This window comes from Cajanus cajan, chromosome 6, assembly GCF_000230855.2.
Source record: "Cajanus cajan strain Asha chromosome 6, NIPB_CcT2T_4, whole genome shotgun sequence".
Classification (NCBI taxonomy): domain Eukaryota; kingdom Viridiplantae; phylum Streptophyta; class Magnoliopsida; order Fabales; family Fabaceae; genus Cajanus; species Cajanus cajan.
This window is the reverse complement of record NC_138522.1, coordinates 61,764,596-62,039,801: the sequence shown is the minus strand read 5'-3', so window position 1 is coordinate 62,039,801 and position 275,206 is coordinate 61,764,596. Positions and strand designations below refer to the sequence as shown.

At 30.7% G+C, this 275,206-nt stretch overlaps 21 protein-coding genes, 1 long non-coding RNA gene and 1 other non-coding gene across 36 annotated transcripts; 10 read left to right on the top strand and 13 right to left on the bottom strand.

Annotated features, from left to right (window-relative positions):
* Positions 1-13,479: 13,479 nt before the first annotated feature.
* LOC109796645 (WAT1-related protein At2g37460) lies at positions 13,480-17,330 on the top strand. Its single transcript, XM_020356379.3, has 7 exons — positions 13,480-13,923; positions 14,008-14,070; positions 14,176-14,292; positions 15,578-15,818; positions 15,928-16,089; positions 16,521-16,672; positions 16,930-17,330. Exons 1-7 carry the CDS (start codon positions 13,727-13,729, stop codon positions 17,144-17,146), a joined length of 1,149 nt encoding a protein of 382 aa, XP_020211968.1. The 5' UTR covers positions 13,480-13,726; the 3' UTR covers positions 17,147-17,330.
* Positions 17,331-17,845: 515 nt separating this feature from the next.
* Positions 17,846-20,388, bottom strand: LOC114915831 (uncharacterized). Of its 4 annotated transcripts, none has more exons than XR_014427598.1 (3): positions 19,805-20,377; positions 19,625-19,678; positions 17,846-19,406 (listed from the first exon to the last, which is right to left on the bottom strand). It is a non-coding gene; the product is annotated as an uncharacterized LOC114915831 (long non-coding RNA). The 4 variants fall into 4 exon arrangements; XR_014427599.1 differs by having other exon boundaries at positions 17,846-19,352; positions 19,805-20,332; XR_014427596.1 differs by having other exon boundaries at positions 19,625-20,388.
* Positions 20,389-21,069: 681 nt separating this feature from the next.
* Positions 21,070-26,171, bottom strand: LOC109797312 (type I inositol polyphosphate 5-phosphatase 8). Of its 4 annotated transcripts, none has more exons than XM_020357314.3 (11): positions 25,943-26,164; positions 25,026-25,075; positions 24,855-24,939; positions 24,670-24,741; positions 24,321-24,408; positions 24,084-24,188; positions 22,920-23,298; positions 22,641-22,828; positions 22,430-22,538; positions 22,136-22,278; positions 21,070-21,784 (listed from the first exon to the last, which is right to left on the bottom strand). In XM_020357314.3, exons 2-11 carry the CDS (start codon positions 25,053-25,055, stop codon positions 21,490-21,492), a joined length of 1,494 nt encoding a protein of 497 aa, XP_020212903.1. In that variant the 5' UTR covers positions 25,056-25,075; positions 25,943-26,164; the 3' UTR covers positions 21,070-21,489. The 4 variants fall into 4 exon arrangements, with proteins under 4 accessions (XP_020212903.1, XP_020212901.1, XP_020212902.1 ...); XM_020357312.3 differs by having other exon boundaries at positions 25,026-25,082; positions 25,943-26,163; XM_020357313.3 differs by lacking the exon at positions 25,943-26,164 and adding an exon at positions 25,561-25,666 and having other exon boundaries at positions 25,026-25,082.
* Positions 26,172-56,920: 30,749 nt separating this feature from the next.
* Positions 56,921-63,718, bottom strand: LOC109796381 (uncharacterized). 2 transcript variants are annotated; one of them, XM_083059262.1, is made up of 4 exons: positions 63,319-63,718; positions 61,006-62,703; positions 59,900-60,083; positions 56,921-58,967 (listed from the first exon to the last, which is right to left on the bottom strand). In XM_083059262.1, the coding sequence occupies exons 2-4, from the start codon at positions 62,572-62,574 to the stop codon at positions 58,351-58,353; spliced, it is 2,370 nt and encodes a 789-aa protein (XP_082915388.1). In that variant the 5' UTR covers positions 62,575-62,703; positions 63,319-63,718; the 3' UTR covers positions 56,921-58,350. The 2 variants fall into 2 exon arrangements, with proteins under 2 accessions (XP_082915388.1, XP_029127013.2); XM_029271180.2 differs by lacking the exon at positions 63,319-63,718 and adding an exon at positions 62,920-63,295.
* LOC114915887 (small nucleolar RNA R16) lies at positions 57,146-57,227 on the bottom strand. The gene has a single exon (XR_003804076.1). It is a non-coding gene; the product is annotated as a small nucleolar RNA R16 (small nucleolar RNA).
* Positions 63,719-69,050: 5,332 nt separating the features above from the next.
* LOC109796762 (Tetratricopeptide repeat (TPR)-like superfamily protein) lies at positions 69,051-70,394 on the bottom strand. The gene has a single exon (XM_020356543.3). It carries the CDS (start codon positions 70,321-70,323, stop codon positions 69,298-69,300), a length of 1,026 nt encoding a protein of 341 aa, XP_020212132.2. The 5' UTR covers positions 70,324-70,394; the 3' UTR covers positions 69,051-69,297.
* A 9,925-nt stretch (positions 70,395-80,319) lies between these two features.
* LOC109797465 (uncharacterized) lies at positions 80,320-81,919 on the bottom strand. The gene is made up of 3 exons (XM_020357514.3): positions 81,529-81,919; positions 81,236-81,341; positions 80,320-80,824 (listed from the first exon to the last, which is right to left on the bottom strand). The coding sequence occupies exons 1-3, from the start codon at positions 81,562-81,564 to the stop codon at positions 80,688-80,690; spliced, it is 279 nt and encodes a 92-aa protein (XP_020213103.1). The 5' UTR covers positions 81,565-81,919; the 3' UTR covers positions 80,320-80,687.
* Positions 81,920-94,857: 12,938 nt separating this feature from the next.
* LOC109796678 (serine/threonine-protein kinase AFC1) lies at positions 94,858-99,870 on the bottom strand. Of its 2 annotated transcripts, XM_020356424.3 has the most exons (12): positions 99,425-99,870; positions 98,848-99,025; positions 98,604-98,630; positions 97,668-97,821; positions 97,536-97,584; positions 97,307-97,421; positions 96,983-97,074; positions 96,541-96,697; positions 96,393-96,457; positions 95,960-96,057; positions 95,777-95,882; positions 94,858-95,279 (listed from the first exon to the last, which is right to left on the bottom strand). In XM_020356424.3, exons 1-12 carry the CDS (start codon positions 99,539-99,541, stop codon positions 95,118-95,120), a joined length of 1,320 nt encoding a protein of 439 aa, XP_020212013.1. In that variant the 5' UTR covers positions 99,542-99,870; the 3' UTR covers positions 94,858-95,117. The 2 variants fall into 2 exon arrangements, with proteins under 2 accessions (XP_020212013.1, XP_020212014.1); XM_020356425.3 differs by lacking the exon at positions 99,425-99,870 and having other exon boundaries at positions 98,844-98,984.
* Positions 99,871-109,540: 9,670 nt separating this feature from the next.
* Positions 109,541-112,137, bottom strand: LOC109795761 (uncharacterized). Of its 2 annotated transcripts, none has more exons than XM_029271220.2 (2): positions 111,961-112,137; positions 109,541-111,193 (listed from the first exon to the last, which is right to left on the bottom strand). In XM_029271220.2, the coding sequence occupies exons 1-2, from the start codon at positions 111,979-111,981 to the stop codon at positions 110,294-110,296; spliced, it is 921 nt and encodes a 306-aa protein (XP_029127053.2). In that variant the 5' UTR covers positions 111,982-112,137; the 3' UTR covers positions 109,541-110,293. The 2 variants fall into 2 exon arrangements, with proteins under 2 accessions (XP_029127053.2, XP_020210884.2); XM_020355295.3 differs by lacking the exon at positions 111,961-112,137 and adding an exon at positions 111,329-111,427.
* Positions 112,138-119,131: 6,994 nt separating this feature from the next.
* LOC109797124 (diaminopimelate epimerase family protein) lies at positions 119,132-124,727 on the top strand. The gene is made up of 9 exons (XM_020357044.3): positions 119,132-119,490; positions 119,565-119,732; positions 120,280-120,350; positions 120,671-120,728; positions 120,913-121,092; positions 121,430-121,514; positions 121,981-122,040; positions 122,152-122,225; positions 124,466-124,727. Exons 1-9 carry the CDS (start codon positions 119,224-119,226, stop codon positions 124,580-124,582), a joined length of 1,080 nt encoding a protein of 359 aa, XP_020212633.2. The 5' UTR covers positions 119,132-119,223; the 3' UTR covers positions 124,583-124,727.
* Positions 124,728-127,987: 3,260 nt separating this feature from the next.
* On the top strand, positions 127,988-128,422 carry LOC109797444 (zinc finger protein ZAT11). Its single transcript, XM_020357486.3, has one exon. The coding sequence runs from the start codon at positions 127,988-127,990 to the stop codon at positions 128,420-128,422; it is 435 nt and encodes a 144-aa protein (XP_020213075.1).
* A 7,178-nt stretch (positions 128,423-135,600) lies between these two features.
* On the top strand, positions 135,601-136,367 carry LOC109798150 (zinc finger protein ZAT11). Its single transcript, XM_020358387.3, has one exon. The coding sequence runs from the start codon at positions 135,710-135,712 to the stop codon at positions 136,220-136,222; it is 513 nt and encodes a 170-aa protein (XP_020213976.1). The 5' UTR covers positions 135,601-135,709; the 3' UTR covers positions 136,223-136,367.
* A 5,903-nt stretch (positions 136,368-142,270) lies between these two features.
* Positions 142,271-144,854, bottom strand: LOC109796946 (organelle RRM domain-containing protein 2, mitochondrial). The gene is made up of 3 exons (XM_020356810.3): positions 144,616-144,854; positions 142,842-142,910; positions 142,271-142,762 (listed from the first exon to the last, which is right to left on the bottom strand). Exons 1-3 carry the CDS (start codon positions 144,728-144,730, stop codon positions 142,527-142,529), a joined length of 420 nt encoding a protein of 139 aa, XP_020212399.1. The 5' UTR covers positions 144,731-144,854; the 3' UTR covers positions 142,271-142,526.
* A 3,954-nt stretch (positions 144,855-148,808) lies between these two features.
* Positions 148,809-151,109, bottom strand: LOC109797220 (protein SODIUM POTASSIUM ROOT DEFECTIVE 2). The gene is made up of 3 exons (XM_020357181.3): positions 150,222-151,109; positions 149,448-149,523; positions 148,809-149,155 (listed from the first exon to the last, which is right to left on the bottom strand). The coding sequence occupies exons 1-3, from the start codon at positions 150,834-150,836 to the stop codon at positions 149,004-149,006; spliced, it is 843 nt and encodes a 280-aa protein (XP_020212770.1). The 5' UTR covers positions 150,837-151,109; the 3' UTR covers positions 148,809-149,003.
* An 8,707-nt stretch (positions 151,110-159,816) lies between these two features.
* LOC145958806 (putative mitochondrial protein AtMg01250) lies at positions 159,817-160,670 on the top strand. The gene is made up of 2 exons (XM_083076352.1): positions 159,817-160,382; positions 160,637-160,670. Exons 1-2 carry the CDS (start codon positions 159,817-159,819, stop codon positions 160,668-160,670), a joined length of 600 nt encoding a protein of 199 aa, XP_082932478.1.
* An 8,353-nt stretch (positions 160,671-169,023) lies between these two features.
* LOC145958805 (uncharacterized) lies at positions 169,024-174,219 on the bottom strand. The gene has a single exon (XM_083076351.1). It carries the CDS (start codon positions 174,217-174,219, stop codon positions 169,024-169,026), a length of 5,196 nt encoding a protein of 1,731 aa, XP_082932477.1.
* A 9,683-nt stretch (positions 174,220-183,902) lies between these two features.
* LOC109796698 (exocyst complex component EXO70H1) lies at positions 183,903-186,434 on the top strand. Its single transcript, XM_020356452.3, has one exon. The coding sequence runs from the start codon at positions 184,182-184,184 to the stop codon at positions 186,225-186,227; it is 2,046 nt and encodes a 681-aa protein (XP_020212041.3). The 5' UTR covers positions 183,903-184,181; the 3' UTR covers positions 186,228-186,434.
* Positions 186,435-195,981: 9,547 nt separating this feature from the next.
* Positions 195,982-198,866, top strand: LOC109798112 (ankyrin repeat-containing protein ITN1). Its single transcript, XM_020358327.3, has 3 exons — positions 195,982-196,568; positions 196,808-197,217; positions 197,821-198,866. Exons 1-3 carry the CDS (start codon positions 196,106-196,108, stop codon positions 198,628-198,630), a joined length of 1,683 nt encoding a protein of 560 aa, XP_020213916.1. The 5' UTR covers positions 195,982-196,105; the 3' UTR covers positions 198,631-198,866.
* Positions 198,867-204,334: 5,468 nt separating this feature from the next.
* On the top strand, positions 204,335-208,232 carry LOC109796806 (ankyrin repeat-containing protein At5g02620). The gene is made up of 4 exons (XM_020356612.3): positions 204,335-204,647; positions 204,880-205,352; positions 205,787-206,196; positions 207,153-208,232. Exons 2-4 carry the CDS (start codon positions 205,058-205,060, stop codon positions 208,014-208,016), a joined length of 1,569 nt encoding a protein of 522 aa, XP_020212201.1. The 5' UTR covers positions 204,335-204,647; positions 204,880-205,057; the 3' UTR covers positions 208,017-208,232.
* A 5,841-nt stretch (positions 208,233-214,073) lies between these two features.
* LOC109798170 (putative membrane-associated kinase regulator 3) lies at positions 214,074-216,585 on the bottom strand. The gene has a single exon (XM_020358416.3). The coding sequence runs from the start codon at positions 216,497-216,499 to the stop codon at positions 215,441-215,443; it is 1,059 nt and encodes a 352-aa protein (XP_020214005.1). The 5' UTR covers positions 216,500-216,585; the 3' UTR covers positions 214,074-215,440.
* A 7,957-nt stretch (positions 216,586-224,542) lies between these two features.
* On the bottom strand, positions 224,543-233,830 carry LOC109795889 (phosphatidate phosphatase PAH1). 5 transcript variants are annotated; one of them, XM_020355448.3, is made up of 12 exons: positions 233,708-233,830; positions 233,466-233,599; positions 231,593-233,309; positions 230,906-231,495; positions 230,736-230,809; positions 229,378-229,462; positions 228,355-228,441; positions 226,227-226,299; positions 225,504-225,547; positions 225,284-225,412; positions 225,103-225,201; positions 224,543-225,017 (listed from the first exon to the last, which is right to left on the bottom strand). In XM_020355448.3, exons 3-12 carry the CDS (start codon positions 233,103-233,105, stop codon positions 224,964-224,966), a joined length of 2,748 nt encoding a protein of 915 aa, XP_020211037.1. In that variant the 5' UTR covers positions 233,106-233,309; positions 233,466-233,599; positions 233,708-233,830; the 3' UTR covers positions 224,543-224,963. The 5 variants fall into 5 exon arrangements, 4 of the variants coding, with proteins under 4 accessions (XP_020211037.1, XP_020211038.1, XP_020211036.1 ...); XM_020355449.3 differs by lacking the exon at positions 233,708-233,830 and having other exon boundaries at positions 231,593-233,319; positions 233,466-233,674; XM_020355447.3 differs by lacking the exon at positions 233,708-233,830 and having other exon boundaries at positions 233,466-233,674.
* Positions 233,831-234,643: 813 nt separating this feature from the next.
* Positions 234,644-236,635, top strand: LOC109797665 (protein CANDIDATE G-PROTEIN COUPLED RECEPTOR 7). Its single transcript, XM_020357774.3, has one exon. It carries the CDS (start codon positions 234,910-234,912, stop codon positions 236,221-236,223), a length of 1,314 nt encoding a protein of 437 aa, XP_020213363.1. The 5' UTR covers positions 234,644-234,909; the 3' UTR covers positions 236,224-236,635.
* Positions 236,636-266,058: 29,423 nt separating this feature from the next.
* Positions 266,059-272,688, top strand: LOC109797946 (calcium-transporting ATPase 4, endoplasmic reticulum-type). Its single transcript, XM_020358123.3, has 8 exons — positions 266,059-267,970; positions 268,224-268,290; positions 268,650-268,771; positions 269,471-269,752; positions 269,859-270,236; positions 270,491-270,600; positions 271,343-271,571; positions 271,709-272,688. Exons 1-8 carry the CDS (start codon positions 266,558-266,560, stop codon positions 272,276-272,278), a joined length of 3,171 nt encoding a protein of 1,056 aa, XP_020213712.1. The 5' UTR covers positions 266,059-266,557; the 3' UTR covers positions 272,279-272,688.
* The last annotated feature ends 2,518 nt before the right edge of the window (positions 272,689-275,206 follow it).

Sequence of the window (275,206 nt, the reverse complement as noted above, 5' to 3'; positions counted from 1 at the left end):
AGCAACTTTCTCCCTGCTGTCACAATATTTCTCTTTTAAGGTGTCAAGATTATGGAAGTAAGTTTTATCTCTCTCAACGAATTTTTCTTCATATGCATAATTAGGAAATTGAATCCCTATCAGCTCCCCTAGTCAACCAGTCCAACAAAAATAGCAACAAATTTTTAGTATAAAAATATGACAAATTCTAAAGATAATGAAGTAGATAAAACAAATATCTGAGTGTGCACATTCCAAGTCTAATGTGACCTCGACATGAGACCCGCGACTACAAGTTGCATTGTGGACTATTCCATTGTTGGTTGAAGCTCAATTAGTTGGTTTTGTTTTAATTTGGAATGAGGACCTTCAATATTCCTCTTTTTCCCAATAAGCAACAAAACCAACCTAAGCCTCGTCCCTTGTCCAAATAGGGTTTTAAAGTCACTCTTGCCTTTGGGAGAATAAATAATCTACTCATGACAATGATCCCTTCAAACTCTGTCCTTCATAATATAATTGGGAGATATAGCAAGTACAAAAAAATAAGGATGAATAAAGACACACAATACAACTTACCACAAATTTTTCTTGACATCCATAAGGTACTCGGACAAGCAGTGCAGACTTATGTATACTTTAAGGAGTGCATTTATATTCCATGACTTTGAAGATGATGCATGTATGCTTCATTTTTCGTCCTCTAAATTTATAATAATTAACTCTCCTTAATTTCTTTGTTAATTTTATCTTTTATTAACTAGTTTCTTTCTTATAATTTGATTTATTTTTTTCTCAATTTTCGTTACTAATGAGTTTTTTTTCTTCTTTTTTTCATGTAATATTTATGTCTTTATATATAATAATAATTTTCCAAAATAATTTAGCCCTATTGACTCAAGATCCTAGATTTTTTATTACATACAAACAATGTTAAAATCCTTAAAATTGTTTTGTAATGGAACACTTATTCATCTCAACAATTAGATGTAAAAAAGATATAAAGTCAACATTTTATTGTAATCGTTATAGTTTGTTATCTCAATATGAATGAATTAGTATCAAAGTTGTTATTTTCTAAGTTAGTTTGATTGTCTTCTCTACTTATATATAAATATTCTTGTACTGTGTTTCTTAATATGATAGATTCATATTTCATATTCAATCATTTTTCTTCTTTGATTGTTCTCTCCCAAGATGGGTGAAAGAGTTCACTTGCAAAAAATCAAAAGAATTATCTCTGATATTTATATACAAATACTCCATATTAGCATAAATTTTTTTAATTGTGAATTAATTATAAATCATCTCAAGTATGACCTTTAAATAATTATTATGAAAATTAACAAATTCATCATATGTAATATCGGTATAAAAAAAACCCTTATACATTAAATTGTTATTATTATATATTTTTAACTAAAATATTCTATTTATTAATTTTAACGAGCATACTCGTTACTACAGCTATATTTTGTTTTACTTTAAGGCGTGCAAATTTAAAATAAAATTCATTTCGCATTTTTTAGATGTACACATCGAGAAAAATAGAAATTAATGTGCTAAATGTGATGAGAGGAAAAGAGAGTTCAATTTTGGTAAATTTCTATTATAAAAGAATTACACATTCAAATAAGTATAAATTATATACTACAAATATAATTTATAAATTAATTATTATAAATTTGATATTTTTTAGTTATAAAAATTTATGATTGAGTTGACTATTAGAATTTTAAAATCATGTATTGTTTGGTGTAAATTTTTTAGATCATTAATTAATTAAAAATAATCATTTTTATAATTTTGAAGTAATTATTATAAAATTTAACAAATTTACTATATATTAGTATACTGTTATTATATAATATTTTCTGTTTATTAAAATTTATTTAATTATAGAGATAATAATACACTTACGTGTTCACCACTTCCTTGGCGGGGCCCCGGAGGAAAAAGGCACGTGGTCGCATCACAATGTTTTGTAAAAGTATAGGTTAAAATGCAAAGACAAACTAGGATGGGAGGGATCCACTTCGGTATTTTTATATTATCGTACACCTTTTATAAATTTATAACTTTTTGTCTGGAACTCTTTTTGACAAGTTTTTTTCTTTCTTTCTTTCTTTACAACAGTAATAATAATCGAGCTATTATCATCGTTCTAGTTCTAAGAAATTGGGAGTAGATACATAAGAATTTAAATTTAATCTTTATTATTGTTATTGTAAGATAAATAGTAATAAACTTAAAATTGCATATAAACTACTTAAATTGTTTATTACCGAGTCAATTTTAGTTGGTTGGTTTTATCTTTTGTAGATATGGGTTTGTAGTTTTCTATATAGCTTAATGAGTAAAAATTATGAAATTTGTAATATAAATTACATGATCTACAAATTACTATTCATATTATAGTTTAGTCTCTAAATAGTGGAAAGATTAAACAATAAACAATTAACTTATGATTCACATACAGTAATTATTTAATTATTCATATAATCTATACATTATAGAATAGCAAACAAAATAATTGAAATCGTAAATTTTCTCATGTGGTGATCCTACTTGTCAATTAAACGTTTATATACAATCAAAATTGCATCAAAGTAATGTCACCACAAAATTAATCATCTTCAATATGATCCTCCAAAAATTTGGACAAGCCAATCTTGCTAATCCTAACCTGCTCTTATATAAAGTATGATCACTACAGTTCTAATCACAAGAAGAAAAAAAAAAAGCTTGTAAACAAAATCAACATAGTAATCACGATTAAGCAACTTAAAACAATATAACATAGACGATTTAATTTAATTTAATACTCCGTGCAACTTAACATAACAACTTTGAGCTTAACAACAATACAACCCATGTAGTACAACTTGACAAGTTCATCTCAAGAACATATTCAACACAATAATAATATACAAATACATTGTCACACATATCAACTAAGGAGGTCTCCTACAGTAGATGTGACTAGTTTAAGTGGCTAGACCCTGTTAAAATACAATATTTGACCTATCACAATCAGGTTAAGTATTGACAATGTTTGGCCTTAAAGAATGCCACATTTATAACTTAAATTTGATTTCTCAGGTTTCATCACTTAAACTTGGAAGTCTAGTCAGGGTAGAATAACTTAGGTATGAGTCTATCATGACATTAGCTGGAACATTGGCTTGAGATGGAATTAGTTCGTTGACTACCCTTCAAATATTATGCCCTTCCAATACTTGATTAAGGATTAAGTCTCTGACCTTGTACTTTACTTGGTTGGTCACATAATACATGTATGCATCGACGTTGCCCACATACGGATTCCACATGAAACTTAGAGGAGACAACTTAAAACAACGATTCAATCAAAAGTCAACTTACTTACATAAGGGTTCTTAACTGGGCTTTCAAAGCATAACAACTTATATCCATATAACGGAATATTTTAATTTCTAAAACATCTTTTACTCTTCTCTAATTTTTATATATCTCAACAAAGACATATATCTACACCACATGACTAAAACTAATCAACTATAACATCATACAACTTAATAACAAACATCATTAAATAGTCTATCAACTCAAAATATAATGAGTATCATCATACCATTTTCATTATACAACTTAATCATCATCATTCAATCATAAAATAACTTAAACATCACATTATAATCACGCAACTTGCATCCAATACCATCCTATAGACGCTCGGCGCCATTGAGGCAGAGGACTTTCTGTGCCACCTACGCCTAATGTAGCTAAGGTATAGAGCCTCCTACTCTCTCACGCTTGGTGTGGTAAAACTCCATGCCCAACCCCAATTAGGAAAATGGCCTTTACCTGACTCACACCCGACTCTACTCCATTGGCGGCCAACGTTAATCTAAGCATAGACAATTCTCTCTCCTAATGTTTGATACGATATCAATTTTTGCACTTGGTAAAAACTTGAATCTCCCAAATCCACCTGAAAACAAAAAAAAACTTCCAACATGCAACACCATATACAACTTATATACAACATGAAAAACATAATTCCATCATCAAAATCAACACGCATCCATGTTACACCTTAAAACACTTTCATAAGCTCAACTCAATTTCTCAACAAGAATCCATTCAAAAGCCAACATGTGATGATTACAAACAACCAATAAACATCGAAATTCATTCATGATTCAAACACTAAGTTTCCCTTACTTCTACTCCAAGCGAAAAAGAAAAAGAAGAACTCCATACGACTCCAACTTGATGTTCTTGGCTTTGCAAGCTTTAAATCACCAATAATCCACTTCAATCAACTATAGGAAGATATGGAGATGAATAAGGAAATAAGGGTTTTGAAAAAGGTTTATTCTCAAGTTTTAGAGAACCTTTATCTAGTTTCTCTCTAGTTTTTCTTAAAACATGAACTTATGAGATTCATATTTTAAGAAAAACTTAATATATGTTATCCCAGCTACTCAATTAACTTTAATTAAAATTGACTTAGAAAAAATTTTACTCTCAAGGATCTTTGACCCTTAGAATTATAAAAAACATTAAAAATACAATCATTTAACCATTAATTATATAAGTCACATAATAAAAGAAAAATACCTAAAATATATAATATTACACGATCATCCTAGCAAGTGTTTTAAGAATATTAGTAACAAAACAATAAATAAATATGTTAATTAAAAATTACTGTAAGAGTATATTGAAAATCATGTTGTAGGCAATGTTTATATATTCCACTAGATGATGAGAACAGACATTGCACACATGAGATGTAGTCATTGGACCCAAAAACTTGCATGGAAAGAAATCATACGCACTGAGCAAGGACAAATCCAAACTTGGGTGCTTCGAATCTTTTGATATTATTTGACTATTTGTTGGCCACAATGAAGCCGAGTGACTACATCTCATGTGTGCAATGTCTGTTCCTATCAATCCACCAACATTAACGAGATTAATCCTCAATCATTAAAGCTAAAAATATAAATAAGAAAGAGTAGGCTTGGATAAACTATTTTATAAGCATTTTTAAGAAAATAAAATAAAATAATTTTTTTATAAAAATAAAATTAAATTATATATAAATTAATTTTATTATGTTAAAAGTTGGAATAGACAACGGTACTTAGATGCTTAATTAATAAAATGTTGCCTATAAAAACTCAAAATTAAAGATACTAAGCACTATAATAAGATTATATATAGTGCTTAACAAAAAAAAATTGCTATCTCTTACTTATTTTATTTATTAAAAATATATTATAGTGCTATTCCAAAAAGATATTCTCTAATGAAAATAATTAGAAAACGTTTATGTATAGAAGCATCTTTTATAACATTTTATATAAAGAACACTTAAAAAAATATTTTATCTTTTGTTAATTTAATTTAATTTATTTATGTATATTTAACTTAAAAAAATTCCTTTGTTGATTTATTTTAATTTATTTATGTTAATTTAATTAAATTTATTCATTTTAAAAATTCTTCTGTTTATTTGATTTTATTTATTTTTAAAAACTTTTTGTTCATTTAATTTAATGTTTTTTTAATTAATTATTTAATTTTTTAAAATATTATAGCTGGAAAAAAAATAGAGAGTGCTTGTTGAGAAAAATGTCTTCTATTGGATTATATAGAGAGTGCTTCTTAATAGAAATATTGTGCTATTATATAAAATAATATAAGGTTTTCCTACGCGCCTCACGTTTGTATTTCTATTGTTCTTTTTCTTGGTGTCCACGTTCGCATATCTCACTGTTTGTACTCCCACTATGTCTCTCATTATTATATCATTTACGATGTTGTTGAGTTCCCTTCTTATGCACCTCTACCCCTCATGTATAATAAAATTTATATGATATTTATGAAAAGAAAATACTGTATTGAATAACTTCAAATAAAGGTAAAAGATACCATATCTTAAATTCATACTCAAGCTAAATACTTGGCTATTACAAATTTAAGAAATACGTGTAAAGAAATAAACTATAATTCTTATAACCAATGATATAAAAATATGTTTCATATATTCTCTGCATATTAGAGTTATCCCTTTCATCAACTAAATTCTTTCAAAAAGGAATTCTACTATAAATACATGTAAAAATATCCACACAAAAAAATATGGGAGTCAAAATATATCTCATTTTGATTTTCAATATAGAATAAGGTCGGATAGTCACACATAAACAAAGTACTTAAATAAATAATCATATATTTCATCAAATAACACATAAGTAACTAGACAAAATTTTAACTAATACAACTCAATTCATACTTCATCTCATCACAATATAAATCAATATATATATATATATATATGTATGTATGTATAACTCAAATGCAGATAATATGCTATGATCAAACCAAGACTAAACTCTCTTAATTATATGCATGTGACACTAGTAAAAACATTTTTCCTACTTGAAGGTTAAATAGTTAAGAAGTACACGTTGGATAAACTCAACACAACACTTTCACTAGAAGAATATACTATTAAGGTCTCATCAAGATGGTTGAGCTAAGCAAGATACAATGGGCAAGATTGGGGCTTCACAAACTAAGTTATCCCTAAGGACTAATCTCCAAACTTTTACACAAGGGGATCTTCCCTAGTAATGTATTTTACATCATACCCATCACAAAATACATATGCACATGATGCATGACATTCAAGACTGTATCCACTTTTAACAATAAATCACCTATCAATCTATTATTCTCAACACTTCATGATTTGTTACTTATCACATTAACATAGCACAAATCTCTTGTCACTTGCACAGTATGAGTATCACTTACACGTAAACACACATATGAAATTCATAATCTAAATCAGGGCCATGCTTAGTGAGGCACACTTGGCATTTGATGCATGTGAGGTCATGAGCCTCTAAAAGGATCATGCCCAACGTGATTCTACTCGTGTCTGACGAAATGCATCTAGAGTGCCTCTAGAGCTCTTGCATCCAATGTGACCAAGTTCAACATTAACATTGTCGCAAGCATTTTGGGCTTCCGCAGCCAACGTGGTTAAGCTTGCAAGAAATTCATGGTTCTTGCGCTTGTTGAGCTTAAGTTGCCGCCCGATGCGGTATCAAGAATAATATTTTCTACATAATTTGCAAATTAACACAAATATGAGTTCTATGATTTCTACAATTTTAATTCATTAAAGTGGTATTTATAGTCTAATTAAATTTTTTTTTAATCATGCAATTACAAATATTTCAAATAAATAAAGGGGTATTTATAGTCTAATTAATTTTTGTTTTTAATTCAAGAGGAAGGAGTTGTAACACCTCGATTTTCATAAATAAAGTAAAATAAAATATTTAATTAAATAAAATGAAATAAAAGGTTAATGGATTGAAATTGAATTTTAAAATAAAAAAGACTATTTAGGAAAATAATTGGTTAAGAAATAAATTTGTTTTCTATGGATTTGTCCTCATAAATCCAATATCTTTTTCCTTTAAATATGAAACTATTAGGTTAAATCTAATAACCATGTTTTTTGTGTCGTCTTAAAATTCCGTTAAAAAGCTGTGAACCGATAGAAGAATTAATGTTGAGGAGATCTTGCTCCTGTTGTCTTGTTGAGGAGATCTTGTCGTGCACCCGTTAGAATATTTGTTGTACACAAAAATAATTAATAAAAAAAATACTTTGGATTAGTTTTTATAAAAAAAAGGAAATATTTTTATTTATTTATTTAGGTCTTATAAAAAAAATATTGGAAAAACTATATTCTTTTTTGTTTTCTCACGTTACAACAAATGGTTAAGAATATAATAAAAAATATTTATCTTATTATAATTGTGAAATGACAATTAAAATAAAATATATAATTTATTCTTGTTAAAATAATGTTAAATATAATGAAGAGTAGGAGTAATTTAGATAACATCGTCCCTAAAATATGTGGTTAAGGTTGGATATTTGGTCCATGTTTAAAAAAAAACATCTTATAATGTATGATTCTCTTAAATGAATCTTAATATTTTAAGAGATCAATTCTTAATTTTGAGAAAATAGCCGTTAAAAATAATGAGATGATGTACATAATTTAGATTGTTCAGTGCAATAGTTTTTTTCTCTCAAAGAAACTTGTTTATGTAATTTACCAAATAAGATAAAATGATAAACTTTCATCTAGAAAGAGAGATAGAAATATTGGTACGACAAATGATTTGATGTAATAGAAAAATAAAAATAAAAAAAGAATGAGAATTATTGATGGGGTAATATATGAGTGTGATACAATTGATTAATAAGTCTCTTTATTCTTATTAATCAGGATTTGAAAATTATAAAAAAAAAGGTAAGTAATTGATTTTGATTTTACATAAAATTATGTCTTATTTTAATTTAAACTTTTATTGTAAAAAAATTGTTAGAATGTAAAAAAAAATAATTATAAAAGTCATATTAATACCCTTGAGTTTGATTTTGAGTTGTATACTCCAAAATTGGATATGGAACCAAGCACTAAAACCATGCAGAAGGAAGAAAATGTGTCGGTTTAGGATAAGCGTAATGACTTAGGGACTTAGGGTCAGTGGGGAATTCAAGACTTTAAATGAGTGGCAACAATTCTTTTTAAAATAAAAATTAACAAATCATTATCGTACATAGAAATCGTAGAACACATTATATAAAAATTATCACATAATATATATTATTAAAAATTATTTTTATCTACATAAAAAATATAATATATATTGATATATTATTAAAAGTGTGAATATAAATTATAATAATACAAAAAATATGTTACTAAATTTTATTTAAAATTAATATTAAAATTATGTATAATTATATGTCATATATATATATATACTATAATTTATAATGACACTTTTTATATGTTATTTAATATTCTTTTTAATAAAAATAATCATCAATAAATTTAGTATCGGAAATTAATTAGGAGATGCAAAATATAATATTTTTAAATATATATTAATAAATGAACTAATTAAAATAATGAATGCATCCGCTGGTCCTCCGTGTGGCCCAAATTCAACGAAACCAGTTGGTGCTTTCAGTTGCTTGCGAGTTTCTTTACATTTAATATACAAAGCAAGACCAAGCATACTTTTTCCTCCTTTTTTGTCCTTTCTTCTTTATTTGAATTGAAAACACGTAAGTTTTGATCTTCAAGCTAATTAACACTGTTTTTCATTGCCCTTCTATTAATACTAATGTTTTTTTTTTCTTTCAATCATATGTGTTTTGTTCCTTCAAATCATTACAAAAGAAAAGACACCATAAAGTCAAAATTCTAATTAAAAAGGACCAAAGGTATATATGTCTTCTAAAGTAGTAGTTCTAGGTATGAGATTCATTTATATATATATATATATATATATATATATATATATATATATATTTGAATCTTCCTTATTTTTCTAATTATTTGGAAGAGTTGTTATAGTTTAAGTAATAGTTTTGAATTTAAATATTAAATATATAATTATGTTAAACACTCAATTTTAGGTAAAAATAAGACCGACAACTTGTAAGAAGTTTATGACATATTTATTAAAGAGATCAAACTTAGAATTTTAGAAAAAAAAATATTTAACTAAAAAAGCCAAACTCTAAATCATTTAGAAAAGCTTAGTAAGTCGGATATATTTAAAATAATATTATATTATACATTAATTTATAGTTTATATTTAACATGTAATTATTAATAATAATATATTTAATTCTTAGGTCTATATTAGCCTATTTATAGAAAAATGACGAGACCCAAAATTAATAATTTTGTTGTAGGTCAAGCTTAGTCCTATCAAAATTTAACTTAACTTATTTCCACAATTACTCAAAAAAAATAATTTTATTGTATATAATAATTTCACTTGATTCGATCAGAATTACTTTTAATTAATAAATATTATATGCAATATATAGAAAAATAAAACAAGAGAGAGGGTGGATCGTTGTTTTAGAAAATTTTACTTAAGTCACTGATTTTTTAAGAATCTCTTTTAGTTTTTTTTTTAAAATTTATTTTATATTGTGACTTATTACTAAAAACGACTAAAGTGGATGACATTTTATAAAGTTAAAAGAACAAAGAAAGAATTTTACATAATTCAAGATTAAATTGATTACACAAACTAACATTAGTTGACACATAGTAGTAGTTTGTGTTTTTTAATTATATTATTGAGGGTTCAAATTTTAATTTTTTGAGTACAGAGTAAATTATATTAGATGGAAGATATATTATATTAGATGGAAGGGGTAAAAGGATGCCGGTGTGATCCGACAGTGGTCATATCTGCCGGACGACCTACAGTGGGTAAAGCTGAAGGAAACTTCTCAGGGGCTACTGCCGAAGCATGAGGAGCTGACGTATGTATCGCGTGAGACTGGTACGATCCCTGAGTTTGTGTGTTAGTAACATAAGTAGGTTTCCATGTTGTATCCTGACTTTTCAATACTTCATTCTCAGCCCTCAAGGCCGAAAGCTCTCTTGCATCCTTCTCTCTTTGTTGTTTCATTAATTCCATTTCTTGTTTCAGCAAACGCACTGTTTCAGAGAGATCGGTTTCATCCACCACTTCCACATGCTCCTCAATGGGACGATCTTGCGTGTTTGTTCTCCTAGTTATCGGCATCGTTCTTCTCAACAAACTTCCAACCAACTTCGTTCGGCCCCACGGTGGGCGCCAAATGTACCTGTATAAGGATACACCAATAGTCTTCCTGTGTTCTGAAGGTCGAACGAACGCTCCTATCCAATATGAGAGAAAGGGTTTGTACCTGCAAAAGGCACTCCAACGCTCAAGTTAGCACGGGCACAGAAATCTAGGGTAATTAATGAACAGTGACGTTATCTTTTGACCTGAGCTATTTATACTGACATTTATGGGCCTTGAGCCTTATGGGCCCTATGGCGTATTTACCGTATTAGGGTTTAGGGTTTAGGGTTTAATCAAGTAATTATCCCCTAAGCCTAGATTAAGTGTTAAGTGATGATGGGCTGATTCAGGTGGCCGATTGGCGTTCGGCTACCTAATTCTTCCATTCGGTGGCCGATGTAGGAATGACCAAACGTCCCTAGCTACCTGTACAAGATGGAAGATATTTATCTAATGTATAGTCATGATCTCTAATATAGATTAATTACTCCTTTTAGTAATAAATATTTTATAACGATATCATAGTTAAAAAAAAAAATAAAAAAAAAATTAGGGCATACAAAGCAGAAGTATTTGATTATTTCTCTTTTCTGCCATGCAGGAAACAAAGTGAAACGGGACCCGCATTGAGTAAGATTCCATTGACTAGCGCATCAAAACGCCAATGAATTCTTTGAGATTGGTGGCGTCCTTGGAGGACTGAACCGACCCCCAATCTTATCCTTTTCATATGCATAGGATGGGAGGATATTTTTTATTTTTCTTTTTTCTGAGTTTTTGAATCAATTTGTATTGTATTGATTGTCATGTTTTAAATGTTGTATGTAAATATCCTTACGTATGCATACACATCTAGGGTTAATGGAAATCATTCTATTTAAATATCTTCGTGGTATTAAAATAGTGGTATACGTGTGAAAAAGGAGGTGTATCGATGAAAAGAAGGGAGAAATAGACCCAAAAAAAATTTAAAGAAAGAAAGAAAATATGTCAAATGATGTGATAAAAATTGAAGAGAGAAAAGAAGAAAAACTGAGTGGGAGTGAAGAGTAAGAAAATGTATGCTAAGCATTTCTCTCATAGCTTTTATAAGCTTTCTATTCTAAAAATCTCTTTTAAGATTTTTAGGAGCATGATTGTTATATTTTTTAAATAAATTTTAACTAATAAAAATGTGTATGCATTTTTAAGAGTAGAAAGTGTGTTACTAACATTTCTTTTAGTAATATATGTTAACTTTTTGATTTCCACATTTTGGATCTATGTTATATAAGATTATATTAGAACTAAAAATATAAAATTCATTTTCAACTTTTACAATAGAAAATTCTATTTCCTCTTATATTAATCAAGTTAATGAAGGAGTTTTAAATATTTAATTACGATTTTTTAGCTTGTTAATTTTAAATTTCTAAAAGTGCCATAAACATCATTGAGTTGAGCACTATTTTTAACCTCTTTTATCAAAATAAATATCATAAATTAACAAATTTCTATTGGATTAGAACTAAATTCAAATTTCTTAAGTAATGTATCAAGTTCAAACATTATAGATAGAAAAAAATAATTGACTAAAATCCTACTAAATTTAGTTAATCAAAATTTCTGGTAGAATTTAATTATCAATAAAACTGATAAATGTTTTTCGCTAATAACATGATAACCTTAAAAAGGTTAAAAAGTAGTTTGTGGACACTATATGCTATTTTATAAATAGAAAAGTGAGAAAAGAATATAAGTATAATAAGTGATATAAAACGATAATAAAAAGATGAAAATAAATGATAGACATTAATACCATTTATAATTAAAAGATGTTTAAATATCATTATTCATTGTTGAAAAAGTTAATGTAATAAACATTGTGCATGATACAAATAGCTATTATTTCACCTCATTGTCCTCTTATCTGAGGTATAGGATAGCTTGGAACTTTGAAATTCTCTTAAATATTCAGTGTTATGTATAAATATCATGTATATACAGACATCAAGAACGAAAGAAAACCGTTCTTGTGTTCTATTTTAAATCTCTTCAAGGAACAAAGGAGAAACGTAACAGCAATTGTTTTAAACAATGAGTGGGTGCACAGACCCACTTGTATATATATAAAAAATAAACTGTGAGTGGGTACCATAGCAGAGACCAGAAAGGAGGTGCAGTATCCAAATTTCATGCTAATAAAAGATTTAAAGCACAAAGAAACAACCGTGCTTAAAAAGCCTTAAAGCCACCAGCTACGAAGTGGACCTCAGTGCTTACCATACGTTGAAGTTTTGACCTACGACCAAAGCAACAAAATTAAATCAGAGGATATGATTATTGATCATTATTTATGCTTTTGCTAATCATCCTTCATACGTCGCCCTCGACTATTGACTCATTGGACTAAATTCAATAATGCACCTGAATAATTCACAACCCTTTTTATCCATAACTTTAGGCCATTTCATCCTCTTCCATTAACTCCTAAGAGGAAAGAAACATCCGAAATTTGCAGAAATAAGAAAATAAAAAGGATATTTATCATTCCAATACAGGAATTCTATGTCCAATTGGAGCTGTCACATAGCTCCATTCATTCTTCAAAAGTGAACAAGCACCCACTTCATCTGAAATCAGATATTGGGGCATTACTTTTCCCCATCTTATGACAAAGTACAGAGAAAACTTGTCTGGAGAAAAATCTTCACAAATATATATAGTACACGTAAAAATCAAGTAAAATAAACGAATCACGAAAGAAACAATAAAGGAGAAACAAGTGAACGATATTATAAAAGGTACCCCGTGATGAGTAGCATTCCAACTATGCAAAAGATAGTAATAATTCAAAGCAGATACCGACATTTTAAAGAATTCTGAGGATCGAGTTCGCTTGATTACTGTGACTCCCCCACTTGGTTACGTGAAACAGCAGAGCTCCTATATTTGTAGGTATAAATATAATGTATGTATAATACTGATTTTCTAAGCACTACCCCAACTCCTATATAAACACGTGCCTTCTATGGTGCATGGTGTGCTATCTTAATTCTTGTGGCTCAAGAAATAGGTTAGTTCCGAGCTGAAACAAGATGGCCGGTTACAAACAAAAGTTGTTTAACAGATTGAAGCCATTCATAGGTGTAGTGTTCTTACAGTTTGGATATGCTGGTATGGATGTTCTATCCAAAGCTGCACTGAACAAGGGAATGAGTAACTATGTATTTGTCGTGTACCGACATGTTTTTGCCTTTGTTGTCATGGCCCCTTTTGCAGTGGTTTTGGAGAAGTATATTTCTCTCCCCCTCGATGTGTGTGTGCGTGTGTAATTGTGTGAACATGTTACTGAAGTAATGCTACATGTTTTTAACAGGAAAGAAAGGCCTAAGATGACATTTTCAATCTTCATGAAGATAATGGTTCTCAGCCTGCTAGAGTAATTTCCTGCATGCCTAGACACTTTCTCCTAGGTCCTAGTCATGCAATATTTATACGATTAATGATGCACTTACTTAACCCTGATGTTGCTTTGTTATGGCAGGCCAGTTATTGACCAAAATTTATATTTTTTGGGAATGAAGTACACCACAGCAACCTTTGCCGTTTCCATGTACAATGTCCTCCCTGCCATTACCTTTCTCATGGCTTGGATTCTTAGGTAATATTCCCATGCCGTTCAATAAATTAAAGGATATCAAAGCTATATATAAAAAGACATGAGAAATTATATTCGCACAAGGCTGTATAAGTTTTTATTTATTTTAATAACAAGAAAGAAGAGAAGAAAGAAACTATTAATTATAACTTCCGTGTCTCGCTAATATTTGAAGCGAAAACATAATTAAAAAAAAAATAAACTCTAGAGTTTACGTAACCATTGGAGTTTATGTAAACTTGACTTGTAGACTCAACTTGTAAACTTTATTAAAAGTTTACTTATTATAAAATTAATATTAAAAAATCCATTAATAACAATATGTATAACATAATATTATTAACACAATGACAATTCTAACATTCTAACTCCATTAAAAAGCAAAGAAGTAAACTACAATAATAAATTGTTATAAGTGAATTATAGTATTAAATAAGATTAAGCTACATAAATGAACAAATTATATATTACCTCCCTTCCTATATATAAAATGATTACAAAAAAAAAAGTAGTTAATTTGATTGATAATAATAAATTTATTTTACTTTTATATTTTTCTTCCAAAAATAATATTGTATACTTTTCTTTTTTAATTAATACTCACATCTCTCTTAATCAATTAACAATTACAACGCATATTCTATATTACTTCTCTCTCATAATTAATATTACTTATTATCATAACTAATTAAATGCATATTTTTAAAATAATATATAATTATTGTATTATATCAAATTAAGAGAACATATTTTAATTCGGAATATCTTAGTCTAAAAATAATTAATACATCAAATATTATAAATTAAGTTTTATATAAAGGAACAACTAACTGTACTAATTATAAATAAGAATGAAAGTAGTATAATTTACAAGAAACATAAGTTCCAAAGGAATATATTTCAAAACAAAGTTAGTTTCTTCAAATCGTTTGAATTATAATAAAACACTATCTTCTTGAAAAGTTTATTAGAGTTTATATGAATCAACAGGAATTTATCTAGAAAAGAGTTTGAGAAAGAGTTAACTTATTTTCTCTACTTATTGTAAACCTTAAGAGTTAGGCATAGAGCTGACTTATTTTCCAATAAACTTAGCTAATTAGTTTGCTGGAATAAGAAAAAATTGAAATAGCCCAATTAATACTGAAATCTGCAAATCCAGATATGTATGTAACTGATGCATTAGGATCTACTTCAATATTTTTCTGTAAAACTCAAAACACGTTATATGAAGTAGCAAAGTCTACGCTTTTAAGAAATCTATCTGAAATTTAAGTGATAATCCCAGGCTTGAGAAGGTAAAACTAAAAAGTGCACGCAGTCAAGCAAAGGTGGTGGGGACTTTAGCCACTGTTGCAGGTGCCATGGTCATGACACTGATAAAGGGCCCAGTACTTGACCTTTTTGGAACAAACGGAAGCAATTCCCACAACCAGCAAAATGGTGGGGTAAATCTTCAACATGCAATAAAGGGATCAATAATGATCACAATTGGCTGCTTTAGTTGTGCATGTTTCATGATTCTCCAAGTGAGTTATTATCTATCGCTATTGATAAAATAATATAGATCGGGATCCCAATGACATTTTTTCTTTTGATTTTATGGGGTCCCTAATACAGTTTCATCTTTTGCTCTAGGCTATTACCATTGAAGCCTACCCTGCTGAGCTCTCTCTTACAGCATGGATATGCCTATTGGGAACAGCTGAAGGTGGCATAGTTGCCCTGATTATGGAAAGGAAAAATCTTTCAGCTTGGTCTTTGCAATGGGATACAAAATTGCTGGCTGCTGTCTACAGTGTAGGTTCTTTACTTTTATACTAAACACAACCACCATCTTAACCAGAGAGAAGAAAAAAAAAACATCAACCAGAGTTTAAGAGAATCCAAGAAAGTCACTAAGACAAACCATGACATTCAAAGGCATTGAACAAAAACTTAAAACAAAAAAGATGAATTCATCAGGTAGGTCCTCATAGAGGATTCACCAGAACAGCATTGCCATTCATAAATCATATATTAACTGCTCACATGGTCATACTAGCTTTAAAAGTGAATTTAGATGTGTCATCACAGAAGAACCTTTCGGTACGAAGTATCAAATTTAATTATACTTTAAATAATAAGAAAGCCTTTTGTAAATAAACTACTTATGCTGTTAGAAGAAATTCATACAATAATTATTTTTAATTATTTTTTTCTCAATAAATTTTCAAAATTTTATCATGTAGGGCATAGTTTGCTCAGGAATGGCTTATTACATCCAAGGAGCAGTGATGAAAGATAGAGGCCCGGTCTTTGTAACAACTTTTAACCCTCTCTGCATGGTCATTGTGGCTGTCATGGGCTCCTTCTTTCTGGCTGAAGTAATGTACCTTGGGAGGTAATTGAAAATCGAGTTCAAACCAAAACTCATGTAAACATAAATTATTAGATAGTTCAACACCGGCACATATTTATAATGCTTACATTCTCTACGTGACACATACTCAAGTCCTTTAAATTTCGAGAAAGATTTTATAATATTCAAGTATGAGTCATGTGGAGATTAGTAAGGATCATAACAATCAATCTCAGACTATCTACTAATTTCTCAAAAAGTTTTATGAAAATAAACTAAAAATCTGACAAATTTTACAGGGCAATCGGAGCTATTGTAATTATTTTAGGGCTGTATCTTGTGATTTGGGGTAAAAGTAATGACTACGAGTCATCAAGTACAGATACTAAAGAGCCTGTATTGCCAGCGAAGCAAACAATAGATGAGAGCAACGGCAAAGATGAGCATTCTAATTACCAGGTCGTTACTATCAATAACTTAGGCGCAGGAAACATAGAACGAGATGAACAAGTATGAGGAAACATACCAAATTCAATCTAAATTTCGGCAATCAGGAATACTTCACCTTCAATGAACCGTCCAAATGTGTATTTAACAACAGCAACTATATAGGTTCCTAGTTGCTTGATCCTTCAATTATGTTGTAGTAGAGGTTTTTAATATAACACTCTGGTATGTGAAAAGGAAAGTTTTAATATAAGGCAAGAAAATCCTAACAAAAGAAGACGATGCAACTTTGAATACGATGCAGAGCTCGATATCAATTATTAATTCACAATAGCTAGATATTTCCGAGGTTGGAGATATATTCTAATCAACTCAATATACCAGTTAACTTCAAATGACACCATCGAATTAGCAAGTGCATCCAATATAACAAAAACAGTAAATGGCCCAGCAGGCATATATAATACTATGAAACATGATTAGATGAAAACACTTTCTACCTTATGAGGAAAACAGTCCCTCAAAAGATAACGCAGATAGAAGATAGACTAAAATCCTTTATCTTTCAAATTGTACAAATGTGCAATAAACTCCATTGTATACAAGACTAAGAACATGCACGGGAATCCCAACCATGGTATCACAATCAACTACCCTCTATGAAATTTATTGACTACTTACAATCATTGCACACCCAATTACAGATACCTATGTTCAATTTTGTTTCATGAGTTCCCTTTTATTCTCAACAAGGATGACTTGTCCACAGTTATGGAAATATTTAAACACTTAAGTTACTTTTGATAGTCAGTCAGCACACACCAAACGATTACAAACAAGCATCTTCCAATGTGAGAAGGAAGAAACTGTTAACTATACTCAGGATTTTCCATAAAGACAAACAACAAAGATATGAAAGTTCATAATGTGTGTCTATGCGCTTGGCTAGAATCCCACCATCTCACTGAATAGAGAAGTAGAGATACGTAGATTAATCAGAAACAGCAGTTTAGCTCAAAAAGAATTCTGCATCCGGAATCAGGTTTTAACAGGCTTACCTTCTAAAAATTTCATGACTGACAGCTACATAAATATCCGGAACCTTTATGACACCTCAAAGTTCCTTCTAGCAAGCATAGGAACAAGACAAGTAATTGAGGTTTAGCTACTGTGCAAGATCAATTCATGATACTAAATTTACCTGCCACGACCAAGTCTTATACTTTACAGGAATTTCATCCAGAATACCAGTGAGCAGCAAACTTCTTGCATTTAAAGGAAATGTGTTTGAAGGAGCCTTCTTAGACACTGGAAATGAATTTTCCAGTGAGAGTTGTATCATCCTCATCATCAAAGCCTCCAAAGGATACCATAATGCTCTTTCCTTTTGCAGTAGAATGAGCAACCAATGGCATGTTACTTTCCTACTCTTGTTGGTAGTTTTGACCCATTGATATGGTGCTATCTTCCCCCTCATCATATGATCTCTTGACACAGAATTGCCATCTGCTTTCTTGTAGGCTAGGGCAATAGCTCACAGATCTATCTGTAGCTTTCACCTATAGATTATTTGTCATCTCCCATGTTATAAAATTGACAAACTGAAATAAAATTATTATCTGTTCTGCCGTAAGCATTGGCCATCAAATTATCAATATTATATCAGCATCCCCTTGTAAGCAAGCGTGAGAGTTTGACAGTGTTGTTAACTATGATCTCACTCTCACAGCAATTGTTTGTATGAACAGACATGACATTCTCAGATTCTAATAGTTCACTAGCTTTAACTTTTCTAATTCCAACATGATTAAATCTGATATAGGATCTTCTGTCCTAGTGGCTATGGGTAAACCAAATAAAGAATCACTCTCAAAGGATACATTATCCACACTAAATGTATCAACTGCACTTACAAACGAAATTTCGGCTTTCAGAATTCGCAGTCCTTGTTGCAGGATCTGGGTCAAGTAATTGTTCAATAAAATGACCAGTGAACTGAAACATGAAGAATTTCCCCAAGAAGTGTTGGTGCTGGGATTTCCTGTCAAGAAATTCTTGTTTGAAACCTCAACTGCCTGTATCATATTGGGAAACAGATGCACTACAATACAGAGCTTTCCATGAGAAAAAGATGAGGATGCTTGGATCAAATCTAGAAGAGTTCTAATACGTCGTAAGGTCCCTACGATTCACACATTTAGGATTTTTTGCTAGCCAAAATGCCTGATTCTGGAAACTGGAAAGATTATCACAGCAACGCCCCCAAAAAGATGCCCTGGTAAAAGAATTTTACTGTTGGTTCATAGGAGAGGACGAGAAGGAATCATATCTATGCAATAGATAGAATAAACTATGATTAGCATGGATAGTCACACCCTTAGTAAAGTGGAATAGTTCATTTTTCCCAATCATGCTTATCGCATTTAAAAGCCTTGACCCCCTCCAAAATCAAACATCACAAGTTTCAACACCACAAACAAATACACAAACTTCTCAACAGGATGTAACTCGGAACCTCAAGTTCCAAATAATACAAATGAAACGTACCATTCCCTTCTTCACTGCAAATTCGTCGTTCATGAACTAGAACTATATATTTCCCTTTCCACAAGGAAAAAAAAAGTGTAAGCCACAAACCACAACACTTGTTGCCGAGTTCAGAAGAAACAATTGCATGTATGTAATTAATAAAAAAATGAATTTGGAAGCTGAAAAATATTCTCATACAGGTAGCGACGCAATTTGACAGGCTTCTATAACGAGGGAGCAGAAAACAACAACACTATCGGTATGTGTTTGGGTTTTGATCTGCATTGAAATAGAAATGTGAAACGCTGCGTTTAGGACTCGGAGCGCAAGATAGAAGGTATCTGCACTATGCATACCCTTACCAAGGAAAATCTTTTCTTCTATAGCATGAATGTGGTATTCAGTTGGATTCAGAATTATTATTAATGCATACGGTCTTACATTTTTTGTCTTGATCCGAACTATCTTGCATAATTCTTTGATCTTAAATTATAGATGTTTTAAGTCCTTTATGTTTAGAAAAAAAAAATAGTTCTATAAGTAACATGCGTGTCGTTAACTAAATAAAACTAAATAAATTATTTATGTTAATATTTAATGAAATTATTTATTATGCTTTAAAGAGAACAATATATACAAACTTTAAGTTTTAAGGTATCTCTCTATTTAAAATATATTTGATCTTTACAAGAAATATTATACTTATAGCCTTTTAAAAAATACTTTAATAAATATAATAAACTGTATTTATATTTTATATTTAATTAAAATATTTAAATTAAATTCATTTTTATATTCATATTTTTTAAAATTTTATTAATTAGTGTATTATCTTTCGAAAATACTAGTAGTGAATCTAGTGAAGCTCTTTGTAACACTCTTGTTTATTGGATAAAATTTTATTAGAAAAATTTTATGGGCATTCAATCTCATTTAATGAATCTCTCTTGATTTAGTATAAAATACATCAAATTTTATAAATTTTAACCAATAATAAAAAAAAGGTATTAATAAGATATTGTTAAAAAATTGTGAGCCAACATTTTTCATCTTAATTTAAATACTTTTGGAATAATGTTAGTGTAGTTTCAACGACAGCAAGTCAGCAACAATTCTCTTTTGATTTTGGGCTCACGCGCAACAATCCTCTTTGCAATTTTGAGCTCGTGTAACAATCCTCTTGAAAGACACGGAATAGCATGGCAACGGGGGGTTGACCACAAGTTTGACATTTTATTTACGCCCATAATAATAATATCATGGCAAGTGGCAACTGCCATATAATGGTAATACATTACATGCACATGCAATTACCACAAAAAAAAAAACATTACATGAACATTCAACAAAGAAAAAACCACCATACGTATATTAATTGCACGAAGCTTCTCCGGCACAAGGTGACAAGCATCGTCAATCATCAATCAATCAGTCATATATTTTATATGAACACAAGTTGCACATTGCATTAAAAAATCATCTATAATCTATCATAATAACAATCACTGTTATGATTACAATTTAAAATTTACAAATATGATCAATTAGCATTTCCCACTCCTTCAAAATTTGCTATGACTCGTAGCAATTTGACAGCTATCCTAGTCACTAGAGGTGTTTAACAAGGTGAGAACTCCGACCTAAATTCCGACAAAAAAACTCTTACCTAGTTCGGAGTTGCTTTGGGACATGAATATGAATACCCAAAAGAGATGGATATGTATACCTAAGTAGTTTTTTTCACTCGTAAAATTCCTCACCAGAAAATATTTTTTCCTCTTCATGGTTAGCCATCGAATCCCACACTATACCGCGAGGTGCGGTTGCTTGAAGGTGGTAATGGTATCAACTTGGAAACTTCGTCTGCCTAGTGTCTTATGGACTCAAACAAACCTGGGTACAGTGTCTATGCAACTTTGTGCTCTCGTTAGCAACAAGAGTTGCTCTTCTGCCTGGACTTTAGCAGCAGAACAAGTCGATGACAACGCAACATTTGTCAACGGTTTTAAGGGACAGGACTTTGGCATAGTGCCAGTGGATGGTGCTATGTTCTTGCTTCTCAAGTTCACTTGAACCGAGAATAGTGAGTACACAGGCCTGTGGTCTGAGAATTTGGACTCTCCTCGAACATACCACATCTGATTCAGGCCTTCCCCCTTCCAGAGAATTCGATCGCACCTGTTTTTACATCATTATCATTAAAATATAAAATGCCATGCTGAATATAAAATGCTTCTTGGGTTACATCATCAATCAGCTAAACATATCATACATCACGAGTGAGTCCATTTCAAAAGCATACGCCACCAGTTTCTAAAAAATTGCAAATGGCATCATTAAAAGTGACATGAGCGTATGAAGATGATAAATTTATGTGGTTTGGGTTCAAATGGGTAATGCCCTTTCATAACAAATTAAAGCACGTAAAGTGGAAATAATAAACAATGATCTAATTGATGTTTCAAACCATGTTCCCTACATGGATGACAAAACGCAAACATTAGATTAACAAGAAAATCTTTATCTTACCAAGCAGGAGTCCGTCGTTTTTCCTTGGAGGATTGGGCAACATAGTGATCAGAATTGGTCAAGTATTTGTAAGTAGGAGCAAAGTATATGTTCCCTTCATTCCAACCTTTAAATACTCGACCAGCTCTCTGCTCTATCCTTAGCTGCCAACCCGAGTCAATACAACATTGTGTTAGGGCAAGCCATAAAAAACATCCCAAGTACTATTAAGTAAGAAACTGAAACACCAACAAAGATAATTAATAAATATATATATATACACACACACAAATCATAGCTAGCAAACATAATTACCTGATCCTTCTCTAGTAATGCTTGCCAATTATTCTTCTTTAGCAGTTCATGTGTGTCATCGTAGCCAGCAGCTAGCCGGTAATTCAAATCGCCAAGCCAAATAACATTACTATAAACATACCAAAAAAAATTCAAGCGACAATCAGAACACATGCCACGGAGAGGAAGGAACTATAAGTTAAAAAAAAATGTAAACTAATGAAGGACTTACTCGTGTTCCAGTATGGTCTCGGGAGCAAGCTGAGATTTAAAGGAGTGAGAAAATTTAGTTTTCTTCAAGATTTCCGATACGTCAAAGTTTCTTCGCAACTCGTCACCAAATTTCTCCCCAGAAGCCAAGTGGGTGCAAACGAAGCAGAACGTGGTGTTGTACAATGTCATGCTGATTGACGTTGAACCCTGTCAGCAATCAGCATGCAACAAACAATAAAAGTGTAAGCATATCATACCACGTGCGCTAAAACTCACTTGCACCATTGGAGGAACGAACCTTGTTTCCAAGATAACCCATGATGCCTCTGCCAACGCAGGACACTTTCAAATTGCTAACATGGTTGCAAAGATCCTCTTTTACCCACACGGATAAGAATATACCAACCATCTGTTTGCTTGCTGCTAGGCAATAGCGTTGCGCACTCCTAGGAGAGCTTTCTCCATTTCCAAACTCTTCCTCTAATGAGAGCATCTCCGAGAAACTGGGCCTACACTTCGGGCTTCCTTCTGGATCGCTGTCGTAGTACTGTGACATTTCACGCTCGCTCTTGTTGCTGTTCAAGGCTTGACGGATAATGCCCAGCCACTTCGCTGCTGGGCCACTGTCCTCAGGCCCAAGCACGTTCCCCGCGTTTAGCGGTACGATTTCTTGGAACCTATCAAAATATAATGCTATACATGAAAATTCCTCCAAATCTTTTTAGACAACTCAAAGACCCTAAGTCCAAAAATTAAAAAACAAAATAAAGAAAGAAAGAAACGCAAAGTAGCTACTAGCTACCTATCCATTTTACCCTTAATGCATGATATGACTATACGGATATCAGTTATCCTCATGCAATTGTCAATGGATCCTATAAATAGTGCCGCTTGTTTCCCAACAAAATGACAATTTCGCATGCACAACGGGTCTGAACAATAACGCGTTGTGTTATGCATAATTAATTTTTTAATTAAATAACTAACCCATTTTATTAGTACAAAAATTAATTGATCTCGAATTTTATAAAAATCAGTTATGAGAAAAAATTTATATCGTAGCATAATTTTTTTTTTAATTTTATAACCTAATTAATGAAACTAGTTATTTAAATTTATTTGTCAAAAATTATTTTATTTTTCCTAGAGCTCTAAAACCATGATGCGACACGTGGGTGAAAAGGCTAGGGTGAAATCGTCCTTCTTGGTTCTGACACATGAGTCAGTCATGGATATGCGAGCCAGAACAGAACCGTTGGCCAATAACAAAATAGTTTAAGGTTACGAAAATGGCAGTGTAATTATAGCAGCTTGTACCCGTCGAATATTTAAAGCGACTATTTTGTGCATAAAGGCAAACCCGTGGACAGGTCATAGATCAGAAATTAATGAAAGTTGTTGGGATTAAAACAGAGATTACTACTAGTACCATAAGAAAAATATATGGACAAAAAATACATACCCAATAACATATATGTCAGCTGGGGAAGGACACGTCAGCCAATTCCTCAAATTCAAGGCTTCGTTCGGTGATTTCCCTCCGACATTCCACGTCCCCACGAACATCCTATACACAAAAAACCACACCCTCAATAATTAATCATTTTATCTAAAAGTCAAGAACACTCGAGAAAATTTTCACCATAACTTGTCAATAGCCACATATTATTTCAACAACGGGTATGATGCAAGTATTTACCTAAGGTCCATCGCCCCAGTGTCAGGACTTGATTTCTTCCCAAGTACCGAACGTTTCATTCCACTTGTAGCATCCATCACCCACCCCTCTTTGAAAACAAAACCCAAATTCATCACTCATTTAGCAACCAAAAGAATAAATGATACGGTATTAATGACGTAATAGCAATAATAATAAGTGCTATTTTAAACCTAATCATATTATTGTTAGGCTTAGTTCAATATCATGATCCCCAGAAAATCAACCGTCCGCGTGGCAGGGGCCCACTGGAAGGTTTCCAATGATATTGAACAAGCCGTTGATCTGATCTGACGGCGTAGATGTGTGAAAGAAAGTGTTCGCAAATTACCTGAGAAATCTTCCGGAACGACGGCGTAACGATCCTGGTCTGAACAGCTCTTTCTCCTCTCATTCGCAGTTGCTAAGTCCCACATCGACAAAAAAAGAAGAAGCAAAGTCCGAGTTTCAACCCAAAACGTGAAAATCGAAACGCAAAACGAAACTAATCACACTAATTAAAGAATCACGTTTCACCTGTTGCTTCGTAATCTGAGTGAAACTTCTCGGCACTGCTTTTCATATTGAGCCACTTCCTGACGGCTAATTTGGGCCACGAAGACTGAAACCCGAAAACGAAAAATTAAATAATCATTTCACGATCCGTGAGATGATGAGAAAATGGCGAGTCAGTCTTCTTACGCATACCTTTGATATCTTCTTCGACTCTGTCCTCATTGCTCCTCCACCTTAGATGACTTAAAACTGAGGCAAATTAGACAGCAATGAAATGATCACAAAAGGGTATATACGAGACGCAATTTTAAAGAGCAAGATCCAGATTATCCAAATCCACGAGGGAATGTTTTTATAATTCAATTTGAGGAATTTTGTATTAATAAGGGGAAGTCATATATGGGAAAAAATAAATTAATTAAATTACGTGGGTCTAGATATTTATTTGTCTAAATGATGAAAATTATGTTAAATGTTTAAAATCTTAAACAAGTGTCGAGTGATTTTCAACGGCAATAATAAAAGAACTAGTTGCAGGGGAAACAGAGACAGCTTCTGAGTCCAAAAAAATAAAAATAAAAAGCATATAATATACACGAGAAATAGATAAAAGGCTTGGTTCATCCTTTTGCTTGAGTAATAAAAAGTTTTTGCTTTACATATAAGAAAATAGTGTGGGGAAGAACGATTAAAGAAGCACAAAAGGCTTGGGTTTGGGTTTCTTTACCTTTTCTTCTTCCTCTTTAGACTCGGAAATAATTTCAAGATCTCAATCAATATCCATTGAAAAAGTGCACTTTTTTCTCACAAATTTGCACAAATTCAAAACAGGAAAAAAAAAATGGAAAAGAATCCGGCTTGTGATAACACTAAACAAGAGCAAGGTATAGAGAAGATAAGAACTGACTTATAACTATAAGCAGGGTATTTGTAGAATATAGAAGGAAACGCAAATAGAAGGTTATTTGAACGTAAGTCAACGGCATTGCTGAAAGGAGACTATGCTTGATGATTTTGAAAATGGAAGAGTAATTATTAGTGATGCTAAAAAAGGAAGGGCAAAATAAACAGATCAAGCACCAATGAACAAGAGGGCAAAAAGCACTTACAAGAATGGATCAAGGCTTCAGTTTCACAGAGAATTTACGATCCCAGCTTCGATTCCTCTTGCTTTTGTGTTTATGATGTAATGGAAGAGAAAGAATAATTATTTGTCAAAGTCCTATAACTTTTGCTTGGTTTGGTGAATTAAGAAAGAATGCAGAGAAGCCTTGGGGTGTTGCCAGGAAAAGTGAAAAGGGTTATGTTTCTATCAAATTTATGTGTGCTGAAACATGAGACTCGGGGGCAGTACAAAGAAAAAAAATGGTATTTAAATTAATTTATTTTAAGAAAAAAATTAGTAGGTATTATTAATATTCTCTATTCTCTATTCTCTAGTTAATGCATATAGAGAGAAAAATGGAAATAATTGACCTATTTTAGTATTATGATAAAAGCTTGATTTTCTGTTTGTTATTTAATCAGAATATTTTTATGTAATGTAAAAATATAGATTTTATTACTACACTTGTCTTAAAGTTTTTTATATTAAAAAAAAAAACATTTCCAAACCCGAAGAAGAGAATTCTGAAATCAGAATTATACATGGAAATAAATAATAAAAAATATATGTAAAGATTTAATTATTGATTTATTTATCATGGTGGGTGTTCTAGCTATTATGAAATCTCAAGAGCTAAAGATACTACCGTAGTCGTTAAAGTTAAAGTAACTAAAACACTAATCATAACCGTACACCTATCAGCTTGGTACCGTACTGCATCCAACGGCCAGGGATTGCTTTATACTTGGTAAGGTCTTTGTCTCTCATTGTCCAAGCCTACACCCACAAATCACAATAATAGAATTCTCGTCGCCAACCTTAATAACCTTTTATCATTTTTTTTATTCATACATTTTATCATGTACTTTTTAAGTGCAACAGTTAGTATAGGTTAAATTATATTTTTATTTTTTTTATAATAATTAATTTTATAATTTTAATGTCTCAATTTTAAAAGATTTGTAATTTTAATTTTATTATTAAATTATACTTATTAAGTTAAAATTAATTTTAGTTATAACCTATAATTAAGTATATAATATGAAAATTAATATTTAGACTAAATTGTATTTTAAGTTCTCAATTTTATCTTATAAAATAATAAAATAAATAAGATATGTAAATGATAATTAGAAGTGTAATTTACTCTAAAAATTATTAAATATTAATTATCATTTGACATAGTTAATTAATGTAAAGTTATAGATAATATTACAATTTTAGCACTCAACCAACGTGATTATATATTAATATTATTCTAACTCCTTATTTATATTTGATCTACTTGTATTTTTAACGTAATTATATAATTTTGATTCTCTAAAAATCAATTGCATCAATTGTATCATCCCTAAATTTTCCTCTAATTCCCTATTTTTGATTGGGTGGATGGAAAATGAGAGAAAAGAAAAATAAATTAAATTGAAAGAAAGATAGAAGAAAAATAAATTTTGAATTTTTGTTTCTTAAATTCAACTTTTTCTCTATTTTTATTTTATTTTTTCTTCAACTAAATAAAAAAAATATTGTATTATGCATTTTTCTTTCTCTTTATTTTCTTTTATTTCATTTTTACCTTTTCCAAATATATGAATTTGTTAATGTGATTGATGTGAAAAATAATATGTTGGATGACATATAAGTTAATGTGACATTAATTATTATAAAGTGCTAATATAGTGATAATGTAACATTAGAAATCAGTATTGGTTGACATAATTAGTAGTAGATTGTATTTTTTAATTAAGATATTCAGGGTTTGAATTATGATCTTGAATATCAAATAGATTATGTTAAGAGGGAAATAATTAATTTGTGTGCGTTTATGATTCCTTTGATATTAAAAATAAAATAGACTATATTGAAAATAGAATATTCATTTCATATGTACTCATAATTTTCAACAATAATAAATATTTTATATCAATATCATTGTTAAAAAAAGAAAGAAAGAAAAATATGACACATTAAAATTTTACTATTTCATACAAATATATATATATATATATATATATATATATATATATATATATATATATATATATATGTGTGTGTTAAATTATGAGAATGAGTTTTAAATCTCATTCATGCCAAAAAATATATAATATTAATTTACATTTATTAATATTAGTTATAATAATGTTAATTAATATAATATATATCAATATTGTTGAATTAAACACTAGTAAATATAATTGCATTTATGATTCCCCGTTTAATGTATATATCATATAATTTTTGTTTGTATACCAAATAACGCCATTAACAATTTCGGACAATAATTTTAGTATTGTTGGTAAACTTCAACAGTTTGGATTCATTTTTTATCTTCAACACATACCATATTTTTGCATGTTTTTACATTAGTTATTGGGAAAAACCCAAGTCCCACATCGACTAGAGATTAGGCAATTGAATAGTATATAAGTGGAAAGCAACCCTTACCTTACAAGCCGGTTTTGTAGGGTTGAGTTAGGCTTAATCCACTATTCTAAGTTGGTATCAAAGCCATTTAGATCCACTTTAAAAATGGGCCACCCACCATTGATGCATGCCTCACAGGCATGAGGGGGTGTATTGGGAAAAACCCAAGTCCCGCCAATCCTAGATCATTAAAAAGGGCCACCTACCATTTATCCACGTACCAAGCCCAATAGTGCTGGACGTGAGGGGGTGTATTGGAAAAAACCCAAGTCCCACATCGACTAGAGATTAGGCAATTGAATAGTATATAAGTGGAAAGCAACCCTCACCTTACAAGCCGGTTTTGTAGGGTTGAGTTAGGCTTTAATCCACTATTCTAACACTAGTGTCATATAATTAAAGTTCTTAAATTCTAAAAAAAAATAAAAAAATGCACTTGATTATAAGGAGAGGAAAGTTGGACTAAATTTTCATAATTGGAACTTGGAAATTGAAATCGTACAACTAACTGTAATAGTTACCTGTTCATCTATCTTGTATGATATGAGTATGAGGTTTACAAATTTTATATTTTACATATATCTGTGAATAATTTTAAAATATAAGTTTTTAAACAAAAACCGAGAAATAAAATATAACTAAAATAAATATTTTTAAAACATATATTTAAATTCAAAATAATTTTATAAGATATACTTATACTAAAAATAAATAATTTTCAAATATATATTTATACTAAAAATAAATTAAAATCAAATTATTTTATAAATATTTAAAAATATTGAAATAATTTAAAAGAGAAAATAATATTGTAAAATTATTATAAAATAATAGGACAGGGATATCATATTTATGTTTTTGTGGTTAGTACTTAGCTGTCGAAAGATCCTTAGCCGTAATGACATTAATGGGCTTGAATGTGTACTCTCTTCAGTTGAATGTCAAATCATAAGTAAGGCCACACCCCACATTTGCCTATCCATTCCCCCCTTTCGCAATCTTCTTTTCCATGCCGTCATATTGAAGGATCCTTAATCTAACCATTTGTTAAGACAAGGATACAACAAAAAATACATTGCAAAAATTCATCAAAAATAAAAATTACAAACATATGTTTGGTATATTTTAAATATTTTTTTTACTATAGATAAAAACATAGATGTTACTAAAAAGTTTATTTTAAAAAAATAATATTTTTTTTAGGTAAAATGAAATATATTAAAAGGGAGTACAAGAGATACTCCTACCCATAAACAGTTACAAAAAATAACTAAAACTAGATAGATAAATCCATTTTCTTAAGTAACTTACAAGGTATAATTAAGAAAATATTTTTAAAAAATATTTTTTATTAATTTAATTTTTTAAAAATTACATTATTGTGAGAGAAATTCATTAAAAAATTGTATTCTTATATATATATATATATATATATATATATATATATATATATATATATATATATATATATATATTCCCTGTATATTCATATTGGTGATTGGTACCCAAATTGAAAAAAAGATCTCTCGTAACTTTAAAAGACACTAGAGAAGATGTATTAAATTCATATGTTATGAATGTTTGAGGATAAATTTGTCGACATGAAAATATAAGAAACTTGACTAAAAAGTAAAGGGACAAAAAGAGCACATTTCCTTTATTAAATAATACGTGAAACTCATATTAAAATTGCGGTTTTAATAAATTTTAATTAATAATTAAGAGTGTGAACTGTGCGTCAAATTTTAAAAAATCTGTATCCATAACATTTCTATCGGAAAAATTAACAAACTTACCATATATAATAATTTGTGACTAAATAAATATAAAATTATTTCACGGTTAGTGCATATAGATTATTTACTCTTAGGAGTAAAATTTAATATTTAGTAAAATATTTCACATGGTCAACTAATAAAATGTATTAAAAATAAGAAAATTAGCTTATATTAAGTCTAAAATATTTTTTAATTAATGATAGAAATATTTGTTTTAACTAAATAGACTTTTTAAGTGAAGATCTTGACTTTGTTTGATTAGAAATCAAACTCGTGACTTAGTTTAGGTACGATATAGAATAAATCATATCCAATAAATAATACGGATTAAAATATCCGATAAATAATGTCACTTATATATATATATATATATATATATATATGCTCACATGAATTAATATCCCGGATTTAAAGTGAGAAGATAATTGAGAAAGAGAAAAAAAATATATTGAAAGAGTTATTTGTGCGTTATAAAATTATGTAAATTGTAATGATCATTCACGTACATACTACGTAGCTAAGCAACTTTCATGAGATTTGAATTCAACACGTGCTACGTATACGTTTGTCCTCCAACAAGGTCAAAGATTAGCTGATACACTGTATAATGGAAAGAAATCCATTTAAACCAATAAAATCCATGTTAATTAACCATCACTCAGATTCAAGGCCAAGTGCCCTAATCATGTGCCCCATTTATTGAACAAGTTAAGATAAGTTTGAGACTGAAAAGAAGTATTTTATATGGAGGATGATGAGAGGAACCAATGGTCGTGAATTAAGTGTCATGTTCAAGCTGTGGTATGCAGTACGTGTGTCAAGCTCTGAGCAGTTTAGACGATTCTGTATCGTGCCTATAAACCTAATCCATCAAAAGTGACAAGTAATAAGCTAAGATATTCATTAAACTAAACAAAAATTGTTACAAAGAAAAAGTTAATTAAATATATAATCTTGCCAGGTTAGAAAGCATAAAGGCCAAGAAAAGAAGGCCGAACCGCACTCAAAACAGTAGAGTTGTACTTAATGTTGCGGACTATGGGTGAGATATCGGTCAAAAGCATACATATATATACAGAGAGATACATAAATAAAATTCTAATTATTTATGTGAATTATATAGTTGAGATTTTTTTACATTCTTGTTAATATATATAATAATTATTTGGATAATTGACATTGATTTACCATTTAGTTTCTACATAAAAAGATGTAATATATAGTATGTCTTCATACAATTTATGATTACACATGAACAATGACCTCCAACATCAGTGTTTCCTTCATCCATCCATATTCAACCCCGAAAACCCTAATGTGTGGCTTTCAACGCAATCATTCCACCTATAACAAGCATTACAATCAACGACCTAAACATTGATTGAAAATTAACTTCGCCAAGAGACATCGGTTTGAAAATGGAGAATGAAGAAAATGTTATAATTGGTGCGTCCGCCATAGTTTCGACAACAGTAGGTTGATCAGGTTGTACATATATCAAAGTACATGATCATGAACTGTAATAAGTGTTAATTGTTTTAGGCAACTTTTATTAATTAAAACCAATTGTGTAGAAGAAGTGTTAATTGATACAAGTATAAGAATACATGTCTTCTAATATTCCAAACTAGAATTACAATAAAGTCTTTACCATCCAAAAACACATAAACCCATTTACATATTCCATCCTCATGCATTTTGCACTCAACACATAATAAAGAACACATAAATTTACTCTACCATTAAATAATTATCAATAAAAATCATTTATGTTTTTTTTTGTTGGTTTCTGCCTTGAACCTGAAAATTTTCTCATGATTCCGTGTCTGACCTCTTATTAAATTGTCCACATCATACTTGATAAAATGTTGTTGTTTCAAAGACGCAACATTACTAAGAACTACTAAAATTTGTCACTTCAAAATAACCTATCCATACCCCTCAACAAAGGTCATCCTTGGTATTATGTATATATATGATTGTGTGATATTCTTGATTAAGAATCAATAAATATGATTATTGAACCATATATTGTTTCCAATATTAAGCATCAACATTCATTGTAAGCTTTCATCATTTCATCGAAGTCAAATACAAGTTTAAATATTGCTTACCCATTGACTTAAGTTAAATTTTGTGTCCCTATTAACCTTTTACAACCACCACAAGCAAAAAAAATATCACATCATGTATAATACCATCATGATCGAATGATGAACCATTAAAAATGTTATTTCTTATTCTCCTCACATTCCACAAGATTGAACACCGCATTGTCATCCATGCTTCTACATCTAGTCTTTGTAACCTCAATTTGACATGTATAAAATTTTGTTTGGGATAATCTTGATGTAACACCATTTATGCTCCCACTTGCCTATAATATGTCATCTATATTGGTAAATCTTTCTACAATTAAAAAACACACTTGACAAATTCTCTTCTTCCTCCTCATAAAAAATACACTTATATTGGTCATTATATAACTATATTCCTTTTCTTCTCAATGCAGTCTTAACTAGCAACCCTTGCTAAAAAAGCCTCCATACAAAGTGTATGACTTTAGGTGATATTGTTAACCACCATAGTAAATTGTAGACTCTCTCTTCATTTCCACTAATTCTATTAGCTAGTGTTCAAGACCTTATATGTAGATTTGACAAAAAAAAAATCTCATAAGTTCTTGTATCCATACCCATGAATCCATACCATGTGTCAATATTATACTCTCCAACTCCCTTCTAAGCTCATTCACCGTATGTAACTACCTCCCACTCAAACCACTTTCTTCTTTGCCTTAACCTCATTCCCAAATGCCATTCACCCAAGCTCCCATGTTTGCCACCAGTGAGTTATTTTGCATTAAATTAGAATATATTCTTGGATACCTTTCTTTTAAACTCCCTCTACCTACCCATAGGGATGATAAGTAAACATGTATTTATGGGTAATACTTAAACCTGTTTCGACTTTGACAGAACATATCCAGTTTGACTAAGTACGAATATAAATAATATCTCATTTATTAAATCGGATATGAGGACGAGAATGTGTATACACATACTCGTACCCACTTTAAATTTCTAAAAACTTAATTTATTTTAAAAAAATTTACTTAATATTTATGTAATTCATATTCTATTTTAAATTTATGCCAAATGAAATTTAATTAATACAATTTTGTAATTGTTACTCTATGTTGAAATTCTTTTTTTTAATATTTTCTTTTTTAAAAAAATATTTAATTAATTTTTGGGTAGACATGGGACAAGTACATATATATCCAATATTCGACGATGACAGAAATAAAAATACAAATCTCATATCCATCAAGTATAGGGATGATGATAGGTATAAGGTACGAGAATGAAGATGAGGATAGAGATAGTGAAACTTGTACCCGTCTCATCTGGTTGCCATCCCTACCTACCCAATGATCTTCGCAAAACAAGATACTCCCCCCATCACCTAGAGTCCATTTACATATCCTATCGAACCATTTTTCCCTACTTTTTCCACCACACATTTTTCTTAAATCTTTCTATTATATTTTTTTTCCTCCCTCATCCATACATGGACCCTTCCAATCCCCAAATTTTGATTGGAGTACCTCTACCCATAAATCTCCTCTATGTTTCCAAAGTCCTCATCTCCATTTGGCTAATAGCGCATCATTAAACATAGAAATACTTTTAATTCTCAAGCCCTCATTCTTTCTCTCATCACAAATCCTCTCCCATCTCACCTAGGCTACTTTCTTATTATCCCCTTCACTTCCCCATAGAAAATTTTGTTGTAATGTCTCCACCTTCTTTACAACACCATTTGGCATCTTAAAGAAGGAAAGGAAAAAAAATAAAGGAAGATCAATAACGACAGAGCTGATTAGACACACTTTTCCTGCCAGGCTCTTATGTTTCCAAGAAACTAATTTCTTTAATAACTTTGTAACAATACCATCCTAAGTCCCTACTCTCCTTGGATTTGCACCAATAGGTATCCCTAAATATGTGAATAGGAAAGACATTCTTCTTCAATTCAAGAGTGACATATTTTCCATCATACTTAATTAATATATATATATATATATATATATATATATATATATATATATATATATATATATTAATCTTGTCATGGATATCCTCCAATATATTAGATTATAGACTAATCTTCCTTGTAATACAATAACTTTTGGTAAATTTTAAAGAGTTTTCACGCATGCACAATAAAGAATGAATATAAAATTTTTATTAAATAAATTTTTCTCATAATATATGCAAACAAATATAGATATTGAATGCTTATGTATAAAACAAGGTATTTGAAAAAATGTGTAGTATATAAAGGAATTGAGAAAATGTATTTTTTTTATTAGCAACTTAATTTGCATGAGATAGTAAAGATTATAAGTGGATATCTGCACATGAAACGCACATATAGATTCCCATGTTCATAATTTTTAACTAATTTTTATCATTAAAACACAATATAGTTATTATAAGAATCTAATTAGTGTAGTTATAGGTTTTTAATTTAAAAAATAAAGTAACCAGTTTTTGCTACATCTCGGTAAAATAGGGGAAAAAAAAGGAAGGGATTTGATATGCTGAGATCTGATATTTTGTTTATATAGCTAGTAAAACTTTTTTCATATTAATATATTGATTGTATACATTTTTGTGTTGACTCAGTAAGTTAGACATTTTTGTAGAAAATATACTCACATGATTTGAGTTAAAACAATATTGTTAGAATACCAAAAATGAAATAGAAATGAAAATTTAAAAATCAATGTTTTTCGAGAGCAAAATATATGTGATCCCTGAATTTAAATGAGTAAAATGAATGCGTTATTCATCAATTCACAATTATTTAAACATATGAATTGCCTCCTGTCCCACGGATCAACTAACAACGTGGTACAAGTTAAACTAGAATACATGCTAACTTAATTAAGCAAACAAGCTATACTTTCAAGGACACGTAAACTAATTAGTCATAATTTTTATTGGGAACTTTGTTGACAGTTGCATGAAGAATTTAAACTTTTTGACTAAAAAGATGGAAAGAAAAATTAATAGATTGCAACATCTAGGCCGGTTCAGTGTAAGGTAGATTTTGTTAAATTTCTTATTCTGGGAAGATAGTAACAGAATTTGCAAAACAAGTATTTTATAACAAATCCTAGGATTTCAAATCTAACATGATGTTAATCTTCTTTAAAGAATTATTTGTCTAAGAATTTGGATGCACAATGTTACGCAAACGAATTGTCTCTTATAGAGCTAAAAGCCGAGTTTCATGCGGTATATATCCAGGTGGCTGCCTTATTGCTTTTACATATATGTCTTGCATTTGGATAGAGTGTTGACATTAATTCTAGCTACTATTCTACTTCTTTTTCAGTTCCTTTTTTAAGAGAATTTTCATATATTAATAGTTTAACAATTAATGTCAACTAGTCTTATCTATAAATAAATTAAAATAATTATCTTAAACAAAAACATATTATTTGACCATATTCAATGAGAGTGTTATTTTACGTATTTTTCTTAAATGAGTGTATTTTTAAGAATTTTTAGTAATTTTTTTCAAATCTTTTAATCTATTATTTTATTTTTGTCTTTACATGCAATTTTAATATTTTAAAAAAAATTATCAATGGTCAAAAATAAACTTGCATTTCAACATAAATTATTTATCATAATGTAAAAAAGATGACGTAAAATAGTATTTTGCTATTTTGCACTAATGTGATAATATTCTGCTATTAATCTTTAATTGTCTGTTTTGAAACAATGTGAATTATGTTCATAAATAATATAAAAAAAAATAAAAATAACATTGATGATGGTAATAGTTATAGTGTTAACAATAGTAATGATGATATGATTGTAATAATGATAATGACGATGATAATGATAGTAAAAATAATAATAATTAATAATAGTAGTAATGATGATAATAAAAAAGAGAAAAATATATATAATTATTAGGTAAAAAAAATAAAAATAAGTACTTGAAAAAAAAAGGTTGATTTTTTTTTTTTTTTTTGTATTATCCATCCTCATCCCATTTGTGTTGTCCTATGTTTTCAAATCAAACTTACACAATTATAGTTGTGTTGTCTAGTATTATGCTTTTTAGAAAAAAAAAATCAAATAAAGCAAGAGAAAGGGATAAAATGAAAGAAGAAAAAGTTATTAATATAATTAATGACATGAATCTTACATAGGTGAGGAGCTATTTTGATCCCCATTACCGTTGAATTTATTATCATATTGGTGCATAAATTATTTTCTTTTTTAAAATTAATTATATCATATATTTTTAAAAAATAGGGGAAAAACACAGAATTAAGAGTTTTTTTTTAATATATAATCTGTTTTTATCTTATTAAATTTCTCCCTCAACTTCACACTTTAATCTATATCTTGTACCACCACCCACAGACCATCTAAACGATTTTATTCATTTGCATTTTGAAAACTAAAAACAGCATTTCAAAATGAAAATGAAAAACAACACCATTATAATTTTGTCAGTGCAACACCCTTATATATTACTCACAGTCCACACTACTATTTATCGTGAAACGGGAAAGTCAACGAAGTGCAAGACAATGTGCAGATGGATTAGGACTGCTTCCTACCATGGCATGCGAAGATGAGGAACAGTGTGGACGGCAAGTACAAAGCTGTGTAACACAACAATAGTGGTTGACATCTACATTTGCTTTATCAAACTCCGTTACTAGCTAATATATGAATAATGAATTAGCATAACAATCATGTTAAACTTGTCCCAATTCTTACCTGCCAGTGATTCTGATGTTAATTAACCAAACGAATATATCATTTAGTTAAGATCAGTTGGGGTGGCAAGCACCAAGTTAATGCATGGAACAAATTAGATTAACACATTTATTATTAACTAGGTCCGTCGATTTCATGTTTTTACCAGAAATTTCCAGTTTGATTATAGACATATTTGAACCAAAGTGGGCCTGAGACGTCAGTGACAAACAGATATTAAAAATCAACGGGGAAAAAGATGTGTGGCATATCTAGCTACTAAGCCTATACCAATTATTAATTAATTAATTAGGAATCTGCATGATTAATTGTCTAATTAACTAGCGTCTTAATCATCATGGCATGCATCCATATAAGATATGCAGATTTGTATATTTATATATATTTTCCGGGCATTATATCCTTCAATCATAGTGATCAATGAGTGTATAGCTTTTCCAGCAATATTTTGAAGTTTTTGCGGTTAGTGCTGTGAATCATCGTCTTACTCGCCTTAATTCTGTCTCGCTTTTTGTTGCTTAGTATTTAGGTAGTTAAGCTTAACCTAACTCGTGAATTGAATATGCTTGGATATACAAACAGTGCTGGAAAAATATGTTCAATAATTATATATTCATACACTCAATTTAGTATGTAATGTGTTCTATATGTCTTGAAAAATGATGAAAGTATCGAGATTCCATAGTCGGTTGTAGACGTAAATTATAGTATTAGATTATTAGTCACTTTTTCTGTGTTCGGGATCTGCATGTAGTTTAGGTCAGTCACAAAAATACAAGGCCCAAGTAGGTATGATAATTGCAAGAGTTATTATATAGTTGTTGTCTTTGTATTTTACAAAATAAAATAATATTAATTTCTAGATCCACTTTTATAGATACTAACAGTTTTAATATTCGTATCATTATTCATTCGGTTCCTAAATATTTATCTATCTATTTATTTATCAATATATATATATATATATTTAATTGATTTATTTCCATTAATTTATAACTTTAATTTTTCTATTTTAAAATAGAAATATTTAATTTTTAAAATTTTCAGAATTTGGATCCTCCTATCATATTATGACTTATTAATTACTAATTTTTAATGTTTATTCATATTTAAGTAATATGACATTTAATAATAAGACATTTAAAGATAAAATAAAATTAAAATAAATAATAATCACTTATTAAAATATATAAAAAAAATTGAGATTTTTTAATGTTATTTTTAAATTTTTATCTTTACATGCAACTCGTAAAATATCAAGACATTTAAGTGATGATAAGTCACTAAACAATGTTAAAATTTAACGATCAATAAATATATCAAATTGATACTAGGATCAAAATTTTCTATTTTTAAAAATAAGGAGATTAAATGTCTCTATTTTAAAATAAAAAGACTAAAAAGTGCAAATTGACAAAAATAAAGAGACCAAAAATTTCAATTAATCCTTTAATTAATTATGAAGACAACCAATAGAGCAAATATTTATTAATTTAGAAAAAACAACTTAGTTCAATAGACAAATTTTATATAAATCTTTTAAATACAATTATAATGCATTAAAAAAATAAACAATAAATTTATCAAATACAACACATAATATTATTTTTTTTATCAATAACATAATATTATGTTTGAATATTAAGAAAGTATTATAATAAACCTCAAGAATAATAATAAATTCGTAAACTACACACACACATGGTCATATCAAGACATCAAGTGAAAAAATTTCTTAATGTAAGAAATCAAAACTTTTAAATTTGTGTTATATATTTTTTTTTGTAAAGATAAAAAATATTATAAAGATGGTCGTAATGAGAATTGAATTTATATATACATATTTTTAACTGTTTCAACCCCTTTCTACCCAATCATTAAGCTAACCTTAATGATTTTGTGTTATATAAATACATAGATAATCAATATTAAAAGTTAGTTAATAATCATATGATTACATATAAATGTCGTGTGTAATTTTCTTTCAATTTTAGAAATTCAAATATAATCTAATAATATCTAGTTTTATTTTTCATCATTCAAATATAATATTCTTTTACCGTACATGGCTATTGGACTTCTAAGGACTAAGATGAAATTTTGAAATATAAATCGAGACCAAATAAACCATAAAAAGATTACTTAAATTAATAATTTATTTTAAAAAAAACATATGAGCTAATTTCTCCAATAAATTTAATACATAATTAATTCATTGATATGTCAAATAAAATACTGACAATTACATTATATTTTAAATAACAGACAACTATTTAAATCACTAAATAGCTAAAATGCATTCGAGTATTTCGGAAATAATTTAATTTAGTAAATTTGTAATTATATTTACAGCCATATTATAGGTTAAGGATTTTTTTTATATCTATAGACATGATTCATATAATATCTAAAATTAATAATTAAAGATTAATTTATATTTATAAACATAATTTTTATTGATTAAATATTATTTTAATATTATAAGTCAAAACATCATGATATGTGTATTTACTCTAAGTTTTTGTCTTTAAATTTTCTTTATGATTTTTACAAGCAAACCCCTGAGATAAACAATATCATAAAGACTTAAACAATCATTCGAACATATCAATTCACTTAATTCTATTCGTGTACGAGTTTTTGGTAACCCTTGTACTTTTATAATATATCTATTTTTGCTTATTAAAAAAAAAAAACTTGATTCTACTATTAGTCTCATGTCTTTCTACTATTATGAACCTCTCTCGAGAGAGTTTTGCCACTTTGACAAAATATAAGTCAATGAGTATGCCCACCCAACAACTATGATCCAATAATTGGACCTTGAACACATATTTAATCGTCTAGAACTTTCTAGAATAAAGGAAACCGCTGCAAGCATGAAACACAAAATCATCACCAGTATCTTGTTAGGAATATAGCAGCAGTGCAGATACAGTTTTTTTAACGATCGAAGTCATTTTCACATAAGAAACTTCACAATAGGTAAGAAGGAAACAATATATATAAATAGACCCTTAAGGATTTGAGGTTCGTTCTAACACTTTTATCCTTGTATCGTACATACACTCACTTGAGCAATAGAGTACTTGTAAGTATAACACTGAAGCTCATTTTGTGCATGTTAAATATGGATTATACATGCTGAATCTGGACGAGTGAGGAAAATTTATTAATTATCTTTATTTGCGTAAGCTGAGCACTATACTATATGTAAAGCAACTTTAAGGTATGTAATAACCCAATTTCGTCCGAAAAATGTTAATTTTGTTTTTAAAATAATAGCAAAAAAGGTATATATAAAAAAGGTTATAACTAATACAAATAAAATATTAAAATAAAATGAGTTTAAATTTGAATTTTTTGAACAATAATCATTCAAAGAGATATGTGCAGAAGATTTTCGATTTCCATCCGCAACACGTAAAGTGATAGATACGCATTTATTGCGTAGGATACGCGTGCAGCTGCAAGAAAAACAAAAATGGCTATTTCAACTATTGATTGAAAAAATCAAGCTAAGGCAGGGTGGAGCAGGGGTTTTTTTTTGGGAACTTCTTTTTCATGTCATTCTCTCGAGGCCAACAGGAGGGTTCTTGATAACCAGCACTCAAGCACAACCTGAGGGGATTTTCTTACACACACAAGAACACTTGCAAGTTGTCTAACAACAGGACCTCCTTCCATCACATTCATGGCTTTGAGTGCACCAGCCATGTTCATTTGTTTTGATCCACCATGACCACCCAACACCTTCAAAGTAAATAACAAGCTAAATGACTCAAGCTTCCATGATTTCTCTGTTCCTTCCATAATCTCTGCACAATCCCTCACTTCTTCCCGACAACATTCATCATTCTAAGAGTATGCTAGCCATTATTCTTCACAAGCTAAAACACTATACACCACTCATCTACCATGACTGACACACTTTTGTATACACTAATGTGCGAACTAGAATCTCAAGTCAAACTGCCAAACATATCATGCATATTCATCACGTCCGAACCTGGTAGCCCCTTGCGTTTTCATTTTCTGCATTTGGTCAAAGACATCTTGGCTCGAAGGTTCGTTGTTTTTGCATGCGAATCATGAAACCGAAAGTGTTCTAAAGTCTCAAGTCTTCATTGTGGTCCATGGCTGTTGGTTTGCTTCATATTAGCGACTTCATCGAACTTTTCCACAACCATTCATTGTTTATCAACCACGTCATGCGAAGATAAAATGGCATTACAAGCTCTACAGGTGTCATCTTTCTTTTCTTCTTGATTATTTTGTTTTATTTTCACCGTTCAAAATATCTTCCCACGTACATATATATTTGATAGCATTTCAACTTATTTTACCCCTTATTTTTAATATATATTTATGCCTCTAGTATCTATTTCTTCATGAGCAATAAGTTGGGATGTGACTGCATGCAGTACCCTTCTTCCTATTTCTTTGCCTTTTACTTTGGTTTTTGCTGCTACGTTGTTGAAACGGATTCAAATAATAATAATAGTTATAATAATATCAATAATTATAATTATAATAATAGTAATAATATCAATAATTACTGTTATAATAATAATATTAATAACTACGAGAGTCTCTCCCTTAACATTTATATTAATGATATTTATCATTTTAAAAAAAAGAATTATTAGAATGTGACATTCTTTTAATTCTAAAGCTTAAAGATGCAAGTTGTGACAATTTGTTATCTAAAATACTTTTTATCTAAATTTAAGATATAATTAAATATAAAAAATATTACCACGATACTCAACATAATTTTTCAAATTTATTCTAGTAAAAATTTTATTGGAGGAATGGTTAACTAGATGTGACATCTTTTTAACCTTTGAATTTAAAGTACAAGTTGTGACAGCTTATCTTTAAATTTTTTCTCCAAAAACAAAAAAGTTCAACCAAGAAATTTTTTAACATCATAACATCTCTAGCAATAATTATAATTAAAATTTTATTGAATTGACTTTGGTGTACACCTTAGTCAATTTTATATTTTTAGGTGAATGAGCTGAGACAGTTCAAGAATCCTATATTTAACAAAAATAAAATTTAATTAAAAATATGAACACACAAATATTTTCTACCAAAGAACTACGTGACTCTGATTCTTCATTACACATGAAGATACGTAGGAGCAAGAACTAAATTTTGTCGAGCCAAAAAATAAAAAAATATATTATCCTCCTTTTTATATAACAATAATAATTTTAACCTTTTTTTCAATGCATAATTTAAATTAGTTAAATAAAATATATTTGATAATTTTTGTGAGATAAATATTTTATAAATTATAAATAATTAGTTTAATTAATTAAAGGTAATCGTCTTGGGATGAACGTTGTGAGATGCTAATACTTTCCTCATACGTAATCGACTCCCGAACTCAAAAATTTGATTTTCGCAGACTATTTTCTATTTTATTGTTTTTCCAATGTTTTTCCGTAAAAAATAACATTGGTGGCGACTCCCTCTTTTTCAATTTATTTTTCGCCGTCCCGTTGCGATCGAGGTTGCTACAAGGTAGAAATTCGGCAGCAATAACGTTGGTGTATAAGCGTGTTATGCCCACGTTTTTCTTATTTTACTTGCTCAACTTTCTACCTACAATAATTTCAGGTTGCTTTTAACACAGGAATATTAACTCTAGTCAATAAAATCCAATCATAATATTTTTATTGCTTAAACTTCTATTTTAAAATGGACAATAACAACGTGATTCACATCGAGTCCTAGTGATCAACGCTGATAGGGAATAATATCCAAAAATAATCGTACCACTTGATGATTGGTCATTTTATCAAAACACGATTAAATAACCCGTTTGGAAAATGTCAAATTTGAAAATAATAATAATAATAATAATAGTTAAAAGAAAAAAAAATGAAAAATATATAATTAAAAGAGATAATCAACAAAGGATATATATATATACTCATACTCTTGTCTAAGTAAATAACTTCTATAAAAACAAAAAAAAAGATTTTGAAGTTTTTATGTTCAACATCATAAATTTACAATATCATATTTTTGTTATAGACTTATAATTATTACTTTAAAATGTTATTTGCACTGTTGGAAAGCTTGACAATAAGTCTACAATTATCATTTATAGCATAAAAAAGTAAAAATAAATATTCAACTTGATGAAAATCAAGCTCAAAGTAAGTGATTTGTTAAAAAAAAAATTTCAAGTTTCTCTTTATTTTCTTCTCAACCAAAAGTCTCACATTACCTACAACAAGATCATGCACCTTCTTCTCTTTCCATTATATAAGGAGGAGACCCAAGCCTTCAATGTCAAAAAAAATTCTCATCATCAATTAGATATCTAAAAGGTGGACTAGTGAAAACATGGACTTAATAAATTTTTCAAGGGCCTAATAATGAAAAACATTAAGTCTATACTTTTATTTTTATTTTTAGAAATATTTTATTCAATATTTAATTTTATTTTTTTAATTCATAATAATGTATTTTATAATAAATAAATAAATAAATTTATCAAAGTGAAAAAGAGAGTTAAATATATGTGACATCTTTTAATTTTTTAAAATTTTAAGAATACAAGTTGTGAATATACTTGAATATCTTCTTTGATTAATTTTTATAGTCCTTCTATAATAATAAATAATAATTAAAATATTTAAATAGATTGATTTAGGTGTACATCTTTGTTTTTACGATGAACGTTGTAAGAGGTTAATACATTTGTTACACGTAACCAACTTTCGAATTCAAAAATCTACTTTTGTAGACCATTTTTTTTATTTTAAGGTTTTTTTAATATTTTTTTCTTAAATAAATATTGGTGGTGATTCCCTATTTTTAATTTATTTTTGTTGACCCATGACGATCTAGGTTACTACAAAAGTAAAATTAAAATTTTCCATAAAATGAACTAGTAATAAAACTTCATTTTAGTAATTGTACCATCCAACTCGACTAAGCCGAGCTAGTCTTCACCTACTCATCCACATTGGACCTCCGTTTCATCATTATAAAGTAAAATCTTAAATGGTTAATTCCTAACAGCTAGCGGGATATTTTAACATGAATATCTTTTAGAATATCGTAATCAAACACATTATATTCACCTAACAGAATATATTCACTTATCAAGAATAAAATTTCTATTAATCAATAACAATATCTTTACTAATCAATAACAATATCTTGATATAATTATCGAAATATATTTTCAAGATATTATGCAACATCATCTTTAAACTTATATAAAATCAATCACTTATATATAAGACACCATTTATCATTTTACCCTACCCTTATTTTTAACATAAATTCTCCTTTAAATTGAAAGTCAAAATGTCTTTGCAAATATCCCTCCCTGTCACGAATATTAAAGCAATTAGGACATTGTCCTCACCATTAGAACACTTACAAATTTTGGTAAAAACATTTAGCGTCCACTGTGAGGCTAAAGTGCAACTATCCTCTGTCCACACATGATTTTCCACTCGAAACTTGAATGAACAATGTAGTAGGAACCTCCACAATAACTAGCAACCCTAACTCGATCAATCCCAAGGTAATAACTCTAGTTTCCACCATTATAATTCCGTTTGTTCACACACAATTTTCTAGCAAACATGCTCTCACTTCCCTTACACAAACCACCGAGTTCATGTGTGATTTTCTAGCAAACAAGATCTCTCGCCCTTCACAAACCTTTATTCATAGGCAATTTCAATGTAAACAAGTTTTTGCAACCCACAAACCTCTGAGTTTGTGCATAATTTTCGAGTGAAAGAGCTCTTGCACCCTTCATACAACCTTTGTTCACACACGATTTTCGAGAAAAAGAGCTCTTGCATTCCTGGCACAAACCTCCAAGTTCGTGCACAATTTTCGAGCAAATGATCTCTTACAACTTTTACATAACTTTCGTTCACATGCGAATATTTAGCAAATAAGCTCTTGCAACCCTTACACAAACCTCAAAGTTCACGCATGATTTTCTAGCAAATGAGCTATTGCGCTTTTCACACAACCTCTATTCACATGCAATTTTTGAGCAATCGAGTTCATGCATCCGTTACATGAACCTTTAAATTTGTGCGTGATTTTCGAGCAAACAAGCTCTTACACCCTTCACACAACCCTCTTCATAAATGAATTCTTAGCAAATGAGCTATCGCGTCCCTTACATGAACCTCTAAATTCATGCATGATTTCTAAGCGAATAAGCTCTTGCATCCCTTATACGAACATAGTTTGTGCACGATTTTCGGACGAGCAAGCAACATACAATTCATCAAGTTTTGTCTTAGGATTAACTTTTCAAAATATACACTCATAATTTAAAATGATGTATGATCATCTCCAAAAATATACACATCTCTTGATACCCAATTTGAGCCTAAAAATATTTTTTTTTTCAAATTATCCCCAAACAAGGATCACCCTCATGTTGGGGACAACATAGTGTTCATATTGAATCCAACTAATTCGTGACATCATCACATTAGTGAAAAATGAAAAGAAAAAAAAAGAATTAAAAAGTGATGTTCAAAAAAAGAAGAAGAAAAAGAATTGAGAAAAGGCAAAAGTGTAGAAAAAATAGATAGAATAAAGCATTGAAAGCAATACAATTGAAAAGATCCTTGTTTAAAAAAGTATCATTCAAACACATGCAAGTCTTTATATTCTTTCTTTCATATCCTTTTCACTCTTTAACAATATTACAATCCCAATAAGGAATAAAGCTTTAGATATATATGCCACTATTGCACAGGTCATTGTTCTTCCAAATAACCTTCAAACCTTTTTTAAGCCTTTATATTTTTTTTTTCATATTGATTTCACCCATTAGTCATGATACAATTTTTATAAACAATAAAGCATTAGATGCTACACTATGGTACAAATCTTTTCAAATAATCTTCAAACACCTATTTGAGCCTTAATACATTCTCTCTCATATCCCTTTTGTCCAATAGCCATGTTACAAACCCAACAAAGTCCATCATTGTCAACATGTTTGCTGCAAAAAAAATGTAGAAATAAAGAAGAAGAAAAATAATGTTCATAATCCTTTGCACGTCAATGATCATTGATTGTTACACTCATTACTCGCGAGAATCATTCAATTTGAACAATGGGGTAGGCAATCCACATGTCATTTCATCCCTAATCCTCCTTTTATTTCCTCAACTAAAATAATCACAAGTTGATCTCTTTATTGTCACAATCACAAATTGATGAATTCAATCTTTCGAACTTTTTAACTAAAACAATTACAAGTTGATCTTTTTACCATCACAATCACAAGTTGATTACTTTAAGCTTCCAAGCTCTTCGACTAAACAATCTCTTCAATAATAATATCTTTACGCAATCACTGAAATATATCTTCAAGATATCATACAACATCATTTCTAAACTTACAGATAAGATCAATCGCCTATATATATAGGACACCAAGTATCATTCTATCTTATTTTCATTCTTATCTTAAACTTTTTTCTAATTTAAGTGTCGAAGTGTCTTTACAAGTGTTCTTCCCTATTGTAGATATTGGAGAAATTAAGACGTTGTCCCCACTATTGGAGCACTTGCAAATTTTGGTAACAACTATGTATGTATTTGATGATTCTCATCTAGAACATTTTAAGTTGATCGGTATGGATGGATCCTATGAGTTGTAGCGCATGCTTCGAGTATATTTCAAGATTAAGCTTGTTTCAGAACACCATTCAAACAGAGAATCAACCGAGCCACTAAACGTGAGTAAAAAACATGAAAAGTTATGTTAGAATAGTGGATTAAGCCTAACTCAACCCTACAAAACTGGCTTGTAAGGTGAGGGTTGCTTTCCACTTATATACTATTCAATTGCCTAATCTCTAGTCGATGTGGGACTTGGGTTTTTCCCAATACACCCCCTCACGTCCAACACTATTGAGCTTGGTACGTGGATAAATGGTGGGTGGCCCTTTTTAATGATCTAGGATAGGCAGGACTTGGGTTTTTTCCTAATATTCCCTCTCATGCCTATGAGACATGCATCAATGGTGGGTGGCCCATTTTTAAAGTCCCGCCTATCCTAGATCATTAAAAAGGGTCACCCACCATTTATCCACGTACCAAGCCCAATAGTGCTAGACGTGAGGGGGTGTATTGGGAAAAACCCAAGTCCCACATCGACTAGAGATTAGGCAATTGAATAGTATATAAGTGGAAAGCAACCCTCACCTTACAAGTAGGTTTTGTAGGGTTGAATTAGGCTTAATCCACTATTCTAACTTGGTATCAGAGCCATTTAGATCCACTTTAAATGGGCCACCCACCATTGATGCATGTGCCATAGGCATGAAGGGGTGTCCCACATCGACTAGAGATTAGGCAATTGAATAGTATATAAGTGGAAAGCAACCCTCACCTTACAAGTCGGTTTTGTAAGGTTGAGTTAGGCTTAATCCACTATTCTAACAAGTTATGATAGTATGAACAAAAATTCATATTGGAGTATAGTAAAATTTGACAACAGGGAGCTTTGACTTTCTTGAAATCATCGTGTACGTGGTCCATATTACGTTCCATCACATGACGTGAGATTTTAATGCTAGTTCATAGATTTCATATCCCCACATGCATGGGAGAGGTTTGTATGAGTCTAGCTAAGATTCAAACATTCATGCATGCGCCTACTGATTAACAGAAAGAGATGTGTTGATATCTAGCTATTAGAGTCATTATCGGGAAAAGATTCACCGGCTTACTTATTAAACCATCATCGATTCAAATTGAAATAGAATATTGTCAAAAACCAATGCTGGTTAATTTATTCATTGTATAAAAATTTTAAACTGTTATAGCATATGTAATAATGAGCGACACACTTTCTAATATATATTTTTTTAACACATTTATTTTTATTGATTTTATTGAAAATCATAAAATTAAGAGATAGAATCATTAAATAAGTTGTAAGATTTATCAAATTTTATATTTTTTTTAATAAATTTCAACCAATAAGAGAAAGTATACTTTAAAAAAAATATGACAAAGTGTGTGTTGATAGCATTTCTCATACAACAATTAATATGTTGTAATGTTTCTTACCTTTTGTTTGGTATCATCAAAATACCAATAAAATAGGGTAGATGAGACATGAAATAAATGAGACATAATAAAGGTTACTTGAATCTACTATTATGACATTATTCTTAAATTTTTAATAATAGTTCCCTACTCTCATTAATGTGATGCAAAATTCCAATATGTCTTGGTTACAACTTACTAGGAAATAGACACATGATATGGCTTCGTTCAACTGTTGACTCTGGTTCTTCTTGCATATATCCTGTATTGTTGCAACTCGTTACATAATTATAGTGACTGTACACTGGTTCATATTTCATTATGTTAAAGATGTCCAATTTCATTTGATGATAGGATTCATTACCAATAACCAACCAATCAATTGAAGAATGGGCATGCAATTCGTATTTGGAAGCAAAAGTTGGTATTTTAAATACATGCCAATTCCAATTAATTAAAATTTAATAGCAAGTGGAATTATGCATCTCATCAACTGCATTTTTTTTTCCATCGCTGTATTTGCTACTATATATATTTGTTTGTTTTTCACGCTGAAGTAAGTTTGAAAGCAACTTTTTATTTTTTTCCTTCTCATTTTTTTTAAGAAATATGCTGGAACAAATCGATACATGTTCTTCTAATTTTGAATATAAGAAGAAAAAAAAAACCTATGTTTGTTAGTTTCAAATATGAGCAAATTTCAATTAAATTTACTTAATTTAATGTTACTATTTCTAAAATATTTTTTATTTAATTGAGATTGTATTTCAAATATTTATTTTTATTATTAGTATAATTGTATCATGTTTATGGTAGTTTAGGAAATTACTTTATTTTTTAAAATGAGATTAGTGCAATTAAATGGTATTAAATAATTATTTTAGCTAGTGAAAATTATTTTTTTGCTAATATTCAGAATCGGGAAGAATATTATCAAGTAGAGAGCCAATAATAACATGTTAAGACTACTAATCTAAGATCATTCAAAAAATTTACTATTCAAACTTAAATTACAAGTAATTTTATTCAATTAAAGATAGTCGATACTTATTATTAAAAGACTAATAACATACATATAACAATTCATATAATATCATTTGATGGAGAGAGGTAAATAAAATTATACCCTTTTATTCTACATATATCATTTCTTCTATTTAAATAAAATATTACAAGGCAATACATCCTTTTCAATGTTCTCTATTTCTCCCACATTGACTTGGAAAATAGATACCATCACTTTTATTATATAGATTTTTATTTGTATTATTTATGTACTATTCTTCAACTAGTGCAATCAAAATAAAATGTTTTAAATGAGATTCAATTTCTTTAGTAGGCATGTTGAATATGGTTGAATTTTCATTGTGGGGTAAAGCTCAACACTTGGGTTACCCAAACAAACTACATGTTTGTGACATATGTCTCAATCTATGAGATGTTTACGATTTTATATAACTTCCACTTAACTCAAACCTTTGTCTTGAATTTGCCTAAAAAATTAGTTATTTTTTTCTTTCAAATTTGACCTATTTGATTTTAACTTTGAACTTAATATTTAATTTGACCACTTAATTAGCAGAGTATTCACGGGTCGATTGTATTAAGTTATTAAATTTATTTATTGAACTAATCAAAATAATTCCAGTTAGATTGAGTAAAATTTATGTAAATTTTCTATTATATGAGTTAGTTCGAGTTGGGTGATTGGATAAAAAAAAATTATTTTAAGTTAATAGAAAATATTTTTTTACTTACCATATATTGTTCAAATGACATTTTGATTGAATCTACCAAAAAAAAATGACATTTTGATTTCTTTCTAATAGTTATACTGTATATACAACTTAATTTTTTTTCATTCAAATAATTGTGTAGTATATGACTTTTCTATTCTTTTTCAAGTTTTTTTTTCTCTTAAAATATGAAAATATACATTTTGATATTTGTTTACGCTTCACAAATTAACTTTGTACGATTAAAAAACTAATACAATCTCATTTCCTTTGAATCTCATAAATATTTTTTGAAATAATAATCACTATGAAAAATCAGCAACTTATATAATGAACATTAACGGATTAATAAATAATTAATCTATGTCAAATATCATTTTATAGCTTTATCCAATCAATAAACATAAATTTTCATCGCAATATTACAACATAACCTAATATAATGAGTAATTAATCAACCAAATATAATGAGTAATCAACCTATGTCACGAGAGAAATGAGCTATCGATAGCTTAGGTCTAGAGGAAGAGAAGTAATTAAAGAACCCTAAATGAGAAAATGAATGAGAGAGACTGATTTTTTAAGTCCCAAGCTAGTAAACTTTGGAGTTTGGAGTGTGTGTCTAATGGTGTCATGCGTGTGTTTTTTAAATTATAAATTTTTATTTTTTTATAAATATAAATAAATATATATATATATATATATATATATATATATATATATATAATTAAAATATAAAATATGTCAACAAGTAGAGTTGTGTTGATTTAGAGTTTCAACTTTAAGATAAAATATTCAATCCGAAAAATAACTAGTTTGATTTGATTGGACCGGGTTGAATTATACTTTAACAACCTAAAAATTTGAACCAAAATTTAAGATAAGTCGGATACATTTGAATTTATTAGTAATTATACTCATAATTAAACACCCTTATTCATAAATACTTTTCGAATTAACTTTAGAATATAATCTGAAAAAATCAAAATACACTCGATCAAAATGTATTTTCCATACTAAAGATTTTTTTAAAAGAAAATATTAACACCAACAAAAATATTCCATGTATTACAAATTTACGACCCTCTCTTTCTTATTGCAATTCAAACGTATGGTTGAAATGTTTAACATTATTTATGGTAAAGAAAGGTTTATTTATTGTACGACCAATTTTGCAAATAAGTAATGTAGGATCACATACAATGCACCAGTCATCTCATTCCTAAGTCGATTCAAACAGAAAAAATAATACAATTTAAACTTCAAAAGGCTTACGGTATATATGAGATGAAAAAGAATTATTGTTATTTAATAAGTAAGGATTATGACAACGGGGCAAGTTTAGACAAATTTTATTCCCTTCATCTTTATCTATATAGAGGAGAGATTCGTTTATTCTAAGAATAAGTCTATCTAAACTTATTCCGTTTAATAACTCATGTTCTCATCAAATTTTAACGATCTAACCGTTGAATTTAAATTTCAAAATGCATAGATCAAATATGTAAATTTAAAAAATTTTGAAAATCATTTGATACTTCATTTCATTAATTCAAATTGATGGATAATGATAAAATCATTTTATACATTGATTTAAATTAATAAAATGAAATGTCAAATGATTTTTGAATATTTTGTAATTTGTATATTTGATCTATGCATTAAAAATTTTAAATTCAATGATTGAATCATTGAAATTTGACATAGAACATAAGTTGTTGAACATAATAAATCTAGGTAGACTTATTCTTAAAATAGACGGATCCCACCTCATAATATTTTCTATTTTTATTCTATAATAAATAAATACTAGTTATAAATATGTAAAGTAAACAAAAGTCAGTGGATATTCCCTCTAAATTAAAATATTGACAATAAAAATATTGAATAATAGGCTTAAATATAATTAAATCAAAGTATTTTGCTACTATCTTCAAAATATTTTTTATTTAATTCAGATTTTATTACAATGAAAAATATAATATTAGAACAAAAATATTTTTAATTAAGATTAAAATTTTAATTAATGTTAAATATTTCTTTAGTTAAAATCAAGTCAATTAATTTTACTTATAATTAAGTTCAAAAAGAGTACAAATTAATAGTAAAAGTATGATTGACAAAAGAAAATTAATATTGTCCTAAATTTTAATATAACAAATAAATAAGAAACACAAATATATTTTTAAAAATGGATAACTAAAAAAATATCGAAAGCAGTAATTTAATACTATAAAATATTATTTTAAATCACAGAGGTTAACCTATTAGTTAGGAGAAAATGATTGAGGAAAATTCAGGGAGCTTATATTTGATCTTTGTTATCATTTTTGTAATTTTTTTATTGATAAAAAATAATTATATATGTATATGAGATGTAATTCATTTACTTTGAGAATAAATTTACTTAAATCTATTTTATTCAATAATTCATATTCTAAATAAAATTTTATTGATTTAATTAGTAAAGTAAAATTTTGTAATATATCTATGAGTTAATCACCTATACACTGTTATTGTAAAGTTTTTTTACATTGACAACCAATCAGATCTTTTAATAATACCTTTTTTATTTTAATTTAATTAAATAAGTAAATGACATGACACTATTAAAAGATCTTATTGATTGTCAGTGTAAAAAAACTTTACACCGATAGTGTATAAGTGATTAACTCCATCTCTATTAAGTACAATTTTTTTAAAAAAATAAATATGAAGGTGACTTGCATAAATAGTTGTTGAAGTTAGAAATTGGATAGTTGGGCTGAAGGGAGAAACAGTAGGCATTAATTAGAGGGTGGGAGTAACTTGAAATAATGTGTTCTTGGTCCGACAACGACCACTTTGAAAAAGAGATGGAGCATGTTGTGTGCGAATCAAACAATGTGCATTTAATGAATGAAGTGGACTATTCACTTACTACCACATGAGTAGGTTACAATGAGTATTTAACAAACACAACTTGCTATTTTTAAATACTTAATTCTACTAGTTTAATTGAAAGAATAATTTTTAATTTTCCTACAATATCATTTTATTAATCCTTTTATATTCTTTTATAACCATCATGGTTCAAAAGTTTTGAAATTCTATATTATTTTATAGCCATTATGTTATACGATTTTGTGAATCTATAGTTCAACTTTTGAAATTATATATTTTTGTTAAAAGTCTGAATAACAAAAATCGTAAATAAATCCATCTCATCTCATAAATGAACCCTTGCTTGTAGCTTAACATCAAACTCTTCTTTTTTTTTTTGACAAAATAGTATTTTGTTCGAAAAAATATAAATTACAAAGCAAAAAAAATGAAACAAACTTTTTTTAAAATGGTTGTTCCTCATCGGTTTCGGACAAATTTTCACTTGTTTTGAAATTAACAAGTTTTGATCAGGGGGAGGGGGAGGCAAGTTAAATGATACTAGGAATGATAAATAGATAGATTAAATAATTTTACAGACGGATTATAAAAAAATAATTCATTAATATTTAACTTTATTAAAAATTCACATAAAAATCTAATTCTTTTTTAATTCATTCAAAACAAAAGATTTATTTAACCTATCCATTAATAAATTTTTCATGGATGAATATTCAATTCATCCATACAAATAGTCTTTTAAAATTTCAATTAAATAAACATCTTATATATAATTCAGCGTGTGTTTGGTGTTACGTTTTAAGAATTGAATTATCAAAATCAATTTTCTAAACATAGAAGCTATTTTTATCAACTTCAGGCAAAATTGATTTTCATCTTTGAAATTGTGTAAAGAAGAAAAAACTAAACATCTATTCAAAGAGAAGAATCACGTTTTTTTGAAGAAAATACGTGTGTTAACTTGATGCAACGCGCATCCAAACACCCTGTCAATAAATTATATATATATATATATATATATATATATATATATATATATATATAAAGTAATAAATAGATTACTAATTATTTATGAAATTAAATCTGATCTATTATTTATTTTATTTATAATGAATGAATTAGATAAATTTATAATAAATGAATGGAATGAATAATAAATAAATTGATTTATTTGTGACTTCTAATTGACACTTAACTGCTTCATCAATCAGAATTAAATATTGGAATTTTTTAAGTTTGTACTATCTACATCCGTTGCTGTAAAAGGAATATAATAATATAATACATTTTAAAAGTTATAATATACAATTATATTATAATAAAACATGTAAAATTATTATTAAAATTAACATCAAACACAATTAAATTAAAAATGAGTATCAATGTTTGAAAAGTTAGATTCTTTCTTCTAGTTATCATAATATTTACATCTGTTTTGATAAAAAAAATGCTTAATATATATATATATATATATATATATATATATATATATATATATATATATATATATATATATATTTATATTTATATATATTTAATGTTACAAGGAGTATTTTAAGTGTTCCACATGAATATGTCATGCTTCCTTGGTCTCTGTGATGCACCTTCATTTTTCTTCAGTGGTGAACTGAGGATAGATTTGAGTAATCAATTTAATTAAATACTTATTTAATAAATAAAATAAAAATAGTTTATATAAAGGTTATAAACAATATGCTCGTAAGTTGTTGTAAACCCTTGGTATTAAGTTGAATTCATATACATTAAAAAAAGTAAAATTATATAGTTTAGTCATACTTATATGACAAGCCTAAATGAGCTCTTTAAAAGTTTTTCTAAACGTATTCTGGTATTCATACTGTGATAGTAGATAACAAGGAAGATATTAAAGAAGATTACAAGCGCTACCAATTTAGATTCTGGGAAGTGTGTGGTAATGGCAAAGTATATGGATCGTATATAGCATGGGTAAAGAGGCCTAGCCCATTATAGGATGGTTGGAATATCATGTTGTACATGGGATTCGAAGTGAAGGCCTTCATCCATACCTTGGCCTTTGGAGCTAAAGGTTGCTACACCAAAACTGCTATACAGACAAACCTGCTTTTTTTAAGAAGAAAATGAAAAAAAATAATTAAAAAATAGAACAAGTAGGGATAAAGTTGATAAGAGGCAAAAAAAAAAAAAAAGTCAAACAAATTTATTCTTGTATTATAAATTAGAATACAAGAGTTAGTGAGACTTTTTAATTTTTAATATTTTTTCGAGTAGAGATTAATATTTATTTCTTACATTTGTAATTAGTTGAAAATTTTCTTTTTTAATTTGTTTTGGTATATAAACTAAGGTAGTTCTTTCAAGAGTATATAAACTAAGGTAGTTCTTTCAAGAGTATCAAGTGAATATTGAGTTAACTCACCTATCTTTGCTTAGCCTCCTCATTATATAATATTGGGTTATATCTTTAAATTCTATTAAATCATATTTATCTTTATTTTTAGCTTTATTATCTTATATTTTGGTATGACTATTTATTATTCTCATTATGTTTCATTGATATTCTTGATGATAAGTATATTGTTTCACATTTTCTTAGGTCGAATCCATAAGTTAGGTAGAACACAAATTTATCGTAAAGTGACCATTATTCAGTCGTCAACCCATAATTGATTAGTCTAATATAAATCGACAATGGCTAAATCGTTTTTAATCCTATCAAAATACAATAATACATTATTTTATAATTTCTTGGGCCAAATCCTCAAACTATGAAGAACATGAGTTCATCATGAATTAATCAATATTAAACAAATCAACCTATAAAATCAATCCATTATAGATTAACAAAGATTAAACTGACCATAGGCCTAATAAGATACACAGCCCTTCGACTTAAGTATTATGACACAAAAAAATAACCAAATAGTAACATGAATGAAAAATGATTAGATTGACTACAAACCTAGTAGGAAACACAATCCTTTTTAATAATTAGTCCAACATTATTTTTGAATAAAAATTCCAAATTAATTCAAACCCTAATAATTTATCTTTAACATTTTCATTAAAAAGTTAATTACCTATACACTATCAGTGTAAAATTTTTTTTACACTAACAACCAATTATATCTTTTAATTATGTTTACACTGTTAAAAGTAAATGTGTTTATATTAACATGACATAATTAAAAAATATAATTAGTTGTCAGTATAAAAATATTTTACACTGACAATGTATAAGTAATTAACTCTTCATTAAATACCTAAACCACAATTTGAAATTATATACTTTTGAATAAAAATTCAAAATTAATTCAAAACCTATTAATTCTCAATACTCTTTCAAAATTGACATAAAAAAAATATAACAATAATTTTTTTATATTAAATATTATCTAATATTAATTTTTGATTAAAACATTTTTAAAAAATTACAAAAACTAAAAAAAAAATTAAATTTTAAAAGATTTATCCTAAACTTTTTTCCTTATGCATTAGTAAAATTATTTATTTTAAATTTAAAGAACTAAAAATATATTTAAATATATTTATTTTTATAAAATTTAATCTTCAATTTCAATATATATACATATATATATATATATATCTATATAACCAATGTTATTCAAACTAAATTTTAGAATTTTAAATTAATTTATTCAAATAAAATATTTAAAAATATAAAAAATAAGAATAAAATACTTTAGATGACAAAAATTTTAAAAATTTTCTTCTACACACACCATAAGAAAATAAAATAAAATTTAAATAAACTTTACATAACCTTCTCCCAGATTCATTCTTCTAATAATCTTTCAATTACTTCTGTATTCCTTCCTAAATTATCTCCCACCAAACACTCCATTAACTTTCTTTTCTTTTGGTGTCGATTGACTTTTCACCTCCAATCCGATGGAATGTGTTTAGGAAGATTTATAAAGCAAGCGAAAGATTTTTATTTTTTACATCTATTTTTCATACATAATATTGGCTTATAATATATACAGGTTATCAAGAATCCTGTCATTTTCATATACGAATGGGATTCTGATATGGCCTTTAGCACTTATCTTTAAAGCTTAACACTTTTATACCCGCATTTTAGCATCAAATGACATACAACGTGCAACGAATAAAATCCTACCTCCACACTGAAAAGCCTAAATCTAAAAGGTGCAGAAAAAACTGAATGAAAATTTGCTCAGAGCCGTTCAATTAATAATGAAAATTGATAAATAAATAAAATAAAATAAAATATTTAAAAAAATAAAAAAAAAAGATATGTGCATTCTGATCAGAGAGAGCATACAAACTCATCGTGAAATCTCATATTTGCAGACGTATGTAATCAACTCATCATATCAGAATACATACAACAACAAAAAGGGGCAAATCATTTTATCAAAACCTGAAAATTCTTCAAAATAAATGTAAAATAAAATAAACAGTCTAGTGAAACAACAGAATGAAACGCGTTGTGATTCAGAAAGAAAACGGCATCAGATAATAAGCGGAGTTGAAGTCCACACAGTAAATTCGGTGTGTAGGATAAGATTTTTTCATCATTTGCCGAAACAGAGAACGAAGAATGTACAAGATGGATATGACAAAAAAGAAGCACACGAATTTAACTATAAAAAAAATAGTTAAACGGCGTAACTCGTGGCGCACACGATATATAGCTCAAAACCCTAATCAGAGACGGTGGTGTAATGAAGAAGACGCTGCTATGCTTCGTATTTATACCACTAAATGGTCAGAGAAGTTTTTATCATTTTTAGGTTCTCTAGAATGTTCGAAGCCCACAAGTGAAGTAACGTCTCGTAACTAGTTGGGCTTTAGGGCCTAATTGCATTTAGTCCGAATGACAATGTACCCAATCTAGTGCTCTTCAGTTGAATTGAACTTGAGTTTTGGCCCAAAAAATAGTTTTACCATTTTTCAATCTAATAATTGGCTCAACAATTGAGATTAGATATATAACAAGTACTAACAACAAAGAAGTGTGCACAATAGCAAAAAGCTACGAAGCAAAACAAAAATGAATACTAGAGTTTGAATGTTGACGAGCCAAAACTTGGGTGGTTCTCAATAAGCCTTCGAAATTATCTTTTGGATACCACAAAGATAGGGAAGTTGATGAGACCATCGATAAAGTGCCAATGTTCATTTTGGAGATAATTAATCCTGTTTTTGTTGCGAATCAATTTTGTTTATGGTTTCGACATAGTTGACCTCGAAGTATGACTTATTGAATTTAGTTTCTCATCTTAGTAACATAAAAATCTTAATTTTACTGGAAACAAACTAAACAAAATCATTGTTCTCATTTGGATTTGAACCATTTTATTTTCATTTGGTATATGGCGATGTTCACAGAGGTAAAAGTAAAACCAACTCAAGAATACGCTCCTATTTAAGTCGGTAAGAAATAACGAGTCATCTAGTTTTTACTTTTTACAATTCATAGCAGTCGAGGCCCAACATTTATGTAGACAGTATTTCATCGTATTAAATGCAACATTGAAAGTCACCATAGCGAATTTTCTTCCATTCTCTGTCGAATGATTGGCATCTTCATTTTTGTCTGAAGCAAAAATGACTGATTCTTTTATTCGTCTTGTGAAATAGTCATTTTTACTACTTGATTTATGTATTAGGCAACATCCCAGAGCAATATGTTCAGGTGCAAAATACCTATGTAACGGCTATCTCTGCCACTAGATCATCTAGCAACAAGCTCTCAACTTCCCTACCTATTCCATCAATGTCATCTCTTAAGTTCAACCACTGCAATTCGCTCACCAGCACCTTCCCCAATTCGGTATTCTTTGCTATTCCTTGGCTCCCCAGCATCCTGAACAAACAGTCTTGGAGCCCATTTATAATTAATTTCGAACAAACATTTGCGGTTGTAGTAGGGCTTACCCATGGCTGTGCACTCATGAATTGCTCGTATATATTGATAATTCCTGTATTTATACAATCAAAAAGCAATCTCCTTTCGGACCTTGGACAACTAGTCCAATCAGAGTACCTCTTTTCAAGTTCATCAAACACTGAAAGACTAAGAGGGCATTCCCGAGAATGCCAAACTTTCAAAAATGCATACGGCTCAGCTCTATCAATACCAGATTTGGACAAGACAGCAATCATGTAGGAAGTCTCCCAGCTATCTCCAGTCTTACGTAATCCATTGTCTTCTGAAATTCCAGTAGATGCTTCCCCTTCATCTTCATCACTTTGAATTAGCATGGGTCCTTCCACAAATTCTTCAGATTCCAGCTTCAGCAACTGGAGTTGCATTCGAAGCCCTGAATACAAGAAACGTGCATGAACCAAGGAATCATAAAAGGAAAAAAAATAATAACAAAAAATATATATAATAAAAAAGGTTAAAGCCTCAGAGACAAATATGTTCTGGAGGATGCCAATCAATCATTAATCATTTCTTCTGTTAAGCTCAACAAGGTAACTGACAAAAGCTTCACAACAAAACATGATTGCCAGTGTGACGAACAAATTCATTCATGTTGTTCATTGATCATTTCTAACTTATATGACATTTTAATTCACATCATGTATAATATGAAATAAGGCAATCATGATGTTAGATCAGATTCTCGCCCATGATCTATTATTTAATAGCAGCTACGTGTCCGAATGCATCAAGAATATCGATAAACCATCAAATCCAATTCTAATTCACTGAAATTATAAGTTCATTAGAAGTTACAAGGACGTCAATACCATCACATGAAAGAAAAAAAATGATCACATGAAAATCTTTTATTTATTTTTATAAAACATGCCATGCTAAATAACAAGTTCACTTAAACTAAAATGAAATTAGGATATGCAGGCAACTGCATTTGGTCTAAAGGTTATCCGTTGTATGAATCTAAATAGATAAAAAGATACTATTGTCAAGTACAAATGCAAATCACTAAGGCAAAACACAAAAAAATATTCAGTTAATTGTTCAATCTGTCATGGTACTGTGAATTAGTATGTACTAGTACTAATCTTATTTTCTTCTTCTTGATTACATTATAAATAAAATGTCTGTACTACTGAACAATCGTATTCAACTATTTCTGTCATTGGTATGGAAAATGTGAGCGAACACCTGGCAACTTGGATCAAGGAATTAAAAAGAAATAAATTAGGAACTATACAAAATATGGACAAAGGAGACTAAACACTGCATTATAGAGTGATCCAAATAAAGGTTTCATGCAGTTACCTTGTATGTCAGCACTCAGAGTTTCAAAACATTCTGAACAAGATGACAGATCATCAGTAAATGAAGGTTCTAGTACTGAGACTGGACTGGGTTGATCCGCATCTTTACAGAATGAGGATTCAAGTCCTGATATAGGTGTTTGCAAAGGGACAGAATTTTTACCGGAAGACCCATCTGATAACTCCTGAAATATTTCAACATGTCAAGTAAGAGGAATAAACATACTTAAGGGACTTGCAAAGTTTGTTTACCAGTTACAGGCTAGTTAATTGGACTTGCTGATACAAAAAAACCGTATCGTGCAAAGATTTATAGTTTCTAGGTAAATTTAAATGTATTAAAAACCTTTATACATTTCATTTAAGCATCAATAGTGTATGAAGAACAATGAAAATATACAAAAATATATATTTTATTCTATATAAATGGTGGATACAAGAACTAACATCAAAGAGATATGAAAGGAATTTTCCATATATACACACAATGAAAGATTAACCAAATTAGAAGGGTTTATACATTAATTTAAAATAGCAGGCACAAAAGCTGTTTATTGACTTCCACCAAATTATGAAGACATTTTATGTGATCCCATCCTGTTTTCAGCTATGTATACGCTCAGTTTCATGTTAATTACAACAAGAGGTTTTCAGTTAATGAGATTTTGATAAGAACCATTAGAGAAACACACTAAAAAAACTAGCTGTTGTAGTTGGAGAGCCCAATACCTTATAAATCCCACACTAGAACCCCATACTTTCAATTTGGGACTCAAGTCCCATTACTTGCAATTGGATCCTAACAGATTTGTCCAATTTTATTAATAATCTGTGACAAGTGAATTAGTTGGTTACTTGGTTTAATGTGATACACTATCAAATATCAACTTAAGATGAGCCAGATCATTGATTTCCTGTTTATGGTGAGTGGATCTGTTCAGTAAAATAAAGATGGTTATGGCATTTTTTATATGTAATAGGCATATAGTCAGAATACTAATGAAAATGCTAAAACCTTAACTAACTGCAATAAATTGTCTTTGTCCACATTCAACAACATTAGTATCATCTTTGAATAAAATAAAAGAACTAACGATCAGGAAGCACCTTAATAGAGGATTCATGGCTTTCCATATTTGATGAATGAGAACGCCAAGACTTCTTGTGACCAGATTTTGAGCTTCTGGTATTCATGCACTGTTTCTGATCAAGACATTTCACTACTTTTCTCCTTTCCCGTTTACAGGCCTCATTTGGCATCATAAATTGATCATCACAGAGAGCTTCATGGCGCAAAATTGTTCTGGGACTTCCAAAGGCCGTAGATGATGCAGGAAGAGACTTAGATCTTCGTAAACTTCCGATACATCCATCCTTCCAACCATCCCTACTGCTAATACCCAATGGTTCAACCCTCCCAGTAGATTTAACATTGCTAGCAAGTTTGTCACGTAAACCTTCCCCACAAGAGATACTGTGAAAATTAGCTGTTTTCATTTCCTTGTCAGGGAAAGCAAGCATTTCAGCAAGTGTACCGCTCCTGGAGATGGAATGGCCCTGTTGAGAGTTGAGAGACATTTTCCACCTCTCCGATAATCTCTTCTTTGCCTCCCTATTCACAGATGATTCACCAAAATGGGAAGATGGGCTGAAAGTTTTACTCATGTCAAATGACTTTCCTAAAGTTGTAGGTGTTACCTCTGATTCCTCAGGAGATTCATTCCCAGAAAAACGACATGAGCTATCATCCCAAGTATATCCTCTAAATCTAGAAGATGAAAATATCATGGAGCCATTATTCAAACTATTTTTCATTTGGCTCGTGATTTCCTTTGCAATTTCTCTTGATTCCGATGAATTTTGCCTTGAATGCCAAGTATTATCAGGAAATTTTTTCCTCTGATTCAGTTCAGTGCCCCTATATTTGATATCTGAAAATTCAGCATGTTGTCCACACTCAGATAGGACAGTATTTGAAGAACAAATTGATGAACCAATTTTGGTAGCATTCTGCACTTTTCCAAGATTAGGTTTCAGGACAACAATCCTTGTTGGGACTGCATGGGGCGCATTTCTTCCCTTAAAGGGAAACTTTGATGATTTTGGGGAACTATGTGTAACATGTCTTCTGGCAAAATGACATGAATAATCATCATAATGCTTCTGATGAGATCTGTTGTAATTCAACCCTTTCATCGCCATATCAGATGATTTTGTACCTTCAATGTGACGAAAATGTGATTGGGGAGGAGCAGCATGCAGATCATCTAGGTACCTTTTAAACAAAGAATCCGGCCGCTTAAAGTATTCTTGCAGAAGATCACTGTTAGAGTCTAGAATCTCAAGTGTATCATGGGAATCCTGAGAAGACTGTAAATCCTGATAAGTTGCACAGCGCTTGGCATCCACGAATTTCTGTTCTATAAACGACATTTCAGCATCCGTGATCTTCAACTCTACAGACCCTTGCGATGAACGCCGACAACTCTGTACCTTTTGGATATCTGAGATCCCAAACACATCCTTAAACTGTTGCTGATGCTTTGAGCTTCTCCTAGATGATTGACCGCCATACAATGTACCACTGCTTCGTGTTTTCGCGGTCCCTGTTGTCCCTTTTAGATTGTTTAGTGACACAGCCTTATGATGCTTATTAGCAGGCCCATCAAGACCCATTAATCTGCCTATGACACCGGGAGCTCTTCTTTTGCGTTCAGTTTCCCGGGACAGTTCTTCAGCTAATAACTTCTTCACGGGAGTTCCAAACGATTGTTTTGAAGATCTCCACCCCAGTTGAAATGAGTTCTGCAAAAATCAGTGCATTTATTCATGACCGTCAGTTTCCCTGTTTCTTCTTTATTAGATAACGGACTACCACACATGTGTATAACGTATACGTAATGCAATGTAATTCGTGAATATAATTTCAGTCTATGATTCATAAATGCAGCAAAGTAAACCGTGGCCAAGTGCATACATAGACGGAAGCAGAAAAGAGAAAAGAATAAAATAAAAGCTCACTGAATCTTCATGTGCAACTCGATCACCGCAAGAACTAGAATCAGAAGTAAAACTCCGAAGTTTTCTATGTCTATAAACCTGCTTGCTCGCTGAATAGAATTCAAAGACAAGGGTGGAAGATTCAAGAGCGGGTATAAGTGTGGGTTTAATTACTAAAATTGTTTAGAATTAGTAGTAGTTGAAAAAGAATGAGAAGAAGAACCTCGTGCTAAATTACGCATGATCAAAGGCGAAGCAGCGTAAATCACACGACATCATAACCAAAGAAATTCATGATGGAACTAGAAACAACATTATTATACGTATAGCACTAAGCAAAAGCTAGAAAGCAGTTCAAAAGCAGTTCAAAACCCTAAACAACATTATTATACGTATACTGGGAAGGATTTGATCCACCACCTTGAGGTCTTTGCATTTGAAAACACAAAATTGCAGCTGAGGTGAATGTGATTCCTAAGCGCAATGTATGATAGTGATGAAAGAATAACGGGAAGTGAGAATATGGGGAAAGGTTCAAAGCAGAATCCACGAAACCCTAGGATGCATCGCTGAGAAAACCAAAATTAGAACAACAAAAAAATGAAGGCACGTTGCAATGTGATGGTATGGTATGGTGCTACTGATACAACTTCACACCGGAGTGTGATACTCCATTCCGTCCATCATATGTGACACGTGGCAACACCACGTCGTACCACGTTGGTAACGAAAGAGAGTGGACAATTGATTTGACGGTATTTGTTATACTTCCTCTGCTCGGGAAATTTTGAGTGTTCCACTCGTTGGATACAGAGATAAAACACAAAAATAGCAAGAGGTGTAACAAATGTGTCTCTATTTTGTTTACATTTAATTCTCAGGTATTATTATATTTCCATAATTCAATGATAAAATCTTTATATCAAAAATAAAAATATTTAAAAATTTAATTACGGAAATAAAGATTTTACTTTTTTTATGGCGTGCTTAAAATTGGTTGAAAATTGCTTGTTAATGTATTCTTCTTGCTTTTGGGTACATGTTACTGCATTCATGTACTTAGATAGTTTAAGAAATGATATGTTGAACATGAAATGTACTACAATCACACTCCGCATTAACTTGTAGTGCAACAGATATTGATTCACGTATTTAACTATTTAAATATGCTATATGAATGTTTGAGGTTGAAACCTCCGTTCCTATTTATAAGGCATCAGAATAATCGCTTGATTTTTTATATAAAATTCAATTTATACTGTTTTATATATTGATTACTTTATATTAACATATCCCTAATTAAAATGTATTATCTTAATTTGATAAAACATATTAATTATAAACTCTTTAAAGATGATGCATTTTAATTGATTAAAAGAAAGATGAATATTAATTAAAAGAGATAAAATAATATAATACATGTATATTAATTGATTATAGTTTTAGAAAAAAAAATGTATAAATAAGACAAAATTATTATTATAAGTTAAATTAACTATTTTTTTAATTTTGGTGAATTAATTAATTATATCTTATATATAAAAGAGGATGTAGCATTTTTTTTCTCCTAAGTGGTTGTCCATTAAGATTTAGTTTTTTAAAAAAGAATTAGAATAAATATTGTGACCCTAAAATATAGATTAAAAAATTGTTAAATTTGACAACTTTGCCTAGCACTCCAAAACCCGATCAATTTGTTTCCATGCTGCGAAAGTTATGTCTTAGTATGTTGTTACCCTTAATTATTTACTTGTAAATGTCTTAGCTATGCAAATGTTCTTTAGAATATAGCTTTTTTCATTTTCTTTTTTCACTTTCAAGCTTGTAAATTTTGCACCGAAAAAAAAGTGTAGCAGCCATAATTTGATTTTATTAGTGCTGTGCAGGTGTCACATTAAATTTTCTTACTTTCTATTTCAACTTGAAATTAAATTATAAAATAAAAATAAAAACCGAAAAAGGTACGCTCTTACACAACCTCGACCATATTGAACAGTTGATAGCCCCACAGGTACTATATTATGATGAGGTGCTTACAAAGCAAACCATAATACTTGTAAAATTTAGTAAGACAGACAAACCATTTTACTGGACCATAGGGCAACTCATAAGAGACATTGCCTCGGTCAAAGACAAGTCATAATTGTACTCATCAGTATACATAAATTGCTAAATTTAGAGATAAAGCTTATGTGCACGAATCTATGGCTTACAAGTGTTATTGACCTTAATAGTTTCACACTACTGTCTAGTGTCTATATGTGTGTATTGTGTAATGTTGGAAGAACAAAAAACTACTCGGAGATAGGAAACTTTAGATGTACTAATCGAAGATATTAGAATTGTACTCAGTCAAGTCAAAAAGGCAAACGAGTTCGACAAAAATTGCATGACCCTAAACATTTATTCTTTAACTTTTCCTCTTCAATGTTTATAAGAGTGATTGCGGAGTTGCTAAAATATTTTGATCACACATCACCTTTTATATTGGGGGAAAAACATTTATGTAATTTTTTATAATAAATTAAGTTTTTGAGATAATTAAATAATCAATAATTTATTATTAGTCGCAATATGAGGACATAGTAACTCATTATTTTGATGAATAATTTCTTCGAACAGAAGAAGATTATGTAAACAATTACTTAGAATCTCACTTATCAAATTTCATATCTCACTTATCATATTTCACTGTGTCTTCCACATTGAAATCTGACAAAGTTGCCATAATATATCTAACTCATGCATAATATCATAAAAATGGATACAAATTTTTAGCTGCTACTTAGTATCAGCAATAGGTCTGAAAAAATATTTAAAAATATGAAATTTAAATATTTGACAACATATTACCCTTTTATTGACTATACAATTTATTAATAAGAATTGTAATTTCACTTCAACATTAAATGTAATAAATAGTTTTTCAATGTCAACATTATCTTGATATACCTACTTGGTCATGACACCAATAGTACTGCAATTAAACTTGCTCATGAGAAACCAAAGACTCGTACACATTTGAGCTGGCTCAATTAGGAGGGACACCATAGAGCCCTGATAACCATCTTAAATACGCTCCTTAAAACATAAATTCAAGAGCCGTAGAAGTATGGTGCTACCTATAGAAACAAAGTTTAGTTGATCCATACGGATTTAATTCCATATGCCTAAACTCACTGTAGAAAGTACCTCTAGCCCCCATTCCATATTCTATCTCTATGGGAAGTGTGCCGGGCTTGAATCCATTTTCATGGGCAACTTTATCTCTTGTCACATAATTTTATCCATTACTTTTATATGAAGTCACTACGACTTTGCCATTTATCTACCCAGCATTGCCAGCTGTTCATAGAAACCTTCTAGGGAGGGTAGGAGGTTTAGGTGCTTCAAATTCAAATTATTGCAGATGCAATAAAAAAAGGTATTTGCGTAAAACCTTTTCCAAGTTAAATTATATAAAGTGTTAATTATTAATGAAATAATTAAACATCGGACCAATAAGTTGGCCAAACCTACAACTCAAGTCAGGTCAAGATGGGCCAAAATCCTTTTAGACTTAGGGATGACAGAGTATGTTGAGCCCGAAAAGCCGGCCCCGCGGGGCAGGATAGAAGGTCCAATCTGCCAACCTGACAGAGTGATTTGGCCCATCAAACCTCATTTTTTTATATACAGATGTGTAATTTATTTTAAACTTAAATACTACATATTAATATATATATATATATATGATTGTTACATGTCTAAACTAATCTCAACATTAGGAAGAAAACATTTTAGCTAAGGCCACAATATATTCCATATATATATATATAAAATGATTGTTACATGTCTAAATTAATCTCAACATTAGTAAGAAAACATTTTAGTTAAGGCCACAATATCTTCCACCAGAGGTAATCTTGTTCATTTTTGACAGGCTAGTCCACCAACCTACTCTTAAGCAAGATGGAACGTGATTATCACCCACCATCACCAGGTGGGCCACCACAGTCCACCCCATCACATTTTTTGCGGGCTGGTATCACGCTGGGCAAAGATGGGACAGGCCAGCCCATTTTACCACCCCTATTGAGGCTTAAATTTTCCCAAAGTAAACCACAAGTTTGGACACATTATTCGGACTACCTGGGCCTGACCCATCAAATTATACCCACTTTAACAGGCATAATAATAAATATAAACTAGGGCAAAAGATCCCAGGTATAGGCACAAACAGAAACACGCCAATTAAGAAAATAAATGCAGTAGTCTAGATCTACAGACTCATGCAAAATTAGAAGCCTTACATGCAAATAACGTCCAGTTAAAACAGGTCTAAAGTCACAAGTTCCAAGAAAGTTGAGAGATCATTTTATACTTTCATGGTAGCTGTGAAACTATCACAACACCCTATTACACTAACATATAATACATGCAAAGATCTAAAGGCTAACCACGTAATTATTCACTTCCCTTGTGTTTGGTAAAGAAGAAAGAAATAGATGAAAAATAAAATGGAGAGAAATAAAAAGTGAAGAGGAATAAATAAGAAATGAAATAAAAATTTGATTATTTGGTTAAAGAAAAATAGGTAAAAAATGTGTAAGAAATAAGGTATATATAAAAGAGAGGAGAGAGAAATAAATAAGTAAAAATAAACAAGAAGGTAGGATCCCCACCTTTTAATTTATCTCCACTCTATTTGTTTTTAACCAAACATCCTATTTTATTTTCACTCTCTTTATCCTATTTCTTACCCATTTATTCTCTACCTTCATTTTTTTTCTTCTTTTTCCAGTAGAGGGGAAAGGTTTGCACAGTCAATTCGATCCAAATTTATAGAAGTGCTAATCGTAAAATTCTGAAAATCCCTGAGCAGTACTCTGCCCCGCTCCCCAAAATTCTAATCATCTAAACGTAGGAATGAGCTCTTGTCATCATTTTGAAAAGATCTCCAAATAACCACAACTGCCACCCTTTTACTGACCAAGTGTACTAGTGATTTCAGCGAGAACTAATTAATATAAGCTGATTAAACACACCAGTGAGACCAGTAACAATCAGATATATTTACAAATATCAATGAATGTGCCATCTTGCATACCAGTCATCGTTACAAAAAAGATAGGTTAACTGTGCACAAAAAGAACCCACCCCTGCTACATAAACAAAACTCAGTTGGCTAACTCAAATTTCTGACACACCAACGCAACAAGGAACACGGGGCACATTTAGACCATTCTATGATGCGTCGAACATCTAAAACTCAGCATAAAAAACAATGCTCTAAAAGGTTTACAGCAACTACCATTGCAATAAACATCATCTGAGTATAATATGAAAAAAAGCAAAATGATTATACTCATACTCCAAAATATTAGGACTGAAATTAAATAATACCCAATGAAATTCCATAAGAAACCTTTGACCTCACCACAAAAAAGACAGGTTCAAATCCATCATCCATAGCTTAGCGAACAAAGCCACATTAGAGTGCCACACTAGAAAGTGCAAAATTTGATGTAATCCCATACAGAATGGTATTAAATAAGATTCTCCAACAACAAAATGCTACATCTTAACGATAGAAAAACAGTAAATCCTTCCATTCCAAATATGTCATTCTTTTGTCCAACAATACCACCCACAATGTTCAAAAGATATATAAAATCTGTTTAGATACAAGCTTAGAAATTTTTTTGAAAGCCTCTCTACTGAAAATAAAAAGATTTGACTAATAGAGAAGTTTTCAAAACCTCTTATAAGCCTGTATTCAAACAGGCTCATAGTCTCCTTCAACATAAATACCATTTTCAAAACCTAGACAGTTGATATGGAAAGTGTTCTATTTCATATTATTATGATCATCCTATATTACTGTTACGACTAAACTATCCTATCCACTATCTAGGCTCTGCCTGTCTGCCACCTCTCAAAACATAAGAAGAACATCCACAGCAGAGGCGCAAAAAACATTACCGAGGCTACAATCCAAATGAAACACAATTCATTTACATTTACTACAGACCTCGGCAATGTGCATTTCCACATATTCCTGAGGTGAAATTTCAACTCCAATTAGATAACAGCACCAACAGTACCTATGTTAGTATGTCACTGTACCTAAGCTTTGTCTAAAAAAATAAAACAAATGCACCAATTTAATATTTCAGCACAAAAATAACTTTTCTTCATTGACCCTAATTTATATCCATCAGATATCTAACCAACAGTAATTTTGAAACATCATTACGAAAAGAAACAAAAAAACTGAAACTAATAAATTAATCACCTATAGTAACATCTGAATTACCATCCAAGAGCATTATAAGCAAAACCCAGGGATCAGTAAAAGGAAAATTAACAGGACAAAAACTCATTGACACAAGCGTGATAAGTGATAACCTCTGTTAGCTAGCCCCTAGCACCAGCTCCCTCCCTCTCCAACTTCTGCGAGAAGAACTTGGTGGCGAACATGTTGTCCTCAAAATACTCCTTATAAGGATGATCCTTGGGAACAAGCCTGCGAAACTTGTCAAACTGCTTCTCCGCCTCGTCTTTCTTCCTCAGGAGCGTGTATATGATACCCTGACAAAGGTAAGGCCTAAAATCCCTCGGCTCTTCCTTCACCAAATCCTGATAGGCCTTAAGCGCCTCAGAAAAATTCCCTTCCATCACCTTAATCTGCGCAATCAATAGCTTGAAGTCCCTCACGTCGGAATCCCTGTTCTGCTTCTTGCACGCCTCAAGCGCCTCCTCCACTCTCCTCAGCAACGCTCTGAGAGGCTCGTTGGACTCCGAAGTCGCCATCACGAGGCCGTGGAAGGCCTCCACGCGGAGCGGATCTCGCTTGAGGATTTCCTCGAACAGGTTCCGCGCCTGAGCGTGTTCATCGTTGTAGATGTGCATGTTCGCCTTCAGCAGCGGCCACTCGTACTCCTCCGGTTCAACTTCAATCAAACGGTCCAGAACCGCCATCGCTTCCTCGATCTTGCGGGCTCTGATTTTGCACTCCATGAGCGCGTGGAGCGCGTCGGTGTCGTCGGGATGGGTGGTGAGGCGCTCTTCAAGAGCTCTCTCCGCTTCCTGGTCGACCTCCGCCGCGGACTCGGCCGGCGGCGGCGGCGAGAGCGGGGCGGCGAAGACGGGCGCGTGGAAGCGCATGAAGAAGAAGGCGGTGGCGGCGACGACGATGCAGGAGGTTTCGACGAGGGGGGAGAATAATGAGGTTAGGGTTTGGATAAGAGGAGACGAGGGTTTAGGGTTTGGTGGAGTGCGAAACGCGTGGTCGTTTTGTGAGGCTCTGATTGAAGGTAACCTAAACGACGAAGGTGGCGGAACGGAACGGAACGAAATTGAAGAGGATAAGGGTGTGGGGAATGAAGAAGCACGGTGGTTAGGCGAAAGGGTAAAGTGACGCAATTTTGGAAGAGTGTCCATGAGTGAGAGAGGGACTGTAACACGGGAAAGAGAACCTAAAACCCTCACTTGAAATGATTACGCAGGGAAAGGGTATTTCAGGGAACCAACAAAATAAAAACTACCCACGCCTTCTTTTTTTTTTTTTTTTATTCAATTTCTTTCTCTCGTGGATTTAATTAAGTTTTATTTTTTTATTACCAAAAAAAATATGAGATTCACAAACCCAACGCTCCATTACAATAGCCAGCCCAATTCACCTTGACCCAACTGTGCAAGTCCAGCCAACAACTTTAACATTCGGCTGCCACTCAACCAAAATTGGGTCGACGTACTTGAACCCAAACCCGTTCTGATTTTGGAAGATATGATTAGGTTCATGATATTTACATCACTATTTATTTATAAGTATACCTTTTTTTTTAAAAAAAATTTAAAATATCTATTTTTTACCTTCAACTTTCGATTTAAGACTTTTTTTTTTTTTTTATATACTTTTTTCTTGAAATAGATGAAGAATGAGAGAAAATAAGATAATACATGTAAAAATTGAAGAAAAAAAAATGAAATCGATGAAAAAGGAAAAATATGTTAAAGTTAATGTTCAAGATGTAAATAAAAATGCTTTATAAATTTTATTTTGAAAAAAAAAAAATAAGCGTATCATTAATATATATATATATATATAATGAACCATATATATAACTAGGAAAATGATAAAATGTTGGAAATCACATTCCGAAATGCATTCCAAATAATTAAATAATAACAAATTATAAAATATTAAATTAAATAATTATTTTATAATAAATTTATTAAAAAAATATTAGTATTTTAATATTCAGAGGATCGTTGGGAGGAAACTTTGGGACGGTGTATCCTCACTCATATAACTTTTACATCAAGAAAGCTATCATTCATGCATTGTCTAAGCACATAAAATCTCAATTCCACGTCATTTCAATCACCTATCATGATGTCCAAAGAACACGCACTATCATGCAAGGAAGAACTGCATTCCCTACACAAGAGACATTTCAAGACAAATGTTTTTATCGTCCTACAATTTATTTGTTTCAGATAGTAGACTCTTTTCTAAGGCTAATTTGTAAACTCCCTGATTTTTTCTTTCATTCTTTCCTTTCTAGTTTTTAGTTTGGGTCCAACACAATTTTAGACAAACACGTGTTTTAGGTTTTTTGTTAGAATACAATAAGGTGTCTCTTTCTTTGGCATAAAACACTAATGAACTTTTTTCATTTTTTACTACTTTTTTTTTATACAATATAAAACTTGTTTAGATAATTTTTTCTGTTAACACTTATAAAAAAATATATAAAGATAAAATAAATTTTGTTTTTTCATCAACTGAAATTAATTTATGTTTAAGTTGAAAAAAATTAATTTCAAAAGTTTATCCATTAGCTTATAAAAAAAGTTAATTCCATTTTTTTCTTATTTTTTTCTTTTATAAGTAATCTTAGAAAAAATTATCTAAGCATCCTATAACTAATTTTCCATTAGTTTATCTTATATAGCCGAAACAATCATTAAAGTAGTTCTTCAGTTTTCTCATAAACGTTGATAACCATATTATCTTGGACATTTTTTTTTATCCACAAATTTTGGAAATATTTTTGTTAGCATAATTTTAATGTTAAATTTTAAGAGCATTTTTTTATCTACTTTTCAAATGGATTTGATTCCATACAAAGACGCCTAAAAGACTTGAAAATTCGAAATTAATTGTTATTGACTTACATATAATTAATTTTTTAAAAAATAATAATAAATCCTCCATTATAAAGCAACATATAAATTAGTTTTTTATAATTTATAATTTAGAGTTTAGTACACTTAAAAGTCATATTCTCATAAACCATAAGTTTACAAATAAAAATAAAATTATTATTATGCATTATCGGTAAGGTCATCTCAAACTTATTATGATGTGAGACATAATAGAAAATTTATATAGACGCTTATTGAAAATTCAAAAGATTTTTTAATCTAATAATTTATTTTGTTCGAATAGTTTCAAATGAAATTTAATATTGTTAGGATAATTCAGAAGGAAACTCTTATATTTTTAGAATGAGTTTATGGTAATATTTGTAAACTAATACATTTATAATGTGGACAATTAAGATATTTTATAATTTTAATTGATGCATTGACTAGATGGTCACGTGTTTATTTGTTTTCAATTTGCAACCTAACATTTGAAAGATTGATATCTTAATTAATCTGATTAAGAGTTCATTTTGATAATGTTGGCGAGTTTATCTCTTATTTTTAATGAATATTGTATTTTTATTGAATTTTATATTGAATATCATGTAATACATGTTCATACATAAAATATACTTGCAAAATTATTTATTAAACATCTAAATGAATTGCAAGACTATTAATCATAAGAACAAAAACTTTCAATGTCTACTTGAGGACATCCAAACTTACATTTTAAAGTAATAGTTTTGTATCAAACCAATGAATTATCATAAGTTATCCCTTTGTAATTGATTTTTGGTAGTCAACCTTACATTCCTTATTAAAGAAAATTTGCATATGTTGAATTATTATTCTACATCACACCAAAATGAATCATCAAATAAGGTTAAGAAAATATGTCGAGTATGAATTTGCATATATATTAAAAATATGTTGAATTATCAACAGGAGACCTTTTCATGACTCAATTTGTTAATTTTAATTTTAAATAGGTTTTCCCAACAATAGTGGGAGAAAATAAGTAGTTGGAATGAATTATAATAGTAATCGTTAAACTAAATAAGATGAGCTAGAAGTTCAAAAGATAATTCATTTACAAAAGTTTAACCAAAAGAATGGTTAAATTATATATATCAATTGTTAATGTTCCAACAAAATTGATGTTCTATTAAACAATATTGTAAAAATTTTCAAATATACATGAAACGTGATCAACTTATTGGTTTTAGAGATAAAAAAATTATTGATTTTGAAAAGGAGCTAAAAAAACCAAGATGGTCAAATAAAGGATATAGAAGTCCAAAAGATTTTTCTAACATAAATAATAAGTTCCAAAACAACTTAAGCGTCTGAAATTTGTAAAAATAAAGAGATATCTTACAAATTAAGGATTTTCGTAAAAGATTTTACCTTGATTTTAAATAGACATCCTCCCTTGTAATGAATGTAAGTATTTTCATGGTTCACTTGATAGTTGAGTTTATGTGAAACTCCTTAAAGGATTTAATATATTCAAAAATTGGTACAAGTTCTTAAGAAAGATTATTCAATCAAATTGAGTGAGTCACATTGTGGAATAAAATAATATGGGTGATGTGGTATAATCATCTTAATGAATACATGTTAAGAGAATAATATAATAAATTATATGATTTTGTTCATTTGTTTTTATGAAAAGATATAAAATTGAGTTTATCATGATTAATTCTATTTGCATAGATGACATAAATGTTTTGGTACTCCAAAAAAGATTCAAAAAGGTATAGATTTCATAAAGATGATATTGAGACTAATGATGTAGAATGAACAAAGTTTTGTTTATTATTACAATTTGAATATCTAAACTATGGAGTTTTTTTTTTGTATCAATAAGTTTATATAACAAAAGTGCTTTAAAAGATTTATATACACAAATCACATTTATTGTGCATTCCAGTGATTATAAGGTCTTTAGATGTGGACAAAGATCATTTTAGATATCAATAAAATGATAAATTGGTACTTGGTCTTGAGGTAACATATTTTAGCATTATGTAGGCACTAATGTATTTTACTAATTATAAATTACTTGATATATAATTTGTTATCATTTTACTTGTAAGATATAATTATCCACTTACATGATATTGTTGGAACAAAATCAATTATGTTTTTCATTATCTTAGAATTTTTTTTGGTCAAATCCCTATAGGTATGTTGCAAACAATGAGTTTGTTTATATGTGGTGGTATGGTTTAGAGTTTAGGAGAATGCATTAAAGGAGATGAAAGAAATTATACTTTCTCCTGAGTTATTTTTAACTTATAATCATTAAATGAGTGATGTTATAGTTATTCAACAAGTTTGTTCATGTGAGAATCCGGAAGGTCTTTTTTCAAAGTCACTACCAAGTACAATTTTTGAGAACTTGGTACACAAGATTGGTGTTGCGTCTAAGGAAAGCATACCTTATCGCAATAGTAATAATAAACAAGGTGTAGATATCGAACATAAAGAATTAGGTTCAAATAATTACCAACTTAACCGTGACTTTAAGTAATTTAAATAAACAGAGATTGCTTGAAAGTATTAATTTATAAATTGCAAACAAGACTAAGAAATTGTTACTAAAATTCATAGATTAAAGCCCTATAATTGTGATTTATTGTTCCCAACCTCCCCAAAGATAAAACTCATGAATTAATGAGTCATGTCGCTAATTATATTTTTAAAATTGTTAACAACCATATGGTTTTAGGAAGCTAATAGTTTTTATCTTAAGAAAAATTCAAATTAATCACAAGAATTTTATTCTAAAAATAAAACATATGCGCACATAAGCGAATTAAAAGTTTATCTCAATTGGAAATTACAAAAACAATTTGATCATGCCAATTTCGCAATAATTCAATTATTTTAAGATTTCATTAATTAAAAGAGTTTAATCGTGCAATTTTTAATTAACTAAAATAAGAATTGAAAATATAAAAATAATATGATAATTTAATAAGAAGAAATTTATGAATTAATTATCAGGAGTTCACATGGAACAATTACATCACAACTCTAAAATAAGAAAACTAGCCACACATACTACTATAACTCGTTAAATAAAGGAAAATAATTAATTGTAATTGAAAGAACTCTTCTCCAATGGTTTGACCTCCAGTCTCTTACTAAATCTCAATAACGAATACAAAAGGAAAGAAAATATAAAAAAAAATAAAGTTAAAACTGAGAAAAAAAATATGAATAGAAATTGGATAATTACAATGTTTTTAGACATCCTTATTTATAGCCAATGAAATTCAGGAAAAACTCATGAGCACAATTATGCACATGAGAAGCACGATCATTCTCATGGGAAGCACGACCATGCACATGACAAGCACAATTGTGCTTATGGCATGCTTTGTAATCATGGATGTGCTTGTTGGATGATCAGGGTGTACTCAATTGGTTTAGCATGGCTACAAGAAATGTTACATATAGTGATATACAAAAAGTGTCACTATAGGTACAATATATATAGGTATATGTCTATTTGACATATAGTTACACACAATTTTAGTGTTTGATTTTGAATGTGATTTAACAACATATTTTGTGTGTCAATGTAGTCTATATCCACACTTTTTAATAATATACTAACATATATTGTAGTTATTGTGTAGGTAAAAGTAAATTTTAATGACATATATAGTATCATTATAGGGTGTGTGTCACTATATAACAATTTTGTTGTAGTATGGTCATGCATATGAGTAAGCACGATCATGCTTCACTATATGGTATAAGAGGCATCAACATGCTTTAACAAAAGGAAGGTGTGCTTTATGGACAAGCACGATTGTGCATATGAGTAAGGACGTGTTTCTTAACAAGAGTTGGTCATCCACAGTGTTGTGATCTAATTCTACATAATTATGCATATTTCACCTAAATTTAAACTTTTTTTCCTTTTTCTGTACACTTAAATAAAAAAAAGTGATGTGTTGCTAAAGAATTATCATTAAAATATGACAAAACAACAATGAATTAAATGTTATTATGTAACAATTTGAGAGTTTAACAATTGGTCTTCTTTGTCTTAGAGGTGATGTTCGCATAAGGAGAAGACGTGTTGCACTTTTTTTTTTCTTCTTCATCATGATTTTGTTCCACTAGGTGTTTTAGACAGATTTTTAATAAGGCAATATATGATATTGTATTAAAGAATGATATATTATTTTTTTCACTGAATTTTTCTTAATAAAGTTTTAATAAAATATATTATTAAACAATAGACATCTAAGGATGAGTGTTATGGGTATTTAATGATAACTATCTATTATTATTATCTATTATTATTATTATTATTTATATTTCAACTTAATATTATTACCTTATTTGTAATCATTTATGTTTATAAATAAATTATCTGAAAATAATAAAAGAAAATTCTCATTTTTTTATACCTTCTTTTTTTTCTGTTACTTTATATTATAGTTTATGTTTATATGTTGATTTTCATAACAATTATTGAGTGCTTAAAATTAATGATTAGGGTTATTATTCACAATTTTTCAAAAGAAAATACACCAAATGGTGTGTTGTTAGAATCGTTAATAATAAATTTATTTTCTTATATAATTGGCAATATAGATATCGTTGAACGATGTGATAATACATACAAGATCGAACGGGACATAAATAGGATAACTCATTGCTATCATAAAATCGTTGTTGTTTTCCATGTTAGATGGATTAACTTGAATTGTTATCAGAATCACAAAGCCATGTTATATATGTATTGTGGCCGCTTCTTAGTTTTGAGATCATAAGAGTGTTGTTATTCATGGCAGTTTGTGTCTATTACTTTATATACGAGAATAATTGTCTAAGATTGCTTCACAACATTAGTAATGGCTATATCTCAATCACCCTTTTTCAGATATGCCGATAACCCAATCTTTATATAAAGTACGTGCTAGATATGTAGATTAAAATGGTTATATTTGTATAAACTCTATCTTCACAACATTAGTAATGGTTATATTTTTAATATTCCCTATAATTCAAACCACTTATAATTAAGAAATTTACAAAAATAAATATTTCAAGTAAATTAAAATATGTTAGACATGTAGAATGATACATGAAATAATAATTTAATATTATTATGTAATATAAAAAACCATATTTCATGAATTATAAACAAATTTTTAATGTTTTTAAATTAAATTACAAAAACATAAAAAGATAAAGAATTTAGTTACAATTTTTAATTTTAAAACTTTAATTAAAAATTCAAAAAAAAATTATATATAAATTAGACAATATATTAAATCTTTAATTGAAAAAGACATGTTTTTATTATTGAACAAATGACAAAGTAAACAAATCTTAAAAAATATATATTATATTTTTCTTTCATATAACTTATATACAAGATATATAAATAATGATGAAGTTGAACGGTTACGCATGCAAACAAGGCTAAGAGCCAGTGAATAGGTTATAGGTTTCTATTGTAGAGATTATGGAAGAGCGAAGGCAAAGTAGATTTTTTCCATTCCAAAGCAAGAGCACAAGTTAAATGAGAAAAAGATGAAGAAATGAATGTAGGCAAATCCCGACTGATTCGTTGGTTATAAAGGAGTGCGACGGCGACTGGGATTACGATTCCAATCACAGACAAAGTATTTCAGAAGACCCCACCAAATAGCAATGGTCCATGCACTGCATATGTACCTGTGTTATTGTTTTACCCAGACACACGATACAGACAATTAAACCCTTGCACACAATTTCATCCAGGGGACAAATGTGCCGGACAAAGACATACATAACATCATTACGGTGATTAAAGATTGAAATAAGTTTAAGATTTAGAAAGTCTTAAATTTTTATATAATTATTATTATTTTTATTATAAATTTATAAGTTTATAACATGTACACGAGTGTACATCAACATACATGATTACACATGAACTGTTCTTTTAATAGGAAATGATTCAACTTTTTTTCTATATTTTTTAAAATTTTAAATTTTAATAATGTTGAGTAAACTATATTTTAAAAATAATTGTATTAATTTTAAAAATTAAATTTATTGACCTAATTAATACTAATAACTTAAATATATTTTTAAATAGGTTAATAGGTCATGTTATACTTTAAAAATGTCATATCAGACCAATAGAAAAAAATTATGATAGATAATAGATCAGACTTAGATTTTAATTTTGTTAAACTGACACAATCTATATATATTTAAAGTTTGATCTAGTCTAACTTATTTTTATCTCTAATGATCATGCTTCGGTTCACAACAAAATAACAATAATAAGGAAAATATATAAACAAATAAAAAGGTAAATAATGTGTTCACATAAATAAATGAAAAAGAATAATGTATTCCCATTCACAATATATGTAACTATGTTTTAGGGTGTATTTAGAGTGTGTTTGATGCATTTTTTTTACTTTCTGAAAATTTCACTTAAAAGAAAGTTAATCTTTTGCATTTGATTTGTTATTTAAAAAATAACATTTTTGAAAAATATTATTATTTGAGACTGATTTTTGTATAAATTTTTCACGAAATTATTTTTATGAAAAATGTGAGAAACTAACTCTTAAAAATATTTTAATGCAATATAAATGTTATGTTACTTTTATTTGTTTGTTTAATTTAGTAAAAATTTTGATTCCCAAAAATATTTATAACTCACTAAATATATTTTTATGATTTCTAAAATTTGTAATTTTCATAAATAAATAAAAATTGACCATGTAACAAACATCTCTTTAATTAAAAAAATATGTAAAATACTTTTTTTTTAATTTTTATCATAATTATCTCAAAAGTCACAATATTATCACGATATTTAATTGTTTGACTATATAAATGCAACTTTTAATTGAATTTTTTTTTTCTTGCTGCCGGTATTTTTAAAGTACTAGGTCAAAAAACAATCCTTTTTGAAATGTTGTGATTGATTCTGTCCCGAAAGGTTTTCATATATTATGAGAATAAAAACGAAATTTTCTACTAAGATCATAAAAAAATGTATGTTTTAAAAGAATATTAAGTGAAAATAGTATTGGATCTCCAGTAAATTCATATAATCATGTGTTTTGACAGCTTGATCTAACATGGTAGCACTTGTCAATAATAATATAAAACTTCAGCATAACATTTATTTCATTCATAATATGATAAAGGATACAAGTAGGGATATTGTATGAAAATCATGTAGGTTAGCATAGACGTCTACAAAGCTTTAGTGTGTTTGATTTTACGTCATAACACTTAATTTGCATTAAAAAAAACGTGAAAATAAGAAGTTATTATTTCTTATTTCTCCATCAAATTTATAAAAACGTGAATTAATGACACGAGTCCAAACAATAACTTAGTCCATAAATGAGTTAGTGAGTTAGTTTACCTCGAGATAAAATTGACATCACAGTTTAGTAAACTATGTAACAAAGAGCTGAATTCAGAAACCTCAAGTGATGCATTTCTAATACCTAGAGTCACTCTTTCACAATCTGTTTCAAACAAAACAGCCTCAAGTCCTTGATCTTGAACCCATGTCTCTAATTATTTAAATGAAACTTTAATATTATTTACTAGGGAGTAAAAAAAAAACTAATAAAATATATATTATGACTAAGTTTTATGATTATAACAATATTTTCATTTTATGAATAGGAATCAAACTCGTGAATAAGAGATTACAATAACTGAGATACATATATTGTTGAATTAATTAAGTTAGATGCGTTATGATCAATAATACTTTTAGTCATTGGTATAGTTTATTAAATAATTTCGAATCACAGTCATATAGTTTGAATAAAAAAGTTCTCTTGTAGTTTTTGACCAAATAATTATTTTTGAAATATAAAAGCAAAATCAAATAATTAAGCACATTGTAAATCTGTGTTAATTTGTTTCAGTGTCGCTTGCTTCCAATTCGTTCCCATCAATCATTATTAATTAACATCATTTTCCGCGTTTACAGTTAAACTACCCCATGATCGTAAATTACATATATTCTCCTTTACAAATTAAATCACATTAATTTAATTTTTTCTCACATTACTACACGTCAGTGTCCTCCCACATCACAAACCAACAATTTATTATCTTCATTTAAACATGACAAAAGTTTGCATATATAAAAGAATTATAATATTATATGAAATTAGTTGTAGTTTTGTCGTTTGAACAATGATGGTTGAGATAAGATCATAAGAATACTCGTACTGAAACTAAGTTAATTGAAGAAAATAGCAATAAAAAAAAAAAATCCAAATGATAGAATATTTAACTAATAATGATTTTCATGTACATCGAATCTAGAAGCTAACACACATTTTGTTAAAAAAAATTATTTAACACGACACCTGTATGCCATGTCACACTCTTGCAATCACTGTAGAGTGCTGACTTGAACTTCTACATCTTGGGACAAATCAAATAAAGCCATTTATGCCGCCCTCACATATGATGATACGATGATGTTGTCCCTTGGTCCAGTATTGTTTGGTCCCGTTACTATTACCCTTCGATTGGGATATTATTACATAAACAACCACCTTCTTCCACCTCCGTTAATTACCAATATGATTTCATCGTTAATTAATTAACCTTGATATATTAATTGCGTCTGAAATCTAAACTCGTTCTTTGGAAGAATCTGAAACCATGTTCTGTATCCTTTGTCTTGTCTCTCTCTCACAACCTCTCTCTGCTCTGCTCCTCGAGTATGCCTCGAAAAACTCCTTGTTCTCCTTTTCTAACTCATTCCAAACTGCTCCCATCACATGCATGCACGTGTGTCATTCACATATCCAAAAAACGTAAATTAAAGTAAAAAAAGAAGAGTAAATAATGACAAAATGTAAACGATCAAGTATATGAATATATGTGTACAAGATTTCTAATGTTTTGGCATTCCTACCCATATGTACACTAATATCAATACGTTAATAATTAATTATAGTATACATACGGCTCGCGTGATAGTGGAAGGTTGTTGTCTCCATACTATAAATTATAATAAGGTGATTAATTTGGAGCGAGGATAAAGTGGACACAATTACATTAAAGGAAATTTAATTTATTAATTCAAGGAGTGGCTCTTTTTTTTATAAAAAAAAAAGAAAAGAAAAGAAAAGAAAATATGTTCAAAAGGAGAGTGATATATGTGGAGTGACTTTACCGGTGGAGGTGATAACCGGTTTGATATTTGCATGTTTGGAAAGAGCTTCCATGCACTCTTCTTTGCTCATGTTGAATAGGATACACTCTTCTATGAGACGATGCACCTACACATATATGCAAATACCCTTCATCAGAATTTAATATGTGCTAGCAAAAGAAACAAAAGAAAGTGTTGGAAATATTGAAAACTACAAGATATGTTTTTGCCAGAAACAATAATATTTTGACAAGTAAATAAATGAGAGAGAGGGTTTTAACTTTTAATTAAAGGTCAAGCAAATCAAAACTCACCAGACGGATATAAGCAGCAGAGGAAGAGTCTTCCATGGACCTTGATGATTATTTTGAGTGAGATATTGTGAGATTCAAGATTTGTATTGGGTAGGGAGAGGATGAGAGGGGGGGGGGGGGGGTTCTCCTATATGATCTGATGAATTAGCATAAAGTTATGTGATATATATAGTCGAAAGGAACATAATTAGAAGAGAGGGAAGAAGCGAGAAGCTTGAATAGGAAGAAGGAGGAGAAAGGCCAGAAGGATGGAAGAAAAAGAGAGTAAGGACAAGAAAAGATGAGAAAAAAGAGAAAAGCAAAGGATGAAAGAAAAAATAAAATAGTTAGATTTATAAGGAAGGTGGATCAACATTGGGATAGATCGATGGAGGGCAATGTTAAAAAAATAATAAGCAGGAGATAATGGTGAAATGGGGTGTATAAAAAAAAGGTTAATAGACAAAGAAGGCACATGAAGAAATGAATAGAGTGAGAGGCAGCTTTGGTGGGACCCACAGGCCCACGTGGGAGGAAAACGGGGATTGGTGGAGAGGGGATTAGAGGAGATTCTAGGAGAAGTGCACCAAACGGCGTTGTTTGGTTATTACGTGGCAATGGGACCATTGTTCACGTGATATGTGGGACCATGGATCCTTCTGTCTGTCCGAAGTGGCACTAGTTGGCAGCTCAATGCATCTACCATGCTCAACTTGTACCTCTTTTCATAAAATATTGCTTCTTTCATTAATATAATAATGCAACTTTGGACGCAGAATAATTAATCTTTAAAGGGTATGGTAGAATATTGGGCAGAAGAATATTTATTTTATAGGGAGTTGCTACGGTACCTATGGATGGCAAAGTGCGCCGTGCCCCGCGGGCTGGCCCGTTGGCCCGTCAAAAATTGGCGGGTCAGGCCCATCATTTCAACTTGTCAACTTGCCATGCCTATCCCGCCAAGCCTGTCAACCTGCCGGGCCAAATAGCGGGTCAGTCCGTCATAACCCGCTGACCCGCACACATATATATATATATATATATATATATTAATTTAATTATTTTTATGTTTATTTTATTTTGATGTAGAAGATGATGATGAAGATGATCAAGAAAAAAAGTAGAGACATCTTCTAAAAGAGCTTCTAATATTCTTAAAATAAAAATTTAAAGTTAATTAATTGTATTTAAACTTGTTTTGTGAACTATCAAAAAATTTAGTTTATAATAATTTGTAAGTTTATAATTTGGTTTTGATTTTGGTGTAAATGGACTAATTTCTATTTGATTTTGTTCTAAGTTTGTAATTTGTTTTTGTTGAACATATATTATGTACAATATGTATGCATTTTTAATTTCATATGGTTATATTTATTTATTTGTAGCAAATTTTTTTATTTGAACATAAAATATATATTTTTTTTCCATTTTTTTTATTTTTATTTTTGTATGCGGGCTGGCCCGCCAACCCGCCAGTCCGTCCTTAGGCGGGGCGGGCCAGCATATCCAGCCCGTTTTACATTGGCTGGTCGGCCTGGCCCGACCCATTTTTGGCAGGCCAATGGCGGGGCGGGCCAAAACGGGTCGGGCTGGCCCGTTTTGCCATCCCTAACAGTACCCTCAAAGATCGAGGAGTTTCAATACATTTTTCTATATAATCTCATAAAAGATTTTAAAAAAATTAATTTAATTATAAAATGAATAATCCAAATTATACTTATAAAATAAAAAATAAGATTAAATTATAAAGACTAGAATTATAAGATTTTAATAATATTATAAAATATTAAAAAAATAAAATAAATAAATAAATAGTAGAAATAAAAAATTATTAAAATTACAATATAGAAATTTAAAATTTTAAGATAAAAAGACAAAAAAATACTTAAAAAATTATTAAAATTAAAATATAAAAATTCAAAAATTTTAAGTGAAAAGATAAAAATATACTTAAAAAATTATTAAAATTAAACTATTTAAATATATAATAATATTATTACAAATAAATTAGAATATATAAAATAAAAAATAAAATGACTAAATAATTTAAAAATTGAAAGAATAAAAATATCATAATTATTATTTAAATAAATTATTAAAAATATAAAATATAAAAAATTGTACCAGTACCCTCTCAAATAAGATGGGTACCATAGAATTTCTCTATTTTATATGTGTTCAGATGTCACTACAAGAAAATTATCAATGTCACACACCCTATAATAATATTATATATATTACTAAAAATTACTTTTATTCACATAATAACTATAATATATGTTGGTATATTATTAAAAAGTGTAGATATAAGTTATAGTGACACACAAAATATGTTATTAAATTTTATTCAAAATCAGCACTAAAATTGTGTATAACTATATATCAAAATAGACATATACTTACATATATTGTACTTATAATGACACTTTTTGTATGTCACTATATGTAACATTTCTTGTAGTGTGTCTTTAAACAAATATTATATTATTTTTAGTAGTAATATTTTACATTTATATCACATTTACTAAAAGATATATCATGTATAATTTTGTTATATTGAGCAAACTGTAGTCCATACAGTTGAATATTAGTGTTATTGTAAATTTTGTATTATCAATATATAAAAAAGATTATGATAAAAGTATCTAGAGACAAAGTTATTCATTTAATTAACAGTTATTAATTTAAGTGTTCAATATTTATATTCCTTAGTTAAAAATTGAAGTTTGATATTTGTTCTTATATTGATGAAATGAATTATATCTAATTATATATATATATATATATATATATATATATATATATATATATATATATCAACTATACAATACACTATATCAACTATATGATACACCATGTAATTTTTTTTTTTGGATTTGTCGGTTAAATCTATTTATTTAATTATTTTTTAATTAATTGAGGCTTTTAATCTATGAATGCATTTTAACTAGACCCTGAACCTTAAGATAATGAATTAGGGTAGATTAATAAATAGGAAGATAGTAGAACTTAAGAAATTCATAAATCACTTGAATTATACTCACTAAAAAAAAAGTTAAGAATATGGGCTGGTGATCTAGCTAAATTTTTGTTTCTTTCTCAAAGTGTTAATTAGATATTGTGGCCATCCTAATTTTATTTAGTTTTTTTATAGATAACATGTATTCTATAATTTTTATGTAATTGATTATTGATATAATGGATTAAAAGGTAACCATCACATTAAAACTTATTCTTTATGAACTATTAGGTCAACTAATCTCGTTCTATATTTTAAAAAGAATATTAGAACACAATGAGTAGAAGTGTGTCAACAATTAAATTAATTCAAATTGTTTTATATCTAATTTGAATTATATTAAAAAAATTGATTGAAAAAATTTGAATTAATCCATTTTATAAAATTAATTTTATTTTTTAATTCATTTTTATAAGGTGAACCAATTCAATTAGTTTTTTTTTAAATGATTCATTTGAATAAAAAAATTAATAATCGCATCGAATCGATTAGTTTAAAAAAATTCAATCATATTTTTAAAATTGAAATGATTTTCTTTAATAAAATATAATATATTGGTTTGGTTCAATTCAATTTAATTTTAAAATTTTAAAAGTTTGATTCATGAACACTTCTAACAATAAGGTGCTGAGAATTGATGTTTTATTGTTCTTAGAATGATCAAGTGAATTCGTTATGAATTGAATTAAATTTTTTTTTTCTATGTTCTTTTTTATTTTATTAATTGTTTTATAATAATGAAAATAAAATAATATTTTCAATTAAAAGTGAAATTTGATTAAAAATAATTATCTCATTTGTTAGTTAATTTAAAATATTAATTAAAAATAATAATAACTTTATCTCTTAAATATGTGATTAAAAACTAAATACTTAATTAATATTTATCAAAAAATATTTATCGAAAGAGATTAATCTCTTTTATATATATATATATATATGAAAGTTCAAATAATTAATAAATAACTTGTGATTTAAAGATACAGAATGTATATGGAATTTGTATCTGACATGTTTCCCCTGAAGTAAATATGGGTAGTCATATTTGGCGGAAGCAATGTCGATATGTTCCACGGTTGTGTGTCTCTCTCGTGCTCCTATGGATGCTCATCCTTCTCTTGCTCTTCAGATAAATTATTAATCTTTTTTTTTTTTTTTTTAAGTTCATCACAATAAAACATACTGTCATAACAGTGAACAAAATGCAAGAAAAATGTGAAGTGATGAGGCTATGTACATGAATTAAGCTGATACCGTGCAAGAAAAATGTTCTAGCACTTGATTCATTGAAAAAGAAATAAATACGTACACTAATTAATACATTAAATTAGAATGTGTGATCAATTTTAAGAATGATTTAATTTTTCAATTTATTCTCTTTAAAAAAATAATACTACATTTATTTTTAACATTTTTAAAATTTTAATTTTAATTTATAGAACATAAATATACCTATAAGTGCGTAAATGAACGGACAGTTATATCAACTCAATAAATGAATTTGAGTATGAGAATGACAACATTCAATATTTAGATATATTATTTTTTTATAATAATTTTATTAATTAAAATAATATTAACTCTTATTAAAAAAAAGTGTGGTGTCAAAAAAAAAAAAAGTATGAAAAATGTAAATATTTTTTCTTAAAACATAATTAAGTTTTTTAAATTTGTTGTTAGAAGTTTAATTCATAATTATATATATTGAAAAACAACTTTATTAAAAGAGATATATTTTTATAATTAGCTATATGAATTTGCTCGTACTTGTGACTTTATTACAAGTCTTAAAGCATAATTAGTGGCCATTTAATGTAATTTATCAAAGGTTTGGTGGGGAGGTTTTAGATTTATTCTATATGAATCTGAGTCATAAAATACGATTTATCATGTGATTTAAAATATAAAAAAATCAGTTTCATAATCATTAAACCTATTAACCTAAGAAGTAAAGTCATAGTATAACTTTGAATATGATCATAAGTATGAATCAATGAATTTTTTGAATTTTCGTTTTTTTTTAATTTTGTTAAAGAAATTTATCTTTATTCAACTCTTATATATTAAACATAAACATTTATATTACACAAGAGTGTTTCTAAGAACTTTTCTTTAACAAAAGAATATAACTTATCAAAAGTTTGGTGGTAAACTTTTAGATTTGTTTTATATGAATCCGACCTATAATGTACCATTTATCATGTGATCAGAAATATTTTAGTTTAAATTAAAAAAAAAATTAGCTTCATAACTGCTAAACCTATTAACCTAAGAAACAAAGTCATAGTATAACTTCGAATTCAATCATACTTTCGAATCAGATTTTTTGAGTTTTTTTTTTATTTTCTTATTTTTTTATTTTGTAAAAGAAATTTATCTTTAATCAACTTCTATATATTAAACACGTACATTTATCTTGCACGAGAATGTTTCTTAGGACTTTTCTCCAACAGAAGAATTTGTAAGAATTTTTTAATTTCTTATCTAATTTAATTTTTATTTATTAAAAAATATTTATGAATTAAATATTAATATTTTAAGATAAATTATTAATAAATAAAAATAACTTTTTGTTACAATACAAGTTATTTATCATAAATCTAAAATATGATTTATATATTTAAAAATATTTATATATATATTAATTTTAAATAATATATGTATATATATATCTAAACATAATATTTATTTATATGTATAATTTATTATAAATTTTAATTATATAAATAAACATATATGTACATTACAACAACTAAAATACTAATTTAAAACAACTTATAAATATAACTAACATTAAATTAAATTAATGTAGATTCTTCTTTACGTTTTTTACTCAAGATTCTTCTTACCTATTTATTACTAATTATCTTATTAAAAACATATAACTAAAATTTTATAAAAATAAAATAAAATAAATTATTCTCAATTATTTTAGACAAAATCTCTTTCCAAACTCCGGTCCTATGTGAGTTTCATTTCTTGTTATCCCCAACAGAAAACAACATTTCAGGGAAAATAAATTGAGAGAATGTTGTGTTTTAATGACAAGTCATTTTTCTAAATGATTTCTAGACAGGAAAAAGGAAAAAGAGACAAAAATGCGGACATGTGATTTCCAGCCATTATTGGGACGTGTCTTTAGCAATTATGTGGCCTGGTAAGTAGTATTGTAGTAACTACAAACTAGTAGTAAGTGCGGTTTGAAAAAATAACTTAATTAATTTTTTAATAAATTGTTATAAGAATTTATGTTATATTTGAAATTTAATAAATTGTTTGTATTTAAATATAAAATATATATATATAACACATTTTTTTAATTATATTTATTTTTATAAATATAATTAAGCATTGTATTTTGTGTTTTTTATTGTAATTTTGATAAGGTGAAAGTTAAAATTGTGATGACTCTAAACTTAGGTTATAGAGGATATAATAAGTGCGTGAGAATTGATCCAATGTGAACCGATGTATATAAGGGCATAATGTTGAGAAATGAATTTTATAAATTCATGACTTCAAAATTCTTAGAGAGAAGTTAGAGAGGTGTTATGAGACCAACGAAGTATGATCATTGATCCAGTTCTTTTGAAAGATTCCTTTTCTTTCCTTGATCGCTAGTTGACATAGTAAAAATTAATATTCAAGTTAAGGAGTTGATAATCTAAGTTGGTGCGGTGCTTTCAAAGTTGTTTCTTCTTCTTCTTCTTCTTCTTCTTCTTTTTTGTTCTTCCTCAATCTCTTTGAATTAGAGGTAAGGAAAGCTAAAACTTATTTTCTGTTGTCCTAAAATGTTGTATGTTATTTAAACTTCATTGAATTTATGGTTGTGTTGTGATTGGAGTGAATATTTGAGGTGGCGAACTTGGAGTTTTTCAGTGGATGAACAAAAATTCAAAGTTGTTAATTTCTTGATGTAATCATGTTACATGTTGAATCTAAGGTTGGATTTCCATTTTTGAGTTGGTAGACGAGTTGATAAGATAAGAGGCCCAAAAATGGTGATTTCACATGTAAGTTCAACACAATTTTGCTAGGCCATATTTTCTTGGCCAAGAAAAATTGGGGCTAAGACCCTTTTGAAATTAATTTGGCTAGCCAAATTTACCTGACTAGGTGATTTTTGTACATTCAAGATATTTATGCTTTTATCTATCATGTTGTTGCTACAACTTTAATAATTGTGGAGAGGTGTTATATTATGTCATTTATGATTGATGAATCATGTTGTAGGATGTTGAAATTGATGCTTGGTGAGTTTTATGGTGAACATGAATAAAATTGTTAACTCTACTACATGTTGTATGTTGAATGATAATGTTGTTCTATGTATATTGATTTGAGATATACTTAAATGGTGTGATTTGATCTATATATTCATTGACTTACGATAATGCATATAGATGTTGTGTTTTAAGGTGTTGACGTTTAGAATATTATAGACAATAAAACATGCTAATTGATTTAAGACTAAAGGAGAGAATGTTGTTTTTGAAAGTTAAACATCCCATGACAGGAATATTATTGTGGCACTTTGAGAGAACAGTTATTAAAAATTCTCATCGAGTAGGTGTTATATCTTGGAGTGAATTTGTTAAGTCGCCTCTAAGTCCCTAGTTAGTGTTCAGAGTAAAGTAAGAAGTCGAGGCTACAATCCTTAATTGATTATTGCAAAGGTTGTATGATACCTCGAGGTTAGATAGCGGGCTAATTCAACAAGTGATTTGGTAATGTATGTCATGATCATAGTATGCCTATATTGAATTATACTAGTCCTAACTATGAAATTGAAATTTTCTAGTATAAGTGACAATACTCAAGAAATCAAAAGACAGATTGATATCTTGTTATAGCTAATGATCTAACATGCACATTGTACGTGAAAATAATCGGATTGATTCAGTAAGATTAAGTCACTCAGATTGCTCAAATGTTATAGGAGATCCCCGTAGGTAAATGTATGACGACGCATTATATAGTTGAATGACATGAGTGTGATGAAATATGATGTATCATATGTTATAAATTGCTTACATAGTAAGGTTGTTGAATGTCACGTTGAGATGTTTGTTGTGTGAATATGTTGTTTTAAGATGATATGAATGTGGAGAATTGTGGTGTCATGACTATGTTGTTTATCTTATAAAAATCATAAAATTGTTTAATAGTTTTGTCACGATGGTTATGTGCCTATTGAGATGGAGGTGAATGTATGAGTATGTTGGAAGTGGAGAACTTGTGGTAATGTGTGGTTAAATGTATATTGGTAGAATATTGATGCCTATTGTCAAGTTGCTTAAGTTGCAGTATAGTAGTATATTTTTTTATATTTTGTCAATTTTTTTTACACACTAGCTTATCCTTGTGTATTTTTTTGTGTGATTGGATTATGATGATCGTGTTTATATAGGAGCAGAGCACAGTTTGTTGGAGACAAGTTGTTGTGTTGTAAGGCCATGTAGGGAGGATTACATTTTGTATTTTGTTGGGTCACTTTGACGTAACTAGATGTTTAGTTGTTGTTTGACCAACACTTATGTTTTTTATTTTTAGAACTGGATAATTGTACATATTTACATGATTGCATTATTGGTATCAAAGCCAAGGTCATGAGTTCGATACCCAGCAAGGCAATTGCTGAGGGGGAGATTGTTGCGGGTTGCATCAATTGTCCCGTGGCGGAGGCTAGGTGGGCCAAGTCACTGTCGAATCATGGCGCTTGGGCTGCTGCGCTCTTAAGTAAAAAGAGTTGCGCCTTGGCTATAAGCTATAGCTTTTGGCCTAGTGGTAAGCGCTCGATCCAACAACTGGTATCAGAGCCATTTAGATCCACTTTAAATGGGCCACCCACCATTGATGCATGTGCCATAGGCATGAGGGGGTGTATTGGGAAAAAATCCAAGTCCCGCCTATCCTAGATCATTAAAAAGGGCCACCCACCATTTATCCACGTACCAAACCCAATAGTGCTGGACGTGAGGGGGTGTATTGGGAAAAACCCAAGTCCCACATCGACTAGAGATTAGGCAATTGAATAGTATATAAGTAGAAAGCAACTTTCACCTTACAAGCCGGTTTTGTAGGGTTGAGTTAAGCTCCACTATTCTAACATGCATACTTTTCAGATTTTACACGTGTGGTGCATTTTTTTCTATTGTTAGTATGTGATTTCGTAAAGTGAAAAGATCATGACAAATCATTATAATATAGGTTGATAAGTATTATATTGTTATGTAAGTATTTATAAAATGTCTCAATTAAAAAAAATAAAAAATATTATCTAATCATTATAACAGTAAAATAAAATTTTAAGAACTTATTATGTCAGTAATATATTAACACTATACATATTAAAATTATTTAAAAAGAAAATCACTAGTCATCATTTACTTATTTTTAGTTTAAAATTAAGTATTAAAATTAGAGAAAAAAAAATACGTCTCCCTAATAAATTTTTTTTAAAACAAAAAAGTTTCCTAAAAAAAAACTCACGATACACAATGAAAGTATGTGAGGTATGAGAGTCACGGTGAATTTTGGGAAAGAAACAAAAATTAAATAAAAGATATGCACACTCAATATGCTTTGACCTTTCTATGTACCAAAAAAAATATGCTTTGAACTTAATGGGATTTGGAGGTAAAGTTTTTCATGTTTTGCATGAATTATTCCTATAAAGTATATTGAAAAGTCTAAGAAAATAAGTTAAAAATATGTTATATTCCAATTATAAAATATTTTTATAAGCTGACAAATACTTATAGTATTTAGATAAACTCAAATACATTATTCACATGCTCTTCTAATTCAGACGTAAATCAATTAATGTTATAATTTTTTAACGTAATAGCTAGTGAACATGTATTACAATGAATCATGGAAGTTTTGCTATAGTTAATATCTTCATGTTGTAGCTCGGATTTTGAGCTACAAATTTAGAATATAATGGAATACAAGATAAAAGTATTTTTAAAAATTTTCCATTAAAAATAAATAATTTTTTAAATACTTATAAATTTGTATTTAAACAAACTCTTAATTGAATATTGACTTTGTTTGCTTTTAATGTCTAATATGCACATAATTGATATGATTGTGTTCAAGATGTTCATAATCACGTTGTTATATGTCTAGCTTTTAACAAAGTCATTTATAAAATATTTGGATTCTCATCCTCTTTGAAGCAATCAACAATAACTTTTTCATCAAAATCTATTTTGGATTTTTGTTTATCCATATTTGTGATTTTAGCTCTCATTATTAGTTGTCTCTCCATGTTCATTAGAGTGAATGATATATGTATTAAATTATATTTATTGTATGAGTAAATTACACTTACATTCTCATATTTTTTAAAATTTATGCTCGATACTCCTTTATTTTTTAGACTTACAGAAAAACTTTTTAAAAGTTGAAATTTTTTTACATTATCTCATCTCAAATCACAAGCAATATCAAATTTGTTAACATATTCTTATTACGTGACTTACGCATGACTTTTAATAATTTTTTTCTTCTAAAAATACTCCTCACCTTTTCTAAAAAAGTCTCTGTATCTGATTTAATAGATTGAATTTTATTTATATCTAAATATATGTTTGATCAAATTACGTCGAAACGAGTTCAGACGCTACTCACAAATATTGATTTATTTGTTATTCCTATAATCACACACACACATACATATAAGGAGGGATACATTATCTCTAAAAGTAGGTTTATCTAGACTGATTTCATTTAATAACTCGTATTTTTACATAAAATTTTAACAATTTAACCATTAATTTAAAAATTATTAATACATAGATTAAGTTTGCACATTTTTATAAAATTTGAAAATCATTTGATATTTCATTTTATTAATTCAAATAAATGGATAATTATAAATTAACGAAATGAAATATCAAATAATTTTTAAATTTTATAAAAATTTATAAACTTGATATATGTATTAAAAAATTTAAAATTAACAATTAAATTATTAAAATATAATATAAAATATAAATTATTGAATAAAATAATATGTAGAAAGAGTTATAAAATCATAAGAAATCATAAGGCGTTAGAGTTAATTAGACTTTTCCTCCTTAAGACATGTTTATAATATTTTTATCCCGCCTCTAATTTTGAAATATAGTCTCTTTTTTAAAGATGTTTATATTTTTCAAAAAAATTTCCAAATAAAGCATACAGCTTGTGACTCGTGAGTAAATAAATTTAGGTCTTTTTAAATATTGATGAGAGTTAGGTTGAATGACACGACAGCAACCAAGACCTTTTCCCTTTTAAGGAATTATTAAAGACCAAAAGAGTGGTTGCATGATTATCTTACCAACCTCAATTTATGGCGGCCATTTTAAACAATACATGACACTACTTTCATCTTCGCATCCAATTTAAAATAATTATTTATCTTTTATATAAAATATAATTTATATTATTTATTTTTATATTATAATAATTTTAATTAAAATATATTATCAAAATTTAATAAAATACATAATCATAAATTATTTAAAAACATACCATCTATTTAGTTAGAAAAAAAAATCAGTTATAAAATATATTATTAAAAAATTTATTTTAATTATTTAAAAAATATGAATATTAATTAGGAAGGAAAATATATAAGATAAATTTTGATATATATATTGAACAAATTTATTATTTATCAATTAAATTAATTAATTAATTTAAATTTTTTAATGATTAAGTAGTTAAGTCTTATTTATAAGAATAGAGATAATATATTTAAAAGCAATTATATAATAATAATAATTTTTTTCTTTAACACAAAAATGTGTACAAAGCAACTGGTCAAATATGCCCTTGGGCCAAGTAACAAAGTTTAGTAGAATAGGCAGATAACTCAACCAAATATCTAGGTTGAGTAAGCATGTTGTGAGTTTGATTCATGACCATGTGTATGAAAAAATAATTTATTGAGAGAGAAAATATATTTTAAATTATCTTTGGGTAAAAAGAAAAAAGAAATAGGACATAAAAAAGTAGAATAAAAAGTAGAAGAGAAATAAGAAAAAGCTGAATTTCTCTATACTTGTTTGGTTAGATAGAAAAGTCAAGACAGAAAATAATTTTAATTTGTAAAGACATATTTATCCTTTAAAAATTTTCTTGTAACAATATATAAAAATAAATTATGTATAGTTAATCTTGTGAGTATTATATTTTTACTACCTTTAATTCTTATATTAAAATATAAAATAAATTGTAATTTATTTATTTGAGAGAGAAGTATTGCACTGTTTTCCTCTTATATTAAAACAATATAATTTAATATATTTAACTCAACAACATTAAAGAATATTCTTTATAAGGTGTTAAAATATATTTTTAATTACAATATATGCTAAATATTTTTAATTTACTAAGTTATCATTTACTCACTTAATAAATATTGTTTATAATATATAGTTAAATTTAAATAATCAAAGATAAATTATTAAAATAATACTTAAGAATGTAAATTTCCAACGACATTACTAAGAAATACTCTCACTTGGAGTCGAGCATACCATTCATGTAGAACAATTAAAAACAAATGTGCAAATTATGCACGAGAGTTGTTAAATATTTTATAGAATAGTTGGCCTAATATTTCACTTAATTAGAAGAATCTGCACTACCTAGTACCTACACTACTACTTTCCAGGTTATTTATTTATTTATTTATTTTTATCTTTTAAGTAATTGAAAACCAGTCTTTTGGATTGCACATAACCTGTGAACGTTGTTTCTCCTTTAACGTGGCCTTCTGACTTCTCCGATACAGATGAAACACTTCCATATCATAATGTGTAACATAAAACGAGGGTTCGTTTGTTTAAACATTTTTTTAAAGAAAAAAACAAAAAATCGCTTCTTTTAACGAAGTAATCACTTAATAGTAATTTATACATGTTTGAAAACTTTTTTTAAAAAAGAATCAGAAAAAAAAAAAGCAGTTGCAGTAGAAGAAAAAAGATATAAAAAAAAGTGATTTTAATTAATTTTTTTTTTTAATTGTAAACAAACACATCAATTCCTGCTTATTTAAGAATCACCTAAAGCAGTTGCAGTAGAAGAAGGTAAAAAAAAGTGATTTTAATTATTATTTTTAATTGTAAATACATCAATTCCTACTTATTTAAAAATCACTTAAAATAAATCACTTCTTTATAATCACCTTCTTTTTTTTATTGTTTTTAAAGTTTAAATAAACAAACCTGGATCTATATTTGTCAGAGCATACAAAAATCCATCACTAAACGTCAAAACTCCACCTTCCTCAGTCTACAATCAATCATGGTTCATGGATTAGGGAGACAAAATTTGGGTCCACTTCAACCACTTCGCCTTGATTATAGATTAAAGGAGCTTCCAGTTAAAAACTTGAGTTTTTCAATAGCAAAGCAGCAACAATTAATTACTCTTGCTCAAACACCAACAGGGAAAAGGGAATAACAACCAATGCATATTACAAACGAGATTCTCACTATACAATAGAGCAAACAATCAAACGATTTGATGTGTTCCTATGCAATTCATTCTCAATCGTGTTTTCTCTTCCCAGCCATTATGCTTGGGTTACTTATAAAGGGTAGCCGTATCTTTTAATATCTCCTGTGAAGAAGAAGGGGTGTCTCAGTGCTTCCTTAGCTTTAAGCCGTTCTGAAGGGTCATACCTCAGGAGCCCTTGCAACAGGTCAATCAGATCACCAGCAGAATGGTCAACATGCTGCATTATAAGGTTCTGCAGGGGAACATTACAGAAAATATACAGGTAAGGGAAGTATTAATAACATTTCCGGTGCTGCAATGTTGACGGAACAAAACCAAATGTTAGAATATGACAGAATAACAAGTTTATTGTTTACAACAATTAGCACACGTCGCTTCAAAGTAAAATTTGAAGCTATACAAAATACAAAAACTTTTGGTTTTTGAATAACAGCACAATATCAAAGAACTTAAGCTGATCGACCTCAAGTACTTTCACATGCATCTGACCAATTCAGCCTGTTATGCACTGATCTAAACCAAGCAAGCTATATCTACAACATGGTCGTCTTTACAAAAAGAAAGAAGCTACAAAGCATGGTGCAAGAAATGGACATTCAAAACTGTAGCAACTATATGAAAGAGAAATATCAACAGGTCATAGAACTGTATTCTTATAAAAAAAATACACAAGATATAATTGTATTTGTATGAATATGAAAATATAAGCAACTAAAAAGTAGGAAATACCGGCAAACGCGGCAATTTCCAAACTGCTCTCATGCCTTCTCTTGAAGTTGAAGTATCAGGCCAACTTAGTCGTGCACCTCTTTTAAAATACTTTTCAGCTCGACGACTGCACGATCAGGTATTACATGAAAATCCACAGAAAGGACATATTTACTAAAGCAAAGAGAATTCGAAAGCTCTTACTCAGCCCTGACCACCATATGGGGTGGTAGTGGCCCTAGAACTCTCTCCATCATGGCAAGATGTTCCAAGTTCTCATGTGTTTGGAAAAGTGCTTCTCCCTGTTCATATACAATGAATAAGAACACTATAAACACCCTAAAGAGAGAGTATGAATTAATATTGCTCAAGTCACTCGCACAAATCATAAACACGTTTGGTCAGCAGAAGTAATGGCAATAGCAAATGCCATTATGACATATAGCGATAGCACAGACAGTGGCACAATCCATGCATCATATCAAGAATTGCCATGTTTGAAAAACAGCACAAGAACCTGTGGCTCACCATTAAATGCTATAGCCCTTGCTAGGAGGTACTATTAACAACATTGATTCTACCTTTCAATCTTTCATGCAGTAAAGGAAAGTAAATGCTTAGTCTGAGAACTACTTACAGAGCAAAGCTCAACCAGTATGCAGCCCACACTCCAAATATCACAAGGATAGTTCCACCCAAGGCCTACAAGAAAGCAACAAATGGGAAATATAATGAATGAACATGTAGATATGATGAGCAATTGAGCATACATTTCAAGGAGTTACCTAAGATTACTTCTGGCGCACGATAGTGTCTTGTTGACACAACATAACTGTGATCCTGATGTTCAAATGTTGTACTCCCAAAATCAATTAGTTTAATAGCACTTGACTTGGGTAGGTTCTTGAAATAGGAGCCATCTTTTGTGGACCGTGATAGAAACTTAATTGCCAAAGATGAAGAATATGCCAACAAATAAAAAACAGATGTAAAATTTTGATCATTGAGAATTATGAGGAATAAGTGCTTCCTTGCAGAATCTTAGTCCAATATAGAACACAAGTTAATTCTTGCCAATCACTTTTCACGTGAGGAAAAATGCAACTACATGGTCCAAAAGTCAATTACTTACACCCTCTACCAGAACTAACACCTTAGATTGACTAACTGATAAGTGATAGATGAAGTTGAATCAGGATAGTGGGAGAATAATTGGGAAGATGATACCTTATAGTCTGGCACTTTAATGAATTCTGACGAGACAAGAAGAATATTCTCTGGCTTCAAATCAGTGTGAATCAAGCATAAATCATGCATAACTGCAAATATGAGAGATGCAATAAGTGACTTGAAGGTATAAATCTTAATTGACTAATAATATATGATTTATGTCGAAACAATGAAAATTTATTTTGTTTCAAATATCAAAGGATTATATTATCCATAATTAAATGAGTTTTTATATATGCACATCTTAAACACCCAATAGAGGAGCAACAAATATGCATAAAATATATAATTTGATAGTTGGTACAGGATATGTCCACACACATGCTACAGACTCCAAAAGTTGTCTGCCAAGCTCCCGAACAAGATCAATAGGAAAAGAACGATAGCTGTTTTTGCGGAGAAAATCATATAAGCTTGGTCCAAGCTTCTCAAATACCTGTTGAAACCATTTAAATCCATCCGCAAGTTTTTTAACTCACAGAATATTTAAGCATGACTGAATAGACATTCCTGTCATTTAATCAAATTACAAATATCAATAAATACTTACAATACAAATATGATTACGATAGTCAAACCAATTCCGTATTTGCACACAACTGCAAAGAATGAAACCACTTATACCACAATCTCTTTTAGCATCTACAACCAATAAAGGAAGACAACCAGAAAGAACTCTTACCGTGCACCATCAACATCATGTCTGGCTAGCCTCATCAAGACATCAATTTCAGTCATTGCAGCTTCACGATACTTATTTATGGAGCGAACAACCTTAATTGCCACAAATTCTTTCTTTTCATTGTCAAAACATTCCAAAACTTGGCCAAAAGTTCCTGCACAAATTCTTAGACAATCACATTAAGCCAACACACTAAAAATACATATAAAAAGTCCATCGTTGTTAGGGGTATTCACAAGTTGGGTGGATTTCATCAAACCTGTTACCTAAACCTATCATCAAAATAGTTTGGGTTGGATATGTGTAATTTTTCTATCAAATTAAGTATAAACAGAACCAATCTGATCAATAACAAGTTGGTTTGGGTATAAAAAATTATTTTAAAAAATTTCTTACCATTTTCAAATGACATTTTGATGACTTGATAACAGTTGTATTGCGTATGCAGTTTGATTCTTTTTTCTTTCGAACAATTATGTTGTATATGACTTTTATTTTCTTTTTTCAATTCAAATTTTTCTTTAAATATGACAATATGCATTTTGATATTTGTTCACACAAAATAAATCAACTTATTATACTTAAAATACTAATAAAAATCCAACGGCCAATGAATCCCATTATAAGGTTCTTTTTCTCAAACAATAAGCACAATGAGAAATCAACAACCTATGTAATGAACATAATCCAATGTAACAGGCAATTAACCTTTGTCAAATATCATCTAATAGCATTACCCTATAAATAAACAGAAAACTGTGTCATCACATCGCAACAACACAATAAAAGGTTTCGGTTCATGAGTACTCATAACCGTTAACACCCCTAATGGTTGGTTGTGATTTTAATAAAATTAAAAAGAAAATTTTCAATGTTAAAACATCTAGAAAGTGCACAATATTGAAATGACATTGTTGGAAACCAAGCATTACCTACCTTCACCCATTTTACCGAGAATTTTGTCTGCAAACAACAAGAAAACAATTTTAGAGAAGTGTATATATAACATAAGCATATACAGTAATGCATATATTGTCACATAAACTACCCCACACACATTTAACTGTTAGTAACAACCATTCATACTCATGCAACCATTCTAAACAAGTTTAAACAGGGGGAAAATCAAACAAACATCACATTGCGCCCGATGGACTTCAAATGAGGGTGAATCACCTACATCGAGGTGTTAAATTTTCACCGACAGCATAAACATAGTGTCCGTCTTTATCATCAGGCCTCCAGGGGGGTGATCCATTGCGAGGCATTCCCCTATAAAACACGGATGGATAAGCTTGATTTGAAGCTACTCCATTCCCAACCTCCTGTGTGCAATACATTGTAGGAAGAACCTGAAACTGCAACCACTCACAGATTAAACAAAAAAAAAATGTTTCCATCGCTACACGGTACAAACCAAGACAACAACAACCTCATATTCTGTAACTTCATAGTGCTAATAACTCCACATAATTTCACTCTGCCTAAACGTCAATTCAATTTTACTTTATTTTTTTTTTCTTAAAAAAAATAGACTCTTATGGTTGAAATCCGCCAAGCCTGATGATTCCTACTCATATTAATTCAATTCAAATAGAATTCAATTAAGAACAACAAGGCCACTCATGCAAATTATAATTCCACAAACAAATAAGAAATTAGGGGGGAAAGTAAAGATAGTTCGTGTATTGAGAGTGAAAATAAAATGCAATAAAAAAAAACAAAAAATATGCAGAGAAGAAAGAGATAAAAAAAACCTTGGGAGGAGGAAGAGGCGGAGGAGGAGGGGGCATATCCCATGTTAAGCGAGGCTTCTTCCTCGGCCTCTTGTCCATGATCCTATGCGGAAACTCGATAACCCGCTGCGTCTCCATTTATCTGTAGATATAGCTCTCGTCGCGATGCATGGGGGGAATTTTAAATTTTAATTGAATTCGATAGTTCGGATGTTCAACGAAGATCGAAAACGCAGAATTGGGGATATATTTTCTGAATTCGAAACCCTAATGTCGGATCGGATGAGATCTGAGGGTGAAACGGAGCGGTGGAGAAGGAGGAAGATGGAGAGAGAAAGAGGAGGAGCAGAGCTTAACCGTGGTTGATAGATTGAGAACGTTGCTAACCCATGGTTAGGAGGTGGGTCCCACCACAAATTGTTTGTTTTGTTATCTTCATCATCTGCACCCCTCCTACTGAACCCCATGGGTTTGGTTACACTTTATTTTGGTCGAATGGGAGTAGCCTTTCGAGTTGGAAATTGAACTAATGGCTTGTTTTCGTTTGTTCGGCCCAAAACAAAACTTGAAACTATAATAACCATAATTTCATAATGTTATTATTAGTTACTAAAAGTGGAGACTAAATGATGGTTATAAATATTTGTATCTCTTTTATATAATGTTATAAATGATAAAAAAAAATTGCATGTTTTAAGTTAATCAAATTTACGAGCCTTTACTTTGTATTTCATATTTTTAAGTAAATGAAAAAATGTGATTGGAATATGAAAAATAGCCAACTAAATTCTTTACTAATGTAATATATATGTTATGTTATCATTTTATTATGTTACATTATCAATACTAGAGGGATCGAGGCATTTCGTGCCATTAATAATTATATACAGTAAATATATCAAATGGTTGTGTGTAGTTATTCAGAGAAAATATAATTTTTTTTAAAATTTGAAGGGTATAATGGTTCATTAAAAAATTAGAGACTAAAAACGGTTACATATTTCACTATCTCTTTATAATATGTATAGATACATCAATAGTTAATGTATCATATAATCAATTTATATTAATAATCAAAATATCACATCAATATTCGATTAACAATATTAGACAATCAATATTTTTTTATAAATTATAGATATAGTTGTCATAGGGGGGATTTTTACATGTAAACATCTTTTTAAATCTAAATCTTTAGAGAATGACAAGTTCATTTGTCCTTATTTTCTCTCTTTCCCAAGTAATAAGGCTCTTATGCTCATAAGAATAAAAAAAAAATATATTATACATCACCGTTAACAAGGAAGACTTAAGTTAGATTATATATATATATATATATATATATATATATATATATATATATATATATATATTTTGTTCGTCCCTAGAGTATCTATCGCCGATAGCAGTGACTAATCTCCTCGCTATGTTGGAGGCACCTCAAAAGGTGAGATAGTTGGCCCCAAGATTTAACAAAGTTAAATTATATTTGAGTCTAAATTACCATTATATTTTTTATTGGTTTATAGACTCTAACCCATTAATAGACTTAAATAAACTCAATTATTTATGTGTTGAATTAGGACAAAGTCTATTTATGGCAAGATTGGATTAACCCAAAATATATTTAATATAAGTTATCACTTCCAAATAATGTATATTAACTTTTTATCTCATCATTATACATGATATTATGAAAATTAAATGATGGTTATTTGTAATCCTAAACAAAATTTAACATTAGTATGAATCATAAACAAAAAAGACAATGTACTACAGTTTTTCAAAAACTAAAATTAATGTCACTACAAAAAATGTTATATATAGTGACATACAAAAGGTGTCACTATAGGGACAATATATGTAGGTATATGTCTATTTGACATATAGTTATACACAATTTTAGTGTTGATTTTGAATGAGATTTAACAATATATTTTGTGTGTCACTATAGTTTATACCCACACTTTTTAATAATATACCAACATATATTGTAGTTATTGTGTAGGTAAAAGTAATTTTTAGTAACATGTATAGTGTCACTATAGGGTGTGTGTCACTATATGATAATTTTGTTATAGTGTGCACTACAAAAATATCAGAATGGCTAATAAAACTAAAGGTGAACAAAGGATGACGGATCAAGTTGGATCATGTTTAATTCTAACTCGTATCTAGATCTTGATTAGATTAATTTTTTTAAATTTTGGACTGTTTTTAGACCCAATTAAATCCAAGACGTAATAGGTTGTTAAATTAAGTTGAATCTCATACACTTCTAAAATGGGTTTAACCATAAGTAAGGTGTAAGGTAAATTTTGATAGATATTTTTTTAAACGAAAAAGATATATGTTATGTCTAATTTTGATAGATATTTTTTTAAATGGAAAAGTTACATGTAACCTTTTTAACTTAAAAAAAAAAACTAATAACAATATATGTTTTTTTTTGGTGAACCTAAAATTTAAATTTTAGAATCTTTATTCTTGAGCTGACCCTACACACACTAAGTTTTTGTATATAGTTCCTTTGGATATGTTTGGTTCAAGGGAAGTGGGAGAAAGAGAGTTAAATGGAAAAAAGATAAAGAACTCTTCTTATTAATTTGATTAACAAGTACATAGAAGCGATTTTAAAACACTATTAGTAATTAGCATCGTACGTTTGCACGTTAGAATTTGATGGCTTCATTTATACCCCTTGCTTTTAGTCTGCATTGCTCCATATTAATCATTATTTACTTGTTAAATGTCGTCCAAGAGCATGATACTTCATGGCTCAAATCAAAGCAAAACGACCAAAGACTTTGAGCAATCATTCAAGATTTGCAGGCTTCACTTCAAAGCTTTAATGGGAAGAAGAAGAAAAAAGGGAGAAAATAACGGAGAACACGCATGATTTATTTCTAACCAAGTAACCATCGGCATGGTCATTATTCTAATTAGTCAACAGCCTCCTTTCTATCTACATGTTTACGGTGGAATTAACCATCAAATCCTGGGTTCTTTTTATTTAGACTAGCATACGAACGTATTTCAATTTAGGTGTCTCACTGCGCGTTATCGTGTTACCGAGAATGGAGAGTAGGATGAAAAAGTCTTAACAACTACTTGTTTCGAAATATTCTTCTATTACTACTAACAAGCGATGCTCATGCAAGCAAATAATAATATGAACAGAGTGAACAATATATATGTTAGCAATGCAAATCATAGTTCATTTCGTACAATGATCAAATTACGTTACACATGCGAACATATTGATCCCAGTACATGAATACACTACGTAATTAAACAAAGAACAAGAAGACTATTCTACTTCTACTCCTAAAAAAAAAGAAAAAAGTGGCCGAGAGTCAGTCATACCCAAAAACGATCTTGTGCACGAAAGCCATGTGTGTGTGTAGGCAGAGAGTGCTTCAGAGTCCAATTCTAGTATGAGTTTTTCGACCCCAGTAAAGGTCCGTACTCCTTGTATTTATAGAGCAATTAAGGGCGGTTGATTCTGTACATGTACGCTTTTGACTCAACCGCTATCCACTATCTTTGCTACGTGGTCTTGACTCAACTTCCTTTAACCGCTCTTCCCACGTTCCTTGTTTTCTCGATTGATTTTTTAGTAACCGTTTTGGCTTAACCTCCATGTTCTGACGGTCTCAACTTTTCAACTATTTTCGAGCAACACTTGTTTTTTCGAGTCCCATAATTTCATCATGTGTTGATTTTACTTCTCAGGCAGCGCTATCAATCTTTTCGAGTCACATGATTTTCGAGTATGCCTAACAAATGCCCCCCTAGGAATTTGGTTTCGATGAGCATCTTAGGAGAAAACTAAATTCCTATCAAGGTTGTTCTTCGATACTTCCTCGATTTGTTTCTTGATGTTCACTTTTCTTGACGTTAACTTAATCTTTCTTTCGATGAAAACCTATTCTTGTAAGGTACTGACCATTTGGATGTGACATCGATAGCTCTGACGGCGCATACTTCTATTTTTCCATAAATTTGCCTTCTGATATGAAACGTTTTGGCGGTTGTTTTGGAAATTCAATTTAATATTTCAAATAATCTTGCCTAACCTAACCCGTTTCAACCTTTATGTTAGGATCTCGCAAGTATTCGATCAATTCGCTCCTCCAATCTTGTTGACCTGCTGAACTTATATTTAGAATTGCTCGATAGTCTAACACTTCACTCTCTGTATGAATCAGATATTCAAGATACTCTTTGCTGATTTTATATCCAGAGGCTATTTGGGCCAATTTATTTGCAATATGATTTGAGTCCCGGGGAATGTGTTGTAACTCTACTTCATCAAACGTGTCAAGTAATCGTGTAGCTCGAGTTTTGAATTCAATTAATTTTTCATTTAAACACTTATACTCTCGAGTTAATTGTTTGATGACCAGTTGTGAATCTCCTCGAATTACCACATTTTTAGCGCCTAATTCTTCAAGAATCTCAAGTCCAGTAATCAATGCTTGGTATTCAGTTTCATTATTCGAGCATCCTGTATTTGTTTTGACTGATAACTTCGTCGGGACCCCTTTGGGAGAGATGATTAAAAGACCTATTCCGGCGCCTAACTCGTGTTTCGAGCCATCGAAATATAATTGCCAAGGCTTGGTGGTTATGTAATTAACTTCTTCAGTTCCATTCGAATGTTCTGCAAGAAAATCTGCAATTATTTGTCCTTTAGTTGCTTTTAGCGGCTCGAAAGTTAATGAGTATTCGGTTAAGGCAAGTGCCCATTTGCCGACTCGAGAATGTAACACAGGTTTACACAACATATATTTTATCACATTACTTCGACAAAGTATTACAACATTACGAGTCCTAATATAGTACTTCAACTTAGTACACGCAACATAAAGACTTAAACATAATTTCTCTAAAGGGGTGTATCTAAGTTCTGCTCCTACTAACATTCGACTTAAATAGTACATGACTCTTTCGATGCCATTTTCATCATCTTGCGCCAGCATGCCCGCAATAGTCGAATCATTAGCTGAAATGTACAACTTCAGTTGCTTCCCTTCAGAGATTGGTGCAAGCACTGGAGGATGAGTCAAGTAAGCTTTAATTTCTTCGAATGCTCTCTGGTGCTCTTCATCCCATCGAAATTCTTGCTCCTTTTTTAAACGCAACAAAGGAGAGAATACTTTAGTTTTACCCGACAAATTCGAAATAAATCTCCTCAAAAAATTTACTTTACCTAAGAGAGATTGAAGCTCTTTCTTGTTCGATGGAGGCTTGGTCTCCATGATAGCCTTGGTTTTGTTCTTGTCTACCTCGATCCCCCTCTGGTGTATAATAAATCCCAGAAATTCGCCTGCTATGACACCAAAAGCACATTTCAATGGATTCATTTTAAACCATATTTCCTCATTCTCTCGAAGGCTAGTTTCAAATGATATAAATGGTCTTTCTTTTGTTTTGAGCCAACAATTATGTCATCAATATAAACTTGCACGAACTTACCAATCAAATCATGAAAGATTAAATTCATCGCTCTTTGATAAGTCGCACCAGCGTTTTTAAGACCAAATGGCATCATCACCCATTCGTAGACGCCTAAGGCACCTGGGCATCGAAAGGCAGTTTTCGACACGTCATTCGTTGCAATATAAATTTGATTATATCCAGAATAACCATCTAACAAACTCATAATCTCGTTACCTGCAGCGACGTCTATCATATTTTCAGCAATGGGCATAGGGTACTCATCCTTGGGAGTTGCCATGTTGAGATCTCGAAAGTCAATGCAAACTCTGAGTTTTCCATTTTTCTTTATAACTGGCACTATATTCGAGATCCAGTCAGGATATCTCGAAGTTCTGATGAACTTTGCTTTCAGCAATCTCTCAATTTCCCCTTTGATTTTCTCGATCACTTCAGGAGCAAATCTTCGAGGACTTTGTTTCACGGGCTTCCTTCCTAGGATCATTGGTAGCCTATGTTCTACCAATTCTCGATCCAAACCTGGCATTTCATCATAATCCCATGCGAAGCAATCTTTGTATTCATGCAAGACTTGAATTATCTCCCCTTTCAGCTCCCCTTGCAAGAACTTGCTAATGTAAGTAATCCGCTTATTTTCGATAGTTCCCAGATTAACCTCTTCGAGCGGATCTTGGGATTCTAACTTATGCTCTCCATTAGCGGCATTCTCGAAACCCAAAGGTGAATCATCAAAAATGCAATCCAGTTTGAGTTCTAGCTCTGCTTTTTCTTTTTGCTTTTCATTTTTATCCGAGACTCCTTCGTCCCTTTGATTTTCTGTTTTTTGCTTTTCTTCCCTCTTTTTCCCGATTTCGAACTCCTTTTCTTTTTGTTGTTTTTCTTTTTCCTTTATTGATTCGAAATCCATCTCTTTTTTTTTTTTTTGTTTTTCTTCAGCCAACATAGCCGTGCTAACCTCATTGTCAAATTGATCTTTGTCGGCCAAATTGGCCGTTTGATCGGCCACGTAGGCCGATATTCGAGCTAAAAAGCTCGAATAAGGATCTTCGTCCTTCATGCATCCAAAGGAGCCGAATTCTTTTCGGCTCGAATAACGAATCCTCTCTTTACATCCCAACAAAAGGTTTTCTTGACACCTTTCTCTTCATCCATCACCCCAGAGTTGTAAGCGTCAAAAGGTTTGGTCTTGGCAAATGCTGTCAGTTGTTGATCAGCAAAATACATGCCAACTTCATAAGTCTTCTGATCAGCTTCGAGAACCTCTAAACCTTCATCATCGTTCCAGAAGAAAACCTTCTGGTGTACGGTCGAAGGAACAGCACCTACCCCATGAATCCACTCCCGACCTAGCAACACGTTGAAGTTTGCTTTGGAAGGTGTTACTATAAACATGGTAGTCCTCTTCACACTTCCGATCTGTACATCGAGCAGAATCATACCTTCAGGATGTGAAGACTTGCCTGCATAGTCGGAGATCATGATGTTATGGGGTTTCAGATCATCCAAGGATTTCCCAAACCTTTTCAGCATTGTCTTAGGCAAAATATTCACAGCTGCGCCTCCATCGACCAAGACCTTGTTTACCTCTTGCCCTTCGATCATCAGTGTTAACAATAGGGGTTTGAGATGTCCTTTCATTTCCTCTGTGGGAGAGTCGAAAACAGCAGAGTTGAACTTAGGGATAACCCTCGAGATTTGATTAACCCATATGATTTTGGACTCATAATTGGGGTCCTCGAAAACGTCTTCCCTGATGATATCCTCTTGTTCATTCACGGATTCCATAGCACCAGCATACTCCGAAGGTAAAATGGAAACTACCCCGCAAATATCTTCCAAAGAATCCTCGAAACCGCTCTCGAAGCAGTTTGTTATCATGTCTTCATCGTCTTCGATGAACTTGCCAGAAGATTCCCCTTTCTGAGGAACTGGGATCGAAAAACGATTTCCTCCCCTACCTTCAAAGGTTGCTTTACGCATCCTTTGCTGCCTCCTCCATTGAGTTTTGGTTAAGTTGTTCAATGGCTGTCGAAATCCACGTCCATATCCCCCAGCTGGAATTCCAACATTCCCTGTAGTCAAGTTCGAAAATTTTCCTGCATTTCTTTGTTCCGGGTTTCCCATGCTAGTCATTACTTGTTTACCTCGACCCATCATAGACCTAGGTGGTGCGTTCCATGTCCCGACAGGCACATTCGCGTTCGGCACAAAAGTATTGCCGAACCTAGACGAGTTATACATCTCCATCTTCCCAACCGGGGCATTATATTGAGGCATATGAACTTGCCTCATAGTCAGACCAGCATTCAACCTAGCATTGGGCTTCATTTTTTCACGCAGTTTCTCAACTTTGTAATTCTTCATTATTTCAGACTCCTCGAAAGCCTTAGCCGCTGCTCTGTCGAAGACAGCACTGCATCGAGGACACAACATGACCTCTTTATCAGCTTCTTTTTTCTTCGATAAAAATTCCACCAGACTATCTCCTTCCTTTGGGTATATGGGTTCTTGCTCTTTAGCAAAATCCTCCATTAACTCTTCGAGCTTCTCATCAGAAATGGGCTCAATGCTATCATCGTCCTCAGCAGCGACTTCCACCATGTTGATGGACATCGAAACTGGTTCAACATAGCCAGTATGGGCAGCAAATGGGTCAACATCCACTTTCATTTCCTTCTCTTCAAAAGCCAGGCGACCATCAGTAATCGCCTTCTCGATGAAATCCCTGAAACGCACACAACTGTTAGTCCAATGTCCATACATATTATGATATTTGCAGAATTTCTTTCCTTTTCTTTGCTCGAAAGGTGGAATTTTATGATTCTCTGGGAGTATAATCTGTTTATCTTTTAACAAAGTATCGAATATCTTTTCTGCCTTACTAACGTCAAAACTATATTTTTTAGTCGAATTCCCTTCTATATTACCTCCTGGTTTTAGCATTTGACATTGGTACGTAGGTCCAGGGCGCAATTCTGCCAAATTAATCTCGAAATCTTCACTTACAACTTCATAGTTAGAATCCTCATTTAACTCAGAACTTTCTAAATACGCTATCTTTTCTTTTCGAACGAACTTGTCGAATTTCATCAACTTTTCCTTTTCTAATTTAATTTGTTCAATCCTCCTCACTTTCTCAGCAAGTTGAGCCATGTCCCTCAATTGTTCATTTACTAATTTTTTGCGTATTGAGAAGTCTAAACCTGTGGCGGCGATTCTAACCAATTCATGTTCTGGAATATTAGTATAGCATCGAGATTTTAATTGCCTAAACCTATTTAAATAGTCATCTAATGTTTCATTACTTTGCCTTTTGATATTCATTAGATCGACTATACTAACCTTTGTTTCCTCTCGAAAGAAATGCTCATGAAAGCTACCTTCTAGCTGTACCCAAGTATGTATCGAATTAGGAGGCAGGGTGGTAAACCAGGTAAAAGCATGTTTAGTCAATGAACTTGGGAAATATTTCATTTTCAAGTATTCATTATTAGCCAAATCCCCACATTCGACCCCATACCTAGCTATGTGTTCAACTGTTGACTCAGTTATATCTCCTGCAAATTTCGAGAATTTTGGGACTTTCATTCCACGGGGTAATTCTACTTGTGTAATATAATCTGGAAAGGCTGACACAAAGTATGGGCGTTCATTCCGACCTACATCAAATCCATGTCTATTCAATATCCTTTCTACCATTTGATCTAAATTATCATTAGGGTTCCTGTTAGGTCGAACTATGTTTTGCAAATTTCCATGCCCCCCAGGGTTTTCTGTATCGTTCAGATTCACACTCATTGCTCTCGAAGGAGTCCCATTACCCAACTTATCTCCTATTTTGTTTATTAGCTCGTAAAGGGGTGTCATGATGTTGTGCATCTGAGTAGACAACAAATTGACCATGTCATGATTACTATGGTCCATTTGTTGTCGAAGGGCCATCATTGCTTGATTACTAATACCCGTGGGCATGTAACTACCTTGTCGAATTAATGAACCCTCCTGACTTGTTCCTACATGCTGATACGGGTCTTGCATAACAAAACCCATGCCATTCGGCCCAGGATTATAACCCTGTGGGGATACATGCATTTGTGAATTGGGTCCTATTAGCGGTATTGGCATTTCGACATGCACAGGTTGGGTATTTCGCCAATTCTGTGGCATACCCCAGGGATACTCTCTAGTAACATTTACCAACTCTTGAGTGATATTATTATGCCTAGCATGGTTTTCAAGCAACACAGGAGGAGATCTTGCCCCCCTGGTCACATTGGTAGCATTATCAGGATTGGAGTTAGGCTGTTCTACATCTACACTATTATGGTTTACGTTCATGTTATCAGACGTAGACATAGTTCTTCCACTCCTTAATCTCATGCAATTCACACACCTAAAACTAGTCCAATTATGTTCTAAATTAAACGTGTCCCACCGGGCGTGCCAATTTGTTTACGGTGGAATTAACCATCAAATCCTGGGTTCTTTTTATTTAGACTAGCATACGAACGTATTTCAATTTAGGTGTCTCACTGCGCGTTATCGTGTTACCGAGAATGGAGAGTAGGATGAAAAAGTCTTAGCAACTACTTGTTTCGAAATATTCTTCTATTACTACTAACAAGCGATGCTCATGCAAGCAAATAATAATATGAACAGAGTGAACAATATATATGTTAGCAATGCAAATCATAGTTCATTTCGTACAATGATCAAATTACGTTACACATGCGAACATATTGATCCCAGTACATGAATACACTACGTAATTAAACAAAGAACAAGAAGACTATTCTACTTCTACTCCTAAAAAAAAAGAAAAAAGTGGCCGAGAGTCAGTCATACCCAAAAACGATCTTGTGCACGAAAGCCATGTGTGTGTGTAGGCAGAGAGTGCTTCAGAGTCCAATTCTAGTATGAGTTTTTCGACCCCAGTAAAGGTCCGTACTCCTTGTATTTATAGAGCAATTAAGGGCGGTTGATTCTGTACATGTACGCTTTTGACTCAACCGCTATCCACTATCTTTGCTACGTGGTCTTGACTCAACTTCCTTTAACCGCTCTTCCCACGTTCCTTGTTTTCTCGATTGATTTTTTAGTAACCGTTTTGGCTTAACCTCCATGTTCTGACGGTCTCAACTTTTCAACTATTTTCGAGCAACACTTGTTTTTTCGAGTCCCATAATTTCATCATGTGTTGATTTTACTTCTCAGGCAGCGCTATCAATCTTTTCGAGTCACATGATTTTTGAGTATGCCTAACACTACATCACATCATTTTATCTAGCAAAAGTTTGAGAAAGCACTGCATCTGTAACCTAGAGACACTAACTTACACAATATTTGATTATTATCATCTCACATATTTTTTAAATTATTACAAAAAATAAGCAAGCCTGACCACGATGCAAAACAAAGCTGCGATGCTCACAAAAGCTTTCTCTTCTTCCCAGTTAATACATGATTTTGCATCCTATTGGAATCCATATATGACACCGGTTCATTCTTCACTGATAACCCAAAATTGGATGCAGAAGACATCTGAGAAGGTTCATGAGAATTCCCAGGAAAAGCCAAGCTTAAAGAAGTTGGAATAAACCCATTTGGATAATTAACACTTGCTTTATCATCCATGTTGGTAGAAGAGCTATTATCTTGAGTACCATTGAGTGAAAGACCAGAAGAAGATAAAGGAGGAGGGTTTCTCCACATAGGAACAGGAGCAACTAGAAGTGTGTGAAGCAAAGGTCCAGCTTCTGTTACAGTTTGCAACAACCTACCCTTTTTAGGCAAGGGTTTCCCACAAACCAGTTTATCGATCACTAGGGAAGCATCATCAACCATGTTATTATCTCTTGAAGCCCCCATGTCTTCCTTTATATGGTTTGGTTTCTTTGGTAAGGTCAAGTTTCTTGGTTCAGATATTCTTGTGTGGGATAATAAGTCCATAGAGGAACGTTTCTCATTATTTGACTGGAGACTTGACAAGGATAACTCACATGAATGATTTAAGAATACTTTGTTGGAACCAGAATCTGATACCTTGGTGCTATTCAATGATGGCTTTGTTTTGTATTGGAGGCTTGCATGATCGATTTGTGGAATAGTATTATTGCTTGTCTCAGCTGGGGTAGGTGCTTGGAAATTCTTTGTTAGCAATTGAAGCTTGTCTCTTGCATCATCTCTTTCTTGGCAAACTTTCTTTAATAGCTTATATAAGTGTTTAACTGTCTCCTCGTATTTCTTTATCTTGGCATTGGCTTCCATTTTTTCTTTAATCAGCTCAAGCTTGGTGCAAAAAAGCTTGTGCTTAATCTCGTCAATGCACTGTCAATAGAAGACAAAGTAATTAAGTCAGTGTGGAAACGAGAATTCAGACAATTACATGATACACTATCAACAAGATATTAGAAACAATAATGTTTTGAGTATTTTAACTAAACTATTGGACCATGTTATTACATGCTTTGTTCAAAATGTGAAGACAAATGCCTTAATTTGTTGCCTTTTAGCATGGCTTATATATTTTAGAAGCTAGCCACGAGTGGTATTAACTTTTGACTCATCAGTTTGTTAGTCATGGTAAATAACAAAATGCTAAAGTTCTTTGGCATGTGAGGGTTTTCAAAAAGTAACAAGTGTTCAACTTCGTTTGGTTAAAAAGTAAAGGGATGGTAATTCAACTTTTCAAAGGCCTTTTGTTTTTAAGCATTACCTCTTTTGACAATATTGTAAACACACATGATTGTGTTCCCCAAACTACATGCATCCCCGTAGAATTAGTTATTCGGTCGTTATCAGGTTTACATACATCTTATTAATTGATATGATTCATCATCATCAAAAATCTTAGGTTTCAATGCCAGGTTGGGGGGGGGGGGGGGAGGACGATTCCAATTTCCAAATCCACATTAGACAACATAACCTCACTTTGCAAAACATTGTTTTCAATTCTAAATGAGATTGGAAACCAAAAATTAGTCCAGTATTATATTCAAATATTTGACATACCCCTAACATAATAAAGAAGAATGTTTATATGCAACATGAAGGAAAAATTAATAACTAGAACACAAATATAGAAGAAAATTCACCTCATTCTCAGAAGAAATCATATTTAGCTTGCTATGAACTTGGGAAATGACTGCTAGATTTGGGTTCAATAGCTGCTTCTGTGAACTCTAATAGACAATTTCATGCATGTATGATGTATGATGAGGAAATGGCTGGTAGAGTCGTGTTGAAGACAAAAGTGAATTATAGGATTTTGGTAAAAGAAAATAATAAGTCCATTTTTATATTCTAAATCCAATAGTTGTGCAGTGTATCAACCTCTCCGTGATTATAGGGATGTTGTTCCCCAATATATGATCGAGATCCTATTCTCTCATGGTTAATTTCTGGGGTTCTATTTTAGGACCTATTTTTTTAGAGACATTATTTGGCCAATTCATAATTAGGTTTTGACAGATGAACTATACAGTTTGGCTGAGTTTATGTGATACTTTAGAACAAACATGCATTTGGGTTCAACCTTGGGTTGATTTTTGTGTGTTAACAATATAACGTTTTCGGTTCCGATAAGATGTAACGGAATGTGAATTAGTTCGTAACTTCCTATATCAACTATATTGTAGTTTAGGTTTCAGTTTGGAGACCAAATTTTTCTTTGTTACAAATTAAACGGAATTGACTCTACCTTCCTATTGAAGTCTTTTGCCCCTCCTGGTTGGCAATTGTGGCTCACTTTGACTGAATGAATTTTGCATGGCTCATAATCTATTTTTTGGTTGCATTTTTTTGAATTTCTTTATAAATTATAGCTTTTATATGTATATAAAAAAATTAGTTTATGTCATAGAAAACTCTGGTTCGTAAAATAATGAGGATGGGTTATTTTTTACAAATTTTTCACTAAAAAACATTTGATCTAGACTTTTTTTAATTGTAACATAACGGTAAAAAAAAAAATTAAAAATATGAACAACTTTTTCTGACAGTTTTTTTAGAATTAGATGCGTAGTCAAGTCATTGATGCTTACAATTTAAAAAGAAAACATTAAATTGTAAAAAAAAAAAAAAAAAAAAAAAGGAAAAACATTGAAAGTTACTTGATCTACTATTAAATTCTCATATAATATATAAAAAAATTGTATTCACCTCTTTTTCTATAAATATTTATAAATTTTAATAAGACCTCACCTATTTAATACAGATATATACAATTTATATCATCTACAGTGACATTAAAATTTGAGAAAATTCATTCTCGAAACAAATTTACTTTTTACAAAATTAATTTGCTTTTCTTTGCCGACGGTATCATCACTTTAAAGAGGAGACTATTGTTGATAACTAGACTGCAATCATTTAAGAAAAGTTTAAATAAAAAATAAAAAATAAAAAAATATTTCATAAAAATAGTAGTTAAATTTTTTTAACAAATATTTGTCGTCATTAAATTAGTAAAACTTTCGCACTTATAAAATAATAATAATAATAATAATAATAATAATAATAATATATCGCACATATATATGATTGACATCAAATTATTCTAAAATATAATTTATTTTTCTCAGTAATTCTTTGCATGTTTATCTATATCATATGCCAATGATTCAACAATGGAATTAAAAAAAAAATCAAATAAAGTAAGCTTATGTATTTTTATAAAATTTTGAAATTATTAAATACATCATTTAATCAATTTAAATTAATTTATAATGTAATTCTATAAAATATAAATAGTATTGACTATATAGTTATAACCATTAAAGTTTATCTTATAGTGGAGAGTATAATGTGTCTAAAATTTTAGGTTCAGTATAAATGTTCATGTTATTGTAATTATTGATTTTTTCCCCTCAAATTATATAACTATAAATATTTGATTTATTTAAAATTTATTTGTAAATAATTAACTTGAAATTTAATATATATCGATAATTATTTAGTGAAGTAATTTTATGACAAAGTTATAATTACTTCGTGTTGATAATATATATACTTGAAGGAGTTGAAGAACATTTTTTGGATCAACAAAATTAATTTGTGTGGTAAAAAATTTATGATAACTAGTAAACTTTTTGGAAGGGTTTAAAATTCGTAATACCGTCAATAATGGAATTCGTAATAACTAATAATGTGTAATACGGTTTTTTTTCCCTTCATAAGTTGTAATATAAACTTGATTGATAAGTGTATAGGAATTTAATTATATATATATATATATATATATATATATATATATATATATAACTCTTATTTTAAAGATAAAATTTATTTCAATAATTCTAAATAAAGGAAATGTTGTTACAATATTAAAAAAATAAATGGACATATAAATATCTAAAAATGAACTAAGTTGAGTTGAATTTGACTTAAAAATATTTTTTTAGTTTGTAATTTGATTTGAGTTCGAGATTAATTATTTTTTAACTTAAATTTGACTTAGTTAAAGTTTGCTTGTAATTTTGTTTAACTTGTTAGTTTAAATCATATGAATCAAAGTCAATTTTTTTTTTTAATTTTATATATTTTAAAGTTTTAATTTAATGGTAAATTTAAGATAAAATGATTGTTTAACTTTTAAAAAGTAAAACATAATGTATTTTATTAGTTTTGTAAGATTTAAAAATAGGTCTTCGATAAAACATAATTGCAAGTAAAGTTTGTATAAATAAAAATTATTCTATCTCACATAAAATAGCAAAAAGCTTAATTCATAACAATGAAATTTTAAAGTGTCCATTGTTATGATTAACTTATATTTTTTTTATGGTTCTTTCAAATTTTAATAAGTTAAAATTAAATAGAAAGTTATCTATATAACTTTATACCTCAAGCTGACTTATAAACAATGAATTAAATTATATACAATTTAAATTTGACTCATTTATTTATTAAATTTAATTTTTAATTTAAATTCAACTCATTTAATTTATAAATTAAGTTTATTAAGTTAATTATTGAATCGAGTTTTAAACTATTTCAAATTAATTAAATTCATTATCACTTTTATATTAAAGATTATTACTATATATAAGTGATTTAGTATGTATATTTTGGGATGGGGCGGGGCGGGTACAAATTTCATGATACCCGTCTCCGTTTTCGCGAGTTAAACTCATCCTCATTCCCGTACCCGTACTCATCGGGTATGTGATTTTCATCCTCATCTCTGTCCCCGTCGGGTATCGGGTATACCCGTACCCATACCTGTCAAAAAAAAATTTTGTTAAAAAAATATGATATTTTTAATTTATTTTTTATTATATAGTAATTATAATTAAGTTATTTCTCAATCTCATATTATAATAAATAATCACACATAAAAAATATTAAAATTATTTAATATAATTAAATTAAAAATTGGTATTAATTAAAAAAGAAAATGAGGACAGATACGGGGCGGGATAAGTACATACTCATATCCGTACCCGATTTAATATATCGAGTTTTATCTATATCCATAACCGTATCCGATCAAATCGGGCCCGTCAAAATCGGGACAGGTTCAGGTATTACCCGCGAGTACGGATATATTTATCATCCCTATGTATATTATTCAATTAATTAAAGATTACGGTTTAATTACAACTAAAACATAAAGTTCTCATTAAAAATATTACTTTATTTATTGGGCACTAACTCTTTATTTAAAAGAAAAATAATATATGGACATGAAAATCAAAGAAAGCCCGAATTACGCTAAAAAAAACATGGAAAGGTTTACAAGCGATAAACTTCCAACCAAATGATACGATTTGTCCCATAAAAAGTTGCAAAATGCACATATAAATGGCTTATTTGAGGAAGGGATAGATAAATGGATTTAATTTAGTTATTTACAAACACCATAAAAAAACACACATACAAATTCATCGCAAATAAAGTTGGATTATTTTCATTAGTTATATATAGTAAATATTAATAAAAAAAAGCATCATAATTAATTAAAAAATTTAGTGTATTTTTTTTTTAAATTATTACCATGCGTAGGAAATTATAAGTACAATTTAACTTTAAGATTACCGAGTTTTTTAATTAAATAATATATATCTTTTATTATTTATCAAATGTATATTTAAAATTTATATAAAGTCATCGAATTAATTGACGTAATAGTTATGCACATTGAATTAACATGATGGAACAATATACTTAAAAAGAAATTTTGTTATTAATTTCGTGTTTGATTCTTCTTATATGTGAAAATTTCTTAAATTAATGATAATATTACGAACGAAATTAATCTTTAATTCAGCATACTAAAGAACATTAATGAAAAAAAATTATATGATAAAATACTCAAAGAGTTAAAAGCATTTTGGATTAAAATTTGGATTAGATAAGTTTGTTGACAATCCAAATTTTAAAATATCTTTTTGCACAAATTTTTTAAAGTTAGATGAGCCATAAATTTTAAATTAGACATTTAAAATTTATAATAATATATAAAGAAATATCATCATTCACTATCCATTTTTTAAAAGATGATTATATTCCACAATTATATTTTAATTTTTTCCTATTACTATATTTTTAAGGACAAAATAGAAAAAAATAATTTATAAAATAAATAATTATTTTCTTTAAAAATAATAACTAATAACCTTTTCATTAATGAAAATACTTAACTATTATTTTCATAGAGACATAATTTTTGTGTTGATAGTGTTAATTATAATAATCTAAAGACCAAAATTCATTCATATTTTAATTGTAAATTTTAAATATATATTAAAAAAACATCAATGAGAAATGTACTTCCTATTAACCATTATATAATCATCATATACATTTTTTTATCACAAACCATAAACACTATTATACTTGTGTAATCAGACATTCGTCTATTATAAAACTAAATAAACATAGTTAAATTAAAGTAATAGTGTGTTTGGATGAAGAATTTAAATAAAATAATTTATTTATTTAATTTTTTTTAAATTTTTTGAGATAAAATACCTTGTTTGAATAGAGAATTTATAAAGAATTTGAAATTTAAGCATTTATAAAATTCGTTGAAATAGTAGAATTTCAAATTCTCTCAAAAAAGTAAGAATTTGAAATTTCTCATATTTTTTTTTCTTATTTCACTTATATATTTTCTTTTATCTCTTATCTCTTTATTTTTTAATTATTAAATATTCAAAAATATTTTTTAAATTATTAAATATTATATAATATTAATTTTAAAAATTATTAAATATTTAAAAATTAGCTGATATTTATTTTTATAAAATTTAATTTAAAAATCTTAACATATAAATATATTTTTAAATCCAATTTTATCATGATAAAATTAAATTATCATATCCAATCTAATAATTTAAAATTAAAAAAATTTGAATTAACTTATCTAAACAAAATATTTTAAGAATGATAATAATTAAAATTAAAGTAATTCAAATATCAAAAATTTAAAATTCATTAAATTTATAAAAATTTTCATCCAAACACCATTAAAGTACACATCATTGCTTATGAATAAATTAGTATATCTATTTGAGCTCTCTAAAGCTATCAAGACCTATTAACTTGAGTTGTGATATAAAATTGGATGGAGCTCCTCTAGCGTAAGAGAATTATACTTTAAAAAATAAAGTAGAATGATAACTATTAACTACAACAGTAACGATTAATATTATAATTAATTTTAAATTTTATTTATTAAAAAATTATTCTATCATAATTTTAATAATTAACTATATAATGAATAATTATTGTTGCACTTTACTTTTTAAATTTAAACTCTTAAAAAAGATATCATCATATTCCAGAAAACTTGCCTGTGGAAAGCACCATCAGGTAGGTGCAGCTGCCACATAGACAAAGGCATTATTTCTTTGAGGAAAGGTGGCATTGGACAACTTTGCCTTGGCTTCCAGCACTTCTACTCCTCTTAATCTTCTAGAGATTACATGGTTTCCTTAATCATTTATGAAGTTTAGTTTGGATTCTCAATCATATATGTCAACCCAAGTTAATTGTCTTCAAGAATATATAAAAATAAACTAAAAATATTATATCTACCAGATATTTTTATAAGCTCTCAAAATACTTTTTATAATACTTATAATATAAGAAACATTTATAAATAAGTTTATAAACTTTTCTAAACAAGATCTTATTTTTATCGGTATATCAAGTTATATTATTATTAAAAATTGCCATAGAATAAGTAGAAAATTTAACCTCAGCTGATACTCTTCTTTAACTTGGTTTGTGTAAAAAAAATATTTTTAAAATTTTAAATTAATGTTATAATAAACCAAATGAAAAATGAGATTGCTAATAATTACAAAAACACTTCATATTTATTTTTATTCACATATATTAAGCCATATCTTAAAATGAGGTTAACAATTCAATACCAATTTCAAAATATTTTAATATTATTTTATTTTATGAATTCTCACAGTAATTAACAAAGATAAGAACACGAGAAATATGAAACTTGTTAAAGTGAGTTATTTTATAAAATATACATGAGCGTATTCATTTTGATTTTTATTTAGTTAAGCCTGTAAAGTATTTTAAATTAAATATAAATAAATATACATTTATTAATGCATTTGGGTAGGTAACTCATTTTAAAATAATTTCACGCGTAGTGTGAAAATAAAGTGGATATAAATTAAAAATCGTGATTATTATTACACAATGAAATTGCATACAGACTTCGGATACTTTTATAACACGAGTCCCGCGTGACATAATATAATTTTATTATAACATGAAATGAAAGCACTTATTTACATGGAAAAGAATCGTCTCGGTCTTATAAAATAAATCGTAGGTCAAAAAACAATTGCACTTTAACCTAACGTGGTTAGAGGCTTAGAGCACGAATAGGCGAATACACCATTCAAACATCAAAATAACGTGCTTAAGCGTGGATCAACCCCTACCGCTAAATCATACGCTTGGGATTAAATCTTTTTTACTTTCTATCCTTTATTTTCTTTTCATAATTAAAAAAAATATATATATAAAAGAGAAATTCGTTTATTTTAGAAATAAATTAAATAAGTCTTCTTAAATTATTTTTATTAAATTGTAATAATTTAATTATTAAATTTAAATTTTTTAATATATAAATTAAATATGAAAATTTTAATATTTTATTTTATTAATTTAAATTTATATATAAAATAATTTTATGATTATGGTGAATTTGAATTAATAATAATTATGCAATTCACTAAAATAGTGTTAGTTTAATTTATTAGACTGTGTACATGCCATATAATCTCTTACTACATACACACTGGGGAGTGGGGACTTAACCGAGACGGTGACACTGTGACAGTGGCAGAGAAGAATACTCACCGCCGTAAGTTGCAGCGATGGCCATAGCCGCCACCATTTCCGCTCCTCTCACATCTCCGACTCGCCGCACTCTCGCCGCCGTCAACACGCTCTTTCCCCATTCTAGCAGATCCACTTTGCCCACACCGCAACGCGCTTTCAAATACCCTAACTCTCGCCTCGTCGCCTCCTCCATGAGCACCGACGCTCCCGTCAAAACATCCTCCGCCTCCTTCATCCACCGCGGAGAGGCCGGCTTTCTCCACTTCGCCAAGTACCACGGCATCGGAAACGACTTCATTTTGGTGAGTCCACGTTCCGCTTTGCTTTCCCTTACCGAATAAAAATCCGTTCGCCTTTGACGCGTGATTTTGAATAGATTGACAACAGAGACTCGTCCGAGCCCAGGGTGAGTCCGGAGAAAGCGGTGGAACTGTGTGATCGGAACTTCGGTGTCGGAGCTGACGGGGTTATCTTTGTCTTGCCTGGCATCAACGGCACCGATTATACCATGAGGATTTTTAACTCCGATGGCAGTGAGCCTGAGGTAGTGCTTCTTCTAACCAATCTAACCAAGCCTTATTCGTGCATGATTTTGATCGAATAAACTTGTGATTCGATAAGCTTCAACTGTAATTTCTTATTCGAGAACAAAACAAGAAGATAAAGTAAATAGGATTTCTCTCGAAATATAAAATCAACTTATGCATTTCTATTTTTAGAGAAGTTAGATGGGAGAACTTGTATAAAACTTAAGTGCATAAGAGAAGCTAAACTCATTTTACCTTCCTTTCGGGTTTAATGGTGATGTAGTGACATTGTAAAACTAACTTATAATGTATCCAATCGCAAGCTACCATAAATGATAAATTTGTTGATTTTTACCATAACTATATTAAAAGTTATACAAATCGTGATTTTTGATTGGTTGACTGTGTAAAACTTTTTACACTTATAATGCATGACTATTAAACTCTTATCTTGATGGCTTTTCTTATAAGTGATTATAAAGAAGTTTATCTAAATTGAACATTAGTTATTTATATGATTGACAAGCTTGCTATTGTTTCTTGGATGGGCGCTTTGCTTTCTAGATGTGTGGCAATGGAGTCCGGTGCTTCGCGAAGTTTGTTTCTCAGCTTGAGAATTTACATGGGAGGCATAGGTATGATCGTTCTTTCTAAAACCCTTCGTGTTCTGTTTTTTAATTGTCATTTTCAGTTGCTTCGTACCGTCTCGCTTCTTATGTCTTGTTGATTGTGACTATTGATATTGTGTTTTTGGGCAATTTTTTTCATGTATAATATATAACAAATATCTGTGAAGAACTGAAGATAAAACTTACGTATTAGATAATATTGAAAATGAAAATAATAAATTGATATTTTTTTATGATGGTTTAGTTGCCACCTCAATCATTATTATTATAATGGACTAATGGGCTTTATGAAATTTCATCTAACAATGTATTTTCATACTTTGCAGTTTCACCATACATACTGGTGCTGGTCTGATTATTCCTGAAGTCTTGGAGGATGGAAATGTATATTACGTGACAAGTATTTTCAATTTACTTATTGATATATGATATTGTTTAAAGGCATTGACACATGCTGCTTCTAAGGTTCCTTAATTGGTATAAAGTTAGGAAGGAATTTTCTTTTCGTTTCTCATCTGATGTTGGTTCTCTTTCTTCAGCTTGATAGACAATAATTAAACTGTTTCAGGTCAGAGTTGACATGGGGGAACCAATTCTTAAAGCCTCAGAAGTGCCTACTAAGATACCTGCAAATAAGGATAATGCTGTTGTTAAATCAGAGCTAGTTGTAGATGGAGTTATCTGGCATGTGACCTGTGTTAGCATGGGAAATCCACACTGCATAACTTTCAGTAGAGAAGGAAGCCAGGTCTTTATTTTTACATACAATAGATATTTTTCATAGATACAATTTCCTTTTGTGTTATACAATCCATACCAGATATATTTAAAGGAAAAAACAGTGTAGGAATAAGAGGAAAAAACATAAATCTGTGATGAGTTACATGATATTATATACAAATGCATTGATATTCTCACACGCACAATTGATTGTGTAACCATTTGTATACTTTGAAATTGATTTTTTTTTTAATTGCATCTTAAAAGGTCAAATTTCATTTGTTGTACAAAAGCTTTACATAAACTTAATATATTTTTTGCTTTGGCCACATATATCATGTTTGCTTTAATTCTTGTTACAACAGAATTTGCTTGTTGATGAAGTGAACCTGGCAGAAATTGGCCCAAAATTTGAACATCATGAGGTGTTCCCTGCACGGACTAACACAGGTCAGATTTGTCTATTTCTATGATGGGAATATGATTAATAACTTTCTTATGCTGGCCTCATCAGTTTCTTATTTCTGCCACCCGGAGCTTTTAAAAACATTCTTCCTTGAGCAATATAGCTCTGTTATAGCAAGCTAGATGAACATTCTGCCAAGATGGTGCTGCTGCATATTGACTTAGTCACATGTAATTATTCTTAGTTTAATGCTTGGCAACACAATACAGTTGGTATTTTTTTCATACTTGATCAGACTGTATGACTAGCTTAGGTTGGGGGAGAGGTGTTGTTCCTTATGCTTATGGATAGCATATGATACTATGCAATTATGACTGGCTTTTATTTTTTTTACCAAAATTTCATCATTGATGTTTTGATTCCTTGAGCATGTCCCAAATGTATGTAGTCATCTTCACATAATCCTGTTGCATACCTCATTAATTAATTGTTTTCTTATTTAACATGCAGAGTTTGTGCAAGTATTGTCTAATTCTCACCTTAAAATGCATGTTTGGGAGCGTGGGGCAGGTTAGAAAATCTAATATTCAATCTTTATCTGATTATTGTTGATAGTGCAGTTAGGGTAAATTCAAGGTGCTCCAAAATTTTGTATGGGAGAGATCATGTTTTGTTGTGCAGGAGCAACCCTAGCCTGTGGAACTGGAGCTTGTGCTACTGTTGTTGCGGCAGTTCTTGAGGGTCGAGCTGGGAGGGTAAGTTTGCTATTTTGCTTATAACAATATGAAAACTGTTCTCCTTTTTAAATTTTTTTTTTATCGTATTCTATACATAACAAATTTGATTGTCATTGCACATTGTTAAGAATTGTCTTGTAATCATGAATCCTTTTTATAATGTTTGTTGCAAAACTTCCTTCCTTGGGGATTTCCTTTAGTCTGAGTACTGCAGCAGGGCACCCATTAGCTTGTGGGAAAAGCGATTAGTTCTGATTCCATGAAAGTGTAGGTTTATGTAAAGAAAACTGTTTAGATTTAAATCATTAAATGTAAAGGATGTCAGGTTCTTCCTCTTCTCATGAGCTGCATATTGGACTTGAAGTTGCATCGGCCATCAGCCATTGTGCAAGGATCTTGGTCTAGTGGTTTAGGCAGAGACACTCGATTATTTCAGAACCTCCCACGTTTCTTGGACCAATTTCCATTATGATAAAAATTTGATAGCTCCTTCAAATTCCACTCCCATTTTACACTACTTGTCACAAAGTTGTAGAAGATAAAAGCAGGGCTAACAGTTTCTGCTGCATATCTAGATTGGGCTTCAATCTCGTTCTCTCCATATATGCTCCAACTTTACCTTCTCATTTCTTGGTGACTTCTCCAATACTGTCAAATTCTCCTCTTAGGTCATTGAGAGTGGAAACCTAATCAAGGGTAGGCCGTTTGGAAAATCTGCCCCAGAGGAGTTTCGTGGACAAATTCCTCACAATTGGAACCTCGAAAGTTCTTGACCGTCTGAAACAACCTTCACAGATTGCAGTTTCTCTTTATCTGATGATACCCATTCGAATTCATTAATTCAAGATAATGCTCAATTTGGTTGACCCATCTGCACGCTTGTCTCCTGAAATTAGAGGAGTTTGTAGCTTCCTACTATTCTCCTTACACTTCCAACTTGTTTTGGGATTGGGACCCATTCCTTGTACACATTTCAATATTTCATATCATTCCCAACCTGATTTTGTCCTGGTCCAACACTCCCAATATTGCTTTCCCAGGTTTCTTCATTGAAAATCTCACACCATGTTCATCATCCTGTCTTGCAAATCTTCATTCTTGATTCTTTCATCTTACAATCCCTCTGGACTTGATCCACTCATCCGTGCTTCAAACCTTTCTTGATGTTTCAGTTCCTAAATCTAGATCTCCTATGCTTGTTTCAGGCAAGAGACATCGCTCCAAAGACCCCAATTTTGACTTCGTTTTTGTGTACCAGTTACCACAAAGAATTCCCAGGATAGGACCTCTGATACCAGCGTTAGTAGCAGTATAGAACAGATAGAAGAAAGGAGAATTCTTTATTGCAATCTACCCTTTTCTTGAAACCGTAAGTTCTTAAAGAAGAGGGAAATGAATTATAGAAATGTTCCTAGGGATTTGAGAGCCTAGTCTCCCAACCAAAACTAACCCTCACCAACTAACTGCCTTCAATAACATTCTTTTCCTCTATTTATATCTCTACTAATGTAATAAAAGAGCTTACTAAATACTTCTCCAACAGATTTAACTAACAAGGTCTAACTAATGGAGGCTGAATAACTTTTTCCTTTAAATTTTTTCCCCCTCTACATATACATTCCTAATTGGGGTCTGATGTTAACTGCTTGCTTCGTAAGGTACTCCTCACTGGTTTCTCTTCTGTAGTGGCGATCTAGACTTAATAAAATCTTGGTCTGCTAGATTGTAGAGATATTGTTGCAGTTATTTGTAGTGCAAGTCTTGTTCAGTAGCATTCTGTCCAAAACTGCATGCAGTATTTGTAGATATTTGATGAAACATTTTTCTACCAGTTGATAACAAATTGTCAATTTATGTCTCGAGTTGATATTGGTGTTATATCTGCCATTGCAGTATGGCTTTAGAATTTGGATGGTGTGGTTTCCTTTATTTGAGTTTTTTTAACAGGGGAAAAAAACTTAGATATGTTTTTGGATTCTATAAATATACCAACTTTCGAGTTTTGTCCCTCTAAAATATGAGCCATGATTAGTGAGTGTCCTTTGCTTGCAATTTATCCTAAATTGCTGAGTGTTGAATGAATTCCCAACATGTCAACATTTAATGGATAATTTTAGAGGTACTAAAACTAAAATTCGATGTATTTATAAAGACCAAATACATATACGGGCCTAAAATGTATATGCTTCGTCACTGTTCCCGAAACATAATGTACGTTGATTTTGCCAGAATTTTTTTAATCTTTCAATTTGATACAGAAATGCACGGTTGATCTATCTGGAGGGCCTCTTCATATTGAGTGGAGGGAGGAAGATAACCACGTGTATATGACAGGGCCAGCCGATGTAGTTTTTTACGGATCTTTGACCCTTTGATACTTTGATATGTTGTCCCATCGTTAAGTTAAACCCAATACTTCGTGGAATTAGGAATTGCTGAATAATATTTGTATCATTTTATGAGAGGTGGACTTTCTGCTTGTTCTGAATGTTTTATCACGTGTTCAACATCTTCCTACTATCCCTTTGGTTGAATGTGACACAATGATTATCAATTGTACCATATTAGCCTTAATAAGCAATGAAGTAATGAAAATTGTCTAAACATGTAACATTATGAATGTTGTGTATAGAATCTTGAACGGTGACGTAGGAATTGGGAATTGGTATGCACAGTCAGAAATAGTGACTAATATTTATTGGAGATTGTAAGTATGCATAAGGTAGATATTTTTTTTCTTAATATTATCTTTTTCATATACAAAGTTGGGATTTAAACTCTGAACAATTTGATTAAAAGACACAAACTGTTATCATTTGTATTAATCAATATTAATTGTTATTTAGTATTTTGAGTTAAGTAGATTGATAAGTACAAAGTTTTTATTGGAGATTACAATTGCATTAAAATTCACGAGTGTGTTAACAATAACATTTTTTTATATATAAAAAATGTTAGTTTTTATTAGTGAATGTGTTTTAAGGATATTTGTTATAATTTTTCATAAACTCAAAAGGCTCTTGTGGGTAAGTTTGCCACAATTAATTCAATGAAGTACGAAGAGGTTATATTTTCAAAGTCAAAGTCCTACCAATACCTTATTTTGTTTAAATTCTTGCGTCATTTTACCTAAATATGCAATTGTATAGAATATAAAATTGTATAGAATATAAAATGAGTTAATCACTTATACACTGTCACTGTCAGTGTAAAGTTTTTTTATAATGACAGTTAATCAGAATCGTTAATAGTGTCTTTTCATCTGCTCATTTAATTAAATTAAAATAAAAAAGGTACTATTAACGACTTTGATTGACTGCCAGTGTAAAAAACTTTACACTGACAATATATAGGTGATTAACTCATATAAAATAGGTCGTTGATTTTTAAAAAACATAGTTAAATATATTTTGAAGAATATATAATACTATATAGTTGTTTAAGCTAATAATGCTCCTAAGTTGTATTTTTTTTGTTAAAATAATGTTTGGTTAATAGAAGTCATGCTTTATAAGTTGTTAGCTTTAAGATATTATGTGAATCATATCTTTTAAAAAAAAATTGTTTAAGCCTATCACTAAATTAGAATTGGATTATGTCAAAAAGCTACCAATTTTTCTTATGAAATCTTTATCTTGATATGAATCAATTACAATTTAAAGTTTAATCACGGGCATAAGGCTCTTGAAATGATCAGTCAAGCTATACTGGTTGTTTTATTTAATGCCAAGTTTCATTTTAGAAATACTCTATTCAATGTATTCTAGAAAGTAACAATCCCCTCCCCTGCCCCACAAAAAAGTCAAAGACATGGAATGCGGTATGCAGAATTCTCTTGATGGGAAGTAGGTCCATTTGTAACATGTATTCCGTTAGTATTTTTCATTAAATGGAAAAGGGAAGTAGATCCATCTGGAACTTTCTTTTTTGTTTAACCTATTTTTGTAGAACAATATTTATTACTTATACTAGAGAAAATTGCAGCAGTTTTGACAGCCTTGGTATCTAACTTTTGTGTCATTTCTTTAGGTATTTTATAATATTATCCTATATGGTGTATAGCATCCGTGACTTGTGTATTAGGTTTTAATTTTAATGATCATATATTTTGAGTGTCAAATTTTTTATACCGTTGACCGATTAAGAATTTTTTATATGACTTTTAAAGTAGTTACCGTGAAACTTAAAAAATTATCATTTATGATTGAATGAAAGTATAATTGTAAGTGCATATCTTTTTTTTTTCTTAGGTTTTAGCAGAATTAATAAAATAAATATGCAACACTCAAGTGTGCAACAGTCTACAGAATTGCAGCTAGAGAGATACACAACGTGCAAATGTTTCAAAAGATACCTCTTAGGAAGTTAATGAATATGCAGAGAATGTGAAAATCATTTCATGGAATGATAATCTCAAGGCAGATTTGAGCGGTAATTTATAGCACATGTATTATAACAACTTTTTCACTTGCTCATGTGAATGAACCGAAAGCTAAATCTTGTTTCTGTTCTATGTGAATAAGTTGTTCAGAATACAAGTTCTACGTCTATAAAGAAATATAGTAACGATCTACTTGGACAATTGTTTCTATAAATATTTATAGAAAGAGAAAATAAAAAAATTGAAAGACAAACTTTTCAAAGAAGTTAAAATTAATTTTTACTTTGTAAAACTCTCCCATATTATCTTATTCAAAAACTCTAATTTGCGGTCTTGCTCTTCGAGGATACGATGACAGAAAGCAATTCCCCAGTTAACAACTCAAGATGGAACCAAGCAAAAAGCCAAATTCTAGTTACAGTTAGCTGGAGTATGCAACAACACACCAAAAGCTTGCTTGCATTAGTTGGGTAGTTGGATGAAAGTTCTTCTATGCATAGTAAGGGAGGCATCAAGTGATGGCGTTTTCTATTAGCTGATAATAAATTAATTATTCTATTTTCCTCTTAATATATTATCTAGCTTGAGGCATGCAAGCCCCTTGATGGCTTGATCAATTCTTTAGACTTTTCATCTGTTTACCAATCTGCTGCTCACATTTGACTGTGTGTGGAGTTTCACTAATACGCCGGATTCAACTATCCCGGTGTGAAAGCATAGCACGAGCTTTCAGATTCTTTACCAAACAAAAATCAAATTTAGCAGTTGAGGCAGTTGAGAACACGAAGAAAAACATGCTTTTGCAACCACTAGCTCAACCAAATCTGTCTGAACATACAGTACTAAATTGTCTGACCTTGCCATGTTCAAGTGTGTCCGAACATTCACTGTTTGGGATCCAGAGTTGCTTTCCCTTTCTTGGCAAGTTTTGTTACAATAGAAAGTGCACAGAATGTTCTTAGTTTGGGAAAGTGACATATGGAATGATGGAAGTTTCGAGGAACATGGTTATTACTCGGTGGCTTAACGCGGCCGAAAAGTGAAACGTATGAGTGAGCGTGTGGCTTAAGCGTCACGTGGATTCGTGGACTAATATTTTGGCTCTTCAAATCCCAAATCCCAAATCCCAAAAGAAGACAAACATAACGCCTATATTGGAGAAGCAATTACGTAAGACAAAGGGCATTCCCGTCATTACCACGAGTCAAAAAGCGTAGTCCAAGTTTGAAAATTGGACTTCTTTGAATTCTCTAGTGTCACCTCCACGTTACCTTGACTCGTCTATAAATACCGAACCCCCACTTCAACAATTCCTCATCACCACCACCTTTGAATCTCATATTCTCATACACCACATAAAAAAAATCTTCTTTTTCTTCTTGGAGCCAAACCCTTAGTGATGAAGAGACAGCGAGGTAACGAAGGGTCAGAGATCTTAGATTTGGCGAATTGTCTTATGTTATTCTCCTGCCCAGAAGAGAAAAGTTACAGGGGTGTGGAATTCGAGTGCAAGACATGCAACCGCAAGTTTTCATCTTTTCAAGCACTTGGTGGGCACAGGGCGAGTCATAAAAGGCAAAAGCTTGAAGGTGAAGAAGGACTGAAAGAAGAGGCAAAAACTCTGAAGCTATGGAACAAGCCCAAAATGCACGAGTGTTCCATTTGTGGCCTTGGATTCTCTCTGGGGCAGGCTCTGGGAGGCCACATGAGAAAACACAGAGCCACCATGAACCAAGGGTTTCCTTCTATCACTCAAGTTATTGCCAAAACTCCGGTTTTGAAGAGATCGAATAGCACCAGGGTTATGTGCTTAGACTTGGAGTTGCACCTTTAGACCATCACCTATGAAGCCACCCTCACTTCAACTTTATTCATCATGTATTCTTTCAATTTTTTCTGTAAAAAACTCAAAATTCATTCACTTTTTCCATATTGATGATTGATTCTTTGTTCATACCTTTGTTTCTTATAATATATTTATAATTAGTTATCCAAACTTCAGAGTTCTAAATGTACGTTCATCCAGGAGCGGTAACACTAACAATATCTGACGCCTACTTTACTATTGAAATTCGATGAATATGAAAAAAATTAAGATTTTTTTTTATAAGTTTAAGTAATATTAAATATTATATTTAAATGAATATGTTCAAAAAGTCTTATCAATATTTTTATGTTTTATTAGTATTAATTTATAAATAAGAGTTAATCACCTAAACACTCTCGGTGTAAAGTTTTTTTATATTAGCAACTAATTATATCTTTTAATTGTGCTATGTCTCTATATCACTGTTAAAAATAAATGTGTTTACAGAGACATGACACAATTAAAAGATATAATTGGTTGATAATGTAAAAAAACTTTACACTAACAATGTATAGGTGATTAATTCTATAAATAATATCTAAAAAAAATGGTTATATAAACATATTTCTAAGTTCATCCTAATATATAAGAGAAATGTAACTTCAGAATCATAACTATTAGTTAAAATTAATTTTAAATTATTATTTTTTATATGTTTCATTTTTTATTTAATAAGATTTTTTAATTTTTAATTTTTAATAAATTTTAACTAATAATAACATACTTGTCTAACAATATGCTACTAAACTCATATAATATACTTTGATTATTTTCTATGGGTGTTTGTCAATTTAGATTAACTCGTCGAATTTGATGATCAGAATTAAATCAATTTGAACCTTTTTCAACTTAAGGTTAGACTCAAAACAAATTAATTAAATATATGATATTGATTAATTTGGGTGTCAAATTCACACTTTTGAGCTTAAGCAAGGTCACTTGCCTTGTGTATGCAGCCGCGTTAAATCTTGGGCCAGTTATTCCACCCTTTGAAGTGTCTCTAATGTAGTGAGGCGATTAGTCATCGACAGTAGATACTCCAGGGACGAAAAATAAAATTCACACTTTTAAAATCTAAACCATATCAATTATTCGTGTTTTATTATTTTTGTTGATTAACATAGTAAAAATTGTGTGTTGCTTTGAAACATTTTTTGTGTTTCAATTTTAAATTAACAAACAATGAAATAAATCTTTACAATTGGAAATTTGAAATCTTCATTATATTCTTTTTAGTTATTTTTTTTTCTTTTATTATAGATGGTATAGTATTCCAGGGCCTGCAGGTTTTTGTGGCAAGGAATTAACTATGGTCTATGGTCGAGGCTATCCCTGTAGGTCCAGGCCCGTTGTTATGGGCTAATGAGGCATACACTATGGTCTTGCGAATGTACTCTTTTATGTTTGTTCTTGTTTTCTTTATTTACATTACCAAAAAAAGATGGTATAGTAGAATTTAGTCGATTACTCATGTGTTATTTTAATAATTTAATCTATTATTTAATTAGTGTTAAATAATTACAATCAAATATGTAATTTATATTTTGTTATGGTAACATTATCTTTTAATTTTGACACAAAATTATGTTTATTTTTTTCTTTCAAAATATAATAGTAATAGTTATAATATTATTATTATTTCATTAGACATATAATGACATGAACTAACTTACTCATCATTGAGTGGATTTGGATTGAGTAAGGTAAAAAAATTCTAAAATCAGAGTCAGTTAAAATTAATTAATTTATATATTTTTTTCTCAAATACGAATCAACTTCACTCATGAACATATTTAATACTTTTTTCGATTTCAAATATAAGAAAAAGAAAAAGGTATATAAATTTAATTTAGATACATTTACAATATAAATATTTTATATTTTTGTATAATGAAAATATTTATTTTTATAGAAGTATGTGAGAAAGAATTAGGAAAGCAAATGAAATTTTAGTTGTTTAAAAAAAAGGAAGAGAAGTGAGAAAAAATTGGTGGGTCGGATACCAAATAAAACTCTCTCCCTCATTGCCAAGATTTTAAGGATAAAAGGGACAAAAAAAAATTATGGTGGACCATGTAAATCAAATGATATATTTATATTTCTTTTTTGTATAATTATAATATAAATGATAAATATTTTTTTATAATAAATATCTATTTTTCTTTTCTTTTGCTTCTTGCTTAGTTCTCTTAATTTGAACAACTTAAAAATCTATTTATTTCCTACTCATTCTTTTGCCTATCCTACTTTTTTTTCTCCTTATTCTTTTGCCTATTCTCCTTTTTTTTCTCCTTGAAATCTTTTGTAATTCAAACAAAGTGTAAAATCGTAAAAACCTTTATACAGTTTCCTTTCCTATAACATACTTAATTCGTTAAGATTAGAAAAATTAATTAATCTAATTGATAACAATAAATTTATCTTATTTATATTATTTTTTTTCAAAATTATCATTGTAGTATTTTTCTCTCTTAATTAATATTCACTCTTCTATTAACTAATTATAGTGTATATCATAGTTTACTGATCATCCATTATAAGTAATATTATTTATTTTTCTAACCAATTAGAAAACATGCCTTTAAAGAATATAATTAATGTATCTTAATAAATTAATAGAACATAATGTTTTAATTAGAAGTATTCTAGATTAAAAATAATTCTTTTAAAAATATTAAAAATATTTAATACATCAAATATTATTAATTAGGTCTTTATAAATAAATAAAGATTTGTTTTAAGTTAAGTAGACTCTTGTAAATAAAATTGAATCGAAGGTGATAATAAATAAAAGTGTATGGCTTTATTTGATTCTGTTGTGGCGGAAAACTGAGTGTGAGGTTTTCATTAATTGTGATACATGATTTAAAAAGGGGAAATTCGTAGCCGCATTTCTGTTGTTGAATTTGACGTTTGACTTTGGCATACGAAAACATATAATATAAATAAGGTTAATTGAGTGTAAAAATTAAAATAAGATCAGAAACTGTTGTACCAACCAAACGAGGAACACAAGAAATTAATTAAAGTAATTAAAGTAACACACTGTATTTCCATACAGAAGAGAACAAAGACCACACTTATTTAAGATCGTAAATTAATGCACCAAGCTTTATTAAGTAATCACCTTGGTTGTTCATTTACAAACACAGGTTATTGTTAGGAAGCTGCTTCTCGTTTTTTTAAGGTTATTATAATTGACAAAAAAATTATTCTATATATCGATTAAAATATTTTTTAATCTTTATAATTTTATTTATTTTATTTTTTATTTTTTATAATTTTAAATAGTTCTTTTTAATCTTTATTTTTATTTTTTTTTAGTTTTTTTTATAATTCATATAGTTTAAGATATTTTTTTAAAATTTTATACTTACAACTTTTTTAATTCTTTTTAATTTACATCGTTAATTTTTTTATCATTAAATCTTTTGTGTTGATGTTAAAATTAAAAAAAGACATAAAAAAATTAATAATAGAAACTAAAAAAGTCTATCTTAAATTATATAAACTAAAAAAGATTGTGAAACCATGTGAACAAAAAGAAAATAATATATATATATATATATATATATATATATATATATATCCACTTGTTCTAAGAATAAGATTATTAAGACTTATTTCACTTAATAACTCATGTTTTTCATTAAATTAAATGTTCAACTATTAAATTAGATGTTCTTAGATTAGGTCTTCAAAATTTTTTAAATTTTAAAAATTTTGATACTTTCTTTCATTAATTTGAATTGCTAGATAATCATACAAGTTTTTAATATGTTAATTTGAATTAATAGAGCGAAATATTAAATAGTTTTTCACTTTCTTAAAAAGTTTGTAAACTTGATCTATACATTAAGAACTTTTAATTCAATAATTGAATCATTGAAATTTGATATAAAATACGATTTATTAAGAGGAGTAAGTTTAGGTCTTCACTTACTCCAAAAATAAATCTATTTTAGACTTACTATACTCAATAACACATGTTTTATATCAAATTTTAATGATTTAATTATTAAACTAAAAAATCTTAATACATAAATCAATTTTATAACTTTTTGAAAAAATTTAAAATTATTTGATAATTTATTTTATTAGTTCAAATTAATATATATAATATTTTTATAAGTATCCATCATTTATTTATGTTCCTAACAATCGTTTTAAAGAAGATAACTGACATAATTTAATATCTATAAATTTTTTTATAAGTATAACATAGTAACATATATTACAAATACTATCGGGTGTTATGGGAGATAGTCACTTCACCTTCCATCGAACTTATAATTAATGAATGTCAAGAGTATGTAAGGACAAACAAAAAAACTATTCTATCCTCTTCTTTTTTTTATAAATGAAAATCAATTTTTTTAAGGTCTAAAAACTTGGTTAGACTTAGATTTTTTCAATATGAGATATTTTTTATGTCTTATAATAAGTAGTGTGTAAAGAGATAAATAAATTTATAAAAATGTTATTTAATTTTTTTAATGTAATATTAACTTTTTTTTATATCTCTATTCCTCTAGTAATTATTTTATAATGTTGTATTGCATAAGTTAATTTCGTAAATTTATTATACTTTTTATTTATTTATTGGCAATTGTAAAATATGTATATAATTTTTATTTAATTTAAGTAATTGTTAAATATATCTAATGCTTCAAAATCTTATTTTTGGCCACAAAACACTTATTCAATAATTAATTTTATTTTAGGATATAATTATTTAATACTATATATTTTTAATATTTTTCTTTGTTGAGATGTGACATAGGAGGACTATAATTTGAAAGTTATAAATCTCAAATGGAAATCATAGTTTTAAGATCAACTGGACACATTTTGAGCAGGATGAATTCATTTAAAGTGTCCAACAACTCGCTCTGAGCGACAAGTCAGAGACTACACATGGGGATCAAGCTAAATAAAACCCTTTTAAAATTACAATTTAGGTAGAACATTGATAATGCTTATTAATATAAATATGATAAATCAAGAAGTTGAAAATTTCCTCAAACAACCTATAATTTTTTTACCAAAAGAATTAGGATTTAAATATAATTATAAACTATTGAATTAATTGTATAAATTCAATATTGAATGAAAAGTTAAGAGAATTTATATGAAAAAAAATTAATGAATCAATATCTGTTCTCATATTATAAATTTAATTAAAAAATTACAATTCAAGTCTTTATTAATTCAATAAGTTAACTTTTGTCCAATTTACTACTTACATTAATTGATATATTTGACAAATGCGTAACATTTACTAACTTTTCTTTAGTATCTATAAAACAATATTTGATGACATTTTTTCTATGAAATAAAAGGAAAAAAGAAGTGTCAAAGTAAATTATAATCAAATGAACCAACTTGACTCATCACAAGTTCAATAATTATTAGGTTGAATAAAATTTCATTTCCATTGATTTTTGCTCACTTTCAATCTAATCTACTTAACTCGCGAGTTAAATGAATTCAAGCTGAATTAGTTTGTTTAATTCATATACAATTAAAACTCAACAAAAACAAATGTTATGTCTCAATAATTAAAAATAAATGTTTTTATTTAAATGATATTTTATTTTATATTTAAATTAATGAATTACTTGATAGAAAAAATGTGATATATAGACTTTTTTTAAAAAAGAAAAGGGGAAAATATTATTGATTATATTTAAAAGAAATTTAGTGAGCCAATTATCTGTTATTTAATTATAATGAAAGTGTTCTTTCATTGCTTATTTTCTTAACTTAAATTTCAAAATATCCATACTGAGATTTCACAAGTAACTTTATAACTTCGTTAAGGCATGTGGAATGATCAATTATCAAATGTGTTCTAGAATCAGAATATTTCTACAAGTTGCGATTTGAGGTTTATGTAAGTTTGAGGCTTCCCCGTTCCACTCTCTTGTTTTCTCCCACACATTTGGGCTTTTTTTGACTGAGCTAGCGTTCATCAACTTTCACTTTCTCTTAGTTGTCTGCACCAATTCGAATTTCGAATAGTTTCTCCTTTCTCCTATTGTGCGAACTCTTAAAATTTCAGGATATTCATAAAACGATGTAATCCTTTCTAATATTTTCTATTTAAATTAGTCTCTGAGTTAAGCTCGGAGTCTAACCCAAATTTTTTTGATGAGCTCTCTCTTTTATTTTATTAATAGAATTTTTTTTATCTCTAATTATTTTAATTAATTATTTATTTATTTAAAAAAAAAAGGGATGTTAGGGTCTGTGTGAACATGCATACAACATGGTACCACGTGCTTTTTTCTTTTGGTCAGTGTGCATCACATTGTGACACCAGCTTGAAAAAATTGTACAAACATAGAAATGTATATATATATAAGCAACCCCATTCTGTTCAAATGCCATGCTTTGTTTGTACACCAAATCAGTATACGTCAACGCACGCAGTCATAGAGACAATAAACAAGTGGTATCCGCACCCTAAACAAGAATTAAGGGACGCGCTACTAATTATATTTATATAGAGAGAACAATATAACAACACATACTTTTAAATATATTTTTTATCATTAACTAAAATATATGTAGAGAATGTACTAATGAAAATGTATATACAACTTCTATATTTTGGTTTTACCATGATTTAAGGAAACCATGTTTTTTAACCACCTCAAATTAATAACTTTACGTGATATACATACTTAGAACACATTTCCAAACATGCACTCTATATTTCAAAGAAGAACCATGGTACCAACTTCTACAGTTGTAGGGTAGCTCGCTATCCACGACCAGTTCAGTGGGTAGCTGACCAACAACGAGTAGCTCCCACGCGGTTTGGATTCATAAACCAGTAAAAGTAAACCCCACATGAGCATAATATTTTTTGTGGAATACCCAAAAGACACAATCCTTACGTCACCATCACAACATGATAATACATAAGCATGAAGGGTATTCATGTCATTATCTCTTCAAACAAAGACCAGTCATAGAGACAAATCCACATCAGCTTGTGCTTTTAGCCATTACTGCTTTCTAACATTTGAAGCATTGATCACTATTATTAGAAGAGAGCCGGCACAATTAGTTTATTATATATATAAGTCAAATTCCTTGACTTTGTTCGTAGATGCGCATTATAAATATACCTCCATGTCTAAGTTTACTCACACCAATCCCACAACATTCTCATTTCTCAAATTCATTTGTCACATCAATCATATCATATCTCATATCTCAGTTCACATTAACTCCACACAAGTCATGAAGAGGCAAAGAGACATGGAAGGGTTTGAGAGCATAGATTTGGCGAATTGTCTAATGCTTCTCACTCGTCCTCAACAAAGTAAACAACAAAGTTTTGAAGGTGTGGAATTTGAGTGCAAGACATGCAACCGCAAATTCTCGTCCTTTCAAGCACTTGGTGGCCATAGGGCTAGCCATAAAAGGTCGAAACTTGAGGGGGATAATGAACTCAAGTCACATGCTATCTCTCTAAGTTTGGGAAATAAACCCAAAATGCATGAGTGTTCCATTTGTGGACAGGAATTCTCATTGGGGCAGGCCTTGGGGGGCCACATGAGAAGGCATAGATCTTCCATCAACCAAGAGTTTTCTTCAATAAAACAAGTTGTTACACCACAAGTACTACCACTTCTGAAAAGATCGAATAGTACGAGGCTCATTACGTGCTTGGACTTGAACCTAACACCGTTAGAGAACGACTTGAAGTTATTGTTTGAAAAGATGCCACCAAATGCTGGTGCCTTAGTCTGATTCTTTATTGTTCGTAGTTTTGTAAACATCATTAATTTGTATTTAGTTAAGAGTTCTCTTGTTATTTATTTATTTTATTTTATGGAAATCGTGTAATGTATTCTTTCAAATTTTTAACGTGACAATTGGTTTTTATTTTCTTAAATGATCATCAGTTTTTAACGTGAGCATATAGTAGTATTTCTTACGCGTAATGAAACAAATTCGGTTAATTAATTATAAAGGACGATTTTTTTTTTCATTTTTGGCTGTTGACTTTACGGGGAAGTTTTGGTATGTAGATAACTATTGTGGGGAAAAAAAGTGTTATTTCTTTGAATGTCAAAAACAGGAAACTGAATGAAAGGGGGAAAAATGAAATATTTTTCAGCCTTTCTAGAGTTGTATTTATGTTTTTTTCTCTCTCTTCTTTTTCTTAATAATTATGTTTCATCATATTCATCTATGACTAATATTTATTAAAAAAATCTGACTAGTCACATTTAGTGTATTATCTTCTCTCAACTATATATATATATATATTTTTTTTTTCTTTTACAATACTTAAATTTAAAATTTTACTTTAAAAAACATGTCTAGTACCACTTACAACAATAACTTATCGATATACAGTATTTTTAATAAATTCGGGTTTCATCAAGAATATTTTATTGTCAGCAAAAGACAGCTTGCATGTGTGTTGGTAGAACAGTAGACTATTCCGACCACTCCTTGAAAAAGGTAAGGAGAACAATTTTGATTGGAGTTTTTATTTATTAAGAAAGATAACGTGGTAACACAATAATAACATTCAATTCGGATCAAAATCCTCTGCCTCAAATTCCTGTCCCCAAATCCTGTCCCTCCAATCATAAAATGTCATCTCAATTAAATTGCCACGTCATTGCAGTTATTGTATTTTATTTTTTTAAAAAGTGTAACCAAATTTTGCTCCCAGAAGTTCAACAACCCATCGGAGGAACCGCAGTATACCACCGCCGCCGAACGGTTCACCGCCAGCCCCGTCACGGTGTTCTCTTGCTTCAACAAAACACGATTGAACACGTGCTTCGGCTTCTCGCCATTCTCCTCGATTTGCCTCCTCCACATCTTCACCGTCCCGTCCGCGGAACCCGTCAACACGATACCCTTGAACGCCGCCATCACCGCGTTCACAGCGTCTTCGTTTGGGTTAGGGAATGATGCCGCCACCGCATTCCCTCCGCCGCTGCCCACGACAAGGCCTCCGGATCGGACAGCCTCCGCCTCTTCCCGCCCTCCGACGCCGTCGAAACGAAACCCCCCGCGACGGTCGCGAGGGGTTTCGTTTCGGCGGCATCGGAGGGCAGGAAGAGGCGGAGGCTATCCGATCCGGAGGCCTTGTCGTGGGCGGCAGCGGAGGGAGCGCAGCGGCGGCGGTGGAGGAGAAAGAAGGCTACATTTGTGACGCGGGAGTGGTGGCAGCGGGTTGAGCTCCAGCGAGTCGTTGAGTTTGAGATACGGTGGCCGGAAATCATCGTCGTCGTGGCTGGGGCGAGCCCGCAGTGGAACGTGACCCTGTTCCTCATCACGTACGACGAGCATGGTGGGTTCTTCGATCACGTGCCCACGCCCGTGCGTGGGGTGCATAGCCCTGATGGATCAGTTACATTTTTTTTAAAATAAAATTAAAATTAAAAGTAATGATGTGGCAATTTAATTGAGATGGCAATTTATGATTGGGGGGACAGGGTTTGGAGACAGGAATTGGAGACATAAGATTTTGATCCCATTCCAGGATGTAGTATAATATTTGGAGAAGTATTTTCCTTCGTGCTGCTGATATGTACGACGATTCATGAAGGAAAAAGAAACTTGCATATAAATATTTTTATATGATTAAAATTTGTAATAAATAAATATATATAAATTATATTTATATTTAAATGAATAATTTAAATTATAACATAGGGTTGTTTTTAATTATTAGTTTTTTTAAAAACATATATTAGAAATTAATTTTAGGATAGGGATAAAAGAGGATGAATTGAAAGAGACAATTAGTTAAGAATATTAAATATACATATAAAGATCATAAAATAAAAAATAAAAATAAAAAAAGAAGAAGAAAGCAAATTGAAGTGCTAGAGAGAATTATTTTTTTTTGGTTAAATAATTGTGACGTGATGTATAAAATGTGCCTCCAAAAAGGAATTAAAAAAAATATTGATAATGACTAATTTAGAAATAAAAATAAAAATAAAAATTAAATTATGTATTCTAATTTGTAGTATGATATTAGATATTACCTTAGTATCCAAAAACTATTTTTGTAAATTATTTTTTAACTAATTTATATGGCAATATAAGATAATAAAATTAAAGATAAAGATAAATTCGATTTAATAGAGTCTAAATATATAATCCGAATATTATATAATAAGGACACTGAGGAGAGATAGGTGGGTTAACTTGATATTCACTTTATGCTCTCGATAGAACTACCCTAGTTTATATACTAAAACATTAGTGTTTATTATGAGACAGAGGTAAAAATCTTTTTCTCACGCCCGAAGTAAATTTTCTATTGATTTTTGCTAGAGAGCAATGGTATAATTTTTTTTTTTTTTTTTTTTGGTGAATAAAGGGGCTAATAGCCCAAAACAAACTCAGAATCCGGCCGTCAAATCGGCGGCTAAAGCACGAATGATGAAACTAGGAGGAGAATCGTAAATAATTAGATTCTCCTCACCTATATTACATTGTTTAGCTAGAAGATCTGCTACTAAATTGGCCTCCCTACCAATATGCAGGTACGAAACTGTCTCACAGGAAGCCGCTAACTCTGATATCTCTTAAACTAGATCAAAACATTCATTCTGCCGGGGGCAGCCATTCCTTAGCAGAGTGATTGCTTCTAGTGAATCGGATTCTATTAAAATGTGCGTACCCAATTTTTTAAGGTGAATTAATCGAAGCCCTTGGGTGATGGCCCACAGCTCAGCTTTAATGACAGAGCAACGGTCTAGCTGTCTTGAGAAAGCCAAGATGCACCTTCCGTCTGGGTCTCGAATTAAGCCTCCACATGAGCTTGTCCCCGAATATGACACAGCCCCATCGCCATTTAACTTGATAAGTCCCGAAGGAGGGCAAACCCAGTTCCTTGTGATAAGTGTGCCCTCTGACTGGTCTCCTGCATCAAATAGATTATTACTGTTGATTATAGACTTCGTAGAGTTCATTACCTTGAGTACTAGTTGGCTTGCCGATAAGGATGACTGCTGAAACACAAACTCGTTTCTTCTACTCCATAATGCATCAATTGTGATTGCAAAGGTTAGGGGCCAGATCATCAGCTCTGTACGATTCCTGGTTAGGTGGAAGGTTAGCCACTCTTGGAAGTTACTTCTCATGGGTTGACTGATGTAGCTTCCCCTGGGTATCGAACTCCATACTTGGCGAGCAAAAAGGCACTCTCTTAGAACATGCATGGTGTTTTCCACGTCCCGCATGCAGACAGGGCAAATTGGGCTAGTCGTTAACTCTCTGTCAAAGCGAGCTTCATTCGTCATGAGACTTTCGTGGGCCACGCACCAGAGAAAGAGCCTGATCCTCTCTGGTCCTTGCCATTTCCAAAGGATTTTGAAGATAGGGGCACAAGGGTTTGAATCAATTGTGGACAAGCTTGCATAGGCGGATCTTATGGAGAAAAGTCCATCAGTAGTAAGTCTCCACTGGATTTCATCAGCCCCAGCGTTGATCGTGGGGGGAGTTTGGGTTTCAATGTTGTTCAAGGTCTCCTGCGGGAGCCAATTGATAATCTGATCACTCTTCCACGCTCCTTGATCAGTCACGTACTCCCTGACCTTCCGAAAAAGTTCAACGGGTGGAACGAACGTAGTTGCATACTGAATGAGCAGACCCTGTTGTGGCAGCCAAGGGTCGTACCAGAATCGAGCAGATTGACCATCTTTTACTTGCCACTTAATGTGAGGAGTGACATGTTTCCAGTTCATGCAGATGCCTTGCCACAAATTTGACATTTTAGCCTTCTTCTCAACTCTGGGTATTGCACCATCTTGACATTTATACTTTGAGCGAATGATTTTGACCCAGAGCTTGTTGGGTTCCTTAATTAAGCTCCAGCAGTTCTTCATCATAAAGGTGTTATTAACCGTTCTCATTGGTCGCAGACCTAACCCACCTTGGTCTTTAGGCTTACAAATAGTATTCCAACTGATGGTATGAATTTTCCTTGAGGTAGGGGTATCACCCCATAGGAAGCTCCTACATAGCTTGTCCACTTCATCACAGATGCTCCGGGGTATGTGAACCGTTTGCATGGTGTAACTTGGGATAGCCTCAATGACTGATTTGCATAAGGTAAGTCGGCCCGCGAAGGAGAGAGTGGATGTTTTCCACCCACTGAGCCTCTTATTAACGCAATCTATCACATTTTGATAATCTCTCCGGCAGACTCTGGAATGGTGGGCCGGAATTCCCAAGTATTTTCCTAGGTCATTTGTACGTTGGAAACCTAAGCTTGAGCTGATTTCATTTCTCATAGTATGTGTCACGTTCTTTGAGAAGAAGATCCTAGTCTTCTCAAGACTAACCTTCTGACCAGAGCTGGTACAAAAGCGGTCAAGACATTCCTGGATTATTTCAACTTGATTCATAGAAGCTTCGGCAAAAAGGATAAGGTCATCAGCAAATGCAAGGTGGGAAAGAGGGGGTCCATCTTTTGCCAATCTGATCGGGTGCCATCTCTTCGCTTCGACCTCCTTGGAGATAATTTGGAAGAGTCTCTCTATGCATAAGATGAAAAGGTATGGTGATATCGGATCTCCCTGACGAACACCACGGGTGGGAAGGAATTCATCAAGGGTATAATTACAAAGCAATGAAAAGTCTTCTTGATACTATATGATTTAAGAATATTTTATAACATATAAATATAAAAATATATTTAATTATATGAAAATTCTAATTGATGTTACTTTTTCTAATGTATTTTTTTTGTATGAAACAAAAATAAAAATAATTTTAAATCCAAGTAAATATAATTATTTAATATCTTAATGACCATTAATTAACATGTTTTGTTATTATACAATAAAATTTTTATATAATATGGCTTTAATTTAAAATTATATTAATTATATATTAGTTTTTGATTCAACAATATTATAATTTAGTCGACTAAAAAATGTTAGAACTTCTTTAAGACATGGTATGAATTCTATTGATATTTATATAATATAAATAATTTTTTAAAATTTAATAGAAACCAGATCATATGATTCAATTAATAATTTACCCATTCCACTTCTAATCTAGTACCTGAATTGATTAGATTATCAATCCAATTTTTAAAATATTGATGAAGATAGCCATAGAAGTTATTATAAAGAAATGTTTGTTCCATTGGTGAAACTCTATAGGGAAGTCCTTGGAGACGTAAATGCTAAACTCCTCAATTTCCCTCAAAATACGGATCGACGAATGGGGAGACACGAGAAAGCATGGTGTGCGTTCCATAGGGCATATGGACATGATACAGAAGATCGTATCACAATGCAACAACAAATAGTAAAGTTGATCAGAAAAGGGAGCTCACTCACCATCAACGAAGGGATCTGGCTCTGATCATTCGGAGAATAAAGAGGGAAAAAGGCAGGATCGATCTTCAAACTTAGAAGCCAGACGAGCAAATACCAAGGATCAACACGAACTACTCCTTGTAGTTTTTTTAATAACCACATAACATAAACAGGAAGCATCAATTGCTGACTGAATCAACAGCTAATCTTCATTGGGTAACCATGATTAAAAACTACTACTAATAGTTTTTGCATCATTTACCTTTTTAGAGGATTTAATATCCGAAACATGTGGGTCTAATCACATGCATAAAAAGCTAATTTAACTTGCTTTAGCAGTCTTCTATGATGTAGAAACAAATACATTGTTTTGTTAGAAATCAGTTTCTAGTCAAAATTGACTTTGTTCTGAAATAATAATTCATATTGAACAAATTGTAAATAAAAAACCTCCACCAAAATAACAATACTAATGACCTTAGCGCAATGAAACAAATGACAAGATATAATACCAGGAAAAAGAAGTTGGATGAATATTACATCATGTCAGCAAAGGAAGGATTAATTTCCATTGGACATCAAATTTGCATAAATAGTAATACCTTATGGCCAAAGTTCAATCATCAATTACAACTGACTGATATAAATATTTCCTAACAAATTGTAGTATAGTTGGTTGAGTTGAATTGTAGTCTTTTAAAAAATATCCAAACATCGTGAGCATAATCGAAGTTAATTTATAATTAACCACACCATCCAACTGTTTTGTTAACAGTGAAACCTGTTTCAGAGGGTTGAGATTGTGATTGCAGAGAAGGTCTGGGTTCTCTTGGTTTGGCGGGATCAACAAATATAACCCACCCATCCAAAAATTTAGCATTCATTCCTTCTCTTGCCTTTTCAGCTTCTTCTACGGTTGTGTAAGTTACAAAAGCAAATCCCTTTGATCTTCCAGAGGCTCTATCAGTTATCACCTTAGCTGTATAGTAAAAAATTCAGGACTATTGAAGGTCAAGCGCAACATACTTCAAACTGAAAACAAACAAGATAATTATTACCTTCAACCAGCTGACCAAAAGAAGAAAACGCTTCCTTAAGTTTTTCATCTGTTGTCAATCTAGAAAGACCTATTTGAAATTTGAATGCACAATATTCACAGTTAAAATTGTTAAATACAAAATCATATATAGCAGAGTACGCTAGATAAATATATTAGAATCTTTAACTAGCAAAGGATTTAAAAAATAATTTATACGTATACACCAGTTATTGTCATACACAATTACATACATTATACACCTAGAGATTTTATAAAGCAAATGGTGCCTAAAGGCTTATAAACTATATTGAAAGTTCATGCCAAATAGACCAGAAAACTGGTCCCTTCAAAGTTCACATAAGTGAGCATTAGTCAAAAATAAGAGTGTAACCTTTATGAAGAAATACTTTTATGCAGAAATCCAATAAGACATTCAAAGAAATCCTACTAAATGGCAGCCATAATATGTTTCTCGAGTCAAGTAGCATTGCTAGGAATAGAAATTTAGGATAAAACAAAGTGCAAGATAAAATTGAACCAAATTAGATATGTCTGTTGGATATGGACTAAAAACCTCCATAGATTCTCTCATCTTTCCCTCTGCAAGTAATTTTTTTTTTTTTTCAATTTTGACCAATATTTCCAATTTTATGTTTTTCAATGTTTTGTAAAGCTAACATGTCTTCCACAATTTCTAAACTCTTATGATCCACAATCATGACTAGGTTCGCCACTGTTTTTTACAAATTAAAAAGTTGAACTTCATTAGAAGGGAAAAGTGAACATGAAAAAGGAAATACAATACTTAGGCAATAAGACAAAATAAAAGCAATCGTGATGGAAGAGATCAATAGAAATTGCATTTCTACTAAGGAGAAACCTATCAAAGATACATATGTGGAAAATCAAAGAGACACCATGAAATGAATATTGTTGCTTAGCAACAGTAGCACCAAAAAGTTCCCTTAGCAATACAGACTACAAAACATGTAACCGTAAGTTGCTGCCCCCCTCAATCTAAAGAAAATTTGTACATTTATGGACAAATCCTTGACCCAATGAAGACAACGAACAGCCAATCCAACCAAATGAGACTAATTTCTGGACAATGTTTTAAAAAATGTTCAACAGGTTTCTGCCTTGGAAAAATACATTGCAGGCATATTCAAAGTTTCCTTAGACCCGCTCATATCTGCATCATGTCATTATTAGTCCTATTGAACACCACTGTCTAAATGGATGACTTGGTGTTAGAGGTGATACTTAAATTTGAAAGGGATATTTATACAAGAAACCCCATTCAACAATTATGTCCCCAAACCCCTATTTCAAACTAGAGAACCAAGAGAAATCAACTCTAAAATGAAATATATTCATCATAATATGTACTATTCTAGCAAATACGGCTCCTCTAAAGTGCAGATAGAGTAACAACGGTTAAGATAGTGATAATAATAAATTAAATGCATAGCAACTTCTCATTGTGATTATGCAAACAAAGTCTTGTGAGAAGGATTACAATTTGACAAAACATAACAACTACAGCAAGAGAAAATTGCAAGTTGAATTTTAGATGACAAGTAAATGGACGAGTTTTAACATGGGTTTGTCGAATTTGCATTGTAATGGAAGGAAGTGAAGGTTTGAAGACAACCCTCATTGGAAAAAATCATGACTAGTGACACAAGCATAAAGCAGCTTATTGCACAACATAACACATTGCAACTATGTATATAAAGAAAAGGAGTATGAAGTAGTAAATGATGCATAGTAATGAAGGGTAGGTTGCTAACCGCTGACGAAAAGTTTAGGGGAAGTGAGAGTTGAGCTGAGACGAAAGGAAGCATAGTGGGAATGAAGAAGAGGTGAGTGCCGAAGCAGACGCTGAACTCCAGACAGAAAAGCCATCGGATGAAATACAGCAGACCTCGAAGTTCAGAGGTTATGGAAAACCCTCGTTGCACTCCCAATACGATTCTTAAATCCCTAAAAAGACTTGCCTCACTCTTCTACTTCTTGACCTAAAAAACTCCACAACCTTAGACTTTATATACAACGATTTAGTTAAGACTCCAAACATAAGTTGTGTCTGCTTAAACTCTTTTTTTGTTAAAAAAAAAGTTTTCCTTAATAAAATAATCAGTTTTTATTATGTGTTTATTTAAACTGCTTTTAAATAAGTTTTTTTTTAAAGCAACTCTTATGTAATTTTTTTTTAAAAAAATTAAAATATTTTTTTACAAATATTTTTTAAAGTTTAAACAGAGAGATACACAATACATAGAGTATATATATTTTTTTATTTATATGACTAAAATTTATAATAATGAATTTTTAATTATATATTGCGTTATAATTAAAATTGGAAATAAATTAATAATTTTAAATATTTAAATTATATTTTATATTTGTAATAAATAATTCGTACTATGATACTAAATTTATTTTAAATTATTATAATTTTTTTAAGTATTGAAATAAATATTAAAAAAGGAATTAAAATAGAAAAGAGATTAAATAAAAATGAAAATAATATATTTAAAGATATAAAAATTATAAATATCAAAGTAAATATAACTTAATGCAAATGGATGGTATATTATAGTCATAAAATGATACTCAAATAATAATGAATTTGAAAAATGTGAGAAGAACCAAACATTTCAATAGTTATTTTTTAAAATAGCATTTTAAAAATATGGTAATATTTGTTTTATGCTTATGGTCTTACAAATTTGGAGTTAAAATGTGTCTGGTAAAAAGTGTTAAAGACAATGATATTTATAAATTATATTTGTTCTGACTCACAAGTGACATAAGATTTTTTTGGGTATATTGTGTGATTAAGAAATAAGGAGAAAATAGAAGAGAATGGTTGTGAATGGGCGCAGTTGGTGGAGTGGCGCCGTGGTTACCCTAGAAGACGATGGGAACACAAGTGACTAGAGTTTCTTTTGACTGTCTATTCTAAATTCTAAATCTATGGGCCTTTTTTATTGGGTTGGCCCGACTTCACTCCGCTCTTATTTTCTGCAATGTTCGTGTCCTTCGATCCATAAAAAAAAAAAAAAAAAAAAACTGAACGTTGATGTGAATTCTCTTTTTAATTTTGGAGTGTTGTATATTTGAGAATTGAGATATATGTATACTGAAATATAATTAAGTCAAATAACAATTTTATTTTTAAGATTATTTTTTAGTTTCAATACTCGTTAATATTTTATCATTTGTTTTCTTATAATAGTTACGATTATTAATATTGATAAAAGGTCTATAATCCCTTAAAAAAAACTCATAATTCCCTAATAAAAGATTCATAATAATAATTCTACTGATTTAAATAATTGAGAATAAAAGAGAGAAAAAATTATAGATCCAACTCAAATTAATTAAATAATTATTTAGATTTTGAAAAAATAAATAAATAAAAATATTGGGTCCATGACCCAATCCAATTAAACTGATCCGTTTGATCCAAAATTTAACCAGTCAAAATGAAGGTTCATGATATATACACTTCCTTTTTTTTTATAAGTACACCTCCTTTAAAAAAAATAATAATTAAAATTTTAAAATATTCTTAATTATTTTATTTTTAATTTTTAATTTTATAATTTTATATTCGCAACATTTAATTTAGTAAAAAAAATTTCATACATCTTCCCTCCTTTTTTTCAATTTTTACATACACTCCCTTACCTTTCCTTCACCCTACCTATTTTAATAGTATGTGAAAATTAAAAAAAAAATGTGTGAAAAAATAAAATAGTAGCAAATTGAAAGTTAAAGGTGTAAAATTATAAAATTTATATAAAAAAAAACTACAATATTTAAAAAAAAAGTATAAAGGAGGTACAGACTGGACCAAATATTTTCAATCCAAACCTGTTCAAATCCTTCCCGAGCTCTAGCCTAATATATAAGACAAAGACGAATATAATATATCAATAATAAGATACAAAATTTTATACACATCTAATGTTGAGAGGGAGGGTAGATATAGTTTCAAAACTTGAATACAAAGACAAGATATTGAATTTCGTATATGTCCTACCCCGATGTCATCCATAGTTATATCTTAAGGTTATATCATTCTCATAATTAAAAGGACAAGGGTGCTGAGTGGAAATCATGAAATTTTTGGAAAGGCAGAGCAAAACAGAGTGATTTTTATGAGATGCAACCAACATTTCTATTTGCTTTAAAGGATGACAATGACGCAGGATAAGTACACTGAAATTGCCTTAACTCCTTGTTTGTTTCCATTTTGTGGAAACATATATCATATATCTCACACTCACGAAATTAACACTTAGCAGGGTTACTGTATCTGAGTGTAATAAATATGTCAACTTTTTGCCTAATATTCAGATAACTGCACACTCTAATTGTATAGCTTTGGGTCCCATTTTCTCCCTTGTTTCATAATATAATAGTGTAAGAAGAGGTACTACGTTACTTTAATATTAACTCTAAATGAGTTATTCTTTATTTTTTTAATTAAACAGTTTTAGTGAATGATTTATTTTTAAGTGTCAATATAATTTTTATATATTCAACTAATTAAAAATTATATAAACATATATTTTAAAAATAATTATTATGTAAATAAATAGACTTGTCATACATAACAATTTGAAATCAGACATGATATCTTTTACGGGTATAAATTATATATAGTATAATATTTCAGCGCATAACACTTTTTTTTATCTTTTTGCACGGGTGTCTAAATGTTTGTGATTATCATTGCTTTCATGATAATATATGATACAACTACTATTTCCTATAGTAATGATTTAGTGGCGGGTGCAGACATGTTTTGGAATGACGTGAAGTTCCAGCGACATGAATTTCCATTTCATGCTTGAATTGAATGGATTAAAAAATTGAAGGCACAAATAACTAAAGCACTGTGAATTTGGGTAATTCTCTGTTGGGCATGGCCTACAGGTTCTGTATTTACCAACAAGCACTCGACAGAAATCCTTTTTAGAACATTGAAAACTTGGTCAGATGAAACAGCATAACAATCGGTGGTGGATTCAAGACGCATGGGACAATTTTAAAAAAATAAAAATTAATAAATTATCATTATATATAAAAATATACATATAAGTATCAAAAATAATTATTGGTATGTTTAATATATAAATTAGAGAGTTTAAAATATAATATTTTAAATATATGTTTATTAATAATTTATTTAAAATGAGAGAAAACATAAATTCATCTTCATTGTAGCGTAAGTACGTCATTTATAACAATTAAGTACTTGTAGCAGTTTCATGTGCCAAGTTCATTTATGTCACAATTTGTAATTTATAGAGAAAAAAAATAATGGTATAAATGAAAGAGTAAGATACCAATTGACTAGATTTTGAGCACCCAAAAGACAAATTAGACAGTTTTAGTGTTGTTAAATGTTTGTTGATGCCATTTTAATTTGGTCAAATTCAATATTATAGCCATTAAAATTCACAATGTTGCTTTCTTTGTGAAGCTAAAAAAGTGAGATAATTTTTTTTATTAAGATGATAATACGAAATGTTTATTAATTTTATGGATAATTCTTTCACCGGAAAATCTAATAAATTGTTGTTAGTGTGATTATTTTTGTGAATGTTACTTTTTTCATTTATAAAAGTCGAATTCAAGACTTTGATTTAGAAGATATACTTCAATTTCATTTGAATCAACAATTTGTTAATAAACATGTCGATTTCTAAGTTATTTCCTTAATTATTAATTTCTTTCCTATTTAGTTTCTAACATAATAAAATTATATAAATAATTTCTCAAGTATTAAATATTTATCAATTTAATTCTTTAATCGATATATTTCATTAACATTAAGAGACTAATATGATAATTTTTGTTAATACTAAAATCAACTATTTATTGTGATTTCTAATATTGTTTGAGTGATTATTGATATACTTTATTTTATTTTATTTTAAGGACCATCCAATAAAGAGGGTAATAGTTTACGGATAAATTAGGGTTTATTTCTCTAACATCTCTTCAAAGCTAAAGCTACTAGTACTAGCTAACATTTGTATTTACACTAACTAAATTACTACCCAATTCACGAGTTCGAACCTTGAAGTTGTGACATAAAAAAAAGTACAACAATACCAATAGTCTACTTTCTTTTCTAATTAGATTACATTTTTTTTGTTCATGCAATACCAGATCCAATTACTGAAGCAGGTTCTGGCCAAAATTGTGCATTCTTCACCTTTGATATGCTTGCCAATACGCTCAAAGGAGTCACGTCACCAACTACTGTAACCTTCTTTGCCACAAAGTCTATGTTGAAGGACTTAACTCCTGTCCACATAATTAACAACACGTGAAATGGAAAGAATGTTAAATGAAAAACAAGAAAAGTAAAATAGAGTCCATAAAAATATTATCATCTCAACAGAAACTAAGTGCTTTTAATAATAAATTCGATTTTCAATAACAGGTGAATTTGTTAGTTTTTATTACAATTATACCTTCAAGCCTTAAAACTTTATCTAGACTTGTACAAATAAGGGCTAAGCATCTTAATAGTTGCATGTGTGCCCTTGTGTTAAGGTTCGAAATAAACGATTTTAGGAGAGAGTGAGTTGCTTACCTCGCATTCTAGAGAGATGTTTCCTGACCTTCCCTTCACAACCTTTGCAGTGCAGAGAAACCCTCAATACTACAATCTGTAAGAAAATTAATTCAAATCACATCCCATTTGAGTACATAATATGCAAAGATTATTGAAATTGTTCCTTGTTTCATCGTCAATGATACAACTGCTAGTATTACTTAATCATTCCACAAAGACATGCTAGTAATACTCATACCATCAATGAAAAAACTTGCTTATATACATCTAATATATAAGAGTGGTTCAGAGGCTTTGACAAGAAACAAATATACATGATTCTGATTCAAATCGAAGAATCCTAAATAAGTGTTGTAGCACCATTATTTATGATGTATGTGTGTGACATAAGAGCCATAAGGAGAAAAGAAGTACACAAATTGTATAGTTTCGCAGTTTCAACAATTAAACTTGGAATTCCACGTCAACAATTCGCATAATAAAGACTTGTATTAAAAGATTGTGCAAATTATTAAAGTGAAACACCTAACAAAATATATATAAGTTGTGTAAAAGAATCAAACTGTGTGTTTGATTTCGAGTTGGAAACCACAAAATCATGTCCAAAGATAAAGATGGAAAAAATTACTTCTTTAGTGCTTTGTAATGTATGTTTTTCTTTGTTTAAAGAAACTCTGATAAAACAAGCATGTTTTTAGTTATAAATAAACTTTAATTTTAATTGGAAAACACTTGAAACAACACGTGAGAAATTGTATATAAGTTCTGTTTAAAAAAAAAAAAAAAAACAACCTGGTCGGAAGAACCAGTTTTTGGAAGAGAGGAGCTAGAACGTTTAGATGAATGATTGTTTTCATCTTGATGAAGGACTTGAGCTTTGTCCTTATCAACCTTGGCTAAAGCCATCACAGGATCACAACCTGATGCAGCATCAAAGGAAGGCGTGTCACCGAGCAAATATCTTGTTGAACCAGGAGGAGTGATTAAATCAGAAGGTGGCCTAACCCAACTCCTCCGCAGAACACTGTCAATTGGTTTTGAAGAGTAATTGTTGGTTATCTGTTCAGTCAACTTTCCCTTAGCACTTTTCTTCTTCTGATCATGACCCTTTGTTGCATTTTTCTTCTTCTGGCCACTTGGCTTGGGAGTGGAGTTTTTCTTGGCCTTTGGAAGAAGATCATGCAAAGGCTTGGGGTCAATGGGAGGGTGAGAAGAAGAGCTAGGGTCAATGAAATCTCTTGAGGGGGTTCTTCTAGGATCTGTGATGATGGGGTTGTGGCGGTCAATAGCTCTTCCACCAAATTGAGTGGTGTTGGAAGAAGTACAAGAAGAGGAAGAGGGTTGATCCATGCTAAGACATATGGCTGTTGATGCCTGTGATGCACACAAGATGTCTATGCCTTTCATCTCTTGATGATGATGGTGAGAAGAGGTAGTGGTTTAGAGAATCTCAAGTGTAACAGAGGAGGAGGTTGAACCAGGAGGAGAGTTGGTAATTACTGCTTTTAAGCTCCAATTGGGAGAGTGAGGTTGTGGGGTTGAGAAATAGGATGGAAAATAGAAAATTCAAATTTCAATCAGTTTCTTGTTTAATACGTGGAAACAAGAGTAATTTTTAATTGACGTCCCTGAGCAAATTTTTATCCAAGTTTTTTCTGCACCTTTTGGATTTATCCTTTTCAGTGTACTGATATTGTTGCTCCTAGCCTCGTGACTCGTGAGTAGTTGGCACACTAATATACTCATACGCACTCTACATGATAATTATTTTCTTTTTTCTTTTCTTTTTCATAATTTTTTTTAGGGAGATTTCATGTCTTTTAAAAATGTAGATAAACTATTTGAAGCTTGGGGGAAATTCATTTGTTCCTTTTAGAATAAATGGATTAACTGATGCCATTTTGTGCTCCTAATTTTCTTTGATTTGGAGTTCAAATGGATTTGCTTTAATGCAAATGGTTTGGTTCGGACTGATCGGACTTGGAGCTAGTAATATAACTTGAGTTGGTTGTTGTCTTGTTGATCAGAAATATTATGGAAATGATGTGATTCAGTATGACTTGGTCAGTTTTCTGGTTTCACAGTGAATTAGTGACACGATGTTTTTATTTTTGAAGCACCAAGTGTGGCAGTTAGTGACATAATATGCAAACTGGTGCAGCAACCCAAATTGCGTTTTCAATTTCATAAACTTAAATCTTAGGAAAGTGGAAGGAAGCTAGAAAAGCATAAAATCGGTGGCACATGAACACAATAAAGGCCTTGTAGAGGAAAATCAAAAACACAACATTGTAAGATTCTAATGGAACAAATTCTGCCAGTAAGTAAGCCATTTCGAATTTTGCTTTCTTGTTGATGGATGAGACGCAAAGTCACTTTCTCTCTCTCTTTCATCAACACAAAAAATAAAAAAGGAAATTCCCTTGGCAATTCCATGGAATCAGATGCTTCCATGGCTTTCTTCCTCCTCAACTTTTCATTGCCTGCCTCACCCATTTTTGAACGATGGCCAATCTTCTACACCCACTATTCAAAATTCTCTCTTTCTTTTTCCCCTTTATTCCATTTTTTTCATCAATTCCAGTCCCGAAAGCATTTTAGAGATAGGCAAAAGCTTTTGTTTTCTGTTACACGATCCACCAATATGTGAGGTAAGTGGAGTCAATTCGAATTTTGTGTTTGTCAAATTAAACCTCGTACTTATATAAATAAATAAAAACTAGTATCAACAAATATTTAAAAATGTAAGCGCTCATTCATCGAAAAAAGATTAAGAAAAATTTTAACTTAAATATATTTAAACTATATCGAATTAGCTCAATTTTCAGATTACTACTTTTTAAATTTTCTTTTTGTTAAAATTATCTGACAAATTTTTTTTTTCAATTTAGTACCTGATATTAGTTTTCTCTGTTAAATGATGACGTGACAAATGGACTGTCATGTCATCACTCAACAGTGTCTGCAATGTCCTCCAAGGGACTGCCACGTGGACATGGTGATGATGTGGCAAACACTGTTAGGTGATGACGTGACAGTTCGTCTGCCACGTCATCACTTGACAGAGGGAGACCAACGTCAGGTACTAAATTGAAGAGAAAAAAATTAGTCAGATATTTAAAACAAAAAATAATAAATTAATAGGTAGTAATATGAAAACTGACCTAATTAGAGGTAGTAATTTGAAAACCGACCTAATTGGAGGTAGTAATCTGAAAACCGACCTAATTGGAGGTAGTAATCTGAAAACCGACCTAATTGAAGGTAGTTTGAACATATTTAAGCCGCACTTAAAATTTTATTTGAAAGTATCTTAATTCATGGCATAATATAAAACATTTGTTGCTTTTGTTTCTAGTTACAGGTGTTTTATATCTTCTTCGTCTTATTAATCTTCACTTTTCTCCACTTCTTCATTGTCCACTATCTTTGTTGGAATTTTTTGTCCATTTTTTATGACAAACCAAAGTTTGAAGTATATGATGGTCTCAAAATAGGTTATCTTTCAGTGACAATTTTCAGATTACTACCTTCAATTAGGTCAGTTTTCAGATTACTACCTCTAATTAGGTCAGTTTTCAGATTACTACCTATTAATTTATTATTTTTTGTTTTAAATACCTGACTATTTTTTTTCTTCTTCAATTTAGTATCTGACGTTGGTCCCCTCTGTCAAGTGATGACATGGCAGACAGACTACCACGTCACCACTCAACAATGTTTGCCACGTCATCACCATGTCCATGTGGCAGTCCCTTGGATGACATGACAGACATTGTTGGGTGATGACGTGACAGTCTATTTGTCACGTCATCATTTAACAGAGGAAACTAACGTCAGATACTAAATTAAAAAAAAATTGTCAAATAATTTTAAAAAAAAATTTAAATAGTAATCTGAAAAATCAAGCTAATTGGAGGTAGTTTAAACATATTTAACCCAAAAAAATTTACTAACTAGAATTTAGGAAAATCAACCCTTTAAGGAATGTGTTGATTTAGAATAAGATTTTTTTTTTCTTTTAACAAAAAAAAAAATAGATTAAGACATGACACAATGTAAAGCAAAAATTAATTATCATTTTTTATTTTTTATTTTAGTGAAATTACAAATTATCTGTGTCATTTCTGGTATAGGCATGCATGAAAAAACATAAAATACAAAAAAAAAAAAGTCAAATCCGATCACAGTTCTTAATCAATATATAAGTTTTATTCTTAGAAAGGTCTTACATTGTTTTTTGGTCAGCTATCCCAAAATGCTCGTCGAGCTCAAAGATTGCAAAATAGTAACAGGCCACATAGTCGTAAGCCCAAATTGTGTAGGCCTCTATTTCATTTGTTTGCTTTTAGAAAGATTGAATTTTATAATATCATTAAATGTATGATAAAAGAACTATTTCTCAAAATATTTACTTTTAAATTAATTCTTTTAAAAGGAACATTGAACTACATATTAAATCAAAATATATATATATATATATATATATATATATCATAAAATTAAATACGAAACATGAGCCAAACAAAAACAAGATCATCCTAAGCAGAGTGATTTTCTTCATGCTCAAAATAAAAATCAACTTAAGCTCCCATGTAGTAATTATAACTTTAATCTAGAAAACGAATTAAGGGATTCGTGTGACTGAAATTAATATCTATTAAATAAACTAATTTTAATGTATTATATGTGTGAAATTTATATTATTACCAAATAATACACTGTCACGATATATAATACATATAATTTCATTTAATAATAAAACAATATTATAATTTTTATTCGTTAACAATGCATTAATATTAAATTCATGATAAAAACTAATGTATAAGAATATTTCCTTAATTAGCTCGTTGGTCGGAGGCATCAAATATTTTTTTAATTAGTTCTAAGAAATGGCAATATATTTATCAAAATAATCTAATTTTCAAATCTATTTACTAAAAATAATTCAATTCGTATTTGATTATCACTGAATGAGTGCAACCATTTATTGGACCAGTGATAATCATTTTATTATAAATAGGATTAATTTTCTATCGAATAAATTGGGAGATATTTGTGATTGGACAATAAATAAATTACTAGTTTTAACTTTTGATGTATGTGGTATTGCACTGTTGTGTCATCTCAACTAGAGCGTTCTATGTTAACTTTTTTTATTTATAATAATTATGTTATTAGTGTGAGGTATTTATTAATTTTGATAATAATGAATTTTTGTAAATAAATTTAACTAATTAGTTTTAATAAAAAATAAAAAAAAATTCTCTCATCCTTAGAATTGATATATTACTTAAAAGATCTAAACTCAGTTTCACTTTAACCAACTATTCTTTGAAGATTTAAACTTGATACCATGTTTTTAGGGGGATTACAATAAATAATATGAAATGAATTGTTTAAAAAACACATATCATTATTTATATATATATATATATATATATATATATATATATATATATATATATATATAAAAGACAATTCTTAAAAATCTAAAAACCTAATAAATGATCAATAAAAATGAGAATTATACGTGGCGATCCTATAGTAAATTCCCTCCCTACTAACAAGTACTAACATTGGCCATAATTTTTGTCCTACACTAACTCTATCATCTATATTAAATGATTAAATGAACGAACGCAAAGTTGAAAAAGAGACGTACTATATTTACCATTATTTAACTCTAGCGTTGATTTACATGCATTAAACCACCCTAATTTAGTTTATCATAATCTAGTTTTAATTTAAAGAGTTTTAGGCGAACAAGTATGGCTTAAATCTCTAATGGATAATTTTTAAAGTAATATACACTTCTTTACGCACACATCTATATATATATATATTAAAGAAAAAAAATGGTCTTATTTCAAAGTTAAGTTTAGATATCAATTATATACATATATATATGAAAAATATTAATATCTTACAAATGTTCATTAAAAATATTAACTTTAATTAATTATGCAAAATTATACATAACTTACAAATATTTATTTTACTCCTAAAAATAAAATATTTCTTTATCCTTTATTTTAAAAATAATTTATGTGTCAATTAGATTTTTTTTAATATTTTTTACTTAAAAGAAAAAAAGTTGAATAAAAATTTAAACTAATATTTATTAGTCATTAAACTTTGATAACATTAAAAATACTCATTGATAACTAATTTTTGGTAAAAAAAACAATTTTTATTTTATTCATAAAAGTTTACCTTTATGATTTATATAATATTAAAAATAAAAATATTATTCAATTAATATCATGAATTATTACAAATGAAATTTTTTGTTTCTTATTTATTTATAAATACAAATGTCATAAAAGAAAACAACTTCACATTATAATTAACAGGGAGAATAACTATTATTTTCATTATACATATTAATTTACGAATAAAAAAAGAAAAAACGATACACGAACGTACGTGGGCGTGGCCATTAATTTTAAGAGAAATTTTACGGTACCCATATTATTTGGGAGAGTACCAGTACAGTTATAATTATTATTTTATTTTATATTTTATATTTTTTTTTATAATTTATTTAAATAATATTTATGATATTTTATTCTTTAAAATTTTAAATTATTTAGTCATTTTATTTTTATTTTATATATTCTAATTTTATTTGTAATAATATTATTATATATTTAAATAGTTTAATTTTAATAATTTTTTAAGTATATTTTTTTGTCTTTTCACTTAAAATTTTTAAATTTCTATATTTTAATTTTAATAATTTTTTAAATATATTTTTGTCTTTTGTCTTAAATATATTGTAATTTTAATAATTTTTTATTTTTATTATTTATTAAAAAAATTATGTTTTATAACATTATTAAAATCTTATAATTTTAATTTCTATAATTTATCTTACTTTTCATTTTATAAATATAATTTGGATTATTTATTTTATAATTAAGTTAGTTTTTTTTTAATTTTTATAAGTTTACAAAAAAGAATGTATTGAAAGCCTCAATCTTTGAGGATACCGTAACAACTCTCTAATTTTAATTTACACTTCTTTAATTTTTATGTCAAAAGAAAGGGGAAAGTTAAATTATCAAAAAGGTAAAAGACATTTGAATTCATTGTTACCCTCTCATTGAAAGAGGAAAAAAAAATTAAAGCTTTTAAAAAAAATTAAATAACACGTTTTAAACTATAAGTGTGTGTTTGATTTTCAGTTTGAAAGAGATAAAAATACGTTTATTTGAAAGCTTCATTTCACATACTCTTCTGTTTAATTGTTTAGGAATGAGTGATACCAATAAAATAAACACACACTAAATATTAACAGTATCATTATACAAACAATCTTTCACTATCTAATCATCTTTTCTTTTAGCTAAACAATTTTATCTCATAACCTTTTTATTTTATTTATGACTATTAATTTCTATCATTTTAAGACCAAAATTTCACATTATCTCATATATCTTCGTTTATTTTTATTTATTTATTTATTAAAAAAATTCTTTTTTTAAAAATAACAACCAAATAAAATTCATCATTCATATATATGAGAAATACGTCATGTCAACTGTGCACCACACTCCAACAATAATATTATGTATGTCAGTTAAATATACAATCTATTAGATTAAGAATACTTGATAAACTTCAAATTTAAATCTCAAGAGTTGAAAATTTGTCCAAATATTTTTGTGCAATTTTTAAATTGTGAATGCATTTGATATATCTAGCAAACCTCAACATCAATTTACCCATCATGTTGTCATTGTCAGTGTAGCTGCATGCAAATTAGTCTCATTTAGCGCATGAAATCATCTTTGACAAAAATATCCATTTTGTTATTTCTTTTTCCAACTTTCACTCCTAGACCTTTCCTATTCATTTCCCCTTTCACATCTTATCCCTCTATATATGGTTTATTTTTCATTATTGAACCAGGCAGTTAAAATTAATATCAGTATTTGTAATGTGTAAGTTTGAAAATCACATTCCTTGCTCTGGTCTAACAAACAAATTTTTTTTTTTCAAATATGGAAATGAGCAAAATCTAAACATAAAAACATAGCCAGAGCAATGTTAGTAGTTATTCTTTAACATCTATTTTTTTTAATATACATTTTAATGGTCGGATGAATTTCATGAGAATTTCACTAAAAAAAACATCAAACATGTTTTTTTAACTTGCATGAAATTCATTCAATAATAAAATGGATTTCAAAAACTGGTTCACTAAAATTTATAAACATAACAAAGAAGATAAGAGAATAATCATGTAAAACATGTTGGCAGTAAAAGTATATGGATAAACATACAAAATTAAGACTTAATCACCGGAGGCAAGTATTTACTAAAATGATTTACAAGGTATGTGTTTTGAGTTTTTTTTTTTTTTTTTAATAATCCTGGCTTGTACAAAAGATAGTCTTTTGTAAAAAAAAATATCGTGAGGGGAAAAAAAGGTCCTAACCCATGTGAAATTATTTTTAATTATTAAAATAGATGATTGAGACAGAATTATTTTGTGTATATTAAAACTGTCCATTTATTTTAACAATATATACAATAGTTAAAACTTAAAAATTAATAACCCAACTTAGATGTGAGCTTTTTTATTCCACACCTAAAAATTCACCTTAACTTGAGTTGAACCCAAATCAAGATTTAGAAACACTACAGAGAAGCCCAACAGAACAACCCCAAATGAAAATTGTAAATTGGGATAGTTAACAAATGAATAGCATAAATTGCCCTATCCCAATAAGGCTAGCCTAAACCATGGGGCCACCTTTGAACGTAGGGGTTGTTGAGAAGTTTTACGCACGGAACACTTCTTCCATAGGTATTAAATAAGAATGAAAATTAATCAGATTTTAAATATATAAGTTAGATTTATTTTATAAAATTAAAGTTTAAATTTAATTTATTATTTATTATAAACTTTTCTTTAAATTTGATCTGACATTTTTAAAAGTTTGTTATGATCTATTAGTCTATTTTACATCAATAATGTTAAATAGATTAATATATTTAATTTTAAATAAATCAACAAATTTATTTTTATATATATTTGTGAGTCTTTTTGTTTTTAATTTATATGATAAAAAAAATACTTTATTGTGTTATTATTAAAATTTAGAATTTAAAATAAAAAAAAATAAGGTAAGAGAAATAATTGATGAACATTCATATACATTAACATATACTTACGCATAAGTGTTATAAAAAAGATAATCTTAAAAAAAAATTAAATATTTCCTATATTTCACCTGAAATATTTTAAATAATCACATATGAAGATGAAGAAAAAGAATAGTTGGAAATGCAGACTTCCTACTTTCTATTTCTTAATTTTGCATGAATAAGAAATCTAAAACGCTCGAGAGCAGTAAAAATGTCAAAATATTAATAATTTAATTTTTTGTGTTACAAATTTATTTATTTAATTATATTGTTAATAATGTAATATGTATACTATTTTTTTTAATTATATCATATGGATAAATAGACCAACTTATTAGGCCTAATAAATTGTTATAAGTCTAAGTGTAACTTCTTTAAATAAGTAAATAAACTTTTTTAAAAGTAAATCGCACATTTTTATTGAATAGGTCACATCAAGGCCACCAAGCTAGGTCATAGGTTCACATTTAAGGTTTAACTTATTCTCATTCTTAGTGTTTGAATAAATTATACAAGTGAGTTTAACACTACATTATAACCCAAAACCTTAAAGCATTAGATTAGTGGTCCTTTTTTCACTTATATATTACTTAATTCTATTGATCAATACTCGCCTAAATCAATTGCTTGATTGAACAATGGACAATCGACTCTAATATTGTTGAAAAGTTTTATACATTGTGGAGCACTTCATCTATGGATATTGAGTAAACTATATAAGTGAGTTTAACATCACATCATAATTCAAAATCTTAAGATATTATGTTAGTAAGTCATTCTTACTCATATATTACTTAATATATCCAATTTTAATTGATATGAGACTTCTTTCCCAATTCAATTCCAACATAGGTAAATGTGAAATGAATTTATCATTATTTATGTTTAACCCAAAAATTTGTTAGAATTATTTGGTTACCAATATTGATTGATAAATTAGAAGCATAACTTTGTCAATTGAATATATTATTGTATTATATCAAACTTAATATAAATCATAAAATATAAGTATAAAAGTTACATTGAGATATATTTTACAACATAAATTTTAAAATAAATAAAAATTATTATAAATATAGTACAAATATTATAAATTTTGGATGGGGTTCTAATAGCAAACGAGGTAGTGGAAGAGGCTCGGCGGTTGAGAAGAGCCTTGGTGTGTTTTAAGGTGGACTTCGAGAAGGCCTATGACTCGGTAAATTGGGAGTATCTTTGGGATGTAATGGGGAAGATGGGTTTTGGACCTAGATGGGTGAGTTGGATGCGAGAATGTGTGTGTTCGACAAAATTGTCTGTTATGATCAATGGTAGCCCAACTGAGGAATTCAATGTAGGAAGAGGATTAAGACAAGGGGACCCACTTTCTCCTTTTTTATTCTTGATTGCTGCAGAAGGGCTTAATCAAATGGTCCAGTTGGCGGTCTCTTTGGATTTGTGGAAGGGTTTTATAGTAGGCAAGGACAAGATTCAGATTTCCCATCTTCAATTTGCAGACGATACGTTGTTGTTGACTCAAGGGGATTGGAGGTCTTTAGAAACTATTAAGGCAATATTACAAAATTTTGAATTGGTATCAGGCCTTAAGTTGAATTTCAGCAAGAGTAATTTGATAGGTATGAATATGCCGGATCAGTGGTTAGAGCAAGGGGCGAACTTGTTGAATTGTAGAAGAGGAGCTTTTCCTTTTAAATATCTAGGGCTTCCCGTTGGAGATCATCCTGCAAGAGGAGCTATGTGGCAGGTGATAGTGGAGGTGGTTCAAAGAAGGTTGGCTTTGTGGGAGAACAAGTACATTTTACTAGCTGGCAGAGTGATACTTCTAAAATCGGTTTTGTCAGCCTTGCCTACCTATTTCTTATCCTTTTACAAAGCGTCGAAGGGTATTCTCTCCAAAATAGAGTCGATCTTTAAAAGTTTCCTTTGGGGGGGAAAGAAAGACCATAGGAAAATTCACTGGTTGTCTTGGGAAAGAGTGTGTAGAAGTAAGGAGGAAGGGGGTCTTGGTCTGTGTGTTTTACGTAAATTTAATTTGGCCTTGCTAGGCAAGTGGAAATGGAGGATGCTAACGGAACCTGATAGTCAATGGGTGAGAGTGCTCATTCAAAATATGCAAAGGAAGACGGTTCATGGGTAGTGGAAGGTCGGACTTGCTCCAAATGGTGGGTGGATATGCAGTCAGTTGTGGATGCGGTTCACAGATGCTCTGGATGGTGGAATCAACATGTCCGCCATGTCCTGGGAAACGGTAAGCAGACTTGGTTTTGGAATGACAGGTGGATTGGTGAAACTCGTTTTTGTGATGAGTTTAGTCGCCTTTATGGAATCTCGTTAAACAAAAATGACTCGGTAGAAGAAATGTATGGGGATGGTTCAAAGTGGCGGTGGAGTTGGAGGCGCCCACTTTTTGCATGGGAAGAGGAAAAGTTGGTTGAGTTGGCTAATAGGTTGGCCTCGGTAGTTTTGACAGAGGCTCACCCAGATGAATGGCGTTGGTTAGCCGAAAGGTCAGGGAAATATTCGGTGGCCTGCTTATAAGATTTTAGCAAAGTCAAACCTTGTTCAAGTTGACACTTTTTATGATACGATATGGGCCAAAGGTATCCCTCCTAAGGTTCAAGTTTTAGTGTGGCAGTTGGAAGCGGACAGGTTACCTACCCGGGATAACCTCCTTTTGAGATGGGTTACTTTAGAAGGACAAAATGGTTGTGTTTTTTGCGAAGAAGGCTTGGAGTCCAGCAAGCATTTGTTCCTCTTGTGTCTAAAGGCTTATGCTGTTTGGGTCAGATTATACGCTTGGTGGGGAGTGTCAGGGGTGCTTATCAACGAAGTTAGGAGTTTTTGTCATCAATATATGGGATTGGTGAGTGGCAGTAAGGGTATTAAGCAAGTTTGGTCCTTTGTTTGGTTTGCAGGTATATGGCAGTTATAGAAGGCTCGAAATGAGAACATTTTTAAAGACAAACTCTTTAAGGTGGAAGAGATCGTGTTCATGGCACAGTTGAGATCGTGGGAGTGGTGTACGACTGCTAGAATGGTGTCTTCTTCTTTTCCAGAATGATTGATGAACCCATTGTCCTGTGCAAGTGTCCCTTAAATTTGCTTTTTCTTATTTTTGGGTCATCTTGTTTATAATTATGACTTGCACTTCTTGTGCACAATTTTCTTGGGATTAATAAATTCTTGGCTTATAAAAAAAATATTATACAAAATATTATCTATTAAATAATATTTATTATTAATATACATTTGTTTAAAAAATAAATAATTTTTAAAAAATATATAGAACATTAGGGACGATTCAAAATATAAGTCGAATCTAAAATATATATATATATATATATATATATATATATATATATATATATATATCACATCTAATTTTTAAAATCAAAAGTCAGAAATATAACCTTGAACCAGGTCAGGTTGAAGGAATGTTAGGTGTTGTTCAGCTCTAGTAGGGTGTTTTAGAACATTTTACTCTCATAAAGAACCACTTATTACATTACATCAAAAGCTACCCCCACATTTAAAGGCCTTTGTCAAGGTTTACAATAGTGTTCACCTCTCCCTAGCTTCACGTAGTGGTGACTTATCTACATCTATTCTGATAAATCCTATAAAATAATTAATTGGATTGAGGTATGGAATATTGTTGTTTATGTGTGGGAATATTATTTGGCTTTAGTATTTATTTGGCGCCCACACTGTATTCTAATGTTGGAGGAGTAAATGAAGAGACCGTTCGTGAAGGAATCCAACTTATTATAGGAGTTTGGATCGATTTAGAGGTTTTCAACAAAATTCTAAACACATTATAAATGACATTCCATAAATAAGGGGCAACACAAAAATGTATGGTCATTAGTTTACTTATTTCGTTTTTATTTATTTAATTTTTTGATATATTATTTTATTTGTAACTATAATTATAAATATTATTTTGTTAATTTCTTTTGTTTTAAAAGGTGTTTTGTGGAAAAAGACAAAAATATTTGTTATTTATTATTTCCTTTGCAAAATTCTAACAACATGAAACCGGTTGTTTTTAATTAATATAAATATATTAATCCCGAAGTATATAAGGAAGATTGATTCAAATGGTAAAAGATTATTTTACCAGTAACAAAAAAAAATTAAAATATTCTTAACAAAAGAGACACTTGAAACTTTTGATTTTTAGAAAAAATATAAATTAGTTTCATTGAGATAATACTATTTTATTAATAATTTACAAAAATTTTATTATATATAATTAATAAAATTGAGTATTCATTATAGATATGTAGTTACGTTAAAAGTGAGTGTATTGACCTGTTATGCTCACCACTTTTAATGAAACCAGTTATAGCAACAAAAATATTAACAACATTTACCTACGGCTAACACCATATAGTTAATAGATATACAACAATTATTATATACATAGAATATCATGATTAAAATGAAACTATACATTAAGTCAAGTGGAACCATAACTCAAAGCATCTTAAAAGGGTATTGAATTTAATTTTAAAATTGGAAGTCATTCAAATCAATCTCATGGATAAGTCGACCCAAGTCAACAGTACAAAAAGAGGTAATTTATATATGTTATTTTAAGTTTTTTACGTCAGAAAAAAATCTAACGTTAATGCGGGAAACGTAAATTTACGTTGGTTTTTGTTCCGACTTTACGGGACGAACTAGGGTTTTCTCTAGGTCAAGCCGCGAAGCCAGAGCATTCAAAAGTGTCATCTGTCGTCCTAGCTCTAGGGTTCTAGGTTTTATACTTTTGTGTTTATGGGCTTCGTGGACCCCGCGATTTTTGGGATTCTCCTTAACCGCTCTTATCCTGAAGCCAAGGGAGTGAGTGGTTGTTTTCCAAATCGGTATTTTTCCGAGAATGCCTTTACAAGAGGACCTATCGGGAAAAAAGGCGTATCCCCTCTCGGGTGCATGTAATTTGGCGTTATAGCCGAGTCGCCACACCCCGTGACGGTCCAGTCGGGAGTTAGACGAGTAGAAGGTCCAGTCGGGTCTTTACCTAGACAATGTGCTGGTCGGGTTTTTACCTAGACGATGTGCTAGTCGGTGGTTTTTTGCCTAGACGATGTGCTAGTCGGGTTTTTGCCTAGACGATGTGCTAGTCGGATTACGACCTGGACAGTCCACTTGCCCTTCAGCCCTGAGCCTAAAAGGCGATAGGGCTCAAGACATGGCCACCTGGTCGGTTATTTGCCAAGAGAAGGGTCGCTAACGTCCTATGACCGAGAAGGGAATCAGGTCGGAAAACGACCTGAACGGTCCACTTGCCCTTCAGCTCTGAGCCTCATGAGGCGAGAGGGCTTGAAGTCGAGTTGTCATATGTTTCCAAAGATCCCATCAGGCAAAAAACCGAGTGACCCTCCTTATAGGCGAGTGGAGTTGGGTTAGGGGCGAGTCGATCGGAGAGATGAACTCGGTCGTGGGCCAAGCGGCATCCGATCCAAAAGAGATCAAGTCGGGCCATTACCTGGATGGCACACTTGAGTCGTTCCGAACATAAATTGAGAGAACATCTCGGCCAATAGCCGAGACGGTACATATGGTCTGACAAGTCATGTCTCTTCACCTTACTCGAGGTGGGACATGCATTTATTGCGAAGCCGGCGTTGCAGAGGCGTTAGTAAAGGTGGTGCCACGTGGCAGCATTTATCACGAAATATTAAATGCCAAAACGTCCCACGCGCTTCGTGACTCTTGAGCGTATTTTTTCATGCGCGTTGTGACTCTTGGGAGTACCTCCTCACACACGGCCCTTCGTTGCTATAAATAGGGGTGGCCCCTTATGTTGTTAAAATTTTGCATTTCCCTTTCCATAGCTTTTCTTCCTCCGGTGGTGGCTTTCTCCTCCGTTCTAATCTACGGCGGCTGGCGGTGGTTTTGTGCCCCTCTTTTGGTAGGTGGAGTTGTGAGAGGAAACCTTTAGGTACGCTCGTATTTATTTTACCCTCTTAGTGGATTTTTCTTGCAAGCCTTTAAGTTTTAGGTTAAAACTAAGGTTATATTCACAATGGCTAACGCGATTTATGGGGAATTATATGGATGGGTTAAGGATGATGCATTGAAATGCGAATCTTTGATAAATTCCTGCGAAGCCATGGATAGCTTCTGTAGAGACTATGTAGTTTGCCGGGGTGGGGATGAAGTGGTCGCGTGTGAGCCTTGTGTTGATAAGGAACCAGTATGCATTTGTCCTCCCCCAACCGAAAAATTTACCTTTTGTTACACCACTCTCATTTCTAAGATTAGAGTGAGATGGCCCCTAACCGACTGTGAAAAAGGGGTACTTCGAGCTTTGAATGTCGCCCCAACCCAACTACACCCAAATAGTTGGGCTTTTGTACGGGGTTTTGAGATTTTGTGTGAGGGGATCGGGATAATTCCGACTGCAGATAAGTTTTTCTACTTTTTTGAGAGTAGGGTTAGCAAACGTACGAGCTGGGTGTCCGTTAGCGGAGTGTCAGGTCGGGGTTTGTTGTCATTGTTTCAGTCATCCTACAAGGATTTCAAGAAATCATTTTTCCGAGTGCGTAGTATACCGGGTCATGAGAGTGTGTTCGAAGGGTTTCCTTTGTATTGGAATCGGGGAACAATAGCATTTGGTGGACTAGATTCCAAGAAGCTTTCCGAGAGCGATCAGGCCGACATTAAGAAAATTGAAGATTTGAAAACCTTTTTCAACACTGGGAAACTCCTAGACCTAGAGAGTAGGCCTCAAGAATTGAAAATATATATAGGTATAATGTCGCTTTGAATGTTGAGAATTCCTTTTGTCTGTTTAAACCTGTACTTTTATCATAATTTGTTTATGTCTTGTAGCGAAAATGGCGAGCATGAGCAATCGGGAAATGATGAAACTCTGGAAACGACAAAAGGGGCTCCAAGCTTCTGCGGTGGATGAGTCGGCGACCGAGAAGGTGGCGGAGACCGATAGTCCAGTGGGGAAGTCGAGAACTGCTGGCGAGAACCCGCAGAAGCGTCGCCGCGAAGCCGACAAACCTATATCGGTAGTTAACCTTGAGACGGTCGTAGCCGCGGAGATGGACAAGGGCGATACGGAAGTTCAATCTGCCGAGAGGACCGTGAGTGTATGTCTTGGCGAAAATTGGGAACCAGTTGACCATGGGGCTGGTCGCAGCGACCTCCCCTCTTTCTGGGATGAGAAGTTCAATCATAGCGCGCACCTTCGAAATACCGACTGGCTGGAGGGCGACCGAGGCGACTTGGAAAAAATGAGTGCTTTTACCATTGCCAAGGGGGTCGAGTCACTTACAAATCGTCTCTCTGCTCTTTCGTTGATCAACGAGGACAAAATTCGCGGCTTAGTGAGGGAGACTAAGTTGCAGGGGAAAAGGATCACATCCTTGGAGGATGATTTGAACAAGAGCAAATCCGAGTGCAAGTGGGTGTCTAGTGAGCGAGATAGGTTACTGGAAGGTCGCCGTACGTTCGAAGATGAGAAGCAAGCATGGCTCGCCGAGAAGGTGGCGCTGGAGAACGAGTTGGCCGAGACGCGCCTAGCTCGAGATAAATCAGCCGATGCCGCGAGTGTCTTCGAGAACGACTTGTCTTTGGCGAAGCTGGAAGTCGAGAAACTCGAGAATGACCTTGAAGCCGCAAAGGTGGATTCTATGAAGAAATATGTTCAAGGCTTCGACGCGGCGACTTCCCAAATAAAAATTCTGTATACCGATCTCGATATCGGGGGCATGGGCTACTTCAAAGAGATTGTCGATGGGCAACTTGTGGATCCTCCCGAGGATGATTAAGTCTATGTTGCACTTTCCTGCTTTTTGCACTTGTCTTTTTTGCACTTGTTTAATTTCGTGTTTCTTAAACGTGTAACCATTTTGACTTTCGTGTTTCAAGAACTTGCTTCGTTCTTTATATACTGTGTACAATTTCTAAGTTAAAAATTGAATTTCAACGAATTTAATCGCCAAAAAACCGACTTGGAAAGATGCAAGTATTTTTTCTAAGTTTGAATCAACTTTCAAACTATCTAATCGTCAAAAAACCGACTCGGAAAGATGCAAGTATTTTTTCTAAGTTAAAAATTGAATTTCAACGAGTTTAATCGTCCAAATACCGAGTAAAATTACCTAGTCGTCCAAATGCCGAGTAGACAACCTCGAGTTTGAATCAACTATCTAAATTATCTAATCGCCAAAAATCCGACTAGGGTAGATGCAAATATTTTTCTAAGTTAAAAATTGAATTTTCCGTCTAATCGCCAGCAAACCGACTAGGGTAAATAACTGTAAAATCACCGAGTCGTCCAAATACCGAGTAAATTTACCTAGTCGTCCAAATGCCGAGTAGAAAACCTCGAGTTTGAATCAACTTTCAAACTATCTAATCGTCAAAAAACCGACTCGGAAAGATGCAAGTATTTTTTCTAAGTTAAAAATTGAATTTCAACGAGTTTAATCGTCAAAAAACCGACTCGGAAAGATGCAAGTATTTTTTCTAAGTTAAAAATTGAATTTCAACGAGTTTAATCGTCCAAATACCGAGTAAAATTACCTAGTCGTCCAAATGCCGAGTAGACAACCTCGAGTTTGAATCAACTATCTAAATTATCTAATCGCCAAAAATCCGACTAGGGTAGATGCAAATATTTTTCTAAGTTAAAAATTGAATTTTCCGTCTAATCGCCAGCAAACCGACTAGGGTAAATAACTGTAAAATCACCGAGTCGTCCAAATACCGAGTAAATTTACCTAGTCGTCCAAATGCCGAGTAGAAAACCTCGAGTTTGAATCAACTTTCAAACTATCTAATCGTCAAAAAACCGACTCGGAAAGATGCAAGTATTTTTTCTAAGTTAAAAATTGAATTTCAACGAGTTTAATCGTCCAAATACCGAGTAAAATTACCTAGTCGTCCAAATGCCAAGTAGAAAACTCCAAGTTTGAATCAACTTTCAAACTATCTAGTCGTCCCAATACCGACTGAATACGCCGATAATTTACTTAAATGAAAAACACAGTTGAGAATACTGGTCGTCCAAATACCGACCATAAACATCAGAAATTAAACTAAGTATTAAACTTGAATGTATTGATTGAACTACCCGTTCCTATATACCACCCTAATCATGCGAGGGGGCCGAGGTTGATGTTAATCTTGGTCCGTGGATTCAGATGACTTGCAATCGGTGGTCGATCAGTATTTTCAAAGTAGGAGTACTTCTAAAGCATTTCTTGTTATAAAAACTTTAAGCTGTAGTCGTGGTAATTTGAACCTACAGCTAAGCACTGATTCATTGTTGTCACTGATTTGTGTGAACTGCTCGTTCTGGGTTATTTATACTCGCCTAGTCGGAACTTAACCAACAATCACGAGTTTTTTCAATCGAGTTATTTATACTCGCCCAGCCGGACTATTGCCGACAATCACGAGTTCTTCAAGTTATTTATACTCGCCCCGTCGGACTTTTGCCGACAATCACGAGTTTTTTCAATCGAGTTATTTATACTCGCCCAGCCGGACTTTTGCCGACAATCACGAGTTCTTCAAGTTATTTATACTCGTCCAGTCGGACTTTTGCCGACAATCACGAGTTTTTTCAATCGAGTTATTTATACTCGCCCAGTCGGACTTTTGCCGACAATCACGAGTTTTTTCAATCGAGTTATTTATACTCGCCCAGTCGGACTTTTGCCGACAATCACGAGTTTTTTCAATCGAGTTATTTATACTCGCCCAGTCGGACTTTTGCCGACAATCACGAGTTCTTCAAGTTATTTATACTCGTCCAGTCGGACTTTTGCCGACAATCACGAGTTTTTTCAATCGAGTTATTTATACTCGCCCAGTCGGACTTTTGCCGACAATCACGAGTTCTTCAAGTTATTTATACTCGTCCAGTCGGACTTTTGCCGACAATCACGAGTTTTTTCAATCGAGTTATTTATACTCGCCCAGTCGGACTTTTGCCGACAATCACGAGTTTTTTCAATCGAGTTATTTATACTCGCCCAGTCGGACTTTTGCCGACAATCACGAGTTTTTTCAATCGAGTTATTTATACTCGCCCAGTCGGACTTTTGCCGACAATCACGAGTTCTTCAAGTTATTTATACTCGTCCAGTCGGACTTTTGCCGACAATCACGAGTTTTTTCAATCGAGTTATTTATACTCGCCCAGTCGGACTTTTGCCGACAATCACGAGTTCTTCAAGTTATTTATACTCGCCCAGTCGGACTTTTGCCGACAATCACGAGTTTTTATCCATGTAAAGAGAAAAAGCTCATGAAAAGGAAACAGTCAGATGACATTTATTAGAATTGGGGAGGGTGGTGCCTCATTAAAAACCTCCTCAGCAAAAACCCCTCATATTTTTACGGGGAAAAAATACTGAGTTAGGAAAAGAGTGCACCTAATACAAAGGGGGAGAAAAGTCTAGCTATAATAGAAGCGTAGGTTTGCAGCATTCCACGTTCTCGGTATCCTGCCTCCATCCAAAGTTCTAAGTCGGTAGGCCCCTTTGCCGACCACATCATCAATCTTGTAAGGGCCAACCCATTTAGGCGATAGTTTGTTTTTCATCTGTGTAAGTTGAGCGCGCCTCAAAACTAGGTCGCCTACGACAAAATCTCTTGGGTTTACCTTAGTGTTGTACTTGAAGGCTGCTCTTCTCTGCGCCGCTACTTGATTTATTCTTGCTCTTTCTCTTGTTTCTTCGATCAGGTCTAAATCAATTCGTCTTCCCTGGTCAGATTCTTCTTCAGAAAAAGCGGTAGTGCGTACTGAAGGCTCTGCAATTTCAATCGGGATCATGGCGTCGGTTCCGTATACCAGATTGAAGGGGGTATCTTGGGTCGTTGAGTGAACAGTCGTGTGGTACGACCAAAGTACTCGGGGAAGCTCTTCCACCCATGAAGCGCCTGAGTCTTGTACACGTTTCTTCAAGCCTGAGAGGATTACCTTGTTGGCCGACTCGGCCTGGCCGTTAGATTGAGGGTGTTCGACGGACGTGAATGCCATTCTGATTCCGACCTCTTTACAAAAATCACGAACTCTCGCGCTTGCAAACTGTGTCCCGTTATCGGAAACAAGCATCTGAGGGACTCCATATCTGCACACCACATTCTTCCAAAGAAATGCTCTGACCTTTTCTGCTGAGATGGTTGCAACCGGTTCCGCCTCGATCCATTTGCTAAAGTAGTCTACTGCTACTATCAAAAATTTCAGTTGCCTCACAGCGATCGGAAATGGACCGAGAATGTCAATCCCCCATTTGTGGAAAGGCCAAGGAGACAGGATCGAATGTAGTCGCTCGGCGGGGGAATGGTGCAGGGTAGCATGTCTTTGGCATCCATCACATTTCTGGACCCAGTTGACGCAGTCATTTCTCAAAGATGGCCAGAAGTAACCTGCGCGGGCGACCTTGTACACTAGAGCTCGGCCTCCGATATGACTGCCGCACATACCACTATGTACCTCGTCCATCACCCTCTGCGCTTGCGACGTGGTCAAACACCTCAGGAGAGGAGAGCTAAAGCCCCTTCGGTACAGCCTTTCGTTGATGACAACGAACCTGGCCGACTCCCTTTGCACTAACGATGCCTCCTTTTTGTCTTCCGGTAGTTCCCCCCGAGTCAGATATGCAATGTATGGTGCCATCCAAGAATTTAGCTCTTCCTGGATGAATAGGATATTTCCTTGCGCCTCGTTTATGCTCGGCCGTGACAGCGTTTCTTGGATGACTGACCGAGTAGCTCCTGGTTTCTTTGTGCTTGCAAGCTTGGAGAGCAGGTCGGCCCTGGAGTTTTGCTCTCGTGGTACATGGTTAAGTGTGAATTCTCGGAAATTTTCCGAAAGGTGCTTAACCTTCTCCAGGTATTTGGCCAGTTGAGGGTCCTTTGCTTGGAAGGTGCCGGCTACCTGTCCTGTGATTAATTGGGAGTCACTTCGTGCTGATAAGCTTGTCGCCCCCATTTCCTTCGCCAATGTCATTCCGGCCAACAATGCTTCATACTCGGCCTGGTTATTGCTTGCCCGGAACTCAAATCGCAATGACTGTTCCAACAAAATTCCTCCCGGTCCTTCCAAGACAATCCCCGCTCCACTTCCTCCAAGGTTCGAGGCTCCATCTACCGACAGGATCCACTGTGTGTCTTCAGTTCGAACTTCCCCCACTGGTGAGGTTAGTTCCATTACGAAGTCAGCCAGCGCCTGAGCTTTGATTGCTCCTCTCGGTTCGTACTTGATGGAATGCTCCGACAACTCCACGGACCACTTCATCATCCTTCCTGCCAGGTCGGGCTTCTGCAATATTTGCCTAATCGGGTGATCTGTTCGAACTACCACCTCGTAACTCTGGAAGTAATGTCTCAGTTTGCGTGCTGTAACCAGTATCGCGAGGGCTAGCTTCTCCATCTTTTGGTAACGAGTCTCCGCGCCTTGCAACACCCTGCTAATAAAATAAATAGGCAATTGAGAACTACCTCTTTCTTGTACTAAGACTGCACTGATGGCGCTATCAGATGCCGACAAATACATCAGTAAAGGGAGACCGGCTTGCGGTTTAGAGAGTATTGGTGGCGAGGTGAGAGACTGTTTGAGTTCACCGAACGCTTTTTCACATTCATCTGTCCATGCAAAGCGGTTGTTCTTCCTCAAGCACTGGAACAAAGGCAGCGATTTATCCGCCGCCTTGGAGAGGAACCGAGAGAGGGAAGCCATCCTTCCTGTCAACTGCTGGACCTCTTTTACCGTCGCCGGACTTCTCATATTGATGATCGCGGAACACTTCTCGGGATTTGCCTCAATACCACGATGGGTCAGCAGGAAACCGAGGAACTTTCCTGCTTGGACGCCGAAGGAGCACTTCGCGGGATTCAACTTGAGTTGATAACGCGCTAAAGTGTCGAAGCTCTCTTGCAAGTCGGCGTAATGCCGAGAGAAGCTGTCCGACTTTACCACCATATCGTCCACGTATGCCTCAACGTTCCTTCCCAGCTGCTTTGCCAGGACTTTGTCCATGAGCCGCTGGTATGTCGCTCCCGCGTTCTTCAAACCAAAAGGCATGACCCTGTAACAACAAGTAGCCTGATCGGCTATGAAGGCCGTTTTGTCCTCATCAGCTGGGTGCATTCGGATTTGATTGTAACCGGAGTAGGCGTCCATGAAACTTAACAGCTCGTACCCCGAGGCGCCGTCGACCAGGCAGTCTATGTTGGGGAGTGGGTATGAGTCTTTCGGGCAAGCTTTGTTTAGGTCAGTGAAGTCGGTACACATCCTCCAACTTCCATTACTCTTTCGTACCATCACTACGTTCGCCAGCCACGTCGGGTATTGGATTTCCCGAATATGACCAGCTGCCATCAATTTTCTCGTCTCCTCCACTATGGCCTTCCTTTTGTCTTCTCCAAACTTTCGCCTTTTCTGGATCACGGGCTTCGCCTTGGGGTCGACCATGAGGTGGTGACATAAGAAATCGGGATCAATGCCCGGCATATCCCCGACACTCCACGCGAAGGCCGATATGTTTCTCTTTAGCACGGTGACTAGACCTTCCTCGTCTTCCTTGTTTAGAGATACACCAATCTTGACGATTTTCCCCTCGGCCAGGGTAACCTCCTTTACATCTTCCGCTGGGGCTGGTCGGGTATCGAAATGATTCATTCTCGGATCCAACTCTATTGACTGAACACCCCGATCAACCTGTGTCACATATAGTTGTCGCCTCGCCCTCAAACTGTCTTCGTAGCATTTCCTCGCTACATCTTGATCGACGCAGACGACACCCACCTTTCCGCTGGGCAAAGGGTACTTCAGCTTCAAATGAGGCGTGGAGACGACCGCTCCCAACTTATTTAGTGTTGGTCTACCGACTAGTATGCTGTAAGATGATTGAGCGTTTACCACCAGATATCGGATAGTGACAGTTTTCATATTGTCTCCCTGGCCGAACGTTGTCTCCAAGTCGGCGTATCCCCTGGCTATTACCTGATCACCTGCAAAACCAACCAACGTACCTGCGTACGGCATGAGACGATCAGTCGGAATCTTCATCCCGACGAAAGCTTCCCAAAACATTATATCCGCCGAACTGCCTTGGTCCACTAACACTCGTTTCACGTTGTACCCCATGACGATTGCCGAGACGACTATGGGGTCATCCTCGTGGGGAGATACACCCTCAAAGTCGGCGTCCGAGAACGTGATGGCTGATCGGGAGGGTCTCGGCAACTCGGAGACCGACAGTACTGACCGAGAGTACCTCTTCCTTGCCGCAGAAGTCGAGCCTCCACCAGCAAATCCCCCTGCTATGGTGTTGAAGTCTCCATGAATGGCTTGCTGGTGAGCCTCCTTAGATTTTTGCGGGGGGTCTCTCGGGGGAGACCTCCCCTCGCGTCTTCCTCTCCTGTTGTCTTCTCCCTCCTGCCTATGTCGCCTGTCGGACGAGCTCTCACCCTTCTTTCCTGCAATAAACTCTTTCAACCGACCCTCCTTGATAAGGCGCTCAATTTGCCTCCCAAGAACGAAACAATTCTCCGTCTTGTGTCCATGAGCCCGATGAAACTCACACCAGTCAGTTTTGTAGGGCCCCAACTGCCGGTCAGTTGCCTCTGGGAAGTCAAATAATGACGCACTATTTACGTCATGCAGAATGTGTCGCCTGGGAACATTAAGTGGCGTAAACTTCTCCTCCTCCTTGCTTCGTGACCATTCGGCCTTTGGGCGACTGATATGATCGAACTGCCGATAGTTACCCTCCTTTGCGTTGTAGCGATCGCTTCGCTTATTCCAGTCCGACCGCGGTCGGAGATGCTTGTTACTCTCCTTATTACTGCCCCCTGCCTCTCGGTTCTCGGCTGCCCTCTTTATGATCTGGTTTTCTTCCGTCTTGATGTGGCTTAAAGCAAAAGCCCTTACCTCCGACATTGTTTGACAGTTAGCTCTCTCGAGCGCAATGTCGAACGCTCCAGACCGCAAACCCTTCTGGAAGGCGATGACCGCCATTCTCTCATCCAAGGATGCTATCTTCAGAGCCACCTCATTGAATCTCTGCAGAAAATCCTTCAATGACTCCTCCCGTTGCTGCTTAAGGTCAAATAAATCCGACGTGATCGGTGGCTTCTTCTTATTGGCAGCGAATTGAGCCATAAACAGCCGACTGAAAACGTCAAAGTCGATGATGGATCGGTCGGGGAGGCTACTAAACCAATCGAGCGCCGCCTTTTTAAGCGTACCCATGAACAGTTTGCAACGGACTTCCATGCTCCCTCCGCAAATCAGCATCTGAGCTCGGAAATCTGTTAGATGTTGACTGGGATCCTGTGATCCATCGAAAGGTTCGACCTGCGGTATCCGATGATCCCTGGGGATGGCCTCAGCCTCTATGGCCTCCGAGAAAGGCCGAAAATCCCTTGGGACTTCCTGCATGACATCCTCCTCCAACGCTCTGGTGTTGGCTTCTATCCTGGCCTGTAACTCATCCGCTCGCCTCCTGATCTCCTCGTTTTCGCGCTGAATGGCCTCCTCTCTCTCCCTGGATCGTGCATTATCCTCCCGTAGGCCATTGATCATGGCCATCATCTCCTCCATGGTAGGGGGTTGTGAATTGCTGTTGTTGCCGCCTCTCGCCATGGTAAAGTGTAGGTCTTTCTGTATTTCTTGGGGCGTAGGAAAAGTTTTACCGTGGCCCCACGGTGGGCGCCAAAATGTTCCGACTTTACGGGACGAACTAGGGTTTTCTCTAGGTCAAGCCGCGAAGCCAGAGCATTCAAAAGTGTCATCTGTCGTCCTAGCTCTAGGGTTCTAGGTTTTATACTTTTGTGTTTATGGGCTTCGTGGACCCCGCGATTTTTGGGATTCTCCTTAACCGCTCTTATCCTGAAGCCAAGGGAGTGAGTGGTTGTTTTCCAAATCGGTATTTTTCCGAGAATGCCTTTACAAGAGGACCTATCGGGAAAAAAGGCGTATCCCCTCTCGGGTGCATGTAATTTGGCGTTATAGCCGAGTCGCCACACCCCGTGACGGTCCAGTCGGGAGTTAGACGAGTAGAAGGTCCAGTCGGGTCTTTACCTAGACAATGTGCTGGTCGGGTTTTTACCTAGACGATGTGCTAGTCGGTGGTTTTTTGCCTAGACGATGTGCTAGTCGGGTTTTTGCCTAGACGATGTGCTAGTCGGATTACGACCTGGACAGTCCAGTTTTAAAAATTGACATAAATTTATGTCGGACATTGCCAAGATTTGACGTAAAAAAGTTGTAAACAAAAAAAACATAACAAGTGCAAGCAGAACAAGCCATTATGCTTGGAAAACGAGTCATTCTGCTTAGAGAACGAGTCGTACTGCTTGGAGAACGGGTCGTTCTGCTTGAACAATCCAGAAGAAAAGGCTAACAACCCAAACAAATAGAACAACCAAAAGACCGAATAAAACAAATAGTCACAATAGCAATACGAAGCAAAAAGGTGTTAGCGAAACCCTAATTCATACCTGAGCTGTAACAGTGTGCGAACGAGTAACGCAGAGTTACCCCACTCTGCAGAAGACAGAAAAAACGATTCAGCAACAAAGGAGAGGGAGAGAGTTTATATAGAGAAGAATATAGAAAAGTGATGAGATCTAAGTGAGTGCGTGCGTGTGCCTCCCATGCACTCTTCTTATTCAATCTCGCTACTTTTTTTTACGTCGAATTTGGTAGGGTCTGACGTGAAAAAGTTCACAAAAATTACAAAAATGTCACCGCATCTTTTTTACGTCAGTTTTTATTATGTCTGATGAGAAAGAGATGACATAAAAGTCTCATTTTCCACTATTAATTATATATGCAATGTCCGTTAGAGTATTCCAATAACATAAATGAAGCCTAAAACTTAGTTATATAAAAACGGATAAAAAGCTTGGAAAATTAAGAGCAAAATATGTGGCGTGGTTGGGAAAAGCTACAACTTCTAAAATTGGTCTACATCATGTAAGCTATAAAGTATAAATGATAGTGATTTGCATTCGATAGTGGTCTGTGGAAAATGAAACGACCTTTCATTTGTAATGTATTTGCTTCACTCCTTCAGGTTATGGGGTTATGGCATGCATGCATGAATTCCTCTCCCATCGTCATTTTGGCAGAGAATAATCAAACCAAATGAAGGAGTCAAGTATATGTGCAGAATATTAGGCCTAACGCAATATCTTCTAACCAAATTCACCAGACAACAAACCTTCTAGTGTTTGGCTCAACATTTTTCAAGAATATTTGGTATAACTTCAGCGCACAATCGTTAGAAAGGATTTTTTTTTTTTAGTTTTTCAGCAAATATTTGGTAAAACCTTCTAGAGTATGACTAATTTTTATTTTATTTTATTTATTTAATCATAATATAATCATGAAATATCATAAAAAATAATGATTAATTTTCATCAAGAACCATAAATACATATAAATTATAGAGTAAATATTTTTCATCTAATGTAATTTATTTCATACTCAATAATAAAATTTAAATTTTAGATAATTATTTTCAAGAACCATGATTATTGTAATTCATGATTTTTGAAATCATAATTTTTTGATAAAAAAAAAACTTCTCATATTTTAAGCATTTCTTTAGAGATTAATAATCATATACATATAATATAAAATACTTTCACAGGTAACCAATAAAAAGTTATTGTTGATATAATTTTTTAACTATTTACTTTAAGAATCAACAAATTTATCATAAACAATTATTTGTAATCATATAACATTATAAAACACAAACTATTTCACATTAACAATAATAATCTATTTTCTTTAAACTTTTGGAAGCCTCAAACTTCGGTGAATTGGAACGACAAAAAATGTATAGATTGATCTTAACATAAATCTGAATGTGTGCTAAGAACAAATCAAATATACAGTTTGTATCCATGTTTAAACTATACCTACTTTCAGTTAAAAAAATTATTAAATGAAAAAATCATTATTAATCTCTTATAGAGGTGTGTGTGGGTCTGGTGGGCTCAACGCATTCTAGGCCTTAAAGTCTCATCCGGAAGTTTCATGTAAATTCCTGATACAAGGTTAACTATAATAATTCATAAAATTTAGGTAATTTCAAACCATTTAATATAAGGATAGAATTATATCTCTGTACCATTTATTTCTTGAGTTCATATATATACTATTTAATTGATAGTTAGTTACACCTTAAAAGATGGTTATGCCTTTTTCTAACAAGTTAAATGTGTTTTTTCTCTAACAAGAGCATGAGATGTGTTGGCCCGTTTTGAAGTCAAATTCTCCAAGAATTTAAGTTTCATGGGAAAACAAAGTTTATCGGACATGCATGCTTGATGAAATTTGCTACAACCTTGATAAGATTATACCATTAAACTTTCAATAGCTCTTAATTATTGATAAAATTTTATATTCTTGTTGTTGTGAAACATCACAAGTCCTAATGCATATACGTATATAAGTTTGCTTTAGACAATTTAAATGATAATCTCTATCATTTTTGTTTCATGTAACTTCTTTTTGGGTAACATGTTATACATTTTAAGTTTGTCAATAAAAAATGACATACTTTTATTCTTTTTTTCAAAAACATATTTTTACTTTTTTTAAAAAATATTTTTCGGATGTATGACATAAAAATCAGAAATTACAACTTCATAACGATAATACTATAAAAAAATATTATTTCTAATCAATAATTCATTGTAAAATAGATGGATTATATTATAAGAAAATTTTTAATCTTGTACCAATATATGCAATATTGAAGATAAAATAAAAAAAATAGAATTTAAAAAATGTTGAAGCTAAGACAAAAAAAAATTAAAAGGTAATAAAAATGAGTCGGTGAATATCTATATTTTTGAAAAAAAAATCAAAAAATAAAAAATAAAAATAAGGAAAGACATATAAAGAATAGTTAGAGAAATATACAATAACAGGAGTGAGTAAATGAAAAGAATATTTTTTTCTTAATAAAGAAGTAATATAACATTTGGATATAAAAAATTATAATAAAGAAAGTCAAGTCAATTACGTTCTTCAACTATAACAACTTGACCTACCAAATCTCCTTTGGGGGCCCAGGAAAGACATAATTACGATTTGGAAATCGGAACAGGAGTACTATTCTTATTCATATATATAAGCATTTTATTTTATTTTTTATTTATAATTTTATCATTATAATTAAATAGTATTTCTTAAATTAAATTTCAATTTTAAACTTTAGATTAATTTAAATTTTAACACTAAATTTAAGATATTTTTTAGATACACTAAATTTAAAGATTGTTATAATTTTAATTAATCTTAAGTTGAATTAATATTTATTATTTAAATTGTAAATTTTAGTATATAATCTATAATTATAATAATGACAAGATTTTTTTGGGAACACATTTCTTTCTTCTAACTATTTGTTATATTATTCTACAAATTATCGACATTCTTTGATTAACAATTTATTAATATATAATTTTCACTTTTTATTTTCTTTTTAAAACAGAGAGCCGCGAATGACTTTTCCCTACTACAGTATCAATAAAGTTGATGTCTTGATTTTAATAATTTGTTTTCATAATTTCATTTTTAATTTTGATATCCTTATCTCTTTAATTTATTAATACTCGTGATAACAGGATAGTTAATGATGAAAGTAATTAATTTTTTTTTATAAATTTATTTAAATTTAAAATACCCCTATAATATGCTGATATTTTTTTTAATTAAACTATTAAGATCTACTAAATCGTAAGAAGTTAAAGTAATATGTAAAAACTTAAATTTATTATCATTACTGTTATTATAATTTTTTATTAATTAAAATAAAAAGTTAGACATATCGATCGTAGAAATAATAAATAAAAAATGGAAAAACGTATCTTTTTTTGCATCATAAATTAGTAATTTATTGTGGTGGGAAGAACGTCAACAAAAAGCATGTGAATTGTCTGCGTAGCCACTCGTTTTTGAAAGAATCTCGGCCTCCCACTTAATCCCCACCGCAAGTATTTCTGGGCTTGTCCAACCCAACAAGGCAACAATAATTAATAACATTAACTTTCCTCACTTATCCGGGAGAAAATTTCATCTAATTATTCTACGTACAAATTACTTAAACAAAAACCAAGACATTTATGATTTATGGGTTATCGACCACAACTCTGCAAACCACATGCAATCATGTCCATGAACACACTTTGTATAAAAAAAGTTTAGGAGCCTATCAATGTATTTTCCTTAAATAAAACATAGTAATAGGAGACATACCATGAAATTTGAGCATCCTATAATTGTCTTGTCATGATTTATCTATCCAATAACTTCAAAGAATCATTAGATCATCATATACAATAACATTTTTAGAAGAATACTGGAAATGGGTTGCTACACCAACTCAATGGACCAAAGTTTGAAAAATGGGTTAGGTCGAACTTCATATCGATTACAATTTGTTTGATATGTCTTGCTTGAAAGGTTGAGTCAAATTAGCCTCTCTTTTTTTTTTTTCTTTTTTTCATAAACATATATTCTTACAAGAGAACAATTAAAAAAACATGTCAAATAAGATTCGTAACTTTTCCTTCAACATTTTCACATCTCAATTTAACTTGTTTAACTCGTCAAATTAACTCAAAATAACTTTATATTTTTGAATGACCTAAAAATGAAGAGTCCAATTAAGTTTAGTTTGGTCCACTAAGTCATCTAGTTACACTAATTTTGATAACTCTAATTATCAAAAAAGGATATAATTTTATTATTTTATAATTAATTATTTAAAATAATATTATTCACTTTATTTCACGCTAAGAAAATACACTTTAGCTAACAGAATTTAACTTTGTCAGATAGTATAATTATCCGAACAAAGTGTTTGCATCTTGCAAGAGATGTCTACGCTCCCTGCTTTCAACGAAGATGAAAGGGACTCAATTAACGTCCATGCATATTATTATCATACAAATATGTAATTAATTATTCTCTGTTTTTGCCTGGCTCAGGCTCTGGTATGTGATATTAGACCGTCACTATTGATAGTTATTTACATATCAACTTCATAGCGACTTGGCTTTACTTGAGTGGAGTGCGTTGCATGCTTCGGTACGAAGGAAGTAGAGTGTCATATATACACTCAAGTTTAATTTTATGGTAGAGAGAGTAAAGATCCTTAGGATTTGAACCACTCGGTCGGTGATCAAGAGAGTGGGCTAATCAAGCCATCTTGGCTCATGACTCTTGGGACACGTGTAAAACTTGGTCGGTGACTCATCGAGCTTTTTCAGTTAGAACAACCTAGAATTGAATCTTTAGACTTTAGATGATTTGATCTACCCCCTCACATCCCATCTGTGAGATACTTGGATGCATGCATCTAGGCCTTGTCGGATGAATTCATCGCACAACTCAATCGACAATTCAGCAAGTAACTAATGGGAACGCTAACTCTCCACGAACGTGTTCGTAACTTAAGAAAGAAAGAGTTTCGTGCTAGAAATATAAATATGAAATAAGATTGGATCACTTGCGTTTTTAATAAATCATTTAACCTAGATTTATTCTTAAATAGGACAATTTGGTGAGAGATGATTACACTTTCTAGTAATAATAAAAAGGCAAAAATATAATTTTAGTCCCTTATATTATTTATTAGTGTCAATTAAGTCTAACTTTAATTAATTAAATTAATTTAATCTTACATCTTTAAAATGTATCTCAATATTTGATTATTTCTTCCGTTTAAATATTTAACGGATGTGACACATAACATACTACATGTCATGCTATCATGTTATGTGACATGACACATGGCCTGACATGTGATATGATAGCATAATACATGTCATGTCATCATATATCATGACATATTTCAAATCTGTTAAGTATTTAAACAGAAAAAATAAAAAAATTAAAATTAAAATATATTTTAAAAATGTGAGATTAAATTGATTTAATTAATTATTATGAAATTAAATTAATACATAATATAAGGGACGAAAAATATAAAAATGACTAATCGGGCACAAGACCTCGCTCATTCTCTTTAATGCGGGTCTTCATGAAGAATAAGATTCTTGTATTTATTTTGATCACGGCTTCAGTAGATTGTGAGGGAAAAAAAAAAAAAAAGATTATTTAACTTGCCCCACATTTGGTTGACTTAGCTGCTCCTGTATATCTCTGCTTACATTTTTTTCTTGAGGAAATAAGAAAAATGCACCCGTATGACATATCAATTACATTATTAGTCTTTTTTAGTATAAAATATTTGTTAATTTTATTGATGATTAATTTTGTAAAAAAAAAGTAAATCAGACTGATTATTTTTAATAGAATTTTTTTTTATCGACGAAACAACATTTATTTATTACTCTTAAAAATTGTTCGGACTAAATTCAGATAACTGCGTGCTATAATTTTATTATTATTATTTAATGGGAAAGCATAGACTGATGTTCCTCGCGGTCAGTTTTCTAAGTTACTAGCAAAAGCGTTTAGGATATGACTTTTACTTTATAAAATTCATTATTTATGACATGTATCATATCTAAATTAATGATGTAACTATGTAACTTAATTATCAAATTTTCAAAGATGACATTATTCTGCCAGGAAAGTGCGCAAAGAAGAAAGGAGAGTCAAATCTATAGCTATTGTGTTAATTTATTATGGATAATTATAAATCTTTCTATAATATATATATATATAATAAGTTGTAGTTTTTTTATCTTTTAAAATTAAAAAATTAAAGTGAATATTTTAAAAAATAAAAGATAAATAAATTTTAAAAATAAAAAAATTAAAAGTATAATTTAACTTTAATCATATCGTACTTTCTCTTTCTTTGGTCATTATCAAAAGTTGTCTACTTGTTTTTCATTGTACTCGTCTAAGATTCACCTTAAAAGAAAATGGTCATTTATTTTATAAAATCCTTTATGATTTTTATAAAGTGTTAATTTTATTTTTATATTTTTATTCATTAATGATTATGAAAATATATGATTTTTTTAGAAATTGAAAAGAAAATTCAAGAAATAAATATTCTGATAAGTAACAAGTGAATATTATTTTATTAATAAAATTATAAAGAGATAGATTAAAGATGTGGATGTAACTCAAGTTAAAGTTAGCATAATTTTATATTATTATTATTATTATTTATTACTTAAAATATTTTTTTAAAAATAAATTAATTTATTAATGATTTACGTAAATAATTGTTGCAAATAAGCATAATTTAAATGATTTAATTAATTAATTTGGGCTCAGTGTTAATATGAAAAAATGAATGTTATTACATACATTTTATATATTATTGATTATTAGGAAAATTATTTATTAATAATTTTCATATATGAGTAGAATAGTACGTTAAATCAATCAATTGAATCAAATTAAATAATTCAGTTGATTGATTAAAGTTAATTTGTAGTTTGTGATAAAATATGTTAAAGGTATTATATATCGCACAATTATGCTATAATTAATAATTAATAATTATTGATTGTATATACTAGTATAATTAATATTAAAAAGGATATAACATATATAACAACATTATATATTGATTTAGGTAAAATTATACTTAAATTTATCAAATAAAAGTTTCAAATTTTAGTCTCGAAAAGAGAATACAACTAAAAGAATTAGTTAATATTTTAGTACATGTGTAATGAATATGTTAAATATTTATTATATAATTAAAATTTAAATACATTATGTATATAAATAAATATTATATTTAAATATATAAATTATATTTAAATGCTGAATAAAGATATTTTTAATATATAAGTTATATTTTAAGTTTATGATATATAATTTATATTATAGCATAAAATCATTTTTATTTATTTAAAATATTATAATTTAATTTGTAAATAATTATGATAAATAAAAATTAAATTAAAAATAAAGTTAACTTTTTAAAAAAATTTCTCACAAAAAAGTCACTAAAAATTGAGAAAATAGGTATTCGTATTTTATGTATGAGATTGATTTTCGTTAAAATTGTCCTGACAAATGTTTGTGATATACTCCGTGTATATGCCAAAAAAAAATTAGGAAATACAAAAATATTGGAAAAGTAGACAAGGAATGATAGTTTTCTTATATTCATGAAAAATTATCGTATAGAAAACTTTTGTTATTTATCTTTAAATTAATACATTTATCATCTATTATTTGATTGATTAATTTTTTACATTGAAGAAAGAGTAAAGAACCAAATGATTTGAAAATTTCTTACACGAGGGTGAATCAAGATAATTTTGAACCAAGAATTTTCCATTTATATTTCACAGTAATAATATCTTGAGGTTTGGCACAATAACTATTCTAACGTTTTTCTGGTAGTGTACCTGCTTACGTGATGCTAATGCATGGATACGAGAGGAACAGGCTTTGTAAATTATTATATATTGTCTGTTGCTGATGCTAACTTTGAACTTTAAGCCATTAAAATGATTTTATTTGCACAGTTATTTTTTAAATTTCTGTTTTGTTTACTTTTTGTCTACGTCGCTAGCTGATTGTAGGAAACCCCATTTCCTGATTTCCCCCCTCCTCTAACTCTGTGATTAAGATTGAGAGAAGAATTTGGTGGTATATATATACGAAGAGTAGAAAATTAATTTTGTACTATAAAAACAATTATTATACTGAAAAAATAATAGACAGTTTACATTTGTCGTAAAAGGGATATGTGAGAGACAAAAAAACATAACAGGTCATTTTGCAAAACTATCATTATAGTTTATAATTATGTTTATTTTATATGATTAAAATTTAATAATAAATAAATATTTTTAAATATATTTTTCTGGTACATAAATGTTATGATTAGCGCTTTAAATATTTTTAAATATATACAAGTTATCTGTTCATTATATTTATAAATAAAATATATATGTAATAAATAAATATATTTGAGCATATAAATTATATTTTATTTTTTTATAAATAATTTATATTGCACTATTAATTTAAAAAATATTAAAATTTAATTTATAAATAAAAATAAGAAGAATATAAAAAGAAATAAGATGTGTGTTAAGATTTTTTTTATAAAAAAAATTATTAAAAAGACTTCTAATTTTTATATTAAAAAATAATTATTCTAATTCAATACGGGGAAGAAATAATTTAAGAGATTTTATTTTATTTTATTGAGAGGACATAATTTACAATATGTTGTGGTATTCTGCCAAACAGAAGAACTACTTTTCCTTCCACTTCATTTATCTTCCCCTCCATGTATCCAAAATAAATGAAAACATAGACTGTGTTAATATTACGTTGCGAGGTGACAAGGATTCACGATGAAAATGGCAAATGCAGAAGCGTTTTAATTTTAAGACATGAAGAGTTACTTCTTATACGTCAAATATGACTCAGAAGTAACTAGTAATTTAATTTGCAATTAAATTCCTCTCGTTGAATTATAAATTAAATAAAAAGTCGTATTTGATATTTATTAATTGTTTGGTTGAGTTGAAGTATTCTTGCGTGGCACGCTTGTGTGGACTGGGGTGCGCTGTTGGATCTCTTTCCTTGAAATTGGTTGCCAGAAATAATCAACATCACCATCAAGCATGAATATGAATGTACTATCTTGCAAGGAATGTGAACCCACTAACTCAAATTGGAAGAAGGAAGAGATGAGCTCCTGTTCACGACCGAGTATTATGCATGTGGGCTCATCAAGAAGAAGAAGCAACCCCGCTTCTTCTTCTATATATATATATACACTTAACTCCACTTCTAACATCCAACCAAAAATGAGAAAGTTGTGTTTCAACCCCAAAACGCCGTCGTTTGCCATGGAGCGCAATTCTCCCTCAAGCTCAAAGTCAACCCCAACGCCTCCGCGGCTCAGCTATTCGGAGGAAGATAGCTTCATGGAGGAGGCGGAGTCACTCATACTGAAATGGAACGCAGACACTTCCGCATACGCTAAAGTCACTTCCCTCTTCTACGAGGACAAGACCGAAGCCAAAAACTACATAAACTGCGTTAACCAACTTCAGAACACCATGCATTCCTTAATCTCCACAAACCCTTCCTCCCACAAACTCGTCCTCGCTCAAAACCTAATGCAGATCGCCATGAAGCGCCTCAAGAAAGAGTTCTACCAGATCCTATCCACCAACCGCGCTCACCTCGACCCCGAATCCCTCTCCGCCAGATCCTCCCGCACCTCCGCCACCTCCAGCGCCTCCGACTGCGACGACGAAGACGACGACATCCGCGCCGCCGCAGACTCCATCTCCGAGGTCGAGCAGGTTTCCTCCGCCGCCGTCGCCGATCTCAAACTAATCGCCCACTGCATGCTCTCTTCCGGCTACGCCAAAGAATGCGTCAGCGTCTACATCATCATCCGTAAATCCATCATCGACGAAGGAATCTACCGCCTCGGCGTCGAGAAATTAAGCTCCTCCCGCGCCAACAAGATGGACTCGGAGGTTCTTGATTTCAAGATCAAGAGTTGGTTAGAGGCGGCCAGGATTTCAGTTAGAACGCTCTTCAACGGAGAGAGAATCCTCTGCGACCACGTCTTCGGTTACTCAGATTCCATCAGAGAATCATGCTTCGCCGAAATTTCAAGAGACGCTGCCTCTCTCCTCTTCGGATTCCCCGAACTCGTCGCCAAAACAAAGAAATACTCACCGGAGAAGCTCTTCCGCGTGCTCGACATGCACGCCGTCGTTTCCGAGCTCTGGCCGGAGATCGAGTCTATTTTCTCCTCCGACTACACCTCCGCCGTTCGCTCTCAAGTCCTCGCCTCGCTTCAACGACTCACCGATTCCGCGCAAAACTCGCTCGCGGAGTTCGAGTCCACGATCCACAAAGACTCTTCCAAGTTGGCGCTGAACGGCGGCGGCGTGCACTGGCTCACGATTCAGACGATGAATTACCTCGCGATTCTCGCCGATTACGTGAACGTCCTCTCCGACATATTCCCGCGCGCGGACTGGCTTCCGCCGCCGCGTTCGTCGTCGCTGCCGGAATCTTATTTATACAGTCCAGAATCGGATTACTCGGCGTCGACGCCGGCGCTGACGGCTCGCGTGGCGTGGCTGATTCTCGTACTGCTGTGCAAGCTGGACGGCAAAGCAAGGCATTGCAAGGACGTTTCGCTGTCGTACCTGTTTCTGGCGAACAATCTCTGGTACGTGGTGGCCAGAGTCCGAAGCTCGAACCTGCAGTACGTGCTTGGCGACGATTGGATCGCGAAGCACGAAGCGAAAGCGAAAAGGTTCGTTGCGAACTACGAGAAGGTGGCGTGGGGAGAAGTTGTTTCGTCGCTGACGGTAAATCCTGGCGCGGCGGAGGCGAGAGAGGTGTTTGAGAAGTTCAACGCGAAATTCGAGGAAGCGTATCGGAAGCAGAACTCGTTCGTGGTGGCTGACAGAGACATGCGAGACGAAATAAAGGGCTCGATCGCGAGAAGTATAGTGCCGAGATATCGCGAGTGGTACGATGCGGTGCTTGCCACGGTGGGATCAGTGAGGGACTTGACGGTGACGGAGTACGTTACGTTTACCCCTGAGGATGTTGAAAATTACGTGGCTAACCTCTTCTTTTTTGGAACGGCGTCCTCATCGGTAACTTCGTCCCCTCACCGGCGTTGGAGTTAAGTTAAGTGAGTGCTGTACAAATTAAGTATAGAGTTTTGACATAGCCAACAAAATAGATAGCGTTCTTTGTCAGTTTTGTGCGTGTGGTACACGTAACCATGACTTCATCTCCTACTTTATACCTTTCTGCTCTTTCTTTCCGGATTTCATCTGTAAACGGATAAATTCGTTATTTGCCTATTTCATACTTTTTTACCGGATCAACAAGTACCGCTCATACCTCTCTGTAACTCTGTTACTTAAAATCTAATCAAAACTATCAAATCACAATACATTTATTAAATAAGGTTAACTCTTCTCTCTTGAGTCTTCATAGTTAAGTAAGTAGTCAAATTTATTAAAAGCTACCAAATTATTACGATAAATTTATTAGATAAATCTGCATTCAAAGTATTCCGTGTTATAAAATTAGTACAAATATATTACTGTTAAATATTAGACAGTAATATTTAATATTAAATTTAAATAAAACAGAGCTATCATTTCTATTAGCTTGTCTCATGCAAATTTGGAAATGTTTCCCGTGTTGAGTCCCACGGAAATATATTTGCTTATTATCTGAAACAAAGAAATTTGATATTAATTTGCTTGTTATCCATTTTTTCTCACTCCATTTGTACATACAAATAAACAGAGATTGTATAAATAGTTTTACACGGCCAATTAATTAATTAAAAATAATCTTAGATATATTTTTTAAAAATTAATTATTGCAAAAATAAAATATTGTAATTAAGTAATGTGTTTAAAAAAATTACAATTTTGTGTGTATTCTAATTAATTTTTTAATCCCACGACTTATCATATATTTTTTCCATCTCTTATAGAAAAAATGTCAAGTGTACACCGATGATTGTGCTTCTTCTTCTTCTTTTTCCACATATATATTCGCAATCTAAGATTAAAAAATGGTTTTAATTTTTTCAAGTAATCTTTATCTTTTATGTAATATTTATATAGTTTTTAAAATTATATATATATATATATATATATAATTATCTTTAATTTAATTATTATCATTCACTATTGTTGTAATATTATTTATTACGGGTTATAACTATAGTCTAAACCTAACTATATATTTTAGTGACCGCATCAAAGAAAATCTATTTTAATAATATTTATGTCTCAAAAATATTAGTTATCGACCGTCACTTGGAACATATTTTTACATGGATAAAAAATGTATGCTATTACAGCATACATGTACTCCGATATTATTAGTATACACTCAATCTTTCTTTCATATAATTTCTATCATAGTTTTCTTTTATTTTTCCTCTTCTTTCCTTATCATATTGATTATTATTACGTATATACAAAAAAAATCATATTAACTTATTACATTTACTTTTTTATTTTACTTCTCTTTTAAACCCTTTTTTGTATTTTTTTTTTCTTCTTTTCACATACTATTGAATACAAGTTAGAAGGTTCACACATTTACACAATATTAATTAAGTTTAATCAATAATATTGTGTTCGAATCTTAAATATGTAGATTGGTTAAATACGTAGAGTGAAAATTTTATCTGCAAAATAGTTATATATAACTCAAATAATTATTTTCCGATAAAAAAAATTGTGATTGAAACATGAAATAAAATAATCCAGAGTCAGCAGGAGTCTTTCAATGAAGTGTGAAAACTGTGACTAACTGAATATATCTTCTCCACGCGTGTTCACGGGAAGGTGATATGTCCGAATGAAAAAATGCGCTTAAAAACTTAAAATGCAAATTGTCAATGCAAAAAGTAAATTAAAGATTGTATTTACATCTTTTTTCTTACTTACCTTTATAATGTTATTCTTGCAAAACTATAGTTTATTAATCTTCATAATGTTTATGCAACTTCATTATACTATTTTAAAAAAAAATTGTATTTTTTTATTTTATTTTTATGCCTTGTAAACGTTCTTCAGTCTTAATAATTCACAAATTATAAATCGTTGTTTTTTTTTATATAAAAAATTTACTCAAAAATGGAATAATATAAAGTTCGTTTCATTCAAGTGTTAGGTGAGAGAAAAAATCGTTGAAAGGAACTCGCGGTCCGCTTTTATACCCCTCTACATGATTTTATATTATTTTAAAATATTTAATTGACATTTAACAACAACAAAAATATTCCTAACAGTTTAAATTATTGATTAACATTCTATTTTTTTCCGTATAAATTGTTGATTAAATATAAGTTTTTAAATTTTAAAAAAATTATAATTTTTAAAAAAATTGTATTTTTTTCGTTCTATTCATTTTTTATTTTTATTTTTTCATATCCCCCTCTATGTCATTCACCTCTTTTTCCTTTGATTTATAAATAGCAAATTGAGAATGAGTACAAGGCTCATAAACAAAAGAAGAAAAGAGAAGAGTTTAGTGTTCAACAACCGCTACTTTTTGTGAATGGAAAATGTTTTTGGGTCAGTGGATTGAGAAAGATAGTGATTAATCATTATTATGATCGCGATTGCCATGCAAAAAGGAAATAAAATAATAATAATAATAAAGCACGTATTTATTTGAAGCAACGGCCGAACAAATGTCAGATGACGTGAGATGGACCTTTTAATAAATAGTTGTGAACGGGATTGAAGAACATCGAGAGGTGACAAATAGAGGAAATGCTTGAATGGATGTAACTTAATCTCCAATTTCCAAATATATAAAATTTAAATTTGTTCCGGTATAAAAAACACAATAGGAAAAACTTAAATATCATCCAAGTTTAAAACATTTGAAAGATAAGTTTTGTTTACTCTAAAATATAAGAATTTTATAATTAATTGTTATATTTTTGTGAGTCTTAAAAATCTCATGATTTTGTGAAAATATGTCTGTCGTTAAGTATCATATTTTTGTGTTTAATTATGGTTATTAATTACTAGATTTCATGGCAAATATAGATTTTAAGTCAGATAAATACTAGCTTATTTTATAAGTAGGGATAAAAGTGATAAAGTACTCCACTAGTCACTCGATTATGTCCTCTTAGTAAAAATCTGGAATGATACTTGTTTACCAATTTCAAGCATGAATGGTACAGAGATAAGTTAAAATACTTTCTCGTATAAACCTTCTTGACAAAAGGTCGGGAGGGTATACCTTTCCACCATCCTTAAGCATAAAAGGTATAAAGGTTAAGTACTAAAGATGTAGACCTTGTGCCTTATCAAAGCCTTAAACTCAGTTTTTTCTATGTAGTGCTTAGATTTTAGCAAATAACCATATGATTTTATTTAAATATAGTTGTTGATGTACCATCCTTTCTCATAACAAAGGTGTTTACCCTTTATACATTTTAATTTTTCATTGTAATGTTAATTAAATTGATAGTTGATTGTTGTATGATAGATTATTTATTTATTTATTTTGACACGGATATGTATCATGTTCGATTTAGAAGTCCCTCAAGGATGGGAGATTCACGACGTCGTCCCTTGCACTTTTCAAAATCGATTTATATTTAGAACATGTTCTACTAAACATTCAATTACAAGTTAATTATGTCAATTACTTATGTTCTACAAAATTAATGATTTTGAAGATAAATCCGGGTAAATTGTTTATCTCATAAAATTGTCCCTTTGTTTCATTTTCAAATATTAGATTGAATCTTTTCCTCTTTTTATTTTAAATAGTGTTAGTATATATATAAAAAAAATGCCGAAGACCAAGTTAGTTTAGATTATTCTATATAATTTTTTATTCATATAATACATACCTATTTTTCATTATAATTACCTTGTGTGTTGAATTGATATATTGATACATCAATTTGGTATATGAACTCAACATATCATCTTGATGATATAAATATTCAATTAAGTTTATGTCATCAATCATAAAATATATAATCTAATTATTAACAAGATTGACACATAAATACATAGTTGAATTATGTTTATCAATGAGTTTGATTGAAATGATATTCCATAAATTAGTTGAACGATACATAGCAAGTCTAAGAGATTAAAAAAAACCTATTTTATTTTTATTTTTTTTCTAATTTAAAGTAACACCGAGTTCTTTAAGTGATTGCTCGTATATTTAGAATTCGATCCCACTAATAAAAGTGTATAAACATGTAGGCAGAATTAGTGTATGTTTGGATGTAATTCCTGATGTTATTTTTAACGTCAATCTGAAAATAACTCACTTTAATATCTGTTTAAAATATCAATTTGACGTGAAAAAAATAAGATTGATGTGCATAAATGACGCAAAACCAAATACACTCTTAAACATACATTTTAAAAGTGTACAAAAAAATTATTATTTTTATAACTTTAATGTGTAAATTTATGGGAATCGCAGTAATTTTCTCAACTTAGACTTTTCTAAAATATTTTTAATTAGAAGTGTGAAAATTGGTATAGCTGAATATATTTAAAAAAACATGTAGTTCAATAAAGAATTGAACTAATTTAATATGATAGCCTAATAAGTTAGATCGAGTCAATAATTATGCTTGAAACCTACGAGTCTATTAGGTATAATATATATACTTTTTGAAATTTCAAGAAATATTAAATGAAATAAAATAGATAAAGAAATAATAACATAATCTATATAAAAAGAATTGCATTAAATAAAGGTAGTAAAGTTTTTAGCATTGACTGGTGCATGTTGGTCGACAGAAAGGGGTAGAGTATTTTCTTCACTCTAATGACTTAATATCTGCCACGTTTATCTATCTCAAGTCTCAACACCGGTCCTTTCCAATTACGATTTCACCTATTTGCTCTGCAATTATTCCAACTAACACATCTCCGTATCCTAAACTTCCACAGTCATTAACTGCACAAGAATAATGAAATTTTGGAATTCCGAATGGCTTTAAGTGTTGAAATTTTATATTCTAATAATATCATCAAATAATTATATTGGCATTTGTTGTCAGTCGCTTTTATTTCGTGTGTTTAAATTGACTATGTTATGTGGTTAAATTGGATGATATGAAAGTTAAATAAGTAGACGTTAATGTAGCCCTATTAAAAAATAATGATAATTTTCTTATATTAATAAATTATACAAAAATATTAACAACACTTATTTTAACATTCTATTTTTTTTATGGGTTAACAATTATAAATTTTGATGAGTCCTACTACTAGATGAAAAGATAGTCTTATTAAATGATATAAAAAACTCACAAAATTTATAATTTTCAATAAATTATAACTAACAATAAAGTAAGTATTAAAAAAAATGTTTCTTAACACACTATAATAAAAAGGTTATGGATTAAATATATCAAATTATAAACAACTTGTAATATATTCGTCTTATAATAAGTGTCATTTTAAATTGTTTTATATAGATTAAGAAAAATTAATAAATAATAATAATAACTTCTCAAAATTAATCTTATAAAAAAATTACTAGATTGGTCTAGCCGTAAAGATTTAGAATAATATGTAGATGTTTTTAAGTTCAAACTTTGATATATATATAATAAAAATAAAAATACAATTAAATTATTCATATTTTAATAATATATATATATATATATATATATATATATATATAACTTTTATAACTATTATATCTCTTAATAATTATATTATATATTAAATTTTAACGATGCAATAATTAAATTAAAGTTTTTAATATATAAATAAAATTTATAATTTTTTTTTAAAATTTAAAACTATTTGAGAATTAATTTTATTAATTTAAATTAACGGATCATTATAAAATAATTTTATAAGTTAATTTGAATTTTATAATAAAATATTATATAATTTTTAAAAACTTGTAAATTTTATTTATATATTAAAAAAATTTAATTTAAATATTATTAAAATTTAACGTATATTATGAGTTATTGAAAAAATATTTTTTTTGTCAGCCGCAAATTTATTTTTCAACTAAGCACCTACACCCAACTCAAATTTCAAACGTCTAAAATAAATGTACAAAAAAATAAAGGGTTTTAAATCGTGGTGTCTAGAAGAGTGCGGTTTGATAGTTCAACTTGAATAGCATAATTAACAATAAAAAGAATTTGTACGATATATAAAAGTCGGTAACTTTGTTCCCTTCTTTGATTTTAAGAAAGTATTCATGATATCATACAAGAAAACGATAAAAATTAAAATACAGATAAATGATATACAAAGTCAAAATTATCCAATAAAACTATATAAGGTCTGTTTTTGGGAAGACGGTAGAAAATTTCATAAAATAATTTGGTCAAAATTAATTTATTTAGTATATGCAAGCTTGTTTTAATAATTATTAATTTATTTTCACAAGCTTATGAAAATAAGTTAACTTATAAAGCTACTATTTTTTTTCATTAATTTATTTAAATTTTCATTTTACCTAAAATAACTAAATATATTTTATGCAATTTTATATTCATTCATTAATTTATCAATTAATATTATTCAACTCTTTTATTTCAATTAATTAATTTATAAGTTTTAAGTTTTTTAGTTAAATTTTGTACCAAGCTCGACGATAATGTAAATTCAGTCATGCACTTAATATACAAATTAACTTCGTTTGATAATGTATGCTCGATCATATATTTTATGTTACTATTACGTTGACGACATAAAACTAATTGAACATTGTACTATCCGTACTGCGTAGCCGAGCTTCGAGCTCGGCACCATAACGCAAGTCGACCTCGGACACGCACCGCGTGACATCAGCTCGGTAATTAAGCGAATCATAACTGATCCCCGAGGATCTCGCCTCGGACGAGGTCCGTTATCTAATCATATTACACCTCATCTCAGGCCCAAGGCCCAAAGCAACCCTAATTCACACCTAGGTACGTGCATTACTTATACGAGACTAATACTCACACAAACACTAACTTTGGCATCGGAGTCTCTTTTGCAGGTACCACCCCCATCTTGGAGCATCAACGTACCAGTGAAGGAGGCTCACCCATCTTACCTGGCGGATCAGCTCTACAGCAGATTTCCAGTAAGAACAAACATTATAAAAATGATATGCCGAATTCATAGACCAAGTTTACGTGTTAACATGTTAACTTAACTCATATGTCAACTGTTATGATTTCAAAAATAAGGAAAATGGACAGATACAATTAATACAATTAGGAGATACACATTATATAAATAAATAAATAAATATACAGAAAGACCTAAATTAACTTGATCGTAGAGTATTTTTTGGTATGTATCAACACTAAACAATAAGATTCATTCTAACTTTTAGAAATAAGAGAGAAGAACAATCTTATGAAATAAATATTTCATCCGAGTTTATCTTGCTAAGAACAGTTTCTAACACATCTTATTTTTTCAGTTTCTAGGTTTTAATGATATAGCTTATGAGTTTTCCACAATACATATTTTAATTTAATGCGAACCTATGGTTTTTTTTGGCTTCAAAAGGATATTTCATTGTCCTTTGAGTCTATATATACCTCGGTAGGAAAGTGAGACGTTAAAAATATGAACACTTCCATATGACTCGCTGGTGACACAAGAGGAAGCTGTGGACGGTGACAAATTTGCAGTGGCTAACTATGGCAGTGGCAGAGAGGACAAAGAACAAGAAAGGGGAGAAGAGATGAAAAAACTATATTTGAATTTGTGTGTGGAGCATGAAAACGTAACCAAGACAATAATAAACTGTATTTAAGAATGACCATAGAGGATCTTATCTAATAGTGTGGGAGAAAGAAGTGTGTAAAATGTGCACCTTATTGAATTGTAAATTAAATTAATCTAACAGTGAAATATTGTGGTACATTATAAACCACACGTGAGAAGCGTTCAATTCAAGCCTCCATTTAAAATTGAATGCTTAGAACATTAAGATTGTTTTAAGCATTTTCTATCTTGACTTGATATTAGTTGGCAGTTTAATTAGCTAGCTAGTTGACAATGGATTAGGCCTGTCTATGGCCTATGGGCTTTTTCGTATTTATTTTTTCTTTGGGTGATGATATCTACACCTCCTATCTTTTATAAATACACTTCCAATCTCTTTTCTAAAAATAAAATTATTAAAATATCTTTCTAATTAAATTCTTATTTTAAATTTTGTTTTTAAAATAATTTTTCATTCACTCTCTTCTTTCATCATTTTTTATCTTCTTCTCATTTTCCTTCTCCTTTTTCATCACTCTAGTCACTCTATGATAATTTTATTCTTTTTTTGTTTTTCGTTCTTGATTTTTCTTATTTTTCAATCAACATAATCATATTTTATCTTTGTATCTTTTAAATTTTATTTTTCACTTTCTACTCTATCATTCTTTAAACGCTAATTTTCACTCAATCTTTATTATTTTCTACATTCAATGCAAGGTACAAATTAATATATTAAATTTCATTTTATATTTATAATTTTCTTAACTTATTTAATATTACTTATGCACAACAAGAATATATAGTTGGTTAAATTTTTGGCATTGGTAGACGACGACAGTGGATGACGGAGACAAAGAAACACTGATAATTTAAAATTCTCATACTTCCGTAAAATAAATTTTAAAACGTTAATCTTAGCATTTCGAAAAGTACTCTCCGTAATAGTAAAATTATTGTTCCGCAAAGAATTTTCTGAAAGCGTGTTTCTTATATAATTTTGGAAAGTTCTTTCTGAAACATTAAATTTAGTATTCTTGAAAATATTTTTCAGAATTATGTAACAAGCACACTTCTAGAAAATGCTTTCTGGAATAAAAAATTTACTATCCCTAAATGTACTACTTTCTGGAGTAAAAGTTTTATTATTCTAGAAAACACTTTTCGGAACAGAATTACTTGGAGAAAAAAATGCATATGGTTTGACACTTTTTCCTTCGACACTGAACCCACTTACAGCTTATAACAAAACCAAAAAAAAAAGAGGATAATGCAGAAATTGAAAAGGAAAGAAGGGGAGGTAGGGAGATGCGGAGAAGAAAGTGAAGAAGAAGAAACGAAGTGCACAAAGAAGAAAGAAGAATAGAAAGAAGAGAGGTGTGAATCTAAAAAATTATAAGTTAGAAAAATATTAAGGATAATTTAAAAATTTATTATATTTTTTTAAAAAAAAGGGAATGTGTTTATAAAAAAAATGGTGGTGTGTATATCGTCCGCCTTTTTCTTTTCTTAATATGCAAGCATAACATGTTACATCCAAAATGCAAAATCCATCAAAACCTGTTGTGGACTTATGTCCCGTCCACGACTCCACACCTACTAATACCGTGTGGGCTTTTTCTTAGGGGCTTCAAGATCCACATCCGTCCAGATCAGTATTTGATGCGACGGGCTGGGCCGCATTTTTTTTTAAGTTTTGGATTTACAAGTCCTTTCTTTTATTTTTTTTAACCAATAAAAGAACTCTGATGATGATTTTTTTTTTTTTTTTTAACTTTGATGATTTAGATAGTTTGGGATACATAATTTCGTCTGTTTTGAACCAATTTTTTAATTAGTTTACAAAAAAAGTTGTTTACAAAAAAAAAGTCTTAATACTTCGTTTATATATATATATTATCCTTATATTCTCTTTCTTAGTTAATATTCATATATCTTTATGATTATTTTTGAACAATTTTTTTCCTCTCACAACTAATTTACTACATAAAAACTATTTTTTTCATGCATTTACATTCAAACGAAAATATATACATACTTATTTACTATATATGCATGCATATATATAATTTTGTTGATTTGAATGATTATGTCGATGGGCGTAATGAAAGATGTATTAGAAAGTAAGGATGTGTATATGAGTGGATAATGGGTATGGAAGAAAGTAACAAACGAAGGATATTTAAGAAGGGAGTTTCCGCTAATGGTGCAAAGAAAAAAGAAGGCAGTGTTGGTGTTGAGAGAATTGTGGAAAGGGGTAGGCAGCTCCACCACCTCCGTCGTTGGTGTGGGCCATAATGGATCAACGCACCCCTCTCTCCGACCCCTCCACGCCCACAACTCCCAGGTCCACCTTCTTCCTCTCCACCTCCGGCAAGGCCCTCCTCCTCTCCAACTCCGCCAAGCGCCCCGACACTCCCCGCAAGAAGTATGTCAAGCAGGTCACCGGCCGCCACAACGACACCCACCTCCACCTCGCCGCCCAGCGCGGCGACGCCGCCTCCGTCCGCACCGTCCTCGCCGAGATCGACTCCCTCATGATGGGCACCTTCGAGTTCGACGCCGAGGTTGCCCACTTTAGGTCCGCCATCTTCAACGAGGTCAACGACTTGGGAGAAACCGCGCTCTTCACCGCCGCCGAGAAGGGCCACCTCGACGTCGTCAAGGAGCTCCTCCCTTATGCCACCGCCGAGGCTCTTTCCGTCAAAAACCGCTCCGGTTTCAACCCCTTGCACATTGCCGCTAGCCAGGGTCATCTTGGTACGTACGTACATTTTATGTAACAAAACCATGCATTAGTTGATTGATTTACTTATATATTAGTTTAGACACCTAGAAAAATAAAAAGGAGAGTTATTAACAATGCCAAAACCCTTTATTTTTGGATACCATAAAATTTCCCATGAAGAAAAGGATGTGAATATGTTATATATGATGTGTTGCTAGCATTTCAGGGGAATGAAAACGTAACATTACAACTGTATATTTTATTGTGGCAGCCATTGTGCAGGTGCTACTAGACCATGAGCCTGGGATGATTAAAACGTTTGCGCAGTCAAATGCAACTCCTCTAATATCTGCAGCTACACGAGGGCATGCAGATGTTGTTGAGGAGTTGTTGTCTCGGGATCCTACTCAGTTGGAGCTGACTAGGTCCAATGGAAAGAATGCACTCCATTTAGCTGCACGCCAGGGACATGTAAATGTTGTAAAGATACTTCTCAAGAAGGATCCACAACTTGCTCGAAGAACTGATAAGAAAGGGCAAACTGCACTACACATGGCTGTCAAAGGGGTTAGTTGTGAAGTGGTGAAGCTGATTCTTGCTGCGGATGCAGCCATTGTCATGCTTCCCGACAAGTTTGGCAAAACTGCATTGCATGTAGCCACGAGGAAGAAGAGGGTAGAGGTATCATAATGGCTAAACTTTAAATAATGATAAGTTTCATAATAGGAAAACCATGAGGTGTGCTATCTTCATGTCCTGTATTTTTACCAGGAATGCTAACAAACAACACTTATTATTTTCAATACACAGTAGATTTTATTAAATAATAGACTCAATTTCCCCTTTTGTCACTCGTATTTCATGATTCCACCAAATTTTCCTTCAACTTTCAAAATTACATATTTATCATTCCATTATATAATCATTGATGTTGTTAGTTAACTACTAATGTAAAATGTTCACCGTTGTTATAACATACTAACTATGAATGTAACATATTATATCACATCATTATTTATATATTATATTAACAATTAATATATTATGTCAATGGTCAGTGTGTTAGGTTATTGTGATTAATTAATGATATCAAACAACTAATTAAAAAGATAATAAAATCTGAGAAATTTTGAAAATTGTGTGACTAAATAATATATATGAATTCAGCCTTGATTTCACAATTTTTCTTTTTTGTTAATAAGACTTGCATAAATTTTAATTATTTGTGAAAGATATGTTGAAAAGAGTTTTAGTTTTCAATACACACTTTACTACTATATGCAGATAGTGAATGAGCTGTTACTTCTTCCCGACACCAATGTAAATACCTTGACAAAAGACCACAAGACAGCTCTTGACCTTGCGGAGGGGCTTCCAATATCCGAGGAAATTCTGGAGATCAAAGAGTGTCTGATTCGTTACGGTGCAGTTAAAGCCAATGATCTGAACCAACCAAGGGATGAGCTAAGGAAAACCATGACGCAGATCAGGAAAGATGTTTATTTTCAGCTGGAACAAACTCGTAGAACAAACAAGAACGTGAGTGGGATTGCCCATGAGCTAAAGAAGTTGCACAAAGCTGGAATCAACAATGCTGCCAACTCAGTAACGGTGGTTGCTGTGCTATTTGCAGCAGTTGCATTTGCAGCAATTTTCACAGTTCCTGGTGGGGACTATGAAAATGGGGTGGCAGTGATGGCACACACAGCGTCTTTCCAAGCCTTCTTCATATCCAATGCCATTGCACTATTCACATCATTAGCTGTGGTTGTGGTTCAAATCACAGTTGTTAGAGGGGAGTTAAAGGCTGAGAGAAAAGTTGTGGAGGTGATCAACAAGATGATGTGGTTAGCCTCTGTGTGCACCTCAGTTTCGTTCATTACAGCATCTTATATAGTAGTTGGTCGGCACAGTCCTTGGGCTGCAATTCTTGTTACCGTTGTAGGGGTCATCGTAATGGGTGGTGTTCTTGGTACCATGACATACTATGTGGTCAAATACAAACGCTCCCGAAGAGTGAGGAAGAAAGACAAGATATCTAAGACGGATTCCGATTCTGATGAGCCAGAAGTAAATCCAATCTATGCCATTTGATGTTACTTTGAACTTCAATGTAAATTTGATTCTTCTATTCAATGCTTTTGTATTTATTTGGCAAGCATTGAGAAGGAGGATTTAGCTTAATTTGGTTTTATTTGTTTATAGAGAAAAAAGATGGCTTTTATGTAATGTAAGTAAACAGCTCCTGTTAGTGTATATCAAAGGAAGTCGCAGTGGTTAGTTACACTGTTTCTTATAAAGGTTAATTTCAATTTTCAATTTTCGTAGTATTTGTGAACACTAATTTTGTAGCTTGTTTTGTTAAAGTGGTCAAAGGCGCGACAATAGATTTTGTAAATGTTATGTTTGCTAGTTTGAAGTGTTGATTGTTATAAAAATAATCCAAAAGGTCCACCATCTAAGCTCCCAATAAAAGAGATGATAAAGGGTATAAAATATTTAGTTTGATTGTGAATATAATAATTAGTTTGATAAAGTCTGCCATACGTAAGGCTCAAAAGTCGCTTTTAAATGCAAACATTGGAGGTTGGAGTTTGGACTGTGAATGAAATTATGACCCTTCACGGTGTCCCATTTGCTAATCACTTTCATGTATGCTAAACTAGAAACTCAAACTTATTTTTATTGTATAGCGGGAATTACTACACACACATGTCTCTATATTAGTAAGATATTGTCTGTACGTTTTGGATTTAACCTTTATGGTTTTACTTTTAAATACTACCTAAAAGGTCTCTCAACCAATAGAGACAATTATGTGTATATAAACATATGTTTATTCTCTTGTTTGAACGATGTGTAACTTTTGTTTGCATCCCAGTAATTTTTTATGATAAATTAATTTAGTTCATCTTGTTACATGGTAGGGAATCAAATCTTCTCTATCTACAAATTCATTTTAGGTGCGAAATTGAGAAATCCTCTATTGGAGACGGCTTGCAAGTTTGATGCTTACATTGGTTTTACGTGGCTTAAGAGCTTAAAATTTCGGCAAGAGGATCAACCGATCATACCAAATAACCATGTTTAACCATCAACTGAAAGAAATATTTGAATTGGTTCAGAAAGAGTGTTTTAATTTTGTTAAATGTCTCAAAACTCATGGATAAGAGCAATTGAATAAGGATTATGCCACTCCACACACCATGCTTTCACGAGTTCTTTCTAATTTTAAGTCAACTGAATGTTAATTTTATAACTGTCACATAGTGTTGAAAATTCAAGTCTCCTAAAATTTGAAGTGTAGGGCTGGCAATTCAAATTGCCTTCAATAATTTACCAAAGGTGTGCAATTTCTTACATTCTAATTAATGATTAAATTTAAGGAGCTCAAGAAAACTGAGAATCTTATGGTTGCATGGGTTGGGTTGAGATAGAATGTATCCAATTTCAAAGGAAGAAGACATCATCATTACCATAATTTCACTAAAACTCCATAATAATTTCAGCAACTGTATATATTTTCTTATAATTTTTTTTGTAGGATTGCATGATTTTAAAATGTTAATAGAATGCCCCAATAAAGGGAATATAATACATAAGTTGATTCATTTGTTACATGTTGGTTGATATGATTGATACTAGTATGAAATATTGACAAGTGTTGGTGCCTTTAAGTGTTGGTCAAAGAGAGGAGGCAGGGTAGTGTGAAAGGTAAGGAGCAAAGAGACAAAAGGAAGAGTGGTTTGGCAAGAGGGATTGAGATTGAAGCAATGCCGTGGTGGTCTCAAACACTGATACAGCGATGCGTGTCTGTGTCTCTTTCTACAACTAGGTGCCGGCCATGCATCAGATTCCTTAATCAAAATATATATTTCTCTTTCACATGTCTCATCACTGTTTTGGTTACAAAATATTTAACACATTTTTTTTCAAGTTTATTACCTATAGCTTAAAATTTGCCATGTGATTGGTTCAAAAAACAAAATATGGGTTTTTCTTTTTCCAACTATCCTGGTCACATTATTATAAACTTGGAAATAAATGCTAAACTTAGTATGCATTTCAAAAATATTTTTTTTTATTAAACGTTATATCTACTATAATTTTCTTTATTCACCAGACTCGTTTTTACTGTTCATTAATATTATAAGAAATAGTAAATCTATTTTTATTTGAATATTTATATTGTTATTTTCAAAATGATTGACTATTGTATTTATATATACATGAGAATAATTAATTGTCTTTAACAAAAATATTTTTACGGATTTTTTTAATAAAAGTATTTTTAGTTGTTTTTTCTTTGAAGGGGGTGACTTTAGAGTTTTTTCTTAACTGGTTATCTTTTTTAATTTATTATTTTTATTTTATATTAAATTTTAATATTTTAAAAATTATTGATAATTAAAAATAATATTGCATCACAATAAATTATTTGTTATACATCTAAAATATAATTTATGATAAAAATATTTATTTATTAAAAAAAGTGGAAAGCATGTATTCCAAGGATATATATTGAAATATATAATAAATTTAATATAAATATTTTACTTAATAACTTATATTATATATTAAAATTTTGAAGATTTAACATAGATCAAAATTATAAATTTTTACAAAGTGTTCTTTATCGAACATATAAATAATTTATCTTAATCGTAAGAATTAAGTCTCAAACCTTGATTATTTGCTTAAACAATGTAAGAGAATAATCTATCTTAATCGTAAGAATTAAGTCTCAAACCTTGATTATTTGCTTAAACAATGTAAGTTCCTCTTGTCAATCTAAATTTAAAAATTATTTGATACTTTATTATATAAATTTAAATAAATATATAATATTTTTTTTATGAATATACATTAATTTAAACTTATGTAATAAAATATCAAATAATTTTAAAATTTTAGAAAATTTGCGGATAATAATTTTTATTACATCCTTAATAAGTAATGATATTTTGTCGTATAAAGAGTAAATTATGTTATTATTTTTTATTTCTTACACTATTTTCGCTCTTATATTAAAATATATAATTTAATTTATTTAACTTAACATCTTTAATATAAATTATTTTCTTCTTCTATGAGAGATGTATTGCATTATCTCCTTTATATCTTAAAATATATAATAAATTACATTTTTATTCCTTAGATATATAAGTATTGTACCATTATGCTCCTATTATATTGATATATAATTTAAAATATTTAACTTAACATCTTAAAAAGTATTCATTATAATATTATAAAATGTATTTTTGGTTAAAATATATGGTAAAATATTTTTCGTTCATTATCATTTATTCACTTGATAAAAAAATATAATATATACTTAAATTTAAAATATTTTATTAAATGATAAATAAAATAAAAATTATAAAAAAATTATACATGTATGCTTATATATGAAACAATTTATTATTATTATTATTATTATTATTATTATTATTATTATATAATATATATATATATATAATTAACACAAATAAATTCGTTCTTAAAAAATATATGTTTAATATACATATTTTTTATATCATAATTATTAAATATGATAAATAATATTTTATGTTGAAGCACCAATTTAGATATTTATTAAGATATTTTATTTATAACATCAAACCAATTAAGTAATTAATACTTTAATATTTATATATTACCTTTAATATATATAATTAATATCATATAATAAAAATATTATTTTATTGAAATACTTATAAAAATAGCACATTATATATATTATTTTTATTTTGCTAACTTTTTTTAAAAATGTTTTTGTGAAAATAATAACTAAAAATATTTATTTTAAGTATATAATCATTTTAAAAAAATTCATAATATTTTTTAAGATAATAATTAAATATGTGTATCAAGAGATAAATCGTTAAAGTGTAATATTTATATTTATTTAAAATACATATAATTTATTTTTTATTTACCTATTTCTTTTATCATTACATTATATTTTCTTATTATATTATTTATATTTTCTACCCTTTTTATATATTTTTCTTCAAGCCTTAGACTAACAGTTGTTATTTTGAATCATTTTTGTTTGAGCAAACCACCGTTTCAATTTTTTTTTCTTTTCCGTTTTACACTGATGTCATAAGGCTGCACTTTAAACTAATGCACCTTAGTCGATAGTTAAATAGAGTGCGAAAGATTATTTCTCTCAGGATCAAATTCGAACATTATTATTTTCTCTCTTAAATAATTCTTAAAACTACTTAGTAATCTTATAAATATTAAAAATCATACTAAATAATATTCTTTTAGATGTTATTTTTTAAAACTCTCCAAATTTTACTAAAGTACATCAATTTTAAAGTTAAATTGATAAATATTTAACCCTTTAATAATTATTTAAATAATATGAGTATTCATGAATATACAATGGTAAATTATTAGAATTCATCTACTGATAAAAAAAGATAATAATACAAATTCTATTTGAGCTTTGATATTGTCATTATAATTTTTAATTGATTAAAATATTTTTTTTATTATAATTTTACTTATTTTATCATTTAGTTTATAGTTTAAAATAGATCTTTTTAGTTTTTATATTCATATTTTTTAATTCCTATAGTTTAAGATGTATTTTTTTTAGTCTCTATATATACTTGTAATTTTTTAATTTTTTTAGATTTTATCATTAATTTTTTTATTATTATCTATTTTATATTGACGTAAAATAAGTCTTTAATTTTATGAGGGTGAAAAAATGATTTCTCAACCATAGGAATTGTATGTGAGAATATAAAAGAAGCACAAAATATTAAAAGATCTAATTTAAAATAATTTTATCAAAATAAATTCAAAATTAGACAGAAAGAATACAAAATTGAATTAATATATCAATTAAGTAAAAAAAAAAGAGATAAAATTATAAAAAAAAAAATAATAGAAATTAAAATAATAAAAAACATTACAAATATAGAAACTAAAAAATATTTTTAAATTATAGAGACTAATTTTTTTTTTAAAAAATAAATATAAATATTAAAAATATCTATTTTAAGCTATAAATATTAAAAAAATAAAATAAATGAAACTATAGAAAAAAAAATATTTTAAACCTTTTTTATAAATAAAAGAAGTATGCAATGGTTTATTTGTTTTTATTTATACTAAATTACTAATTATGTAGCTTAACGTTATTTGTATAAAGTATAAACAAACGACTGTGAGCCATAAGCATTGAAATAGGAAAATTAGAAAGATTAAAATAGAAAAAGACAAAATATGATTATAGACATAATTTTAAGATAGAAATATTAAAATAGGAAATTTTTTTGAAGTCTTAAAGGAAAAAAAGAGGAAGCAGATAGGAAAATTTATTAAATTAGAAAGATTAAATTAGGATTTATTTTTTAAGTCTAAAAGAAAAAAGGAATGATACATGCAATGTGAAGTTGAGCACATACCACATAGAGGATAGCAAAAGGAAGAAAAGAGTGCAAACGTCATGGTGTCCCTATTGAGTGGAAAATGGCAGTCAACATTGAACACCACCTTCCTAGACAAAAATTCAAGTCCAACCAATTTTATATCATTAAAAAATTCATTCATCATTAATAATGTTAGATGTGAGTGATATATTTAAAAAAAATGTAAATCATATATGAACTAAAAATAAAATAGTTAAAAAATATATAATTTTAATTTTATAAACTAATTTTATAAAATTAACTTAAATTTAAATTCATATTTTAATACGATATCAGATTTATCTAAATTTATTCAAAATGCATCATCTATTATTAATACATGATACATAGACATAAGAAAATCAATGGAGAAAAACTTAAAACCCACGTTCACCAGAGACAAAGCAATCAATCAAGTTATTAGAGACCTAACCTAACTCAAGTCGTGCATTTTGTTTTCCGCGTTTGCTGCACTTCTCTTCATTCATTCATTCTTCTTCTTCACCTCTTACTTCCAATCTCTTCTTCAACCGCAAAGGTTACTCTGCCTTTTCACACCTTCGCTTCTCCAACTTCCCTTTTTGGACTTTTCTTATTAATACTACTTTCTAGATGTCTTAGAAAGAGGAGCACAGAAAGAAACCACAACCTATCATGTGTCTTATTCATCAATTGGTTAGTTCTTCTTTTCTTTTCACTTCAATCAATTATTGCTTACCCATTTATTGAATTTATTTTCTTTTTTGTTTCAAATGAACAAGTTCAATTCTTTCATAATATTATAGATTTGTTGAATCGATACTGCCTCCCCCCCTAAAAAAATTGTTGCTTTGAATCATTTTGGTTCCTATTGCTTACTTACCCAGGTTTTTTTTTTTTTTTTTTTTTTTTGGCTCTCCCTATGTAGCTATCAAAAGCAGGAAGACACATGTTCCTATTGCTTACTGTAGTGTACAATTTTGAATCACCTTGCCGATATTGCTTGGTGAATTGATACAGTGCGAGACAATCGGTTCTTGCAACTTTAGGAAATGTAAATTTGATTAGTTGGAGCCCCATCAAAGTAGTTAAGATACACTCCAAAGATGATGAAGAAACAACTGACAGGTATAAGGGGTGATTCTCCCTTACAATCGGCAATCCGAGGTGGAAATTTGGATTTGGTTCTGGAAATCATCTCTCAGAGTCCAGAGGAAGAATTGAAGGAGTTGCTTTCAAAGGGAAACAACTCTTGTGAAACTGCCCTGTATGTTGCTGCTGAAAATGGTCATCTTGATATAATGAAGGAATTGATTAGATATCATGATATTGGGTTGGCCAGCTCCAAAGCTAGAAATGGATTCGATGCATTCCACATTGCTGCTAAAAATGGAAACTTGGGTAAGTCTCTTCAATGTCCTCAAATGGGTGGGAAGGTGTAGAATAGTTACTGCGTATTTTATCTTGGTCCACATGACATTGCTATACTATGTGATTAGTGTGTTTGTCAAACTCATTTGAGCATACCCGTAATTTTATACTAATTTAAAAGGGATAAATATGTTTTTAATCTTTGCAAGTAAGAAAATGTTTACTATTAGTCCTTCAAAAATAAACTGTCCTTTTGGTTATGCATTGACTTGATACCCAGCGATAAGTATTTTTTTCTCTATGATTTGAGTTTTTTTCTTTTTTTTTTTCAAATTTGCCAGAATCTTTTTGTCTGTTAGCTTTTTTAGGTTGCCAATTTATTTATTGATCATCTGTATATAATTTTATTATATATTTAACCTTTGGAAATTGTCTGAGTGGTTTTCACTTTTACTGGTTTGCAGAAATATTAAAGGTCCTCATGGAGGCCATTCCTGAAATTTCAATGACCGTTGATCTGTCAAACACTACTGCATTGCATACTGCTGCAGCACAAGGGCACATTGAAGTTGTAAATTTTCTCTTGGAAAAAGGTAGCAGTCTGGTAACTATTGCAAAAAGCAATGGGAAAACTGTGTTGCATTCTGCTGCAAGAAACGGCCATGTGGAGGTTGTCAGTGCACTTCTGAGCAAAGAACCTGAAATTGCAATGAGAATTGATAAAAAGGGGCAGACAGCACTCCATATGGCAGTTAAAGGACAGAATCTTGAGTTAGTGGATGAGCTTGTGAAACCGAATCCATCTTTGGTTAATATGGTGGATGCCAAGGGAAATACTGCACTCCATATAGCAACCCGGAAGGGTCGTTTACAGGTAAAAGGAATGCTTTCCTTTTTTGTTTTTTCCCTCAAGAAAGTACTAATGATGTATTGTTCTACATCAACTGAAGTTGTACTTTTCGTTCTAGACATTAGATTCCAGAGTTCTTCATCATCCAAGACCATGAACTACAAACTAAAATTCTTTATTAGCTCAAGAATACTATGTTTCTGTGATACTTCAGAAAGGGTCTGCTTTTACTAACATAATAAAATTGATTAACAATTAGCATATTTCTATCATATCGTTAAGTAGTTAAAATTGAAATAGTAGATTGTTTCAAAAATATCTGTAAATGTTTGTGTTGTGTCCTGGTTGATATAAGAGAAACGAACTTCAAAACTTAAACCTATTTGCCTATTTGGTGCTTGTGGTGGCTATGCACTGTGTCACTAGTGTCGTAACTGCAAAGATAATTGTTGTCACTTGTCATATGGTAAATGAGTGTTATTATTTTTTGATTTGCTAAAGAGATATAACTCTTTTCACCGAATCCATCCTTATAAAAGTAAAATAGTACCTTCAGTCATGATTTCATATGTAAGGTAGAAAACAAATTTCGATATTTGATTAAGGAACACAAGTGTCAAATCATTTGTGATAATGATATTTGGTAAATGAGTGTTATTATTATTTGATTTGATAAAGAGATATAACTGTTTTCGCTAAATTGATCCTTATAAAAGTAAAATAGCACCTTCAGTCATGATTTCATATGTAAGGTAGAAAACAAATTTCGATATTTGATTAAGGAACACAAGTGGGAAACCATTTGTGCTAATGATTTTTGGTAAATGAGTGTTATTCGATGCTTGTAGTAGCTGAACATTTTAATATCCTAAACAATTTACATTAGTACTAGCTTAACTTCTGTTTGAACTTTGAATCGATAGCATAAACAATTTCGAATCATAGTAAGCAGGCTTAATATTTTTGTGCTAATCTTGCAGGTTGTTCAGAAGCTACTAGATTGCAGGGAAATAGACACAGATGTTATTAACAAATCTGGAGAAACAGCTTTAGATACTGCAGAGAAAAATGGTCGCTTGGACATCGCCAATTTTCTGCAGCATCGTGGAGCTCAAGGTGCCAAGTCCATCAAGTCACCTACGACAAACACAGCCCTTGAACTGAAACGAACAGTGAGTGACATAAAAAGTGGGGTTCATAATCAGCTGGAACACACATTTAAAACACAAAGACGCATGCAAGGTATAGCAAAACGAATTAACAAAATGCACACTGAGGGGCTTAACAATGCAATCAACTCCAACATTGTTGTTGCAGTCCTTATTGCAACAGTTGCTTTTGCTGCCATATTTAACATCCCAGGCCAGTATCCTGAGAAGCTAAATGATCTCTCTCCTAAAATGTCTCCTGGGGAAGCATACATTGCTCATGATATTGGATTCCTGATATTCATAATCTTTGATTCTACTGCCCTCTTCATATCATTGGCTGTTGTGATTGTCCAAACATCTGTGGTTGTTATTGAGAGGAAAGCCAAGAGACAAATGATGGCAATTATAAATAAGTTGATGTGGGTTGCCTGTGTGCTAATTTCTGTGGCATTTATTGCAATGTCATACATAATTGTTGGGGATCATAAAGAGTTGGCTATAGCAGCCACAGCTCTAGGAACAGTGATTATGGCAGCTACTTTAGGAACACTCTGTTATTGGGTGATTGCTCACCGACTTGAGGCCTCAAGATTGCGAAGTCTTAGGACAACAATGAGCAGTAGGCAATCATTGTCTTTGTCAATGATGTCAGGTTCCGAGAATGAGTATAATAAGACAGTGTACGCAATATAATTTTTACTACTCTACTTTTTTGTACTAACATAGATGTAGGCTACTAGGCTTTTGTTTCTTAGTATAACAAACATCAACAAAAGCAAGTAATCATAGTCCACTTGATAAGTAAATGTGTCTTTTTTAATTGACAGTGTTTGGTTGCTCTTCATTGTCGCACGCACTTCGGTGAAGCAAGTTATAAAAACTTCTTTAAGTGTTTGGTTTCGTGTTGCAGATGTGATTTTCCGCATCATGGATGTGATTTTTATACGTTAATAGTAACAACTTCCACATCCCAAACCTTTTTTTTTTTTTTTTTTTTCACTCTTGAACGACTTTCCAAACATGCTATGTCATTTTTATGAATTGGATGTGAAAAATTGTTAACGTGTACGTTACGAAAGTGTAACCAAACACACTGAGAGTGTATTGGATCGTGCTTATTTTAACATTAGCTTCATTGGAAAATAAATATTATAGTACAAACTTACTCTTTCTTTAAGTTATATATATATATATATATATATATATATATATATATATATATATATATATATATATAATTTTTATTTAGATGAATGATTATTGTCTGCGCTAATTTTGCACTTACATTTTATTTGGTAGAGAAGAAATGGATAAGAAATAAGATGAAGAGAGTGGAAATAAGAGAGTAAAAATGAGAGGGATTGCTTGGTTGAGGAGAAATAGAGAGGAGATAAATTAAAAGGTGATGAGTCCCATCTTTTTATTTATTTATCTTTCATCTCTTTTATATATACTTTATTTCTTCCACATTTCTCACTTATTTCTCTTTAATTAAACAACCAAATTTTTATTTTATTTCTCACCTATTTTTCTTCACTTTTTATTTTTATTTTCAATTCTATTTCTCACCTATTCCTTTCCTCTTTACCAAATATAAACTTAATGAGTAACTATTAGTTCTTTGTCAACTGGTTATATGAATATTTGTTTTAGAAGAGAATATTAATTATCTTAACATCTAATAAGAGATCAATCTCTTCTACCAAAAAAACAGAAAGAAAGAAAGGGAGGAAGGAAGATAGTGAGATCCACTTTGATTGAGCATCTTAGTCATTTCAAATAATATTTTAATTATTTTTATTTGTCATTATTATTGGATCATCTTTAACCCATGATTGATCAATTTAACATATACATTTTTAACTTTTAATCACTATAAAGCTTAAAATTGAAAGATTGTGAAGTATTATTTTAAACTCATAATCGATCAATTTAAGGTTAATTACTTCCATGCCAATCAGTCTATAATTAATTTACCCATTATTAAATTTATGGGTTTCGCTAATGAAACTTCAAAATGATATATTATTATTATGAGCATCATTTATCAAGATAATTTAGAAATCTTAGATCACAAACAAATAATTCTTTAAAAAATAAACTAAATAATAAAGATATATTCAATTTATTATGATAAAAGATATAATTTTACTGGCTAAATGTGTGTTTAGAAATTTATTCAAAACTAGTTAAACAGGCTTTTTTCACTTTTTAATAAAAAAAAATTAAAATAAGTGATGTATTACTTTTAGGTTACGTAACTGAAAATCAGACATATTCTAAGTGCGTGTTTCACTTCGATTTATAAATATAATTTTTCTTTTTTTTTTTCACGTTTACAAACAAATTTACGTGGAAATTTCAATTTTTTTCCTTCTCAGTTAGATTTTTACTTATGCTATCACTTTTATGCTATAAATAAAACTACCCTCGATTATATATAGGAAAAGTTATGAAGTCGATTACTTAGTTTGGACGTCTGTAAATATATTAATCGAAAGAATAAAAAGTAGAAAGTAAACAGAAAGTGGCAAGTGCCAATGACTGACATATATACCACTTTACTGAGTTAATGTGTAGCAGCTTTATATGATTTAGGAAATAACATAATACGGAGACAAGACTCGCAACTTTCTTAATATATTTATGTTAAAATTTCTTTCCTTCTAAGAATGTTTGGTGAAAATGAGGGAAAACATTTCCAAAACGACCTTCTGGCACATGGTCCATGAAAAAACCAGTGTCATTTCTTGTCGAAAGCTCAGTCTTGATTTTATTTAATTTATTTGCGTTTATTAGTTGGAATGTACTATTTGTCAGTGGTAATATTTGTAACCGATGCAATAATGAGGGGGAGAGAGAAATTATAATCTGAAGTTCAAAGTTCGAACATTCGAATGTAAGTGCCTAAATGCCAAATTATATTTTTGTTCTATTTAACGTCTCCATCGATGTAAATCTATTACAATTTGCATTGTGTTATGAGAAGGAAAAAAGAGACAGCATTCATTCAGTGTTATGAGAAGCTGATGTGAAGTGTGTTAGCGTCAACTCGATATATATATTGGGGACAGATCGTGGAAAAAGTTACGAGGGAAAAAGAAATGTAACTTTGCTAATTTTTCAACAGTAAACATTCAAAAGAGAAGAATAAAAAAAAATATATAGTATATGACAATATACTAGGAGAAGATTTCAGTCCTAACTACTCACAAGAAAATGATTTTCAAGTCTTGAATATCCGCTGACATTACTCACGTGTTCCACTTGGTCACTGGACCCAACAGTGCCACCTTCATATTTTTCTTTTGAAAGGGTCACAAGGATATGATCAATATTTACTGATACGTGTGCTTGTAATACTGTTGGTCAATATTATTATCATTGAACTATATTTCTTGTCGTGTTATGCATGCACATTTTAACTCCTAATACAATGTTTTCTACATGAAGTGCTAATAATGCAGTGTTATTGTCGTGTACGAGGAACATTATTACCACTAGAGAATGGAAAGGTTTATTTGTTAGTTGGAAATTCTCTGGAATCGGGATTTGTTTAGGTGAAGCAATATTTTCATAGGAGGGACACCAATCAACACAAGCAAATGGCTTGACAATTTGATGTGACTAACGCAAGTTGCAACTCTTTGATGATAGCTAATATGTGTTAATTAGGTTGGTGCTTTCTTCTTCTTCTTACACTGCCGGGATCCTTGGAATACAAATCTACAAGATGAAAAGAAAACAACAAATAACCAGTTAGTTACAAAATATCTTTAACGTAAATAAAAAAATCTAAAGGTTGCATACTTCCTTTGTGTGATATATATGAAATGCTTAAAAGATCATTTTTAATGTTTGAATAACATTTTATAACCTTTCTTCATTAATTAAGAAATACCGAAAATATTTTGATTAACTTTTTTTTTGGTAAAAGTTTTTGATTAATTTAGGAACACATAACACATCAAAGATTAATTCAAATATATATGTGCCTTTTAATTGTAAATATTCCTTTGACTTTGTCTTTATTGCAACATGTGCCACACTTGCAATTCTAACTTTGAAAATAATAATTTTATTGAACTCTTTAGAGAGATTTCAATCATAAGTTGTTTGTTCTGTATAATCACTAATAATAAGTTAAACTTTTGTAGATTTATTGGTAAAGCACGACATTGCAAATGAGCCTCTTCTTATCGTTGATTTTCAACAATCTTATCTTCTTTTATTGCTGGTGAGATGTACATATTTTCTTGATGTGTCCTAATACTTGTAAAATATTGCATTGAGTCTCCACTTAAATCTCTTCTGTGGTGAGTTTTTTCTTTTTCTTCTTTTTTCTATAGGACATGGTGGAAATACTTGTGTATATTATTAATTACATGATGTTGCCTTTTTCCGAAATACTCAAGTTGCTCTTTTTTCTTGTTTTTTTTTTGTCACCCATGTTGTTTTATAAGAAAAAAAATCAATAATATATCATAAACAAGCAAACACTAAGACAATAACAATTATTTTGAATTACATAATAAAAATTAACAAATTAAAATTGAAGAGATGATTATGAAATGAAATTATTCTTTGATTATTAACTTAAGTATTAATTGATATATCTTTTATTATTAAATTTAGGTCGGATTAATCGGATTATAAATTCTTAATATGATATCCACCTCAATTATAAATGGGTAAATAAAAGTCTACTAGAACTCAATAATCCAACTCAATCTGTAATTGACTTGTGTGTCAAGTAAAAGTCAAGTTCATGAGTCCATCTTGACCTACTTACACCGCTAAGTAGAAAGGGCGGTCATGTCCTCCTATTTTTTACAATTTTTTTTACATGATACAAAAAAGTTTTATAAAATTTTGATGACCATGATAAATTCAACAACGATTGTATCTTGAAAAATCAACATGGATGTCTTCAAAAAGAACCCACAAACTTCTTTTTCATGTGTCTAATTACTAAAGATGTCAATCATTATTACATATTTTATTATTGATAGGAATTATAATAACAACAGTAAGGTTCAAAATTTAGAATCATGTATATTTTATCTCAACTCTTTTATCACTAAATCGACCCGATAGTTCATCCTTATTGCATATAAGTTGTATTAAAACAACCATAAAGAATTATTGAGGGGAAATGTATATTATCACATTAATTTATACCTAATACCTAATGTAGGGTATAATGAAGACGAAGTGGAAAAATAGGATTTAAAGAATAATGAAATTGAGAGCGTAACAATAGGATTAAGAATAATAGAATAATAGAATAATAAATGTGAGGTGTGAGTGTCTTTATTGTTAGAGAAAGAAATCAAAAAAAGAAAATACAAAGAAGAATTAACAAGGAGTAATTGGAAAGAGATAAAGTAGCCGGGAAGGAGGTGAACAAAAAAAATATAATTTTGAAAATAAAAAATAAAAATAATATTTAAAAAAAGTTAAGAAGAAGAGAGACGTATACATTAAAAAAGGGGTTATGTAGTACATCATTTGTAAAATTTGGTTCATAATTTGGTGTGTATTTGGTCAACTTTGCTAAGTACATTTAGGGTCGACAAGGATACAAAATGGGTTGGACTCAAGCCCAATTGGGAACAATGTTTATTGGATATAACACAGATTTGAAGGTTTGGTAGGAGGATATTTTTTCTTCAAAGAATCATCTTAATATAATGTTTCCTGTCTTGTATCATTAGTTTTGTGTTCAAATTAGCGTACCAAAATGAAAGCTTACATTGCTATTTGTAGCTAGTTTGACGCAACAGGATCGATAAATGCAAAATGAAGGGCTAATAATGCATTCCTACATATTGTCGTGTACGAGGAACATAATAACCGCCAGAGCAAGGAAAGGTTTATTTCTTTGACTTTGTTCATGATTCTCGAGTCAGGATTATTTGTTTATGGGAAGCAATATTTTCATAGGAGGGACACCAATCAACACTTGCAAATGGCTTGACAATTTGACGTGACTATTGCAAGTTGCAACTCTTGTATGATATCCTTGACACCCACGAAGATCTGTTCGGTTGGTGCTTTCTTCTTCTTCTTACATTGCCGGGGGACCCTTGGAATTATTAAAAGATGAAAAGAAAACAACAAATCACTTCTCAGAATCTGCATGTAAATGCCTCTAATTGTTAACTTTAAAACGGAGTGAATTGTGCATGAAAATAATATAATAAGGAAAAAATTGCATGCTTATGATTGATTACGTCAATAACTAATTAACCTGCGTGATTAGGTGCAGCCATATATAGTTATGTGGCATATTTCATATTTTGATCCTATATAGTGTATAAGCTTGTGATATTAATTATTAGACATTAAACATGTAATACAAATTTGAGAGGTTTTACGTTAAATATGGGCACAAAAATATTCACTTGCATTCCTACGAAGTACATCACACATGAATTTAGTTGAACATCGAGGCTGTACTATAATGTACCTTTGTTTCTATATTTAATTTAGTAAGCATTTACCTTTTGGGACAGTTCTACGTTGGAATAGAGAGTGGCTTTATGGTGGAGTCAGAGATATTACAGCATGTTAGAGGTTTGAACAGTTATAGCTTTTCGCAAAGATTCTTTAAAAATTTATCATGAAAAAGAAAGAGTATATCAACTCAATTAACTTTATCCATTGGGGAAAAATAATTGCTTGTTTCTTTGTGTTTTGTTATATGTGTTTGTCTAATCGGTACTACACTACAACATTCACGTATAGGTGCAACTTCGAGTTCTCCGCGCATGTGATTCAGTTTCATGTTTGCGTAGTTTAATGCTTAGTCAAAACCAAAAGAAACGAAGAACGGAAGAAGTGCACGCGAAAAAGGTTTAATTGTCTGCAGAATAATTGTACGCTACGTTTTTTCTCTTTAGTATTTTTAATGTGACATCTGCATAATACATGCCCCGCAATGGCAAGTTGTGGGTGTGTGTGGTGGGGGCTTTACCCTTTACAGAATGAAATTGTGAATAGTTTTTCATTTCTTCTAAAATTGAAGGAAAACCCATCCTGTGATCATAATTTGTCAGTTACTTACTATTACACTTTGGTAATTGCATCAAGGATATACAATTGCACCAATTTATAGCTGTACTCTGCAGTCAACTATGGTGCTTGGTTGGGGATTCGTTGCTAGTAATCATGATTATTTTCAAAAAGGGTTAAGTCGGCGAAGAAAAGGTCACAGGCACCAAATGTACCATGATTTTCACATCTCACAGATGAGACTACTCTTTGCCACTTTTTAGGCTTTTTCTTCATCTAAAAAGGTGAATGGCTGTTAGTAACCTTTTTTGGGTCACTGTTAGGTTATTCTAAATGACTTTCAACTTTCCCCCCCTTCTTTTGACACAAGAAAGGATCAGGAACAAAAATATGGCATCCAACATTTTTATGCACTACCACATCCTATCAGTTATCTCTGTTGAACTCTGAAAGAATAATTGCAGAGAAAGCCTGAAGCAGTCATTGAGAATCTAGTTCTGCCTTCTGGGGAAAAGAGTCAGATTCCAAACCATTAGACTTGGCAGTTGCCATAAAATTTTACTTTTTACACTGAACCAAACTTAGAAAATTAATTGTGAAGAAATTATCTGCCTTTGTGTACAGTTAACTAGTTAATTTATCATATACAATGTTCGGAAGGGAAGCCTTATTATCAAGTCAAATTGTGAGATTCGGAAATGTCACAAATCACAATGTTAATTGCTATTTGTTAAACAATCAAATCCACAAATCTCGTGGAGTTTGCACAGGAGGGTTCAATTAACATGTGTGTGGACCAATTTCAAATTTAAAAAGACAACAACAACAACAGTGTCCTATCATGGCGCTTTGTCATAGAGAAATCTCATGACGACTTATCATAAGTATTCATTATTTAAAAAAATTAAAAGTCACTTTCTCTCGAGTGAATTACATTACATTCCCCTGGATTAATTATAACAATGGTCACTTACTGCTAAAAATATTCAATTCCACTCGGTATGCAACATGTGCAAGAATTGACAGAGACTTTCAACAATTAATCCTGCAAAACCAAGCTGTTAACTCAGCATCAAATCCCCTCAACATAAAATTGCATCTCAAATAAGAGACTCATTCTTTTCAGTCACCACTCTCTCACTCCCCATTATTATTCCCTTATTTCCACAAACCTTGTTTGAATTTGAACTACCCTCTTGCTGGGACTTTTTACAATAAGCAATGGCACTCTCAATTGAATTCTCCAGCTCAGCACTGATACTCTTGTTGAACAAATGCAACTCATAAGACCCAACTGAGCTAAGTGAAAAAGATGAAGACAAAGAAGACGACCCAGAAGAAGAAGTGGACAAAGATGAAGCCTTTGAAGCATAATGTCGTTGAATCACCCCAGAGAAAGACCTTCTGCTAAAGCTAACGGACCCATTTTCAAAGACGTCACTGCTCTTCACCGCACAGGATCTCTGCCTCCGGTGCTGCTTGTCACCAAAAGACTCATTTTTTATTTTCTTTTTGGTTTTGTTTTGGTTTTGGTTTTGGTTTTTGGTAGCATCATCATCATCCTTCGTGTACTTGTCATGGCACTCCTTGCATTTGGGTTTCTTCACCGCCACCACTTTGCTTGCATCGCTGGAGCAACCAGATTTGGTGAACAAGGATTTTAAGTAAGCCTTGGAAGCCTTGAGCTTCTCTCCTAGCCAGAACTGCTTGGTCTGTTTGAGATTCTTGGACCATTGTTGTTTCTTCGAAGCATGTTTGTCACTAACCAAGCCTTCTATTTCAGAGGACCAATCAGGTGGGAGCGATTCGCAGGTACTAACCCTGCGTGATTCCGAGGGTGAGGTGGCATTTGCTGAAAGCATCGTGTGGCGGAATCTACTGTCTTCCAATGATGACTGTGATCTTGCATAGCCAAAAGTTGAATCAGTGTTTTGGAGAAGCTTTTCAACCATTTGGAGGCGTGGAGGGAGGTGGAGAGGAAGGAGTTTTCCTTTGTAGAAGAGTTCATCTGCTGGTGAGGTTGTGGTGGACTCTTTCTTGTTTTGGAACTCGAATTCTCTGTTGATGGAACAAGAGAAGATGTTGATGTTGGGGGAAGATCTTGGTTCTATGGCAATGTACTCTCCCTCAACATGAACCTCTTTTGTGGTTGTCGCCATTTCATGTGACTCTCTCTGGTTTCTCTATTTGTGTCTGATGCCTATGGGAAATTGAGCTTTCTAAAGGAAAGAAAGAGGGCAGCCTATTGTTTTTCTGGAGATCCAATATGGTGCCAAAGTTTCTTATATATAAGAAACTCTTTTTTTTTTCATTAATTTATTTATTTATAAAATAATAAAGTAAATTTGTAAGAGTGGGTTTGGATTAACTCTATAAATTGAGTTTGTGAAACTAATTTTCTTTTTTCTTTCATTTTATTTAGAGATTTAATTTGAAAAGAAAGTTTTGTCATTTATACCGATTTTATCTGACTTGAATAAGATTGTTTTTGTATGATTTGCGGTTCTTCTTCTTCCTTTCCCTTAACACTTTCATTTTCTCCTCATTTTTTATTCTCTTATTTCAAATTCTCAGGTTCTTTATGGTGGTGTTATTGTTGAAAGTGTTGAGTAGAGGCGTGAGGTGCTAGTTGGAAGCACGGACCTTCTTTAAAAAAAACTATGATGTGTGTGAGAGAGGATGAATTCTTTTACTCTAAAACTATGTCTCGATAGACTTATCTCACTCAATAACTCATATTTAATATCAAAATTGAATGATCTAAATGTTAAATTAAAAATTCTTAATATATAAATTAAGTTTGTAAATTCTTAAAAAAATTAAAAATCATATAATATTTTGATATATAAATTTAAATTAATGTATAAAATATTTTTATACTTATTTGTCAATTTGAATTAATGAAATAAAATATTAAATATTTTATAATTTTTTAAAAAACTTATAAACTTAATTTATGTAATAAAAATCTTTAATTTAAAATTAATTTTTTAAAATTTAATGTAAAACATGAATTATTAAGTAAAATAATTTAATATTCAAGTTTTAAATTTAGAATTAAAATCAACTATACATTCAAGAATGACATATTTTAATTTTTGAACATACAATGTCATAACTTAATTAGTTTTAACATATTTATCCACTATCTTTTCTCTTCTACCATTTGAATCACACAAGCTATGGAGTGAGAACATGAGAGGAGTAAATTTTGGTTTTACAAGTACGTGAATGATCAATATTGTTTTACTTAGTTATAATTTTAACCGTTCATTTAAATTATATGGTCAAGATTAACTGTACTTATACTCTCTCTTTCTTAAATCACATTTACGTCTTTTTGTCTCGTAAACGTCTAAAAGAAATATTTTGTTTTAAATGCATTTATTATAAATATTGATTTCTTTTGTTAGCAGATATTGTCTTTCCAATTTTTTTATTTCTCGTCTATCTGTATATTTATTATCCCATTTATTTTAATGATAAAATTAATATTCTACATCTAAAATTTATTATTCTCTCTATAAAAGAATTTACCTATTATAATAGTAAGTTTTAGTAAATTTACTCTATATTCTACATCATATTTTAACGATCTAATTGTTAAATTAAAAAAATTTAATATATAAATCAAATTTATAAATTTTTTAAAAAATTGATAATTATTTGATATTTCGTTTCATTAATTTTAATTGGTGAATAATCATAAAAATATTTTATACGTCACTTTAAATCTATAAAATGAAATATCATATAAATTTTTATAAAAAAAATTATAAATTTGATTTATGTATTAAAATTTTTTAATTCAATAATTGAATTTTTGAAATTTGATATAAAACATATATTATTGAATGAAATATCATATATATATATATATATATATATATATATTAATTCACTTATTTCGTTCAATCATTTATATTTTATAACAAATTTCAGTAGTTTAACTGTTAAATTTTAAAAAAAAATTAATATAAAGATCAAATTCACAAATTTTTTAAAAATTTAAAAATCGATCATATCACATTTCATTACACATTTTATATATATATATATATATAGAAACAAGTGTCTTGGTGAAATTAGATTTTCAATAATTTTCTTAGAATGCAATTTAATCAATCTAACAATTACATTTGATATTCTTATTAATTAGATCAAATATACAAATTTTGATATAATTCAAAATGTATTTAGTAATTTATCACATCATTTTATGTTAATGTATAATATAATATTCAAAATATATGTAAATATCTATTATTAAATAATATATTTAAAATTTTTAAATCAAGTAAAATTTGATATATATATATATATATACATATATATATATATATATAATCATACATATAATATCATTATTTTGACATTTGATGTGAACGGATTCTACTCATAATTATATCGTACAATTTGATAAGAATATTTTTAGTTGGTTTTCAAATTTATATTAAAATTTAATATTTTTGTCAATAATTAAAATAAATCTTATATAATAATTAAAAATACTCTTATATTATAATATAAAATTTATTATAATTTACCTGTTCAAAAATGTTTTTTATTACAAAATTAATTATAATACTTTATATTTAAAAGAATTTATTTATTGTAAATAAGTTATAAAATAAACATATATAATGTCCATTACTTAAATTAAGATACTAGTTGATATCAATTTTAGTATTTATTTTAGTTTCGTAAGCGTCTAAAAGAAATATTTTTTTAAGTGTAGTTATTATAAATAGTGATTTCCTTTGCCAGTAGTTATTGCCTTCCAATATTTTTATTTCTCTTTAATTTGCGTGTTTATTACCCCATTTATTCTAATGTTAAATTAACTTCCTGCCGTATTGACGTAAAATTTATGATTGATATTAATTGTAGTATATACTTTAATAATATTTAATAGCTTGAAATTAATTATATTAAATGGGATGACATTAGTTTGTGGACATTCCCTCGCAAAATTCATCGCTATGTTATATTACAAAACCCTCCATCATAGCATATGCATGTGTTATACAATCCTTCTCAATTGAAAAACAAACATGTCCTAATTTATAACTTCTTAACTTCGCTCCTCTTTTATCATTTGAATTTCATAACTTATGCGGTGAGAATGTGAGAGAATTAAATTTTGCTTATACAATTATACATGATTGATTAATATTTTACTTAATTTTATTTTTTATCATTCATTTTAATATATGGTTAAGATTAACTATACTTATACTCTAAGGATTTATTATGTTCGCTATACTTAACAGAATCACTACTAGCAGTAAAAATTATATTATTAAAATGTACAAAATTTAAGGAAGAAAACATAACATACATATATATAGTATAAATATATAAGTAAAACAATCAAACTAATATAATTAGGATAGTAACAAATGCTAGCCTTTTATCAATTCCTCCCAACTTTCTCACATAGTTTACATTAATGGTTTTATAAAATAATACTTATATATGTTTGTTAACTACATTCACATATTTATGTTGTTGACTCTTATTATAACAAAAAGAGTGTTTGACAACATTTGAAAAATATTACCAAATTGTGTATAAATGTTGTTAATTTATTTTTACAATATATTATCAAATGTTGTATATAATTTATGTTGCTAAAGTCTTTTACTAAATTTTTTTATATAATTAGACAATATTTTTGTAATATTTTAATAATGTTAAATTTTAATTAACTTTATAAAATTAATATTGATTAGTTTTAATATAGATGTTATCATTTATACTTTATGACTATTAACCTCCTACAAGTTCTTTAAGGTAGAAAACATCCTTAATTAGTTACCGAATCTATATCAAATATCAAAGTTCATTTATCTTAAATATCACTATATGATTATATGTATATTATTTATGTGTCATTTCGTTTAAACTTTAATTTTAGAAATAATTAGAAAAGATAATATTGAGATAAAAAAAAATTACTCTACCTATAATAATATTTTTTAGAAAAAATATTGTAAAATAACTTATTTACTCAATCTATAATAATATTTTAATAAGTGTAAGTAATTAAATATTACTTAAGAAGTAAAATATTGTAGTGTCGAATAGAAAAACTTATATTAGTGTCAATTTAATGTCTATGTTAAGGTCAACAATATTAGATGTATAACTTATTTTAAGAGCATGTTTGGATACATGATAGAAGTATTTTTGGAAAAAAATTTACCAAAAAAACAACTTTTTTTTTTATATAAAAAATTTCAATAAAACTTTTAAACTTGTATAAAACAGGCTGTAAGATTCTAATGTTGTTTCGAATCAAATAGTGACTAGATATGAATCTTCTTACACAGTTACACATTGAGCAGGCACTGGTTTATCAATATTTTGTGCAAATTAATTAAGTTCAACTCAAACTGCATTTGAGATATTCAATCCCGACAACATATATCGTCCGTAATTAATGGGTGACATAAATGACACAATCATGTGTTCCGTTCATACATACTATCCTTATTTTATTGTCTTCTTCCATTTGAAATTGATATGCGTTAAGTGCAGGTTGAGAGTCTCCCACTCAGGACGATGCTGACACTAATCTTGTTTTTTATTTAGTTTCAATGGAAGTAACACACTCATGTTCGTACCATGAAAATGAAAGTAACAATGATTCACATACTAAGTCGAAGCTAGTACAGAGAAGTAGGTAAATGATACATCTACTTGGGAGGTCTCAATAGAATGAATCTACATCTTCTCTCTACGCATCCTTATCTTCTCGGGTGATGCCATGCACTAGTAAGTAATAGTGTGATGCATATGTAAAAGAAAAAAGAAAAAAGAAAAAGTTACAAAAGAGGTAGTTATAGTTATTTTGACAGGGTAAATGACGTGATTATTTTGTTGGTACACCGACATGCTTCTCTGCCACATCTGGGAAAGGGCATAATTTTTCTTTCAACGAAGACATGTCTCAAGCCATTTATAGCGTGTTTGAGTTGGAGTCTGGACGTGAAAAATCACATTTCATCAAAAGTAAATAATATTAGTTTCTCCGTAAATGAATACATGAACGTGGAGAGAAGATAAAATTACGTTTGAAAATGAAAATCAAACACGCACTTAGTTCATTTGGAATGGCGTGTCTAAAAATCAGAAACCCAAACGAGGCATCTCTCATGGAGGAAGCTTGTTTTGTCTACTTTTCCATTTCTTTCCCTTTGTGCCTACTCTACAACGGACCAATATTCTATATCATGCACCCTTAATTATATGAAGGCTCCTATTGCTATCCTCTCTCCATCTCTATAAGAGAAATAAGGCTGCGTTTGGTTTCCAAAATATTTTGTTTTTATTTTTTATTTTTAGAAAACAATTTTCATTTTCAAAATTTAAAGTATAGAAAACGTGGTTGGTTTAATTATTTTTAATAAAAATACATAAAATATTTATAACAAAATTTATAAACAAATTTTGAATAATAAATTTATAATATGTATCTATTTTTTTTGTATTATTTATATATAATAAATAAATATATATTTTATCTTTACAAATAATATATATATATATAATTGATACTACTTATCTTAAAATATAGCAACCAAAATCATACTAAATATTAATCATATTTAATAAGTAATATTTAATTAAAATAATTAAAATTTTATACAATAATTATATCTAATAAATCTTATAATATTAATATTAATATATTAATATACAATACATATGTAAGCACCAAACAAAACTTCTTTACACACAAAAAATATAAGATAAACCAATTGAATTATGTGTATAAAAAAAATTAAGTCCATTAAATTATATGTGAGACTGCAAGCTTAGATGAGGATTGGCGAGATCATAAAAAAAATCAATAATTACTATCACATGCCACCACATTTTTAAAAGTGAAAAAATAGTGAAAATGACATTTTTTTCATTTTAATTTTGAGTTTCTTTTAAAAATATTTTCAAAGAAAACATTTTTTAAAATAAAAAAAAATACATTTTCATATTTATCTTCTATTTTATTTAAAAATAAAAATAGAAAATAATGAAACCAAACATTCCCTAAAATTTCAAATAGAATAATGTTATATTTTCTATTATAAAATATCAAATGAAAACATAACTGTATTTAATGTCTTAGAAATATAAATCACTTGATATTAACCATATAAAGAAAATAGGAAATTAACATGAGAAGAACAAAGATTTTCGGACACCTACACTATAATTAACACCTAAAAAGATGAATAAAATAAAATATAATATAAGGGTGATAGATAATAGAGTAAATTACATATGATAAATAAAAAGTTGCATCAACACTTTCTAAAGCTTCGTAAAATTATACATTTTTTTTTTTTGTTTTCTTAATATTTATAACAACATCCTTTATAAGCAAGAAAGTGTATTGCATAATATTTTTCTAACGATTAAAAAGATTAGTATAGTGATTGGAAAAACACAGCGCATAGAATAAACAATTTAACGAGATATAATGTGATATATGAATTTATAGGATTGTTTATATTTTATATTAATACCATAGTTAAAATAAAATAAAAAAGTAAAAGAGGTTATGGGGAATCATGTCATGGTGATGCCCATTTTATTTGACCAAGTCAAATGTAAGTGTTCTCTTTTATAGCGTTTTTCTTCTTCTTTGGGTCTTTGGAAATTCTAACCAGAGGTTTGACCTGATGCAGTTGGTATATGATCACTCGTTAGTCGTTAGCGTTGCTTTCGAGATTGAATGGAAATTCAAAGAATGAAAGCAATTGCTTTGCTACCAAATTCCTATTCTCATGTAGATTCCCTATCCAACTTGAGTCTTGAGTTCCGAGAGATTACAAATTACAATACATCGTTTTTTTAAGGTAAAATAAAGTTTGGGTTCTTTCTTGTTTTTAACTTCCTTAACCCAAAAGTAACATTTTTGTGTCGGATAAAATCTTTTTTGTGTGTACTGTTCATAAAACATTTTAAACTTACTATTATACTACTTCAAGTAAGCATAATCAACTCTCTCAACTATACTTTTAGACAAAATTAATTTTTCAAAATTTATCAAAAACTAAGTTTGCTAACTCCAATTCAAAGACACACTATATTATTTTGAAATATTTTTTTATATCCTTAGTTGGCCATAGTTTTCCTTTAAACTAAAGTTTAGAGTAAAATAATTATTTTTAGATTTTGTTTTATAGCAGAAGGATGTTGAAACTATTTTCACTTTTTTTTTTGGATATAAATAATCTTTAAAAAATGTGAAAGTGAAAAAGTAAAGGTGTATTTATTTTTATTTAAATTAAAGTATTTCATAAACTTACTTTAAACAAAAAGTGAATGCACACTACTTTGTCACTTAAACAGAAAGTAGAGACCACGGCTACTTTACATATTTTCAATTTTTCATACTTTAGCATAGTTAAATTTAACATTTCTAATTAACCATGCAAATTAAAATCAAATAGTAAACCCCTATATATAAATTGTTGAGATCAAATTAACAAACACTTGTTCACTTCTAAGTTCTAAGTATTGTCCCTCTAAGCTCAATGGATAATCGTGACTTGTAAGAGATGTTATGGGTCCATTAACAGGAATGGTTGTACCCGTACTCAACTAAAGTACCAGCATTCTCTGTTGAAAGAACATAGCCAAAAGAAGGGGAGGAATTGTAGTACTACCCATGTTGGAATTCGTTATACAAGTATTATGCACGTTTAAATTTTCGTTTAAAATGTTTCAAAAATCCTTTGGTATGCATTATACTGATGAAGTTCTTTATAACATCCATTGGATCCTTGAGAAAGAATAAGGTTCACCCTCTTACTGTTGGGATAACAGTACCTCACCGTACCTTGTACGAGATTTTACTCGTGTGTGGCCAAGTGCAACGAATCGAAGTGAATATAGATACTTCGTTTATTGCTAAAAAGACATCCATACGTTGGTGAGGACAGGTTGTTATTGAATCAATAGTGTCAGCATTTTTCAACTAATAATAGAAATAGTTGTTTATTTATATATATTTCATTGACCATAAATTACAAGAGACAGGTATCCAGCAAATTTACATTAGAAAAAATTGGCTGGACCCATCATAAGTCTTGATGCATTATCAAATGCAATCAAAGTTTTAATCATATCTAACTTGTCTGAACATTTCAGTGATTTTGAAATCATTGATATAAAACTCGTAATTAAAATTACATAAAAAGAAAAATCAACAACGATTTTGATTAACTTCTGCTTTTTGACTACGTGAGTAATAATTGTACAAATGTTGGGCTGGACAAACTAACATTATTTGGTCAGTAAAGAATTGGTATAATGCATGTAAACCAAAAGTTATACAATGTGGTTGATTGATTAATGGGTTATAATTAATCAAGATTCAATGAAGATTAAAAAGAAGGAAAGAAAAAGTGTGATCAGCACATTGAATAACGTTCTAGGAGAACTTGTATTATATGCCACCATCGAATTCCCGTGTAGTAGGACACTTTCCAATCATGTCACAGTTTTGTGCCAAGTAGAAAGGACATGTAGCATATCGATTAACATCTTGGATGGTCCCATACCAACGGATCCTTGTCAAAAAAGGAACTAAATACCTTGAGCATTGAACTAATCAACATCCGGAAAAGGCATTCTCCAATAATTCCATGAGTTGAAGTCCTCCTGCCATAATAAATTTCAAATCAAATCTTGTTAGTTGTAAAGTTCAGAAGGAGTAAACCTACACGTTTTGGAGATTCTTCATCACCTGCTCGACCAAAGAAGTAGGAGGGAACATGTCATCGACGAGTGTGTGTAATGATGTGTAAGATTTTGCATCAATACGATGACTTATTGCCACCTCACCCTGTTAGTTTTCAAGGCATTTTGTTAGTACCCTGTGAGGACTAAAGAAAATACTGTCAGAAATATCGATCCAGGATGCACACCTTGGGATTAATAATAAATATTTTTCCCTTTGGAATTCCTATCTTCCTGTAACTAAGTTCATCCGTGTCTCTGTTGCCAAACCCCGCGTAAAAGGGATTATAATCAGAAGGGAAAAGTCTTTTGATATCCTGCGAAACATTATTTTCATAACATGTGTTATGTCAGTATGAAAATTGCTTTTTGATGCTACTTCCAAGTTGCATGTGTTTTCGTAATTACCTCTAGACAAGCAATCTTGAACTCGTGAGGAGCTCTTCTTATTACTTCCATCAGTTAAGGGTCCAAACATAATATATCAAGTTAGATATGCATGCATATTTAACAAAATAGGACGGGTCATCATAAACACACAAGTGATACTTGATTTTAGTATTCTTTATAAAGCTTAGTAACATCTATCAACGCAGCTCAGGATCGTAGATAATTCACCGCCGTGACATTACAAAAAAATTAAAAATGAATATGAAAGTTTTCAATATTTTTTGCAAGTGATAAACCTAAGAAAGTTTGTTAAAGTTTTGAATAATATCATATTTCATAAATCAATACATAAGCCCAAGCCAAAGATACAAGCACAGCCACTTAAGTCAGTCAGTCAGAACAGAACACTTGATGATGAAACGGCTAAAAATCAAGAAGTCTATTAGCCTTACAGTAGTCAAAAATAGTTTATTTTGCTGAAACCCATGCATTTGTATCATTTATACGTCCCATAATCATAACAGATACCATGTTTTATCTACCATAATTTTTACTGTCCAGCTCATTTTGGTGGTGTTGACAACAATATTCAAGTCTTCATAAAGATAGAATATCAAACACAAGAATGTTTGTATCAGCAGAAACAGAAGTCATTATCACAGAGCTCACAATTGGCTACATAAACTAAAATTGCAATATCAATTCAATCCCGATTACTCTTACATTAAAAACGTGCCTCACCTTCTCGGTAAAGAGAGGGAAATAATCCGTTAGGTGAAATAACAACAGGTCCATGCGGTAAGGTCTTTCCATCCTGCAAATATTTGAACTTTTAGTATCACTTAAGGCAGTATGTTTACAATGCTAACTGAGCTGTCAAATGCAAGGATACAATAAAAGCTCAAAGAAAAATAATTAAAGAATTAACAAAATGACAACATTAGGATACAATTGAAAGGCATGAGATTTGAACCCACGTTGGAAGTATAGGATTTTGGTGAGATTTATGAAGCTTTGGATTCTCCAGCTTGAATGGCTTACTTTCATGGTGTGGTACTCTCATAGTTATTACTTATTATTGATAAGTGTTTAATTAGTTTGATTAAATACTCACTTGAGACACTTATCTAGCACAAATTGTGTACATATTGAAATTATTTTGATCTATATATGCTTAGAATCAAAGAGTTACTTTTGATTAATGTTAGTACAGGGAATAGGAAGCCTTTGATCCAATTTGGTGCTTATTTTGTAGGTTTTGAAACCTGGAGAAGAATGGCTCAGCCATTCTAAAGCGCTCAGCGGAATCAGGCCAGAGAGCTTCCCAAACTGAAGGCGCTCAGCCACTTCAAAGCGCCCAGCGGATTGGCCCCTGGAAGAGAAGGAGTGCTCTCTGCCTCCAAGGCGCTCAGCCACTCCCATCCGCTCAGCGGATTTGACCAGGAAAAAGGGGTGTTTTCTGCCTCTAAAGCGCTCAGCGGATATGAGGCGCTCAGCCCTTTTGAATGCTTAGCAGTGAAGGATCTCCAAGGCGCTCAGCGGATCCAAGGGGCTCAACCCTTTGGGTTACTTCATGGTGAAGGAGTCTTCAAACCGCTCAGCCGTTTCAAGGCGCTGAGCGGATTCGTCTCTCCCCTGTTCACTCTGTTTTAATTTTATCACATATATAAGGGCAGAAGAGAGAGAAAGAGGCATCATCTTGAGCTGTACGAGGAGAAAACAGAGGGAAGAAACAGAACACTTTTGGAGCTCGTGGGGACGCGATTCTTCGAAGGATTTCTTTCTTCTTCCACCTTTCATCTTTTTATTGAGTGATTTCTTGTATTATGGAGAGCTAAGCTCTAGGGTTGGGATTGATGTAATCGTCAAACTCCTTTGTATTCCTCTTTGATTCATATATATATATCATCTATTACTCTATGTCAGTGATTTGTTTCTGTTTTTAATGCTTTGATAAACTGATCACTTATCTCTGATTTTGAGTTTAGAATTTGGTTGGGAAACGTTTTCTAACTCTAGACTTGGAACAAATCACCTATTAGTTTTGAGAGCCAGGGATGGTCTTGAAATTAATAGTTGCAACAAGTTCTGATTCTTAATGCGAGATATTGAACTGAATGAAGTGAGGAATCATTCATTGAGTTAAATATCTCAGAATTTCTTATGCCAAGGGATTGGGTTTGAATGAAAATAGAGAACTCAATGGCAATGAGTAATGGAATCTTTAGAAAGAATCAATAGGAATGCATAAGAGGGAGATTGATGAAGTCAAATCCCAACTGTTTCTCATATCTGTTTTTCCACAAATTAAATTATCTTTTGGTTACTTAAGTTAATCAGTCATTCATATCAAAATTGAATATGTGTAATTATCCAAATTTTACATTCATAAGCATCATTAGTATAATAGAAATCATAGCCTATTACACAAATCCCTGAGGTTCGACAACCTTTAAATTATACTACAGAGACTTGGGTGCGCTTGCCTATAAAAAAATCCAACAATTATCAATTGGTATCAGAGTGTTTCACCATGTCTCTCAGCTATAAATGATTGATGATTTCCATATTAAAAGTATGGAACGACTAGCTTTTTTGGTGTGGTTTTCCCAAGATTCTATAGACTTGATTGAGCATCACATAGGCAAGCAAGCACCTAACAGTAGGAGGTGATAAAAGCCATGAACCTTCACAAGACTAGACGTATGATTAAAGTTGATTACCCACACCCCTACGCACAGCTTTATGTTAAACTTTTAAAAAAGAAAATCTCATAGATGGGTCCCTGGTTACAACAACTTTAAACAGCATAATTCTACTATTTAAAATAAACTGTTATTGATTACAGAAGGTATGGCTATTTCAATACCTGTATCAGGTTAAGCAGAAAATTCCTGGTTAGATAAGCTTGGACAATAGCACGAGCACTCAAAAACAGTAGCTGGTACCCATTTTCCTAACATAAAATTAGGATCTTGTAGTATAAGACACTAATCTTCTTGACAAAAATTCAAAGAAGTAATAGGCAATCATGATAACATTAATCATTTAAGCACAGTATGTTTGCTTTTACATTATAGTTGTACAGATAGAAAAGGCTCTGCACATAACCAACATAAGTATCTGCATCTATAATATATTCCAAAGAAATAAAAGCTTAGCAGAAAACTCGTAATGAAATATAAAACAATAATGTTGATTAAGTGAGAAAACAACAAAATGAAACCGCACAAAAATGTAAATGTTGTATAGTCATGAAAGAGGCATATGCACATTGCCTATAAGTTTCTATTAATGGAAGAAAAAGAGCCCTATCTCACTAGCCTTTGTTATAACTGTAATTACCCATGCGGAAAACCAGATTTGACAAGGCTTCAGGCTCACTTGCTAAGCAAGCTCAAGCCCAAGCTCGCGGAAACTTCAGTTCTTAGAGAACTTGTTTATGTGTGCATATACAATTATATATTTGCATAAAAAAGTGTTTGCGAAAACCACTCCAAATGCAACAAGCACTCTTACTCTACAGCTCATCTCATCCTTAAAATAGAACACCTATTAAGCAAATAGAAGTTACTTAGTAACTGAATTATATTTTCTTTTTCTCGAGTCAAAACTCAAAAATCTCGATACAAATTCAAAACCTTAATTTGAGAATCACATAAAACAGAAGACAGTTGATGTGAGGAGGAAGTAACATAAGCAATTAAACATACTGAAATGGAAGCAACAACGAAACAGAAATTGATTACATAACCATTACACAAGATGCGACTTAAAGAAAGACCCTCACCTCAGAATATCTGTTGCAATTACCTCATTAAATATTGACATTAACGATCCTACTCTGTCAATTAACACAAACTTAGACGTGATATAAAAGAAATATACATACTTCAATAGCTGAGAAAAGCCTTGCCACTCCAGATTGTGTCCAATCTTTGCCAACTAAAGGCATGAACTGCCCCAAAACATCAGATCTGAAAGGGAGAAAATAGTAAAATACAAAGATGTTGATAGTGATTGTGAAACCAATTCTACCTTCTACTTTTGCTGCATTTTTTTTTTTTTTGCTTGTTTTAGTTTAATTTACATTAAGATACATTGGTATAGACATACCACTATAACAGCATGTGCATTCATGTAGATCATTTATTTTTTCTTATCCAATCACTACATTAATGTAAACACGTAATAATAATAATAATAATAATAGTAATAATAATAATAATAATAACTCAGTAGTTAGTTAATCATATTGGAAAAAGTAAAAGATAAAAAGAACATACATGACAATTCTTTTCAAGATTTAGAAAAAGGATCACCAAGAAAATGTTATGTTAATGTTATATTCATTATATGCACATAAGCTAATGAAAGATATTTTAGGTTCATCCAACCCTGACAACTTGAATAGAAGTTGTTAATGTATCATAAGACTACTCAAAGTCTAACCCTATACCATAAACCATAAAACAGAACCTTTATTCCCTTTCATACATTCCTTCATGTAGTAAAAGATTCAGGAGTATCAACAATTACCAAAATTTACATGATAAATCCATACTTAGATTTCATAAAATATAATGTCCAATTAGCGGGTGGCAAATGAATTCATTTATCCATCATCCATCCGATCCGTCCACAAGTAGATCCATCCAATCAATCCATTAGAATAAAAATAAATAATAGATCGAATCCAATCCATCCATTTAATTTTATAGATGGTTAATGATCCATCCACTACTTTTTTTCACAATTTATTGGATTACAATATGAGATGTTTAATGGATTGAGATTTTAAAAGAATATTTTAACATAAAAAAAAGTATTTTGTTAATTTTAAAAGACTTTATAAGAATATAATAACTTATAAAGAAAAGTGAAAGAAATAAAATATTTTAAAAAATAAAAATTATTTAAGTTTAAATATTACTTTTATGGATGGATTGGATATCCATCCATGAAAAATTATTAATGGATGGATTGGATGAATTTTTTGTTTTAAATGGATTAGATGGATTGGATTTTTTTGTGAACTTTTAATGGATCTAAATGGATTAATGAATTATTTTTATCCAATCCATTATGATCCGCCTACAAAATTATCCGATCCATCCATTTGTCACCCCTATGTCCAATAAAGAGGGAAAGTAGGGAACAGAGATATTGTAACAAATAACAGTGGTTTAGTTGTATCTATGTCAAGTTAAAAGAACATTAAATAAGCTAAGAAGTATTATCTCATCTTACTTGGTAATAGTTCCATCCACATCTGAAATTACAATTTTTGCATTCCACTTCCATAAGTATATATGAGCATCAACCTGTTAAGTAATTAAAATTTCACCCTAAAATAAGCAAAGCCCAACCATTGTATATATAGAGTGATATGGAACTCGGATTTTCAATCAATGCCTAACCTGTTGTGTTCCAAGAACCCTGGAGGAGAAACTGAAGGTTACTAAATTTTGACCATCTTTGAGATTTAAGGACGCTATCATCTCATTAGAGGGTACATTTGTCCTCACAAATTGCTTGCGAGGAGAGTCACGCCTAGCAGATGTTGGAGATGGCTCGACAACAGAAGTTTGCCAGTCAGACTCGGAATCTAAAAATATGTCCTCACTTGATACATCACTATTAGCGTGCTCAAGTGTCTTGACTTTTCGAAAAGGAATAGGCCAAAGTCTCCATCTGCGTCTAGATGAAGCTAGTCCAGGATTGTCAACTGTGGCCTTTACTGCATCGTCCTGTCCCACGGGAATTGTATCTTTGGGATCAACAGGCAAGTCTAAACCAAATACAGTCATTCCAAGAACAAGAGGAGCAGCCTTTTCCCACAGCAGATAACTCTCTCTGATCTTCAGAACAAGATTTTCATTCTTAATTATTGATGGTGCTGAACTTCTAAAATCCTCCACAGATATTCGATGTGCTTCAAAAACCTCAGCAGCAGCAACCAAACCCATACCCACCTTAAGTTCATGACCACAAAGTGAGGCCTCGAATTCTGCAAATTTTAAGAAAAGTAAATAAACAATTTTTAGTGCCAAATAATAATTGCATAGTATAAGCCAAACTAATTTGAAACAGTTGTTAGTACTTACTCAAATCAGAACGACTTTGGGCCTCCTCATTGGAAATTTCTATTTGAGGTTCAGTTAGTTCACATTTCTTACAAGCATCTTCAAGTGCATGGGTTTGTTGACTATCATTTACCTTATCATTTGATACTGACTCTGCAACATGTTCATCATTACATTCAATATCCTTAGTGCCAGAATCAGTGTCAACCTCCCCTGATGCATCTTTATCAACCTCTTGAAGTTCTACTTCTAATTCTAAAGAATTATGATCAACCAAGGAAGTAGGCCCACTAAGAGGAGATAACTCGTCATTGTTTCTACATTGTTTGATGTTTTCTTGTTCATTTTCATTAATAATTGAACAATTTTCATTCGATACCTCTGCTGAATTTTGAGACTCTAATGTGTAACCTACATCTTGTAAATCAGCATTTCCAGCCTGCTGAGCAAACTCGTGTAATTCCAAACAACTTTTGAAAACACTCTCTCTCTTCATACAAGATAGAACCTCATCTGAATCAGTTTGCAAATGACGATCTTCTTGATTTTTAATCAGCAAGGTTTCTTCTGTGGGACTAAAATTTTCCTCTTCCTCCCTTTGAGCTTCCAACAGGAGAGCAGTAGTATCATCAGTGTCACCAACCTCAGTGTCATAGCTACTAGCTGGAACATCAACTCTCGAAGCATCCCGCTGACTAACATAATCAACAGCCCAAGCATTTTCATCGGAAATAAATTCCCTATTGCCCTCATAGAAGCCAGTCCCTTCACCTGGGCCTAGGTGAAATTGAGGAGTTTTTAATTTCAAATTTTCCTCATTCTTCTCTTCTGATTCTAGGATAGGGGCTGTCAATACATGACCATCAACACTCACCAAGACCACCTCTGGCTGGGAACCCTGTGAATCCACCAAATTCTCCACATCTAGATTCTCATATCGACTAGATTCATATTCTGTAACCTCAAGTGAACCTTCAAAAGAGGATTGATCATCTTGGAATTCAAAAAATTTCCTATCAACATCAGATTCTTCCCTTTGAAGTGGCGGCAAAACCGAGGAGCGGCCTTCGCCAGTAAACTGAAGCACCCCTGAATCGGATATGCTATGGTCAAGTCGATAATCAAGTGTAGCATCCATACCAAGATAAATTTTACTATTTTTATCAATTTCAACACTACCGCCTTCTTTACTAAATTCAGAGTTATCAGCAGCTTCAGGAGCACCATTTGACTTTATTCCTTTATTGTCGCCATCATCATCCACCTCTTTTACAAAATAAGCCTCCCCTGAATTGTCAAGATACATGTGGAAGTTTGCTTCAACCCCGTTGACTTTTATCCGAACAATCTTTTCAGCACCTTTGAGAACACCTTGAAACTTACCAAACCGAACATACCATGGCGTGCACCGGAACGTGCCATCTTGCTGCCGAACAACAATGACATCAACAGCCCCACCAAAGGGGTGAAAAGGGGTAGCAACTGAATAGACACCTTGGGTTATCAAGCTTCCAACTTTGCCCACCACATTCATTCTTATCAGTAGTAGCCAATTACCAAAGCTCTATAATTTTGGGAGGCCCAAAAAACAGACCTCAAAGTTTCTTAAGTCTGATCCTGCTTTCAATCACATGTCCCAAAAACATAGCCTTAAATTACTCTCCAACCCACCTAACCCAATATTATCTCAATTTCTTGGTTTCTTTCCTGTGATTACGAATTCTTGTTCAACAAAACACTGCATGGCACTCCAATAAAACAAATTTAACAAATTTGGATGATCACGACATTAAGGTGATGAAATTAGAGCAACTCATTTATGAATTTACAAAAAAGTTAATGTTTGCAAATAAACAAACTAATCCAAGAAAAAAGAAGAGGCGGCGAGACTTACAAGTTGAGAAGACCCATTTGAGAGCTCAAAAAACTGAGGGCGATTGCGGTTGTTGTAGCAATAAGGTTTCTTGAGATTCTTGCACAGCTATAGATGCTGTTCAGTTTTTTTCTTGGGGGTTTCCAAAGTTTAGACTTTTATTTTTATTTGGTTTGGTTCGAAATGGATAAAGAGAGAAAATTAGGTGTTCGAAGTTAGAACAGTGTCAAACAACATTAAATAAATAGGTATGACCAACATACCAGATTACGGACCGCGTAAGGGCTGTTCAGCCATTTCATACTAGTTGCCGTTGGGAATGATGGTGTTCTTCACCAAAACTTTATTTTTACCACATTCTCAATATATTAGGAAAGTATAAGTTTGTGTAAAATAAAAATTTATGAAAACTAAAAGTTTCTACATATATAATTGGTTTTAATAAAATTGAGCTTGAAATCTCAAGTAAGATTCCAAATTCATTTTTTTTAAAATATTTTTTTTTGCGGTATGTTTATTATTAACAAAGTCTATACATATTTAGTGTAGTATGTGTTACTATAAAAAAAATTAAAAAAATTAAAAAAAATAATAATAAAAAAAAAGTTTCTGCCTATATATGATTTCAACCTATAAATTTTGTATGAGTTTTATACCGTATGGTGGCTGACTAGACCGAATACCCGAGTTCGTGGTCGACTAGGCCGAATACCCGAGTCCGTGGACGACCAGGTCGAATACCCGAGCCCACCGACTACTCACAATCTAAACGGAACGTGTTGGTGTGCTCGGCCAAGTCACGGATTTACGCCAGGATAATTATGGAGAGGTTAATTTATGTAATGCACCGGATTAGCCCCCTAATTTCCCGGGGCTCAGTCCTTAATCGAGCCCAATAAGAATCACTATAAATAGGACCTCAGCGAGGTACGTAACTAACTTTCAATTACCGCAATTATTACGCCGAGCACTTACTTGAACGTTGGAGTGTCTTTGCAGGCACATCCCCCTCACATCGAACTACCCGGATAGGAACGAGAAGACCGAGACCCAGGATCAGACCCGCTACAACAAGGATAAGTGAAGTGTGTATCATAACACATGAACAAGTTTCTTTAATAAAAAAAAATGTGGCTCAAATAATTTAACAGAATTTATCAAGAAGTGTAATTAATATTTGTCATTTCCGTCTTCATTTGGCAGATGGCACAGACACGACAATTCAAGAAGATCAACAATTTTGCATGTGATGTGATATTAGTAGTTTAAATGGGCCAGAGGCATTGACGGAGGAGATTGTTGGGCTTATATGGAGAGAGTTGCAGGCCCGTGGAGTGCGTGTGTGTAGGTGGTGTTTGATGCAGATTCAGATCTACGATATGAGATTGATAAATGAAAAGTGATAAGTGATGAGAAAAAGAACATGGAGATTTGAGATCAGATCCATTGAGTAGAGTTTGTTCCGATGGCGGCGACCATAGCTCTCCTGGCCCTGGTCCTGGTGCTCATCGTGTCCCCCTCGGCGGCGGAGATAAAGTCCCTGAGCATAAAGTCGGACAAGCGGGCCATGATCCTGTTGGAGAAATTCGGGTTCACGCACAAGGGGCACGTGTCGATCGCCGTGTCGTGGGTGTCGGTGGGAGTGCTGTCCTCCGGCGTGCAGGCGGAGTCCTCGCGGCTGGGGTTCTTCCTCCTGAACGAGGAATCGCTCCTCCAAGTCCTGATGGAGATCCAGCAGAACCCCTCCTTCTGCGTTCTGGACTCCCACTACATCTTCCTCCTCTTCACCTTCCGCGAACTCTCCCCTCCCCCATTGGCCTCCTTCAACCGCTCCTACCCGGTCACCTCCCCCAACGAATACAGCCTCTTCTTCGCCAACTGCGCACCGGAAACGTCGGTCTCCATGGTCGTCCACACCGAGGCCTACAATCTCCACGCCGACAACTCCCGCGACTTCCTCTCCGCCGGCCAGACCCACCTCCCCTCTCTCTTCTCCCTCTTCTCCGTCGCCTACCTCGCCTTCTTCGCCTTCTGGCTCTACATTTGCTACACCAACAACCGCTCCGTCCACCGCATCCACTTCCTCATGGCTCTCCTCCTCCTCATGAAGGCCCTCAACCTTATCTGCGCCGCCGAGGATAAGCACTACGTCAAAGTCACCGGCCTCCCCCACGGCTGGGACGTTCTCTTCTACATCTTTCAGTTCATCCGCGTCGTTTTGCTCTTCACCGTCATCGTTTTGATCGGGACTGGATGGTCTTTTCTCAAACCCTTCCTCCAAGACCGGGAGAAGAAGGTCTTGATGATCGTCATTCCCCTTCAGGTTCTCGCCAACTTGGCCTCCGTCGTCATCGGCGAGACCGGCCCTTTCATCAAAGATTGGGTTACTTGGAATCAGGTTTTCTTGCTTGTCGATATCATCTGTTGTTGTGCCATCATTTTCCCCATTGTCTGGTCCATTAGGTCCTTGAGAGAGACCTCCAAAACCGACGGCAAAGCTTCTAGGAACCTCGCAAAATTGACGCTTTTCCGCCAGTTTTATATCGTTGTTATTGGGTATCTCTATTTCACCAGGATCGTGGTCTTTGCGTTGAGGACCATTGCTGCTTATAAGTACCAGTGGGTGAGTAATGCTGCCGAGGAGACTGCCAGTCTTGCTTTTTATGTTGTCATGTTCTATATGTTTAGACCTGTGGAGAAGAATGAGTACTTTGTGCTTGACGAGGAGGAGGAGGAGGCTGCGGAAATCGCTCTCAAGGATGAGGAGTTTGAGCTTTGAACATTTTTCTCCACAACCCTTTAAACCTTCACTGTCCACAAGGGAATACTATACTGCCTCTATGTTTAGCTGCTTCTTTTTTTGGAACAATTCTGCGGGATAGCAAAAGGTTTTCTGCTTTTCTTTTCCTCGTTTCGAGATGTATGTCACTTGAGAAGTTGTACTACTGAGATGAGATGAGATGAGATTTGATGTTCTTTTCTTGATCATGCTGCGCACAGGTGCTGTACATTTCTCAATTCATTCATTACTTTCTTTCTTTACCTAAACATTCCATAGCTGTATAATGTTGTTGCATTCCTTCACGTTTAGCATCTGTGTGCAATTATATATATCATGTTATGTTAATACTCAATTCAATGTGCATGTGCTGCACTTTCTTTCTAAAGAAATCAAGGAGTTGCTGTCGTAATTCGTTCGCACTGTTTTTTTTTTTTTTTTCCATGTAGTTTTGATGTACAAGGTCGTGAATCTTGATCTTTTCAAATAATGTAATCTGGCTGCTTCTTTAGTTGGTGACTTGGGTGCATTGTTGTCTAGTGCAAGTGTAGATCTTAGTTAGCAAACAAGTGAAACTACTAATGGGCGAGTTGGGTCCTAGCACCTGAGTATTTACTTGTTTAATACGTCTGTGTGTGTGTGTTCTGCTATTTTGTTATGATTGGTTGTGTTTTCTGTAAGACCTACTAAAAATGCTGATCTTATTTTTAGCACTTGATAGTTGAAATATAATTTGGGACGGCAGGCTATAATTTGAAAGAAGATGTAATTCTCCCAGTCGTTATTGCAAAAGAACTTTTCCCATGTAAAGACGTGGGTTAACTGTTCTTTATTTTGTTGTGAAAATTGGTCTATTTTTAAGAGATTCAATTTTGTCTTTTTTAAGTTTCAAATTTGAGTTAGCATTATTCTTCTAAAACAATGACCAGTTTTAATTTTCGGACATGATTTTAACCCTCTTTTCCCTTAGTCAAACATGAAATTTTTTTCCTATAGTCAAACATGAAATTTATATCATTCACTTATACAAAATTTATGAAATTGAATAAATGTTTGGACAAAAAGAACTATAAACTTCCTGACAATTGTGTGCAAAATAGTCTGGTAAGTAACTTCAAAAATCTATTTTTCTTTTTTTATTGCTTGTGGGGACTCATTTTTCATGACATTTTTACAATGTTTATAGTCATGGTTGGTTTAAACATTAATTGAGTTTCATAATTTTTATGTAAATAATTTAATGAGACAAATTTTAAGTATTGAATCAGTTAAAAAATATTTAAAATTGTCACAAAATAAAAACGATCACTACTTAAAGACAATTCTTACTTAAATTTGAAAATTGAAAGACCAAAAATGAATCTTTAAAAAATACAAAGAACTATAAAAAAAAAAAAAATTCACAAAAGGAAAAATTATCAAAAATATTTTTGCTCTGGAGTAGAGTGGCTTTATTATGTGAATTCCTAACTTTACTATGGAGAATAATCGCTCAGATTAATGTAGTTTTCACTTGGGGGGAATCTGATAAGAGGATAAATTTTTACAAACTTTTGTTGTTCGGTTTAATATTTAGGGGGGAGAGGGTTTAAATTATTTCAAGTGTAATATTTAAAATATTTTTAAATTTAAAATTATAAAAAAAATACAAAGATAATTAAAAAAAAATTCTTTTATCCTTGTAGATCAAATAGGAAAAAAGTTATTTATCCGTTATTATATTAAAATCCATTCCCTTCTCTTCTTCCTATCAAATAAAATTTTAGCTCTTTTATTTTTTTTCTTACTCCATCGAAATTCTTATCCTTTTATTATTATTATTTTTTATTTAATTGCACTTTAGTTCCTCAAATATGATAATTATGCAATTTTGATCCCTTTATCAATATATTATGTGAAAATAAGATTAAAAAGAGAATTGAACCTTGCACTCTTACCTCCAACAAATTAAAAACATTTCATCATTGAACTAATGAATTTCTTTAATATACAAATGAAAGTTATTATATATATATATATATATATATATATATATATATATATATATATAATGCAAACAATAATTCAAAATTGAGAAATCAAGATATTACATCATCATACCTAGCGAACTCAAATTATATTTAAATATTGTTTTTACCAAACAGACCTTTAAGGTGATGTTAGGCCCGTCATTTTCTTCCATAATATTATCGACAGATCATTCTTTTTCAAGTAGTGAATCAATTGTGTCCGATGGGTTGGTCTTTCATTATTTCAACATTTCCTCCTTCAATGCACAGTTGAAAAATATGTAAAGTGTATGTAGTTAATAATTTAGTTTATTTTAACTATCGACCATAATTTTGTCAGCTCATAAGTCCCCGGTGTAAGCTTTTCGTATACGTTTCTGTTACAAGTTTTAAAAAAAAAATATTATTTCCATGTTGATTTTGGTCAATTGTAAGCTGGTTATGTGAATTCAAGTGAAAAAACGGTACACTCGATAGAACATGAGGGGGAATTCCTGGAAGGTCAACTTTTGTTTACACAATTTTGTAAAATATAAGCTACTTTTAAGCTAAATTACATAATAATTATATTAATGTGTCAATTAGTATTTTACTTTGAAATTTATAATCATCTTAATCTGTATTCAACCTTTCAGCTTCAAATATTTTCGTATCCTATAAGGAACGAAATTGGGTAACTGGCGAAACAAGTTTTATACTTACTTCTGGAGAATGTGAAACGGTGTATGAAGAAATAGAGCTTTAGAAAGGAATTTTCCTATTAAGTATATGGAAAGGTTTATTAATGTTATTGTTTGAATTCTGGGGAAGGAGTGCATTCAAGGGGGGAAAATTATATTAATTATTATTATTTAAAATAAGATGAATTTAAATGAATTTGACGAAATATATTTTATTCAATTTCATTTAATATTTCTATTTTCCCATTTCGTTAATTTTTTTCACTATTTTATTTACTTATTATAAACTATTCAAACGAGGAATATTGTATTTCATTTCACGCCACTTTATTATATTTATTACATTTAATTCGTTATTCTATATGTTCAAACATAGTTTTAAAGGAAATTTGTTAAAAGGAACAAGTGAAAATGTATTTTTCAGTTTTAGAAAAGTAGTACTACGATACATCATAAACTAAATAAATATAAATATACCATATTGTTTATTGTATATATAAGTTTACTTTTCAAATGGCATATTATACATTCTCTGAAGTAGTATATTACATTTTTTTGAGTTAAAGGTAAATCCGTCTTGGATGCATATCACTGAAACACAAATTCATACGTAATTTCATTTAGTTTTGAAATCTACTTTTTTCCAATGGTTAGATGTACACGTAACACACACTGTAGTTATTCGAGATATGCTTAAAAGATGAGTCCATACTCTCTTTGCTTTAGGTTTTAGTATTTTTGTGAAAGTGAGAGATGAGAATAAAAACATTCAAGCTTCTTTTTTTTTTAACAGACAGTTTATATGTATCCTTTGATCTTCAAGTAAGATATGATTATTATATATGGATAGAATCTTCCAAGTATTTAACAAAATTATATTTATAGAACTCAAATTTTAGATCATTAGTTAATTTTTAGAATAAATTACATTGACACTTTTGAAATTTCATAAAATTGTATAAATATTTCTTATTTTTTCTACATTAACAATAATCTTCTTTAATCATTTGAAAAATATTATACTAACACCTCTTATATACTACTGTAACTCCCTTCATTAATTTAAAAAAAATATATTATATTGTAACTTTTTATAAAAGAAGTTATTGTAAACCTTAAAAAAAAATAGGAAATATCGGTACAATTTAGTAAAATATTGGACAGTGTCAATCTAGTTATTCTAATTTTTAAGGTATTTTCATGTTTTGTAGGTATTTTTAAAGAAAGTTTTTCATTCTTTGTAGAAAAGAATAAAAATATTTTAGTAAGATATTGTTAGGAATATTATTTTGTGAATTAGTGGAAACAAAACTTTCTTATATCTTTGTAGATGAGAATAAAACTTTTCCTTGGTGTTAGTGATTTATGAAGGTACGTACTAGGCTTTTCCATGCTAATTGCCTTGTTTATCATGTTAGCATATGATTCCCAATAAAATTAAATATTAACTAAATATTTTATAATTTCGTTAAAAATAATATTCTTTAGGAATATCGTGGGCAATGAGTTAATGAAGAATGACAAAAACTCAAATACCAAACAATAAATTTTTACGAACACAAAGTAACACATTTGTTTTAAAAGCTCACAATGTATTAAAATAATAATTAATTTTACAACGGAATCTATGTTAAAGTAATTTTAACTAATTTTATTCCAAACTTTTAATTGATTGTGCTTATAGACATTGTACTACCCAAAGATTGTTGTATTCTTTACCCCTACGTCAAACTTCCTTTGGCAATATAACCATTTTAAATTGTGGTGTATAGTGTACTAGAATAGGCAAAGTATGTAAAACAAGCAAACTCCTATTAAATTATTAATGTCTAATCAAGTTAAATATTATCTTGATTGAGTTTAAATTATTTCCATATTTGAGACCTAATTAATTATAATGGCACTTTTGGATAAATAACTTTCTTTTAGCGATTTTTATTAAGTAAGTATTTATATATAAGTTAATTTTATAATCAAAGAATAAATAAGGTTAATTTTTTTTATATAGGGTTAGTTTTTAAAAAATAATTAAAAATATATATTATGATATTAAATAATTTATAGATTATTTTTATATATTAAAAATAAAAGATAGTTTATATGCTTTTACAATATCATAAAAAAATACGTTAATTAACATCAGTTTCATAACGAGGTCCAATATCTAAATCAAACCACTTGCAACAGCAAGTTGTCACTATTAGAAATTATTTATATATACTCTAATGAAACAAGGGTTTTATTTTACTTTTGAAAAGGAGAACATATATAATCGCTTAGTTAACTATACAAAATTTTCAGAAGATTTACATAGTAATAATGATCATCCTCTTGGATTTCAAGAATAGCAAACTATAACGAAAGATGATTGCTAGTGTAACATAACACTCACCCCGTACACTACATGAGTGAATGGCGTGGATAATATAATCATATCATCCACCAAACTCTATGTATGGCCTTAATCAATGCTCTAACATTTTCTTCTTATTTATTTATGTTTACAGTTATCTTCTACAAGATAGTGAATCTATATTTTACTTATCCATGAAAATCGAATTTAGTGCATAGAGATTCACAACAACTTATGCACATGTTTAATTAAACTGAGTTAAAGTTCTTTAATATAATAAATCTATTTAAATATAAGTTTAGAATGATAAAAAAAAATGTTCAGGTTTCTAATATATGTTGTTATTGATTAAAATTTATAAAAACTACATCATTAGAAAATTACGAGACTCATTTAAGTTGAAACAAGATTCAAATAAATTTTAAATTTTTAATAAATTTCAGTAAATAAAATATACATTTGAAAGAATATAATGCTTACAATTTTCTTATTACGATATACTTGAGTAGAGTTTCAAATGCTTGACAATTTTTTTTTACTCAAAGGAACAATAATCCCATAATAAAACTACCTACCTTCACTGACCAAGAGAGAAATTATATAATCAAATAATAATATAAATAAAATAAATAAATAAATAAAAAACAGCTGCAAATTTAACGAGAGTATCAAACAGCTCAAGGCCAAAATAAATATAAACTTGAATTCTAAGTTTTATACGCGATATTAGGATTTAAAAATGATGAATAATAAAAATTAGTGATATCTCTAGCTATGAGTCATACATAAATACACGCTTTTAATTCAGATGTAGATGTTAGTGAACCAAGAAAATGATGAATAATAAAAATTAGAATGAATTTGTACTAATTGTCATTTGTGTTTGACTTATATATCATTTTTTCTTTGTTGTCACATCGGTGTCAAATGCATAAGTGCAAATGAATTTTTGAATGCTTATTGGAGACATTTTCAACTATCATCTAATCTTACACATTTGTGTTGTTCCTTATGTTGTGTTGAGAATATTATCCACTTAAGAATGGTTGAGTTGTTCACAACTTTACTTTGAATCACCATACCTTATTTTATTAATTTTGAGCCTATAATGACATCGTTTGATTAAAATAAAGTAAAAAATGATTTAAAAATGATTTTTAAAAATACTCAAAGAAGTAAATAATAGTTTTTTAAAAATAATAAAATTATTTTTATAAATTTAGACAAACATATAAAGAAGTAGAAAATTATTTATTTAGTTAAAAATATATCTTTAAAAAATGTTTTAAACAAATGCACTAATAACAATTCAAAATAGGCCTAATATGTTGATCGGTCTACAACATAAAGGCAAAATAACATAGAAATATATTATGTTTTTATTTTGTAAAAAAATATATATGCAAAATATAGTTTTAAGTTGACCATTTAATTTTAAACTCTTGTCATTTTGTTATTTTAAAAAAAAATTATTTATTAAAGCATGAACTAATTAATATAATGTTATAAATAATGTGAAATAAAATTTTATTAAATTATTATCATTAATTATAAATCAAAAGCTAAATATTGAATTTGTTTTTTTTGAAACTTAAAAGATATATTTTTAAATAAGTGCATGTCCATTAGTCCGATTGAACCCAAATTTATAAAAAATTTACCAATTAAATCAAAATTTATACCAATTTAACTACGTTATCATTAGGTCACTTGCACGTCTAATTTAACAAGTGACATGAATCGATCACCTCATCAAGGATCCGATTCAGATTTTAAAACTTTACCATTTATAATAAATATAATTAAAAATATTTTAGTAAATATAATGTATATTCTATATACAATCATGAAAATTAAATGTATTTTATATGTAAAATTATTATTATTTTCATTTACATATAGATTCAAATGGAGTATTCTAGAAAATATTTATAAAAGTCAAACAATAAGAAAAATATATAAAATATAAAAAAAAAGAGTTAATAGTCAGTCATAAAATAGTTTTTTTTTAAATATTCATTTCGTCGTATTTTTATTTTTATTTATGAATAGGAAAAAAAATTTTTGATGAATAATTCATCTCGTACTGTTAAAACAAATAAAACAAACATAAAAAAATGTTAGATTCTTAAATTCACTTGTAAGACTGTACCTACCTCAAACATGGACCCAAAAGAATCTAGGTGTGGAACTATATATTTTAAATCGTGTTGTTATTAAAAATTTATTTGTCGACTCTTGAGAGAATCAAAAAATCTGGTTGTCTTTAAACCCTCGCGAAATATGTAGCGGACTCATGATCATGAAAGGGTACAAGATAATAAACTTTTTTTTTTCTGGTATAAGCAAAAAAAAATTATATTTGTAAATAAATTTTAATTTGTTTTAATACTATCATCTCCAAAATACTTATTTATTTAATTGATATTCTATTTGTTTTTTTGTTATATATATCAGGTTTCAAAGAATAATAATTTAGAAAAATAAGTTATTTTTAATGGAATTAAAAAATATATATAAATAATTTTTTAAATTATCGTGAAATGATTTTTTTTCCTTATATGCATCATCGGGAGAAGTATTTTAATAATGTAATGAAATTTAATGTTAGTGACATTTGAATGAATATTTTGCAATTTTTCAGTTACATGCACTCTTGATTTTAATTTTTATCTAAGTAACCATTAATTATTAGTTTAATTTATGAATGTTTTCCAGTAACTTATCCGATGTTAACATGTACTTCATCTCATTGTGAATTTTCGTGATCTTGAGACGGGTCAAAATAGAATATACACCTTACCTGTCATTTGACACAAAAGTTTCATTGGACCATTTATTTTAAAATCAAAACTCATCTTTAATCTTAAAAAAAAAAAAAAAAAAAAAAAAGCTTATAATGTAAACATGTTTAAGTAGGACAAATGAATTGGCAAGGCGTAAGAGTTAAGATATTAAACAAAACTTAGCCATTTTATTTAAATTTCAAATTATTAGTGAATAATTAAATTAATTTTAAGTGATAAAAGCCTTCACTAACGTGAGATAGAAGAGGTTGTGGAGGAACGCAAATCTGACAACGTTAACGAAGAGGAAAATAAAACATAATGATAAAAAAAGGTTGTAAATGCAGAAGGACAAAATAAAATTATAATGAGATTAAAAACCCTACATAATAAAATTGCCTATGCGTGAACTCTCTTGATCTGAATTTGGAAAATCCATGATCAACTTAGGATCATCCTACCCATAAACCTCTCCACAAAATATCAATAGAGTAAACAGAGATCATAAAGTAAAACTATGTTTCTCGTGTTACCTTATATAAATAAAAAAAAACCTCCGTTTTTTCACTTACGTGCACAAATTGACTTAACCTTTTTCTCTATTAAGTCACAAAATTTTTACACCAAAGCTGCGAGAATTAACATCCTCCACAGCCCTTACATTCACATTCCACACACTCTAATACAAAAGTGAACAAAAGAAACCAAAGTGGTAGTACCCAATAAATTCTTCTCTCTGGATCATAAATAGGAAGAATAGAATATATATATATGTATATATATATAAAATAAAAAAAAATTCAAACCTTGATTAATTAAAAATCAATATTTTTGGTGGACAACGTCTAGACTAGCAGAGCAGGACAAGAGGCTTCGGAAAATCCTAGAGGAGATCTCCTTAGTCTTACTCCAAACCATGCACTTGGTTTTCCGAGGCTGAGGTTGGTTGTTTTTGTTGTTGTTGTTGCCATGTTTCTTCTTCATGGCAAAACATTTGTGGGCTTTGTCTGGCACGTTGTCTTCTTCCCTTGAGAAGGTGTAGCTTCTAAGGTACATCTGCCTGCAGGAGATACTATCCACCACCCTCGGGTGACCGTACATTTGCGAACCCTTTTCTCTGTTGCAACTCACCGACCTCACAAACTCAGCATCCGATTCCGGCCACTTGTACAGGTTCACGTACGTGGCCCTCACGGGAACACGCGGGTCACGTGCGTCGTTGATGCAGTTCGATATGCAAACCGAGCTCATCTTTTCCCTCAGGGGATGCTGGACTTGAGCTTCTGTGGGGTGGTATAAATTGCCAACATTAAAAAATAAATAAAAAAGAAAAAGAAGAAAAAACTTAGATTGCAAGAAAAGGGTGTGGGAAAGTAAAGAAGGACTAATCGAATGGATTTATAGTGGCCATTTGTAAAGTTATCATGTGTGATGATTTGCAATCACTACGTTTTTCTACGTTTGGAAGCAGCTATACGGTGCCAAAACAAAGTGGGGGGAATCATGTCTCTGCCAATGCTATTGATGCTATCACTCCATTGCTGTTATTTCTTATTATTAAAATCGCTAGCCTTTTCTGCCCGAAAATGCCCAGACAAAACAATGTACTAAAAGTTAGGTGCTGGAACATTTGGATCACGGGTTCTACATAGAAGGCAGAAGAATCGAACTATATAAAAACGAAGGACGGGTTCGATACTGCAAAAGAAAAATAGAATAAAATAGGTCGACCAAGCAATTTAGAATGAAACAAATAAAATAAAATAATTATTATATTGTTATGGACTAATCGGTTGATCTGTCCCAATAAATACCCTGTGAGGTTGGCATTGTTGGCATGTTCAAACTCTTTGATTTTGGTTGAGGTTCTTTTGTGATTTCATTTTTAGTACTCGTAAAAGGTACCTTGAGGATTATATTAGTAGTAATCTAACTAAAATGCTAAGATGTAACAAATGTGTACTTGATACAATGACACTATCAATAGGGAGTTAAAAGTGGGCTGTATTCCTAACTCCAAGGCTCACGATATTCTTCATAATAAACATATGTTGTATTGGTTACTTCTATATGTGTTTCCGGAACTCAAAAAAACAAAAAATAGAAAAATGTGAGAAAGAAGATTGCGTGGAGGAGGAAATCACTACAATTTCAATATTATTGATAAAATCAGTGAGGGGAAACCAAAGTGAACTCGTGGGGGGGAAATAAGCATGTTTCAAACCCTTATTTGGAGGCATCCTAGAAAACTTCTAACGATTTGATGTTTGCAACCACAATGTTATGAGAAGAAAAGAGGAAAATCCATCAAAAGTTGTTTGAAGTTACTTTGCAAAACTAACACTAGAAAGCTTTGAACAAAACTTAAAATTATTTACGAAAGTGGTAAAGATGCTAAAAATAAATTAAAATTTCATCAGAGTAAAGAAATTGAATAAGGCTAAATTGACATATATTATGAAATTCACTACTACAAGAAAAATACAAAATAGCGACCGAAATTTTTCGGTCGCTATTTTGCGACCGAATTAGCGACTGATTAGAGTAGTAGCGAGAAAATCGGTCGCTAAATCGGTCGCTGTTGAATTTTTTTTCATAAAAACATAGTTTGCGACGGAATTAGCGACCGATATTGAAAAATTATTAAAAAAAATTGCGACCAAATTTAATTCGGTCGCTAATCCTAACTTTTGAATTTTTTTAGCGACCGATTCCATTTCGGTAGCAATATATAATTAAAACTTAGCGACCGAATTGAAATCGGTCGCTAAATTTTTTGTATTAAATTTTGAACTGATGTGGCTTTCCTTTATGAATATAAATATATTTTCACTAAAATTACACGGCCAGTGTTTCGATCCCTGGTCATTTGAGTGATGAGCCAACCACAATACCGCTGCACCAATTTGATTTCTTGGTTTACTATTGAAAATTTAAGTAGTAAAAAGGGTGCCATGGGCTTTCGGGCCAAATCATGAAAAAAAAAAATAATAAGATTCATTTAAACCCTAGTTGCTTCACGACCCACCACACCTCTCCCTCTCTTCAACGCTCCCTCGCCGGCCACCACACGTCCTCTGTTATCGTTCCCCTCTCTGTTAGAAAATTTCTTTTGTTTCTCTTCAGTTTCGTTACACAAGTGAGTTTAATAATTGGTTTGAAAACTGATGTTGGTTGGGATGTTTTGTGTTTTCAGGATTCTTACTAACAGGCAATCTGCTGCTAGATCTAAGGAGAGGACGATTCCTTACACAAGTGAGTTGGAGAGGAAGGTGCAGACGCTTCAGACCGAAGCAACTAACCTTTCTGCACAGCTTACCATGCTTCAGGTATGTCCCTTTCTTTTGTTTTGCATTTATAAGTCCTAGCTTTTGGTGATGATAAACATGGATTTGGTAACTTGTTCTTGTCAGAGCTTGTGGGTGCCCTCTTCTTCCTCTAAAGAGCCACATTAAGGGACCTGCTCCTGTTTCAGATCAAGGTTTCTATTGCTTTTTGTGGTGTTGTGGTTTTTGCGTTTTCTGAATGTGGAATATGCTGTTACTGTGATATGATGTGTGGTGTTGTGGTTTTTGCGTTTTGCGTTTTCTGAATGTGGAATATGCTTTTTGTGGTGTTGTGGTTTTTGCGTTTTCTGAATGTGGAATATGCTGTTACTGTTTTAGATATGATGTTACTGTGAGAGTCCCGCGGATAAGCTTCTCATATACTTGACCTTTTACATCAACGTTGCTCTCAAGAGGCTTGAAGGTTGCAGGACCTTGGCTGAAGGAACCAAGGCAATCATCAACTTGGGCCTCGAAAAGGTTCCTGTCCCCGACGAGTCTGGCTTTCCATTTCCTGGCCTTTTCCCCCTTCCTCAATCACAAAAGGAAACAGGTGAATCCTGTGATAATTACTCCTTCACCTTGATGTTCTTATTAGTAGATGGATACGCTTAGTTTAATCATATAAATATCTTCAACATGTTAATGTGTAGTTTTATTTAATTGGTGCCCACCTTCCAAGAACTGTGATATATTATAGTATGTGAATGGGTTTTGCTATTCATTGTCTTTATTGGTTCTTTAACCATTTCTCTTAGGACAATAGTTAGTAAATTGTATTTGAATAATTCCTTAATTATTATATTTCAATCAATTCCTTACCAAAGATTTGATACCATCTGCACATTTGCCGGCTTAGTACACTTTAAACTTACATGATCAAATGAGCGGTGTCTACTTGTAATACAGCAAAGTAGGAAGTACACTGGACAGTGAACAGTAATCTCATTATTTTTACTCATAAATATAATGCTAGCCTGCACCCTACACTATACAGTTTTTCCAAAAGTATTTTACATCAATACATCATTGAGGTAGGTTGGCTTGTTTTAAATGCCAAGGTGTGGAGTGCAATGTTTTCAAATATATAATCAAATTTTTATAACTTGACTGTATTGCAAGTTACTCATAAATTATGACTAGTTAGAAATCTTTATACTGATTGTGTATAAATATTCAACTTTTTAAGCATTGACTAATTAGAAGCCTCAAATACAATACTTATGCCAACTTTCTAGAGAAGCTTACATGACAGCTCCTAATTTCTGTGAATTTCGCCAACAAAGTGTTACTATGTTCCAGGAATTTGTCACACAACGAGTTGGAAGGACCTCTGCCTGAATTTCTGGCAGAATTGCCAAAGTTAAAAGTTCTGTAAGTTTGAATCTTTCTTAGAACTACTAAATTGATAATTAATTTTCCCAGCCAGACACTTGGATAACATATAATTTATGATTTATTGTCTTTGCAGTAATCTGATAGGGAACAAGCTTTCTGGTCCAATTCCTAAGGCTCTCAAGGATAAGGCAGATAAAGCTTTGCAATTAAGGTTTGTAGAATAATATTTTATATTCTCTGGTTCAATTGTTGTCCAATGTCCACCTCTTGTTTCATTTGATTTTTTCTAGGTCCTTTGTTCTGATCTTGCAACTTCATTTAAATGTTGATTGTAACAAGATTGTATTTTATTTTATATTTTTTCATTCATGTACATCGTTACTTAACAGTAAAAAATGGTGGATGCTCATAACCCGTCTCTTCGATGAAATAATTTGCAATTCCTCTGCTTCTTTCTATTCACTTTTCTACTTTCTCTTCTTGCATAACCAGATGTTGCCCTTAGCTTAGCTTTTAGTTGAAACTATATTTTCAATGTATTACTTGATGACACAGGATGCTTGATCAATTGCTGATTTCTAAGTGAAAAATCGTTTATTCTAACATAGGATTGATGTTTTTTTTTTATTTCTTTTTATCACAATTCTAAGATTTCCCCTCAGAATAAACTAAAGTTTAACCGAATGGTAAGTAAAATTTGATATTTGGTAAGCATAGGGCAAAGTTTCTACTCGAGTCACATATTGTAGAATCTAACCATCCTCAATTCCAGCAATCCCCTGTCATCACTAAATCATCCCATTATAAAAAATAAATAAATAAAGCCACAAAATTACACCCTTGTCACTTGTAACAATTATTTGCTGAATTAAAATCAAAGAATATGTTGTCTTGAAATTTTTGTTGAAATAATATTTTTTTATTTTTTTAGGAGAAATATAAGGAGCGTCTAATTGAAGTCAAGCAACAAGCTACACAGGATGACACAGAGGGCTCTGCTTCTACTTGTATTAGTGATAATGAAGTTTATTTGCAGGTGGTTAAAAAGAATCCGAAGGGGAACTTGTATGGGCTTGCTGGATTGACCGATGATTTCATTCTCTCAACACTTCCACAATCTTCTATGTCACAGCCATTACCAGTCACTGCAGGGGTGATAGAAGAAATGCAAAATAGGATAACTAAATTAAATGTTGAGCTTGCTGCAAAGGAAGCAAAGGAAAAAGCATTGGAAGAGCATATATGACAGCATGATGAGCAGATGCAGTATATACTACGCCATCTCAACATTGACCCTTTAAGGCCAATCCCTCCTGCACCGAGTACTACCCCAGATGATCCTGACCATGCTATTGATGATGCTCTTGATGACATAGCAGAAGACCCTTAATTAAGCTTCTTTGTTTTACTTGTTTCAGGATATTTTATTGTATTTCACTATTACTTTGTTGAAGTTTAAACGTTTTATGTTATTATTGTGTTTTTAGCATACTATATTGACATACTTATATTTTATTTAGTTTTCACTATAATATAAATTTACATCGATGAAATTATGTCTTTTCGTATGTTCTAGTTTATTATTATAAATTGTGTAATAAATATATTGTTAATTTCATATTCGTTAACAGGTATATAAATTTATAATTAAAAAAGAATTTAAAAATACTGGTTAGCATTAGTGACCGAAATAGCGACTGAAATGAATAGTAGCTATTTTAAGTATTTAGCGACCGAAATAGCGACCAAAAAGAATTTGTAGCTAATTCAAGTTTTTAGCGACCGAAATAGCGACCGAAATAATTCGTAGCTATTTCAAGTTATTAGCGACCGAAATTGTGACCAAAATAATTTGTAGCTATTTCAATTTTTAGCGACCGAAATAGCGACCGAATTTATTCGTAGCTATTATTTCAGGTTTTAGCCACCGATTTAGAGACTGATTTTTAAATTATTTTTATTAAATAAATAAAAAAAATAGAGACGGAAATTGCAACCAAAAATTCGGTCGCAAAATTGGTCTCCAGAAGTTAGGAGACCAAAATTTTAGCGACGGATTTTTAATGTCTAGCGACGGATTTTTCGGTCGCTAAATTGCGACGAAAAAATTTCGGTCGCTGCGACCAGGGTTTTGGCGACGGATTTTTTCGTCGCTATTTCGGTCGCTGAATGTAACAGCGACTGAATTTATCTAAATAGCGACCGATTTTGGTGGTCGCTAAAACTTGATTTTTTTGTAGTGAAAAAGAGTACCATTGAGGATGTAAAGAAGGTCATAACGAGACAATCCAAAATAATGTTACTGATAAACTTTATCCCTTAAATCATACTTTATTGTTAATATTGTTGCTGTAAACCTTCTATCTTAGGATGGACAAATTGTCTAGCTTGACATGAATAAAATATTTATTCCATTAGAATGGACATGTTTATTTTCTAGTTGCAGTAACTCTTAATAAAACTATGTAATGACTTTTTTTTTGTCTTGCACAATAAAACTGTTTTATTGCTTTATTTCTATACTTTTGCTAGGATTGAATTATTGGTTTGAATTTTGGTCTCCAACAAAAGCTATGGCCTGCTCCTTATTTTTAGTGAGATCAACATAATTTTATTTAATTATACAAAGGGCATGTTAAAAACTATTTAAGTAGCACAAACGATTATTAAGGATTGGAACATAAAATCATGATTGAAGATATAAAATTATTTGAGTTTATATTTTTCTTAAAGTCGTTATATTTTTTTATTCTACGAAACATCTTTCTTCCTTTGATAATAAAGGAAGTTGGAAGGTACCAACGATTCAACTTACAAATATTACCTCTCCTAACACAATAATTAAAAAGAAGTGGAAAATGATAAGAGAACCTTAATTATTTTTTACGGAAAGCAACATGGATGTGAAGACAACATAACATAAATTATTGTCATATATACAAATAGTTAAAGAAATAATTAAGTGTGAAAATATAAGATGAATTGAATAATTTTTCAGATAAATCATGATTGATCAGATAAAAATAATTTATTAATATATTTTTTAATGGATTATACAATGTTTCAAAATTGACAATTAAGGACTAATATACATTTGTGGGATGTGATTTCTGATGACCAAATATTACTTTAACACATATAAAAATTAAACCTATGAATACCATATCAACTCCCGTGTTTCATTAATGTATTTAAGTTTATTAAAAATTCACTTAAAAATCTAATTCAACCAATCCATTCAAATAAAAAAAAAATTATCAAATCTATCAATTAACAATTTTTTATGAGTGAATATTCAATCAATCCATAAAAATATCATTTTAAGAATTAAATTATTTTATTTTAAAGGCATTTTCTTTTTCTTTTCTTTTTTTATAAATCATTATATTTTTATATAATATTTTAAAATTTATAAAACTTTTATTTTATCTCAAAATAATATTTTAAAATCTTAATTCAATACACATCTCTTATTATATTCTAATGAATTTTGAAATAATAATAAATATATCTCTAAACTTCTATAAAATTTAATACATTAATTAAATTAGATTTATTATTTATTTTTATTGTAATAAGTAATAGAATATATTTAATTAGTTACAAATAGATAAGATGGATGATACATATTTGCAGCCGACTACTAGTAGCAAAACATTGAAAGAGAATAACAAAAGAATAAATATTGATGAAGCAGCCTACATATAGTAATTAAGCAGAGGAAAATGGCACAATCAGCAATAGAATTGTGTAAAAAAAGAAACTGTAATTCAGAGAGTTACGTGTGGCTGCTGTCTAGGTATTGTCATGACTCGTCACCCTGCAAACGAGGGCATCACCTGTTTGGACATTGGAACATTTCCAAGTCGTACCCTTTAAACATAACCAGAAAAGCAATGAAATCACTAATCAGTGGTGGTACAGAGCCAGTTGTGTGCGTGTTTGCTTTAGCTTTTGGACGTGAAAATTCACGTTTATGTTTATGATAAGTGAAAAATTGTAACTTCCACGTAAATTGCCTTGTAAACATGGAGAGAGAATGAAAAATTATGTTTCTGAATCTAAACCAAACACGCTAATAGTATTTTATGATAAATTTATAAAGTCTCCAATGATAGATGCTTACCTACTGTAGGTTGGTTCCAAGTGTTCAATATGTTGTCTTCAATGCAATTGGCCTTATCCTCCTTCATCCACCGATAATTCGTTTTTTCCCTTTTATTTTCTATTGTGGGTAGTTCCTTGTAATTCAAGAACTTTACCCACATCTTTAGATAGGAAAAACTGCTCTACAATTTTTTCCTTACACGCCACTATGTGTGAACTATCTTTATTTTGTATATTTTTTCTAAAATCATAGTAGAAGCAAATGAAAAAGAAAAAGGTGAAAAAATAGATAAGATTTTAGACCATATTTTGAAGCAACTGATTCGCGTATGATGAAAAGTTACTATATGTAGTTTTTGGATTTTTTTTTAATCACGTGTTATTAGGGTCAAATATAAAATATTTATTAATTTTGATCATAACTAATATTTGCTAAAAATTTGACTAATTATTTTTTTAGTAATTTTTTTTTCAATTATTTTTTTTTCAATTATTTTTTTTTCAATTATTTTTTTTCATTCACAAGATTTAGATTTAAGATTTTATCTAAAAGAGTTTAGTTTAGTTCCACTCAGATCAAATTACTTGTATACGGACTTGTGCTGATAATAAATAGATGATTTGTAATCTCGTCAAAAATCTTTAAAAATATTAGTGATTGTCTTTGAACTTACATAATTTTATGTTTTACTTTAATTTATTTTTTAAAAAAGAAATCAATTACTTACCTGTATATTTGATGTGAAAATGTCTTTACTTGAATTTATAATATTTATCCAAATACTTTATACATGTGATTACACATGATATTAAAAAAATGTAATTTGATTTAGTTTAATTTAGATGAAATATTAAATCTAAAACAAACTAAATTAATTTTTTCCATTTAATTAGATTGGACTTTCTTATAATTTTTTTATTTATTCTTGTATAACTTTTAAAATTGTCTTTAATTTGACAATGGGCAAAATAAAGCAAAATTTTGTGATCAACTGAATCATAATTAATTCCTGAAAATGACTTTTACATAACTATAAATAATATAAAAAAATCATAGATAATGATTTTTGCATTACATGCCTCTTATAAAAAAAAAGTAACATAATCAAAATGTCCAACTTACATAACATCATCAATTGATTCGATTTTCAATTGTTTTTTTTAACGGTTTAACATTTTATAAACATTTTTGATTCGATATTCAAGATTCCTTTTTTTAAATAATAATAAATAAAATAATAATAATAATAAAACCAAAAAAGATTTTCAAGACTCCTAAAGACTTGTATCTGTGCTATCTGTACGGAATTAATTTGGCTACCACCAGTGCATTTGCATACAAACCAAATATGCACTAACTCATTAAAATCCATGTCAACTTCTAACCAATAATTTAGTAAGCAATAAATTGCCAAATTTCAAGAACATCAACCATGGACAAGGGCAAAGAAAAGCTCACAGATGCATTGTGCACTGTATGGTCTCTGTCATTTCATTGATCTTGAAAAGAAAAATATAATCTAGCAAATTAAAGAGTTACATCACTCTACTATTTACACATGATTTGATTGCTATCTGCTAACCATGTGTAATTAACTCTCGGAAATGAAAAGATAACCGTATCAACCAACTGGTAAATACTAACTAATTAGAATTTGTACAAACTCTGACAAGTACACGTAAAAATCCAAGACAAGGTGTAACGAAAAGTTTTATGCACAGTAAAATGTTGCAAAACATAGTGCAATTGAAGAATCGTCCTTGGTCTGACGATGATGATTCATGATCGTCCTCTCTGAACAGTCAAACTCAAGAAGAAAACCATATTACACATCACAGTTTGCCCCGAAAGTAGTGTTTGTTTTTCTTAATGCTTTACCAACCTTTCCTTTAATCACCGGAACTTTGATATTTCAATCACGACTTGTATGACCAAATATTAAAGTTTAAAACCCGTTTTCACTTTTTTATTATTTTTGGCTTAGGTCCTCAAGCCCTTTCCCAGCTACTTCCTGTTTTATGACTTTATCATTATAAAAACCATTTAAACTCGATCAAACATTTAGACGTAACCATGGTTTCTATAATTGTGCAAAGAAATGATAAATTGTGTGGAGATATTTATTTTATTTTACTTTCATGGCTGTTTCCCTGTCATGAAAGCATATACCTGGAATTTGGAATCTGGCGTGGCGTAACCCAACAACAGCCTCGACTGCGACATTTGACTATAATAATAATAATATAATATTTAGTTGGACCCGCTTGGCTTTGCATCGTTTCATTCACATCAAAAGGCATATAGAAACCCAAAGTGTAGAGTACTAGAGTTGCAAGAAAAGAAGTTATGTCACTTGTCCTTTATTTTTTTTAGTAAAAGAGTTACTTTCTGACTTCTCCACCAAATTGATATTCGTTAGATAATTGAAAACTGAAAAACAAAATTTGAAGCAACTGATATACATGATCAATGACGTAATTGAAACAAAACTACCGCTTAAAAGTACAATACAAAGTTTTTTTTTTTTTAAATATATTCATATTTGAGCATAAATTAAAAGTTAATTAGATTAATCTTTATTTATAAACTTCACAATAATGCGTGAATCATGTATGTGGAAAAATAATTAAATAATCATCAAGTTAATCAAAACACATAAATCATGGAGAAGTATTTGTGGGCACGAGAATGTGTAATTTGCTAGATAATTATTTATTTTTATATAATTTACAAACTAGAGAAACTTATTGCCAAATCTCACTTGAAGCACAATGTTTTATTTGTAAATTAATTGTTTAGCACGTGAAATTTATAAGCTAGGTATTTAGTTTATATAGCTAAATTTATAATAAATAAATATTTTAAATATATCAATTATATTTTATAACTATGATAAACAATTTATATTATCATACAACTTTGTGTTTTAAACATTGATGATTTTTTAAAATATCAAAATAAATATAAATTAATATTTGTAAAGAGATAAGAAATTGAAATGAAATAAAATAAAATAAATATAAAATGATATATTCAAAAAAATAAGATTTTAAATAAATATTTAAGTAAATATAACAATGATCAGAGGGATAATTGTTGGATTTTAAAGATAAATTTTACATTCCATTTTGATTTTTTTATTAAATAATAGATTGTTCATTTTATATATAAAAAAGTATATGAGAAAAATATTATAATAAAATAATTTTTTTTTGTACACACGAAAATAAAGGGCAAATAAACTATAATCAAAACTTAAGAAATAGCGAGCAAATTCTTCCTATATGTGACTAGAACACCATCAAAAGGAGTGAACCTTATTTGATCCCAATTTAAGGAGTGAGAGCTTCACTTGCTAAAGTGTGTGCCACAACATTTGCCTCCCATGGATAATGAATGCGTATGCAGTCTCAGTCTCTCATCAAGATATCTTTGATTTCAAATATCATGTCTCAATAAGCATGTGTAATCATCTCCTCGATACACTAATAGTTCAAGATGTTAATTAAAGTTAAATTATCTGATTCACAAACTACTTCAAAAACTCTATTTTATGTCTCAAAATAACTTTTCAAGTTTCTAACTCATCATCATACTCACTCTTAATCAGATTAGATAAAGATTAACCCATGCATAAAGCACACACATGCAAAATAAGCTCAACAAAACAATACAACTTATGAGCTACTCCTATTACACAACATAATAACCATATTTTCTTCTTGACTTTGTTTTTGACTTGTTGATGTCCTTGGTCAGCTTTGATCTACACTTTGTTATCATCAAAACCTTCATTCTCCAGGTTTGAGTTGATTCACCACTCCATGAATCTCAACAGTTATCAGAATGAGGAAGATAACTCTTATCCCCATTAATCTTGATGAATGAGAATTGTGGCCCGCACCAAGGAGTTAAGGAAGAAGATCGCGAGGTCTTGTCAAAGAAGTTGAAATTCAAGGATGACTCACAGATCCTCCTATAAACATAATAAACGTCTTATCTATTAACGCTAAAGACATGGTTATTTTGCCAAATACAAACCCACCAAGAGAGTAAGGCTATTAGTTGCTTATTCCTATGAGATAGGATCGTATTAACCCAAAATAAAATACTTCTAGTAATCATACTAGAATGGAAAGATATCTTAATTCGAGTCCATAAATAATGAGGATGGAGACAACCTCATAACATATGGAAAACATCCTCGATATGTGCTGAACAATGAGAGCAGTTACTTGACTCATAAAGGTGGCATTTAAACCTATTCAAACTAGTCAACAAAATATCATGCTCAATTTGCCAAAATAAAAAACGTAGTTTCTCAAGCAACAATACAACCCATATCCTCTTCCAAATCGAATTTGGATAGTAGTTCTCCAAATTTGGTAACCACGGATAACCAAGTTTTGCTAAATACAAACCAAATTTATCACTTGACCACACAAATTCATCCTCTCGAATGAAAACACAATAGATAACTATGTTAAGAATCATACTTTGCACATCATCCGAGATGATAGTAAACATATGTTTTAGGTTATAATTTCCATCCAACCATAATTCCTTATTACTCAATTAAGTATCGAAATGTTGACAAAGGGAGCATCATGTGAGGGAGCCCACCACCAACCAGTTCGAAAAGAAAATTGAAAATTTTCCTTCCGCTAACTTAAAAGTCCAACTATTAAGTTTAACTATTATCAAAATTAAGTTCATGATCCACAAGACCAACCTTTCCATTTACAGAACAAACAGATGAGGTGATAAAGGATCATTCTACCTTAATCCCCTAACTAATGTGAAGTTATCTATACTATATCCATTCCAAAGGATGGATAGAGTGGATCTTGTTACTACCTCAAATGATAAGCCAAATAATAACACATGGAAACTCGATTTGTCTTAGAGTAATTTTGAGGAAATCCCAACTAAGGAGATCATAAGTCTTCTTTAGGTTGATTTTCAGAGCAAGAATACCCTTCTTCACCTACAAATTATGAATACAATGAACATTTTTTTAAGCAAGTATGGTGTTATCCACAATGCTCTTGCTTGGAATGAAACTCCCCCTAAACTTTTTTTTCAAACATTAACTAACATTTGGGGATCCCTTACACCAAGAATCGCCAATAGTTATTTTAAAACCACCATGCGTAGTCCAAACTACTTATAAGAAAAATGAACTATTTTGTAAAGGAGTCTAGAACACTCCCAAACCTGATATAAATAAGATAATGATCAAAGTAAGCCCAACAAAGCACTTTAGTAAAGGCTTTTAAAAGAGCCATTCTCCATGCATGATTGACTAGAGCTCTATCCAATCTTTTACTGATGAAGGTTCCAGTTTGTCTAAGAGTCCATGTAAATTGATTTCTATTTGCACCCAAATCTAGAAGATTGTATTGCAAAAATGTGATGCTTCCGCTAGAGAGAATTTTCCCCCACAAGCTTCTGAAGATTTGCATACTTCATTAAAGTCACCAATTAGTATCCATGGGAGAGAGATAGAAGATTGAGTAGAGGTCAAATAATCCCACAAGGCTAGTTGAAAATGTTGATGCGGATTTGCATATCTTACTATACAAAGCCAAGATTTTGAATGCTTAGAGATCTTAATTGTGAGAACTCGAGGGAAAGAGTAGACTTCACCAAGAGCAAAATCTCCATCCTTTGCTTCCGAATTCCAAATGCCACATGCATGTCCAATTGCTTCAATACAAAAACATCTATCATACTCAAGAGACTTCCAAAAATTTGTTGCCACTATAAACAAGCAACGAGTCTCAATCAAAAAAGAAAATAGAAGGATGAAATGTTCAAACCATTTCATAGGCCCTACGCCTACCATTAACATTCACGACATCACAAACATTCCAACAAATTAAATTCAACTCTTTAAAGAGATTCATCATAGTTATATGAGAAAAATAGACGTGTCACGATTAGAGAACCATGTTCATCGCTATCCCGTGAAGATCATGACTGTGGAGACTTGTCCTAGGAGTTACAACATCCTCCATCTAGTTTGGGCCATCATCATGGCGATTATTAGATCGAATACCCCCTCCAAACATAGTCAGGCTTGAGGTATCCATGTCACCATCTTCCAATAACATAAAATATTAGTTGCTTTCCACATGTACAATGGAACATATTGTGTTTACACTATCACTTAAAACACGAGTCTAAGGAGACTTTTTTCATAAGTTTAAGCCCATTATTTTTAAACAAATAAGTTTTTTTTAAGCCTTGCTTTTTTATTAAATAAGTCATACTATACCAAACTTTAAATAAAAAAATCAATAGACTCCTGTTTAAGCTATAACTTATTTTCATTCCTACCTACAGTCGGGAGAGAATACACGCACTCCATCACTCACAATAAAAGTCCATATGAAAGAGAGTAAAAAAAGTGAAGTCTTTACAACATAAAATCTATATATATATATATATACTAGTGCGTTTGACATGTTATATATTTATTATATATAATTAATTTTTAATAATTTATGCATACAAATAAATGCTATTTTTGGACATATAAAATATGTTTACAATTTGTATAAGTATTTTTTAAAGCATAAAATTTATATTTTTTATCTGTGATAAATAATTTATATTGTGATTCAAGATTATTTTAATTATTAATAATTTATTTTAAAATATTAAAATTTAAACTCATAAATAAATAGGACAAATAAAAAAAATTATTTAGTTAAGAAATTAAAAAATTCCAAAAGTGTTATTGTTGCACAAAATAACCAATTTACATTTAATATATAAGATTTGATATAGGACATACCTAATGACATGTATTATTATGAGAGATGTGAGGCTTAGTGATAAATAATAGCCTTCAAATTATAAAATAAAAAATTAATGATTAAAATTAAAACTCAATCAAACATTATTCTATTAAATTATTATTATTGTACATTCCACGACTATTATTACCATTGGTTTTGTTGCTAATAGCGCAACCACCTTATGACTATGACAATAATGTATTGATTATGATGTTAGTGACAATGTCTCCCTTAACATAATCACTATCATTGTTACACTACAAGAAAAATGCTGATTTCCGACAGAAATTTTCGACGGAAATAGGTAAATTTCCGACGGATTTTGCTTTTTCCGACGGGTTTCCGACGGATTTCAATCCGTCGAAAAAGTGGCGTCCCGTCGGAAATAATTTTTTCGACAGAATTTTCCGACAGAAAATTCTGTCAGAAATTTCCGACAGAAAAATCCGTCGGAAATTGCTGTCAAAATTTCCGACGGAAAAATCCATCGGAAATTGCTGTCAAATTTTCTGACGAAAAATCCGTCAGAAATTATAATTTTTTTTTTTAATTTTAATAAATTTATTAATGTAACAACTCTCATATTTGGCTTCTCAAGGGTTCTATTTCACAATATTTCACTGTTTAGCGTGTTTTATTCTTACTTGTGCAATTTCTGGGAGACTTCCCAGAAGGTCACCCATCCCAGTACTACTCCAGGTCAAGCACGTTTAACTGTGAAGTTCTGATGAGTAAGCTACTGAAATGTCTATGTATGTTGTCAGTATAACTTGTACAAATTAATTCATTTAAGTCATCCTCAAATATACAATCTCATATTTGTACTATAATAATAATATATAATAATTTTATATTACGAATAATAATAATAATAATAATAATATATTTAATTATTCTTTATTTATATGTACTTACTTTTATAATTAACATCTACTTATTTTTATTTAAAATTATAATTTAAATTATTTAATTTTATAATTTATAATGATAATATAATTTATAAAATTATAAATATTTATTTATTACATACTTATAAATTAAATTTTAATATTTTAAATAAATTATTAATTAATTTAATATATTTATTTACCTTAAATCAAACATATAAAATTTAAAAAATGTATTTATCCTTATTTTTTTTTTCTAATTATCAACTATTAATAAAATACTAACTTAAAATCTTATCTAATTATATATAATATTTTCATATCAAATTTAAAACCATATATTAGTTATACAAAAATATTAAGATCATATAGTAAATTATCAATAAGATTTTAGTTAAATAATTTAAAATAATTAATATTTCAATTATATTGTTAATTAGCAAATAATTTATTCCAAAACTAATTAATTTTTTATATTAATTATTAGTAAAATTTAATAACTTTTAATTTAACAATTAATTGGATCGATGAAATTCAACACACCATGAGTTATTGAGCGGAATAACTTTACCAAGAGTTATTTTGTAAGTTATCTTAAATCAAACATATAAAATTCAAATAATGTATTTATCCATGTTTTATTTTTTAATTATCAACCATTAATAAAATACTAACTTAAAATCTTATCTAATTATATCATAATATTTTCATATCAAATTTAAAACCAGTTCTTACATTTTTGACAAATATAAATTTGTCTGAAATATTCTATCAATAATATAACTTTTCTTACAAAAATTTTCTCATCAAAAATATAAATTTTTCGACAGATTTAATTTTGTTTTATAAAAAACCATCTTCAATTAATATAACATTTTGTATATATGATTTAAGAGTAAAAGATTTTCAATTTAACGGTTGAATTTACAAAATTCACATTTAATATAAAGTTATTGAGCGGTGTAACACTTAGTAAAATTAATACCATTGTAATTATAGCTCCCCTCATGTATATATATATATATATATATATATATGTGTGTGTGTGTGTGTGTGTGTGTGTGTGTGTCTATATATATATATATGATTTAAGAGTAAAAAATTTTCAATTTAACGGTTGAATTTACAAAATTCACATATTAATATAAAGTTATTGAGTGGTGTAACACTTAGTAAAATTTATACCATTGTAATTATAACCCCCCTCATATATATATATATATATATATATATATATATATATATATATATATATATATATATATATATATTAAATGCGACTTTTACAATGTATTACACCGCTCAATAACTTTATATTAAATGTGAATTTGGTAAATCCAACTGTTAGATTGAAAGTTCATATCTCTTATAGATTATATATACAAAACTTTATATTAATCCAAGATGATTTGATACTTCATTTTTATAAAACAAAATTGATGTAATATATTCATTTCAAAATACACTAAAATATGAACACTTGGATTATCTTCCAGTTGTTGTTCAATTTTAACAAAACTTGATATACACGTATAAAGTGATATGAACTTTCAATTTAACGGTTGGATTTACAAAATTCACATTTAATATAAAGTTATAGAGCAGCATAATACTTAGTAAAAGTTACACCGGTATAATTATAACTCCTTATATTATATATATATATATATATATATATACACACATACATATATATACAGCGACAGCTGCACGTTTGGAATAGTAAGGCACTTGCCCTCACTACTATTTGACATATACATAATTTTTTATCTAAAAAATAATATATTTTAAAAAATAAAAATTATATTCTAATAAAATAAATATATAGATTCAAAAAAAATGTTTATTTATTTGATATCTGTCAAATTTTTGAAGGAAATTAATTCTCATGTGATAAAAAAAATTTCTTAATAATGAATTAATTTTTAAAAAAAGTTTAATTATAATATATATATGTATATATATATATATGTCTTAATATTCACATATATAATGTAATATATTAAAACAAATAATTTTTTGATAAAATAAAATTTGTAGCATGCATGTTTTTCTTTTGTGTTTTTTATTTATTGTATACATTGATTGAAAAAATCAAAATAGTAAAATTGTATACATTGATTAAAAAAATCAAAATAAGAAAAATCATAAGATTTATATTCCATTTAGAATTGTTATTATAAGATATATTTTAAAATAAATTATCATTTAAAAATATATATTAGATATTAAAAACAGATTTATATCATAAATAAATTAAACTTTATTTTTATAAATTTAACATATAGATTTTTATATTTTTAATAGTGTTAAATTATTATAAAATAAGTCTATATGATTGTAGTTCTACCCAAATATTTAAAAATTATCTATGATAGATAAATAAGTCACACTTAAAATATATATTTTTAAAGAAAGTTAGGTTCAAACCAAGTAAATTATAATAAAATATAGTATAACCTAATTTATTTTCATCTTTAATATTAATCGTAGATATAAAAAACTTGTAATAAATAATTATAATATATATTTATACCTTTAAAAGATATATAAAATTTTTAATACTACAAATATATATAAGAAATTAAAAATAATAAATTAAAAATAAGAAATTAAAAAAAGAAATTTAAAATATAAATTAAAAATAAGATTTCCGACGGAAAATTCCGTCGGAAATTTCCGACAGAAAATTTCGTCGGAAATAATTTCGTCGGAAATTTTCCGGCAGAAATTTCCGACGGATTTATTATTCCGTCGGAAATTTTCGACGGAATTTTTCGTCAGAAAGTTTCTATCGAAAATTTCCGACGGATTTATATTTCCGTCAGAAATTTCCGACGGAAATTTTCTGACAGAAAATTCTGTCAGAAATTTCCTACAGAAATATAAATCCGTCGGAAATTTTTGACGGATCCATATCCGTCGGAAATTTACATTTTTCTTGTAGTGTTAGAGCATCTACAATGGGAGTTGCTTATAAGCAACTCCCAATCACTTTAAATGGGTCTCACTGTGCCATATCACTCATAAGCAACTCATACTATATATTTACAATTTTTGCTCCAATGAGAATTGCTTATAAGCACCCTACTTTTTTACAACTCATACTACACTTTTTGACACCTCACACTACATTTTTATGATATTTTTATAAAATTAATTATTATAAATAATATATAAATATAAATAATTAACAAAACAAATTACATAATTAAAAAATTACAATAATAAAAAAATATCAAAAATTACAATAATAAAAATTACAATTAAAAAATTACAATAATAAAATAATATTAAAAATTACAATAATAAAATTATAATAATAAAAATTATAATAAAAAATTACAATAATCAAAAAATTGCAACAACTCTTTCTCTCACACGTCTCATTTTTTTCTCCTCGGTCTCTCTTTCTCTCAAATTCTCAAAGGAACGCTCTCCCTTTCTCTCTATTTACTGAGCCACGCACGTGGGGGAGGGGGTTCCGGTCGGCAGCCGCGCGCAGGGGGAGGGGGTCTGGTGGGAGCTGCGCGCACGGGGGAAGGAGGTCGCGCGCGGAGGGGCAAGCGGAGGGGTTCTGGGTCGCACGCAGGGGGTTCTGGCGCGGTGGTTGCGGTGGTTCTGGCTGCCGTTCTGGTCACGCGGTGGTCGCCGGCTGCCGTTCTGGTCATGCGCGGAGGGTGTCGGAGGAGACGAAGATGAGCTACGTTCTTTTCAAAAAAAAATTTATTTTCTTAAATCTGAACCATTTTCCAGGTAGATGCATTTTAGCCAATCAGAGTTCTCTCCTCAATGCTAAGCAACGTGCCTTGTACAAGCAACACTGACAAATTTTTAAGCAACTCAAATGCCACGTAAGATCACTCCAATGAGAGATTTTAATAAGCTCCGTTGCTTATTTTTAAGGCACAGCACAAGCACCCTCCGCTGAAGGTGCTCTTACTGTTACTATCATTATTATTGTTGGTTGATTAATTATAGTGGTGACGATAATGATAAAGATGATGTATGGCGATGATTATGGTAATTACAAAAGTAATAATAATAATAATAATGTAATAAAACGTACGATTTTTAATGAATGAATAAAAGTCATCATATTAAATTAAATTGAATGGTTAGACTCTGGTATCACATTAAAATTTAACACCTTATATCATTTGATCTTATAACACAAATATGATGAAAAAAGATTCACTTACTCAACAATTCACATGATCCTATAACACAAATATAATAAAAAAAATTCACTTACTCAACAATTCACATGATCTTATAACACAAATATAATAAAAAAAATTTACTTACTCAACAATTCACAAAATCTTATAACACAAATATAATTAAAAAAAATTCACTTACTCAACAATTTACGATATAAATTTTAACGATCCATTTTATTTATATACATCAAATTTAAATGTCCTTTTTAATTATATGCAGAATAAAATATCAGTTAAATGAAAAATTAAAATAATAATTTTGCCTGTCCTTTTTCTACCATATCCATGTTGCACAAAAAATATATAAATATAGTAAACTTTTTTACCAAACCCTTTATCGTGGTCAATAAATTCTACCAATCTTGTAATACTGCAATTTTGACTTCATGGGCCCATTCATTGATTTCTGTGACAATGAACATTCCGCGAAAGCTCATATCAAAACTGCGCCCTACGATTCTGAATTATTTATTTACTACAGTAGTAAGAGCAAACGTCACTTGACAACCTTTAACACTTGTTTCATAATTTGCATTTGTATTTTGATTCGGTTATCAAAATATTTTTTTAATCTTTATAAAATATTATAATATTACAATCATAACAACTTAAATCTTTGGTATATATTTTGATTCGGATATCAAAATATTTTTTTAATCCTTATAAAATATTATAATATTATAATCATAACAACTTAAATCTTTGGTATATCTATTCCGATTTATTATCCTTAGGTAAGTGGGTTTAATTTGATTTTGATATAATTACACTTCGAAAATGATCTTTTAATAATTAATTAAAAGATATTATTTATTATCTATCATTCAAATGGCATTTAAATATATTGGTTAAAAAAGTACTTCCTCTTTCTATAAATTATTTTTAAAAATAATAAATAATAAAAAATGTAAACATCAAATAAGATAATTTTTTTAATTAATAATCTAAATATTAAAATAACCCAATGCCAAACAAATTAGGCTCTCATTAATTTTGGTGTAAAAAATACAAGAAGAAAAAACATATCGGTCAAAATAAATTATTGAAGAAGATTCGAGATGAAGCTACAGTTTTGCAGTGAGAGATGTAACCTAAGACCGCAACTGCTGACTGGACAGTACACATGCAACACAACGGCCAATCAAAGGATGCCAAGTCATTGTTAGAAAATTTCAATTTCAATTTTCTGTTATTGGTTAATTTAAAAAATGATGGTAATTAAACAGAAAGAAATCCATAGTAATCTGGTAGGATGGTACCACGAATTTTCGTCCCACACTAATACTAGTATATTATATATAGTATAAGCCTAAACCAGTATGAAAAGTAATGGCCGGTCAGCATTAGCATAGCCACGCACTAAACTAGAGAGAGAAAGTTGTGGCACAAAACAAATTCCATCCAATAGCTTAGCTTACTGGGTAAGCACATTCTACGATGCGTGTGGCGTTGCATAGTTGAAAACCTTTCCCTTTCATGCTTTTCCTTTTTTCTCACTTTCAGTTCTCACGAGAAACCCAACCCAACCCAACCCAACGTCCCTTCCGCTCATCTCAGAGCAACAAACCAACCTCCAGTTAGTTTTCGCGATCTCACACTCCAATTCTCCTTTCCATAATTAAACGCCGTCGTCTCATTCTCCGCCAACTACCTATAAGTTCTTCTTACTTTCACCAAACTTCCAATTAGGGTTTCTTATTAGGATCGCCGCATCGAGAGCTCCATAGATTCCACCGAGTTTTTCCTTCGTTTATGAATTGACGGGAGAAACAATTTTTTCATCGAGAAATTGTTTTCTCCGTGTTTAGTTAGATCTGAATGGGGAAGGGAGGCCAGGATTATGGGAAACGGGAGAACACGAGTTCCGAGGCTTCGGACCGTGAAATCTTCAAGGCCTGGGCCAAGGACGTGAGCGACTGCGAGGAGCACTTCAAGGTCAGTGTGAAGAAGGGTTTGAGTCACGACGAGGTCGACAATCGCCGCAAGATCTATGGCTTCAACGAGTTGGAGAAGCACGAGGGGCAATCCATATGGAGTCTGATTCTTGAGCAGTTCAACGACACGCTCGTGAGGATTCTCCTCGCCGCTGCCATCATATCCTTCGTGCTCGCCTGGTACGACGGCGACGAGGGCGGCGAGATGGAGATAACGGCGTTCGTGGAGCCTCTGGTGATATTCCTCATACTAATCGTGAACGCGATCGTTGGGGTGTGGCAAGAGAGCAATGCGGAGAAGGCGCTTGACGCGCTCAAAGAGATTCAATCGGAGCACGCGATGGTGGTTCGTGATGGCGCCAAAATCCCTAGTTTGCCGGCGAAGGATCTCGTTCCCGGCGACATAGTGGAGCTTAAGGTTGGGGACAAGGTCCCTGCCGATATGCGTGTCGTGCAATTGATTAGTTCCACTTTACGATTGGAGCAGGGTTCTTTGACTGGGGAGAGTGAAGCGGTGAATAAGACTAACAAGCCTGTTGAAGAGGATGCTGATATTCAGGGGAAGAAGTGTATGGTTTTCGCGGGGACCACTGTTGTTAACGGGAATTGCATTTGCTTGGTCACTCAGATCGGGATGGACACTGAGATTGGGAAGGTGCACAAACAGATACACGTGGCCTCTCAGAGTGAGGAGGATACCCCCTTGAAGAAGAAGCTCAATGAGTTTGGAGAGAATCTGACCATGATAATTGGACTGATATGTATTTTGGTTTGGCTCATCAATGTCAAGTACTTCCTTTCCTGGGAAATTGTGGATGGATGGCCCAGGAACTTCAAGTTTTCGTTTGAGAAGTGCACCTATTACTTTGAGATTGCTGTGGCACTCGCCGTGGCTGCTATTCCGGAAGGTCTGCCTGCAGTCATCACGACTTGCCTGGCTCTAGGGACTCGCAAGATGGCCCAGAAGAATGCCCTGGTTCGGAAGCTACCGAGTGTGGAGACTCTGGGTTGTACCACTGTGATTTGTTCGGATAAAACCGGGACATTGACTACTAACCAAATGGCTGTGTCAAAATTAATTGCTATCGGCCATAACATGGATACACTAAGAGCATTCAAGGTGGAAGGAACTACGTACAATCCAGCTGATGGACAAATAGAGAACTGGCCAACTGGTGGATTGGATGCTAATCTTCAAATGATAGCAAAAATAGCTGCGGTCTGTAATGATGCTGGGGTTGCGCAGTCAGAGCATAAGTTTGTTGCCCATGGAATGCCTACTGAAGCAGCATTAAAGGTAAAACTCCCTATTTATTTGATATGTATGGCACACTTCTCATTCACTGTTTGCAATTTACCTTTACCACTGCAGGAAGTATCTTTTTGAATAATTAGTTTGAGCTCTAGATTAGCGGTATCAACTTAGCTATGTTTTTCTTGTTATTTTTAACCATCCCTAGGTTATTTCATTCTAATCCATTCATGTGAATTCTTTGGCTTTAGACAGTAAAGGAGTTTGACAGTTTTTTTGTACTCTCATGGGACTCCAGGTTTTGGTTGAGAAGATGGGCCTTCCTGAAGGATCCAAGGATGTGGGATTGGGAAGCACATTGCTACGTAAGTTGATTTAGTTTGTATGTGACAAAACTTGTGTGGATTTACCAAGGCAAATAGTTTGATGTCTCCTCTGAATATACCTAAGCCACTTTCAAAAGGACTTTTTTCTCTTAAATTTAGTTGTTTATAACTGGAAAGTAAGATTGCTATTCTTTATTAAAGGCTTAAAGATATTTGTAAAATGTTTCTTTGGTCAACAGGATATTTCCTTTCATGTACTCTTAAGTTTTTTATTTTATTTTATTTTTTTGTTTGTTCTAATGGATTTAGAACTCGGCAAAAAGGCCACATATACGAGTTAGTTTTGAAAACATTCAATAAATGTTATTAATTTTCTTTACCTTCAAATTTCAATTTAGGTTGTTGTGAATGGTGGAATGAGCATGACAGACGGATTGGTACTCTTGAGTTTGACCGTGATAGGAAGTCAATGGGTGTTATTGTGGACTCTGGTCTAGTCAAACCATCACTTCTAGTCAAGGTATTATCTCTTTGTTACCTTTCTTCCTACATAGACAGTTCATTTATATTCTTTTTCAGTTTTTTGTACTATGTATTAATACTAGGGGAGTGGCAAGACAGGTTAAGTTGGAAGCGTATATGATTTTTATCACGTGGTTTACTGTGAAATAAATTGAAGACACGTTTCTTTTAAATCAAATCTTTATCTTTATTTAAGGTATTTTTATTCTTCCCCTGGAATTGGTTTTATCTACACTGGAACTAAAGCTAAAAATTACTCCTTGTCACCATTTACTAATAAATTGAGAACAAAAATTAGTGTTTAACTTTTCAAGTAATATCCCAACTTCCGAAAATACATGTTTTGAGAAGCAAGTCTATAAAACCGGAGTTATACACGTTGGGTCAAAGCTGGTGTAGCACAATTTTCTTATTACCAGTTCTGTACAAACAGAGTGCTGTTGGATGAACAGATAATGTTTTCCAAATTGAATTCCATGACAAGGGCGTTTATATATGTCTGTGTGTGTGTGATAGATCATTCTTCATCTCATTATCTTCTCATTTTGCCTGTAAGCATATTTGTTGGACTTATGGCAGTTTTTGTTGATCAATCCATACATGAGCCTAAGCTTGCTTTTGTTCTTTCTGCTTCTGATTTCTTTTTTCTCATCACTGGGAAATATTTTTAACTGGCATTGGTCCCTCATTTTGGTAGGGTGCGGCAGAAAATGTGCTGGACAGGAGCTCTAAAATTCAGTTGCGTGATGGTTCTATTGTGAAACTAGATGATAATGCTAGGAAGCTCATATTGCAAGCTCTTCATGAAATGTCAACTAGTGCATTGCGTTGTTTGGGATTTGCATACAAGGACGAGCTCCCTGGATTTGATAACTATAGTGGAAAAGATGATCATCCAGCTCACCAGCTTTTGCTTGATCCTTCCAACTATTCATCTATTGAAAGTGAACTTATTTTTGTTGGCTTGGTTGGATTGAGGGTAAGTTTTGAGCTTTTGTTTTATATTTCATGCTTTCTCACTTTCATCATATTCATATCTGTTTGATGTGCTAACTTTGTGAAATTGAATATTGAATTGTGCTTAGGATCCTCCTAGGGAAGAGGTATACCAAGCAATTGAAGACTGCAGAGAAGCTGGAATTCGTGTTATGGTTATAACTGGAGACAACAAGAACACTGCTGAAGCTATATGCCGTGAAATAGGTGTATTTTCACCTGATGAAGACATTAGTTCTAAAAGTTTAACTGGTAGAGATTTTATGGAACTGCGTGATAAAAAGGCCTATCTGAGACAGAATGGTGGGCTTTTGTTTTCAAGGGCTGAACCTAGGCACAAACAAGAAATTGTGAGACTGCTTAAAGAGGAGGGAGAGGTGGTGGCCATGACTGGGGATGGTGTTAATGATGCACCTGCCTTGAAGCTTGCAGACATTGGTGTTGCAATGGGTATTGCAGGGACAGAGGTATTGTGTTTTCATTGTAATCAATAAGTGGCTTTTGGTATAACTAACAAGTAAACATTAGTGGTTGATGTGTGTTTTTTAATTGGAAGATGTTAATCTTGGAAATGCTTGTGTTATGAAGTATTGACTCAAATCTGATGTGTTGGGTGTTGTCTCATTGACTGATAATTGTAATTAGTTAGATTATAGAATTCCAATTAATAATGTTATTTATTTGTGGCAACTCATTTTTTTCTCATGTTAATCCAATGAAGGTGGCGAAGGAAGCTTCAGATATGGTGTTGGCAGATGATAATTTTAGTTCAATTGTTTCTGCTGTTGGTGAGGGTAGATCTATCTACAATAATATGAAGGCTTTTATCAGGTGATTCTGATTGTCTTTAAATAACTTATGCAACGCATGAGACACGTGGTTACTTTACGATAGGCTTTTGCACAATTGGTGGTCTTTCTGATGATTAGCAATTGGCATATAATATCTAATTTATTGGTTAGTTATGTGCATAAGTCACTACTGTAAATAAATGATAATTTCCTATTTTACTTCATCTTTCAATCTGTGCTTAGTTAATAGCTCAAAAGTACAATGAAAATTGTCTTCAACATTGAGTTTTTACACTCTTCTTTACAATTAGGTTTCATATCAGGTATTTTTACTATGTCTATCCCATATTGTTTGAAACATGGGAATCAGTTGTTATTGACTAACAAGTTGTATTTGTTTGGTTTAGTCTGGATTTTGGAGCAGTGTTCATTTATTTTTGTCTTCAATAACTGATATGTTATGATGAGGTTGGAGCAGGTCCTATTTTGCTAGACTACTTTTTTTATCAATCCTAAGGTGCTTACATCAGAATTTGATGTCTAGAACCTTCAGTAGAGATTTTGTTGTTTAGAACTTATAACGATTCTAAAATGCGTATTTCAGAAGTTTCTGATTGTAAAGCACTCAAAATATTGAACGGCATTGCATGATTTTCCTTGTACATGATATATTTGTTTAGGTTTTAGGGTTTATCAGTTACCTGTATTTGAAGAACCTTCTAAAATGTTTAAAATCAAAGTTAATATTATCTTGCAAGTTATAACTGAAATTAATTTTACAGGTATATGATTTCTTCCAATATTGGCGAGGTTGCTTCTATATTTTTAACAGCTGCACTAGGTATTCCTGAAGGATTGATACCTGTCCAGCTTCTGTGGGTCAATCTTGTCACAGATGGACCCCCTGCAACAGCTTTGGGATTTAATCCTCCAGATAAGGATATAATGAAGAAGCCTCCTCGTCGCAGCGATGACTCATTGATTAATTTGTGGATTTTATTCCGTTATCTGGTAATTTGCCTTTTTTTTTTTCCCTTCCCTTTCGGTTGTACATGTGTACCTTTTGTTGGGCTTTATTTTGTGTCAAATGCTGATAATTTACGTGGATTACTTATATCTAATCTTCTCCTTGATGTATTACTTCATAGGTTATTGGAATTTATGTCGGATTAGCTACAGTTGGTGTCTTCATCATATGGTATACACACGGTTCCTTCTTGGGTATTGACCTTAGCGGGGATGGACATACTCTTGTCACTTACTCCCAACTTGCCAACTGGGGTCAGTGCTCCTCATGGAAGAACTTCACTGCTTCTCCATTCACTGCTGGTGCTAAAACTATCACTTTCGACAATCCCTGCGATTACTTTCAGACTGGTAAAGTGAAAGCTATGACATTGTCCCTTTCTGTGTTGGTAGCCATTGAAATGTTCAACTCTCTCAATGCCCTATCTGAAGATGGAAGCCTTTTGACAATGCCCCCTTGGGTCAATCCTTGGCTTCTTTTGGCAATGTCAGTATCATTTGGTCTGCACTTTTTGATCTTGTACGTGCCATTCTTAGCTCAGGTATTTGGTATCGTGCCCCTGAGCTTCAACGAGTGGCTTTTGGTTTTGGTTGTTGCATTACCCGTCATTCTAATTGACGAGATTCTGAAATTTGTGGGGAGGTGTACAAGTGGATCTCGTACAAGAAGATCAAAGCAAAAAACAGAGTAGACGATATGCTATACTCATTAGAAAAGTTGCTCAATCCTTCAGCGATGTGGACATTATTATACTCGAGACTGAAGAGATGGCTTCAACGCCAATTAATCTTAAGTTAGTGCAATTTTAGGCTTCACTGTAGTCTTCATCCCATTTTATAATGAGGGATGACTGGGCCTGCATTGGGTGCACTATATGTTGGATTTTTTTTAATCTTTTATTATCTTTTTGCCCCTGTTCTTTGAACTTTTTTTAAGATTTTCACCAGAAAAAGGGAAAAACCTTTGATTTCTTTTTCAAATTTGTCTGACTGAAGTCAGCTTCTAGTTTCTTGTTTGTTAGAGTTGTTTGCAAAGATGGTTGGAATTTGATCAATCCTAAAATTGGAAGAAGAGAAATGTAATCCTATTTGTCCTTGATAATTGGTGGGTTTGCATCAAGGAAATATTTTTGTGGGAAAATTGAGAGTAAGCAGAGTAACGGCAATTTGTCCTTTAGTTAATCATTGATGAAAGCGTTACTCAATGCAATTGTATTTCAGTAGAGTTCATCAACATGTTTAGGTGTAGAGAATAGAAGTGAAAGAAAAGTTGATTTTTTTTATAATTTTTTTCTATTCTTTTAAAAAAGAAGTGTACGTGTGTATATATAAAAGTATTTTTCTTTAATTATTTAAGAAAAAAATGGCATTTTTATTTGTTTCACATAATTTCTTCCTTTTCTCCTTCAATGTAAAAAATGAGGGAAGTCTACACTTCTCAATTTTCTCCTCTTCTTCCTTTCACGATTCTAATTAAGCAACTATAGCGATAATGTGAGTGCATAAATCATTGGGGGAATGACACTCAGTGTCTCCGCGGTGTCAGTGCACAGATCTTTATGATATGTATCTGCTTGAGCACGATGTGTTCCAAACAATAATCTCTAGAGCGCATTTTCATTGTAAGAAAGCAAAGTGGAACTGTACTATCGATGTCCCATTGTTTGTTTCAATTTAAGATGAAGTCACCATCTTGCATCTGTTTAAAGAATGACGGGGAGATTGATAGGCAACTGACAAGCAAAAATATTAAAAGTGAAGAGAAGGGTGACATATGATTAGTTCGATCGATTGTGACCCTCTTGCTAACTCCATCCTCTTCTTTTTGACTAATGGATTCTATTTTTCTTATGTTAGAATTCTCTTTCAGATTGGGTCATTTTGGACCTAGCTGGATTAGCCGTTTTAAGAGGTGGAAAAAGCTAAAATACAATAATTGTTTGTCCGTGACATATTTTAATATTAATCTGTTCAATCGTAAGTATTCGTCTGTTTTATCCATACTATATTCATGATGTCAAAATCTCTTCGCATGTAAATATTTTCAGTCATAAATTAATGAACTTAACACATTTTTAACTAGAATTAAGTTTATCCAAAATCGATTTTACAAACTCCAATCTAAATACATACCAAGTCACTCTTAAAAGAAGTAGACGTTAATTTTGATGTGTAAAGAGTCTTCCACTATAATATCAACCAATGAAATAACATATTTGGTGTTTTAAAGTGAGAATTAAATATGTATTTAGTTGTGAACTTTTGTTAATTTTTATTTTTACTTTTTGAAAAATTTTATTCACTAATTTTAGTCTCTACATTTTTTGTTGATTTTTATTTTTAATTTTTAAACTTTTTTCCATTAATATTTTGGTTTCATTTGTCGAGATTTTTTGTTCATGTAAAAAAATTACACAAACTAAAACCAAATAAATTTTATTGAGGAATTAAAAATAAAAATTGACAAAAATTTAAGAATTAAAAACATATTTGATTCTTAAAGTAATTATCATAAAAATTAATAATTTTTAATGATACAATAATTTTAGACCGATTCATTATGTAAAAAGTTCTTTAATAAATATGTCAGTGTTTTATGATTAAATTAAAATTTAATTTATAAATGTAAACATAAAATAATTAATTTAAAAATATATGTAATTGTGACTCAAAATTTGGTGTATTGTATTTATCATTATATGGTCTTTTGTTTCTATATTCTTATTGGTTCAATATGTTTTCATCAGTTTGATAAATTCAACCTATATAATCTATGTTAAGTGGTAAGTGTAAGTATGGAAGAGTGAGAACGCAAGTGCATAATTTTTTAAGGAGATAAGTAAAGAGAATATAATAAGAAAAAAAATTGGAAATTGAATAAGAAATTTAAACCTAAGAATAATAAAATTGTTTAATTTCAAAATTTCCGAAGCATAAACTAAACATTTTACAATTACACGTCTTAATAAAAATATAATAAGAACTTATTTTACATTTCAATGAGGAATAATTTATATTTATAATTATGAAGGTGGATCGACGAATACAAGTTCACGCATGAAAATTAAGTTCTAATGAGAAAAATACAAATTATTATTTCTTTTTAAAGAGCACAAATTATTAAAAAGTATCACATTTGTTATTAAGATAAAAATTAACATGACGTTAGATTTTATAACTCATTTCTGTTGTTTCTATAATTTGTGAATGAGGATCTCCTTTGCTTTTCTATCATATGTATCACCTAATCCAATATGCATGGAAAGTGATGATATAGAAAGTCTTACATTGTTTACTTTATTTATTAGAGTGCAATTTTTAGGCTGAACAATATTAATTTATTAATATTTCCACCAAAACAAAAATTTGACTGAACTAATTAAAAATTAAAAGAAACAAAAAATCTCTTCTAAAAGTGTTTTTCTCTACCCAAGTAGATGGAAGATACAGCGCTTCCACTCTAGTACGTTAGATATAACATCCACACCTAAACTATGCTATACATTACGAATAATATTAGTGTATATATTTGTTGCTTTAAAATATTCAACATTCAGAAAACCATCATGCAATAAGTTTCGGCCACGTAATCAACTTGGTGGTGCTATCAGCGACGTGGG

Excerpts from the sequence above, each read along its gene's own strand:
- LOC109796645 (XM_020356379.3), top strand. The coding sequence starts at position 13,727 with ATGGCCGGTTACAAACAAAAGTTGTTTAACAGATTGAAGCCATTCATA. Across the intron at positions 14,071-14,175 it reads ATGGTTCTCAGCCTGCTAGA|GCCAGTTATTGACCAAAATT; the intron begins GTAATTTCCTGC and ends TTGTTATGGCAG. Across the intron at positions 16,673-16,929 it reads GAAGTAATGTACCTTGGGAG|GGCAATCGGAGCTATTGTAA; the intron begins GTAATTGAAAAT and ends CAAATTTTACAG.
- LOC109797312 (XM_020357314.3), bottom strand. The coding sequence starts at position 25,055 with ATGAGGACAGAGTCGAAGAAGATATCAAAG. Across the intron at positions 24,742-24,854 it reads CTCAGATTACGAAGCAACAG|CAACTGCGAATGAGAGGAGA; the intron begins GTGAAACGTGAT and ends TGTGGGACTTAG. Across the intron at positions 23,299-24,083 it reads GCTGACATATATGTTATTGG|GTTCCAAGAAATCGTACCGC; the intron begins GTATGTATTTTT and ends ATATTTTGATAG.
- LOC109796381 (XM_083059262.1), bottom strand. The coding sequence starts at position 62,574 with ATGGGTCTTGATGGGCCTGCTAATAAGCATCATAAGGCTGTGTCACTA. Across the intron at positions 60,084-61,005 it reads GCCATGAATCCTCTATTAAG|GAGTTATCAGATGGGTCTTC; the intron begins GTGCTTCCTGAT and ends GAAATATTTCAG. Across the intron at positions 58,968-59,899 it reads TCTGAGTGCTGACATACAAG|GGCTTCGAATGCAACTCCAG; the intron begins GTAACTGCATGA and ends TCTTGTATTCAG.
- LOC109796762 (XM_020356543.3), bottom strand. The coding sequence starts at position 70,323 with ATGGACACTCTTCCAAAATTGCGTCACTTTACCCTTTCGCCTAACCAC.
- LOC109797465 (XM_020357514.3), bottom strand. The coding sequence starts at position 81,564 with ATGGAAGACTCTTCCTCTGCTGCTTATATCCGTCTG. Across the intron at positions 81,342-81,528 it reads CTGCTGCTTATATCCGTCTG|GTGCATCGTCTCATAGAAGA; the intron begins GTGAGTTTTGAT and ends ATATATGTGTAG. Across the intron at positions 80,825-81,235 it reads ACCGGTTATCACCTCCACCG|TTTGGAATGAGTTAGAAAAG; the intron begins GTAAAGTCACTC and ends TGATGGGAGCAG.
- LOC109796678 (XM_020356424.3), bottom strand. The coding sequence starts at position 99,541 with ATGGAGACGCAGCGGGTTATCGAGTTTCCGCATAGGATCATGGACAAG. Across the intron at positions 97,822-98,603 it reads TCTCGGTAAAATGGGTGAAG|GAACTTTTGGCCAAGTTTTG; the intron begins GTAGGTAATGCT and ends GAATTTGTGCAG. Across the intron at positions 97,422-97,535 it reads ATCGTAATCATATTTGTATT|GTATTTGAGAAGCTTGGACC; the intron begins GTAAGTATTTAT and ends TGGTTTCAACAG.
- LOC109795761 (XM_029271220.2), bottom strand. The coding sequence starts at position 111,981 with ATGATTTCTTCTGAGAATGAG. Across the intron at positions 111,194-111,960 it reads TGATTTCTTCTGAGAATGAG|TGCATTGACGAGATTAAGCA; the intron begins GTGAATTTTCTT and ends TTCTATTGACAG.
- LOC109797124 (XM_020357044.3), top strand. The coding sequence starts at position 119,224 with ATGGCCATAGCCGCCACCATTTCCGCTCCTCTCACATCTCCGACTCGC. Across the intron at positions 120,351-120,670 it reads AATTTACATGGGAGGCATAG|TTTCACCATACATACTGGTG; the intron begins GTATGATCGTTC and ends CATACTTTGCAG. Across the intron at positions 122,226-124,465 it reads TTGAGGGTCGAGCTGGGAGG|AAATGCACGGTTGATCTATC; the intron begins GTAAGTTTGCTA and ends AATTTGATACAG.
- LOC109797444 (XM_020357486.3), top strand. The coding sequence starts at position 127,988 with ATGAAGAGACAGCGAGGTAACGAAGGGTCAGAGATCTTAGATTTGGCG.
- LOC109798150 (XM_020358387.3), top strand. The coding sequence starts at position 135,710 with ATGAAGAGGCAAAGAGACATGGAAGGGTTTGAGAGCATAGATTTGGCG.
- LOC109796946 (XM_020356810.3), bottom strand. The coding sequence starts at position 144,730 with ATGGCTTTTCTGTCTGGAGTTCAGCGTCTGCTTCGGCACTCACCTCTT. Across the intron at positions 142,911-144,615 it reads CCCTAAACTTTTCGTCAGCG|GTCTTTCTAGATTGACAACA; the intron begins GTTAGCAACCTA and ends AATTTCAAATAG. Across the intron at positions 142,763-142,841 it reads TTTTGGTCAGCTGGTTGAAG|CTAAGGTGATAACTGATAGA; the intron begins GTAATAATTATC and ends TTTACTATACAG.
- LOC109797220 (XM_020357181.3), bottom strand. The coding sequence starts at position 150,836 with ATGAAAGGCATAGACATCTTGTGTGCATCACAGGCATCAACAGCCATA. Across the intron at positions 149,524-150,221 it reads AAACTGGTTCTTCCGACCAG|ATTGTAGTATTGAGGGTTTC; the intron begins GTTGTTTTTTTT and ends ATTTTCTTACAG. Across the intron at positions 149,156-149,447 it reads ACATCTCTCTAGAATGCGAG|GAGTTAAGTCCTTCAACATA; the intron begins GTAAGCAACTCA and ends TTATGTGGACAG.
- LOC145958806 (XM_083076352.1), top strand. The coding sequence starts at position 159,817 with ATGGGGAAGATGGGTTTTGGACCTAGATGGGTGAGTTGGATGCGAGAA. Across the intron at positions 160,383-160,636 it reads TTGGCTTTGTGGGAGAACAA|GCAAGTGGAAATGGAGGATG; the intron begins GTACATTTTACT and ends TGGCCTTGCTAG.
- LOC145958805 (XM_083076351.1), bottom strand. The coding sequence starts at position 174,219 with ATGGCGAGAGGCGGCAACAACAGCAATTCACAACCCCCTACCATGGAG.
- LOC109796698 (XM_020356452.3), top strand. The coding sequence starts at position 184,182 with ATGAATATGAATGTACTATCTTGCAAGGAATGTGAACCCACTAACTCA.
- LOC109798112 (XM_020358327.3), top strand. The coding sequence starts at position 196,106 with ATGGATCAACGCACCCCTCTCTCCGACCCCTCCACGCCCACAACTCCC. Across the intron at positions 196,569-196,807 it reads CGCTAGCCAGGGTCATCTTG|CCATTGTGCAGGTGCTACTA; the intron begins GTACGTACGTAC and ends TTATTGTGGCAG. Across the intron at positions 197,218-197,820 it reads CGAGGAAGAAGAGGGTAGAG|ATAGTGAATGAGCTGTTACT; the intron begins GTATCATAATGG and ends TACTATATGCAG.
- LOC109796806 (XM_020356612.3), top strand. The coding sequence starts at position 205,058 with ATGATGAAGAAACAACTGACAGGTATAAGGGGTGATTCTCCCTTACAA. Across the intron at positions 205,353-205,786 it reads TGCTAAAAATGGAAACTTGG|AAATATTAAAGGTCCTCATG; the intron begins GTAAGTCTCTTC and ends ACTGGTTTGCAG. Across the intron at positions 206,197-207,152 it reads CCCGGAAGGGTCGTTTACAG|GTTGTTCAGAAGCTACTAGA; the intron begins GTAAAAGGAATG and ends CTAATCTTGCAG.
- LOC109798170 (XM_020358416.3), bottom strand. The coding sequence starts at position 216,499 with ATGGCGACAACCACAAAAGAGGTTCATGTTGAGGGAGAGTACATTGCC.
- LOC109795889 (XM_020355448.3), bottom strand. The coding sequence starts at position 233,105 with ATGAATGTGGTGGGCAAAGTTGGAAGCTTGATAACCCAAGGTGTCTAT. Across the intron at positions 231,496-231,592 it reads CCAAAGTCGTTCTGATTTGA|AATTCGAGGCCTCACTTTGT; the intron begins GTAAGTACTAAC and ends TAAAATTTGCAG. Across the intron at positions 225,018-225,102 it reads CTACTTCTTTGGTCGAGCAG|GAGGACTTCAACTCATGGAA; the intron begins GTGATGAAGAAT and ends TTATTATGGCAG.
- LOC109797665 (XM_020357774.3), top strand. The coding sequence starts at position 234,910 with ATGGCGGCGACCATAGCTCTCCTGGCCCTGGTCCTGGTGCTCATCGTG.
- LOC109797946 (XM_020358123.3), top strand. The coding sequence starts at position 266,558 with ATGGGGAAGGGAGGCCAGGATTATGGGAAACGGGAGAACACGAGTTCC. Across the intron at positions 268,772-269,470 it reads AACCATCACTTCTAGTCAAG|GGTGCGGCAGAAAATGTGCT; the intron begins GTATTATCTCTT and ends TCATTTTGGTAG. Across the intron at positions 270,237-270,490 it reads TGGGTATTGCAGGGACAGAG|GTGGCGAAGGAAGCTTCAGA; the intron begins GTATTGTGTTTT and ends AATCCAATGAAG.